The 206,130-nt window shown below is 41.3% G+C and overlaps 6 protein-coding genes and 3 long non-coding RNA genes across 18 annotated transcripts; 5 read left to right on the forward strand and 4 right to left on the reverse strand.

Annotated features, from left to right (window-relative positions):
• Positions 1 to 3,905: 3,905 nt before the first annotated feature.
• BTF3L4 (basic transcription factor 3 like 4) lies at positions 3,906 to 19,857 on the reverse strand. 2 transcript variants are annotated; one of them, XM_082225729.1, is made up of 6 exons: positions 19,722 to 19,857; positions 15,840 to 15,903; positions 14,427 to 14,540; positions 11,712 to 11,913; positions 9,465 to 9,524; positions 3,906 to 8,371 (listed from the first exon to the last, which is right to left on the reverse strand). In XM_082225729.1, the coding sequence occupies exons 2-6, from the start codon at positions 15,891 to 15,893 to the stop codon at positions 8,325 to 8,327; spliced, it is 477 nt and encodes a 158-aa protein (XP_082081855.1). In that variant the 5' UTR covers positions 15,894 to 15,903; positions 19,722 to 19,857; the 3' UTR covers positions 3,906 to 8,324. The 2 variants fall into 2 exon arrangements, with proteins under 2 accessions (XP_082081855.1, XP_082081854.1); XM_082225728.1 differs by having other exon boundaries at positions 19,584 to 19,722.
• On the forward strand, positions 15,910 to 17,117 carry LOC309533994. The gene is made up of 2 exons (XR_014220581.1): positions 15,910 to 16,096; positions 16,177 to 17,117. It is a non-coding gene; the product is annotated as an uncharacterized lncRNA (long non-coding RNA).
• A 646-nt stretch (positions 19,858 to 20,503) lies between the features above and the next one.
• On the forward strand, positions 20,504 to 28,522 carry TXNDC12 (thioredoxin domain containing 12). Its single transcript, XM_082225727.1, has 7 exons — positions 20,504 to 20,731; positions 21,190 to 21,250; positions 24,109 to 24,161; positions 24,857 to 24,930; positions 26,176 to 26,245; positions 26,333 to 26,416; positions 27,592 to 28,522. Exons 1-7 carry the CDS (start codon positions 20,647 to 20,649, stop codon positions 27,669 to 27,671), a joined length of 507 nt encoding a protein of 168 aa, XP_082081853.1. The 5' UTR covers positions 20,504 to 20,646; the 3' UTR covers positions 27,672 to 28,522.
• A 1,707-nt stretch (positions 28,523 to 30,229) lies between these two features.
• On the forward strand, positions 30,230 to 83,023 carry RAB3B (RAB3B, member RAS oncogene family). Of its 4 annotated transcripts, none has more exons than XM_082226805.1 (5): positions 30,230 to 30,349; positions 40,407 to 40,634; positions 70,162 to 70,280; positions 79,251 to 79,375; positions 82,279 to 83,023. In XM_082226805.1, exons 2-5 carry the CDS (start codon positions 40,407 to 40,409, stop codon positions 82,467 to 82,469), a joined length of 663 nt encoding a protein of 220 aa, XP_082082931.1. In that variant the 5' UTR covers positions 30,230 to 30,349; the 3' UTR covers positions 82,470 to 83,023. The 4 variants fall into 4 exon arrangements, with proteins under 4 accessions (XP_082082931.1, XP_082082932.1, XP_082082929.1 ...); XM_082226806.1 differs by lacking the exon at positions 30,230 to 30,349 and adding an exon at positions 30,350 to 30,372; XM_082226803.1 differs by lacking the exon at positions 30,230 to 30,349 and adding an exon at positions 31,722 to 32,047.
• LOC309534576 lies at positions 51,136 to 58,825 on the reverse strand. Its single transcript, XR_014220793.1, has 3 exons — positions 58,186 to 58,825; positions 54,134 to 54,239; positions 51,136 to 52,417 (listed from the first exon to the last, which is right to left on the reverse strand). It is a non-coding gene; the product is annotated as an uncharacterized lncRNA (long non-coding RNA).
• A 3,129-nt stretch (positions 83,024 to 86,152) lies between the features above and the next one.
• NRDC (nardilysin convertase) lies at positions 86,153 to 117,747 on the forward strand. The gene is made up of 31 exons (XM_082226718.1): positions 86,153 to 86,625; positions 89,758 to 90,025; positions 90,557 to 90,638; positions 91,007 to 91,160; positions 92,766 to 92,839; positions 93,881 to 93,976; positions 95,374 to 95,496; positions 96,671 to 96,728; positions 97,540 to 97,613; positions 97,808 to 97,877; positions 98,372 to 98,449; positions 99,017 to 99,137; positions 99,224 to 99,282; positions 100,223 to 100,277; positions 100,927 to 101,031; positions 101,216 to 101,339; positions 102,188 to 102,274; positions 102,810 to 102,929; positions 103,933 to 103,984; positions 104,302 to 104,452; positions 104,553 to 104,680; positions 105,594 to 105,756; positions 109,018 to 109,049; positions 109,929 to 110,067; positions 111,408 to 111,455; positions 112,216 to 112,268; positions 112,971 to 113,054; positions 114,638 to 114,728; positions 115,409 to 115,525; positions 116,426 to 116,515; positions 117,023 to 117,747. The coding sequence occupies exons 1-31, from the start codon at positions 86,168 to 86,170 to the stop codon at positions 117,215 to 117,217; spliced, it is 3,549 nt and encodes a 1,182-aa protein (XP_082082844.1). The 5' UTR covers positions 86,153 to 86,167; the 3' UTR covers positions 117,218 to 117,747.
• A 1,881-nt stretch (positions 117,748 to 119,628) lies between these two features.
• On the reverse strand, positions 119,629 to 182,071 carry OSBPL9 (oxysterol binding protein like 9). Of its 6 annotated transcripts, none has more exons than XM_082226727.1 (24): positions 181,914 to 182,071; positions 169,420 to 169,470; positions 163,527 to 163,605; positions 152,784 to 152,860; positions 147,755 to 147,850; positions 146,262 to 146,309; positions 143,730 to 143,759; positions 142,642 to 142,692; positions 137,209 to 137,247; positions 130,849 to 130,942; positions 129,709 to 129,813; positions 128,968 to 129,127; positions 127,497 to 127,609; positions 126,962 to 127,080; positions 125,427 to 125,512; positions 124,253 to 124,427; positions 122,817 to 122,901; positions 122,523 to 122,633; positions 121,613 to 121,676; positions 121,380 to 121,520; positions 121,178 to 121,256; positions 120,708 to 120,799; positions 119,948 to 120,083; positions 119,629 to 119,863 (listed from the first exon to the last, which is right to left on the reverse strand). In XM_082226727.1, the coding sequence occupies exons 1-24, from the start codon at positions 182,022 to 182,024 to the stop codon at positions 119,789 to 119,791; spliced, it is 2,217 nt and encodes a 738-aa protein (XP_082082853.1). In that variant the 5' UTR covers positions 182,025 to 182,071; the 3' UTR covers positions 119,629 to 119,788. The 6 variants fall into 6 exon arrangements, with proteins under 6 accessions (XP_082082853.1, XP_082082849.1, XP_082082854.1 ...); XM_082226723.1 differs by having other exon boundaries at positions 143,730 to 143,756; positions 181,914 to 182,048; XM_082226728.1 differs by lacking the exon at positions 137,209 to 137,247.
• On the reverse strand, positions 133,586 to 136,479 carry LOC309534577. Its single transcript, XR_014220794.1, has 2 exons — positions 136,363 to 136,479; positions 133,586 to 136,096 (listed from the first exon to the last, which is right to left on the reverse strand). It is a non-coding gene; the product is annotated as an uncharacterized lncRNA (long non-coding RNA).
• Positions 182,072 to 186,143: 4,072 nt separating the features above from the next.
• On the forward strand, positions 186,144 to 202,239 carry LOC309534541 (calreticulin-like). Its single transcript, XM_082226774.1, has 9 exons — positions 186,144 to 186,405; positions 188,654 to 188,755; positions 190,091 to 190,294; positions 191,428 to 191,522; positions 192,760 to 192,969; positions 194,035 to 194,148; positions 195,889 to 196,032; positions 198,163 to 198,255; positions 200,169 to 202,239. The coding sequence occupies exons 1-9, from the start codon at positions 186,255 to 186,257 to the stop codon at positions 200,301 to 200,303; spliced, it is 1,248 nt and encodes a 415-aa protein (XP_082082900.1). The 5' UTR covers positions 186,144 to 186,254; the 3' UTR covers positions 200,304 to 202,239.
• The last annotated feature ends 3,891 nt before the right edge of the window (positions 202,240 to 206,130 follow it).

The raw sequence follows: 206,130 nt of genomic DNA on the forward strand, positions 1-206,130 counted from the left end.
ATCACACAATGTTGCAATCATCAAATGATAGTGTGTGTGTGTGTGTGTGTGTGTGTGTGTGTGTGTGGAGATGTTTGAACATATCAGCCCTTTGAGTCAGGTCCAAACACAGAAATGTACTGCACGGCAACCTCACACTGGTTTTCCCCCAAGACAGATAAAGGATCTTCAAGGATATGTCATCAGTGTTGAGTGATTTTGAGTGGAATGGCATGTTAAGGTTCATTTTAGATAATTATAGGAAGACATATCATGGAATTCAATAGAGGAGTGGTACAATCATAGCAGCAAGAGGAAAAGTTTATTTCTGAAGTATCCTGTAATTATAGGAAGTGCCAGGGAGGAAATTGAGTAAGGAGGTGGTTACTTGAGCATGGACAAGTATTTCAGCAGTCTTTAGAACAGGGTGGGGAACCCTCTAAGCCTGTCTGCCCTCCTGGGCTCTCCCCATGCCACACCCCTTTCCCAGACACATGCCCTTTCCTCAGGCCACCACCAACTCTTTCCATGACAGCTTAATGCTTTTGCTTGACTAGAATGTGTTTTTGAACTCCAGTAATACCTCTTGCTTGCCTGGATGGAAGACAGAAGAACTAGCTTACTGTACAAAGCTACACTTCATATTTGTTGCTCTGCCCATGTTTCCTTCTGGCCCTACCCACCACTGGCATGTCCACCACCACCATGCCAAAGTTTGCCAGCAAGGGAATGTAGCCCTCTCCCCAGTCCAATAAACAGTCCCCAAACTAGTAAATTTGTTTAGGATTTCAGCCTTGAAAGTCCTATTCCTAAGACATATGTCCCACTGAAATCTACGAGAGACTCCTCATGCCTGCATTAAGTCATGTTGAGGAGTGAAAAATAGTTAATTGACAACTTTGAATGTGAGGAGTTGGGGAAATCATAGTGCAAAGAAGTGGGGTGGAAGAAGCAGCTAGGTATGTAACTGCATATGAGAATTAAAAGATTTTTTTTCAGGTTTGCTTTGCTTTAAGGGACACGGGTGGTGCTGTGGGTTAAACCACAGAGCCTAAGACTTACCAATCAGAAGGTCGGCGGTTCAAATCCCTGCAACGGGATGAGCTCTTGTTGCTTGGTCCCTGCTTCTGCCAACCTAGCAGTTCGAAAGCACGTCAGAGTGCAAGTAGATAAATAGCTACCGCTCCGGCGGGAAGGTAAACGGCGTTTCCATACGCTGCTCTGGTTCGCCAGAAGCTGCTTAGTCGTGCTGGCCACATGACCCGGAAGCTGTACGCCGGCTCCCTCGGCCAATAAAGTGAGATGAGTGCCGCAACCCCAGAGTCAGCCATGACTGGACATAATGGTCAGGGGTCCCTTTACCTTAACTTTGCTTCACACACCTGACACGTGATTAACCAGTCTATACACAGCTGGTGGTGCAGATCCCCATAGATCTTGTTGTATCTGGGGTGTGTCCCAATTTCCTCAGGATCCTGATCAGACACACTCTTCTAGCCATACATAACTGGGAGAGGGGAGATCTGTTGGCAACCAGCGACTGCATACTAATAGCACTAACCCAACAGTTTATTTAGAATGAATAACTTAGGAAACTAAATCACTGATAATTACTGTTTTCTTCCTAGAAATATCTACCAGCTTGCCTATATTTTTGGAACTCGTTAAAGGGCAGGGTGAAACCCACTACAATAAACCATACACTAACAGACAGTAACTTGGGACAGTGATGCAATTTGTAGTAATATTGAGGGAAATAGCATCATTGCCTTCGTTAAGCCATTTTGCTCTTTCTCCAAGCATGTCTTAAGCATTCCCTTCCATTATGAGAGTGGTTTTTAAATTTTAACAGGCCTTTAAATTAATGCCTGTTAAAAGACTCACATTTCAGTATTTTCTTCACTGATCTTCAGCTCCTCAGCATCCCCCAGCTGGAGTTTATATTTATATGTTGCAAAAGATTGGTGGCTTTGGAACAGATTCTGTCAGCTTGTGCTTACTCATGTAGCAGAAGAGGAGTTCTGCTCCATAATTGTGGCTTTGAGGGACTATCACAGAAATACATTTCATAAAAATATATCAATTTAGACGACGAACCTTTCAAATAGATGCACCCTATAACTGTTTTTCATCTCTCATCAAAAGGAAAGCTTCCAAATGGTACTCCAGATGGAAGCAAGTCTCACTATGTTGTGTTGCAACCTTCGTACATCCGATTTAACCCTTAATTTAAAGAGAGCAGGAAACTATGAAGGTTTTTGCCTGTTCTTTGCTTTTTCCCTTTGCAAAAACCATCCCCAGAGGCTTACATGCACAACAATCTATAGCTTCTTATCAAGCTGGGACTTTTGCCACTGCCACTTCTCCTCTGGTCCCAGGGGGCAGATTACAACATTGAAACACTTATGCCTCAAGGCCCAAAGCAGAAGCAGTATGATGGAAGCTTACCGACAAAGTGATCTCTCTTTAGACTTGCTTTGGTGAACATCTCAACACCAGAGGAAACAGATCACAGCAGTCATGCATCCATAGCAGTGACCAGAGGAGAAATGACCGCTGGGAGTGCAGAGAGAAGAAACACCATGGTGCATGTGCAGCAGCACAACTGGAGGCCTTCATCTGCCACAGCTGCAACAAAACATGTCTTTCCCACATTGGTCTCTACAGCCACGGCAGGTGCTGCAACATTCCAACAACTTGACCTCATCCACAAAGGCACACTCCTCCAGTCTCCCAAGACAGATGCCAACCAACCGAGCCACATCATAATGGATCCAAAAGATGCAGTGCAAGTACCCTGGGGAAGTGTGAAGCCAGCAAAAAGGCTGTTGCTGCATGAACTTGTGGCACTGATCATTCAAGGTCAACAAACACAGCCTCCAGTCCAGTACTGTTAAGGGAATGATGCTGTACTTGCTGCAGGAGGTGCTTCTTATGTTGAGAATCTTTAATCTGGTGGCTAGATAATTCATTCATATTACTGCAGAAATTCCTGGGCGCTTGGATAATGCATTGAACTAATGTAACCCTACAGAAGGCTTAACAGTAAAGAAAATTGCCAAGCTGATCTCAGCTGCCATATTGTGCTCCAAGCAGTCCAAAATCAACCATATCTGCCTCAGATGTGACCACATTATACAAATATAATGCACAACACATAATGCTTATCCAGAATATACTGTCATCATTTTAAATGAAAATATATTTCAGTGGTAAATTGGGAAGCTATGTTTTCTCCTTGGATGTTTTCCAGATGGCTTATTTATGTCACCAACCACAAAGTCTGTCCATTCAGGATCAGCATAATTTTATACCCCTTCTTTTTCTGGTACGTAGCTTGGAAAATACTTGCAAGTCTGTATAGGCACTGGTGGTGTATGTATCTGCACCATGCTTCCCGTTGCCTTTTTTTAAAAAAAAATTGTATGATTTTCAGGTTTATACATTTCACTAATTTAACAATAATGTTAACATTTCAAAACTTGACTTCCTTCCCCCTTTTCTGCGGTTCCTTAAATTTATTTTTAATGTCTTCTGTATATCCTAATTAATGTGTTCATTTATTCATCTACTTTAAATATATACTCTGATCAAACTGCAGGTTATTACTATAATCCTGCCAATGTTCTTACCTGTTTACAATTTATCTGTAAATATTCAATACTCCATTTCCATTCTTTTATAAAAAGTTTGTTATATTGAGTTCTTATTGTTCTGGTAAGTTTTGCCATTTCTACATATTCCATAAGTTTTTGTATCCATTCTTCCTTTGCTTCTACTTCTTTCCATTTTGGGGTAACATTCTTGCCGCTGTAGTAGCATACATGAATAAGTTTCTATACGGTTTAAGTGGTACTGTCCCTATAATTTCCTGTTGCCTCTCCTACAATCAGGAAAAAAATCTGCAAGAACACACACACAATTAGTAATTTTAATTTTGCACTTTTATTTGCAGTAGCTTTGTGTCTTATTTGCACATGTACAGCTATTCAAGGATCTTAACAACCGTACAATATATAACCTGTATCAGCTCTTATGTGCAATAAACATGATTATTCTTTCCTTCTGCTCCCTTTTCAAAATGTGTAGTGGTTATATTGTCTTTCTATCCCTAAACCCACTTTCCCTCAAATTAGTATCTGTGAAGGAACAGGAACACAAGATAAAACAAAAGGACAAGGGCAAAATAAAGTTCATCTGCTGACAGGAAGGGAAACTAAGTTCTCCTGCAGTCACTACAGCACAGATAACAGTGTTATGCTAGCAGAATGTGATACCATAAACACAGGGCATAATCAGAATTCTTCAGACCATATTGTCCTAAAACCACATTTCATGAAAAATGCACAGCAAGTAGGTTTCAGCAGTAAGATGTTTAGCATCCAGATGTGCTCTCTGGGTCTTTTGAGTTTCCACAGGTTACGGAGACGGGTTATGTATCTCAGTGGATCAGTCCACACCTTGCATACTAAACATCCCAGGTTCAGTTCCTGGCACCTTCAGGTAGGGCTGGGAAAGAATCCTGTCTGAAATATTGGAAGCCCCTTACCCAATCAGTTTCATCAATATTGAAGTAGATGGACCAATGGACTGTAATATAATTTCGTGTTCTAAATAATGTATTCTTTTAGAAATAACATTGATTCTACTGAGATGCTGGGAAACAAGTTGCCACCAAGCTAGTTAACTAGCTGCCTTGCAATTTACAAGCATTTAACTTGTGCAAATTCAGCTTTATGTATTTGACCACATAAAAATAAGGGGGGTATCGAGAGGGGGGAGGCACTGGCAGTCCCAACCACCATTGCACTCACCTTGGAACAGCACTGGGAGATGCAGGGAGATCGTTCAGTGGCCTTGAGCGTGTTTGGAGGTGTAAGGAGTGTGTTTTGACTACTGTAGAGGCAACTGTGGCTTTATATCAGCTACCCCGGTAACCCCTGCGTAAGCTGAGTCGACTATACTATGATCTAATAGTTTGTTTCAAATTTAAGTGGGACTACACAAGTGCTTCTGCAGAGGGCTTAAAATATATTATGGCTCTCTGCACTGAGGTTAAACTATACTAACAAACCGAGCAATCCTATGTTCCCATGAGGAGGAGATCCGTGGTGGAGTATCTGCTACAACCATAGCCCTGCCTGCTTGCTTTGACCAGGGGAGAATGTGGCAGGTGTAGACCTACAAGGTTTCCTCTTCCTGTCAACCTCTTTCCTATTTTCATTAATAGTAAGGAAAAGAAGTACACTCGATGCAAGGGGAACAAGGAGGGTTTGGAACTAGCAGATCCGAGGCCTCCCCTAAACCCCCCATTTCTGGTTGAACTGGCCTCAGGACACTGCCAGTCCAGGGAGCCCTATACTCATAGAGGAGGCTCTCAGCATCCTATGGCAGCATCCTGCCCCCTGGTTCTAAGAGTCATAGGAAAACCTATTTAAACTGATTCCGCTTATTAGACTATTGATTCAAATAAAACACACTCAGAAGTAAGCTCCATTCACATCAATAGGACTTACTTCAACATTTAAAAGTCTAAGACCAGGGTGCCAGCAACGCATATTTTATATTTCAATGAATTGCTTTAATAATTGTTTAACCTTCAAGACACTACATAGTATCATAGGTGCCAGTACATTGCTAAATTAATGAAAACTTTATGGGGGTTACAAATTCTATTATTTACTCAAATATTTGACATGAACAAAAAAGCAAACAGACCCTCTACAACTGTGTTGCTGTGTCTAATCAATGCATCTCATAGCACTGGAAGTGGAAGGTTTGCCTTGATGGTCAGCTCCAGTAGGCTGTTAGTCTCAAGTGCCAAAAGGAGACTAGGTGGTATTAGAACAGTCTTAATAGTTCACGTCTTCAGTTATGATCAGTTTAATGGTTTTCAATAAGCTATAGAACGTCGGCAAAAAACAATTAAGTGGTCAACAGTTCTTGGCATACAGTAAAAAGTAATCACTATGCAAGATAATTGCTGATTTCCAAACACAAGTATGAATAAGGATTACAAATAAATTGGCAAAAGGAAAGTTTAAAGCTGGAGACTTGTGGGTGTGCGCTTTGTTGGTAAAAGGAATTGAAACTTATTCCAAATGCCTGCCCTTTACTATTCTGAAGTATTTCCTAATTCTGGACAAGAAATTAAATTTATGTTTCCAATCTTCATTAAGTAAATTATTAACAGCTGAACTGAAAATGTTAGTTATAAGGACAGAATAACTGTGAAATTATGTGAGCTTCAGCCATACTGATCAGTTAAAAACTCTCTGCAAAAACATTTCTACATGTTCATTTGCTGTCTCATGGGACAGCAAATATGCTTAAAGGAACTACGCCTATTATTTGCACATGTGCAGAAAGAAGAAATATTCAAAAAATATAGCATGGCAAGTGTACTGCTGGTTAAAGCATCACCTGTAACCACGTTCTGTCCCTCTATCAGTGTTGTTGTTAGGAGGAGATAACACACAAGAGGGAACATTGCCTCTTTTGAATTATTTTATTAAGATCCACGTTTTATATAAAATAGAACAAGAAAACCAAACAAATCTATAAAATCAAGTGAGCAGTCCAGGTGACAAACCACTAAAAGCTCTGCTTTCGTGGTTCAGCTTGATGTCACTAGAATGCTGACATACTGATAGCCTCAAACTTTATAGTCGCTGGGTGTATATACACAGAAAGCAGATATGTCTCAAAAGTACACCAAAGAAAGGTAAGAAAGATGGCTTTCCCGCGCCGCAGCTGCCCTTGACAAAGGTTAAAATGATGCTCAACTGCATTACACCAATGACCTTTGAAGAACCGCTAGGAAGAGCTTCACATTGAGCAGTTTGAAGGAAGGTTCAGAAAATACTGCACTGTACCTGTGCTATAGCCACTATCCTCTGCGCCACCAGAGGAACGCTTTTGTTTTCAAAAGTGACTGTAACCATTGTATCCACCCAAAGTAGGTTGCAGATAACAGGTTCCAAACCTCAAAATTAATGTTTTAAGCCTGTTGCTGGACAATTTATGCAAAACACAACACAATACAAGCAATGGCACTTTCCTTGTCCGTTCTGTATAATCCAAACTACACTTCCAGATTCTAGCGTCCTGAAATATGACAGTGGCTCATATGCTCTTGGGAGCAGTCTGGTAACATCCACAACCGTTTTACCTCTTCCTATAAAATTATTTTACAGTGCACCATGATGCACTATCTCCTACTGAAAAACAGGATATGAGACAGACTCCTCTAAAAGTAAGCAACACCACTGGAAAATATGCCCAGAGGCCCTGCTTATCTGAGATGAAAAGGGTCAAACAGCATTCAACGCTTTGAAGGGAGGTGTGTTTGAAAAACAGCTAATTGTACCAAAGAGAAGCTACCAAGGCATTTGATTCAGCACTTGAGTAGACTGTAGCCTCCAACCTTTATCAAAGTCTAGGACATTCTTATCTTCTCCCAGAAACCCAGAGCAAGAATATAATCAGGCTTCTTACAGATTTTTACAAAAATTATGCCGTAACAGCAGGGTTGACACTTGCTCGGCATAAACAGGCAGGACTTCACAGAATAGGCTGTTTATCCAAGGCAAAGTAGATTACTCCATAACATGTGAATGCAACCCAAGTTAAATATTAAGGTGAATGAGCGAAGGGTTTTAAAAGGGATGGGGAAAACCAAGCTCTTAAGTATATATATTTTTAAAAAATGTTGCAACAAACATGTTTGTTAATTAATACCCTGTCTTTGGTACAATTTAGAATCAAAAGGAGGCTGGTGGGAAACTGCACATATACACTGTGAATATGGAAGAGAAATACAAATGTAAATACAATAGTTAATGAAGAAAATTGAACTCAAATGTTAATTAGTAAATGGTTTCTGGAGTTCATGAAATGTAGACAAGCAAGACTTAAGTTATCACTATTGCATGTGAACTGTTTGGTTGCAACAATAAAGGTTCCTTTAACCAAGTTAAAGACTCATTTTATTTCTACTTTCAAGGTGGAAGGGAAAGTCAAATAGATCTGTTCACCGATTTCCTCTCCACTGTACGCAAAGCCACATACACACATACACACACATGCACACACCCTTTAATCTGCACTGAAAATGTATTATTTGTTTTTTTCCTTTTTAACTGAAAAGGTAGATCCTGGGAGTAAGTGCAAAATGCAAAAATCAACCAACAGGAATTGCTGAACAAGCAGCATAATTAAAATACAAAATATTTTATATTATTGAACTATTAAACGGGTAATGTTCACTGTTTCTGTAAAACTTTGGAACCACACAGCTGATTTCTTAAATCTAGTCCATGTCAACTTCCAGAACTATTAATGAATTAATTAGCTTCATTTTTTGATGCTTCATCGAAGTTTTCTACAAGATCTGAAAAACATGGAAAGTATAATACAGTAACATTCAATAGGAGAGCCAAAGAGAAATGTTTTTTATTAAAATGTATGTTTTATCTAAAAGACTATGGTATAATGAACATTATTCCTACATCATTTTTATCTCAAAACCTCAAAGCAATTACAAGACCTTCTTTTTTGTTTAACGGTGACTAGGCCCTAGTATTTCTATGGAGTGAGTTGCAATTACATCTGGTCAGCACTGGAAAAATAATTCTGTTAGTCTCTCCCTATGCCTGCTATCAGGCAACATGGCAGCTCCTAGACTGACATCTGTTGTTATGCCAGCAAACATGTAGGCATTAAACAAAAATGATCTATAGTACAATCCTATGCTTGCTTACAAGGAAGTAAGCTCCCCACGCCCCACGTACAACAGAGCTCACTCCCATGTCAGGATGCATGGGACTGCAACCCCTAATCAAATCGGGATGATAACAGCTATGGCTTATAGACAATTGACCTCTGAGCTGCAATCAACAAATGCAACCTGTATTTTGCCTTATATTAATTTTTCAAATGTTCACCAATGATGGCTACGCTTCATGAAATCTAGACTTATTTGCTAAATTATTGCAGTCTTGTGTGAGACCCTTCTAAAAAAAATCAGGGGCTAAATGACTCAAACTTAACATTTAATTTATGTAGTGAGCAATATTTAAAAGGATTTTGAAAGACAGATTATACAACACAGATACAACCATTAATAGCCCCCCCCTTCTATTCATTACAGTAAACCTCTTTTTCTGCTTGTTCTTAAAATATTATTCCCTCACAGAATCCACTAGTTAAGTTTCTCACCCCATTTGAGAGGTGCCTAAGTCTCTAGGAACCAAAGGCATAGCAGCAGATGCAAATCCTTCTGCAAAGGCTTGTGGTTTCCTAGGGTTGGTCCCGTGACAGTTATGTGCTCCAGGATGTACAGCATGTAATTCTTATGAAGCACTTTCCCTTTGTATCTGTGATTAACCCACCAAGTAGATTCTCAAATTTACAAAAACATTGTCTCGTGCTCAGTCAAGCAGATACATGCTAAATAATTTAAAGATTAGGTAGAATAATCTTACCAGGAACGTCATCATCTTCTTCATCAATATCTTCTGATTTTGGTACTTTGCTATCCAACACTAGAAAATAAAATAAAATTATTGATATAGTAATTAACAAAATTTGATCAATTTAAGAAACAAATTCAGCATGCATAAGGAAAAGATCACAGTTTACGGCACAAAAAAGAAGTGCAACTTTGCAAATAAAATAGATTTTATGCAAACAGTGGCAGTGGAAAATTAATTACAAGCAGAAATTTACAAGAATCATTGTTTATAGGCAACAATTACTGGTTCTGACTGAATAAAACCTCTTTCTAAGTAGTGCAGCAGACACACAACTGGAGATGCCATACACCCTGTGATATTTAACACAAAATAACCAATACATAGAATATTACAGTGGAACCTCGGTTTTCGAACGTAATCCGTTCCGGAAGACCGCTAAGACTTCTGAAACGTTTGAAAACTGAAAACTCAAACAAGCCGCCGCTTCGAAAGTTCGACTTCCAAGGCACGTTCAAAAACGGAAGCATTTCTTTCCGGGTTTTCGGCGTTCGGCTTCTGATACATTTGTCAATGGAGACGATCGAAACCCGAGCTTCCACTGTATCTCCAATTTAGTCAAACAGCAAGCATCTCTCCTGAATTATACCTGACATCTTACAACATTTCCACATAACAGTCTACCCAGTATGCTTTCTTGGTGTAAAATCTTTACAGTCTATGCTGATGTAGGTTTTAGTACTTCCCATCCTAAATGCCAATGGAGCAAGTCTTAGGATTGGGCTTTGAGGTTTCACTAATATAGAGATAATTCAAATAGAAGTATGTGAGAAAATTAATATGCTTGTAACCAACATAGTGGGGGTTTTTGTTCTTCTATTAGGGTATCACAGAAATATTTTTATAATAGCTTCCATTGCTCTGTACCAGTGTCAAGTGATAAAGGAAATGCCTTCATGATTTTATTCTGTGAGCCACCCTGATACCTTATGATGAAGGGCAGTACTGTATATAAATCTAATAAATAAAAATAATAAAAAAGAGAACTCTGTTTACCTTTCAATGTACCCTGTCATGAAACTCATTAAATGGCCCTAAGGGAGTCACTATCTTTCAGCCTAACTTTCCCTATAAGATTGCTATGAGGACAAAATAGGGTTTACAATGCTTGCCACCCTGAGCTCTTGAAAAGCAGCATCTGTGATAGTTCCCTTTATACATGTATCTGGGAGCAAGTCCCACTAATGTCAACTGGACTTACTTCTGAGTAGGCAGGCACAGGATTGTGTTGTTAAGTCTTTAATCAGACTGACAATTATTATACTGTTTTTAATCAGACACAAGTTCAACACTCAGATTATACCCCAAACCTTCATTTTCACCTTCCGTTACAACATTCTGCTCATGGTGCTCCAAAGTACATTCACATAGCTATCTGTTAGTTAATGCAATTTTCACAGCAATTCCCACATTTAGAAGCCTTTAGTTAATGGTTTGGGGAAAGGACAAAGCAATACAAGGTATCCATATAGTTATTACAAATGAGGAAAGTAAGGGAGGGGGTGGTGGATTTATTGGTCTGGGGTTTTTTTTGTTTTGGTAATATCTATTATTTATTTTATGCTTTTATCTTGTATTTTTGTGTTTGAACCGCCCTGAGATCTAAGGGTGAAGGGTGGGATACAAATAATAATAAATAACAACAATATTATTATTATTAAGAATTACTAGGGAAATTATGGAAAACTTGATATTAGGTAAATGCTGCAATCCTATGCATACTTATCTATTAATAAGGTCCACTAAACACAGTGGGACTTCTAAATAAACATGCACAGAATTGCAGAGTTCTATACCAGGGTTGTTCAACATGTTGATCAGGATCTACTGGTCGATTGTGGGCTCCCTTTCCTTTGTGGTGGCAAGAGCACCTGCCCCCCTCCCATTTCCGCTGGAAAGGAAGATGGAGCCCTAAAAAAACGCTCAACAACTTTGACCTGATCCCCCCAGGGGTAGATCACTGCCAGTTTTTTATTCTGTGAGTAGATTGCAGTCTCTTAGGAGTTGGACGTCCCTGTTCTATACTATTAGAAATGCTCTAGTGAAGCTAGGAATGCGTGGGGGAGGGTGGAATAAAAAACAGAAAGTCCTGTGCACAAGAAAAGCTGCTCAGAGTAAGAAAAGCTGACCCTCAGGAATTTTATGCTAACAAACAAGGCTGTAAAAAACCAGCTCCATGTCTCAGACAGGGATACCTACCTTGCCTTGGGAACTGTTCAGCTAACTTTCTGAGACTTGTTAAGCTGTCAGCACCCAGCTGGCTTAAGATGCCAGGCAGCATTTCCGTAATTGGTTTAGCTTCAGCATGACCAGTAATTGCAAATGTATTTGCAGAAAGCGAAGCCTGGACCTTGGGATTGTTGAAATGAATAACTGTTCCATCATCTTTTATCATATTCACCTGTTTTAAAAATAGATGATTAAAATTCATTCATCTTAATTAATATTAAAAAAGTACTATCAAGAAAGAAAAGAACCACCAAGATTTTTTTATTTTGTAATAGTTAGCATCCACTCTAAGGCGTTGCACACCCAATTTTAGGCCTGACTAACTGTAAAAGAGATTTATAAACACTATCATCAATGTATATAATTTAAAATTACATCAGTTGGAAGTGCAAGATTTTGTAAAGCAATAAGAATTCAGATTAACAAATAACTGAAATATCAGCATCCTAAGCATTTAACTAAGCCATGTCAGTTCCAAAAACAATATGAAAGGAAAGTCACATTTCTCAAGATAAAAAAAAGAAATGAGAGGCACAGCTTTCATACTCTGGAATTTTGATGTAAATATCACACTTTTGTACATCTAAAATAAACTATTACACTTCAAAGCTAAGAAACATAAGGCATCTTTACAATACAAAAATAAACTTGTTTCAAACATGTTTTAACTGCCCTTGCTTTCCCTCCATTGCAAAGAACTCTGGAAACTAATATAATACAGTGGAATAGTCAAAAATTTATGCACTTTATATAAGTGATGATTATTTATTAGTCCACAATGGTGTAATCTTGGTGCTATTTTTTTTAAGCGAACAATTATACTATGGGTGTGTTATTCCATGCTCAATCAGATATGCATGTGCACAGCAATGTCTGAAAATGAGCACTATATATTAGTCCAGAAATGTTGTATATTTGGTGTTTTTCTGAAAAAAGTGCATGATCATTGTGAAAGACTGAGCTATGCCATTGCACTGATATATCCTTAGCTTCCTCACAAAAATAACAAAGAGCTCTGAGGATCTACAAAACTACAATTCTGGAGAAACTATGACTTTCAAATTGGTTTAAATGATGGGTGTCCCCTGGATAGCACTCCGCTCTGCCCTTTGTTTAATGCTCCTATTTATTGCTCCTATATAGACACATGTCCAAATGCCACCCATACTCTTTCTCCAGTCCATATTGAGGCCCATCATGTCCTCTTCAGAACACTGTGACCACCATAGAACAGGGCTGTCCTCTGGAAGTGGGCCAAAACACTCAACACAATAACAAGACTTGTTACAGCAGGATAGCAGCTGTTTCCCTGCTTTCTCAAACATCTGCTTAAAGCAACTTGCCTAGTGGAAGGAATGGCTCCCTATCATAGCCTGGACCCTGCTGAAGCTAAGTAGGTCTGGATCCAGCCAGTTTCTAGATGGAAGACTGCCTGGAAATTCTATGCATGCTGCTTTGGGGAAAAATGTAATATAGTAAACAAATATAATACCATTCCACATAATACTATTTCCACATGTAGATAGTGGGGCAAAAAGGTTCTACTTACTCATCTAGAAGACTCGCAGTTACTTTCATACAAAATGCCTTTAGAAAAGGGACGTAAAGTTACTTAGAATAAAACCTTTTGTTTCAAAGGAACTTGTTTCCAAGTAAATGCGCCCAGGATCACAGTTAAGCAACAATCTGACTTGTGTTTTCCAGTTAAAACTTTGCATCTTGTATGTATCTTAATTCAGACATAATGTCAAAACACAGTTTGTCCTTTAGAGAACGAGCAGTGCCAATCATCAGGTTTGCAGATGCCCTCCAACCTTTCTCTCTTATTTCATACCTGAGGTGAGAGTAAAGCTTCTGCTTCTAGTTTGCAGCAACCCGTAGTGTGCTGTCAAGTGAAGATCCCAAAAGCACAGCAGGAGATGAAGATAAACCATGGTTTGTGTGTCTCTTTGTTTTGAGGACAAACCACAATTTGCTGCAAGCCAGAACAGGACACTTCTACTCTTCCCTCATATTAGAACAAGGGGATGGGGGCGGGGGAGCAAAGGAGGCTTTGTGTGAACCCAATACTTTCTACTGCACATTCTCATAATAAAAATACCGATTTAGGTAATATGGAAGTTGTGCTAGTTTATTATTATTTTTATCATTATTATTATTATTAGATACATATTTGACAGCACCTTGAGATTACTTCTTAGTAAGCTTTTTATTGCAAATTGGCATGAGCTTTCATAGCCAACAGCCTACTTCATCAGATGCCAAGTTGAATCTTGAGAGAGCAAGGTAGGAAAGATAGAAGTGGACTATTTTGTCTCATGAACTGCCCCTTCCATGGGACTCTGTAATATCTGCACCATCCCACACAAAGTTATGGAACAAATGTCCTCAGTTATACAAGGGAAATCATGCATGAAACTCCAAAAGACCTCTTATTGAAGGATCTCTCACACAATGCACACACACACTGAAATCACAACAAACTCTGAGCCACACCTCATTTAAAATGAGGTAAGGTTGCCAGAGGCCAGGCACTTCTCTTTTTAAGGGGCCTGACTTGGCCCACAGGCCCCACGTCCTGCCCCCCCCAATAATCCCATTTTAAATCAGAAAGATTTCACATTATTCCTGTGATCAGTTGGGAGATCACGTAGATATGACTGAAATTGTTTTATACTGATGTACCTCTTCAATCCCAGCAATATTGTTTACTGCCAATTTTTTGAGTGAACTCTGAAGCTTTTTATCATCAGCTGTGGCTGTTCTGTGGACTACCTTCTTCTTTCTACGAGCTGTACCCTGAAAAACAGAATGGAGAAAATAAATCATTGCTCCTAGAGGAAGAAAAATGGATCTTACACAAATGCTTATCAAAAACAACAAAATAATCTCAAAGTACCTTAAAATGTAATACATGTACTGCAGTAGGAGGGGTTTTTTTTAGGCAAGAACCTGTTTCACTACTGTATAGTTTGTATAATTCTACTCTAACTTTCCACTCCAAATTTTCTCACTTATTGCCGCCAAGGAAGGGAGGCTTGATTCAGTGACAGTTTTCATGGGGGATTATCATTAAGGTGGCAATGTGAGGGTGTAAAATAGTAGGCTAAAGGTGGTGGTGGTCCTCAGACCACAATGCATTTCCTGCTGCAAGGACCAATTCCATTTCTGCTGCCCTTCCTCTTTTCAGCCTTGTGTGTCCAATTACCAGTAACAACTCCTTCGGCACCTAAGATATACTGTTTCAAAATTACATAATATGCTGCCTTTTAGAAGAAAATGTTCATCTTTTAAGAAAACAGTTCAGGAATATACCATATTTTTTGCACTTTTTCCCCTCCAAAAATGAAGGGGAAATGTGTGTGCGTCCTATGGGGCGAATACAGGCTTTCACTGAAGCCTGGAGAGCGAGAGGGGTCGGTGCGCACCGACCCCTCTCGCTCTCCAGGCTTCAGGAGAGCCCCAGCACCAGCCCCACAAGGTCGGGGGACAGAGGGAGGCGGAACGCCGCCACCCCGCTGTCTCCCGAAGTGGTTTGGAGGCTGACGGCAGTGCGTCTCCCCGCTGTTCCCGGACCTGATCTCAAGGCGGGCGGCGGGGAGAAGAGCGCTTTTCCCCGCTGCCTGCCCCACAAGCTCCGGGAACAGCTGGGAAGCGCAGCGCGTCTTCCCGCTGTCCCTGGACCTGATCTGAAGGCGGGCTGCAGGGAGAAGAGCGCTTCTCCCCGCTGCCGGCCCCACAAGCACCTGGAGGGGAAATAAAAATGTTTTCCTTTATTTCCCCCCAAAAAAACTTGATGCGTCCTATGGGCCGGTGCGTCCCATGAGGCGAAAAATACGGTAACATGAACCTTTTTCTTCTCAAAAGAATGTAGCCAACAGTACTAGGGCTATATACTCAGAACCAGCCTGAGCACATCAGAATGGGCAATAGCCTGAGGAAAACAGACATTCCCTACAAACCCCTAAACTATGGAAAATACTTACATATGTATTACACACACACACACACACACACACACGTGTGTGTGTGTGTGTTTCTATTTACACACATACAATTATAAATGGAGTGGAGGAAGTTATATTCTTGCATTCATACCTTTCCACCTATTCGGACCTGCGCCTGAAGTTTAGCCAGCTTTTCTTGATTCATCGTGCTTTATCTGAAAAATACAAACAACATAAATGCTTATAACATATTCAGATTTATTTAATAATTTTTACTTCACTGTCTTTCAAAATACCAAGCATCTGTATCTGAATGCACACAAACAACCTATCAATAAAAGGAATGTTACCTCTATTCCAATTCCTCAAACTATCTCGAGGGTGGGGGTGTAAAAGCACTGAAATCATGTTGGCTCTTCCCCTTCCTGTCCCTGGACTGCCTTCAAGGAGAGAAGACATCTCTTTCCACACTACCCCTATCCCTGCAGCTGGTAACTGGTTTTGCAGTCACCATATCATGGTTTCCAGCACTTACTTCCTCACACAGGAATGAGCAGCTGCCATTTGCTCAGGAGAGAAAGTAAAGGCATGCACTTAGGAATACCAGTGTGCATGTACACACACATGCTAAATCTGACATCTGACAGGACAATCCCTATATCTGGAATGTTTGCCCTCCATGTCCCAAACTGAACTGTTTATTTTTTCCACACAGAACTACAGAAACTATTGAGAATTGAGCCTGCCTCTATCTGCATGGTGCCACATCTTGGTCTGTGCATTTCCATCTACATAACATTTGTTAGTCATGATAGTGTATATCAGGAAGTTGGGAGCATGTGACAAAGAATGAATCTTGGAAACTGCCTATTACACCCATGTTGGTTACATCTATATTCTACCCTTTCACTAAGGAGCTCAGAGCAGTATTTTGTGGCTCATAAACCATCCTGTGGTGTAAATGACACTAAGAGACAGCGACTTACTTGTCCAAGGCTACCTGGTGACCTTTATAGCAGAGAGGAGATATGACTCTAGAATTACCAAGCTACAAGGCAAGCTCACTTTTTCTGAAAATATTTATGATGGAAGGGATTCACCTAACATGTTCCATCAGCGGAAGCCCTGTCAAGGACTTCCACTTGCACAAGGTTTCCCCCCCACTCCTCCTTCTTAGAACCCCCTAAAATTAGTTTGGGAAGCATCAGGAGAACCCCAAAGTAGTGTGCAGGGCAAGGCAAGGGGAGAATTGTTCCATCTGGCAAGCTGACATGCTTGCACAGAGAGAATGTTCATAACAGCACAATGTTGAATATCAGCCATGGAGTCCAAAAAGTGTGCATAAGATAATTTGTGGTCCTAGTAACACAGCCCTAATCCAAAACGCATATACATGGAAGCAAAATTGACCCATTATGATTTTGTACTCTGTATACAAACTACTAATATGCATTTACTGTACTATAGAAATGGCAACTTGAGCATTATATCTTAGTACACAAATGAGGAAGCAATCAATCAAATCATGAAAATATAGTCATTGAGCCTTTCCTATGTTACATACCACACTAATAATAATAATAATAATAATAATAATAATAATAATAATAATTTATTTATACCCCGCCTGGCTGGCTGGGTTTCCCCAGCCACTCTGGGCGGCTTCCAACAGAATATTAAAATACAATAGTCTATTAAACATGAAAAGCTTCCCTAAACAGGGAAGCCTTCAGATGTCTTCTAAAAGTCTAGTAGTTGTTCTTCTCTTTGACATCTGGTGGGAGGGCGTTCCACAGGGCGGGTGCCACTACTGAGAAGGCCCTCTGCCTGGTTCCCTGTAACTTGGCTTCTCATAGCAAGGGAACCACCAGAAGGCCCTGTGCACTGGACCTGTGTCTGGGCAGAATTACGGGGGTGGAGACGCTCCTTCAGGTATACTGGACCAAGGTCATTTAGGGCTTTAAAGGTCAGCACTAACACTTTGAATTTTGCTCAGAAACTTATTGGGTAGTGTAGGTGTTATGTGGTCTAAGCGGCCACCCCCAGTCACCAGTCTAGCTGCCGCATTCTGGATTAGTTGTAGTTTCCGGGTCACTTTCAAAGGTACAAACACTTGACCAATCAACCCCATGTCTTATCTGCTTAAATGAGATTTATGGAAACATTTGCTTAGATCTATGTTTTTGCTCACTATTAAGTCCCAAAGATGCAACTATGTCTAGGACCAGGACAGAGAGTTAACAACCAGCAGCAACACATAAGTCAAATAACTATTAAAAAACCTAGCACTTTGGTCTGCAAATGTGTTTACTTTGGGATACGGGTCAGATTCATTTTCATTTCATTTTAAAATATGACATTCCATATCAAGCAGCATGTGCATGCTTCAGGAAAAGTTAAAGCTGCAGTGTGCCATTTTATTCTCTAACCCATAACCAGTTGTCCTGTTGCAATTGAACTAAACAGAACTAAGTTAATCAGCAGCTTATACTTTGCAAACCAGAATTGCTGTAGGTTGAAACTAAGTAGCTAAGCATTTGGCAATGAAGAAAATGGAAAGGTTTTCCTTTCTCAAGGCCCCCATTAGCTCTATCCCTTTGATGGGTTGAAAAAGGAGAAATATGTTCTCAGAAACAACCCACAATTTGTTTTATCAAGGAATGTGATAAAAGAGCCACATGATGGATTCGACCCCGAGAGTACAAAGAAGGTCAGATTAGTAGAAGCAGAGAAAGACACAACAGGAATGGTCTTTATTTCAACCTTGAACTAAAGAACCTTTAGAGGTGGAATCAGCAAAAGTACTACCAGGAAGAAGAGAAACTAATGGCTAGAACTGGGTAACAAGAACATCCACCACAGCATGGAGGAAAACATTCTTGCAGAGGAGCCTCATCTCCATTTTCCTCACTGGAATAAGAGAAAAGTTAAACTATTGATACTGAGAATGTTAAAATTAAGGAGTTGTGGATTTACATCATTTAGTTTTGGAAGCAGCAGGCATGTTCCTTATTTCAGAATTTTGCAGCTCATTTCAGAATTTTGCAGCTTCACAGACGCTTATTCTATTATTATATCCAAAGTGTAGGTTTCCATAACCTTAAAAAGAAAATGGTGTGAACAAGAACTAACTCCGCACAGCAGAGGAACCAAATATGATAATATACAGCCTTTGATACAAAGGAACGTTCAGTTGCAAGCAATGAAAAAAACAAAAAACCCAAGGTCTCCAAAATTAAAACATGGCAACTGATGCAACACAGAAATGTATTAAGCGAGCAGTAAAATCTACACAGGAAGGTGAAAGAGCTCCAGATTGCCAGTTCCTGTTGGAGGAGGGGTGCGGGCTTCCCTAAGGGTATAAAGGAACACCAAAAAGAAACACCCCCGGTACACTAAGGGGTAGTAAGGAAGCCCCCTCAATGTCTTACGCCCAGGGATGGGAACCCCGTCCAAGGCGTAACCCAAATTTTGGGTGCAGTGCGACCTAGGCCAGCGCAGGATCCTGCTGGCCCTAAAGTGCTTTGGGCGAGGAGGTGGAGCTAGTCCTCAGCAAGCCCGCTTCTGTTGCGGGAAGGTTTCCGCGACGGAGGGTCCGCGCCCACCAACCCTGACCGGGGGTGGGGGGTGGACTTGAACGGGCGCTGTGGCGGGGGGGGGGGGGCTCTGCTTCCAAGGGCCGGACCTCGGGGAAGGCGTTCCCCAGCGGAGTCTGGGCTCCCCGTTGCCAGGCCCACTCTCTCCGGCCCACCAGCAGCAGCCCCTCCCACCGCCCATGGCGCTCCGCGCGCGCACAGCGGAGTGTGGGGCGGAGGAACCGCAATCTCGACCTGTGGGGACCGTGAGGGGCGCAAGGGCAACGGGGCGCGGAGGGGGTCAAGCAGGAAGTTTTCACCTCAGTCCGAAGAACCCTCCGAAGGCAACACGCGGCAAGAACAAGATGGCGGCTTAGGTGTGGGGGTGGGGTGGGGGTAGAAAGGGGCCCAGAGAAAGGAGGCCTCGGACCACGGGACCATGGCCCCGCCCTCCTCACCCGATTGGAAGAAAGCGAGGCTCGTTTGCATAACACGGGCGGCGGCGGCGTAGGAGGACAGCCTGGTCCTTCCTTTCTGTTTTTCCCTACCTAGACAATAAAACGACAGCCCTCAATGCAATGCAGTGAGCGCAGCAGGATAGACGTGCCCGGGGGTGGGGAAGAGGGACATAGAGAAAAATGCCTCTGAAGCAATGTATGCTGGGAGTTGTAGTCATCCTTAGGAGCAGCTAGAATGGAGTGGTGCTTTTTTTGCAATGCGCACAAGCTGTTCTTTAGCTTGGGGTGGAAGAATATTAATGTTTTTGTAGCGCATGATAGGAAAGAGCTTGTTTGCGGTTTGGGATTACTGCCCCCCCCCGGCAACCTCCTCCTTTCGTTGATCAGAATGAAGCTGGAAATGGACTTAACCGGCCTTTCAAGAATCAGTTCCCCACCGCTTCTGACTTTCCCCTTCAAAGTGCCACTGAGTTTGCCCACGGCCCCAATCCTACGTGAGCTCTTCCTGCGGAACAAGCTTCGCTGAATGCAGAGGGACTTGCATCAGAGCAAGCCTGCTGCAGGACTGTGCTTCGAACTGGGGAGCTGATGTTACAGTTGCCTTTCATGAGCCGTCGGACCAGAGTTAGGACAGTTCGCCTTTTAGAAATGCACGAGAAACGAACAACTCCGTAGACACTTAGAAATTCCTACGTAGATTCCGAGCGGAAAAAGGAAGACACTCTTCTGCACAGCATGAGAACTATACATGTGCGTATATAATAATACCCCGGACCCAAATCTCTGAAGCGCCTCCTGTATCCTTCCGATAACATCACTTCCTCTTAAACAAAGAAGCTGACTTGGGTTAATCAGATACTATTGCTTAAGAGGATCGCTGTGCGGAGCTGGAGTAATTGTCCTGGTGAAGATCTTGGCAGACAGCATGAAGGTTCAGTTAGCAGCGCTGTCGACTTTCCTGCTTTGCCAATTGCTTGTCGCAGTTTCTGCTGGGGAAGCATTTGGAAAAGGTTAGATACCAATTCTTATTTCCTCTTTTGTTTTAACTGATGTTTTCAAATGCCTGTGCTTTGCAAAAAATAAGCAAAAAGGTTTAGGGCGTGATCATCCCTAAGCTATCTGTGATAACAAATACGATTCTTATATTCGCATCTACTATTGGAAAAATAGTTGATTTCAAGAGAGCACTGTAGTTTCTCTAGTCTAGGCCATGAGTTGCTCAGGGTGACAATTTCCAGGGCCCTTTTTGTTTTGTTCAAATAAAAAGATATGTATAAATCCTTTAGAAAAGAGAATTGCTTGCTTTGGAATAACTTCAAACTTCATTGATGTTCCTAGGAATGGTATCTTAGATTGCCATTCTAAAAGCATTTATTTCCTCGCATGTGATGATATATAGAAAATGGTTTTTATCTTCTGTAACTGATGCTTTAAATTATGCAACATATATTCCCCCTTTTCTTTCAAGGTTTTGGAGATCATATTCACTGGAGGACACTGGAAGATGGGAAAAAGGAAGCAGCAGCCAGGTATCTTGTGCAAGCGGGACAACCTTGTACAACCTTAAAACTGGCTTATTTGGAGGTTAATTTCCCTGTTATCCATAATAATTGCTTCCAAATAAGTGAACTGAGGTGTAAATTTCATAAGGTTAGCCTTACTATTAAACAACGTCCTGGCTTATCGCTACACTCAAAAAAAGATGCAGAGTTTATACGTACATAAAAACAACCTCTGCCATACCAAAGTAAATTTGCTTTAGGTTGTGAGCTGTATATGCTGCTTTCCCCCCTCTGATGAGAGAGATAGTCCAAACCGTAAATCAAGTTTACTTTGTAGTAAGTCCTAGGAAATTCAATTGAACTTATCCTCTTTGTTAGTATTGTTCAAAAAAATCTAATAAAATTAAAACCAACAGGGAAAAAATATTCCGGAAAACTCTCAGTTGACTCTCATGCAGAATTAGGCCTGTCTAAACGTGTTTGGAACTGGATTACTGCAGGACTTGACATCTTTCCGCAGGGCCTGCAAGACAGAGCTGTTCCACCAGGCCTTTGGTCAGGGCGCAGCCTGACTCCCTCCTTTGGCAATCTTTACAGAACTTTAGCTTATGGTTGCCATCAATTTTGATTTTAATTAATTTTTATAATGTTGCACTATTTTAGTGTTGTTAGCCGCCCTGAACCCAGCTTCGGCTGGGGAGGGCGGGATATAAATAAAATTTATTGTTATTATTATTACTTAAGCAAAAGAATTGCAGTCACAACCTAAAAACCTGAAGCTGCAGATTAGTACCAGTAATAGCCTTTTGTAAGAACTTGATCTCCAGCCTTACACAAGAAGGCGTGAAATTAATCAGAGACTGACAAACTGATCACCTCGAGTTCAGCCATACAGTTGGGATTTCATGCTGCTGCTGCAATTAATTGATACTCTTCTTTAATTGCTTTTTAAGTTAGCACATGGAAATAACATGCTTTAAAGGAACAATCTGCTTTGATATGAAAATGTTTTAGTGATGATCCGAGTGTATACCCGAGTACAGTTTTGCTTGAAATGAAATAGAGATTAGGGCTGTAGTCATATTTACAACACTTGGGTGGCATGTTGTGAGCGCTACATGACGCCTTTCAACTTCTGTTGTTTCCAGCTTTTAGTGTGACATATTTTGAGGATAGGTTTTCACAGGTGAATGTCAGGAGTTTGAGATTTGGGGGAGAGTACGCTTATTTTGTTCTTGGAACTAATAGCAGCTTCCACAGCGGTTTCTCAGCTATGCCATGGTGCATTTGGGAAAAGAAGAAAAGAAACTGCCCCAGCTGGGTAGCCAGTTGCGACCTGTGTGGTTGTGTGGAACCGCCCTCCTTACCCTGGTGTCACTGCAGCTTACCTGGACAGGGCTGGGGTGAGGTGGTAGCAAGATCGGGGTGGATGCACCAGTGGAGTCAATCTTGTCCTCTTGCCAGCGCATCTGTACAGCCCCCAGCTTCAGTAGCACTAATGTTGGGATGATGGCTCCACCACTGCACACAGGCTGCTACTGTAGGTAGCTACTATACTTGGCGTGCATCTTCCAGTGAGGAGTTAGAAGCCTTCAACGTCAAAGGTTCTGGGACTAATGACACTTTCCTTGGCCAACTGTAAAGGTGACTTCTGGCATGCTCTGGAGAGGGATCCAGCTATGACCTGGATCTTATTGTGCCATTAACAGGAGCTGACATTCTTCTGTTACAGTTGTGCTGTGGACAAGAACTTTGGATAATGAAAAACCCAACTAGCTCACAAATGTAGAGACCTTTGGAAAATTGGCTTCTTTATTACAACAACATTGTACAACACAATTACACTCCTTGCACATCAGCTGATGCTCAGTCTTGCTTTCTGCAGGGATCAGCTGTGTAAGCAGTTGATTCAGGATCCATCCAGGACATGGGATGTCAAGTGTGGGGCAGCTGGACATGGTTTGGAGGGAAGCAGTCTCCTGGGTCAAATGGGGAGGGATGGTGGGGCAAATTTGGCCCACAAGCCAGAGGTTAGCCACCCCTACACTAGAGCTATAATCCTCTGCACACTTACTTGGTAGTAAGACATAAATGTTTTCTTCTAGTGCTTTAATAAGGTAATATATAAAGAGGGATTCTTTCCCAGCTGAGTACAGCAGATGTTGGTGAACCCCAACTCCCATCAGCCCCGGCCACCATGGCTAATAGTCAGGGATGATGGGAGTTGGAGTCCAACAATGTATTGAGAACCACAGGTTCCCCAGTCCTCCCATAAGGCACAACAAAATAATAATAGCAAGTATATGTGGGTTGTGGGCAAAGCAGGTGATGTGCAAAAATGTAACATCAGATAAATGGGCAATATGAGTGAGGGCTGGATAGCAGATGGCTGGGCAATTAAGGCAACACATGAAAGACTTGCACTTCTTGGTCATTATCCATAGAGTTTAGTGTGCAGCTCTTTGACCTACAAATATTGCTCCCGATCTCCCTTTTAGGTTTGCTTGGATTTATTTTTTTTACCACACCTCTGACAAACATAGTAGTGCCTAAGAAAGCTTTTCGCATTGTGAATTCCAGGTTTAATCCTATAAATCACTTGCATATCTAAAGGTGAAATCACTTGAGTAAACTAGACCTCCTTTTCCTGTAAGGTGGACAGTTGGCTAATCTTTTATTAGGTATAAAAGAGTAGGACATATTAACCTTGTTCTTAATAAATCTTTAATCTTAATGAAGCTACAATGGAACCCCCTTCCTTTTATAAATTTCATTCTGCAGTTGCACCTTATAGAACAATCTTGTGCATGTTTACTCAAAAGTAAGTCTTAAGAGTATTGGAGTACATTAATGGTGCATTTCAATGTCTTTTTTTTCTTTTTTAGTGGGTTGCCTCTCATGATAATCATTCACAAATCCTGGTGTGGTGCTTGCAAAGGTAAGATAAATTAACATTCCCTGAGAGCACTTCAGAATCTTCCAATTGGATAGATACATAACATTTGTAGGAGAAAGTGTAATTTTACAGAGAGTATAGCATATATGTATTGTCTTCATAAATAAAACTATACTTATAAGGTAGGGGTTTTTTCTAGATATAGCTGTGGCTAAATGCTAGTTGAAAAGCTGCCTAAGCTTTTACTATTTGGATTCTGTGAGCCAAAGTTCAGAGAGTAAAGATTAGACATGTACTACACTGATGAACAAACTTACTTCAAACACCAATGAAAATGTAAAAATACTTTTAGTTCAAGAGTGACCATTTCTTTTGTGTTTTTTATTGAGAAAAACAAGAGAGCATTGCTTATGTTTCTTCGGCTTTTTATACTTGTATAGAACTGTTTTGTATCACTTTTTCTTTGTATTCGGTATATTAACAAAAGTAACAAGGGCTCTTTTCTTTTTATTTAAATGCGAGGATTTTGATGACTGATTCTGGTTGTGATCTAACTAAAGTTAGTCATGCTTAAGTCATACTGAAATCTAGATTGCAAGTTAGGTGTGAGACAATTGTTCCCATGGGACTGATTTAGCTGGGTTTGGACCCTTGTGATTAGAAGCCTGTCCTGTGTGTAAGAATTATGACACTTGTTCTCTTTCCTGATTAATTTTTCCTTTCTATGCTTTTCTTAGCTTTAAAACCAAAGTTTTCGGAATCTAAGGAAATCTCAGAGCTTGCCCATAATTTCGTGATGGTCAACCTTGAGGTAAGTTTCAGTTGGATAGTTGCTAAGATACTGAAATGAAGCATTTCCCCGTATTCTTCCTTGGAACTTTCTGAGACAATTTATGAAGATACAGAAAGCAAACATAAAACATTCTCTGTATTTTGGGGTGTGTGTGAGGAACTACACCTCCATTGATTTATCCATTATTTTACATTGCACATCCTTAATACAGTGGTACCTTGGTTCCTAAACTTAATTCGTTCTGGAAGTTTGTTGCAAAACCAAAGCATTCCAAAACCAAGGCGCGCTTTCCCATAGAAAGTAATGCAGAATGGATTAATCCATTCCAGACTTTTAAAAACAACCCCTAAAACAGCAATTTAACATGAATTTTACTATCTAACGAGACCACTGATCCATAAAATGAAAGCAATAATCAATGTACTGTACTATAAAATAAATGAGACAGTATTGTAGATAAAAATTAAAATTAATTTTTATTCTTGTGTGCACTATGATAGTCATTGTTTGGATGGGGGGTGGGGCTTTTATCCATTTCTGCAGTCACACAATCAATCAATCAGTAGCTGAACTGGGTTCCACACAGTCACAAAAACAAGTCACAAGCCACAGTCACAAGTCAGTGCCATAAAATGAAGAACAAGTCACAGTCAAAACAACGAAAAAGCCACACAAACAAAAACGCAAAAAAATAGCAAAAACAAAAGCTCCAAATATCACTTCTGTTTTGCATGGGTGATCGGGACTGAACAGGCAACACACTCAACAGGAAGCCTCTGATTAGCAGTGGGGTACTCAATTTACAAACAGAACACACTCAACAGGAAGTGTAACATGTTCAGCTTCCAAGGCAAAGTTCACAAACCGGAACACCTACTTCCAGGTTTGCAGCGTTCTATTTCCAAGTTGTTCATAAACTAAGCTGTTCTAAAACCAAGGTACCACTGTGATGTTGAATGAATGAACAAACTATTATTGTCAAAGTAATAGTCTGCTGTTTTCACAAAGAAATATTACTGATGAACAATTGCAGTGACTTGCCCTTCTTTCGAGAGGTGATATCCAACTGTGGTGTCCATCTTGCAGAATGGATCTCCATACCTTGAAATGCCAAAGGTTGAGCTTGAGAAACTTTGCATCCAAGGCAGTTGCACTTCCACAGAGCTGTGGGTCTTTCCTTTGCTTATACGTATAGAAACAATAAAGATAGATTTCTGTGGAAATAGTCCTAATGTTCCTTTACTTTATCTTTTTAACTTTCAGGATGAAGAGGAACCCAAAGATGAAGCTTTTAGTCCTGATGGTGGTTACATTCCCAGAATCATTTTCATGGGTGAGGCAGCTTCTTATCCCTCTTGGAGAACTGCATTGCTGTTGTCATCACATGGATGTTTTCATTTGTTCTCTCTGCTTTTTGTAGATCCCAGTGGAAACATCCATCCAGAGATCATAAATGAGAAAGGAAACCCCAGCTACAAGTACTTTTATACCAATGCTGAACAAGGTACATGTGAATTAAGTTCAAATTGGGCTTTATCTCAGATGGCTATAGTAGCCCTGGCAGCTCTCTGACTTGTATTTCACTACAGGTGTCCTGATTAATTTACAGTTCAGAACTATATTGCATTATAGCCGATTACCATTGCGTGTAAATGGTGTAAGTTTAAGCATACACGTTTAGGATTCTGTCAGACTCTTAAGTTACATCAGAGTATTGGCCAAAGAAAGGACATTTGACAGACTTGTTCTTTTTCACATCTTCTGTTAGGGGGATAATGGAATAATTGAGCTTAAGAAATGGGAGGCATTTCTAGAATGTTTTGCTTTCTCATAGGTCAGGGTTCATCTGACAAGCCCTGTTATTCTGCTTGCCCAAAATTGGCTGGGGTCCAGTAAGGAGAGCCCTCAAAGCAGCATACTGTGGGAGGAGAGAGCAAAAATGAAGGGGAAATCTGGGTGCATCCTATGGGGCGAATGCAGGCTTTCGCTGAAGCTTGGAGAGTGAGAGGGGTTGGTACGCACCGACCCCTCTCGCTCTCCAGGCTTCAGGAACACATCCGCAGCCTAGGCAGCCCTGCGGGAGTTCCCGCAGGGCTATCTAGGCTGCGGATAGCAGCCTGCTTCCCGGAGCGCCAGGTGTGCTGAAAGCAGAGCGCCCGGCGCTTCGGGAACACATCCGCAGCCTAGGCAGCCCTGCAGGAGTTCCCACAGGGCTCCCTACGCTGCGGATAGCAGCCTGCTGCCTGGCGCGAGGGGCGCCCTGAAGCAGAGCGCCCCGCCCGCCGGGCAGACATCGGCCTGCCCCACAAGCTCGGGGGACAGCAAGGAGGCGCAGCGCAGCCATCCCGCTGTTCCTCAACCTGGTTCGGTTTCCCCGACCTGGTTTTTTGGGGAGGAAATAAAGGGGAGAAATTTCCTTTATTTCCCCCCCAAAAAACTAGGTGCCTCCTATGGGACGGAGCGTCCTATGGGACGAAAAATACGGTACTTGGCTTGGAGAACTGCACTGCAAAATTCAGAGAAGTAAAAATTTTGAAGGTTGGCTGTGTTTTGGTTTGCATATTGTCTCAGAAAATGTGAATTAGGCAAGTTTTAAATGCAAACTGGATGAATTTCTCTCCTATTCATGTCAATTGAACTGAACCAAGTACTAAGCATCTTTCACGTTTAATATTACAGTCATCCAAGGCATGAAGGAAGCCCAAGAGAAGCTGACAGGCGATGCTTTCAGGAAGAAACATCTTGGAGATGAATTATAATACACTGGGGATCTGTTTTATATAAATTCAGAATCTAAAATGATATATGACTCTTTCCCTCCTCCTTTTTCCCCAATGAGGAATTGTAGATGCACTGATACGATCTTTTTCCTACTGATAACTTGTTCGATCAAATACTATCTAATTTTTCAGACAGTGAAGTCAAAATAAATAACTCTGTCCTCTCTTGTTTACATTGAAATGCCTGTTTATAGGATAAATAAAGCTAAAATACTTACTGATGAATGAATGTTTCAACCTTGAGCATATTATAAACCACAGTTTCAGTGGAGTTTAAGGCCTAACTCTTTTTAAATTGCTTATTCTCTATGAGGTAAAGGCTGGTATCTGGTTTGTGATGAGGACATTGGTCTTAATAGAATCATCTATTCCTTTTATCATAAACAGGCTTAGTCTTGCTTATTTCAGTAGGAACTTCTAGATATTAATGTTTAGGATTACAACAATCTTGCCTTTACTGTTCAGTATGAACATTTACCAAGCCCACTGTACTAAACTAATAATTCTGTCATGAACGCTACACCAAGTAGAGTTATTTTCCTACATGCCCAAGGAGCAGCATGAAGAACATTGGAAGTACAAAATTGTTTTTCTTTTCCTTACAGAATTGCCTGCTCCTCCTTTGGTTACATTTAGACACAAACATAGCTTTCCCATTTGTGCATTTGTCTTTTAATTCTTTTGTGAATAGAAGAGAAAATGTAATGAAGTATTTAGTGTGAAAATCTCTTAACTTGCTGAATGTTCTCGGTGGATGCCTTGCTTCATCATATTGTACTGTATTTTTGTATCTGGGTAAACAATAAAATTGATTTTTATTTTTCATTTCATTTTGAGATAACAGTAACTTCTATGAGGGGCTAAAGGCATAATGTTGAATTTGTGAAGTTACTGTTGAATGTTTCATTCTTTTTCCCCACATGTTTTCATGCATAGACATCTGTAGTTTTTAAAAATCCCATTACATTCAGTAGTTCTGTACCTAACACTATTTTCTAAGCATTTAATTCAGCAAAGTTAAATGAGAATGGGTCTAACAAATTTGCCTGTTATTATGAAAATAAAATTACTTTTAAAATTTCTACAGTAATAGCGCTCACATCTTCCAGTGACAGCACAATCCTAACTATGTATACTCTGTTGTAAGCCCTATTGAATTCAGTGGGACTTTCTTCCAGGTAAATGGGGCTAGGATTGCAAGCTTTGTAACAATTGTGTAAAAAGTTTTTATTAAGAGCAACCAACTTACTGCACACAAGGGGAAAACCTATGTTAGCAAGTTATAGGGAACTTACTGGCTTTCCTTGATGTAATTATGAAATGGTATGCAATACATTTCATTTCAAGACAAAAAAATCTCCAAGTGGTTTACAGCAATAAAATAGCGTAACAACAACATTGCAGTAAAATCAAAGTTTACTATAGGTAACTGATTTCTATTGCCTTTCTTGCTGAATGTTGAATGAGGAGCTATGAAAGTTTTTTTAAAAACACCAAAGAACCTTCAGTGCGTAAATGTAAAGCCCTTTCTGGCATAAATAGTATGATTTTAGCAGATTCAAGCTACTGTGGTCAGATATTACTTTATATGTACTACATCCATAAAAACTTTTTTTTTAATGAAGAGTTGCCTTTACACACATTAATTTTTTCAATCATTTAATACAATATATCATTTTATTTTATTACTTTAAAAACTCTTCTGCCTTAGTTTAGTGGAATGTTCTCTACATCTGGAAATCAGTCGATACTTTGGCCAAAGTGGTGAGTGTGAATAGGGTTGCAAAGACAAATCCATACAGATAGAAGGGGTTCTTCAGATCATCAGATTACAAACCAATGTTTTAAAGGTTAGTGTCAGCACTTCCAGACATAAGACGGGTAACACAACTGAAAATTGCCTAAAGCCCTGCCTTTCACATGCATTCTAGTATTTGAGTTTGCACCAGTCGAAGTTTCTGGACTGTTGTCAAAGGCAGCCCTATGAAAAGAGCACTACAGTAATCTAAGCATATGAATCTGGCCAATTTCTGCACTTGCTGCCAAGTGCTTAATTACTGTCTGGCTCTATCTTTTGGCTTATGTGCATGGATTTATTTCAGAAATGAGTTGTAATCAAATGGGTTAATTTCCATTTTGGAAGGAAAAAAAATCCTTGTAAAATATCAAGCAAGAGGAGACAATCTTAATACGCATTTATTTCCACAAACATCATCATTATTCTTATTATTAATTTACTAATTCTGTGCAAGAACTCAGGTTAGCTTAATTGGTAGAGAATCTGGGGTGTGGGTTCAAGCCCCATATTGGGCAAAATATTCCTGCATTGCAGGGGGTTGGACTAGGTCAGTGTTTCCTAACCGGGGGCCCCCAGGATATTCCAAATGAGATATTCGTGAACATCACATAAATGGGTGGCTGCAGCACCAGGCTAGAGGGCAACAAAGGGAAGTGAGAAGTGAAGGAAAACCTTTTTCAAAAAAACAAAAAAAAAAACCCTGATTGGCTGGCCAATCACAAGCGGGTAAGGGGTCGGCCCACCAGGGCCTAGCGCTCCTTTTTGCTACATGTGTTTTCTTGGAGCAGTCCTGGTTTGTTTCTGGAGGAAGAGGGAGATCCCGTTTTGACCAGAAGAGCCCGCAATCCATAACCCCCAGGTCAGGTGGGGTGGTGGCAATGGGTAGGGCTGGATGAGCTGGAGCTGCATGTGGCTGCCGCCACCGCTGGGCTCTGTGGCAGCCTGCGCCTGACTCTGCAAGGTCTGGGCCTTCGGATATTGCTGAGGGGTGCAGGGCCAGTAGGCAGTATCGGCCCAGCTTTGCAAGGTGCAGGGTGAAATCCACCCCAGCACCTAGCCATGGATGTAGCCAGGATTTGGGGGGGGGGGGAGATCTTTTTGCACCAGAACCTCAGATTTGTATTGATTTTTACTGATTTTTTGCTTATGGGGGGTTGGGAAACACTGGACTAGATGGTTCTCGTGATCCTTTCCAACTCTATGATTCTGTGAAGTATCTCAAAGTGATGCACAATAAAAAAGCAGAAAACTGAAAAACCAAAAGGATATATTCAAAAACAAGACAATACGAAATAGACACCCATGGCAGAGACCCATTCATGCAGCTGGAAAAGCCCATCAGAACAAAAAATGTTTCCACTTGCTTCCAGAATGTGTGGATAGTTGGCGCATGTCCCCTCTGGACAGGAATGTTTCCCCACAGAACGGAGGCCGTCACACTGAAAGCCCTGCTGAGTTACTGTAAAATAGGCTTCTGATTTCTTTGGATCTTGCAGGAAGACCTCTTCCGCAGACCACAATTATTTTCCTACTGGGTATGTAAGGCAGAAGAGAGCCTTCTCGGTGGCTGCTCCCAGACTTTGGAACTCCCACCCCAGAGAAGTTCCTTGCTGTCCTTCTGCTGGCAGGTGAAGACTTTATACGGGCTTTTGGGAATTGACTGCTTTTAATTAAAGGGCTGGTGCTCTACTGTTTTTATTGTAATTACTGGTATGTTTAAAACAGATTTTATATATCTCTATAGTTTTAATTCCGCCAATGTTTAATTGTATTTTAATGTTTTTTAAAATGTTGTTAGCAGTTCTTGTTTTTAGCTGTAAGATGCCTTGAGTCCCGTCAGGGGGGAAAGTGAGATATAAGTAGGTAAGAAAGTAAATAACAAGATAGTCTCTCAAGTAACTTGGTCCCGAGCTGTATAGAGAGCTGTACTGTATCTGCTATTACCAACACTTTGAACTTGGCAGGATTGCAGATTGGCCCCCATGCAAATTTCGCAAGCAAGGCACCAGCTGCAGCCTTAGGACCCACCTCAAGGGTAGCCCTATTCCAGATTATTTCGCTTGTGAAAAACTATTGCCTTAAAAACGTGTTTCCCTACATAAAGGAAGGAAAGTTTTAAAATTTGTCATTTTAAAATACTCCTCGTTCACCACCAGGCGGAGGTACCCACTTGCGGGGTGTAGCTGCACGCTATATGTGTGCTAAACTAGCCAACCCTGAAATCATTTTCAGCCTGCTAACTATAGCTAATTCAAACCAGGTTGACCCAGCAAACCAAGACGAATGGAGCCAAATCCAGATTAATAATGTTATTTACTCCTCGCATCCTTGTAGAATATTACTTCATTCCCTTCAAAGGCCTTTAAAAAACACACCAAAAAACAAGGCATGATTGTTGTGGGGGATCAACTTGGAAACCACAGTTGCACGACCCTCAACTGCTTTAGTGGGGCCTCCTGACAAGCCCTCGAAGTCCCCTGCTGCCCTTCTTATCCTCCCTCCGAGGGGGAGAGCGCGAGAGGCGCGTATGGAGCTCTACGGAGACAAAGCGAGAAATGTAAGACTAAATCTAAGTGAATCAATAAGAAAGGAGGATACGATGGTATGTAAATTAGACGGGCAGGTTGAGATGACAGGAGGGGCTGGGATGGATGCGGCTCTGTAGGAGAGAGGGGCAACCCGGGCGGCGGCTGAGAAACCCGCCGCGTCCGCCGGTTTCCACTTATTCTGCCCCGCGTGGGGAAGAAGGCGGGAGGCCTGTGGCAGGAGCTCCGCCCCGAGGGTTGTCTTCTGCTGCGCCGGGTGAGAGGATCGCGGGATGTGTTGCTAAGCCGGACACACGCACGCTCTTCTCCGCACAGAGGTCCGGGAGCGCACGCAGCTCGGGCTCGGCTGAATCTCCCACCAAGCGCCTCCTGCTCGCCGCTGCTCTTGGCTCCAGCCTCCCTCGCTTTGCGCGCCGAGCGGCTCCCTTCCCTGCGCCGCGCCCCAGGTAAGAAGAGCGCGGAGGAGAAAACGGGACCCACCGGTCCCCCGCGCAACTTTCCCCCGTCGCCCGGCAGCCGCCTGCTTCGCATCTCCCCTTCCCCGCCGCAAAGAGCGAGCCTCGGAAGCCCCGGGATCCTCATCGCAAGGCGCAACCAGGGTTTATGTGCGCGCAAATATCCTAGCGCTCGTGGGAACGGAGGGACGACATTAGAGCCGCAGATTAGGCTTTTTAGTGCTAAGGCTCAACTCTGGAAATTGGACGGCGTGCCTCTGAGCATATGCAGAGGGCTTTTCCTGCCGCGTCTATCTCTATCTGAGATTTAGGGGCAGATCTTTCCGGTTAAAATGTTTGATTTCCTCCCGGGTTTATTGAGCGTATCTTATTAATTTAATTAATAACAAACAAAAAAACAAACAAACAAACAGGGAGAAGTGGAGAGGGTTCCTCAGTCTTTCTCCTTGCCTTAGTAGCCCAGCACAGTATAAAACCTATTAGAGGAGACCAATCAGGAAATGATTTTTTACAGAATTTTTCTTTCAGCATCGTTTTCATTGTTTTGGATAAAATGGAGCAAATTTTAAAATAGCCCTGTCAGCAATTGTGTATATGTGTGTGCACATAAACACACACAGTTTCTTTGTCAAGGATGGTGCTAAGCCCTTAGGAGCTGAGTGATGGTTGGCAGCCACTTGCAGTATGCTTCCTTACCTTTTGCATCATCTCATTCACTGGAAATGTGTAACAGTTTTCTAGAAAAATAGTCGAGTGTAATAGGTTATGCTTCAAATATAGCCAATGCTTTTAGCTCTGCTTGGTCATATAGATTTTTCCCATTTCTTGGTTTATCAGAATTAATAAGTGAATTGCTATACCTGGCTTCATTAACACACACACTCACACTAAATTATTTGAAATCCCAGAGTTTTGCCTTAAATTATGCTCTTCTAATTGTTTGGGGCCTTGCTTGTTTTTCAGTTTCTCTTCTTACAGATTATTCATAGTGTATTTGACTGCAGTTCAGACTTTAACTTCATTTATAATAGAAAAATACTATGGGTCTTGCCTAATGCATGTATGCTGTTAGCAGTGTATGAATGGAAACAGCAAGAAATATTGAGAGTATGTGAGCAATATTGATGCAAAACTAATCTCAGGAGTAAAATGTGAGCTATCTTTCCAGGATAGTAGGATTGCCACATTAAATTTTAAAAAACAGTGGACAGCTACATCTTAGAGCTGGGAAGATTTTTGTGGAGCTTGTGTTCTGATAAAGGGCATAGCTTTACAGTTTGAACTAAGCTGAGTGGAGAAGGGTGAGTGATCAAAATCTAGTGAATGTACTTGAAAATATATTCCATTTGAGTGTGTGTGCATGTGTGTGTGTGTATGGATATATATTACATTAAAGTTACCAGGGCTGTGAAGTTAAATCAATAAAATAATGGAGGTTCATGTGCGGGAATCTGTTAATATTACACCAAAACATCCAGGCTTTGCAAAACACAGAAACAAAACCTGTAGCTAGAAAATCCAGAGAATGTGTTAAGAATATATTGTGGTTATCATGACATTACACAAACGAGAGTTTCAAAATAGATTATGCTGAAGAATAGCCTATCTATGTGTCTGTAACTTTAGTAGAATTTTTGGGGAAGGTTTCGGATGTTAATTGGAAGGGAGGCAAGCACCCGACTATGGAACCAGGGAATAGAGCAATGTGGAATGAGGAAATAAGCTTGAAGGGAGTGGGCATTGATCTCAGCTGATATGTGGCAACTGGGATCCAAAGAAGCTTGGTCACCCAGGGATAGTATTTGTGGACAAAATGTCCCCAGTAGGAATTCTGCCACAAATTTTGTAAAATAGTTAACTGAATTGCAAAGGCAAAGATGGTGATATGGTGCCAACATAGGAAAAATGGAGGAACGTTAGTGAAATGCTGCTTGAGTTGAAGGAAGGATGATCTGCAGGGAGGATTTTTGCTGTTGCTTCTCTTGCACCCCTCCCGCCTAGTTTTGTATTAATTTTCTCATAGTAAAAAGGCAAAATTATAAGTAATAGTGAAGTTATATTGTATTTTTATTTGTTATCAGGCCTTCTATATGCTAAGTTTGTTTTAACTAATGCTGTTCTATACCAATGATTTCTATGCAACCCAACATGTCACTATCACACTAGCTGCAATGTCTCAATATTAAAAATGATCAACGTGCAGGTATCTACCTCTAAAATTATTAAACCATATTAAACCAATATTGAAACTTGAAATACTTTGTATTATAATATGGGGGTGGTGGAGAGGAGGATTTAAAGATCTGTCTCATCTTACACATGAGAAAGACACCAAACCACATGATAGGAGCATAAGAAAAGAAGCTACAATCTGTGTTGGAGATCTTGTTTAGTAAATTCCTTTAGGCTGGTGGGTACAAGATACAGGGCCTTTTCTGTGTTGGCCCATGACCTATGGCATTCAGTCAACCAATGAAAAGTTAGGCAGGCATATTGAAGACATGTCTGCATTTGGTTTTTATATAGGGAAGCTGGAAAGTAGAGGCTATTGTCCCTAGTTGATTTTATTGTTTAAATGTAATGCCTTTTTGTTTTGCTGTTGTTTTAACTGTTTTGATGAATTTATGGATTATACACTGCTTTGTGTATTGATTGTCCTAGCAAGAGGAATAGAAGTCTTTTAAATGATGATCATGAGAGCGCTGCTAGATCAGACCAAAGGCTCACCTAGTCCAACATCCACTTCTCACAGTGGTCAAAACCCACAGACAGGACATGAGCACAACAGCCTTCTCCCAGTCATGTTCCCCAGCAACTTGTATTCAGAGGCATAAATCTCTTCTTCCTTAGAGGAGGAACTCTCAGATATGAAACCCTCTATTGCAGTTTGAATCAGTACACACCAGGAAGGGTTCATTCTACACAAGTGCTATTTCTGCACATTTAAAGCTGCTTATGGTCAGAATGCGCTCTGTCAGTTCCAGTGGTCCCTAGGCAGGGGCAATAAACTCAAAAGACTGTGGAGATTTCTAATTCCCCACCACCACAAATGTCTGTAGGTCAGGAAAATTATACTTCAGAATCTTTGTTTAGAAAAACCGGGTAGATAGAAAGAATCTCCTTTTGCTAGACGGGAAAGTACTCGTGCTTCTAGATTGACCTTGGTGCAATCACTAGTCTCCCAAAAAGCTGTTGGATGAGAGAGGTTTATAATAAGGATTTAAACTAGATTACTGTAAATGGCAGATAATCCAATTTTATAATCAACTCTGTCTGGTGGTTGTAACAAAGCTGGAGGCTCTCTGCTTTAAAATACTTTTGGATCTGTTATACATTACCCTCCAAAATGATATATATCAAGAATTTGTTACTGACAAATCCTTTTATTGATTATTAGTTGCCTCTAAACCAGGAGTAGGAAACCTACGGCTGTTCAGATTTTATTTTATTTATTTTTACATTTATATCACACCTTTCCTCCAAGAAGCAAAAGTTGGTGTACATAGTTCTCTGTCTCTCTACATTATCCTTACAACAACCCTGTAAGGTAGAAATGCTGAGAGTGAGTGACTGGCCCAGAGTCACCCAGTGAGCTTCATGGCTGAGTGGGAATTTGAACCCTGGTCTCCTAGGTCTTAGCAGCTACACCACACTCCCAACTCCCATCCACCCCAGTCATCGCGGTCATGGGTTGGAGATCATGGGAGCTGGAGTCCAGGAACATCTGGAAAGCCACAAGCTCCCCATCCTTACTCAGCTGTAGAAGAAAACTATGGGGGTACACGTCAAGATCACAATCTGGGGAAGAGCTTCCATATACTTAAATGTAAATGAGCCTTTTTCCTTGTGAAAGGGCATGCTAGGTGCTAATATTTCTTGTAGAATTCTTAGCATCTGCCTTCTTCCAACGCATTCCAAAATTTCAGACTCCTAAGATCATATAGCAGAATCATAGTCAAAAGATGGGAAACAGTCAGCCTCAGGAATTATGCACTGACACCTGTAAACAGAGCAAATTCGTATGTCCATTTTGAGCTCATCCTCCTCAGTTCATGTCAACTATTTTTCTCTGTAGATGAAATGCAGAAGTGGCAGTCCAGTTGGGAGCTGTGTGAAATAATCTGCACCACTGATCACCCACATAGACCAGTGATTTGTGCCTGTGGCAACATATACATTTGAAGTCGCTGTCTTAATCATCCCCTTTGAACTAGTGAGCACTGCCTCAATAAGTGAATGTAACCAAAGCCAAAATGAGATTTATGAGTTTCTTTCATCCTGGAATGCAAATACATACTGTTTAGGGTTTTTTGTTGTGGGGGGGTGGGGTGCGTGTCGTACTTGCAGTTGTTATTGCTGCTTTATTGTATTTTTATTTTAGTTCTTGTGATTTATGTGAAAATTGTTCAGTTTGGTTGTGGCTTTTTAAAATGTTTTATTTCTTGTTTATTACTACTTTTGTTATGTTGTACAGTGGTACCTCGGGTTACATATGCTTCAGGTTACAAACTTTGTTTCAGGATGAGAACAGAAATCGTGCTCCGGCGGCGTGGCAGCAGCAGGAGGCCCCATTAGCTAAAGTGGTGCTTCAGGTTAAGAACAGTTTCAGGTTAAGTACGGACCTCCGGAACGAATTAAGTACTTAACCCGAGGTACCACTGTACTTACATATTTTTTATGTTGTAAGCTGCCTTGAGCATGGTTTGAATTGTGGAAAGGCGGCACGCAAATTAAATTATATCTTTATGTATGTTATGTATTCTCAGCTCTGCTTTGGACCTGACCTCTGCTGCTCTTCTTCCTTCTGTGTGATTAGGCTGATAGTGAGCACAACAGCACATTATTTGTTTGCTGCAAGAGAAAATGTGTTGATACGCCAGAGACTGCACCCTTAGTATAATTTGTTTATATCAGCTGCCCTCTTGTACAGAAATACAGAATGTCAAATGCATAATGCATCTTATGACTCACAGTTGTACCACAAAACAGTCTGGGCAGTGATTTTATTTCTCTGATCAGTTTCTATTTTTATTTTTATATATAGCTAGGATATGTGTTTCATATTAGACTGACCCACTAGCCTGTAATTGGGGGAAGGTGTTGGTTGAATTCTTAATAGTTGATCCTGATCATTATATAAAGGACTGTTGCAGCACTTGTGGCTGCTCACCCCAGCCACATATTCACACTGGACCATAGCTCAACGCTCAAGCACAAGCTTCGCATGCAGAAGTTCCCTAGAGTAGCATCAGTCACTGAATGCAGCATGGATGTACTGTAGATGAGTAGAATTCATATGGATGCTGGCAGGTGAACATTCTGTGTCTGAGTAGTCAGTAAACAATTAGTATTGTCTGACTTGCATAGAATCATCCCTACACTGGGATCTCCCTAAATCTGGAATGGGGAATTTGTGGCCTTCCAAATGTTGTTGGACTCCCACTCCCATCAGCCCTGGCCAATGGTCAGGGATGAGGGATGGACAAATCAGTTATTTTCGCTTTTCAAAGTTTCTCATTTTTCTCATTTTAAATTAGGTTCTCCACATTTCCATAGCAATCTCTGTATTACTTTAAAAAAAAATCCTCATGAAAATCTGTCAGCATTTTAGTGTGAATTTCTCTCAATAAACACATTTTTGTATGCAGCTTTGACCAATGGACACATGTTTCCAACCAATTTTCCTTTATATAGGGTTGTCATATGTCTGAAATTTCCCAGACATAGCCAGTATTCAGCCCTTGTAAACAGTGCCTGGGCAAAAATTGCTGGAATGTCTGGGAAAATCTGTATATATAGCAGCCCATGTTGGCAGTGTAGAATTTTGTGAATTTAATAAAAAAAATAGCTCAAAAACTAAAGCTCAACAACTTAATACAATGCATTTTTGTATGCTATTTTCACTAATGTGCATTTCCTCCTAATAGATACATTATTGTTTGTATTATTTGGCTGGAGAACTGCATCTCAAAATTCCAAAACATGTGAATTTTTAAGGATAGCTGTGTTTTAGTTCACATGTTGGTTCAGGAGGCTAGTCAGGAATCGGGGAGTTATAATCCAACAACATTAGGAGGACTGCAAGTTCCCACCTCTGCCCTAAATAAAGGAGGAAGGTTATATAAATCTAATAAGTAAGTACCGTAAGTATTCAGAGACGTGCAGGTAATAATAACAGAAGCAAGCACCTAGTATTGTACATAGCAACTCCACGTATATTCAGGCAAGCTCTGGGATTAGGGAATGGAAAAGACAGAAATCCTACCAACCTGGGTTGTGGTTTTTTTTGACAACCCTCTTTTCAGACTTTTCTATGCAACTGTGATTAAAACAACAACAACTATTCCATATTCTGAATTCCAGGCTGACCGTTGCATATAGATTCCGAACTATATACAGGCCTGACTATTTGAGTAGTTGCCATTTGAAGCAGTTGTTTCAAGCCAGGAACTGTTGCCAGATGAAAAGAGGTGAAGACCATAGGGAGCAGATGCCCCAGGGGTATCCCGTTATAGTCTGCTTAACAATGTGTGTAAACATTTTGTGGGTTCATCTTCATGCATTTTTAGTGTGTACAATACTGGAGCAAAAGATGGGAGGGGAATATTATTCCTTCGCTGCTTAACCCTTTTATTAGTTTACATTTACATTTATATTTATTAAACTATCCCCTCTTTTTCTTTCCGCACCAATTTCTAGGTGAGTATATTAATAAGCTGTTCCTCACCATGTTCATACATTTCTGCTTTCATTGCTAAGAAGCCCAGTGCTTTTTCCTAAGGGAGAAATGTACAAGCAATAAGCTTTGCAGCGCCCAGTTACAATGAAATTGACATGGCAAATTGGAATCTACTATATTGATAAGAAGTAATGAATTTCCCAGTGGGGAAATTTGCAAGGAGCAAAAAAAGTGCCAGAATCAAACTGACTAGGTAACTGGCATTAATACTTTCAATGGGAAAGGTTTTCATCTGTCACACTTACAGTAAGTTTTCTCCTAATAGCCTTCTATAAGTCAGTTTTATTGTACATAGTATCTCCACAATGACAATCTTATTTGGAATCCTTTTTATTAGTGAGAAGAATTGACTTATCATCCTGGGGAAATTTCAAAATATAATATCCATGTGGTACCTGAATGAGAAAATGACAGAATACCTCTCCTTATAAGAGTGTCACCTGTGATGTTTTGATGCACTCGGATTAACATGGGAGCAGGAATCTATCACTTTAGCTGCTGTTCAGTAAACAATGCAATAATTAATACAATCTGGGAGCCAGGTGGCTCCATTTAGCCTTGGCACAAAGTAGGATGTTTTTTTCCTTCTTCATTGCGAAATGTTAGCCAACGACACTGAATTCTAATAATGAAACTTGGTCTGTTCAGTTCATATCAGCACCTAATGTAGGCAGGATTAATCATCTTTAAAATGTGCTATCTCTTCATAATCAATCCCAGGGATAGGGTGAATATGGCAGAGTTATTCATAAGCTGTGTTTCTAAGCTATTCTCAGTTTATCTTGATCAGGGCACTGTCAACACCTGTTATCAAATACAGTACTCATTGAGTAGTCTCTAGAATTATCCACACATGTATTTTCTTTATAAATCTAAACAGAAATAAAACCACAAGCATCCCTCACTATGTTATGATTATGGAAGCAGGTGTTATGTGCAGATCCGCTTCTGAATCAGGTCCTGCAAGTATGAAAAAGCAATTGCTTACTCTTGATAGATCCATGTATGTATTGCTCCTGGAATGGAACCATGAGTTCCAGATTATACAATCACTGCTATCAGCTTTGATACTCTTTGTCACCTGGAGATGAGGGCATGTGAGAGGGGATTGCAAAGTGCATATTCTGTTCCTGAATAAATTAAATCACAGAGAAAAATGTGCTACTCTTTCCTTAGATGGCTTCCGTAACAGATGCCAGATATGGACACAAGGATGCTTCCGACCAGAACTTTGATTATATGTTCAAACTCCTGATCATTGGCAACAGCAGTGTGGGCAAGACTTCCTTCCTCTTTAGATATGCTGATGACACTTTCACACCAGCCTTTGTCAGTACTGTGGGGATAGACTTCAAAGTGAAGACTGTTTACAGGAATGACAAGAGGGTAAAACTGCAGATTTGGGTGAGTATCATTTATTCTGGAATCATTAACCTTATGCACTAATGTCATGGAAAGTGGATCAAATTGTGGTTATGGCATATTTGTACTACACGGGCCTTTTGCTTGCATTTTATTTAAGCAGAAGATGCATTAATTATTTGTTTACCTTCTGTCCCTTCTTCTAATGGAAGGGCTTCTTCCATTTGTGGTAGGAACTGAGATCCAGGGGAAGCCTTCTGCTGGAGGGATGAGGGTGATTTTTGCTGATTCCCCTTTCCTCTGAAGTCCCCTCACCCAATAACACTTGACATACTATTCTGTAAAGTTTTCCAACCCTCTGAAACAGCTGTTGGGGGGCACAAGGAGGAATAAAAATCATCTCCTTGCCTACCCCTAGTGGAAGCAACCCATGAGTAAAGTAGGCTGGATCCAACCCAGAATCTGGATCTGAAACTATTGTCATTGCTCTTTATGGGTTACTGAGATCATTTGGGACAGCTGTTACAGTGTGTCTTCTTGTGTATGAAATCAGATTCAAGTGATCCTTCTTTCAGGATGCCTTCACACTTTTTTCTCTGGAACAGCCATGCTTTGCTCACTCACTTTTTACAGAGCATTTAGATGGTGGTGTTATCATTATAGTGCTTTTTGTGTTGTTCTCCTGTGTTTTCTGGCTTGAGCTTGAGACTGTTTTCTTGCAGTCAAATGAAGCTACAACATTAGCCTGTCTAGTGTGAAGAGGCTTGTAGGGTTCCTGTTCCTTTCAACTAGGGTTAGCTAACCTATGGGCCTCCACATGTTGTTGGACTCCCTTAGTCCCAGCCAGCTTGACCATTGGTGGGTGATGGGAATTGTAGTCCAGCAACATCTGGAGAGCCACAAGTTAGCCATTCCTGCTTTAAACACTTATTATTTGCAAATTTAGTTACTTTAATTACTTCCATTTTATTATTTCTTGTTGGTCCTGGTTGGCAGAAGAGCCTCTCAGCTGCTCCTTAAATCACTTCCATGAACTATTCCATATCAGTTTCTGTTCCCACAGTGGGGAGGAGGGAGAGTCTATAGAAATCACTTTCCTCTGTTTTTTCTGTATTGTATTTAATAAAATGGCAGCCCATATCTTCCTACATTATCTCTCTCTCTTTCTCTCTGAGCAACATTCATGGTAACTGGTGGGGGCAGAATGGTGGAATCATACCTATTTTTTTCCTTGTACCGCCACTTATCACCAAGCAAATCTTCACCTCAGAGTTACACAAACCAACCTCCTCGACAGGCTATACTTCTCCCTTTGTCCACACTCCCTGTACTATCATTGACTCAACCAAACTTTGGGCTGTGTTCACATTACTGTCTTTAAGTACAGTGAAACTACCCCCCCTTTCACAGCTCCCCCCTGCAAGCTGTTCACAACAGCATAACCTTATTGGTGTTTGATGTTTTTCTGATTCTGGACACGTCAGGGGGCACTAATGCGAAGCTGTGCAGGAAGATGTCTTTACCCTAAACAAAGATGTTCACACCTGATGGTACATGAAGTATGTGCTGTGGAATCCTAATCATTTTGACATCTGTAACTGAATCTCTTGGTTACCAGACTGCAGCGTGTAATCCCAATGGACACATCATTTCATTCCTCCCACCCAAACCTTTGATAATCTGAATTTTTAGAATCTATTTGTGATGGAGTTTTTTGTGTTTTTTTCTAAGGTAGTTAAAAGAGCATGAGGCCTCAAGCTTTTGTTTTGTTTCTTATCCCCCTCATTGTTCTACTTGGTTAAAAGATCTGGGTTTTGTATATAAGTGTGACTTTTCCTCTTAGGCTGTGGATGAGGGAGGAATTACAAAAGGAAAGAAAAAGATTAATGGAGCCGCTTTGAAAGTCTCACTTTTGTTGAAAGCTATTGTGGTTGTGCTGTGTAAAAATAGCCTGTTCCACCTCAAAGGCATAAACAAGATATATAATAAAGAATGTGTTTTTACATTTAGTACTCTTAAGATATTTTGATTTGTGAAGGTGATTTGGTTCAAGGAACTGAATAAACATTTCCGAAATTGGAATAGTTTAGTCTTTTTATCTGGGTGATATTATTTCCTTGTGTTAGTGGGGATTTTTTAAAACGCATGGTTCTTGCAAGTTCTTTTGTGCAGTATAATTGCTTGTGACACTTGCATTTTTAAATGTGTGAATAATAAAGCTTCACAACAACAGCTAAGATCCAAAGAACTGTGAAACTAGTTTGCTGAGCCCAAGAGACTACGCAGCACAATCTTTTGTACTGTGTAGTCAGAAATAAATGGGAGCTTCATCCTAAATAAGTGTGCTTTAGCAGGGACAGGGAACCTGTGTCCCTCTAGATATTGCTGGACTACACCTCCCATCAGCCCCAGCCAGCATGACCAGTGCTCAGGGATGATGGGAGTTGTAGTCCAGCAACCTCTGGAGGGCCACAGGTTCCCCATCCCTAGTATATAAGATTGCAAGCTCTTAACTAAGAGCAAGCTCCACTGAACCCAGTAGAACACTGTTAGGCACCCCCCTCAAACAGCAGGACCCCCGAAACACATGGAAAACCTTGAAATGGAGAGGGTTTTGAAGTTTTGTTGTTGTCCTATATTCTATATCTTATTATCTGCAGTTGTTGTTTTCTTGTGACCCGTGCCTTTGGTGTGCTTCGGTGTAAAAATTATTCAAACAACATACTAGGTGGATTTTCAGAATTAATCTGTGTTTTGATATGGGGGCCAGCTGTACAAAGATGAAACAAGCCCTTTTGCGTGAGCCCAAGTCAGGGTTGAGGAACTGGCTGCCCTCCAGGTGTTTAGGACTGCAGCTCCCATCAGCTCCAGCTAGCTTGGCCAATGGTCAGGGATGATGGGAGGTGTAGTGTGGCAACATCTGTACGACCACGAGTTCCCTATTCCTGGCCTAAGCAGTCCTATGGGTTTGGGGCGTGCTGAGCAGTTCTGTGCATATTTACAGTGGTACCTCTGTAGTCAAACGTAATCCGTTCTGGAAGACCGTTTGACTTCTGAAACGCTTGACAACCAAGGCGCAATGGGCAGTCTGCAATTTTAATTGAAAAAAATGAGAAGAATACAACGGAAGCCGTTCAATTTCCGAGGCGCGTTGGAAAACGGAAACAATTACTTCCGGGTTTTCGGGGTTCAGAAACCAAAATGTTTGGCAATGGAGACGTCTGAAAACCGAGGTACCACTGTACTTGGAAACAAGTTCCACTACATTCATTAGGGCTTACTCCCAGATAAATTTGTTTAGGATTGCAACCTTATGTGTTTAAGAGCGAAATTATAATCTCCCTTTGTCTCCTGGCTAAAAGCCTTCTGATACTCAGTTCTGAACTGCTGGAGATATTAATTACTGATCAGAAAGGAAAGCTTGGATAGCAGTGTTTCCCCATTTTTTATTTTTTATTTTAAAAAATCAAATCGAAGAGTTAAGTTAGCACAGCCCATAGCAGATGGCAACAGCATTACTGTACACTTAGGTTGCCTAGCAGCCAGAGAAAAGTGTATTGAAAAGACCAGTAGGGAGCCAGAGCGGATGAATAGAAGTGGACTTTAAGTGAGAAAAAGGACAATGTTGCCTACTTTGCACTGAAAAGCAAAACTGGGTCCTATATATTTATTTGGTTACAGGAATGCTGCTATTAAATAACTAAGGGTAGATCATATGAAAACTTCAGCTTTTCATAATCTCAGAGTTATTACCAACTCACATCTCTTGGCCTTGTCAACCTCATAGGGTTGTTGTGAGGATAAAATTGGGAGGGGGGACCATGTACATTACCCCAACTTTTTTAGAGGAAAGGTGGAATATAAATGAGTGTTTATGCTGGAATTTGCTCTTGTTGTTGTAATACTTAGTGATTACGTAGGTATTTCGATGCTTTCTCTGTTTTTAAGGTGCTCAAAGAACATGGTTATTGAGTGGCATATAAATGCTATAAACAAACACATATTTTTTCACCATACCAGAATGAGGCCCATTTTAACTTGGCATGTAAGCTTGAGAAGGGGAGCTGTGATGAATTTTGTTTCCTCCACTTCCCTAACAAACCACTAATACTGAAAGTTATCACTTTTCTAACCACTAATACTGAAAGTTATTGCTTTTCTACCTGCCCTGGAAGCTGAACACATCCTCAGTTGGATCCAGGGCTGTATTTCTTAACAGCTTGGTTTGCACATAACTGTAAAAGATGGTGTCTGGCAGACAATCACTTAGACTTTGGTTTATTGTGTCACAGAATAGCTAAAAAGGACCTTCAGAATGACTTGCATCTCTTTGCTTATGCCTCTGTAGCTTCTGGGTAGTGACAGCTCCTTTGCTATAGTTAAAGAAGAGATTGGGTTCTCACATAATGCTAAGCTATGGTTAATGTTAGCTAAGGTTTGTAAGCCAACTACAAACCCTGGTTAATGAGCTATATTTAACCATAGGTAATAAATCATAGATAAGCTGCTGGATTCAGTTCACACATTGCACTAAGCCATGGTTTTATAAACCATAGTTTAGTGTTACATTTGAAAAAGGCCATTCCATGAGTTTTTTTAAAAATCAGCAGTAAAGTCAACATCAAATTTTAATCTCATGGAAGAAAAATACATATTTTTCTATGTATAAGACGCCCCCACGTATAAAATGCCCCCTATTTTGGGGGACTCAAATTTAAGAAAATGGGGAGGGGAGATGTATCTGTGTATAAGATGCCCCCTATTTATTGACATTATTTTTTAGGGGGGAAACCTAGTCTTATACACTGAAAAATATGGTATATATCCACATTTGAGGGAACGAAATCTCCCTTGTGTCATATCCATTAAAAATATTCAGTTAACTAGATTTATGGGCAATATTAATAATTTTCATGAATGGTAGAGAGATACAGTTCCACAGCAATCATGCACAGCTGCTACCAGAAATATCTAACATCATCCTATTTTTGTAGAGATAATTAAAGCAAATTGAAACTTGACAACCACAAATTACGCTGGATGACTGTTTCTTTTTCCTTTCTTTTGCCAAAATCAATTTGGATGCAGCTGCCTACATGTAAAATATGTTAACACTTTTTTTTCATGCACGTACAACAATTGGTGCGAAGCATGTAAAGTGATGCAATGATGAAAATCTATTTTTGTCTGAATGAAACAGAAATTCTGTAGCTGTGATTCTGTAATCAAGTGTGCCTAATTTTATACTGCAAGGTTAGAAATATATATTTTTTATTCAAAAATAAATAATTATGTATCATCTGTTCTCAAACTCGAGAGTTTCCCGTTTCTATTGCAGCTGTGAAGTATTCATCATGAACTACTCTAGAATTGCTGTTGCACCAATTCATCTCTAAAAGAGATGCACAGCTGCTAAGCTGGATGTATGAAAAATGAGTAATACTGTACATAGATGATAGAATGTACATACAACTGAAACAAGAGGAACTAAGGAGGTTATATAGTTATAAAATCAATATGCAAGATGAGCTAAGAATGTAAGATGATCCAGGTTTTTAATACATTGAAACTGGAGAGAAGATTTAGGGGAAGATCAGATTTACGGGAGCTCAAATTACCAGTGATCTTTTTGTACCTCTCCCATCAGATGTCAAGAACTACACAATTTTTAGAAGCCATCTGAAGGCAACGCTGTATCGGGAAGTTTTTGACGTTTGACGTTTTATTATGTTGTTATAATCTGCTGGAAGCCACCCAGAGTGGCTGGGGAAACCTAGCCAGATGGGCGGAGTATAATCAACATCATCATCATCATGTAGTTTTTATTATTATTGTAATTGTGCTTAGTTACCAGAATATGATCCTATTAGGACATTGCTTTCACATCGTTTATTGACTCATTGTAGTGATCCTCTTGAGCAAGCGACATTAATAGGTGAACCAGAAACACACTGATCTTCCCAGTACTGACCAGGGCCAGCCCTCCCATGAGGCTGTGTTAGGTGACCGCCTCAGGCAGCAGGATCTGCACAACTACATAGATCTGACCCCCAATACATAGGTGTGGCTGCCATGTAATGCTTCTTCTCCAGCTGCTGCCTGCTTCTCTTCCTTCTCTGGCCTTGGCTTCTGGGTTGGTTTCAGTTTCTGCCTCCTTTTTGCCTGGGCAAGGGGCTACTGTGCAAGCATAACGCCTCCTTTTCACGAAGCCAGAGGGTGAGAAGAAGCCAAAGCTGCTGCTTTACCAATGTTCCCTCCCTCCCTCCCTCCCTCCAGATGCAGATCTTCACTCTCAACTTCTCCCTGCCCCCCATATTGATGCTGCCTCCCTTTTCCCTGATCTGATCTTTATTCCAATAGATGGAGGCTCAAGGTGGCGTTTCCCTCCTTGTTTTGAGGCATCAGGCATAAGCCTGCATTTTATTAATGTTTAATCAGGACTTGTATATTAAAGAGAGAGCTTAAATTTTCAAAAGTTTCAAGCCAGAAGACCAGCAGTTTACAACCTTGGTAATGTTTATTCTTCTAGACAAGGGCCCCTTTGATTGATAGCAGAAAACAATTCTCAAAGTCGTAAAAGCTGAAATTACAGACTGAATGAGGACACTGACCCTACATGTTACAGAAGATAAAAAAAGGCAGAAATAAATATAATTAGGAATGAGTAAATAGTAAAATAATGCCAATGTGCCTCCCAGTAAAATGAGCCAGATCTTCTTTCTAAGGTTAAAAGGCCAAGACCAAATGGGGAAGCATCTAGCTGGCAAGTCTTTTTTTCTAATGGGAAAAGCAGCTGGCTGAAGGAGGGGTTGTAAACTGGAGAGGCTTCTTTTGAAGCTGTTTTTTTACTGAGTTCCTTTTTACTTTACAAAGGCCTTATTCCTTTTAAAAGGCTACCTATGTTATGTATTAAATATATTGTCTTAAATGTAATTATGCAAAGGATTTAAGAAATGCTAGATTTCATATAGTTCTAAGAGTTGTATTTTGAAATTAAGTCAGCCACCAGTCTTGCCCCCTTGCTAGACAAGAGACGCCGTCCTGAGCAGTCCTGATATATTAGTTGTCAGACATTTGTTTAGAAACCTTCAAATGAAGGAGATCTTTCAATGTTGATGTGAAACTCAAGATCCTTGACATATGTTTAAGATAAAAATTTAAGATTAACCATTTGTTTTAGAAGGCAATAGGGCAAGGAGGGCAAGAGGTGAGCTGGTAATTAAGATGCCTTGTTGAGACACATGTAAGATATATTACTACTTATTTGTCATTTATAGATGTAACAATATATAGCTCTTTGTGTTCCATATAAGGACAGGAGGATATGGGTGTATCTTCTAGGATTGGTTCTAGCAATCAGCCAATAGGAAATTCAACCAGGCTGATTGGACAGAGGTAGCCACAGGAGGAGCAAAGGGGGCTGGATTGAGGGAATATAAGTGCTGGCCATAATGGCAGGAGGCCAGGCCAGAGCTTGGTAACCATATACCACTGTGCCTCTCATTTATTTGTCTGACAAATAAATAATTATTTTAATTTCTCTATTGCTGCGTTGAATATTTCATTCCAGCTAAGCGTTAACCACAAGCAGGGTGCTACAGTTTAATACATCACAACCCTGTGACTGAACTATAAATGAGAGTTATGTCCAAACTGCATATTACATGCCGCATACCAAATAAATAAACACCTCATGAGTAATGTCTGAACCATGCCAGGTCTATCAGTCGGATCAAACTAAGCACGTACAATGGTACCTCTGGTTACGTACTTAATTCGTTCTGGAGGTCCGTTCTTAACCTGAAGCACCACTTTAGCTAATGGGGCCTTGCACCGCCACTGCTCGATTTCTCCTCTTATCCTGAAGCAAAGTTCTTAACCCGAGGTACTATTTCTGGGTTAGCGGAGTCTGTAACCTGAAGCGTATGTAACCCGAGGTAGCACTGTACTTTAAAGCACTTTCATAAAAAGCAGTTGCGGCGGCGGTGGGTCTCTACTCTGGATTGGTATTACATGGCACAGAGTGTGGACTCTTTCCTCCCTGCCCTGTTTTCCTGCTAAAAATTGGTTCCTCATATAGCTGTTTGCTCCCAAAGGTTCTGTTTGCTGCAAACATTTGCTGATTTGTTGCTATTAGGTATCTTTTAGACCATGCCTGGAAACAGGGAAGAGCGCTGCCATGATTGGAAACAAAACAATGGCACTCACCTTCAACATTTGATGGTCTAACATACTGTGGCAACTTTGTCAAGGTCAGAATGTTGTTGGCATCTGTCTGTCTCGAGAGACAATGGAGTGTACCTCTGGGGGTGAAGTCAGACCGCTGGAGAACCACAGCGTCTGCTGTGACTGCAGAGACCAGTAAGTCATAACTGCTTCCTCCTGCGTTAGCAGCACTGAACTGATCTCTCTGGGGTGCAAGCTTGGGCAGTGTGTATGGAGGTCCTGGGTTGCCCAGACGACAGCAGGGAATGCATATTTGACCCAACTCCTTTTATCATTATGTGCTAGAAGAGTGGTTCACTCTCTGCATCTTTCATAATACACCATCATGCTGTCATGCTATAGTGAACAGTCACCCGAACAAGCCCTCCAAATCAATAGGCAAATTTACCATCACTTCACCATGGGGTATCTAAAAGGAGCCTCCTACAAGCATGTCTCTTGTGCAAATCTTGTGAATTTGGACCTACTGTAGAAGGAGTTTTATGGATCAGAAGTAGAGCAGGCTTTGAAATGCACTGTTCTTTATGCCAGATTTTCCTGTCAAACACCATGTTGTTTGCACTTCCAAATGAACTGCAGTCACTACTGAAAATCCCTGGGGCTGCACTTGTCAAACACATTTTCTCCCTTCTGGAACCAGAAGCTCTTATACCTACCCTTTGTCCATGTCTCAGTTTTTCAGCTATGCTAATTTCTTATCACTTGCACAACCTCTAGCTGACAGTGACTCATAGCTAGAAAATGAAATGTGCATCTGTGATACAGTTATGGGAGTATCTTTTCATAGTAAGCAAAGAAGAGTCACAGGGAGATTCATGTCAACTTTTCTTAGACCACCAAGGGGAGAATAGAGCCTGAGGTAGAGAGGATGCAGACCTGGCATATCCAGGGAGAGGGGGAGGGAGGATTGATTTCTGTCCAAATCTAAGGCTGTGGCTCTGGGGGAAGCAAGACCCTCAGAGTATTAATGCTGCCAGTCCTTCCCTCACAGGCTTAGGTTGTATATATATGTGTGTGTAAATGAACCATAGACCATAAAGACACCACAGTCTCCAAAGGAAATACGAACCCTGGGCAAGCGCCTGGAACCCCTAGAATCTCACACCTCTCAAAAATTGGGTGCCATGCAGCAATGGGGGGGAGCTCATTATTGTATCTGAGGGGGTCAGAAATACACAGCACTTATGCTACTACTGCTGATGAAGCTGCATTTCTGCTTTTTTTAAATAAATGAATGAGCAGAGTAGTCCCAACTGTTTTAAAAGCACATTCATCTTAATTTACCAGGTTGGGTTGTTATTTCAAGACTTCAGATCATATTTTGAATGTGCCTTCAAATCCAATAAGAATGTATTGGAAATGGTTCTGTAAATGAATGATAATTCATTTTATGTTGTCATGGTAGTTAACAATACCAAATGATTTTTAAGTCTCCTTTTATAAGTATCTTCAGAGTGTTCCCCCTACCCACTTTATGAACTTGAGACTAAGGATGCCTGTAGGATTTTTATTCACTTGTGTGTGGGTGACTAATGGATTTTTAATAGAAGTCACGAAAGGGAATGTGCATCAACATTATTTGGGGAAAATATCTTATATTACTTGTGGAAAACAGCATGTAATATTGCCTTTGAAATTAAAATCCGGGAAGTTTGCTCAGGCATACCTATTTCAAAAGATGATTGAATTCATGTTCAGAAACAACGGGCAATATGTATCACTATTTTTATGAAGAGGTATTACTTTTAATGATGCAAGATTTTTCTGTCACACTAGCTTCCTTAAGATATTGATTGCAGGGTGGAAATAGAGGGTCAGATTCGGATCTCCAAAACTGAAGCAACTTCAATCCAGGAATTTTTTTCTGAAGGCTTACGTTCCTGGGATTAAGTTTATAATTTGATCCTGGTTTTATGTTCTCAAGGTAGTGTTCTTCCTTGATTTCCATTTTCACTCTGGTTCTCCTGTGTGAAGCAGTGGGGCCCAATAGTTCCCTAACAGGAGACTGAGGCTGATCTGTTATGAATTTATTGGCTGGGGATTTTCTGTTTAATTGCTGCTCTGGAATCATTACTGATAAAGGGTGACTAATGAATCCAATAATTAACCAAATTATACTGGGCTTCTTGCATCTTTCTTTTTTTAAATAAAGAAATTGGAAATCAGCAATTGAAGCCTTCCTACCCCACCATCCACCCTCCCATCCCTGAACAAACAACTCATTAAGGCAATTACTCACTAATCCCCTAGCTGTGATAACAGGACAAGAAAACTGACAGAATCTGGAAAGGGAAAATATTAAATTTTAAAGCATGGGGTTCCTGGAAAGTCTTAATAGTTTTTTTTCTACACTGTCCTGACTTAAGCTGCAATTCTGTTTTATTAGAAAAATAGAATAAAATGTCCCACAAAACATATTTGGGGAAAAAACATGGCAGGGGGGACAGCCAAGTGCTACTTATAATTTATCAATGACAGGACGGTTTAGAAGTTCCTTCTCCTGCTGTGTTACATGACACATTACTATCTTGCTTAATGCTTCTCATGGTACACCTCTTGTAGCTTTAACCTTTGCCTTCCTATTCTTGGGACAGGTTTGCTCCTCCTCTTTCTAACTAGGAATTCCTTTATGGGATGACTTATAGGTTCAGTTTGGACATAACTCTCATTTATAATTCAGTCTGACATGAATGAGCTTCAGGCTCGTGTGTCATCACCTTAAACCCCACTCCCAGGTGGTCATAAGAAGCAGCAGCTTTCATTTCCATTTTCAATGAGCCAGAGGTTATCATTGTCTCTCAACCCTTCATCTTAACCACGTTAATCTTAGCTATGGCTTTGGAAAACAAGCCAACTTCATAAACCACCATTTGAAGCATGCTTCTTTCAACAAAGCCTAGTTAAGACGTCTGAGGCATCGCTTCCCTCTACCCCAGAGGTCGGCAGCCTAAGGCCCATGGGCCAGTTCCAGCCCATGAGCTTCCTTGAACCAGCCCACGGCCGTTCCATGGATTGGCGTGGGGATTCCATGCTCCCCCCGGCGCCATTTTTTTCTTGCCGCGGGGACCGACTTCTGGGTTGGAAGAGCGCCAGAAATAGCATGTGCGCATGTGCATAGGTGCTCCTCCATCCTGGAAGGGTGCCGGAAATAGCTTGAGCGCACGCACGGGCGCGCATGCTCTGGCCCACCAAGAGGTCTGCCAGGGAGTGGACTGGACCGGCCTCAAAAAACGTTGCCAACCCCTACTCTACCCCTAGTTTTATGGTAGATAGGGTGGTGCTTTTGTGCACATCCCCGAGGGGCAGGATCAAGCTCAACTTGTTGAGTTAGGAGAGGGTGCTGAGTGGGATGCTTTAAAGAGCTCTTCTGCCCCAAGACATTGTCTTTTCAGCCTTCAGCACAGCTCAGCACCCACCTCTGAGGACACAGTGTTGGTTGCCAGTTGATAGGTCTGTGTAGGAAGTTTAGATAGCGCTGCAGGGTTTTCCCCACGTACACCACACTTACCAGAAAGTGGACATATTAGCCTCATTCCTACCCCATGTCACTGTTGTTTATGTTCATTCATAAGTGCACTCCAGCCCGTTTCCAGATTAATCTGTAATGGTGAAAAGAAATCTGTATGAAAGTTCACGTCTAATCACAAAATGGCCATGTATCAATGTAGCTCAAGATGAGCTTTTTAGGATAAAACACATTTAGAAATGCATACTTTAATGAGACTTAAATATGCATTTCAAAGGCATTTTATAATGAGACTAAAAGGCTCCATGTTTGTGTGCCCAACTCACCACACAAAGGCAGGAGGCTTGAGGGGAGGGGCAGGTGATACAGGCAGATGTTCCTCAGCACAGCTGTGTGAGAGCTACGAAGAACTTGGGTACATGAAAAGCTAGGAAGGGTAGCTTATCCAGAACAGTGGAAGAAGGAAAGCTGCTTTTTGTCTGTCTTAAAGGGAACCAGTGCTGGATGGAGGGAGTTAGTTATACTGAAGGAGCTGAAAACACCAGGGCTTGTACACATAATGCTAAAACATAGTTTAGTGTAGCATCCAAATGAGGCCATGGATGTGTCCAGTTTCAGATCCACCATGTTGCTACCTCTGGCACATTGCTTGCTTTGAGCTACTGTTAATTTTCTAGAGAAAGAAGTTGGGGTTCAAGTCTTGCAGGAATTACTCAGAAGTGAGGGCAGCACACTTCACGCCTGCTGAGAAGCACTTTAATATATTTTATTTAACAAGATTTATATATCACTTAATTTGAAAACAAAGCACTGAACAGTTTACGGGAAATAATACAAAATATTCATGAGAAAATACCAATAAAAAGAACAATCTTAAAAGTAAAATTGTATATCTGAGTAGACTTGCCTAAACAGAAAAGTTTTTAGCAGGCACTGAAAGCAATACAGTGGTTGCAATATTAATATTCTTACTTTATATGTTCTAAAGTTGAACTCTGGTACTGAAAACAGATGGTAAATTTAGAAAAACACATGAGATTGGAAAGAAGACCTAAGGGTACAGGTGAGAGCATAAGCTCTTTCCACCTTGTCCCAGCTGGCTTGATTCTCTCTTGAACTACAAGCTCCACTTGGCTAAAATGAAGATAGGATCATAGGCCAAAATTAACAGGAGTGAGTGCTGCATCCATGGGAAAAGTGGTGTCAAAATAAAATGCCCAGCTATTCAGGTCACCTGGCCACTGGCTCTGATCTCAATTTTTCATTATACTTCTTGCCCCACCCTTTCCTTTTCTACATCTGGGTTCTCCACTGTGAAGCTTGGCACTTGTCTTTTGACCTTCAAGCTCTGCATGCGTTTTGTAGTGTTTAAGAAAAGGTCAGGTGTCACAGGACTTAAAACTGATGAATAATGTAATCTAGACCCTGTGAGCTTTCGATCTAGGCTGTATAATCACAAGTAAATATGAGCAGGCTTCATTATATCAAATATTTGGCTCCTGTTTTTGAAGTGGCTGCCAAAGTGTCAGAGCCAGAAACGTGTTTTTGAATTAAATGAAAAGACTTCGAAATGGTAGAAATGGCAGGCTGTTGCTGTTAGTGGCTACACTGAGGACTCTCACATAACATTATGCATATGTGTCTGTGTAGGGTGTGTGTGTGTGTGTGCGTGTACACACACACACACACACACACACACACACACACACACATCCATGTATCCCTACAGGCTAACTTACACAGATACATGTATTATTATTGTATATTTACATCAACACCTATAGGAATCCAGTCCTTTTTTTTGAAATTAACATCTTTGATTGTCAATCTGTCATAATTCATTGCTCACCAATCCACAGTTAGAGAATGGAGACTCTGGAGTTCAGCCATAGCCTTCCCAGAAAAGGTGGTTTGGACAAGGGAACTGATGGAAGAGGGAAGTCACACTGGAGTTCCTTGGATAAAGGGAAATACTGGAAGTTACTCTGAGAACACAGCAGAGTTACTTAAGAGAACAGGTGCCTGAGGATGGAAGAGTTGGAGGAGCAAAGTTTGTGGAGAGGATGTGACAATGGGAGTGTGGCTTTGCTCCTGCTTCTTGATCTCTTATCAGATTTTAATACCATCAACCATAGTATCCTCCTGGCAGCGGCAGAGCTTCATGCTCCGATATCGGGGGCGGGGGCGGAGAGCCGGCGGGGGAGAGTGCTTTTTGGCACCCTGGCAGCTACGTTATGAATCTGTTTTAGTCTATTCTCCCCCCCCCCCCAATAATTTTTATTAGTTTTCAGTTACAAAAAATCCAAAACAGACCTCATTATATGCATATCAAATCATAATACCAAATCAAAAAACAATTAATCAAATATCCAGTTATATAATTTGGGTGACCTCCCGCTTGCTGGATTACAGGTTCAGTAATTCTTTTTTTTTCTTCCTGCTTTCAACATCTTATTTATTCCAGTTGTATTCCAAGCTTAATCATAGTCTCTTGTTCAACAGCTGCAATTTTTCTGTTTTAGTCTATTCTATTGCGGTTTTAACTTTTTGTATGTTTTAAATTATGGCTGTAATTATTATTTTTTAGTGATAATTTTTATCATTTTATCTCTTTTTGTTAACTGCTTTGAGGTTTTCTTCTACAGTCAAGTGGCTTGCCTCTTTTCCTACTGCTTCTTATTTTTTCTCTTTCACCCTCTATCACTATCTCCTGTTTATTTTCCAGAAGTACATTTCTTCTGCTTAGTTCAAAAGTGGTGAACACCTGATAAAAGGATGCCCAGTATGAGATCAGATCAGGACACTCCAATATGTTAAATGATGAGTGAGAACAGATGTGGAAGTGGTTTGTGTTTTATAGCACATTTCCTGTGATGCAAAGGATTCATTTCAGACAAGACTGTTGTTTCATTAAAAATAAAATTGAGTAAACATAGTCCAACAAGCTAATGAGCCTTGTTGAGCTCATTTTAAATGAAGCTTCAGAGATATCATTTTTGTAATCAGTGCAGGATGAATTTCATTCAACATAATGGATAAGCCACAATATGTTGACATTAGGACTGATGGATCTGCTCTATATCCATTGGTTTCACCTATAGTTTATTTATTAAATGAGCCGTTATTCTTAAGTATCCAAGTCTTAAAGGGCTTTTCAGACAATCAGAATAACTTGAGTGAGTTCCACTCCTGATCCAATACCCTGATTGCACATGACAGACCATGCGGATTGTGGTGCGTAGCCTTACTAAGAGGAGAGATGGGGAAATTAGCCTTCCCATTGAGCATTTCTGGGTGAGCATGTTTATATAGGCTTCGGATAACACTTCGGTGCTGGTGTTAAACAGTGTAGAAGTGTAAGGAAATAATGAAATAAAGTTACCTGAAAAGTTGGGGCATTGCATGGGGAAGTATGAATCTCATCTCTTTTTGAGCTTAACTACAAATACTAGTTAAGCACTAGTGCTGTAGTTGTACGCTGAAGCACCTTAGTTGGAGGAGGGCTTGGGTTGTATCCAACTAAGATCTACTCAGAGTAAACCCATTGAAATTAATAGACCTAAATTTGTTACGTCCATGAATATCGGTGGGTCTGCTCTGAGTATGAACTACCATTTGATACAGCCCACTGAATTTTATGAGTGACTCATGAAATGTTGCCGTTTGAACTTGAAGAAAAGTTGATAGTCCTGTAACAGAAACAGTGCCTAAGGGAAAATGTCAAGAGTCCTATTCAACCAACATATAAAAGTGGTGTGCTTACTACTCCTCTAACTGCTAAACTGGAAAGCCAGAGGCAAATCTAGTTCTGAAATGACTTAAAAGAGAAAGAGCCCCTGGCTAATAGAGCTCTTTTCAAACCTCAGTCCACTAGGGCTACAATCTTGTGTTCTGCCACTCACAATTCTTGAACTCATCTATCATTCTGCCTGGAAATGAACTACAGTCAGAGCTAAAGATCCTGCAAAGGTCACTGCCAGCATCCTTTTCCTCCAGAGTACGGAATTCAACCTGGATAGTCCTATTAGGAGAAATGAGGTGGGGATTTGGATGGACTGCCCTGTGCTTTGTTTCAGAGCCAAAACTGCCCAAGACATTTTGCTGCCTGAGGCAAAGGACAAGATCACGTCCCATTCATTTGACATAAAGAAGCTGATCAGACTGGCAGCTCAGGCTTATTTTGACATGGGTGATGGCCAGCATCCTCTTGAGGGCATCAGGCTACTAGGCATGTGCACACACATTTCTGTCTCCTGACACCTGACTACACTGCTCCACAGCACCCATCACCGGAGACAACTATCTCACGCTGCCTGATGGTAGGATCACCCCTGTTAAGAATGTTCTTAGTTTCAGTGAATAAAAACTGAAACTAGAATTGTAGTCTGTGCACAATTCTTAGTTCTTCTTCGGCTGTAGAATTCAGTTGTGATGTTTGAGTGTATTTAGAGAACTGCACAGTATACACAAGAGTAAAGTGAATCTGTAGGAAGTGAGAATGGAGCTCCTGGAGCACACAGAAGAGACATGTTTAATAAATAAGACTTAGGATAGCAGAAAGAAAAGGTGGAAATTATGAGTGGAACAGTCAATAATTAAGGCAAATGCAAGTTAATCTATAAAGCAGGGGAAATGTTTCAGATGCTTCTGTTTTAAGACACTGAGATTTTTGGTCCCAGCATTTGACTACCCTTGTCAAAGATAGATCTTATTTTAAAATAGAATTTTCAATAAAGAAAGTTCCAGGCAAAGTTTCAGATGTTCACAGATCTAGGAAGGAAATAGAAAACAGTCATTTATTTTAAGCCAACTGGAGGGGGTTGGGTGGAGAATATGTAGGGAATGGTTTTCACAAAGGTAGCTTTAAATAGAAAGACAAAAATTACATCAACGTAAAGGTGAGTTGCCTAAAATAGTCTGTGAAATGACAGATCTTTCCCATATCCCCACAGGCAGTAATAACCACATGGCAGGCTGAAACATAGCCTCTGAACCAAATGGTTGAAAAGGGACAGAAGCAGTTTTGACAATGGTCTATTGCAGAGGTTTTTAGCCTTTAGAGGTCCATGGCTCCCTTGACCAACTGCGTTCTTTCTGAGGCACCCCTGTGGGGCTCAGGAGCCCAGTTACGTCACCCCTTACCTGCAGAGCCGGCAGCCCTTCACCTCTTTTCGAGCACCCTCCCTTGAGGAGTGTTTCCTCAGTCTCCTCTCCTCTTCCCTCTCCTTGGAAGAGGGAAGTTTTTAATATGTAATGCTGTACTGTTTTTAACACTGATTGGGAGCCGCCCAGAGTGGCTGGGGAAACTCAGCCAGATGGGCAGGGTATAAATAATAAATTATTATTATTATTATTATTATTATTATTATTATTATTATTATTATTATTATTTATTAGGAGTCCTCTGGGCAGCTGCTGCTGTCGCCCCTGGTCTCTGAGCTGCCCCCCACCCCAAAGAGAGTTGCCTCCTCACACTACCCCACAGGGGCCTGGGAAGCACCCCTGGCCAGCCCCACAGGGACCATTCGCCTGGGGTACTTGTAGCCAGGGCTGTTGCAACAAACATCTGTGCAAGCCTTTGAGAGGCAGAGACGCAAGAGGGCATCAGAGGGAAGGAAAGAGGGAAAGAGGCCAGTGTTGTCCGCAGCACCCCAACCATCATTGAAGACACCCCAGGGTGCCATGGCACACGACACACACTAGTATGTGGTACTGGCTGGAATGCAATCTATCATACAAGGATAAAAATCACATACACTGTTCCACCCAATTTGGCCTCTGGCTCGCCTCCCTGAAAGTTGGACGCGAAGGAAAAAAGTTCCCCACCCCTATACTAAGTAAATAATATGTGACATCCAGCTGTAGGTTTTCATAACGAATACCTCTGAAAATATAGCTTACTTAAAAGAACTGAGAGGAGACGCTTCTGCGTTGCCACTGGAAATCCCAGAGGAGGAGTGTGGGCCGAGTTCATTTATGACCCTCTTGAACATGGATGAGCTTGGAACATTCTCAGCCAAAATGCCTCATTCCCTCATGAACCACCTTCTGGGGGCTGTGTGCCTGTGATGGTTGGGGTGGATGTGACTCTTCCCTTTGTGGGGAGGGCTGTGTTCCTGCCCTGCCATGTCTACATCTCTTTTCCTTCTCCATCCAAGTCAGCAAAGAGGCATTATAATAGTTGAACACATTCTGGCCGGGCAAGAGCACTTGAAGGCCCAGAGCAAGGCCCATTAGGCGTGTGGCTTGGTGGATAGAGAGGCCTGTGAGGCCTTTTGGTTTGCAAAAACCTGTTCTTGTCTATATATATTTGGGGCCTGTGCATCTCCCAGTCCAATTTAAACCAGCCTTTAGCTTGAAATGAGAAATTTCCCAAATACAATACAGTGTGGTGCCAAACTGCAAGCAACAGCTATGTTTTCCCTACAGATATAACTGCTGCATCTGTTCAGTGTGAATCAATATCCCTTACCTGCTTCAGACGGGTGGCGGCTTGGCATTTTTAAATAAATAAAGGAAAAATATGTCTGTATCTAATACTGCTATTATGTCTTCCTTTCAGAATTTGAAATGATTACTTACCCAAACATGGTTTGTACTACCCTAGTCACAAACTGATCATTCGCATTGATTGCTTCACCCTCCGCACTGCTCATTTCTTGTATATGCTAACAGTTTCCATTGTGCTTTGGTGCTAAAAAGAAACCAATGCAGTCAGATTCTGAACAGAATCAAAATGTATTTTTGCATCTTGTGGCACAGCGTGCTTTGATAGTGAAGACAGGAAATGGCATCCATTTCAAATTGCTGGAGTTTTAATCCCTGTGTATAAACCCACTTTTCAATCAGTTTAGAAATCAGCATTAAAGAAAGAGCAGCAATCTTACAGTCTGATCCTAAATTCATCTCACGGATGCCAATTCAACTGGTATTCAAGGAATTTATTTTCACGCATATGTAGGTTTTATGACCCAAATCTGCCCCCACATATACACACACTTCACTATGTATTCTGTTGTAGTTTTTTTTTCTTCACAGCACTGTTTCATAAATCCTATAAAATCTGTAACAGGCCAGTAAAGTGATAATCAGTGTCAGAAGATGTTTGAGAAGGAAGCAGCTGTGTTTTCTACCTCACTTGCTGTTTGGTCGGCTGAACTGGCAAGCAGTAGCTAATCCCTTCTGTATTCTCAAAGCAGCAGTAGCCCCCCCCCCCCCCCGCTAAAAAAAACCTAAAGCATTTTCTGTGTGATAAGTCTTAATCAGATTTTCATAGCCCAGTTCTGTATTGAGATAAGAGAAGTACTGTACTTTATATTCACAAGTCACTCCCATCTCTTCATTGTCACAGGCCCAACTTTGTACTGATTTTGTGGCATTTAAAATGAGGAAATAAATAGAGAAAACAAACTACCATTTTGACCTGTGCTTACTTTCCATGTGACAAAAATGGTCCCCATATCTCCCATGTTGGACCAATCTGTGGCTATATACACATTAGTAGGGGACGCGGGTGGCACTGTGGTCTAAACCACTGAGCCTCCTTGCTTGATCTCCCTGTGGTTTTGTGAAAATGAATGATTAGTTGTTAGAAAGAGAGAAATCACACAATTAATTCCTTTGAAATGAAGTGTTTTCAGGAGAGCTAAGCTCTGTAGCGACTTTGACATTTTCTGGTAGTGACCGGGTGGGTGTGGGGTTAATTTGCTGCTGCTGGCAGGTGAAACCAGAAAGCAGCTTTCAAAGTGATTCATAACATCACTTGCTTCTCATAGTATCCATTGACTCATCCTCCCCTCCCCTGAACATTTCTATTTCTAGATTGTAGCAGGAACAAAGGTTGACCAGTGCCCACCAACATAATTCTTTGTTGCTAATTTGGTAGATTTCGGTGAGGGCAATATGGGACATCCAAGTAAAAACTGAATACTTAAAATGTTTCATTTGGTATGCTGTTTCGTATTATTAGTGTTGTGCATCCTTTGGGTTTTGCAGAGTACCATGAGCAAAACAAAAACAAAACCCCAACAGCAAGTCCCTGCTCAAAGGAGCTTTCAATTTACATTTTAAGCACGGGGGAAGAGGCAATGGGAGGCAGTAGGGAAGGGAGATGCAAAAGTGGCAAGACATGAGCAAACACAGTTATAAACTGAATGATTGCTGCTGTTGCACTTCGAACAAAAGCAAAGGTGGATTTTGGAAAAATAGAGTGTTGTCTGGTAAAGGGATCCACAGGGCAAGGAAGGTCACTGTAGAGAACTCCAGTTGAGCAACCTTTGACAACAAGGGCTAGAGGTGGACTGAGGCCGCCTGAGTCGCAGCTTCCATTCCATCTCTCTCCATATGAATATCCATTTGTTTTCCCATCTGAGAGAGGACAACCCCTCAAAATGCTAAAGCTATTGTATTCACTTGCCACTTAAGAAGCAAGTGTCATGGACTGACTGGACGCAGAGCAGTGGTGGGAGGCACCAGCTGGGGAACCCCAAAGGGAAGGCGGCTCAGAGCCAGGGGATTGGTGGTGGGATGGCGATGAGTAGTCAGTGGGAGAAAAAGGAGCAGACTGGGAGGAAGAGGAGGAGGAGGTGTCGGAAGCAGGGTTAGGGAGCAGGAAGAGCCTGTGGCAGAGAACAGTCCAGTATCGGAGGCAGAAGCAGGGGCAGGGCACCAAGAGGCAGAGTGGAGGCAGGCCTCTGAAGAAGCCAGGGAGTTTCCCCCTCCTGCTGTGACCAGCTCCCCTCCCCCTGGGAATGGGGGAATGGAGAAGGTAGAGCAAAGAGAGATAAGACAAAGGAGCCTTAGGCTGCTGGGGGAGGAACCGGGGGAGGAAGCTTAGAGAGCTGTGGGAGGGCAGGGACATTCAGTCCTCACAACTGCCTCAGTGGGGCAAGACCTACTGGGAAGGGTTGCTGCGATCACTCGGTCTGTGTGATTTTGGTTTCTTTGAATAAAGAGTTAACTTCACTGACACCAGATGTTTTATTGCTCAGCTGCCTCTGACTTTGGCTCCTGAGAGCAAGGCATCATGGGACAGATGAGAATTAAGGGATGGTTGTGAGTAGTTGGACTTGACATTCCAACATATACTAAGTGAAAAACATATAGGCTTATATCAGTCTAGTTATATATATATCTTTCCTGCTACCACCACAAATGCATGCCCGTCTGCCACTAAGAATCCTTCCTAACAACCCAGGTGTGTGTATAACTCCTGCTTTTATCCATTCTGTTGCAAGTGTGGCTTGTCCTTTTCGTCATTTCATTCCCGGCTGCCACAAATGCCTCCTCTTGCTGTAAATGAAGTGTGATTTAAGTGTGTGAATGAAGAATTTCTGTACTGCTTTCCACTACCTATATGAAGTAGATTCACATCCATCATTTCACTCAAATTATGGGGAAAGTCCTATTTTCAGACCTTTAAAGGTGGACTCTGTGGGACTATCACTAGGGACTGCAAGCTGGTTGATTAATAGGTATGGGCTTATTTTAATCAATAAGGGTGAATTTTAATTGGCTGGGTTGTTTTGGTTCTTGTGTGTCACCACAACAGAGAATTGCAATGAAATGATGAAAGATGGCCTATCTTCCTAACACTGAGTTTAGCATCCTTCAGGATCTCTAAAAAGCACCTATATTGAGGTTTTGGTGAAGAAACTTAAAGCAATGAACTAACCAATTCATTGGCTTAAAGGCATTCAATTAATCAACTACGCTTCTTTAATTGGCGGAAGCCCTAACAGCTGAGCAGAGGTTCACATATATATAACCAAGGTCTACATTCTTTGATTGGATAAGTATTCATATTCAAACTGAAAGGGATTTCCAGTAAGGCTGTGTACATGGGGGCATTATCTTACAGATGGGTCATTCAGATCCATTTTTTAATGTATGTGCGAAGAGCACATTAGGGTCAGCACACTTATGTGTTTTCACTCAACACATTAATTGCATATTCTGCTGCTTTCCATTCACACCAGTGGGTGGAACCCAGCAGAAAATATGCCAAGTGTTTCATGCCCCCCTCCACCTCCTGCCCCTTGATCACTCTCCCCTTCCTCTTCCTGTTAGCTTACAGAAGTAAACTGTAGTTTGTTCTTTAAATAAATATATATTACTTTTAAACAGAATTGCAAAAGATCCGTAATATTAAAAACAAACTGTAGCTACTTGGTGATCTGAGTTGGGTTTATGTGTGTGCCGGGATTTCTGCAAATTAAGATAATTTCTCTCTCCCAGCCTTCGCCAACTGATGTCCAACTTCAGCTTCATGAACCTTAGGATTCAGTCATGTTCATGAGACGAAGGAGGGGAATTAAAATCAGCCCTGAATCTTGCTGTTTTTTTTCAAATCTCTCCAAAAGTCTCCTGTGGCATTGGAGAGGCTTGCTGGAGTAAGTTAGCGTCTGTCTTTTGGAGATATTTGGGGGAGAATGATGAAAAGAGGCTGGACTGATGAGATTCCTTTCCCTTTTTCAGCAACATAATTGGATTCCAAGGTGCTTTAAGCTGAAGTTGGATATCAGTTCAAGAAGGCTGTGAGAGAGAAATTACTTTAATCTACAGAAAGTCTGGCACATGCGTAACCCCTACATTCAGAGCATTAAGCAGCCCTAAGCATTTGCTTTTATTATTACAGAAGTAGGAGTATGGCAACAAAGGCCACTTGCTGAAACATTAGCACTGTGGTTGGGGAGAAATTTGGTTGAGTTTGCATTCAAGGGCAAATCTATCAAATCTGCGCTGTCTGAAAAATTTATTGTTGGCTTCTGTCTATATCAATAAAATGGAGTGTACTTCTGGGGGTGATCTCAAATAGCTGGAGAATCACAGCACCTGTTGTGTCTGCAGAGACTGGTATCTCATAATTGCTGCCTCCTATGCTGTTTTTGCTGTGTTAGCAACACCAAACTGATCTCTCTAGGGTACAAGCTTGAGCAGTGTGCTGCCCTGACGAGTATACCCACCTCTTGGCCTCACTGATGTGGTCCAAAGGAAAGCAGAGCAATACATTTGGCACCAGCTTGGCTGCAGGAGCTGATGGAAGGAGGCAAACAATGTGCCATCCAATCATCTTAGGAACTCCACTCCTTACAAAAAAGCGTACATTAGTCAAAGCAGCATACAAAAATGTGTTTATTAGCAGAAAATCGCACTTAAATCCAATGTTGATAGACCACAGCTCTCAGCCAGCATGACCAATGGCCAGGGATGATTGGAATTATTCTCCAACCAGAGAGCCATAGGTTCTGCCACCCCTGCCCTTAAAGCTCTTTTGGCAGTTGCTGATTTTCCTGGCTGAGTTATCTGAGGCGTAAGGACCTTTCAGTCTCCGTCACCCCCTGGAGTGGGTAGAAGAAAGAGGAGACTTCTCCATTAATCATATTCAGTGCATGAAACCTTTTAAAAAGCGGAGCTTGAAAACCTGTACACTGCCATTTGATTTTTTAAAAAGACCACCAGCACAAACCTGAACACAGCAGGGAAGAAAAGGTGCTGTACACATCAGGTGTGCGCCTCCAAGATAAGGCCCTCATTTTTTTTCTGCTGCTGTTTCAGAGCATCTCTCTGATTGCTGAGAGATGGATGAAATATCTGCAAATGGATTTTTAAAAAAGCAAACATGTAAACACTTTGAATGTCTGGTCTACAGGTTGCACTTTGAGGGGAAACAGATTAAAATGTTGTCAAAGCTTTCTCACTTCTAGGTTGCCAGTTCAGAAAAGAAGACCTTATTGTCATAAAACTGCTAAGCACTCTGTTCCAGTAATTCTCAAATATTTTCAAACCATCACCTCTTGAGGCACCGTGAAGGCCAGAAAGATTAATTGCAACCACTTTAAATAACTGTTAGGAAATAGGATTACTGGGTTGTCCTCAAAAGTGTCATCCCCAAGATTACCTCAAGGTAAAACATATCTGCCTTCAACAGCCAAACGCTAACTGCAGGTCTTCCATTTTACGTTGTCATGAGTAACAACAGGCAGACTGAATTATTATAGTAGTTGCCATGTATGGAAAATTATCCAGTGGAAAATTAACTTCTTTTACCAGACACCAGTCCAAAGTGATGTGATTATTAGAGTATAACATGGACATTCCTAGTTAGAACAGATATTGATAGCAATAAGGGGCAAACCTTATCTGAAAACATACTATTTGTCTTTTGCTTTTTAATTTTGAAGTACTGTATTGTTTTTAATTTTTTCACTGGAGATATTCAGTGTTTGCTTAGGCACAAAGGTGCTCAGAATAATATACGTATGATTAATCCTCGAAGCAAAATAAGAATCTCATGAAATGTTTCCCATGGCATGTATACTTCTATCCCTTTCCATAACCCAATAGGTTATCAGAATTCCCTAGCAGGGTATTGATGTCGTAAGAAGGCCATGAGGTTGGCAGACGTACACTAAGGCAGTGTTTCCCAACCTTTTTTGGGCAAAGGCACACTTGTTTCATGAAAAAAATCTCGAGGCACACCACCATGCCAGATGGGGAAAGGTCACTTTTTACTTATGTAAAAAATAATAATAAAAAAATAGTAACAGCATAGAAGGTAATGGTTAGGCTAGCATCCCTCTTCCAAATATGCTAGGTTTTTATTTGCAGGGACTGTTCTACATGGGAAGGGGAAAGGAAAGTTAATAGAAGGAAAGGCGGGTGTGGGAGAGAAAGAGAAAGAAAGAGGGAAGGAAGGGGGGAAGAGAAGTGGAAAGGAGGGAGACCGAGGCGGGGGAGAAGCGTCTGGAGAGTTGCTCCGAAGTTTGGGCCGCGGGGGTGGGCGCGCGTCCCAGGAGGCGGAGGCCAGCCCGGGCTGGGAGCCGCGCCGCGGCCCAGGGGCGGAAGGCGGACCGCGGCTCCTAGGATGTGGAAAGGGGACGGCGGCGCAGGGGGAGGAGACCCGCACGGCCTGGGCAGCGCGCAGGGGGAGGGGAGCGGGCCGGAGGCGGGCGAGGGGGGCCGCGATCCTGCGCGCCGCGAACATGGCCTCCTTCCCCGCGGGCCCCGCCGAGCCCCCCGGCCGGGGAGGGCGGCGCGCCCCCGCCGCCGGAGGAGAGCAGAGGCAGGAGGAGGAGGACGAAGGCGCTGCCGAGGAGGCGCGCCAACTTCTGCCAACTTCGGCGCCCGCCCCGTCGCCGCAGGCTCCTCCCGTCCGAGAGCCAGAGGACGGCGACGGAGCAGGAGGAGGAGGATCGGGTTTGGCGACGGCTGCTGCGTCCTCTCCAAGCGCGGGGCTGGCCTCCGCCGCGCCCGATCCTCCGCGCTCGCCGCGCTTCTCGGCGGAGCAGGTCTCGTGCGTGTGCGAGGCGCTGCTGCAGGTGGGCGACCCCGGCCGGCTGGGCCGCTTCCTGGGCTCGCTGCCGCCCGACGCCGAGGCGCCGTGCCTGGAGGCGCAGGCGGGCGAGAGCCAGCCAAGGCGCGCGCGCTGCTGGCCTTCCAGCGCGGCGACTTCGCCGAGCTCTACCGCCTGGTGCAGAGCCGGCGATGGGATGTGGGAGGGAGCTCGCTTGCCGCCCCGCGTGTGCCTATGTGGGGCACGTTACAGCCCCGTGACGTCAGCGCCACGCAGGCAGCCAGGCAGGCAGATGGCGAGAGCCCCGCGCTGGGCGGCCTCTCCTCGCTGCCGCCGCCCCGCCTCTCGCCGCCCGACTCGCCCGCCTCCCTCCCACGGCACACCAGGCAACGTCTCGCGGCACACTAGTGTGCCGCGGAACACCGGTTGGGAAACACTGCACTAAGGAGTCACTGTTTATGGAAGCAAGTAGCTCATTTAACCAGACATTGGGGAAATAAAGTGGTAGGGAGACAGTGTCACTCAGATGAATGCTGCTTGTTCTCTTCTGATGATGCTGCTTCTGCAAATATTACAAGATCTGGAAACCCTATAAATACAATGATAACATAAACAGAGGAGTTGTGGTGCCTTTTGTGATCAGGTGAAGAGTTTAGGGATGCTGCAGGACCCAGTCCTCCTTTTTGAAGGGTAGGCTGAGAAGAAAACCCAAAAATGCTAAAAGGGTTTTCAGGAAATGGGTAACAAAAAATCATTTTATTGGGAAACAGAAACAGTGCTATCGGTTGAAGGGTGAAAGAAAGGCACAATGATTTTCTGTATAATGTTGCTAGGGAGAGAAATCAAAGGAACAGAGCTGTTTCTATTTGTTTAACTGTGGATATTCGCAGACATATACTAAATATACTACTTCGTCAGATATTGCACAAGTGGCACCTAATATGTCTCTTTTAAAAGAGACAGAAAATATCAAGGTACAGGCAGTGGGCAGGGAATGAACATCCCAACTGAAAATACTGAGGCAGTTACCACTACTTTGCAACTTCAGCGATGGCAGAAGCTTGATATAGATAAAAAGCAAAACCTCTATCAGATGAATTAAAACTTGAGCTGCTCACGCAGTGCTGGACCCCTAGAGCAAGTTATGACCAAGCATGATAGTACAGGTCCAAAAGCATTTTCCCATGCATGACTACACTGTATAAATATTCTTAGTTAGCACACTCTGCTGTTTTGGTACGGCATTCTGTTTCCCCAGCCAGCAGGCAGCAGAAGGGGTGCAAGTCACGTTCATTACCAAAGTTTGTACCAGGTACAAAGGCTTCAACGGAGCTGTGAGAAAGCACTCACAGAGAGAATGGCAGGGGTTCACCTCAAGATTCTTCTAACTTCCTTTCTGCCGTAAACAGGAAAAAAGGTGTCAATTGAACAGCAATATAATAAGTCATATGTAAGACTTGTAGATGTCTCGTTCTTGATCAGACACTGCCAGTTCAGACCCCATGAGCATATATGTGAAATTATTATTATTTGTGCCCCTGTATGTATTACTTTACATTTGTTTGCATTGAATTGCATTTGCTGTTACTTCCCATTCACTGAGTTTGGAGAGGCCGTTTTGGAGCGCTTTGCAATCTCTTTTCATTTTAATGATGCCAAACAATTTGGTATCTTCACCAAACTTCACCAAACAAGCGATGTGGGGTGAGTGGCGCGGTGCTTCGAATCGTCTGCTTCTTCCACGGAGCGAAGCTGCATAGCTGTTGTCGGAGAGCACTGACTTTTTCCTGTGGACAATTTGACTCTAAAGTAATTACCCGTGAGTAGAGCTGAATTGGGAAGAAATGGATTTTTAAACGTCTAATCTGGCATCGAAACAGGGAGGTTCAATACAGGAAGTCCGCCTCCCCCTTTTGTAAATAAAATGAAGCAAGGAGGCTGCAAGCTAAAGTCTTGGAAAGCCTTTTGTAAAAAACTAAATTTCCCTCGATAAAGAACTAACCCCCCCCCCTTTTGGAGACAGGAGAAGAGGGGGGGAAGTGGTGGACTGAATATGCCTGTAGGAGAGAGTTAAGAGAGTTAAAATACCGCCGCTCTGACCCTGGAAACGGGCTGCTAGCAGGATTGATGTTTTTTGGAACGTCCATTGACAGCGTTTAGAACGTTCATTGACAGGTAGCTGAACAAGAGAATACATTGTTTCTACTGTCTCCGGTTGTTTTCAAAAAAAAGGAGGAAAGTAACTGAAAAGTGAAACTAACTTTGGATTCTTGAAACTGTGTTTAAAAGAGGACATACTGACCAATACAAATAGAAACTGTTTTCCCCTAGTGGAAGCTTTTGAAATTGGTTACTTTACAGGAGCTGGGCTAGGGGAATTTCCAGCTGCAAGATAATAAAGTGTGAGACTTTGGAATTGACCTTGAATCTCTTAAGTGTTATGGCAAACGGAAAGGAAAAAACAGGCGTGATGTCGACAGAAGAGGCCTTAGTGGCTGCATTATTGAAAATAAACGATTCGCTGGAACAACTTCACAAGAAAACAGATGTGATAAATGTGAAAATGGATGCTGCAAATATTGAAATTGACTTAATCGTAGAACGTTTAAATAACTTGGGACAAAAGGTGAATACCAATTCAGAAACCACCCAGAAACTGACACAGGAATCTACTCTGATACGGCAAACTGCAGATGAAGTCAGGGAAAAAACCCTTGCTGCTGAATTTAAAGCATTTCAACTGGAGAGGAGAGTCCCATCCATACAAACTGATGAACATAAGCTGACATTCGTTATGATTGAACTTAAAGAAGAACAGATGAATATGAGGACCAGAGCCCTATCTGAACTGGAAAAGGAAAGCTTGACAGAGTTTCAGGAGGCGACAGGACTAACATCGGTTGAGAAAGAGAGGTATTTGGGGGTTAGTATGATCGCCAAAAATGTGAATCTGTTCAAGGATAACTGTGAAGGATGTTGGATTGAAGAGAAGGGGGATTTGGAAATATGGACAAATCAGAAGTTGTTACTGTTGGGCCGAGTTACTGTGGTGGGGATGAGGGCTGCTGTGTTGCTGGGGATGTTGCTTTTGTTTCAAACATTGCAAGCTTTGGATGGGATGGATTGTTTCAGGAGGTGGCAGAGGGATGTTTTTAGAGTTGTTTAGCAGGGCAGGAAGCCTCGAGTAAAACTTAAGATATTGGTGGATGCCAAAGAAGGAGGTGGACCTGCCCTGCCAGACCTTTAAATTTCGTTGTGAACCATCTGCTTTTTGCTGGTTGAGAGAATGGCTGCTTCTTGAAAACACTGAAGTGTTGGACAATGGCAGACGAAGTTGATGGACTATATGGAATTGGCGGAAATGACTGGCAAGATCCGAGACCAGGGAGAAGAGTCGGTGGAAGAAGATTGGAAAAAGTTTAAAGACTATTTATAGAAATATTGTAAAATTAAGGAATGTTAGAAAAATGTTGGAATGAAGTTATATGGCTTTAGTAGAAATGTTATAAGGAATTAAGTATAAATAGATTAATAGAAAATTAAAGGAAAAATAAGGCAAGAATGTGTTAAGATAATTTTAGGATAGAAAACAGAGTAAGATGGAAAGGAATTGCTGAAACAATTAATAGAAGTGGAATACAAAAATGGAGGTGTGAGGAGGTCGCTGGAAATAAGTGAATGAAATATAAGATATTGAAAATGTTTGAGGTGTTTTTAGTTTGTTTTTGTTGGTTTTTGTTTTGTTTTGTTAGTTCATGTAGCATTTCTTTATTGTATTTGCATTGTTTTTTCTCTTTTGTTTGTTTGTTTGTTTGTTTGTTTGTTTGTAGTGTTGTGTTGAAAATGTTGAAAAAGTAATAAATATCATTTTTTAAAAAACCAAAAAAAAACCACAACCTATAGATGCAAAATGCCAATACAGAAATGATTTGAGAGGATTCCAAGAAACACAACACTTTTTGACAAAGGTCTGATTAGGTTCTTTGTTGTGCAAGGTTTTATTATATCTGTTATTTAGTATTGTATTTATGATAACTTTGTAATTTGTTTGTTGTTGTTTTCCATTTCCATTTTGTATGGAAGCTGGTTTAGAAATCCTTAAAGCAATCAATCAATCAATCAATGACCTCATTAAGGAAAGAAGTGTGGCAGGCCCTCTGCTGTTTATGGCAGACAGAGCATACAATAAAATCAAGGATGTACACATAAGTATACAAGTTGCTTGCATGCTGGTGACTGGACGCTAGAAGAAGAAGAAAATAGTTGGTGAGGTTAAGTTTACCATAGCTCAAAGTCAGGCCAGTATGAGTCTATGTTATCTTTTCTTTCATGGATCATAGTATAGGAAAAATGCATTATGCAACATTTATCTTTATTGACCTCTCCAGTTCATGTACAAGAATAATACTGATACTGGTATTCAGACAAAGCAATAAATGCCCATTTTCCTACAAAGAGATTGCCTCTACATAAGTAAAACTTAATTTATGAAGTGCCCCTCATGCTGATAAGATCAATGGGTTTATGCTGTTTTCAGCAAGAGTACTTGATGCCTAATGCTTCTGTTTCTTGTTTTTGTTTAGGATACTGCTGGACAAGAAAGGTACAGGACAATTACCACTGCCTATTATCGAGGAGCAATGGGATTTATCCTTATGTACGATATTACTTGTGAAGAGTCCTTCAATGCTATTCAGGACTGGTAGGAACAGATAATTGCTACTTTCTGTGATAGTTTCATTTTCCGGTTACCATGCAATCCACTCAGTGATCAACTCACGCCACATCTTGTAAGAGGAAAGAAGGAAGCTCAAGAGCTTAACAAAACATAATCACAATCAAATTAGTAATACTACTATTAATTACTCTGCCTGAGTCTATAAAAAACGCACACGCACAATTTAAAAAGTTTCTATCCCAGTCCTGCATTTTTTTACTCATAAATAGCTGCCAATGAATTTAGTAGAACTGATGCTTCATCCTGAGTAAATATGCACAAGATTTCAGCCTTATCCTCAAAGATGCTCCATTACTGCACATCAGGACAGTTTTTCTACCCTGGAACAATTTTTCAGCCAAATTATTCTACTGATGGCATTAATTGACAAGCCTGAAGTTCATTTCACAATGTCAGTGAACATCAGTCCTATCTAATGTTTATTTATGAGATCACAGTGTCATTCCAATTATGCAGAAAGCTTATGTATTACCAGAAGCTATACATCACTTTACCATCTGTGTGACAGTACGTGGTCCAACCTTCAAACACTGCAACAACCTTTCCAGAAAAAAATAATTCTCATTCTAACCATCTGATTCTGATCCAGTGTAGCTGATTAGATGTAAAATTCAGAGGGAGAAGCATGTCTTATACCACTGGTCAAAGAGCTTGGAACCAGCCAAGACTCCAACTTACAGGATCTCTCAAATGACTAGCCCTTATAACAAAATACATTTGAAAGCACGTCAAAGTGCAAAGTAGATAAATAGGTGGGAAGGTAAACTGCGTTTCCGTGCACTGCTCTGGTTCGCCAGAAGCGGCTTAGTCATGCTGGCCACATGACCCGAAAGCTGTATGCTGGCTCCCTCAGCCAGTAAAGTGAGATGAGCACTGCAACCCCAGAGTCGTCTGCGACTGGACCTAACAGTCAGGGGTACCGTTACCTTTAAACATCTTGAGCTAGGTTCCTTAAAGTACCTAAACAAGGCTTCAATCCTAATTAATCTTACCTGGGAGTAAGACCCATAAAATTTCATTAGACTTCTGGGAAATACAGATGGGATTGTGCTGTTAGACATCAGTAGCCACATCAAAGGAGCTTGCCTTCTGTGCTATCATGCTAGCCAACTAAGAACAGCAGCATTTGTCTTGCTCTCTGCCACCAGTGTAGCTGGCCAAGAGATGCTGTAGCTGATTTACACATCCATCAAATGACACAGGTAAAAATGACAGAGAAATCCAATGCAGTTTGTATTTAAAGACAAACATATCTAATTTGCATTTCATGAAACAATATGCAAACTGAAACATAGCCACACTTGACTGGAGAAGTATATTGCAAAAGTTAGGAAAGTGTGTGTGTGTGTGTGTGTGTGTATTTATTAATGGCTGTATTTTGGTTTGTGTATTGCTTTGGAAAGTGCAGATTTGGTTGATTCACCTCCAAATATGAACTGAATTAAATTTGTTTCCCATCCCTACCTGGGAATAAGCCACACTGACAATGAGACATATATAGGATTACTGTTTTAATGGTGTCAATCAACTTTGACAGACAGTAGTACATATGCATTACAGTGACTATTAGTCTATTTCCCCAACTCTCTTCTAGCACCAAAAAAAGCCAGTTCAAATTAGTAAAAGTGTCTGCTTGCTGACAAACTGCTTTTCTTTTTTCCATTATAGGGTTGCCACATTGTTTTAAAACTCCTCTGACTTTTAAAACACCTTTGTATATAAAGACAAAAATTCAACAAGTGCACTTACCCCATCATGGAGAAGCAGATGGTGAAAGTACACCCATTGAATTTCTGCCTGTCAGACAGCTGTTAATGATATGGGAACCAGAAAAAAGTAGCAACTCTGTCTCTGTGACTGCCAATATAACACTTCCCAAGAAGCTGACATCCTTTTCTCCTTTAAATCACACCTCCTTGTAATAATTATTCCACACAGCACAGTAGCAGCTGTAATTAGAGCTATGGCTTTCATTAAATGAGAAATATTTTTCTTGTAGTTCAGTTGTACTATGTCAATTAGGATGAAGTGATCACTGCCCTCTCTAATGCATGCAGACAGAGTCAAACCTTCCCCATTAGTCGGCGTCAGAAATACACCGTGCAACATTATTTGAAGCCTATGCCTATGTAATCTACAAAACAGTATTGCTTGTAATCGAATCTGAGGCATTTTAGGGTAGATTTTGTTTACCGTGTCTCCATCATGTGACAATGGGGTGGAGGGAGGTAGGGAAGAGAAATATCTGCAGTAGAGAAGTAAGCTCTACCCATTTCAATTGAAATATAATATTAAGGGCCAGTCTTATGCTGCACTGCTGTATACACTTCTCAGGAGATAAATCCCATTGAATTCAGTGGGATTTGCCATTGAGTAGATATGAATAGGACTGTGCTGTTATTAGAGGTGAATTCAGTTCAGCTTGCATTTAAAGGCAAACCCACCTAATTCGCACTTTCAGAAACAACATGCAGACCAAAATGTAGCCACCCTTCAAACTGCACAAGATATGGGGAAGTGATTGATTATTTAAAAATAAAAGCAAAATCCTGCAAGACGAAAATGAGTCTGAGGCTAAAGCATCCTGAATGTTTATAGGACACACACTTCACAAGTAGCGCCTCTTGCTATATAAAGTTAAAATGTGTGCAGTCAGTTTTCAAGATGCGCCAAACATCGCGGTTTCTTCCAGAGCCGGAAAAGCACATGATACGAATGAATAATGGCAAAGGCCAAATTCATTTCTCAGTTTCATCATCTTGTCATTCTGTGGAAGTGACTTGAGATTGTTCAGGCAAGGGCAACTATTGCTCGCAGCTTATTTCTCCTCTCTCAAGTGCCAGCTTCCTTTCCTTGGCTGACAATGCAGCGCTCTTGTCTCCACATGTACAAGATTTTGTAAAGAGATGGTTGCAAATCCCAGAAGGAACAGAAGGCTGGCTGACACCTAAGGCAGTGGGGATAAATAAATAAATAAAATCTAAAAACACTTCACTAACCAAAAGCCAGCAGGGGACCTATCAAACCAACTTTGAAAACAGCATTCTAAGTAACTTCGGAAAACAGCTACACATTTTGCCTATACAGTATATAAGAAAAAATTCTGCAAGCTATTTGAGAGAACTCACACAGTTTTCTATCTCCTGTGATGTGAGCTTTTTAATGGCTTTGTAAGAGATTGCCATATGTCCTTGAAGAAATCTGTCGTTTCAGAGCTAAAACATTAAAAGCCTGTAAATTAGCTGGTGCACTCTTGTATGATTTAACTTAATTTGTTTCTGAGAAATCAGGGGAGCACACTTTGAGAAAAATAAGGGATGGAAATTTTAAGCCATTATGAAGCAAAACATTTCTTTTGAAATGACTATTGTATTGAAGACAGGTTTTTTTTTAATGGAGGCAGGTGGCTTGCATACAATTTTATGGGTTAACACCTTGGGATGGAATGTGTGATGGTGCCGAAATAAAAAACAAAGCATGCCATAGCTGATGTGTTAAACCAGATTGGAATCAGAAAAGAGAAACAAAAGCAGTATTATCTATACAGGTATATAAAGTATTGCTTTTGGAATGGCAAATAGAGCTTCTACAGCAGAGTGGCAGATCATATAATTGTAGAGCTAGAAGGGACTCTGAGGGCCATATAGTCCAACCCCTGCAGTGCAGAAATCTCAGCTAAATGACAGGTGGCCATCCAACCTCTGCTTAAAAACCTCCTTAGTTGGAATCTCCGTTCTTGAATGCATTGGTCCAGGTGCTAGCCTCCAGAACAGAATAAAACAAGCTTGCTCCATCCTCCATGTGGCAACCCTTAAGATATCTGAAGATGGCTATCATAACTTCTCTCCGTCTCCTCTTTACCAGGCTAAACATATCCAACTCCCTCAGCCGTTCCTCATAAGGCTTGCCCTCCTCTGCACACATCCCAGCTTGTCAATATCCTTCTTAAATTGTGGTGCCCAGAACTGGACAGAGTATTCCAGGTGCTGTCTAATCAAGGCAGAATAGAGCAGGACTGTTACTTCCCTTGATCAGGACACTATACTTCTGTTGATGCAGCTTAGAATAGCATTAGCTTTTTTTGCTGCTGCATCACACCATTGACCCAGGTTAAGCTTGTGGTCTACTCAGGGGTGGAGGAAAGGGGATGCGGTGGGTGCGGACCACCCCGGGTGTCACCACTGAGGCGGTGACAAAATGCCGGGCAGCACTCACCACGGGGTCTGCAGTGCGTCCGAGCCACGTGTCACTCCTGGGAGAGACGCGGTGGCTTGGGCGCGTGCAGGCTCCACACTGCCCAAACGGTCCACTCGCTGCTCCCCACCAGCTGTAGGACAGCTGAGTGGGAGGAAGCAAGCATAGCTATGTGTGAAGAACAGTGTGTGCATAGGAAGAATGGCAGGCACAACACCTATGTTTGTGTGTGCAGAATGGTGGGTGCAGTAACTGCTCCAGCGTTCTCAAAACCCAGCAGACTTCCCAGAAAATGAATGGGACAGACAGGAAGTCATGGGGAGGAGGCTCTGCCTTCCTCAGAGAAATAAAACAGCAGCTGATGGCAAGGGAAGGGAAGGGAAGGGAAGGTTCTGAGCTGAGAAAAGAGACTGAAAAGGCACTTGAAAGAAATGGAGAGTCAATGCATAATGTTATAAGGTTTGGGGGTCAGAGTCTGGGTGCAAGACACCCATAAATCCTGGTATTAGTAAAAGTTAAAATTAATCAAGGTTTGATTAAACTGAGCTAAACACTGAAACCACTGGATTTGGTTTATGCTAAAGAGCTAAGCCAGCTCAGCAGAGCTACATAGGCTCCCAGCCCAACCTTTGAGTATCAGAGCTTTATAGTTCTTCCCATAGTCAGCAATGAAGGCTGCTTATACTGTTTAGGTGCCTTCAGTGTTGTTCTCCCAGGTTATCATTGTTTTTACTTGCTCTTTCCCATCAGTTTTGCACTGGTGAAGCAGGAAAGAGAGCTTAATCATAATGTGATTTCTTTGGACTGGGCAGCAGTCATTCATTCAGTTCCATACTGAATGAGCCTACCCAAGGTATACAGAAGGGGAGGATGAATTGCAGTTTTCAAATCAAAAGACATACACGTGTGTGAGGAATTCAAAACATGTGAGGTTCTATCAGTTTGGATGCCATTTTTAGGTCGTTCCCACAGCAGCCATTCAACTTGGAACGTAGCCATTCATTCATTCAGTTCTTAAATATCAGACATGGTAAGGAAGCAATCCTAAGGAACCTCAGGTGCTGGCCGATGAGCCACAATATGCAGTGGAGGTGCCACTTCACATGGAGAGACAGGTCTGTTGATAGGTTGGCATTTTGCCCCAGAGCCTCTCCCCACCCCCACCCCCACTGTCAGCATGGCATCAGAATGTTTGTGGGCATAGATGTACCTGCCCATGATAGAACCCGAAGAGCATTCTGGAGGCAAGCCAGTGGTGGTCTTGAATCTGTAGGATCCTAACCCCCTCATTTCTTCTATAGGATTATGGCAGGGGGAGGGGAACACACCACAAATATTTGATGTTAATGGCACTTTGCAGATTGCTGAAAGTGCGAAGATGATCTTAGCATTCTGGTTTGAAAACTATCGCAGCTGGCTCTTTTTAGATTAGCTGCCACAAATTCCGTTCCGCAGCGGAGTTTATTTAAGGTAAGCTTTGCCATCCATCACAGAGCATCCTGCCTTGTGAATATTCATGGACTGACTGACTGACATTGCTTTTGGTATGAGAGGCATGACGTGGGCTGTCCAGAAGTAATTAAACATTGTCAGGAATTAATCGGAAGGTGGAGGTTGCTTCTGAATCAGAAATCAGGCTCCACAGGCATAATCCATCAGCAGTCTTACTGGTGCAAGCTTTGTTGAAATAAATGAGAACAGGGAGATACAGGGGGATAGGGTTGCCATATTTCAAACAGTGAAAATTTGTTGAGCTTTTTAAAGCAAAATTGCAAAAAAATTAACAAATGCTATTTTTATGGGGGGGGGGACAGCAAAAACGGCACTGCCAACATCTCCCTACAGGGGATATGCTGAGTGGATTGAGCTCCATATCACTGAGAGGGATGTATCCAAGAATAACATTAAATACTATTGAGGAAATGTGTGCATTATGTGTTCAGAGACCACTGCTTATAGCAGTAAGCAGCATTTACCTAAACTAAAGATTTAGGACAGACAAAAGTTCATAATGAAACTTTGACATTCGCTCCTACAAGATGTAGTGATGACCACAAACCTGGATGGCTTTAAAAGAGGATAAAGCTATTTCATGCAGAACAGGCATAGGCAAACTCAGTCCTCCAGATGTTTTGGGACTACAACTCCCATTGAATTGAAATACTTTATTGTCACTTGTACAACTTGTATACAGTGAGATTACACAAGCACCCCCCCACACACACACTCAGCTCTCTTAGTCTTGGTTCCCCTCGTTTACTGACATCCACCCACCAAACCCGAAAGTCAGTTGCCCTGTTGTTATCTTTTCATTCAGCAGCCTAACAGCCCACGGATAGAAGCTGTTCTTTACCCTGTTGGTGCGACTAATCATGCTTCTATATCTTCTGCCTGAGGGCAGGAGGTCAAGAAAGTGCTGGCCAGGGTGTGAATCATCCCTGAGAATTTCCCTCACTCTCCTGAGGCAACATTCGTCCGCTATTTCATCCAGCGGATTCACGGGACAGCCCATAATATCTTGTGCTGTATTCACCACCCTCTGTAGGCACTTCCTATCAGTTGATGTCAAGCTTGACATCAGTGCATCATGTGCATCATGTGATGCAGTATGAAAGGACACTTTCTATTGTGGTCAGGGATGATGGGAGTTGTAGTCCCAAAACATCTGGAGGGCTGAGTTTGCCTATGCTTGATGTAGAAGAAATAAGGCTATTGATGGCTACTAACCATGGTGGCTAGTTTCTGCCTCCGCTGTCAGAAATGATATACCTCTGTATCCTAGTTGCTGGATATCACAAGTGGGAGAGCACTGAAGATAGGATATTTCCCTCATGGCCTGCTTGTGGGTTTCTCATAACCATCCATTTGAACACTGTGAGTACAGGATTCCTGGACCACATGAGCTCTTCTGACGTTTTTATGTTCTTAAGATGAAAGGAACATTTTTGACCATATGTTTAGGTATGACTACAACAACTCAAGATTCCTCCAAACTGTGATAGAATATTCCACTGTAATGCAATATATTAGAATTATATTGTTGTTTAGTCGTTTAGTCGTGTCCGACTCTTCGTGACCCCATGGACCAGAGCATGCCAGGCACTCCTGTCTTCCACTGCCTCCCGCAGTTTGGTCAAACTCAAGCTGGTAGCTTCGAGAACACTATCCAACCATCTCGTCCTCTGTCATCCCCTTCTCCTTGTGCCCTCCATCTTTCCCAACATCAGGGTCTTTTCCAGGGAGTCTTCTCTTCTCATGAGGAATTATAGAATTTTATATATATATGGTTAATTGATAGCAATGAATTTGGGATGAAGATGATTCATCAATTTTATATCTCTTAGCTCCCCCTGCTGGATTTGGGATGCTTTGGTTTGTTTCTTTGGCCACAGATGCATTCCAAAGCCAAAACTGTGCTGAGAGGTGCTGCATTTCTATTTAAATTATAGCAATTTCTTTCTAAATTTGAATTGATACATATAAATTAGCACAGACAAATGTCATTCAAATATTTGTCTTTTGCAGTCTCTTTTGGTGATAAGATTCCTCTCTTTTTTTGGAGATGCGTATGTAACCACCCTAAAATTATGTAGAAATGTTGTTAAATTATTAACATTTTTAATTGATTAATCTTCAGATTAGTTAGTTAATTAAAGATATCCACAAGATACCAAAAACTAGCGGAAATTAACAGCTTCAAAAATACAGTAAACAAGTGAGCCATTAATTTGGAACTTCAACTAAAAATTGAGTTGGTTAATATACTAAACAAAATTGCCAGAGCAATTCTAACCATCCTATTGAATTCAATAGGGCTTCTTCCCAGGTAAGTGGGGTTAGGATTGCAACCTAATGAAAGCTTATGATTGTTTTAAAAAGGTGCAGCTTCAAGATATTTTCATACAACCTAGGACAAATCCTTGAAACTGATCTAGAAAACACTGATGCTACTGTGACTGACCTATAAACTCCAAATTCCCAGAAACAGAAGTTAAAATGAATGGGATCAATAAGTAGTCACTGGCAAGCTAAAATGCATTTGTTTGCGTATGTGTGAACAAAACATGGAATATTAGGCACATCTGGGAGCTCTGATCTAGTTTCAGCTGAAGAGGGACAGCACCATACTTTGAAAAATCTTACAAGAAAAGCTGAACATCTGAGTTCAATATACAGGCTACTTTTATTAATAATTATAAGCTTTCCTAACTAAACCTTCAGGTGCAGAACTGGAACTGTCAGAAGCCAGCAGCTCAGCTGAAGGCTGAGTATATATTTTTTCAAAGCACACTTTTCCATGTTATATTCCTCAAAACAGGGATCAGCAAACACACCAGTGGTGTGCTGTGAAATTTTTCATAGGGGAACAGTTAGGATCAGAGGCACCAGCTTGCGAGGGCCATGGAGGGGGGTGTCACACTAAGCCCAGCAGAAGTTTCCCAGGCTTTGGGAAGGAGGCACCAGGCTTTAATACTTTAATTTAGCGAGATCATTGAAGGGACCAGCATAGTCCCCCTGGTCCACTGACTGCACACCACTGAAATGCACAAAGGTTTTGGCTAAAAAAATTCATTGAAATTCCTAAACTGGGACGATTGCATTGCTTTTGCAAAATCAACAATATGTTAACTGTCAATATTGTCTTTGTGTTTTGTCATTTGGGAGTAGAGGTTTAGTGCATTCACACTGTGACACATTATTGGCTACTACTCTCACCGCAAATCCTTTCTTTTCCCACAGGGCTACTCAAATAAAGACCTACTCCTGGGATAATGCCCAAGTCATTCTGGTTGGAAACAAATGTGACATGGAGGATGAGAGAATCGTTCCTTTTGAAAAGGGAAAACATCTGGCTGATCAGTTGGGTACATGTTAACATTTTACTTTTTTTGATCGCTTCTCCCTCCAGTTATAAGCAGGGATGGGGAACCAATGGCCCTCCAGATGTTGTTGGATTCCAACTCCCATTAGCCCCAGCCAGCATGACCAATGGTCAAGGATGATGGAAGTTGTAGTCCAGTATCATCTTGAGGGCTAGATTCCACAGCCCTTAGTTGCATCCTAATTGCAGCCTCATCTACTTTCTCAGATAATTGGGTTATAATATTTATTTATTATTTATGCATTATTTTTTTTAAATTAAATGAGTGTAACACCGTTTACCTCAAGATCCCAGGGTGGTTAACAGCATAAAAATACAGAATAAAAACACAAAATACAGGATAAAAACAAGAAGAACAAAATAATCCAATAACCCCCCCCCCTCCCACAAAAACATTTAAAGGGACATAGACTGTTAATAAGCCCATTGGCCATTCCTCTCTGTTTAGCCTACTGTCTCAGTTGCAGAGAAAGATGTTGAACTACAATCCAACTGCAGGTCTAATAGGCTTCTCTTATGTGGAATGGGGAGGGGCACCATCTTGCCTTTTGCCTCAGCCAGTAAAATGTCTTGGTCCAAACCTGCCTGCAACCCAAGTGAACTGAGTTGAACTGTAAGCTGAACGTCCCATTTGGTCACGGCTGAACTTTTTGCTTCCTATCTTTTTTCCTTTGGGCACATACCGGTATGTCACTATTGTTGAGTTCTGTTAGCTGGATGTTTGCTCCGATTCCTGTGTGACTTGCTGTCTGTATATGTGTGAGTGTGCAGGAGAAGTGAGTTTTGTCAGGTTTCAATCTGGTTTTGTATATTGACTGGCTGGATATTGGTAATTCCAGTATTCCTAGGGAGTGAAGCACGCAGAATGAGGTTTTTTTTAAAAAATACAGTACTGTGTTTTCTGGCTTTCAAGTGTCACGGCTGAGTGATGGAGACTTAATGGCTGTTTTGAGATATGTCTTTGGGAGTGATGGCATCATGAGAGACTGTGAGTGCGTGAAAGAGAGAATGAAACAAACTGTGGGATATGAATGTTTGTGGGTGTTATGAGTGATGTGTGACTTCATGCCCTATTATTTATACTCTCAGTGTTGTCAAGAGAGTGGCTGAACAAGGGTCAACCAGAGAGCCTTATGGCTCAGTGAGAGAGCCTCCACAGTCTTAGCCTGACACTCTAATTACTGGGTGCTTTCAGACCGAGGTATAAGGTTGCAGAGCTTTCATTTATATACCACAAACAGGTCATGGGCAAGAGGCTTTTTAATGGATTGTATTTTCAGTGAAAATGATGAATTTGGATTCAGTTGAGGTGAGCAAGGCTGGCATTTTGTGTAGGCACTGTGAAAAACTTGTATGAATGACCAGTACCAATACTAATATAAAAACCTGTCTGGAAGCATCATTTATCTTTCTGCTGCTACTATTTGCAGCAGATGCACAGCTTTGTTTGTCAAATAGTTGGGAGCACTGGGAGCTGTTCTGAGCTTCACAGCAGTGAGGATTAGAGGTACCCAGGCATGCATAAAATATAATTTTCCTCATTTAGCTTTTCATTGGTTGGTGTGTTAACACTGATTGTTCATTTCAAACAACTGGTCTGATGAAGCAGCCCTGTTAATAACCTTATGAAAATATTTCAGCTAAGTCATTCCATTTTCCATTCTTAGTAGTTGGCATACGAATCAGCATGACATTCAACATTCAAATTACTATGACAATTAACACTGCTCATAATTTCTCAGCAGCGTATTTTGTTCTGCCTCTTCCTTATATACCTTCTCAGATTTTTTTAGAACATCAAGAAGTATATCAAACACCAGATTAAGAGCATTCCAAACTGCTAACATTTGCTTTTTTGTAAGAAGAGTTATCAGTGTGTTTATGGAAATTCCTTAATTCCTAATTTTATTCAAACCTCTCATGTTGAACCCAGTTCTCAACTCCCAAATCTTCACCTCTGACAACATGGTTAAAAACAAAGGACCACAATAAAACTTTATTCCTAATTTTAGCTGGTTCCTGTCTATGACTTTATGATTACCAAGCTGATATTATCTACTACTCTGCTGCTACCTGCATCCAGACATTATAAGACAGCAATATTTTAAAAGTGTTTTGTAACTTTGAATATTGTTAGTAGTAGTTGTAGGCTTTTTCTTCGTGGGCTTCAATGCCTGATTTAAGATTTGTTTATTTTAATATGTGAATAGAGCTATGTATTTAATATTTGATGTGTTAAAATTTAATATTTGATGTGTTAAAATTATAAAATATTTTTTAAAAAAATGGGGCAAGGAAAAAATGCAATACAATAGAAAAGAATAAAAACAAACCCACCCCAAAAGACTATACAAATACAACACACATCAACTAAATCAGTCTACCTAACCTGAGGACCATTTACGGTACATACCCAATGCTTAATAATAATAATAATAATAATAATAAAGCCCCTTTACAGCTGCGCTACACTTAGGGCTTTTTCCAGCCGGAACTCACTGGAACTCCGTTCCGGCACCTCTCAGGTGGGTGCCATTGCCATTCTAAGAATGAGGGTGGTGTTCATGGAGAGTTCCGGCACTTCTTTTTCTAGAAAAAGAACACTGGCTACACTCATATGGTGCAAGATTCTTTTTGAACTTTAACTGATTTTATTTATTTTATAGACCATAAACTAGAGATTTATGCAGCATCACTTTTCATAAAACCTCCTTATCTATTCTGAACTTAGACACCTGGTGTGTGTGTTTTTTTTTTAAAAACAAACAAACTAAAATGAACTGTTTAATATGACGAACAGAAAATTTAAAGCCAGTTTTACATGCGAAGCAGTTTTGGAATAAGCAGATATTGATTTGTGTACTTTTTTTAAAAAACAAAAAACAGGGTTCGATTATTTTGAAGCTAGCGCCAAGGAGAATGTCAACGTGAGACAGGTCTTTGAGCGCCTGGTGGACATCATCTGTGAAAAGATGTCGGAGAGCATGGATTCGGAAGCTTCTAGGACAACTACTGCCGGGAAGAACGTGCATCTCACATACAGCCCCCCTCCACTGCAGCAGAATTGCTCCTGTTAATGCCTCAAAATCTCTAAGAAAGTTGTTGTTGCAGGATAGGGGGCAGGAACAGTAGAGCTTTTAAAAGAGATGTTTCAGTGCTGGTGGAGCTGGATATGTTTGTCTGATGTTTTGCAAAGTCTCTTTATATATTTTATACAAAAACAGTGCAAGTGCAGCTAGTGTTCCAGTGAAAAGTTATGCTACGGTTTAAGTAGTTTATATAGCCCGTCACATATTTCTGTGTGGTTCTCAGTGTTACCATTGTTTTGCCACCAGTCAGGTAATCCTGACTCAGACACACTTTATTAGCGTCTGCTAGCTAGAGGCCACTGTTAACTATGGCACAAAAAATTAATTAAAAAAAGAAACGACAGCAGTTTGAACTATCTCACAAAAAGATCTTCAGAAGGGAGAGGCAATATTATTCTTTGTGTAATTAACTGGTATCTTTGCTTAATAAGAGTTGCACAGGAAAAGCTGTAGCTCAGTGGTAGAGCATGCAGAAGGTCCTAGACTCGGTCATTTAAACCAAGTAGGTAGCCGTGGTGGTCTGCCATAGTCTAAACAAAATAAAAAAAAATCCTTCCAGTAGCACCTTCCAGTAGTTATTGGTATGAGCTTTCTTGTGCATGCATCTGAAGAAGTGTGCATGCACACGAAAGCTTATACCAATAACTAACTTAGCTGGTTTCTAAGGTGCTACTGGAAGGAATTTTTTTATTTTGTTTCATTTGAGCCAGTTATTTTCATTGAGGCAAAAACCACCAAGCTCAGTCACTCCGTACCACAGTAGCCACACCATTCACATGAGCATGTGTCAAAAGGAAAGGGTGGAACTTTAGAGGGGCATATTGCCAGAAACACTGGGAACAAGTTGTTAGGGGTATTTATCCTATAAAGCAGCATTTGAAAAGCCTTGGTATGTGCATGGAATTCTGGACATGGTTTCAATTAGACTGCAAGTACGACAGTGATAAACATCCAAGGCCATTCAGTGGGTTTATGGCTTAATTGCTCTACAGATAAATATTCAGACTGTTTAACTATTTTTGCACTTGTGGAAGTACATTAGTTCCCAAGAAAAGAAAAGACGTATGTAACTGGGAAAAGATTGAAATAAAGAATTCTGTGGCACTTTAAGGACTAACAAATTTTGTATAGCAATTAGCTTTTGTGAAATAAATTTCACTTAATCAGAATATATCATTTAGGACCATTCCTATACTATTTAATATCTTAAAAATCATAAACGGCATGTATTACCTGTGCACATAAAAACTACTGAAAATGACAAAGGCTACTAAAAATGACACACTTTTAACTTTTCCTGCCAATATCCTCTACCTTCAGAGGTCGGCTAAGCTCAGGAAGCAATTCTTTGTAATTGCAGGATCAGGCATTTGAAAGTTGCCCTTGACAATCTTGCAGCTACCTTAAGACTGCAATCCCACATAACTCAATGGAACATACTTCTGAGTGGACATATAAGATTGCACTGTTAATGTTCACACACAAACTCCATTTTGTCATAATAGGAATATGAACTGTGATAGTAAGTCAAAATATGTTTAGTAGAGAGTTTGAATTTGTATTAATTGTAATGAGAAAGTTCTATTTTCTTGCACATTTGTGATTTGGTGTTTAGCAGGCACTTTCTGTGTAGTGTTTGAATGTACATGTTCCTAATTATGAAATCATGACAAAATAAAGCTGTTATTTAGTCACTGTGATCTGATTTGAGTATTAATTTACATTGCTAATAGACATAAATAGCTCATCTAGTTTTTCAGTTGTATCACTGTGAAACCCCATGGTTATAATGCTTATCAAGAACTTTTATTATTAGTGTTGTTGTTGATAGGCAGACTAAGCAAGGTTATAAAAATAATGCTACATATTATTACCATTTGAACATTAGATTGTTCAAATTACTTCACATACATTGCATCAATAATTGTTACTTCAGTTCTGTAACATAGGTCGATACTATTTCATCCACATAGGCTGCTGAGCTACTTTCCAGATAATATAACCTGGGCCCACTTTTAATTATACTCTGGGCTTTTTTTTCAGCTGGAACTCAACAGAACTCAGTTCCAGCACCTCTCAGGTGGGCACCATTGCCATTCTAAGAGAACAAAGGTGTCCATGGTGAGTTCCGGCACCTATTTTTTCTAGAAAAAAAGCACTGATTCAGTTAATTTGTGGGGGATGGGGTGGCTAACTTGTGATACTTCAGATATTGTTGGACTTCAATTTCCACCATCCCCAACATTGGCCATGTTTACAGGGGCTGATGGAACTTTGAGTGCAACAGCAGTGAAATATAAGGACAATTAATGATACAAAGAAAAGTATGTAATGTCTGAATCAAATAATTTATTATTACATTTATATGCCATCATTCCTCCAAGGAACTCAAGGTGGCATTTATGGTTCTCCCCTATTTTATCATTGCAAATCATGTGACCCAGGTTAGATGGCACCTGTCCCAAAATCAGTCTGGCTCCAGATTTGATTAGCTGCTGAAATGGAAATAGTTTACTGCAGTTTCTTTTTCACAAGTACAATATCCGAATTACATATGTACCATAGCAAACGGTTCACATTGGAAAGGAGGGTTGGGTGTTCAGTCCTGGCTATCCAATGAAATGTTGGTAAGTCCAGTGTAACAGAGGATAACCCACTGCAAACAATTCTAGCATGGTGCGGGAAACCAGCTTCCTATCCCCAACCTACGTAAGCCTGGCTACTTGCAACTCCTGTGAAATGGGATTGTCTAGCTTTCCATTCTACCCACTATTCAGTGTCCGAGATACAGCTAGTCATTTGTAGATTAGGAGGGCAGCTTCGAGTGTTTTAGGGAGACCAACAATGTTGTCTAATAGGTTAGTTAAAGGTTGTAGAAGTGGTGCAGGCACGTAAATCAAACTGTAGTGACTGCAAGTATCACCAATATTAATCTTGGAAATCGCAAGGTGGATCGCTCGGACAGACTTCAAATTTACAGTATCTATTTTGTTTTTTACTAGAACACCAAGATCCATCAACCAGAGCAACTCGAAAATGCAAACTACAACACCACAGTCTTCCATAGTTTGCATGCCAAAAACCTTTAGAACATAAAGGGAACAAAGTTACAGAAGACAAAAAGAGAAACAGCAGACACAATCATTTTTACTTCCAAGCCAAACAGATACAGATACATGTATGTGTGTATATATATATAGAGAGAGAGAAGAAAACAAAAAAAAAAAACCTGAAACCACTTTCAAACCTACTCTTCCAGCAACCAAGTTCACTACACTGTCATTTAGCTCCAAGCAGCTCAATTTCTGCGCTTTATATATTCCCAGTTCAAGGAAGCGCAGAAAGGTTCCCAGACGTTCTAAGCGTAGTAGCTCTACTCCCTCATTCGCTGTCACAGATTATTGGCTCCTCTCTACGAGTGAGAGCTTGCTGAACCAATCCAGATGTACTCGTCTTTAGAAAGACGTTTATAAGGCAAACCTCAAAACTCAGTTTTGAAGGAAGCGGGGTGAGATAAGCCTACTACTCCATCCTACAATACCTTATTCCCCTTCCCCGACTCTCCGTCTCCCCTCCATTCCTAACGCTAATGGTTTGCCCCATTCCCACCTCCTCAGGCTCCCGGCAGCCTGTTAGAGTCAAGTGATGCCGGTAGAAGCTTGGATTTGCGGGCGTCCGGCGCGTGGATGCGGAGCCGGGCCCTGATTGGGCGACTTCGGTGGCTTCCGGTCCTGAGCACCGGCCTGCGGCTGAGGGCTGGAGCTGCTGGGCCGGAGCTGGGCCCGCCGTGGATGCTGAGGGCGGGAGCCGCCTGGCCGCGCGGGACCTCGGTGGCGAGCCGCCTTCGAGCAGGACCAGCCCTCCGCACCCGCGCCGGCAACCCTCAAGCCAAGCCCCGAGGGATCCTCAGCGGGCCTCGCTCTCCCTCAGCCATGCCTGGCCGGGCCAAGGCCTCGCTGGGTGGCGGCTCCGAGCAGCCTGAGGACTTGGAGAGCAGTCGCGGGGCCAAGGCCGGCGCAGCCCAAGAGGAGCCTGAGGCGGAAGCGGGAGGCGAAGGAGACAAGGCCGCGGGCGCCAGCGAGCCCAGCCCCAACGTGGGGGATCCCGAGATCGTCAAGTCCCCCAGCGATCCCAAGCAGTACAGGTGGGCGCGGGGAGGAGGAAAGGGGAGGGCGAAGGCGTAAGGATGGGGAAGAGCCTCTCAGGTGCGTCAAGCGTAGCGTAAATGAACCACACGAGACATTTCTTGTGCCGGTCAGCACCGTAGTTCCCCTCCTTTTATCCTGATCGGCCGCCAGAGGGTTGGTGGTTGGGGAGGTTGGGTAAAGCAATCCGGGGGAGAAGGGATGTCGCTTTCCGGCGTGGTAGGCCCGGTTATCAGAGGCAGAGGCATAGCTGTCAACTTTCAGATTTGAAAATAAGGGATCAGCAGCCTTGAAAATAAGGGGTCAGTAGCCTCACCTGTCCCAGGGACAGTCTACGGGATAGCTAACAATCCGGGATAGCAGCGGGAAACGGCGCTGGAATAAGGGAATTTCCCACAAAAAATGAGATGGTTGACAGCTATGGGCAGGGGAAATATATTCATGTTTCTTTTAAAAGTCATGCAAGCCACAGGCCATTGCATTATGTGCTATAGAAGATGCTACTGGCCGCTAGCTTAGATACATTTAAAAGGCGAAGTTGGCGGAGACATATCCCGCATGACTCTATTGGGTGGCTCTTAGCCAGGATGGCAACATGAAACTTCCATGTTCAGAACATAGCTGTCAACTTTTCCCTTTTCTTGCGAGGAATCCTATTTGGAATAAGGGAATTTCCCTTAAAAAAGAGAAACCTTGACAGCTATGGTTCAGAAGCAGTTTATCACTGAGTGCCAAATGGTGTGACATTCCCAAAGGCATGTGGTTAGCCACTGTTCTGGATTAGGCGGACTTCACTCTGATCCCACAGGGTTCCTACGTACTCTGTATTCGTAAAATAGCTTGCCACCTTTGTCAGCTCAATTCCAGCAGGTGCTCTTTGGTGGAGAGCCAGTGTTAGATGAGATAATTAGATCGGACCAGTTACAGGTAGGTAGCTGTGTTGGTCTGCAGTAGTTGAAACAAGACTTAGGGTCAGTTCCCTACTCATGCATTAAATTCACTCAGTGAGTTTAGACAAGTCATACTCATGGTCATTTTGAGAACAAAATGGGATAAGGCACATATGTGGTGGTCATTGTAACCAGCAACTTCCTGTGAGATTACCCACTCTTTCCCCATTTGTGTTAGCAGTATGTTGTGTTCCACTTCTCAACTTACAGAAAGAGGACTTTCATAAGGACTTTTGTTTCTTACATATTTGTTGCCTCTAGCAACTAATCTTTAGTCATAGTCTTGAGATTTTATCTGGATCTGCTGGTAAAATAGAACTGAGAAGAAAGTTTTGAGTTACTGGGGAACAACAGCAGGAGAGGGTTGTTGTCCTCTAGTCCTGCTTGTGGGGTTAAAGTAAAAAAAAAAATTGCATATGTATTACAAACATGGAAAACTGCACTCTTGTAAATATATAAATACCAAGTGCCTGTTAAAAACATAAACATTAGTGTACTTTAATAATAAAGGTAAAGATAAAAGGACCCCTGACCATTAGGTCCAGTTGTGACCGACTGGGGTTGCGGTGCTCATCTCGCTTTATTGGCTGAGGGAGCCGGCGTACAGCTTCCGGGTCATGTGGCCAGCATGACTAAGCTGCTTCTGGTGAACCAGAGCAGCGCACGGAAACACCATTTACCTTCCCGCTAGAGTGGTACCTGTTTATCTACTTGCACTTTGACGTGCTTTTGAACTGCTAGGTTGGCAGGAGCAGGGACTGAGCAACGGGAGCTCACCCCGTCGCGGGGATTCGAACCGCCAACCTTCTGATCAGCAAGTTCTAGGCTCTGTGGTTTAACCCACAGCGCCACTCACGTCCCTTTAATAATAAATAGGTATAAATTCAGAAGCCAAAACCGAAGGTCAGCTAACCCTTGTGCTGGTTGCAGAAGCCTGCACAAGGCATCCTGCAAGTACAGCAGGGCTATGTGCCTCCCATAGATCCTCCATAGATCCCCTAGAGAGTCAGAAGAACTTCCAGAACTGTGCATGAGGGAAGGAAAGAGGAATTTTTTCTTTGGCAACCAGAAATGCTTGCACTGACAGAACGCTTATATTAGTGCAATGTTTAATTGCATCCTGTGTAATTATACTTGTAAAATGTAAATCTTCACATTGAAATTGCAACTTGAATGTGAGTATAAATGCTACATCTACTTTGTCTTATGGAAAACAACCTACCGTAGAGATAGAAAAGGTCTAACCTGAATTTCCAGTATTAAATAGAAAGCTGTGATTGACTGTGATTTTGTGTGGATGAATAGAAGAGCATCGTGCTGTAGTTGCATTTCTGTGATGAAAGCTTTATTTTTCTTGCATTGGGGTTTAGAGCGGTAACACTTTTGATTTAAAGCAGAACGATCGGTAAGGATTGTGTGTAACTCTCTCCTTGCTGTTACCGCTTTTGCCTGTGCTGAATTGTGAGTGCACAGCTTTGCCCTCATCATTTTTAAGGCACCTCTCCCAGGAAGTGAGAGGAGTATCTCCTAGGAAAGAAGCAGTGGTGCAGCTCACATTCTCAATCCAACCACTTTTAGTCTTGGAGGCTGCTAGTTGGCCATCCATGCAAACAGATGTGACATACAGGCTGCTGTTGAGCCTTCACCATTCCTCCCCAAAAACCCCAAGTAGAATTTGTTCCTTTTCCATTGTTGTTATGCTGTCTATATCTCTGTAAGGTGCCCTAATGTAGAATAACACCAAAACAGTCCTGGCAGCATTGTGTCTTGTCTTGCAATGTAATTGCCAAGGTAAATGCATATTTTTAATTAGTTCAGAAAGGCAAGAATTACTGTTTAGCAAATATTAATGGGTAGTATACAACCAAGTCATACTCAATAGGCAATTGAAATGTAGACTCAAGTTAGTCGTCATGATACAACCCTTATACAAGAACAAAGTTCGTTGTTATTTTAAATTGTTTTTAATATTGTATTTTAAAGCTGTAACTTGCCCTGAGACCTTAGGGTGAAAAGTAGGTAATTAATAATTATTATTATAATAATGATGATAATAGTAATGATTGCAGAGACACAGAGGCAAATACAGGGATGTTCCATTTTATTTTATTTTCCTAAGGCATTAAGAAGCCAACGGAAAGGGTCATCATCCTGATGATAATATTACCTGTCACTTTGTAGGTACATCAAACTGCAAAATGGCTTATGTGCATTGCTGATTTCGGACTTGAATAACCCAGACGGTAGCCCTTGTGCAGTGTCAGAGGATGAGGATGACTCTGAGGAAGGCACGGATGAAGATGATGATTCTGGAGCAGAAATAGAAGATGACCAAGAGGGATATGATGATGAATGTGGATATGATGAGGATCTTGATGACCCTGACAGTGAATTAGAAGAGCTAGGAGAGAAAGAGGAAACGAGGAAGAGGAATAGCACAGAAAAACAGGTATGGTTTGAATAACGATAACAACTGACCATGAGTGGTTTGGTGCAGAGGACAAAAAAACACATTGCTACTTTTGATATTTTATTCATTTCTGTACTGGAAACTCATATAAAATACATCTACAGGGTGTATAAAATTCCAGCTAAAACCCAAACAATATAACAAATAAATTCCAAAGGAAAACACGTTAATGAAAGAGAAGTTCAAAGTGAGTGACAAGAGAGTTTTTTTAAAAAACCAATAAATCATTTTCAGAAGATGTCTTGCCATAATATGTTAAGTTGGCAGGTTCACTTCAGAGTTGCAGAAGAGATAGGCTTTTGGCCCTCAGATAAAGAAAGCATTACTTTTGTGTCTGCCTTAAACAGATTCTTAGGTCATCCTCTGCAGTTTTACAATTCAGATTGTTTTCTGTCTTGTATAGAATTGAACAGTGTTTACATCACTTGTTTTATAGTGGGCAATTTAGTAATCTTATAAGATAGTAATGTTGTTTTTTTTAAAATGCTGTTCTTGTTTTTCTTTTCCCAGTCTGCAGCTGCACTTTGTATAGCTGTTGGCAGTTTCTCTGACCCTGAAGATCTGCCTGGGTTGGCACATTTTCTGGAACACAGTATGTTTTTTGTTGTTCAATGTTACCTTGCTGTGTTTTAGCAAAAATTAAATTTTCTAGTTTTGCATCTGTGGAGCTCTTTGACATAAAACCCTGAAAATCATCAATGTAGGAGTCAGCTGCATTATTTTCCTGCTTGCATATTTGCAAAGTTAGATATGATATGTCCATAGAATAGCAATAGATATCTTAAAACCAGAAGTTGCCCTGCTGATCTAAAAAAAAAAAAGTTTGTCAAACGTATGCAACTAGTCTATTTCCATTTGTTTCCCTTTAATACGCCCAAACTTCTTTTTGAACTTGGGGAATTTCACGTTTTTTCCATTAGAATTAATACCTGTCTCTTTAACTTTCATTTTTCCCCCCAGTGGTTTTTATGGGCAGTGCAAAATACCCAGATGAGAATGGTTTTGATGCATTTTTGAAGAAACATGGAGGCAGTGACAATGCTTCAACAGACTGTGAACGAACAATATTTCAGTTCGATGTACAGAGGAAATATTTCAAGGAGGCTCTTGATAGGTATTTTGATTATTCTGAATAAAAAGCTGGATTTACTGCTTCCTATTTGAGTAGTTGCTGCTGCATTTGATTTTTTTTCCAGTTTTCAAGTAGTTTGAAAACTTTGGATGGTATCCACTAAGTCAGTGCTTCCCAACCGGTGTTCCGCGGCACACTAGTGTGCCGCGAGACGTTGCCTGGTGTGCCGTGGGAGGGAGGTGGGCGAGTCGGGCGGCGAGAGGCGGGGCGGCGGCGGCGAGGAGAGGCCGCCCAGCGCGGGGCTCTCGCCGTCTGCCTGCCTGGCTGCCTGCGTGGCGTTGACGTCACGGGGCTGTAACGTGCCCCACATAGGCACACGCGGGGCGGCGAGCGAGCTCCCTCCCACATCCCATCGCCGCTCGCTTCGGCCGGCCTACTGGGCTGTCGCAGGCGGAAGGCCTGCGCATGCGCGAGGTTTTCGCGCCTTCAGGATTCCCTTCACGCCTTCCTCCTCCCGGGTCCTTGAGAGCGCGGGAAGCGGCAGCGCGAGACCGGCTTTGAGCCTGGTAGGTATTGCACTTGCCAAGGCAGTCATTTGGGAAATGAAAACTTGCAAAGCAAGCAACCAGTTCAATCTGAAGTACGTGTATGCTTAATATCCTGTATCTGAAGCCTGTTCTGCCCCCTCCCCCACACTTGGTGCCATTTTCATCTACACATGCAGCAGAGTAAGTTGACCCAGAATAGTACCAATTCAGATGGCAGATGGGAGAATGACAGTGCTGAATGCTTTCCCATGTAGAACAGTCCCTGCAAATAAAAACCTAGCATATTTGGAAGAGGGATGCTAGCCTAACCATTACCTTCTATGCTGTTACTATTTTTTAAAATTTTTTTACATAAGTAAAAAGTGACCTTTCCCCATCTGGCATGGTGGTGTGCCTCGAGATTTTTTTCATGAAACAAGTGTGCCTTTGCCCAAAAAAGGTTGGGAAACACTGCACTAAGTCATACTCAGAGTAGACCCATAACTGCATAAATTAGGCTGCAATCCTACCAGGGAGTAAGCCCCATTGAATTCAATAGGACTTACTTCTGGATTGCAGTAATGACTAACAAGTCTATTGGTTTCAGTAAGTATGGTCTGACTCTGACCTAGATACTTCCCAAAGGTTGAAACACTTCAGGTAAATATTAGTAAAAAATATTCCTCATTGAAGAATGATGTATTTGTAAAGGATGTTAAAAATAAATAGTTCTATGGGGTACAGTTACATTGAGTACTGAGACTTTTGTGGATCATTTGCCTTAAGAATTCATTTTTGGCAAGAAATATCATTCACTGCCAACATTGGGTCATAAAATTCAAAAATGAATTCATACCAATCTAGATTTTTATTAGAGCAGATAACCAAGACACACATCAAAGCATAATTTCCATTGGGAATAAAAATGTAACAAATATTTTAAGCCTTTGCTTTAAGAAAGAAAGTTTAACCACAGACGCTAGAAGAACTTTTAAAAATGTTATTACTAAAACTTGAACTTGCTAAATATTTTAAATTGCAACACTTGAAAACTTGTGCAACTTGTGCAAGCCTGTCAGACTGCCTGGAAAAACATACGTCCAATATTTTTCTGTTTCAGGTGGGCGCAGTTTTTCATTCACCCTTTAATGATCCGTGATGCAATTGATCGGGAAGTTGAGGCTGTGGATAGTGGTAAGAATCCTGATTTCTCTTGTCACTTTATATTTAGTTTTTTGAAAAAACAAATTTTTGTTTGGCATAAAAGTATTGAAAACATCTTTCATGAAGCAGGGCATTTCTACATGATTTTAGAACCCAGAGGTCACCAACGTGGTACTTACGGGCACACAGGTGCCCACAGAGGCCTTCCCTGGCACCCACAGGGTCCCTTCCCCAAGCATTCTGTTGTGTGCTTGGTTGAGGGTTGCATGTGACGCCCACAACAGTTTCTCTGCTTTTCAGATTTGCCCATGGATTCCAAATATTCCAGACAAATAAGATGCATTCTGAGGTTTTCAACAACTTACATAGGAACTTGAATTTCTAATTGATTACTACCTGTAGTAAAGGATTCACAGTATCGTTTTCAGAAGTTCATTTTAACTTGGAAAGGAAGGTGGATCTTTCAAAATGGACAGACAAGTTGTTATCTTATTACATATCTCCAACTTAAAATGCATAAAGGAAAAATTCCTCATCTCATCACTTAAGTTGACTAGAAGCAGGTATTGTAAAACCTGCATATTGATCCAGTAAGGGCATTTTCCATACAGGAGCTGACTTATGTTTACCACTCATTCTCTTGAATAGGTCTTATGCATTCAGAAGGGTGCTGCAGATGATAAAAAAGCACCCTGCATTAGGCAGTTAGAGCAGCATATTGCTGGGATTGATTTTGAGTTGACTCTGTGTACATTTCCATCAACCACATGGCTGACATTGTCAAAGTGAAACCTTTTCAGCCAGTGCATCTGCAGGGTGTTTTTTTATAGCAGGGCCCTTTACTAGTTTTGACTGTTGTTCTTTTTGATGTAAAAATAAACACACAAGCCATGCATAAAAGCAGTAAGCTAGGTTAAGTAGCTTTGGCAATAGTCCTTCTGATCTGCTCGTGCTGTTTTGAGCAAATGAACGTTTTAATGTGCATGGCTTTGTTATATTCCTATAGTCAAAGCTGGTTCGGAGGTCTATATTAGTTAGAATCTGAAAACCTTTCTATTAAACAAACAACAGAATATCAGCTTGCAAGGCCCTCTGATGCAAACCGAAGAGAGATGTTGTTTGGAAGTCTGGCCAAGTCTGGCCATCCCATGAAGAAGTTCTTTTGGGGTAAGTATTATTTATTATTATTTTAAAGTGTTTCTATCCTGTTGTCCAGCTGAAAAGGCTCCCAGAGCAGTAAAAAGGAACACAGGTCCTACCCTCAGGCATACCACCTAAAAACAACACAAAGGAAAAAGGGGGAAAGAGTTAAAAGCAAAATTAGGTACCAGTTCTTAAAGTTACAAAGTTCTTAGCAAAGGTAAAGGGACTCCTGACCATTAGGTCCAGCCGTGACCGACTCTGGGGTTGCGGTGCTCATCTCGCTTTATTGGCTGAGGGAGCCGGCGTACACCTTCCGGGTCATGTGGCCAGCATGACTAAGCCGCTTCTGATGAACCAGAGCAGCGCATGGAAACACTGTTTACTTTCCCGCTGGAGTGGTACCTATTTATCTACTTGCACTTTGACGTGCTTTTGAACTGCTAGGTTGGCAGGAGCAGGGACCGAGCAACGGGAGCTCACCCCGTTGCGGGGATTCAAACCGCCGACCTTCTGATCGGCAAGCCCTAGGCTCTGTGGTATAACTCACAATGCCACCCGCATCCCTTGCGGGTTCAGTCTGCAATGGTTTAGGGAGGTGAGGAGCTAAAATGAGCAGGCCTCTTGATTTACCTAATAGTTTTCCTGCTTCCCATCTCTCTCGGTAATGGAATGGCGGCTGCTACTAGCTTTAGCCCAAAGGCTAAATGAAAGTTCCCTCTGGTTGGTCTTCAAGGACGGTCTCTAAAAAACAGCCAGAGTTTTCTCTCTTTCCTAATCTCAGTGCAGAGATAGAAACTCTACCTGCTCCTTAGATTTCTTTCTGAAGATCAGGCAGAGCACTTTCATCTCCTTCCTGTGAGCTGGTGGGCCAGGTATGGCCTGCAGGCTAGTCATCAGTGGCACAGAGAACCTGTTGGATCTTGTATGGTGATAGAGAACACATGTGGCCAAGTTAGTGCAGTACACTGAGAAGATGACATAACTTGTTTCCCACAAGCTGCTCACACACAGATTATCCTGAACCTCGTATGTGGGTGTTGCAGAGATTTCCTGTCCTCTCTCATATCACTTCTCTTTGAGTCCCACCATAAGTGCTTATGTGTTGATGTTCTGCACAGCTTGTTCCAAGCTGTGGGCAGGAAGGAAGGAAGGCACATAGTGGGCACGCAAGCAAGAGGAAGGATAGTGAGATGAGGGGGATACCACTTTGTTGCAGCTTAAAATTTATTTTTCAGCAAGTTGGGCGAAGGAGGAAAAACGTGGACTGGCAAGATATATATTAATCTGTTAACGCACAGTGTGTTTTTAATGACTTTTGCTATGAGAACTATTAGTTTTAATTATAACCCTATTAAGCATTTGGATCAAAAGCATAATAATTTTTAATAATAAGCAACCTTGGTTTTCAACATTATTTACAGGTAATGCAGACACGCTGAAACATGAGCCGAAGCAAAATGACATTGATACTTATACCAGGCTGAGGGAATTCTGGCAGCGCTATTATTCAGCTCACTATATGACTTTAGTTGTGCAATCTAAAGGTAACATCTGTTAATTTGAAGCTACAGGTGTAAACTGTGATACACTGCCTTGATTATTGTCTTTCAAGAGCTATAAAAACTCTTCTGCGTCTGCTTGTAATGTAAAGAATGCCACAATAGTTTACATTTCTAGTCAGAAGTAAGTCCTGTTGAATACAGTGGGGCTTGTGCTCAGGAAAATGAGTAGGGTTGCCATTGTGTACAATGAAAGTAAGCCCCACTGAATCAGGACGTATTTCTGATCAGCTATACATATGACTCCACTAAAATAAAAGCAAAACTAGATGTATCTAGCTAAATATTTTCAATCTTCTACTTCTGAATTTAAATATTTAGTTCATTTTGATGAAATATGTGTTCTTTTTCAGTGTCTGGTCACCTTTTAAAATAGAGGTTTATATTTTGGACCTAGCAATTCTTATGAGTTATATTAGTTGCATTACCTAACCCTCTTTTTGGTCCTTATTAGTCTAAATGAAGTTCACAATATTAGATAATTTATTTCTCTTTGTAAACAAGGCTATGATTTATCTTGAGCCAAATACAGTGTTTTCTGAGTTTCCAGTAACAGTCTTGGTATGTGAATTTTCTCTGTTTGCCATTACTGATATTTTAATGATGTATTTTTCTCAGTAAGGATAGAAACCTGCCCCTCCCTTCCCAACTCTGCCCTAAGGGGCCAATCTGTACATGCACGACTCCTACATGGATGCTTCTTTAAGTGTGGCTGCCATCACAAGGAGTATTTCTATGCTGCCAGAAGCATCTATTGTGGAGGCTGTTTCAGATAGCTTTTGGGCGCGGCCCATATCACGGAGACCAGCCATAATTTTGTTGTGTGTAAGTTTTAACTGATACAACCAGCTTGGGAGGTTGTAAGAATGCAAGCTCAGCTGCCACATATGCCTGATATAGGAAGCAGAAATTGTACTGGTGCAGCCACACCCCAAAATAATCCAAGTGCCAAATGCATGTGCACTTTAGGTATACTGAGAGAATTGAGCCTTTGGGCCTACAGACTTTATAATGTTTGCACCTCTTCTTTAATTAGCTGATTGGGTTCTTGAGAATGAACAGGTTCTCCAACTTACCTTTGTTTTACTGAGAACAAGCCTTTCTTCTTCAGTGAATTGGCTGTTGAGCTTTTTCTCTCTCTCTCTCCCTTCCTCCCTAGAAACCTTGGATACTCTGGAAAAATGGGTGATTGAAATCTTCTCAGAGATTCCAAATAAGTAAGAATTTTTCCCCCTCTACCATTTTTGTCATAAGTAAGATGTAAAATTATATGCACAGTTCTGCATTCAAGTCATATGAGAAGACCACAAATATGATTTCACCTGTTTATCCCTAAACTTTCCCTGCTTCTTACCCTTTCCCCTTCTTTCCAGGTGATAGTTTGGCCAGATGGAATGATTCACCCCCTCATCCTCCCATGCACTGATGTGGGTGCTCTCCTGACCCTCAGAACCAATTTTGAGGGGTGTTTGCAGGGAGCGGGTAGGGAAGCCCCATTGCACAAGCGTAAGCCCTCGTGCATGGCTTCCACTATCAAAAGTCATTAGTTGAAACCTACTTTAGGACTTGGGTCTTCTCTTCTCACATACAAAATGAATGCTTAGCACAGATTTGGTGAGGGTTGCTATGCCAGTGCCGGTGCTTTGATTATTTAATAAAATAACAGAGTTGTTCTGTTTGATGTTTAAAATATTGATTTCTCAATTTTGGGTTCCGAAAAATAGGGGTCGTCTTATACATGGGGGTGTCTTATACATGGAAAAATATGGTAATCTTTTTAATGAGCATGTTAATCCCAATCTGTAGATACCGGTTCATAGTTTTCTACCAGACATACAACACAATAATCACCTGTTGCAACACATGAGGAGCCAGTCCCTGGAATTAGTACTGTTCCCGCAATGAGTGCTAGGTACAGAAGGATATATCCAGATTAGTCATTGATACACAGGATTGTGATGTGATATGGGGAGCATCCTAACGGAATTAGGACAATGGTGCATAACTTATTTTCTTTTGTTCTTAAAGTGATTTACCAAGACCAACTTTTAGCCACCTGACAGAACCTTTTGACACACCTGATTTTCAGAAACTTTACAGAGGTGAGTAATTGGAATGAATAATTCCTATAGTGCTAACGGTTAAGAATACATATTGCATTCTAAACTTTGTAACTTTCAAAGTTTTAAATACTGCTCTTTGCACTTTTCTTTTTGAGAAAAATTATTATGAGAAAGTTGATGAAGGCAGATAATCATGTTTTTGCATTTTACAGTAAACATTTCTTTATTTTTAGTTGTTCCAATCAGAAAAACACACTCTTTAAATATCACTTGGGCTCTTCCTCCACAAGAACAACATTACAGGTAAATTTTAAACTCTTGTTATGGTGGAACCCTTTCATGAGGGGAACCAGGAAACTGAGTTAGTTGAACAAATTAAATTGTTGATAAAAGAAAAAGCAGCCACTAGTGGCTTTCTGCTGATAGAAGGGGCACCATCAGCAAAATGTGGAGGGAGACAATTTTAAACAATCCCTTTGCAGTGGTCTTTGCTCCCTCTAAATCTGCTCTAGACGGTTGGGGGAATCCTGAGCAGATTTGGGTGGGTGCAGCAGACAGTTGTCAAAAATTGGCCCCTTCCTTGTTCTGTTGATGGATTCCTTTCTGTCAGCAGCCAAGCACCACTGAATACCACACATAGTTTATGGTAGCTGTAGTAGTTTGTAATGTGATCATCACTGAATCCCAGCATTTTGGATATGCTTATTTTACTTGCTAATTTGTATAATGGCTGGAAACCAATATTTTCGAGGCATGTTTTATGACCTCCATTTTTAAACTTTCCCCTCTTTTTTCAGGATCAAACCTCTTCACTATATTTCATGGCTGGTTGGACACGAAGGCAAAGGCAGTGTTCTTTCATTCCTTAGAAAAAAGTATGTATGAAAAAATCAGTTTTAATAGTTTTAATAGTTCATTGACACATTTAAAAGATATATATGCCATGTGCCTTTGTTTCGGCTCGGGAGGGCGGGATATAAATAAAACTTATTATTATTATTTTATTATTATTATTACTTGTGTAATGCAGACAGTTGAGAAACATGTCAGCTTAGTTAGTGACCAAGTTCAACATGTATTTGTTATAACCCAAATATTGTGTAACATAAACATTGGATAGACTTGACATGAGCACTTTGAAAAGTTTCTCCATAGTGCCTACCCTTTGCTTATATTGTGATTCCATCATGTGAGGAGATGGAAAAATCAGAAATTGGTAACTCCCTATTCCATTGGGGCAGGGGGAGTGATACAAGCAATCCTTTACTCGCATAGATTGGACTATGTTGCTGCTTACCCCAGCCTAGGTTATTAGTTGAAATATGTCATCTATTCTGCATACTAAAGCAGGGGTGGCAAAACTTCCTCTTGCTAAAAGCCAGAAATATATTGGAAATATGTATCAATAGCTCTATCTTTGATGTGTTAATATTTTCTGATAGATTCTGGGCTCTTGCATTGTATGGAGGAAACGGTGAGACAGGATTTGAGCAGAACTCTACATACTCTGTCTTCAGTATTTGTGTGACTCTGACAGATGAAGGTTACAATCATTTCTATGAGGTAAATTTGAGCTCAGCTTGAAGTGTTTGTTGTTCTTGCTTATTGCAGACGACAGATACCTGAATGTGCTTTGTTTCCATTTTCAGGTTGTTCATGTCGTATTCCAGTATTTGAAAATGTTGCAGCAGACTGGACCAGAGCAAAGGTAACTAAGGCCTGATTCTAGTGAGCTATTGGTGTTACTGAACTTTTTAAATTCCTAAATGTGAGCAGAAGTAGCAGGTGGGAGGAAATGGCTGTTAAAAAGAACTGGAGGAATTGAAAGTCACCCTAAAATGTCAACACTCTGAAAAAGCAAGGAAAATTAGCTATGAAGGTGGTTGATGATTTAAGAATTGGTTTAGGGCAGAGCTTTCCAAACTTTTCATGTTGGTGACACACTTTTTAGACATGCATCATTTCACAACACAGTAATTCAGTCTTACTAGCAAACCGAGGTCAAACAAACCCATTTCCAGCCGCGGGGGGAGCTTTCGTATGACACACCTACACATAGCAGTCAACACACTAACGTGTCGCAACACACGGTTTGGAAAACTCTGGTTTAGGGGAATATTCACTATCCTGAAACGTTCTCTCTATGTGAAGTATTATTAGTTACTATATATACTTCTTTTCTATATAAATTTATTTCAAAGTGGTTCTCAAAAACTTAGAAATACATAAAGAGTACATTGTTATCCGTGTCATCTTCCTAATAAAAACAATGCAGAACAGTTTCATAAGAGATACATAATAAAACCTCAAAACAATTCATTCATAATTCTTTACTAATAGTAAGACAGCCTCTGACCTAGGAGGTGGTAGCAGCAGAATGAATCTTTTTAAAGAGCTGCAAAAGGAAATGGGGTCAGCCCTCAGTCCCATGTTAGGATGGGAAATGACAAAATGTTTCCTCTGGCCTGTTGGTCAGGCTGCTGAGAAATAGCCTTAGAATCATAGAATTGTAAAATTGGAGGGTCATATAGTCCAACCCCATGTGGTGAAGGAATCTTTTGGAATGTTCTGAAACCTTGTTTCTGGAAATGGTTCCTTTCTTGACAAATGTGACTGATTTATTGAGAAACATACGTCATCCTCCACAGAATTTGGGAAGAAATCCAGAAGATTGAAGCTAATGAATTTCATTATCAAGAACAGGTATTTCCTCAACCTTGAATATTTTCAAACACCATTTTATAGCCCATCATTTTATCTTGGCTTATGGAAACTAATAATAGCTGGGAATCTAATTGTGGTGACTATAGTAAGCTCATTGCTAATTTTAATAATATGGGATTATTTTACTGAGATGCTTTTGAAACAGTCATGATTTGTGATGACTTTCTGCTTTTGAAGATGTGCGTCTTCAATCTTCAGAGCTAAGAACTTGAGTTTGGAGCCCTGTTTAGGAGCCGTTCAAATGAATAGCTTTTTTCAACATGAATGAAACTCTAATCTTCTTTTTCTTAACTTTGATTCTTAATGAGCCCAATGGGGATTTCAAGGAACAAGTTTTCTTGTCCAAAATCTACATTGATTTTTGCAGTTGTCATGCATCTGGGAATCAAATGAATTGACTACTGCAGAAGATTGGCGCAACTGCCAATGCACATTTGGAAAGCAGCCAAAATCTAGGATTCTTCACTAGTTCCACTTGATTCTTGGCACAAAACAACTGCAAAAGTCAGTGCACAATTGTGTGGGGAAATTGATGACCTGGATTCACTTTTAAGCTTAACCAGAAGTAAGGTTAAGGGGGGAAATGTTCAAATGATCAGATAGTGAAATAGAACTGTTTGTTTTACAGACTGACCCAGTTGAATATGTTGAAAGTATTTGTGAGAATATGCAGCTGTTTCCAAAGGAGGACATTCTGACAGGAGACCAACTTCTTTTTGAATACAAACCAGAAGTAAGTGCACTCTTTAGGTCTTGCTTCTTACTAGATGAGATGATTAAGAAACCAATTCTACCAATTAGGGAATCTTGTTTTCAGTCCTTCACGCTCTGCTTACAAAGTAGTAGTAGAATAAAGCTGCTTAATTGTGCACAAATAGGGACACATAAGAATATATTTGAATCCTTCATCTTTGCAGATCATTGCTGAAGCTCTTAACCAGCTGACACCTCAGCGAGCCAACCTTATTCTGCTTTCTGCTGCCCATGAAGCTCAGTGTCAGCTGAAGGAGAAGTGGTTTGGTACACACTACGGTGTTGAAGGTACAACAACTTGGAGTCTTCCTCAAAGGAATTTCAGAGGTGGAGGGAGGCTATGGAAGGAACTGCAGTGTGTTATGTTGGAGTGAGGTTGGCCTATAAGTCACTAAGTCCCCTAATAATCAAGGAACTTCAGTGCCACAGGTGGTGAACTTGTGGCTCTCCAGATGTTTGTGAATTCTGGCTCCCACCAGCCCCAGCCAGCCTAACCAATGGTTAGGTATGATGTGAGTTGGAGGGCAGTGAGAAGATGACATTTCTGTCATGGTTAGCAAAGAACGACATGTTGGATCTATGAATGGTGAAGGATTATGTCTAGATCAGGTGTATGAGTTCCTTGCTGCTGCTATGGTGTGGAAATCAGGGGTGTGCATTAGAGAAGAGGAGGATAGGAGCTGTGTGCCCTGTCAATACAGCTTTTTGCAGCTGTATTTTGGGTGGCGCTGTGGGTTAAACCACAGAGCCTATGACTTGCTGATCAGCAGGTCGGCTGTTCGAATCCCCGCAACGGGGTGAGCTCCCGTTGCTCGGTCCCAGCTCCTTCCAACCTAGCAGTTCGAAAGCACATGAAAGTGCAAGTAGATAAATAGGTACCGCTCCGGTGGGAAGGTAAACGGCGTTTCCATGCTCTGCTCTGGTTCACCAGAAGCGGCTTAGTCATGCTGGCCACATGACCCGGAAGCTGTCTGCGGACAAACGCTGGCTCCCTCGGCCTATAGAGCGAGATGAGCGCCGCAACCCCAGAGTCGGTCACGACTGGACCTAATGGTCAGGGGTCCCTTTATCTTTACCTTTATAACATCTTCATTGGCTTCAGTTGTACTAAGTTTGTCTTTTAACATTAATTTTAGATATTGATCAATACTGGAAAGATATGTGGGCCAGTGACTTTGCATTAAATCCTGACTTGCACCCACCAGAAGAAAATAGATACATTGGTGAGTGAATTATGACTTCATACATGCCTAAAATAGGGTTGAATGTGACTAGATTCTTTTGCTTACATGTTGTTAAATAAGCTGTCCTAGGTTTTCTAAATGAAGGCTGCCTCTTCAGTTACAAGTGAATTCAACAGATTTATGTAGCTGGGTTTCTGTCATGTTGTATTTCAAAAAAGTAAGGAGCAGTACTTTTTCGGGGATATTCGAGGGTATGCAGTACCAACACCTCTTTTTTGTTGTTAAAAAGTTCAGCACTTACTGTAAGAACTTCATGGTGATTCCCTATTTTTCTAGGGAAAAAGCACTGGTAGGGAGTGTTATCCAGCAGAATCAGAAATTTATGTTGCTGCATCAGATCAGCAATCCATTTATGCAGCAGACCATGAATAACTGTTAAGCTAGTAACACTTCAATCCTTACAGTGATGCTTTGACACTTAAGCATACAGATTGCATAATTTATTTGAGATTGATATGTACTTGTTACATTGACATGTGGATGTGCAACAGTAACTCCTCCTCCTTAATTTTAGCAACTGATTTTGCTCTGAAGGCTCCTGACTGCCCACAGACAGAATATCCAGTCAGTATACTGAGCACCCAACAAGGCTGTTTGTGGTACAAGAAGGATGATAAATTCAAAATCCCTAAAGGTAACCCCTTTATAGGTCTCTTAATGAAACTTGTTAATACACTTTTAGGTTACAAAACACAGGACATTCCAGGTTGCATTTATCTCCTTGGGGCTTTTCATATAGCTTATTTTGAATTTTGTTTTTGTTTTAAGGCAGATACACATCCTTACACTGAATCCAGATGCAACTTTAGAACATCTGTTTCAGTAGTGACATAGATAAAAAAATTAAATGACATGTCCATGCATCCTTGTGCTGAGATCCTTCTCCTGAAATGAATTTCTGTGTTTGTATATACACTTTTAATCAAACAGTAGCAGCCTTTACACCAATAGTAGTGAACCTGTCACTATCAAGATGTTGTTAGAATCCAAACCCTATCAGCCCAGCCAATACGGCCAGTGGTCAGCAATGATGGGAATTGTAGTCCACCAGTATCTGGAGGACCACAGGCTCTCCGTCCCTTCTTTCGACTAGACAAGGCAGTATATTGGCATCATAAAGCACCAAGTTATTTTCATTTTGCTGGCTCTACATAGCTTAGCTTGTTGGTGTCTGGAGTTTTAGAAAATGAAGATGTGAAACATTTCAGTTGTTAATCTAAGCATTGTATTTGGACTTGGGATGTTTAACTCTGGCTACCATGGTTGGGAATTTTTGGGGAGTGTTTCAGTCACTGATCTGTGGAATGGCACTGCTCTACAGCTGCCTTCTGCTAGCCAGTGGCAGAGGTGCTGACTCACCCTTCCTGTACTGGGTAGGAAGCTGTGTTTCTTTATCCAGCAACATGCAGACCCCATTCCTTTTCACTGTTCAGAGAGACTACTTGCCAAATCAAAAGCTTTCTGGCTGTATATTAGCATGCCCTTTAGATTTCATTGTATTTAATCAGCAGTGGGTAGGACTAATAATCTGTTTAAAAGAGATTGGGAACCATAGGTCAGGAGGTCCCAAAGAGAAATAATGGCTTGATGAAAGCTCCCCATTGTTTGCTATAGCTCATTATAACCATTTCTTTCAGCTTATATCCGTTTCCATCTAATCTCACCGCTGATCCAGCAGTCTGCCGAGAAGTAAGGGTTGCAGTCTTTTTGTCTGTCCTTTTGATTAGCTTATTTTTCTGCTGTAACAAGCATCTGTGGTGCTTCAGAGCATCCCTGTTACTAATAAACATGGAATACTAGGTGGTGGGTGGTGGTAAAATATCAAATGCTGGGTTTGATTGTATAAACCATAATGTCAAGTATGCAGGTAATTGTCCTATATATGTTAATTTAATGAGTGACATTTGTCTTTTGAATGAGTGGTATAATTCCACAGAGCCTTTCCATGAAGGACTCTCATTCACATTCTTACTTTTGTTTCCCGTCAAAAAAATTGCTGTGTGCAGCATTGTGCTCTTTGATACATTCGTAAACATCCTCGCACACAACCTCGCTGAGCCTGCTTATGAGGCGGATGTTGCTCAGTTGGAATACAAGCTGGTAGCTGGAGAGCATGGACTGATCATTCGCGTAAAAGGATTCAATCACAAGCTTCCTGTAAGTGTTGGTGGGATTTTTTCCTTTGGGTTCCTTTTGGGAAAATGATCCTATTTAGTCTACTGCTCTAGGGAATCAGCATTTTACTTTGTTCTCCCAGCTGCTGTTTCAACTCATCATTGACCACCTAGCAGACTTCAGTTTTACTCCAGAAGTTTTTGAAATGATAACTGAGCAGTTGAAGAAGACTTACTTCAACATCCTCATCAAGCCAGAGACTCTGGCCAAGTAAGTGTTTGAAACAGTACAGGCAGGCTTGGGTTTACCTTCTGCGAGAAGTCCCAGTTCTAACAGCAGCTCATCGGCTGGGAGTCCACAGGGGAGGGGAAATCGCTACTGATAGTAAAGATTCCTTAGCTTTGCAAGAATATATTTGGAAGTGGGTGGGGGTGGGTATGCAGATGGGGAACCCTGAGAAGGGAATGGAAATAATTTGTCCCAACCACAAGGAGCTTCAAGACCCACCTCCTCACCAGTTGCTTTAGGGGGTGGTGTGGGTCTGAGCTCTCCCTTTTCTTGAAGTAATAAGAATAATAATTTATCATTTATACCCCGCCCATCTGGCTGGGTTTCTCCAACCACTCTGGGCGGCTCCCAACAGAATTAAAAGCACATAAAACATACGGCAACTGTAAAAAATTTACCTAACACCATCAAAACCACAATTGGCATGGAAGGGGTGTTAAACCTTGGGGGGGGGGGCGGACTCTCATATCCTAACTGTTGCCATGGGACAAAGAGAGACTGAGATGGCATTCAGGGTCTAAGTTTCCTGCCCCATGGGTTTAGTCTCTCTTCATCTGTTACAGTTATTGTTGAGGAAATGCTTCTTCCCACCAACAAATAGTTCAGTTCTCCATGTGCATTTGGAAGGTTACCACTCTTAGCATTGTTATTTGCGTACAATAGTTCATGCATGCTGCAGGGTTCATTGAGTAAAACGAATGGCAGGTTTCTGTTCTAAGGGAGATTTTGGTCTTTTAATGAAAAAGCGGAAAGGAGCAAGATTTGAGCATCCGTGTTTCAAATGAGTGCAGTTGCACATTTTTTTGCTTCATTTCGGATTCGCTTATGGGGGGGACTTGAGAGGCCATCTGTTTTCAATTATCATGCATTCAGCTGTATTTCTTATTGGTCACAGAGATATACGCCTCTTAATACTGGAGCACGGCAGGTGGTCTATGACGGACAAATATGAGACACTTATGAAGGGCCTTTCTATAGATTCTCTACTATTATTTGTGAAGGCTTTCAAATCCCAGCTTTTTGCAGAAGGCCTTGTCCAAGGAAACTTCACAAGCACTGTGAGTACAGATCTATCAGCTTCATCTGCCTCTCTGAATGATCCTTTATTTTGATGATTAACAGCTAGTAGTAGCATAGGCTTATTCATTTATGACTTGCCACGCTAGTACCACAGCAGAGCAGCTAGTGGTGTTTGCAACCTCCATGTTGATGGTATCTGTTTGTTGTTGCCTTAGGACCAAACCTTGCAGAAAAGAGTCCATCAAAAGGCTATGGCTGGCAAATCCACTCAACGTGAGAGAGCAGTTGTGCAGCTTCAAAGGAAGGCTAGTTTTCTGTGCAAGCCTATAAAGGGCTGTTTAGGGAACATCGTCCTTCTGCGCCGCTTAACATCCCCTTAGATAATGCTACACCATGGCCCCCAACATCTGAAACTGAAATCACTTCGCTAATCCTACAAATGAAATCTGGCAAAGCTCCAGGAAGTGATTTCATTGTCGCTGAACTTTTGAAAGCGCAAATAAACTGGTGGGCCCCGGTCCTTGCAAATCTATTTTCATATATAGATAAGACGACTGAAATCCCTAAAGATTGGGGACTAGCTATAATTGTTCCCATATTTAAAAAGGGCAACCCCTCTGATCCATCCAATTATAGACCAATTAGTCTCCTGAATGTGATCTGTAAACTTTATACAAAACACCTATGCCTAAAACTATGTGAATGGTTAGATCATAACAACTTGCTAGAAATTGAACAAGCAGGGTTTACATCCGGACGTTCCACCATTGATCACTGCTTAGTGCTAGATTACTTTGTCTATAAGTATGCGAAACATTGGAAAAAGTCATTATATACGGCCTTTGTGGACCTAAAGGCAGCATTTGATTCTGTATCCAGGAGTAGGCTCTGGGCCAAATTGGCCAATATGGGTATCAACAGAAGGTTATTACTTCTGATGATTAAGCTTCATGAGAACAATACCCTCCAGATAAGACTTGCACAGGACGGCAGACTCTCTAGAGAAATCCCAGTCCAAAGAGGAGTTAGACAAGGATGCCTATTAGCCCCACTCCTATTTAACATCTATGTTAACTCCCTGGCCACATGCTGCCGTGAAATTGAAACCCACCCCCCTGTGCTCTCTAACGGCAGAAAAGTACCAGTCTTAATGTATGCGGATGATGCTGTTCTTCTCTCCCAAACCAAAGTGGGTCTGAAACGTGCCCTAGGAAAGTTTAGTGACCAATGTAACACTGAACTGTTAACAATTAACTTTGCCAAAACCAAAATTGTACATTTTAACCGCTCCTTCAGGAAGGATAATTGGAGCGTAAAGGGAAACGCCATTGAACAGACTAAGACCTTCCAATACTTAGGCATTACTTTCTCTTATAATGCCAAATTGTCAACACACCTGACCACATCAGCTATATCAGCAGAAAGAAGTGCAAATGCTATCCTTAGATTATTCAGAAGGAAAGGAGCGGGCTTCCTCCCGATGGCCCTAACAGTCTTCCAAGCAAAATCTTTAGCCCAACTTCTATATGGCTCTCAAATTAACCCCTCTGCCAACCTTAAGACCCTTGAAACAGTACAATCTAAATTCTTAAGATCATTATTTGCTACTCCTAAGTGTACACCTAATGCAGTCTTGAGGCAAGAGGCAGGACTGCCCAGAGTGGAATTAAAAGTCTGGGAACAAGCAATATCCCTCTGGCTGAAAATCCACTACAATCCTAAGGGTCTATTACCTTGTTTCCTGGCCGCAGTTCCCTATCCTCCTTGGCTTATGCAAATAACTAACAAGATCAAACAAATTGGTCTAAACCCTGAAAATCTTTTTATTGGAACTCTGAACAAGGCAAAAGCTATTGTCACTCGGAGACTTTATGATATCGAATTACAACAAGAAGGCGCCCTACTCCCGGAGACGTATAGATGTTTAAAAGCTTGGCCTAATTTTGCAGCTGCCTCTTACTTAACCAACATCACTAACGAAGCCTATAGATGGGCTTTCTCTAGAGCCCGCTTTGAGACAATGCCCTCAGCAGTGCTGTACGGCAAATTCACGCGGGTTCCAATGCATGCGCGTCTCTGCCCTTGTATGTCTAATAAGGTAGAATCTGTCACACACACTCTCCTGTTCTGCGAATTTTATAGTGAAGAACGAGTTCAACTTATTTTACCGCTTCTATCAAAATTTATACCCCTTCAATATTATTTGGAATCCTGCCCTGAAATTCTCCGAAAATACCTCCTGGAAGATTCCTCAAGCTCAATATCATATGAGGTGGCTAAATTTTGCACTTTAGTAATTAGGAAGCGTAAATCTCTTCTGTTGAATGGCACACTGCGAAGTTCCCTTGCGTAACCGTTTTCCTTTTCTGAGGTTGTTGTTGATTTCTTCTTGTCTGATCTTGTGGGGTTTAGTGTCACTGGCTTTGGCCGCAATGAAACTTGAAACTTGAAAAGGACAGCATGGTTTTCATGAAGCAGAACTCTGTCCTGATACCAGTACCAAATTATTTTAGTTTCTTTTCGATTTTTATAGTTCTTTAGATATACCCTCTGTTTTAATACTGTTTAACTTTCCAAAATGTTTTATAGATTCTAAATGATTGTGCTCCACCCTACTTATGCTGGTCTATGACCGTAATAAAGATTTGGATTTTTCTGTGCAAGCAGTTAATGTGAAGTGAATTCATACTGCTATCTGTCCTCTGCTTGTGCTGGTCTAAGTACCTGGAAGATTCTCATGCCACTCTTGGGAGTGATGACACTCTGCTTATATTGCATGTGTTTAGACTGATACATGGGAAAGTGTTTCCACGTGAGACATCAGTCAGATTTCTTTGAAGTTCAGAGAAGGATTTGCAGGATGTTTCGGAATCCATGAAGCTTTGCTGCTGTAGTGTGTGCTCTCTCACAAAGTATTTGTTGTGTGGTCTGGGACAAAACAATTGGTGTTTACACAGAGTGGCCATTGGGTTGTCTCTTGGTCTCAAAGTTTTGAGGCAAAAAAAACCCCCCAATGTAATACTGGAAGGGCTTTTTTTCATGGTAGGAAAGTATTCTTAATAGGCTTATGTAAAGGCCAGTAAAGAATAATTTGGAAAATGACTAAGGATTGTATATTGGTGGTAAGCATTAGTTGTTTCTTAGAGCCAGAAACCACAAATTGTTTCTATCCAGTTTATTTCTTCAGTGCTGAGAACACCAGATTTAAGTGTGAGCCAAATACTTTAGTTTTGTGTGGACTAATTTTGGCATTGGGTACATATATTTAGAAATTAAAATACATATCATTTATCTTTAAGGAATCAAAAGAATTTCTGGATTATGTTGTTCAGTAAGTATATTTATGCATTATATTAGAATATATATTAGGCTGTGAGGCATGACCAAAACTTGAATGGGAGATAGACCACTGAAAACGGGGACTACAAACCAGTTGAAAAGAATGCTAATTGATCTCATGAATATGATTGATTACCCTATTAGATAAAATTATATATGAATAAAAACAGTATTCCTGAAGCCAGAAGCATATTCTCTTGGGTTTTAGGTGGCATACAAGTGTTGTAGCAGGTGTCATCTTAGAGGTGTTCCCACCTGTGTGAAAAAAAGGTAGCAGTGCCTCTCTTAGGATGGTGTTTATATTAAACACACACTATCTGATCAACTTGGACACTTGTTCTTCAGTTAAAAGGTTTTCTAAATGACTCTAACCAATTCATTTATTAAACTCCAGCTCTATTACAAACATACCTTCTTCTTAAAATTAAGACCCAACCTATATGGGTCATCAGCAACTGCCTCAAATTTAAGTTTTTCTCTTGCGGGTTTTCATCGATGTGATTTTTGTATTTTATGAAATAGACATGCTCACGTGTTTAGAGAGCCAGTGTGGTGTAGTGGTTAAGAGCGGTAGTCTCGTAATCTGGGGAACCGGGTTTGCGTCTCCGCTCCTCCACATGCAGCTGCTGGGTGACCTTGGGCCAGTCACACTTCTCTGAAGTCTCTCAGCCCCACTCACCTCACAGAGTGTTTGTTGTGGGGGAGGAAGGGAAAGGAGAATGTTAGCCGCTTTGAGGCTCCTTAAAGGGAGTGAAAGGCGGGATATCAAATCCAAACTCTTCTTCTTTATGAAATCTGAGCCTAGATCATAATGTATATTGGGTTAAGGAGTGAGTTGACAGCTGACACTTTGATCTGTGGACTTTTTCAGAACATTGAGATTCCTTCCTTTGGTACATCCCTGTCCAGTTCAGTTCCGGGTGATGGACTTGCCTGGTGCTCATCTGCTGTGCAAAGTGAAGACCCTGAACAAAGGGGATGCAAATTCTGAAGTGACCGTCTACTACCAGGTGCTGTGGTGCAAAGAGTGGGTGTATTAATTCCTTTATTGTGCATTTGCTCGTCATAGTATGTGACCCTCCTTTATAACTTGAGAACTTGTTTCATAAGCAGCACTGACATGGCAAATACAGTGGGCTTCTGCAAGCAGATGGAAACTTTGTACATGTAAACATGTAGCTAGGAATAACTTTTGCTGCTAAACTCTACTATAGAATGGAATCTAACATAGAAACTTTACAAGAAAGTGAGTGACATAAACATGCCAGTAGTTTGTCTATGGTGTTTACAAAATTCAGTAGCCATTTAAAAAGGGGGTATAGCTCAGTGGTAGAGCATTTGACTGCCATTTTAAAAAAACTTATCACATGGCAGCTTTAACACATAAGGAGCCTGTAGTCTCTAGCTGAGCGTTGCCATTGCCCTACAACTTTTTGGAAATCCCAAGAGGTTGGGGGACCATGGTGACACCCTGTCCACATACTAAACATTATTGTGTCTTCTATTTCTCCGTATGGGTAACTCACAACTTAACTCGCATTTAGCTTTTGTGCATGCATCTTTACATGCTTGGCAAAAAATACAATTGAAATGGGGTGGCTATCTGGGGAAAAACACTTTTGCAATCCAACAACAACAACAATTTATTATTTATACCCCGCCCATCTGGCTGAGTTTCCCCAGCCACTCTGGGCGGCTTCCAATCAAGTGTAAAAAACAATACAGCATTAAATATTAAAAACTTCCCTTAACAGGGCTGCCTTCAGATGTCTTTTAAAGAGAAGATAGCTGCTTGTTTCCTTCACATCTGAAGGGAGGGCGTTCCACTGGGTGGGCGCCACCACTGAGAAGGCCCTCTGTCTGGTTCCCTGTAGCCTCACTTCTTGCAATGAGGGAACCGCCAGAAGGCCCTCGGTGCTGGATATCAGTGGCCGGGCTGAACGATCCTACCTGCCATTGATCCTGATGTGTTTTGACTTTTGGAATTTGGCTTTATGTGCTATCCCCGTAACATAACCCTAGGCAGTTTAAGTTGGAAGTCAGCTGTATTTCATAGCTGTTTCAGGAAACTGGTAATCCTCTCCTTACAGTGCAACTAGAAAACTTCTAACTGTGTAGTCAGAGCTTCCATGTGTTGTGTTTGGCATGCTTTACTCCCTTCCCGTGCATCCTAGTTCTTAGGTATAGGTGAGAGGCTGAAGTACCAATAGGGCCTATTATTATCGATTTGTCATGTATTTGGTGATTTAGAGAATTTTAGCATCTCTTCCCACTTTGGAGATAAACATATAGCAGAACTTAAAACCCAAGCCTTATAGTGAATGAATTCTTTGTTGCTGTTCCCTTTTAGTCCGGAGCTAGGAGTTTAAGAGAATATTCTCTCATGGAATTGCTTGTGGTAAGTTTGGATTGCTTTCTAAAAACTGAAATAGGTTAATATCTGACCTTTCTTAGTGCAACTATAAAAATCACAGCACTTGAGTGTAAATTCAGTTGGACAGCATAGTTGTTGCAAATCAAACCATAGAAGCCCATGTTTGGGATGTTTGTGCTGAAACTGTGCAGGGATAGTAGAGCATGGATGGAGAGGCAAAAGGGTGATTAATATGGGAACTGGTTGTTATACAAGGGAAGGACAATGGCTCAGTGATAGAGTACATGCTTGGCATGCAGACAGCTTCTGGTTTGATCCCTGGTGTCTGTTGGTAGGTCTGGGAGACACCTAGGTTCTAGAGATCTGCTGCTAGGCAGTAGAGACAGTGCTAAACTAGTTAGACCTAATGGTTTGGCACATCATAAGGCCATTTCCTGTTACATGAAGCACACCTTCTTGACCTTTTTGAAGGGTCTTCCCAAATAATCAGTTCATTACATAGTCAATGTGCATTTCCAGAACACAGCCTACAACCTGATTGTTCACTTCCTGTTTTGTGAAGATTCAAACTTTCCTAGCACAGGTGGGACTAGACATAAGTGATATAGTGCAAATTGGGGGGGCAAGTATTTTGTATCTTAGGGTGAGCAGCTGTTCTAATAACTGGCTTAAAAATATAAATCATTGCTTCATTTTGTTTCATTTGCCCTGAGCCTTAAATACTGCTTTTTATGTGGGAGGGAAAATGCAAAAATCTTGCTGTGATTGAAATACTTCGTTTCAGATGTACATGGAAGAGCCTTGTTTTGACTTCCTGCGAACAAAGCAGACCCTGGGGTAAGTTTCCATTCAGCTGCCCTGTGGAAGTGAGATGCGTCAAGAAGGATGGGAGTGATCCAATAGACAATGTGTACTTGAACTTTCAAGAAGCCTTTGATAAAGTTCCACACCAAAGACTCCCGAGTAAGCTTTAGCAGTCATGGGGTGAAAGGGCAGGATCTCTTATGGATCAGTAAATGGGTACAGTATAGTATTCAGAGACTAGATGGACCATTCTCACAATGGGTATTGGGATTAGGGGAGAGCAGTTTCCAAACTGGGTGGATAAGCTTCAGAAAATGCAAATTTGGTTCAGTTTCTGTAAGTGAAAAGTGATGTAGATTGAGGCCAAAAAAGTCCATATAGAACTGGCAGTGACTGACCAGGAAAGAGATGAAAAGAGGTGAAAAAGTTGACCCTCCTGACTCCAATGGAATGGAGAGACCTGAGAGTCAATAGCAGATTGATGTCACCTCTCTACTTTTTATCTGTAGTAACAAAATTAAAAGCCAACACTAAAATGTTGAGGGTTTTTTGCAGTCTTCCTTCTTGATATTTTTTAGGTGGCATGTGTACTGATGAAGCATTGAGGACAGGAATCTTAAGTTAGCATTCTTAGCTCATTATTATAGCATTCACATGAAACGTGCTTAAGATGTTTTGAATCATGCTTATGGAATGCTCTCCTTTTTGCCTCCCCATCTTCTCTTTGGGCTTTAGATACCATGTGTACCCAACCTGCAGGAATACATCTGGAATTCTTGGTTTCTCTGTTACAGTAGCAACACAGGCAACCAAATACAAGTGAGTTGCACATTGTTAAAACTAATTTCACTGTTTTCATCAGGCCCTGTAAGCTCATTAGTTCTTCAGACATGATGTTTTAGATACAGCATTCTCAAAACAAGAAATACAAACTCTGGCCTGCATATTCTAATGTATTCATCCTACAAAATAATATAATGCAATTTGGGGGGGGGGGGAGTGCAGTAAGTAAAAAAGTTTTTTATTCTATCTTGCCTATGCAACAGCCGCTTTTTTAATCATAAAAGTTTCCTTTTTTCTGTAACTGCCTGCCTCAGGACAGACATGGCCATGAGCTACTCATTTATTTGTTGCTTCTGCTCCACACACCTGTTTTTAAAATGTCTTTACATCGTATTTGACAGCACTGTGGCTTTGTTTTTGTTGTGAGAGGAGTTTACAGTATCTGTGCCATGTACCTCTCTACTCCGATAGGTATCCTGTAGCCTTCCAGAGATTGTTGGATTCTAACTTCCAGCCAGCATGGTCAGAGATCCTGGGAGGTGTAGTCCAACAACATCTGGAGAGCCACAGGCTATCCATCTCACCTTTGGTTCTGATAGGACAATGGTCTAGCCACCTCACTCCTGTTAACTTACATACCTACATGCTTACTCTTGGTTTAACTCAGTATGGACTGACTGCTGCTGTAATGTATTGTAATTTATAAATAAGCATCTGCAAAATAAATAATAATAATAATGAACTGCAGAATGAGGAATAAATACTTGCTTTGTCTCCTTGTTTCTACATTCTTCCCAGTCCAGGGTCTTCCTGTGGTTATAAGAGTCTGACAGAAACAGCATGGGGTTGCCCTTCTCCTTCCACTGGAATCCAGTGATTGCCAATGCCCGCACTTTTAAGCCCAGTGGATGCCAATTAACTCCACATAGCTGGTTCAAATAGGGACCCTGCTGGCGCTAGGAGTATGCGTCTGGTTCATCCTGCCCCACCAGGCTATGGGCAGAACTTATGGCATGCTGATCTTAGCTCTCTAATAGGGATGCATTATAGTGAGCAGATCACCTGTTCAGCCCAAATCTATACACAGGTGCCAACCCTGACTTACACTGCCTTGAGGCTTGGATGCATATGGTAGTGGCAGGATATTGAATGTGGACTGCAGGTAGCCCTGTCCTACTATTTTAAGGGTTAGATTAGGTCTCTTCCAACACTAAAACTTCTCTAGCTTCTCCTTTATAACCTCCGCTGGCAATCAGCACCAGTCACAGTGTTACTAATGTAAAATTAAGCCTTGTAAAGCAAACTTAGGAACTTATTTTACCTAGGAGTTACTTTCCTGGAATACTGGATTGCAGCTCAATTTTCCCATGGTGCAGGAAATAGTTTCTCTACTCCCAATTGAGATGGTGGTTTCCACAAGGGAATTTGTTGTGGTAAACTGGTATTCACAGTTAACATTCTGATAACATGCAAAAGCAAAATTCTAGAGCAGTGCTCCAGTTTCTCAAAAATAGGCTTATACTTTTAGTAGAATTCCACTTCTGTTTTTTGGAACTAAATTCTTGAATGCAACAGCCACAAGGAATAGATGTTTGAATATAAATTGTTCTTGCTTTCAGCTCTGAACTAGTGGATAAGAAGATAGAAGAATTTCTTTCATGCTTTGAAGAAAAACTCAAACAAATGTCAGATGAAGCATTCAAGACGCAGGTAAGGGGTTTAATAAGATGCTTCTTTATTGGAAAACATTTCTGGAAAACTAATAAAAGGACAGCTTGATCAGGTCATGCTCTTCTGTATATCCATCTATGTGCCAGTAATAGTTTCAGGTTTGTTTTACTTATCAGAGGACCAGAAACTTCACAGCTGGTGATTTGCAGATATCAAAGTGGAGTCTTTGTCTGGTAGTGCATTCCACTGCCATAAAATGCCTAGGTGTGCAAGAGTCCTCTTGCTGCCTATGTTTTTGATGATGTGAGTAGAGGACATACAGACTAAAAAAAAGGAAACCTAGCTCCAGGCCACCTTACATTGTAACTACTGTTTTTGCTGTAGTGTGCTCAGCAAATTTTAATACACACCTTACTCGGCCACGTACCAGCTTCTCAAAATTCTTACTATACTATAATTTAATTCCTTACAGATATATGGCTGGGAAACATAAGGTGGTGCTATGAACATGCACCAGCAAGGAGATAGTTTAGTCCATATGTTCTACTCATTTACTTAAAGTATTTTTATATTTCTTTTCAATAAATTCTCAGAGAGGCTGAGAACTGTACTGCAAGTGGCCAAAATTTAGAAGAATTCGTGTGAGTGGGGCAGCTTCAGTATTTTTTGTAGAAACAGCGACTGTGTGTGATTAGCGTGGCTTGTCTTTTCGACCCCAGGTCACAGCTCTCATTAAATTAAAAGAATGTGAAGATTCTCATCTTGGTGAGGAGGTAGATAGAAACTGGACGGAAGTAGTGACTCAGCAATATCTGTTTGACAGACTAGTCCGGGAGGTAAGTGACTTCTTTATTTTTAACAGCAGAATTCTTGCATGGTTCAGGTTTCTAAAATCTCTTTAGACTAAGGTGAATCCCCAAGTGCTCCAAATAAATGTAGCTAATGCTACTGGAATTATAGCCATTATGGTGCCAGTGTGTCCACAAAAGGTCTCAGTTAGCACCCCTTCATAAATCCACAACATACATTTACACTGGCTGGGCTTCTCTGACATTGAACATGCCATGTTTAACAAGCTAAATAGGATGGACAACCTACCCTCCATCTGTTCTGTTGTTGTTATTTATAATTTATTTATACTCCGCCCATCTGGAGGAGAGCAAGTTTCTCTTTGTGAAGAGTATGGCAGTTGCTAATGTAGACCCCTTTTTTCCTACTGATGCGGGGAGCATGGGCACACAATTTATTGTCTTTTTCTACTCTTTTAGCTGTTAACGGTCCTGAGAAGAGCAAATCAGGAGGCATCCCCTTTAAATATTTACAGGATTGTTTCCCAGCATTGACCTTGAACAACTGCAAAGGTCTATGAGCCAGCAGAATGTTTCTGCTATTATATTTAATTCAAATTCCGCCTTTTTGCAAGGAGCTCGATGGAAGGGGAAGAGTTTTTGCCAATTTAGTGTTCTCCCTGCACCTCTGATGTTCTAGAACTGATTTTGAGGGTACATTTGGAGGCTGCAGGGGGGAGGGTAAATTGGTCTCTCTCTCTCTCTCTGTGTGTGTATATATATTCCTCACTATCTGTTAGTGAGAAGAATTATGGTAGGTTCAGCTGTATTCTGTACAGAGTTCATGGATAAAAGAAAATGGCCGATGCTTTGAGCTAATTTAGATACAGTACAGTAGTTGCATGTTAAGTAGGGTGTTATCATTTTAAACTATTCCATCTTTTTCAGATTGAAGCTCTAAAATCTCTTTCACAGTCAGAACTAGTTGACTGGTTTCAAGCACACAGAGGTAAAGAAAGGAAAGTGCTTAGTGTACATGTGAGTATTTATGCTTTTAAAAATGTATTTGTCAGGGTCAGCCGAGACTAATCTGTGTTGGAAGTCCCTGGCTTAGAGGCTGAGCACATATTTGTTGTTTCTGCAGTTACCAGGGCAGAGGTAGTTGAAGCTCTTTTTCTGCAAGGCTAGAAAGAAGCATTCAATCTACCCCCACAATACTTGTTTACTTATGGATTGTGTATTTTGGTGGGGGTGCTGGGGGTGGGCAAGTAGGTACAAGGCTTTTGAGCTTCCAGTAAACAGTAGAAGCAACCAAAAGGCTCACTCAAAGGTTTAGCGTTACAATCCTGGTTCTGTAGTAGCTTGGATGCAGAATTGTATATATGCAGAGCAGCTAAGTAAAGAGCACTTGTAGGAGTCATAGATCATGCAGGTACCCTGGTTTAGGGTGAATTTAGGAAAGTGAATCATAGTTATGGAGATAAGGCTGCATTTTGTTTGTTGTGAAATTTATCAGCTGGTAACTTTGCTATTTTGAAATTGCAGGTGGTTGGATTTGGAATACATGAAGGTGATACAGAAGCTTCGTCTCTCACTAATGTTCACAGTCCCTCATGCAATGAAATACCTCAGCTAATGTTTTTGGACTCTTCGTCTTTGACCGATATCACTTGTATCAAGGACATCAAAGTGTATACATCAGCACTCAATGTTCTCCCATACCATAAGATATTGAAATAACTCATCTCGGAGTGCTATAACGTGTAGTACAAGTTCTCTACTGAGCAGCTTGGGGAGTCTGCTTTAGTACAATGAATCCAACCTATCATGCTTTCTGGAAAACACGTAGCATAATACCTTCCACTGTCTTAAGTAATCTGCTACATGCATGTCCTTGAAGAGAGAAGGCATAAGCAAGTGTGTTCTTGGTGAAGTGGGTAAAATATAGGAAGATTAAAATCTTACATCAAAATAAAGGGCTGGACCCACCAGCAATCTAATGTATTAGGTCTTTTTGTTTGGAGTGCTATTTACGTAGATAAAATGGGGTCAAGTTGAAGTATCGGGTATCAAGTCCCCAAGACATTTTGTGTTTTGTTTGGGGAACAGAAGTGATTTAACAGGATTCTCTGGAGAGGAGTTGATTCCTTAATAAATCTGCCTGTCTGTGACAACATCCTTGGCCTTAAAAAAAGGAAATAAGAACCATTTGCATGAGAATTCAGGATGAGTGCTCAGATACCATGTGCAATAAACTAATGAGATCTCAAGTTCTGGTTTTTTATGTACAGGCTGTTAGATGGACTGCAGAACCCCTTAACTTTGTATTAACTTTAATTTTAGAAAGTGTAGCCCTTGTTGAAGGAAATGCAATGCTGTTAATTTGATTACAAGTTTGGAAGACAGCCTACTTCAGCTCACAAGACCCTCCCTATATAAACAACTATATATACAGCTCAGGCCCCATAGATTTAGATTTTCTAAATTGATTGCCTGCAATGGGACACATTCAAATGTGGATTCTCCTGTGGATAATAACAGTTTGTCATATAAAGCTTTACAAAGACCAAACCAAGCCAGACAGTTCTACTGAGTTTTTAAGGGAAAGGAGAACTCAAGACAGCCCATTCTGTACTGAGAGAATGGGTGGGATAGGGTGCCTAGGGCAGGCTAGCCTATCTGCAGCTTCTATATGCCCAAGCAACACCAGTGCATTCAGCTGGGGTTGAAGAGGCTCTATAAGCAAAGTAATGTACACCTTCTTACCCAGTCAGTCCCCGTCCTCCAGTAGAACAACAGTAAGAAACTGGACAGAAGGAAGTGATGCCTCAAATAACCCTACCACCCATTTTCAGTGCAGAGTAGGGGTTGTCTGGCTCCATCCCACCTCAGAGAATCTGCTAAACCCAAAACACAAGCTTGCATATGCTATATAGCCCCATTATACAAAGACTATAAAATGAGGCAGTGATTTTGCACAGAATTTAAGAGCAACCCATGACAACTCTTAATCAGCTTGCTTCACCCAGCTTTCCTACTCAAATCAGCTCTTATGCATCTCACCTAGCTAACTCAGCCTGTTGCACTCACAGACTGTCTCATAAGGGAAACAACTGACTATATACATTTGTCCCAGTACCACAAGAGTTTTCAATAGTGATTCTACAGTGGGTATTAGGCAGCTGCAGCACCAGAGTAAAAGCACAAGTCACTCAGATTACCTTGATTCTGGATACAGCACATATTAAAGCAGTAGGGTTTTTTTGCTATTTAATCATAACTGGTCTGGTTGGTCACCCTACCAGAGCATTTATGTTTTGCCTATATAATGTTTCTGGCCAAGTCTAGTTACCAGTCTAGAAGACGAAAGGAAAAAGAGAGGCTAGTAAAAGCCAGCTGACTGCGTTCAACGCAATTAGCAGAAACAGGAATGCAGTAAAATTGGTTTCAACACAAGTGCTTGGGTCAAATTGCGACCAACCATCTTCTGAACTACTAGCACTGCTGAACAGAAGAACCTGGTTAATTAGATTGTGTTTGTAATCATATTTCAGATGACAACCGTATATATAAGAGGTTGCTTTTGTTTGCTTGTATCTCACATATTGCCCTGGGTTTTCAAGTGCATATGAGTATATCCCTGTTTAACAGCAAAACACATTCTTAGCATTGTTTAACTTGAATATAATGCTCTTTCAAAGCATTATTGCTGTGAAAAGGTTTACTCTGGAATAAAACAATGTATACAATTGAAAATCTATTTTATGAAGCATTATAGATGCACCAGCAGGAACCAAATGGTAATCTAAAATTACATTTTAGTTTCTAAAAATACCAAAGTTATTTTGGGGAAACAATGAAATGCCAAAAAAATGATTTCTTTAAAAAAAACCCAAAACATACCAGTTGGTATCTTGCATTTTCTAAACTGGCAAAATGAATCCTCATATTTACACAAATTAACTGGCTCTAATGAAATAAAGTCATGTATTTGTAGGATGCCAGAATCATATGTAACTGGAATCAAATGCCCCATTGCACCTTTTACAGCAGTGGTTAAAACATATATGATGGGGATCAAGCCCAGGTTAATTCTTCTAGAAGCATGGGAGGTCAGACAGGAAAGGCCAATATAAATTACTGCTACACAGTCAAGGCTCTTCCTGTTTTAATTGTTCGCTGCATCAGTGAATCCAGTATCCCTGAGATAGGAACTGTAACTGGAGGAGACAGGCTCTCCAAAAGAAGAGTACTTGAAAGTTACAACTATCGCCACTAAGCCAAGGCTTCAACTTCATACAGGTGGTCCACTTAATATTTACTGGCAGCAAGTCGCTTGAGTAGTGGTTCATCATAAACCCAGCATTCGCCATCTTCATGGAATAGCTGGAAGAGAAGAGTACTCAATTAATAGTGTCACAGGAGGAGCAGGGAGATTTACAAAGGTACTGATTATTGACTAAAACATACCCGTGTCTCCCATGGAATCTCTTTCTCCTTTCTGGCTCTGGCTTCGGCTCTTTGTCTTTCTTCAAGCCTATGCTTTGCTTCAGTAGCTGAATCAATGTCTCTGATCTTTAAGTTGTAAGTTACATCTTTCCATAAGCTAAAAAAATAATAATATTTATACAACATGATACAAAACTCATTTCTTATTGCAGGTTTAGGAGAAAGATTTTAAACTAAGGTGAAGGGAAAATCCACGAAGGAACATAAATAGGCAGATGGCCAATTTTGTTTCAAAACCTTGATAACTGACATTCATCCCATGTTACAGCTCATAATCCACATTATTTGCAATAAATAAATAATGATTTATTTCCTAGTATGTGATTTTTTTTCACATAATACAGCTAAACAATGCACTTGTTCTATCAAAATATAGAGGTGAAGTAACTGATATTTAATTTCAAGCAAATTAGATTTATGAGACCCAGAGTCTCTTCTGCATATATAAGGGATCCCATTTACAGAAAAGACAGATCCAGCAGAGGCTATTGCAGGAGGAAGGGAGAAGCATTTTGGTGATTCCTCTGTAACCAGTCCCCTGCCCCAGGGGACCTAGGTGGAAGGAGGAGTCCGCAAACACACCAGCTTTCCCTCCCTGTTAATTCCAGTAGGAGTGTCATGTGAGGGAAACTGTGCTGGCAAGAATTCAGGATACAGGCCACTAACCTCTATTTACCTGAAGGTCTGGGTTTTAGTAGGGAGGAAGAAGAGTTATGCTTACCAGCGGGATTCGTATTCTTCTTGATCTTCTAGTTTTCTTACTTTCTTCTTAATGATAGGCATTTTCTTGGTATCTATAAAGACTACATTCTCCTAAAGAAAGAATAGCACTATTATTATTTATATTTTCAATTTGTTCACCATCTAGGTTTTATTTATCATTAAGTTTTGCAAAATTTCTCTGGCGCAATTAAATTTCACAGCAGAGATGCCGTCAGCTGCCATGGCCTAGCATCAATATCAGCCCCCAAATATGCTGAGCCTCAACCAGCAAGAAGCGCAATTCACTCGGCTGGCCCCCTGGGATGTTAAATCCATTAAAAGGCTTTTGGGCTGAAGCCAATTTACTAGCAACAGGAAAAGGCATTCAGATGACATGCTTTGGATAATCAGTATTTTCTTTGAGTGCCACAACATGTTCCTCTAGTCTAGCCTATTGATTAAAACAAAACAGAAAAAGGGATGATTTACCCCAGTTGCATGTTTGGCATACATGACACCATTCCATTCTCCTTCAACTGAACAGAAAGATTTCTTGTCATTAGGAGAACTAAAAGAAAAGATAAAAAAACAGGATCCATCACTACTAATAGTATTCATGTCTTGTGTCTTATTCTCTTACTACCACAAGTATGAAATGAGTTTGTTGCTTAAAACTCCTGAATATACTTACAAGATTTCTGCTGTAACTCTGTGCTTTTTCCCACCATAGAAAGGTTTCGTGTGGAAGATTATGGTAGCATTATAGCCTGTCTTGGAGCAGCTAATGTTGCATTCTCCTCCCAGCTCTATCCATGGCACTGTGAGAATAGATCTGTCAAGGTAACAGAAGATGCCCTTAAAGAGTTAGGAAAAGAAACATTTGCTATCATAAAATAAATTGCCGAAAAGTGTGAAGTCACTTACCTCCCGTAACCATTGGGGAATGTTAGAATATAGTGCTCATCATAATCTAGGCATGATACACACCCTGCAAGAGAATAGGGCATTTTAAGAATAAGACAGTATTTTCATATGAAATAAGATGACAAAGGACCACAGAAGAATAAAAATGCTGCCATGAAAATCTTGGCTGTAAGTTATTTTCCGTTGAAGAACTAAGTCAATGGAACCAGAAAAGAGAACCTATGCACCTGCCCCTTGAAATGTTTTGGGCATTTCACAGTTCCCTCTCCCACCACCTTTGTAGTTCTTAATTTATGATAGCATAATGAAAAGAAATGGCAGCATATCTGAATCTTTAATCATTGTTCTCTGAATTCCCCCCAAAGGTCCAATAAATCTATTTCCTGTTTGCCCCATTACTTTTTGCTCTGTTGCCATGTTTTAAGAACAAACATGCAAGACAGTGCAACAACAGCCATACATTTAATATTATCAATTGCAGTAGCTGCACTCTATGAGGTCTGGGCAGACGATTTTCTGATCCCTGCGGCCCAAGTGGTTCCCTTCCCCCTTAAAACTGGAAATGGGGATCTTCTACAGACAATACACCTGCTGAACTATGTGCCCCATAGTTAATGCCAGTCATATTGTGACTTCAGTTCTCTTGGGTCAGTTGATGCCTTGTGGACTTAAAGCCAAAAATACATGGTATCAGGATGGGCTGGAGCCTTTGCAAACATTGCTGCAGGCAATCAGTATACAGTGAGACATTTTCTATAATGAAAAGCAAGACGCAAAGAATTCTGTATTGGTTTGTGACTACTGCTGTGATTGCCACCAGCCTTCAACGAGAAATGTTATCCAGCATGAAAAAATAATTCATCAAATACTTTCTTATAAATACATTTATTTAGAGAATATTTAGACATACCTTGGCCTATATTATGAACGCCAATAGACATTCCCAGGAACTTTGACTTAGTCCAGATGTGGGCATTGAACTGTATTTTCTTGCTAGAGCATTCTGCATAAAATGCTGAAACTTAAGGACAGAAAGAAATGGTAAACTATAAAGCAATAAATTCAGCATAAAACACCTGCAAAGCACAAACTGATATTTATTATTTACTTCCCAAGTAAAAAATCAGCAGCAAAACCCAACACTGACTAAACACCAGCCTTAAAACAGAGGTTTTAATAATCTGCAATAGGCTTCTTCACTTACTTGGAGGGTGGTGAGAAACTTGTTCCGCTACAAATGCTACACTGTTTTGAGTAACCCATGGAAGTGGTCCATCTGCCAGAGTTTCCTATAAAGAGGTATTCCAATGTTACATGATATACAGTCTTTTAAACACATATACTGAGGTATTCAGATGTGTTCCCTACCTAAATCTTCCAAGGATGCACAGAATAAAGGGTAAAATACACAAGGGCACAATGTATGCTATTACTTAGGATGTGCATGATTTGTATGCCTAGGAAGAGACTGTGAAATAAATTTGGGCACACAGTATGACTTGCACAGTAGAGGAAGTGCATTACAGCATGATGTGTAGACATCACATGGGTATGGTCTATGTAATCAGCATCTATGGGTATGACAAGGGAGGCGGGCCTGAGCATTCCAGGTCAAATACCATGCGTGGTGTGGGAAATGTCTGCATAGGATTAGAAGGCATCATCCAGTGGTGGACAAACTTTGTTCCACAAAATTTACTCTCAGATTGGATGCACCAACTAGGAAAAGTCATTGCATTTGCCCACATATGAAGTATCATTTAGAAAATGTGCTCTCTCCCAAAATGAACAATGTGAAGCAAACTAGTCTGGAAAGGCCCTCAATGCTATCTACAAGTCCCCCATTTAAAATGCAGCCTCATTTTAATAGTAGCCCATAAAACAAAACCATAAGGGGAGGGAAACATAAGCGTCAGACTGAGTCCAAACCAAAGGCCAGGCGGATCAGCTCTGTCTTGCAGGCCCTGCGGAAAGATGTCAAGTCCCACAGGGCCCTAGTCTCTTGTGACAGAGCGTTCCACTAAGTCGGGGCCAGTACTGAAAAGGCCCTGGCCTTAGTTGAGACCAATCTAACCACTTTGCGGCTTGGGACCTCCAAAGTGTTGTTATTTGTGGACCTTAAGGTCCTCCATGGGGCATACCAGGAGTGGCGGTCCCGTAGGTACAAGGGTCCTAGACTGCATAGGTCAATAAAGTATGATGTAACTCTGGGAGACCTAGATTCAAATATTCACTCAACCATGAAGCTCAGTGGGTAACCACGGGCCAGTCACTATTTATTCTATCTCACAGGGTTGTGAGGATAACATGGGAGGGGGAAAAACATGTATGTAGTCTAGAGCTGCCTGGAGGAAACGTGGAATATAACTGAACTAAATGCTAGACAAATTACTTAGAAAGATATCCTGAGAAAGTGATCAAAAGACAGATGGCACAGTATGAGACAGTATGAGGTCTGACGCTGAATAAGAAAAATTAAATTTCTCAAGCTCTGGGTTATTCAAGGCACCTTGAACTTAAAAATGGTGAACTGTCCCTTCCTCTCAACAAAATGGAAATGAGAGTTAAAGCTCTTATGAAATGGCTGAAATTAAAAAAAGTTGCATTTTGTAAACAAAATGTTAAGTAATTTTTACTAACCATAGTTTCTTCTTGTTCCACACTTGGCAGCACCCAGTGACACCGGAATATTTCTCCCAGGATGGGATTGTAAGGCTTCTTAGCAACAGACCCTTTTCTTCCTGCATGGAAAGCTGAGAGGTACCACTTTACCACCTGAACCATTCGGTCCTTTGGATCTTTTTGGTCACTAATACTAGAGAAGACATAACAGGATAACAAAATATTTTTTTTAAAAAATTGAAACCACAAAAAAGTTATTCAAGATGTTTAAAACCGGGCTGAGAGAAAAAAAATCTAACTGATGATTTAGGTAAAGGTAAAGGTACCCCTACCCGTATGGGCCAGTCTTGACAGACTCTAGGGTTGTGCGCTCATCTCACTCTAGAGGCCGGGAGCCAGCGCTGTCCGGAGACACTTCCGGGTCACGTGGCCAGCGTGACGAAGCTGCCCTGGCGAGCCTGCACCAGTGCAGCACACGAAATGCCGTTTACCTTCCCGCTATAAAGCGGTATCTATTTATCTACTTGCACTCGAACCGCTAGGTGGGCAGGAGCTGGGACCGAACGACGGGAGCTCACCCCGCTGCGGGGATTCGAACCGCCGACCATGCGATTGGCAAGTCCTAGGCGCTGAGGTTTTACCCACAGCGCCACCCGCGTCCCACTAACTGATGATTTAGCTGCACATAAAAGACCTTACCATTCCTACCTGTAAGATAAAATGCTTTACCAGCAATGTAAAACTAGCTGCCCAGTTTCAGTCCCAATACAGTGGTACCTCGGGTTACATTCACTTCAGGTTACAGACTCCACTAACCCAGAAATAGTACCTCGGGTTAAGAACTTTGCTTCAGGATGAGAACAGAAATCGTGCAGCGGTGGCGCAGCGGCAGCAGGAGGCCCCATTAGCTAAAGTGGTGCTTTAGGTTAAGAACAGTTTCAGGTTAAGAACGGACCTCCGGAACAAATTAAGTACTTAACCCGAGGTACCACTGTATTGCTAGAGGCAGCTGGATCTGCCTAACAAGTAGGCAGCAAATCATGTATATGTTCAAATTAGATCATGGTCCGTAGACAAAAATGCATCCACTGAAGTGGAGCTGTGCACCTACGTGCTTGGATTCCGTGCAAATGAATATAAGGCTCGCACTACTGCAGGTATATAAGCTGTATGAAAACAAAATTGAGAATACCTTACAAATAAGTCTGGATGTGCAAAGAAGTCTGCATACATTTCTAAAAGTGATCTTCTTTCCAAAATAAAAGTTGGAAGAACCACCTGAGGAAAGAAACACACAAGACTCTTAAGGATTTGATTATCTAAAAAACACTTACCGTATTTTTTGCACCATAACACTCACTTTTTTCCTCCTAGAAAGTAAGGGGAAATGTCTGTGCGTGTTATGGAGCGAATGTCTGCGGGTGGCGGGGGGGATCTGCTGCAGTCGTGAGCAGAGGATCCATGGTTCCCCTTCCTTCCCTCCTCCGTGGTTACAAAGCATGGATCCACATGGATCATCAGGATTTTTGCACTGGGCTACTCCAAACTCACTGTCAGATCACGTGTCTGTGGCCACAGCATGAACCACAAAAATCATATGTCCACTATTTCATTTAGAATATTTTTTTCCTTGTTTTCCTCCTCTAAAAACTATGTGCGTGTTATGGTCTGGTGCGTGTTATAGAGCGAAAAATACGGTAAGTCTTAACGCTGCTCAAAACTGCTTAAGCATAATTTGACATTTGTAAGGGTCAGCACTTACTGATGGTACCACACTTAGTTAAAAGGCAGATGGTCCTTTCCAGTACAGGATTATTATTATTATTTTACACAATACATCCAAGAAACTTTAAAAGGAGGGACATAATATACTTCTGGTTTGTGATCAGCCTATTGCAAAAGAAGGAACCTATTATGTGCCTAACATTGTTTATTAAAAGAACAGCCCAGAATGTTGAGCATGGGAGATAATCCAAAACAGAAACAACATTGGAAACTCTGTTCATTTCACCTGTTTGGAGATGTGTGAAATCACTACTCATCTCAGTTTAAAGGCAATAAATAATGAACATGCTGCTCAATTGGGCCTGATTTGCTCTTCAGTATGTAATGGTAAGCCAGCCAGGTAACTGGCTTAAGCATTACTAAAAAAACAGCACTCACCGTGAGCAGAAACCAAGGCTTAGTCCTTGTAATTTTTGAATTTCATATTAAAATTCTTTACTTATTACTTGTGAGTTTTTTTAAGACTATGACTTACTATCATATGTGGATGAGATCAATAAAAAACCGTAAGATTAAGTCTCCATGAAATCAAGTGCTCCAGTCAAATTAATTTCAATGAGGCTGAAACAGGCCTAACATTAAATGCTGAAGCAACTATGGCAAGCCCACGCCCCCCCCCAAAAAAAAAGTCAGGAGCCCTTAGGAGAGGGAGAGCTTTGGGCTGCAGTGTGGACAGCGCATCTTGTGCAAATATCATTGTAAGAGTGCAGCAACTAGATGCCACCCTGTGTTGAATTTGAGCATGTAACGATCCATGCCATTGAAGAGATTACTTACAAACAAGTTTGTGCAGGTTTAACACATGCAGATTCAACAATCATAGTTAGGATTTGGGATAGAGGAGATGCAAAATTGATTTATTTGATGACGGAATACTCTTGCACTCAAAGCAATTAAAGCCACTAACTGCTCAAACTCCATGGACCTCCTTTTGACTCTTACCTTGGTTAAATCCATTCCTAACCTAACTTGTGACAAAAGATGCATGATAACGCTCTTGTGTTCTTCCACAGACTCCCCTTCATTATCGTCATCTCTATCGTCAAGGGGATCAAACAGATCTGTAATAATAAACTGCATTCAACACATGCTTCACTGAAGAAGTAGAAAACATTCAAATAATAAAAATCTAATTAAGGGGTGGGGAACCTGTTTGCCTTAATTTCATGTGTGTGAGAGAAAATGAGGAAGAAGGTGGCAAAAAGAGGGAGAGAAAACAAGGGCTCTGCCCCCCCCCCACTGTCAGCCCAAGTGGGGGAAGGTTCCCCACACCTTATCAAATACGCCAAGATAGGCAAACATTGTTTTTTCGCCTTAACAATAGCAGAGATATTGAAAGCAAGCATGCAGATAAAGATTAATTTATCCTCGCTACTTAGCATAGAGAAGAAAAAGGAGTCTTTTGTAGTATCTATACATGCTTCAATTTGTAGCAAAGCGCTGTTGGGGTCCTGGATGGTTTGCGGACTTCTCTTACCAGCATCATTTGTCCCATTAGACATGGAAGAGTTGAGGGACTCTGTTGTGTCTGGGCGCTTCATACTACTTCCTGTGCTGCTACGAGTTAGGATTGCCCCAGGCCCTGAAGAGCTAAAGAAAGATACAAAGCATTTTAGACCATTTCAAACACGATAAGGATGTGAAGAACTCCCACACTTGGGGAATGGCTGAGAAACACTAAAATCCAGGGCAGATAAAGAGCAGCTTTAAGGTATGGAAAAGAGACCAAAGGAAGGCCAATAGTTCACTTTCATTTAGCATTTTAAAAGGTTTAAGGATTGTAGCCAGAGGTTAAGCCTCCAAGAGTCTGCTGACCCACAAGAGAGGCTTTTCAGGGAACACAGGGGGCTGCAGTGGGTAAAAAAGGAAACCTCTGTTGTGTTCAGCAGCCTTCCACTTCCTTAATTTATAAATAAAAGTTCTTTACATATATTATCAGAATTTACCTGCCATTACCCTATGTTGTTGGTCACTTTGACAGGCAGGTCAACTGCCTGACATCATAGTGGCCCAACTACAAAGGAAAAAAACTGGAGCACACTCAAAGTGCACTGATTCTTTCCTTACAAGGAAAATACCTGCAGTGGGAGTTGTACTTAGTGCTGATAGAAACCCCTACTTTTGGCAGGGACCGCCCTCAGGAGTTCCCAAGTGGAACCAATCCCAGTGAAGCCTGTATTTGTCACCAAATTTAAAGGGCACCAAATTAAAACTCTGCCTGCCAGGAGCACTCTTAATTGGTTCCTTTGCAGCTTTGTTTTTGACTGCCATTACATTTGACACCAGGGGTGGGAGGAACTGTCTCTGTTGAGCAAATTAGGACACCCGCCAGGCCAAATTAGGCCTGTATATGGTGGGTCAGATTTAGCAGAGTTTAAAGGCTAGATGGCTATAGGCAACTCACTACTTAGTTGATGGCTGAAGTCTATGAACTGAGGAACACCTCTGTGCACCACACAGCAGCTCATGAATAAAACGTCAATTTCCATTAGCTTGTATAAGAAATTGTGCAATTTTCATATCCACGCAGGGCATAATGTTGGCACATTATAGTTGCTTCATTCACAGTATGAATTTTAAAAATCGGAATTGTTCTTAATTTGTATTTTTAAGAAAGTGGAGTAAAAATCCTGGGTTAGATCCAACACAGTTTGATCTGTTGCCCACTTGTACAATGAAGCTTATCTTTCCTTTCTCGCTCCCCTGCACCCTCTTAAAATCTGCTCCGGAGGGTCTGGGGATCCTGTGGAACAGCTTTTGAGGGCACAGAGGCAGCTGCAGGAGTGAGGTAAGAAACCATAAGTCCTGTTGTGCAAGCAGAAGGACATCACTGAGCACTGACCACTGTCTTAATGATTTCTGCTACATGCATGGAATGTGTTCAGTATATGTACCGACTTTGACAGTTCTCAAGGGAAAATAGTGTTCGTAGGCTTCCCATTACTTACTCCAAACATCTCTTTGGGGATGAGCTGCTTTGATAGAATTCATCAGCATCATAAAATTCATCTTCACTGCTGGAGTAAGAGAAATCTGGAACTGTATTTGGAGAAATATTGGCATGACTCGGAGAAGTTAAACTGCTGCTAGGTGCTGACTGGCCACTTCCTGTAACGATTATGCATATAAATGTAAAAAAAAACCAGTTTGTTGTTTCCAAACAAAACATAAGTAGCTAAACTTTTATTAGCTCATGAAGTTCAAGATCAATAATGATTTATAAATAGATCTAAACATAGTATCTTTTTAAAAGTAACGACAACAATCAAAGGAATGGAAGAGACCTGCAACAGAGGTGATTGGATGTAAGGCATGTCTCTCCCAACCAGCACACACCAACCAGCATTCCTGATTGTTGCAGGTTGGGGCGGATAGGAGTTCGAGTCCAGCAATGTCTGGAGGGCACCAGGTTAGCCACTTTGGTCTAGAACATCACCAGGGTTTTATTCCATCCACTTGGAAATAGTGGGAGCCTATGAAATCACCAATAAAGCATGTGCATCATGAAAAGGGGTACCATTCAAATCCTGATGTTGCGGTACTACAACACCCATCTGTTCCAGAGAGAACGGCCAATGGTCAGAAAGGATGGGGGTTGTATTCCAGCAACATCTGGAGGTCCACGGGCGCCCCACTCCCACCAAACTGTGGGAGTGTATTTTGAAACAAGATAAGCATTTGTGCTATACCTGTACTATTTGGTGTTGGAGTCTGGTGACTTCCAATTAATGCTACAACTGGTCCAACTGCCAGGGATGAAGGTCGCTGCTCTGATTTGCAAAGCTGGGTTGGTTCTAAAAGTTATTACAAAGTGACAAGTGAAATGGTGTAAGCAAAAATCCTGACGTATTCATGGTATCATCCTAGGCACAGAATGTATTCTGCTGTTCTACTCTCCGTGTGGGAAGATGAAAGCTCACTGCTCTACCACATTTACTAGTATAGTTGAGTATCTTTAATGCAAAGAACAGGCAATGAAGATAGGGAATGCAAACACACTACTATGTGAACTGATTATAAAAACACCACTTGTAAAAAGAAATCATTTAATTTGAGTACAAGAGGAAAGAGTCAAATATACTTCAGCGAGAGAATAAAGTTAGCTCATTTCCAAAGCAACAGCACAGCACAAATAGCTTATAAGCTACGTCCTTTATGCAACCACATTCAGCGAATACAGTGGTACCTTGGTTCCCGAACACCGCAAACCCGGAAGTGAGTGTTCCGGTTTGCGAACGTTTTTCGGAAGCCGAAAGTCCGACACGGCTTCCAATTTGAGTGCAGGAAACTCCTGCAGCCAATCGGAAGCCGTGCCTTGGTTTCCGAACCGTTTTGGAGGTCGGACTAAGTTTGAGAACCAAGATACCACTATATATGCATTCTACTGGGGTGGTTGTCCTTGCCAGCTCCACTCAACAACCCCACGCACCTGCCAACTCCCCCCCCCCGACAAAACCCTCCTCCCTTTACACTTCAACTATCCCTTCACCGCTTGCCCCAAGCCCCATCCTCTTTTAAAGGGGTGGTGCTTAGCCAAACTGCTTCGTGAAGCATCTCCCTCCCTCATTAAACAGCTTCCTTGGGTCGCCTGCCACCCACACTGCTAGCCTGTCTGCATGCTGTTCATCATGCTGGAATTGGTGTGGCGGCAGCCTAACATTTTTATGCATGTATGTAAGAAATAAAGGGATGCGGGGGGAGTGGGAGAAAGTGCATATAAAATAAATCACATTTGAGCGGAAACAGGGTATCTACTATTGATACTAAACATTAAATTTTCATAAGTTTCAGAAACAAACATTTCCACAAGTAGTTTACAAATACTATACCTGAAGGTAAGACAGTTTGGGTAGGCATTGTGCTGATCACTGAAGATTCCAATAGACTAGGTTGATATATTGCATCAACAGGATTAATAGTGCTCTACGACACAAAAAACAAATTAAACCTTTTTTGAGAACCACAGCGGTGTGTGCTCCGTGCAGGAACTTTCTTAATGCAATAGCAAATTCCTGAGAGAAATGCAAAGTGACAGAAGTACAGCAAATGTTCTCCAAGCATTAGTGGTCTGTACAGAATAGTAGTAGCAAGTTGAAAGTGAATTTAGTTAAGTGTAAATATAAATACTCTTATCATAAAACCCAGGAGTCCCAGCTTTAATTTTTAACGTACTGATGTGATAGCAACCCTAAAAGATGACAGACAATCTAGAGATTGTGGTTTATTCCTGCTTTCAGAAAAGATACTCAACAATTCCAGAAGTACTACTGAACATGGTGCCATAAGAATTTGTCAAGAATCTTGAACAGGAGTCACTATGAATATGTTTTATGACTCAGAGATTTCATTCTGCTCCTTTGCAGTTTGAGGGAAAGCATAATGCACTGTCTGATCTTGTTTCACACTAGTTCATTTTACGCTGAGACACAGTTCCGTTTATCTTTCCACCTTCAATTTTCTTTTTCAGAAAAGCAATTGTCCCTTTAATAATAATACCCCTTAAGACCTCCTCACACACTACCACACTTGCCAGATTCTGATGCAGGACTGATGTCACTTTGATCAGGACAGGAAATTAACATAGTGCATCAACTGTCACTATTTTAAAGGGGAAAAGACTATAATACTTTCAGCAAGTTGAAAAACTGATGAAACTGAAAATTTCCAGTATATGGCGGGCTCGGTATTCATATGTTAGGGTTGCCACAAATCCAGAATTTCCCAGACATAGCTGGTATTCGGCCCTATTAAACAGCGCCTGGGCAGAAATTGCTGGAATGTCTGGGAAAATCCAGACATATGGCAACCCATGTTGGAAATGGGAGATTTTGGCAAATTTCATTAAAAAGAGCTAAAGGCTTCTCTGTTTATTTAGATTTGGGGGTGGGGGAGAACAACGCAACTTCAGCAAAAACAAAAAAAAGCTTAACAACTTTTTTGTCTGGATTTTCACTTTTTGAAATATGGCAACCCTATCATATGTGCCCTCATTATACATGTAACATCTACTAGGATAGATCTGCTTCAAAGAGTAGAAAAATGAAGGTAGTTGGGTATATGATGGGTACGGATGTGGGGCTCTGGTCACATGTTATGTGGTACAAGTGAAGGCACACAAAGATCCACCATACTAAACAAACTGCAAGTGATGCCTTTGGGAAACAGCTGACTTTTCATTTTGTTCAAATTCTGTCAGCAGAGTTCTAAATGTGTGGGTTAAATACAACTGAAACACCTTTACTGATATTTAAAAACTAAACCTAAAACAATCCCGCCATTTGCAGAGCACACGGTCAGAAAGAAAACAAGGTAAGGCTAGAGCAGTCAGCAACCTGAAAACTCGGCAGACAACACAATCTGATAAGATTCATTTAAATCCAGATATTGTACAAGATTTCATATCAAAGAAAGATAAACCTAGAAAAACAGTAACTAAGAAGATTAGACACAGACTAAACCGAACGTGAGCTTCTTTCTGGAAAAGTAGGACAGCAACAAAAATAATAATGAGGAGTCCTTGAAGATATGAAGAGAAGGGGAGCATTTGAGGGTAGTACAAGCAGATAAGTTTTTCCTTTGCAAATGATTAGCAAGAGTGTTAGCTGGTTTTCTGCACACACATTGAAGGACTGTTGTGATAATATATGGGAACAACTCAGAACTTGAGAAATACGGTAACTTCAGCGGCAAGAAATGCTTCTTGCAGCAAGTAATCTCTTCCTGCTTTTAAAATGGCAATGGCTAAACTTTGGAATTAGCTTCCTGTGGAGGAAGAACTAGATATGGAACAGCTTTAAATCTATGCAGCACAATAAATTTACCATATTTTTCGCCCCATAAGACGCACTTTTCCCCCTCCAAAAATGAAGGGGAAATCGGGGTGCGTCTTATGGGGCGAATGCCTGCAAGCCTCGCGTGCCCGGCAGGAGGTCCCACCGGGTGCGCGAGGCTTGGGGCGGCAGCCTGTCGCCCGAAGCACGGGGAGCCCTCTGGAGGGCTCCCCCTGCTTCATGCGAGTGTCTGCAAGCCTCGCGCACCCGGCAGGAGGTCCCACCGGGTGCGCGAGGCTTGGGGCGGCAGCGGACTGCTTGCGCACACCTAGAAGCTTGGGGCGCGCTGAGCTCCGCACGCCCCAAGCTCCTGGAGTAGCGCAGCGCACCTGGGGGGGAAATAAAAATTTTTTCCTTTATTTCCCCCCCTAAAATCTAGGTGCGTCTTATGGGCCGGTGCGTCTTATGGGGCGAAAAATACGGTAAGCAACAGTAAAGGAGGGCATCCAATGCAACCAATCCACTGATGGATGGAATCTGCCAGTAGAATGGGAAGCGAGACACTCTTCAGCAATCTCCCTTCCCCCCCCCCAGCCTTCTAAATCTGTTCTGGGAGATGGGGGGACCCTCCAGTGCAGATTTAGAGGCAACGTGGGTAGATAGAGAATCTCCAAATGTTGCCCCCCTCTCCTATTCTGTGGCTGGATTCCTTTCATTAGTGGGTGAACAGTATTGGATACCACCCTAAATACTGGACAAGGCCAAATTGCTGTCAGTAAATGAAATTAATTAGAAATTATTTTGATCATTATCATTTTTAACTATTATAAAATAGCATTTGACTCTAATTTTAAATGCACTGAGGTTGTTTGGAAACTGACTTTATACAATAGAATCTGCTGTCAAAGATGAATGTTTGTTATGCCTCTAACTTCCAACATACTGGAATGATCGCCTTGATATATTTCGCCTTGATATTTTGCCCAGATCCTCACTGTACTAAAGCAGGGGTGGGGAAGCGGTGGCCCTCCAGTTGTTGGACTCCAACTCCCATCTATCCTGCCTAACATGGCCAATGGTGAGGGCTGATGGAAATTTGAGGTCAACAACATATGGAGGGTCACAGCTTGCCCACTCCTATTCTAAAGACTTTTATGGATCTTTGAAAATAATGCTTTACTGTTCAGTGTCAAAATGAGTTGTGTTTAAAAGTCAGTATTATTAATTCTACTAACACAAAAATCATGCCAGTTGAGAGAATGTGTTTGATGGCTAACTACCATGGCATTAGGCATAATTACGAGCACGGTTAGTTACTAATATTTTTCCCCATATCAAAGGAGAAATCTTGGTCCTCTCCTCCCACTCTAATAAATACTATCTCTAATTAATCTCAGAAGAGTATTTGTGAATGGTGTGCCTGAAGAACAGCAGTAAGGACGAAACAGTTGGGACAAAGAACTGGGAAATTCTGGAATCCTAATTCCTCAGTCCTTGTACCAAACACTACGTAATGTCAATACAAAGGCGTTGATTCCATAGTCGTCAAATCTAGTCAAGGTTTTGAAAGACATTATCAAAACCTGGTGATAATTCAACAGAGAACATTGACAGACTTTCAGACATCTGAAGTGATGATACCAAAATATTCATTTTCAGGCATTTCAATTTCATTCACCTCAGTTCCTTATTACATTATGATTATATTGGTACACTAGAGGATTTGTACTACATACTTGAGGGAAAAAGACTAGTCAGATTGTTACAGAACTAAAGAATCATATATTTTACTATGAGTACAATCAGGAAACAAGTTTTCAAAATTAAAACTACAATAGATGATTAGGAGGCTTTCATACTGAAAAAAAATCAAGCTAATTCAACACTGCAAATATCACGGTATGTTTTTAAAACATAGATACTCTTAATGCATTTTAAATTACAATATACTCATCTGAAAGTTATTTCAGACAAGTTAGAAGCACTATTGGCTGGAGTTTTAAGGACAACAGACCAGATATTCGGCTTGTTTTGGATAGAGTTGCACTCCTCAAACAGCATTATAGCTTTTCAACTTACATGTTAGATTATTGGAATTTGCTTTACATAGCACTGCCCCTTGAGACAATTGGGAGCTTCAATTGGTCAGAAATGCAAGAGTGAGGGTTCTGATGGGAGCTGTCCATTTTAGATCACATTGCACCTATCCTCTACCAACTTCACTGATTACCAATTTGCATCAAGTTTCAAGTCAATGTGCCAGCTATTATCTTCAGTGCCCTAAATGGTTTAGAACCAGAATCTGTACAAACAGAAAAGATAGCTAAATCAAGCCTACAAATGCAAAGTTTAACAAGTCTTTTCCAGCATTTTATATTGATAATTGTTACATCTTTGGATATTATGCTATACTGTATATTTATATATAGTACTTGGATTTTCTTCTCTATAAAGTTGTTGCGTTTATTGTACCTGGATTTTTTCTTATGTAAACTGCTTCGAGATATATTGATAATCTATAAATGACTTAAATAAATTAAGGCTTCTAGGATTTCAAGTCAAAAGTTTTCTTCAGGTAAACTAAATAAAACTGGATCATTCAATGCTGATGTTTTAGAAATAACTTGTTCATGTTAAGGACATTCAATCCTTTCTACAGGCTCTTCAGTGTTATTTTTAAAAGGTGTGTTATGCTATGTTGATTTCAAGCTTATCGGAAATAACATCTTGTGTTCCATGTGTTTGAAAAGCTTTCATTTAATTATAAACTCTGCCAAGTTTCAACATCCAGTCTTCACAGCCAGCCTCCTATTAATTAATCTACAAGCAACACCAATTAAAACACTAGAAAAGTAGAAGATTAATACATTGTGTATCTAAGGGTTCAAGCAAAAACAGATAAACATGACCGGAAATATTTTGAATCGTAATACAGTAACAAGTAAGTTTGAGAACTGGTAGGAGCTCAGTACTGTTTATATTGAAAACTCAAGAGGGCCAAGGCCTCATTTATTATGCTCATCACAAGAAATCTTGGCAATCGAGTTCCTTAACTGCAGATCTGCCATTCCTGAGTAATTACTATTCCTCTTAAAACTGCATTCTCCATTGCTCCCAGAATGCTGCAGTGTTTAGAAGTTATTTATAATCTATTGATTTGATGCTATGCACCCACATCTTATTTTCAAACTTGTCGTAGCAGAAAGGAAGAACTTGCTTTGAATTTCCACTTTTATAAGACAGAATCTCCTTTGAGACCATTAATAAATGCACATGAACTCATACAGTTAAGGGGCTACAGTGGTGCCTCGCAAGACGAAATTTATTCGTTCCGCGAGTCTTTTCGTCTTGCGATGTTTTTCGTCTTGCAAAGCACGGTCCGTCGCAACTGCGCCTCTTCAAGCGGCTTTAAGAAAAAAGCGAACAAACTCGCAAGACGTTTTCGTCTTGCAAAGCAAGCCCATAGGGAAAATCGTCTAGCGAAGCAACGCAAAAACCAAAATACCCTTTCGTCTAGCGAGGCATTCGTCTTGCGAGGCATTCGTTTTGCAGGGCACCACTGTATCCTTAAACTTTGCAAACTAGTTCACCAACTTTTCTTTATTTATAGGGGAAATCTCACTGTGACTGTCTTGTGATTCACTAGTGATATCATATACAGTATATAGAAGGTACTTTATATTCCCAACTTTATGGCATGATGAGGATTTTCTTAGAAATAGACCTACACTTACCCTACCAGACTGCAGTTACACTCGTGTCTCATGGGGTCCAACACTACTTTGTTTCCTGTAGTTCTAAGGGTCTTAAAATGTGTTTTTAAGTTTCAGCAACGAGGGAAATGGGCCATGAAGAAAGGTCCCAACTAGTTATTAAAATGTAGGGTCAACTAGAAAATAAGAAAAACAAGCTACTTCACATAACTGTTCTGCTCTTGTTTAAGCTAAAATGCCAATGTAAGTTCCTACCAATTTACAAACATTCAGAAGTCAGGAAAATGTATACAAATGGAAGACAGAAGTAAAGTTACATGAAGTATATACAACAAAGCAACATGACAGAAACTTCTAGCATGTATTTCAAAAGCAGTATTATAAAGAAATGTTATTCTGAAAGCACGTGCATTTCAGGTACAAGAAGAGTGACCAAGTTATCATCCCAGCTTTTCCCCATTGCGGGTTTAAATTTACTTCATTAATAAGAAATAGTGGTGATAAAAGCGAAGCTGGAATTTAATATTCTTAATTGTGATTTTTGAAGCTTAAGGAAAGTGACAACATATTGAGGAGACACCAGAAGATGTGACTAAGAAAAAGAATGTCAAAATTGAATGGAAGTTCAAGCCCCTGTGGCCACATGACTGCAGCTTTAACGTTCTGCCGAAATAAAGGGAGATTGAAAGATTAGATTTAAACTTACTATAAGTCCATCTGTGTGCTTCTCCTCATTACTTTGGTCCTTAAGGAAAAATGTTACAAATATTAACATATCAATTTTTTTACTAGATGCCATGACTTTGCTTATATGAGAATAATTGTTTCTCTCCAGAATTTTTTACTAGATGCTCTGAAAGTGAAATGTCTCTGAAGGAAAAGAAACCGATTAACCATTAGAAACCTTGCACTTTATAAGCCATTGGTATCTTCTTACAATAACTAGATACGTTTGCTATCATCTGAAGATAATAAAGGCTAACATATCAATACTGAAAAGCGCTTTCTGTCAGATGAATATAACACTGAAGAGGCATGCTGCTATGTATCTACTAGTTCTATTTATTGCCAAGTATCATGAAGAGGCCTGCACAAATGCTTAGACACTTGCAAGATATTTCTGTGACATGCAAGGTATTTCTGTGACATGCTCCTTGATGTTTTGGAAACTATCACCTGGAAAAAATTACAAGTCACTTAAAAGAAAAGCATGATAGCGAAGGGTTTATTTGGCCATGACTAAACGCCTCAGTACCAGTTAAATAAACCCCTCACAGGTGTATGCTTTCTCCTACCACAGGTTTTATCTCTGTGGTCTAGAGTAAGTATAATGCTAGCCAACCCTTCAAAAATGGTTAAGGGATTAGGTATAGGCTGTAGGATCATGTATTTTCCCTTCTTTCAGGTGCAAGGTTCCATCCTACTCCTCAGCTATACCTTAGCTGTGAATGAACTGTAATTCATCTTACATTCAAACTGCATCTCCCTATACAGTACAAATAATCCGTAGTTAACCAGAATACACCAACATTTAGCAGATTTTCCTTTTATGAAGTCTAGGATTCTCCTCGATACAAACAATGAACCAAATTATCCTACCCTTCTTCCAATGAACTCAGGGTGGAGTCCACGGTTGTCTTTTCCCACCCCGTATTAGTTTCATGGGCTGAACCCTGTTGGGCTGAGTATGCACCATTGGCCAAAGGTCACACGGTAAGCTTCATGGTTGGGGGAGGGATTGAACATGGTTTAACTGAGGAAGTGCCAACCAGAAATATCAGCTGGAAATTACTTCAAAATTTCATCATTGAGTAGGTACGAAAAGAGCACAGTGAAGGGACCTACTTGCCTGATGTCACTAGGCACAGAGTCCCAAAGTATAACTGCTCCCACACTAGAAGATTGCATATTATGTGGCACCTTTAACAGTGCCAGTTCTGGGGATCAAAGCAGCTGAGTGGGCACACATGGGGCAAGATGAAGCTGCAAGTAAAGTGGTACCAAGTTACTAAAGGCTTTACATACTAACAGTAACACCTTGAAGTTGGCCTGGTAGCAAACCGGCAACCAGTGCAGATCTCTGAGTAGAGATGTTACATGCTGAGAGGGTCTCAGTCCTGGCAGCAACCGTGTTGCAACATTCCTCACAAACTGTAGGCTTTTGGATTAAGAACAAGGGAAACCCCACACAGAGTGTACTGAAGCCATCCAATCTTGAAGTCACCAGTGGCTGAACTACCGTGGTCGAGCTCTGGGGGTCCAGAACAGCCATAGCTGTAGCACCAGTCACAGCTGGTAAAAGACTCTTCTAGCCACTGATGAAACCTGGGCCTCCAGGGACAGAGCTGGATACAGAAGCAGCTCTAAACAATGGAGGGGATGTTGAATAAAACTGCCAGTATATCAAAAGCCATACTGAAGACTATACGGGAACAGAAGAATGCTGGGAACCAATCATAACATGCATTAACAACTTTATTGGGACTGTAATTAAATGATGAATATTAGTATTTTATTTAATACTTAAACACAGAATCATAGAGTTGGAAGGGACCCCAAGGGCCATCTAGTTCAATCCCCTGCAATGCAGGAATTTCAGCTAAAGCATCCATGACAGATGGCCATCCAACCTCTGTTTAAAAACCTCCAAGGAAAGAGTGTCTACCACTTCTTGTGGGAGTCTGTTCCAATGCTGAACAACTCTTACTGTCAGAAAGTTTTTCCAAATGTTTAATTGGAAAAACTTTCTTGCAACTTGAGTCCTATCCTCCAGAGCAGGAGAAAACAAGCAGACTCCTTCTTCCATGTGACAGCCCTTAAGATAATTGCAGATGGCTATCATATCTCCTAATCTGTGGCATATGCATATACTTGAGAGATGAGAGTTCCTAATCAGATTATTCTAAAAGAATATATGAAATTTTTAACGTTGAAAACTTAATTAAAGTCATTAACATAATATACAAACTCCGTGGTGGAGTACAGCCATCCATTGCAGAATCCACAGAATGGAAAGAAGATCCAATGCATAATGATGTAATGACAAAGGCGATTACACGAATCCCAAATATTCATTGAAACACGCACACACAGATATTAAATGCACACTGATCGTGCGCTACGCTCTTTTTTTGTGGACCAGGGACAGGAAAAGGCTAAAATAAAGCTGCTACAAAAACAAAGGTAGCTTTATGTTTTCTCAACCTTAAAGCATAATCATACAACGTCCATTATTCCAAGTCAACCAAGGTCTTATAACTTGAGTCAGAAAAAAACCTAGCTACTTTGATTTCTCTTGCACATTTCCCATGGAACCTATTGTGGGTTTGCAGGAGCTGAATTCCTAATTCTTTCAAGTAAATACTGCTCAAAGCATGGCACTATTTTTAGAGCTAGGAGGGAATAGATGAGGGCCTTAAACATCAGTTTTTATCTTGATGGTTTTAAAATATTATAAATGGATTGAGAAGACATAAGGCTGGCAGGGAGTTATGAACAATTCTATGTTAGTAGGAACACCATCTCTTTATCTGGCCCACAGGACTCTACCCATGCAATGCCCCCTTTCCATACAATTCCATACAATACAAACCGGCATTGCTCCAAAGCCTCAACAGAGTACTTGAATTGGGATACTGCCTCTCGCTCATCTGACTGGAAGTGGAGGGATGCTTATATAGAAACCTTTGCCTATCGTGTGGCTAGGAGGCCTATAAAAGGTGAGTGTCTCTACTCACATTTGCCTCTTCCCATACCTCCTTTACCTCTGATATGCATCTTATGGAAGCAGGCTTATTAGGGAATGTGGCACAAGCTGCAAAAAGTTCCCTATCCCTATCTTAATGCATTGGAGTCTGAGATACTGGGCTGGATCCAGACTTTACGGCTGCAGGCTGGAGTATCTCGAGTGGCGTTTCACTCAGGGGATGCTCCTACTGTTGGTGATAAGGGAACAACTTCTGCCAACTCTCCCCTTCTGCTACAGCCCCCAGAACCCTCAGAATGATGTGGGACACTGGATTGGGGTTAAAGGGAAAGATAGAATTAGCAAAAGAAGCCTCCCAAAATTCTGCCAGATCAGAAGCCTTCAGTACCGTCTGCCTCAGGTTTGCATAGGTTTGCAAGGCAAGGTATGTTCCAAGAACAAAACTGGGATAAGGGTGCACTAAACATTATAACAAATGGGTTATGGAGAGAGAGAGAGCAGCAGCAAAGGTCTCTTTTGTGGATGAATGACTCAAATATTCTCTTCCCCCATCTTTCCATTTGCACTTTCTATGGAAGCTTTCTTAACTGGCATGGGTATGGGGAAATTTGGACATCAAAGGAGAAAAGCCTAAGCATCAGATACATAGATGCATTTTACAATCTTGTGCAACTGCCCATTCAAAATTCTGAACAGAATGTTTATAAATCCAACTTATTTCAAGGCAGATAAACAGTTTATCTGACCCAGAACTGCCTACCCTGACCAGCAATGACTTCCCCGAGGACGCCAACAGAGATATTTCCTGACTTTCCTATTACTAGAGGTCCTTCAGCTGCAGATGCCAAGGACTGAATTTGAAATCAAACATGCAAAGCATGGGTTCCATCACTAAACTACAACCTTTCCCTCATTTGTTTTTCTTTAGTAAATTGGCCAGCTTGGCCAGAGATATATGGGCAACAAACAGCACTGAAGGTGTTCTGTTTCTTCACCAAAATAACATTTTAGAGTATAAAATCATAGAATGGTAGAGTTGGTAGGGCCCGCAAGGGTCATTCAGTCCAATTCCTTGCAATGCAGGAATATTTTAAGTTGTGTGCAGTGTAGAATGTGCTTGTCTTCATGTCACAAAGATTCACCGGACAGCGGCATATGCCAAAGATTTCTTCCAGGCTATTCCTGAAGTTTTTAAGTACTAGCAACACTTGTACATTCTTTCATTACTCCAGAAACTTTGTTTTATTTATGCGTAACTTCAGTTTTGCAGGTGGTACACTCTCTCTTCAGCAGTGAGGCATGCATATCTTCCATGTTTTCACAGAAGAAAATGAGCAAAAAGTATCCTTACACCACAAGCAAGTCTCACCCTCTTCTCCACCTTGTTAGTCCATTATGAATGGGAGCTATATACAAACATAGCTCTCTTTGGAGAAACCTGTTACAATGTTGTACTACAGCACAAGCGCACTGGGGCTCACCTTCTTTGATCATGTATAAAAGTTCCATAATCCAGTTTACGATTAGGATTTTAAGATGCCCAGAAAAACTTAGTGGGTTTTTCACTTCTGATATGGAAGGAACTTCAGTGCTATAGGTTAGGAATTATTAGGCCTATTAAGATTAGAGAATAAATCCAAAATTTTAGAGTGGATTAGTACATGCAAACCCATTTGGTGAGTAAGGGCTTTAACCATACATATGCAATATCTTTTCATGCCAACAATTGCTCCATTTTATCAATTCTCTATCCAAGGCCCATTGTTAAAGGAGGAACATGTTTTAACTCAATTATCAGACATTGATATTCAAGATGAGTTTTTGAAGGCACAATAACCATCAAATTTCAAGATCAATCTTTAATAGACTATAATTCTGTTATTTATACTGTTCATGTACAACCTAGCAGAGTGGTTTTTTAAACATTTGTTTTGCCATACTTCCAACTTGGGGGCTTCCACAAAATAGTTGCTTGTGAATGTTTAAAACACCAAAAGTAATTAAACCAATGTAGGCATTGACATAAAGAATCTGTTTTTTTGTATGCTCAAACAAAGCATGAAGAGCACAGTCACAACATTTGAGATTATGGTAAACACCACTTTGTCAGGATCAATAGGTCAGTATAATCACCACTTTAATATGAAGAATGGCACAGCATTGAGTATGGCATTGTATGCATTGTATAACTTATACAATGTACATTCATATACCCCTGGCAATCTACTTACAGTATTTATCAATCTACCTACAGAATGCAACAGGAGGGGAAATAATCAAGTCATATAAATGTACATATATCTATACCTTCCAATTCTTATTAACCTTGATGGTTCAATGCCTCTACAATATAATAGCACAGAACGATTTCTTCCAGAAAACAACATTATACTGCAAACACTTTTTATTGTATTTTCCAACAGAGATACTTACTTTAGCAATCTGCAGCAACACAATGCAGTGTTTTATTGATTCAACCATGCTCTAAAGAGGGCAAAAATAAACATGTTAGTATTTCTACAAAACTTTCACTGCTTAGAATAGAGTGTTAAAGAAGCAAAGTACTTCCTTTGGTTAGTATGTTCATTATCAGTTTAGTACATACTTGCCATAGATATCTTGTAAGAATTCATTTATGATAACATTTCTGCACTTGAATGAGTGAACAGGGTGGAGAAAATCAGTAACTATTTTGCTAATAGTTTTAATGGATCATTATTTCCCCAATTTATACAGCTAAAGCCACACAGGGAAAGAACATTTGATGGGTGAAAGAAGCTACTTCTTGTTCTAAGGGCAGTTAACTTTAAAGTTAACTGACATCCTGCAGGTTATTGTGCAAGCAAGATATTGTCTAAACCGGCCTAGCCACTGGTGCCCTACAAAGGTTTTGGACAAAAGCTTTCACTGGTCCCAATCCCCTGGGATAATGGGAGCTGTAGCTCAAAATATCTGGAGGGCACCAGGTTAACAATACCTTCACAACAGAAAGATTAGAGCTGCTTTTGTTGCTCAGATTTTATCATTAAGTTATGAAAATACAATAAAATATACACTCCAAAAAGCAACAGGACTAGTAAATGTGTCAAGTCATTTTGTGTCATGCTTTCAAAGACCTGACTGTTAAGCAGGTTACCATAGAGCATAAAAATATTCTAAAACACTACTATATTTTCTATTTAATACAAACACGGAACATAATTGTAGGGCACAATCTCAACCTCCATTTCCATCAAAAGACAAATATGAAGATAATTTGGACCACAGAAGTGAGAGGATGACCCCTCCCTCCTGAACATATGGTACAATCCATTCCCCCTCCTTTAATCAGGTGGCATCAGGAGAAGCAGGTTCTCTGCATTTGCCAGCAGGCCACTTGGGAGACTGGGGAGCAACTGATCTCCCACCATTACTTTCTAAATGCCTGTCAGCAGAGGAAGTAGCTAAAGAGGAATTTAACACAGATCCAAGCCAAGCCCTTAAGTTGCTTTAAAATATGCAATGATTAAACACATACTTACACTGGTTGTTTCTTTGAGGTCTTCAATCTTCTGAGGAAAAGAAAAGAAAAGCAAGGTCTTTAGCAATGTGAAGTTATTCATCTTCAAGATTGCTTCTTGCTAGTTATTGTTTATTTAAAACAGTCACATAAAATATAAGCTTAATATATGAAGCAGCACTGTGCAGAGCTATATGGACTAAGTATTGTCTATTCCAACAGCTCTCCAAGATCGAGGGAAAATGTCTTCGCTGCCTCTTGCACCCGGGATCCTGCTGAATGAAAACAACAGGATCCTTACTGCAATCAAAGCAGACATATTCTATTATTACACTGTGACCACTTTGCAACCATTTCTAGATAATTAAAAGAGTACCAGGAATGCAATTTGCTTTAGAAAAAGGTTACCCAACAGCACTAGAAGATGACTTTAAGCAAAGGGTGTGTTGTGCAAATTGTAAGGGTAGTGCTTTTTCTAGCATGATGCACTGTTAAACCGTGCCCTGCTGAACAACCAAAGATTATTAATGCTTGGTTTACATTCCCATCCCACCCTGCAGATAAATAGTCTAAAGAGAAAGCTAGAAAGCAAGTACTGTACAAGGCGGCTTCAACTGAAACATGTTCATCCAGAAAATTTAATCTTCATTCCACATTTATCCCAACTGAAAGTGATATATTTGCATTTGAATCAGTTCAGACACTGTATTCCTATACTTGTGTGTGAAATCATGTAAGTACAGAATTGTTCAGACAGCGGTGATTCATCTTCATATTGTTAATTGTCATAGTTTGTTCCAAACTGCCACACACTTGTCCAATACAGTGAATACTCAAGTCTGCCTTTTCCCCATCTATGTAGACCAAAAACAAACTTTGGTCAAAGCTCAGGTTTGTCTGAAGAAAGATAAACTACAAGTGACACACTAATCCAAATCATGATTTAGCTCTGGGTAGTGCAGCAGCAGGAGGACGACTAGGGTACGAGTGCAGCAGCTGTGATCCCCTCTAGGAACCTGCATGTTCGCTCTATGTCATTGTTTGGCTTAGCGTTATGTGTTGTCCTGTTGTGGCATCTATTTTTCTACAGGGTCTATAGATGTGACAATTTTGACACAGCTTTCCATAAAGATTAAAAGGAAAAGAGAAGTGATGTCATGGTTTCCAGTAACATTTCCTTAAACTACATTTCTACAGGAAGCAGCTGCTAGTTGTAATAACTACCTTATTGCTTAATCAGAAAATGTCTAGCATTACTAAAGTTGTTAGCCGCCTGGAATGGCTGGGGCAACCCAGAGGGGCAGGGTTAATAATAATAATAATAATAATAATAATAATAATATAATGCCGATTTTACAGAAATACTTTTGGGTGAGTGTAACTGGAACCTCTTCCTTCTGCATGAGAGGAAGCAGCTTTAAAATACTGAATGCCACAACAAATCAGGAAGAAAACAGCTCATCCGTTGCAACACTAATCTGCCATTACAACAAATTAAGACTAGAGGCCAAACAAGTACAAGGTCACACCCCAGCAGCAAGATTGTATAATGATAAGACAGTGCCAAGTGCTAGATTACAATCTAAAATATGAAGTACAGTTAGCAAATTACCCTGTTCTAGAACACAAAAAGCCAGCCACATGGCTAGTTGGTTTAGAATCATTCTAACAGTGCTGGAAGTTATTGCAAAGAAAAGCCCAATTACTTCTCAGTAATTGACTAAAGCGTGAACTTAATTTTATTCGAATTGGATATATAATTTTACCTGACATGTGTAGAATCATAGAAATGTAGAGCTGGAAGGGACCCCAAAGGCCATCTAGTCAAACCCACTGCAACCACCAACCTTCTGGTTAACAGTCAGACGCCTTGTCATCTTATGCTCTTTATTTCATCCTTCCATTACTTATTTCATTAAGCTCTATGAACTATGCTAATGGTACAATAGTTCATGAAAAGTGAGTAGGGCACAAGGCATTGCTAACTGAACTTCCAATAACTGACCTCTCCAGGAAGCTCACAGAGAAAAAATATTTAAAACATCTGCAGCATGAAACTTATTGAAATAAAAGGATAAAACCTTTTCTATGGCTCTCCAAGCTTGTTTTCATCTTTTTAATTATATTCCACTGTAATGGAACAATTGAAGACCTGTTAGCAATTATTATTACAAGTGTTTTCCATCCCAACAACTATATATATATATATATATATGCTTTCGTAGATTTTCACGGGTACAGGAATGCAGGTTTTGGTGTCTTCGGGTGTCTTCCCGTGTAAGAGTCGGGGTGTCTGTGCGACGTTTCGACGAGGTCTCACTCGTCATCTTCAGGCTGGTGCTTTCGGCTTCTTGTTACTGGAACAGAGCTGACACCCGAAGACACCAAAACCTGCATATATATATATATATATATATATATATATATATAGCAACGCTGAATGTAAGTTATCAGCTGTATATAAAAGGAGTGCTTAAATTGCATTTTAGTCAATTACAGGAAGGCTGAAAAGTGAACTTCAGGGAGAGGAAGAATATGTAAAAAGTATACTTGCTTTTCTCTGTTCGTCATCTTTGCAGTTCTGAAGCTTTTCATCAAAGAGCTAAAAAGAAAAAGGCACACAGTATCAAACATTGCTAGTAAAGCTTTTAAAATGCAAACAGGATAGCAATTTATTTATTTTTTAAAAATCCAAAGTCTGCTGATCATTTGGTTCCATCTTACCAATGTTTAAATTACTAGTGGTCTTAATCATCAGTATTTCACACAAAAATAATAATCAATATCACCTACTAAGTCAGGAAATATGTTTTGTCTTTACCCCAAACATGAAATTATTTGGAGGGGATGAGGGCTTCTTTATGATTGCAGAATTACATTTTTAAAAAGCCAAAGAAAGTGCTTAAAATTGTTCTGCGCTCTGTTGCTTCTGTCTCCTTAATTATCTGTTTCCAGTCAATATAATGTCTGAGCTAAAGATCTTTAGACAGTTTCTTTACAACACAAAATAATGTGCTGCATGTAAAGCAGAGATGCAGACTCTGTGCCCCTCCAGATGGAGTTCAATGATAATTCCCTTCAGTTCCAGCCAGCATGGCCAATGATCAGGGATGGTACCAGTTGGAATCCAACAACATCTAGAAGGTTACAGGCTAGCCACCACTCAGTAAATGACTGAATAAGCTTTAAGCCTTCAAGGCATGCAAAACAGAACCTCTCTTGCACATATGTTTACTTCTCAAATGCTTACCCCATTTCAAATATTAAATATGTTAAACATATCTAGGATAAATCACAAGGGCAACATTTACTCTCTCCCTCTCCCAATATATATAATAAACAGTACAGGAACTACTGTTTTAAAAAAAAACCTGAAACCATTTCAAGTATGCTTGTGATCCAAGTCTCTACAGTTGACTTGTGTCATAGATGACTGGGAAATTTTAGGTTTTGTCTGATTTTTAGTTTTAATTCAGTATTGTACAATTTAAAGATTGCACGACACAAATTAGATTGTATTCAAGCTACTTATTGCTCCTAGCTTAGTTTCACTGTTCTAAGGAACAGGTTAGGAATGAAGAACTTGAATACTGAAATCTTCATCCAGACTCCCTAGCCAGTGGTGTCCAAACTTTTTTTCAAAGAGGGCCATATTTGATGAAGTGAAGGGCCGTGAGGGCCGACCAAAGGGCCAACCAAACTTGTTAACCTCTTCTAAGGATTGAAGTAGTTGAGGGTTTTTCAGTTTAGTTAGGATTTTACCCCAGGAAATAAACTACCACAGGAGCCGGATTAAACCGACTGGTGGGCCGGATTATGCCCCCAAAATGGACTTTGGACATGCCTGCCCAAGAGATATAGTCTTTTAGCAGGAACTGCTGTTAAATTTCTGAAACCCATCTAACTACTTAACAAAAACATGGATCAATGGGCTTCAGTGATGACAATCTTTCATAACCCATTTATACCATGGAGGTTAGGGAGAAATCAAAGTGCATCTTTACTAGATTATTGTAAAGTCCTGTTACAATAGCAAGTTCAACATACCTTCAATTGGTCTATCAAAATTTGTAGATAAGCATCAGCTTCTGTAAGTTTTTTATCAAAATCTTGGACACTGGGAACAAATCCAGGATCCACACCCTATGTAACAGAAACGCATTACATTTGAACATATTTACAGAACACACAGAACAGCACCTCATTAGCTGCAAGATTGATCTGGGCAAATTTCAAAACTATAGAATAACCTGCCTAGATACACTTTAAAGAATGAAAAAGGCTAGAACATTATATTATTCCTACAGATATATGTCAGCATAGAGAAATGATTAAGTCACTGCAAGGACTAGGCGTCTTCTGGCACTATTCTAAAGCCTAAATATTATGTTCTTGTGAGGTTAACTATTTTGCTACGTAAGCTACATCACAGCAAAATTGTTACTAAGGTGAAGCATCCAATATGCTCCCAACTGAAGTTTCCTTGTAAAACCAGGCCTTACAAATGAATTCTCAAATAATAGAAATAGAAGCAACAATCCAGAGCTGCTCAATTGTTCAAGCCTATGCGTGTTTACTCTGAAAGAAGTCTCACAGTGTTCAATAGATCATATCCCCAGGATAAACACACACAAGACTGTGCTGAAAATCTACACTGGACTGTGACCACAGAGGAATCAAGAAGAAAGGGTATTTCCACACCTCTGCTTTTTTCCTGCTTTTTCATCTACTTCATTTAAACAGCCTCTCTTATCCTCCTCCCAAATGCATAAAAAGGTAAAGGACCCCTGACACTTCAGTCCAGCCGCAGACGATTCTGGGGTTGCAGCGCTCATCTCGCTTTACAGGCCGAGGGAGCCGGCATTTGTCCACAGACAGTTTTTCCAGGTCATGTGGCCAACATGACTAAGCCCCTTCTGTTACAACAGAACACCGAAACCAGAGCACACAGAAACGCTGTTTACCTTTCCGCAGAGCGGTACCTATTTATAAGTAGATAATACTTGCACTTTGGGTGTGCTTTTGAACTGCTAGATTGGCAGGAGCTGGGACCAAGCAACGGGAGCTCACCCCATTGTGGGGATTTGAACCGCTGACCTTCTGATCGGCAAGCCCAAGAGGCTCAGTGGTTTAGACCACAGCGCCACCTACATCCCTTCCAAAATGGATATAAGGCTTAAAAAGTTATTGCCAACTAGAAAGGCACACTTTGGACAGAACATCAAGCACATAAACTGATACATGTAAATCTATAATTCACTATGTCAAGATCCCTTGTTAGGAATTACATGGGGGGTGTTTAAAATTTCTAGGTTTTATGATTGCAAATGACAAGTAGACAAACAGAAATTCATTATGTCTTTAATTCTCACAATTTAAAAGCTATAGCGTAGGTGTTTTAAATGCTAAGCAACCTTCACTTTTAAGAGAAGCAATTTTAGAAGACACATACTTTAACAAAAAATATTTAAGGAACAGAAGAATCCTAACAGAATCCAAACTGTCACACTTTCACTTCCCTGCATCTGTTTCCACAATAATGTGACCTCTAGTGAAATACGTGCAGTGCTTCTATCATAGCTATCTATCACATGCATGTAAATGACATAAAATGCTACAAACTTCTTTCATTTTAAATGTTAGTTAACTCATTTACATTTTATGTATTTCAGTGAGCATTTGCATTATTTCCAATGAAAACGAAGTTAAATATACTCAAGTCTTAGAGGTATTAAAAACCAAGTAATTAAGCTATTAGCATTATGTTACAAGTTCTGCACTACATTCCATTTTAAACTAGTATGATTACTAGGCTATTTAAGTACCTCAGCTTTCATTAGAAAGCAATTCTACCTGACCAGGTTATATAAAAGAGACCTTATAAGCTCATTCACCAGAACATGGGAGCCAATTGTGACCTCTGAAATGCATAAATTCCCTCTGAAGTACCACAGAAGTGCACACTGAATGCTCAAAATGGCCACAGAACAGTGTTTGAGTCCCTTTGGGCATCCTGTACATTTGTTACTCTTTCCTTCCTGTGAAATGCCTAAAGGTATGTGATCCTTGTTAAGAGTCATACCTTATTTCCTGTAGAAGTCTGAATGATCCTTAAAATGAACTGAGTTGTTTGCCCCACATTATGTAACATTTAGGACATAGCATGACCACTACAAGAAATACACTACAAATGCTACCTGCCCAACGTTTCTTCACCAGCAAGTATTTGGCTCTTGAAATTCTTTAGAAAAATATCAGGGTCTACACAGCAACTGTAGTGCCCACCCTCTCCCCATTGTTTCTAGTACCAATTTTCCTAATCTGCAAAGAAATACACCCACTTTCCAGAGAGTCATGGAAACATGTTGGGCATATGCTGAGGGAAGGAAGGATCACAAGATCCTTTAGTTGTGGGAAGCATTTCTAATCACTGGGAGAGATTGGCTTCCTTGTCCATTTTGGGCTACAGGACCAAGTTTCTATGACCTCTTGGAAGTAACATGCATTTCAGTATGTCTTCTTATTTGAATAATGTTGTATGCTTTAACAGTGTACACTACTTTGATGTTCTATGAATCAGCGGTATAGAAATCCTTTTCTAAATAAAACGTAACTCAAACCTACATACTGTGAAAGAAGCTGATTTCAATGGGATGTGAAGAAAGGAAAACTAACTTTCCTGCAGCCGAAATACGAACTAGGCGAACCATCGAGTGGGTTTTAGAAACGATCTCCTATATCGCGGTCGAGGTGATCAAACTGGAACTGCTTGTTTTTAAACAGCAAAGTCAGTGGCAGTAATTACCCACTGCCACCAGTGGCAGACAATGGAGCCTGCCGGACTGAAATCAGGCAGAGCTGCGGGAGGGGGGTGAGTGCGCCCCATGGTGTAGCGCGCACACAAGCGCCGCGCTCTTCCTCTCCAGCGATCAATGGCTAGAGCTGCGTGCGCTCCCCGGCCCCGGCTGCAGGTACAGGTTCAGGGCCGCGGGCTTCGCAGCACGCACCTTCTCCTCCCCACCCACCCCGATTATACACGGGGTCGACTACAGAACCCAGGCGTCCGGGTGGGCCTCCGTAAGCGCAGGCCGACGGAGATCGAGGCCAATGTCGACGCTGCGCCGCCCCAACGCCCGGCCCTACTCACGCAAGCCATGCTTCCTCCCCTCCCGGGCACGCTGCCGGGCGGGGTCTGTCGTCGGCTGGGCCCCCTGCCCGCAGGGAAGCCGCGTCGCCAGCCCACCGCTCGCAAGCAGCGAGGCTCTCCTTCGCACCGAGCCGGCTCCCGATTGGCTGCGGGTCAGGTGCCTCCCAGCCCGGCCCTTTCCTCTCCCCCGCCCCGCGCACCGACTGAGAGGGGGACGCATAATAGCCATACACACCGGGCTGCTTCCTTCCAGCCGGCGCCGCCGGCTTCCTCCCGCTTTCTCTCGAGGGCATCCTTCGTCCCGCGAATCTCCCGCCTTCAGCGGTAGCCTCTACCCAGGCAGGCTGCAATCGGGGCAGGAAGACCAAATCGCCGCGCGCTGAAAGGAAGCCCTGATTGGAAGGGCTGTCTTGGACTCCGCAGCACCCACTGACTTTGGCCGCTGACTCGCTACCCAGTGGGCTGACCTCACGCGCAGCGCCACGGAGGACACGGGCTCATCCGGATATTTCACCCGCCCCCTGCCTTCTTGCATCATCTGAAATGCCTCCGGCAGCTTTCTTGTTATTGGCTACAGCGCCGATCGCTCTTTTCCATTTCGCAATCCTGACCCCCGTTTTACCTACGAGAGGACTGACTTCTGAGCAGGCAGGCATGGCTAAGATGCTAAGACTAACTTTTCGCATCCGCCTAGATTTCTGTAGCTCACTGTCCTTCACCGCGTTTAAGCGTAGCGTGTGCATAGTTTCTGCAGAATACTAAATCCATTTAAGAACCTTCGCAGGGCTAGGGCTGCGAATCCTGACTATTTGGAACTAGGTATCACTGGCGTGGATCCAGGCCAACTCCACTCTGCGCATCGGGGGTTTTCCGCCCAGCAGCCCCTTACACTGCCTGGAAAGCTGCTCCTGTCAGAGGAATCTTCACCATAGCACGAGGCCAGAGGAAAATCTAGTTCCCCCGATTTCCAACACCTTTTTTTGGGGGGAGGCGACACACGGAGCAGCCATGAGAAGGAAAGGGAGAATAAAACATCACCTGGCCTTGAATGTGGCTGAATCCCAAGTAAAGCATGCTTCAGTGCCAAGCTACCATTTTCAGATGTTTCTCACTTGAAACGTCACTATGATTAATATTAGACAGTTGTGCCTCTGCATTTGCTCATTAGCTTCAATATTAAAGTGCACCTGCTGTTATCCATAGTTGGTGCCAGTGTCTCCAAAGCAATCCCTTTCTGTGATAGCACCTTGGAGTGGCTAATATTCTCAGGAGGAATATTTACATAGCAAAGGCTTCAAAGCAAAAATATGCAGGTTTAGTTTTGTTTGGTTCCCTTTCCCCTTCTGCCAATGTGCAACATAGACAGCACTAATTTCTCCATTATGCACTACAAAAACACAGAAGTTGGGATATGTTTCTGTATAGTTCAGTGGTATTTGTATGCTACCATAAGCAATGCTTGATAAGCAAGATTTTGGCAAAGAGTACAGGTTCATTATTTGGATGAACTGGAGATCCAGAGGTGCAGTGACTTGAAGATTCCTGTAATGATCTTAACATTGCCTCAATTCTATGTTGTTGTTTTTTAATCCAAGGCTTTGTTTCAGGTAAAGAAAATAGAAATTAAAACTGTGAACAGGTCGTTGAGTAGCGTCCACATAACAATCATCACAGGAATCTTCCCGTCCTTGTATTCTTAACTCTCCAGTTCAGTTACAAAGGTTTCTCATTCACAGACCGGCAATAATAAATGTAAAATTTATCAACTGAGGTGCTATATTTGCAAGATGGAGACATGACATATGGCTTAATTTCACAATAAATGTAAGAACAAATATACACTCATGGAATAGAGATTAGTATGGATTACATTTTACACAGGTATTATGCAGAACATATGCTTAGCTTAGGCTAAACTGACTAACGCACCTGAAGCTGAAGAGTATGACGAAGGATGGTTTCCTCTAAAGCATGAATCCATTTCTCTCTCTCATCAGCATCTCGAGCTGGAAGAGTATTAAAAATATACTTAAGTGGCCTTAAAGAAACAATTGGAAACTTAAACCAATCCCAGGTGAGTAATAAAACGTCCTGTTAGTTAAGCAAAGCTAATCAAATGAAAATTGCTTGCTGAGAGACAAGCCTACATTATAGCCAATGAGAAAGTTTGAAGATATTGTGAAAAATAAGTACATGACTGAAATCCGAACACAGTTTTTATGGCAACTACAGTACAAATACTCCTGAATATTAGCTAAACTGAAATAATTCACTATTTCATACTAGTATGTCCCAAGCAATAGCTATCAACTTGTGTTTGTAGCCATCTTAAGGATGGAAATATATGGGAACGGAAGAAATGAACTGATTCAAGGTTCTCCATTTATAAAATGACAAGACAGCCAGACAGCTGCAGTGCTCCCATCCTGTCTATAATATTTCTAGTCCACATTATATTACTTATTTTAGAGAATGGAGCTAGTTTTTACATAGTTCACTTACATGGTAACTTCCAGTGGTTCTACTTTCATTTTAAATGCATCCAAAAAATCCTATACATAAAAAGCAAGCTCCAGCATTCAAGATATCACAAATCTAGCATGAGAGAAACATGAATTCCAGACTAGTTCATGCAGATTAAGAGGTGGGACTATGCAGGTAACAGCTGCCTCAGAACAAAGTAAACAAGCTGCAATCTGGGAATAGCTGAAAGTGGAGAAGGTACAGCATGAATATGCTATCAGCAGTCCTGCACTATAGGCACCTCCTTTGCTGAGGCCCTCTGTGGTTTTGACATTCTGCTATTAATGATAACTGAGTCAAAATTGAAACTGATAGGATCTTCAGAGTTTATTGGAAGTACATCTGCACACTTCTAAGCAATAAAAAGTTTTTAAAAAGGGTATGTAAATAACTCAAAGTGCAAAGGTGGGCAATAATAATTCAAATAGTGAGATTTTGTTTTCATTCAGTGAATAAAGCACATATATAGTAATCAAAATAGCTCACTCAGTGCAATAGATATCTGGGGGAAGAATCACAGTTAAGCAAGCAAAGATGCTGAAACATTGGCCTGCCTCCAGTCCAGTCACCCTAACTCAAAGATTCACAGCTGTCTGTTTCACAGATGAAGTAGGTCAATACTCTGCCAAGAAACTGAAAAAATCAGCATGTGATATGTGAGCCAGGAAGGAGCTTGGTCTACTCCTAAACACTGCCCACACTTCTATGGGAAGGATGTGGTCACACTTCAAGCATCCTGAAACTAGTCTCCTTATAACAAAGTCCTATGGCACTTTAAAGATTAACAAGTTTATTCTGGCATAAGCTTTTGTAGCGGGAGCAGCTACAATATTAAAAGCAGCTTCTAATATTGTTAGGTTTATATATGTAATTAATATAAAGACTACACACATCTAGGTCCTGCAAAGTTCACAGGGTCAAATCACTGCTTGATCATGAAGCTCAGTGTATGAGTGTTCACAGAGATGAAAAGTCAGTAAACTAAGTAGATTCAAAATCCTGTAAACAAATGTTACATTCATATTTGTCATAGCAATTACATCAAAGCAGCTATTTACGTTACTGCAAATATTCAGATTTATCCTGGTATGTTCAGCCTTTTAATTATCAGTGCATATTTTATTGCGGTACTGCATCAATATTGCAGCCTTGTAGTAGCTAAGTGACAGTTCAATTTATGGAAGCAATATTACAGTGTTGTTCATATTACCCAGTGAGGGAATAGATGAACTGTAGACAGAACAGGCCCACAAAACCAAGATAAACATCACGAATCCCTAGAGACTGCCAAGAGCCAGCAGCCTTCTCAAGCTAGAACTAAGCATTAAAACTGAGGTATGATTCACAGCTCATTTTTCCCTCTGGCACCATAACAACTAGAGATAAAGTTTTGATATTATGTCAGTATGATGTCAAGCTTCCCTTATCTCCACAAGTGGCAGCCTATGAAATGGAGCAGGGGCGGGATGTCTGTCAGTACAGTCATCTTACAACATATATATCACATGGAGGAGGGGGCAGATTACAAACTGACTTCTGGGCTGCATCAATAGGAGTATAGCATCTAGATCAAGGGAAGTAATAGTGCCACTGTATTCTGCTCTGGTCAGACCTCACCTGGAGTACTGTGTCCAGTTCTGGGCACCACAGTTCAAGAAGGACACTGACAAACTGGAATGTGTCCAGAGGAGGGCAACCAAAATGGTCAAAGGCCTGGAAACGATGCCTTATGAGGAATGGCTAAGGGAGCTGGGCATGTTTAGCCTGGAGAAGAGGAGGTTAAGGGGTGATATAGCCACATTCAAATATATAAAAGGATGTCACATAGAGGAGGGAGAAAGGTTGTTTTCTGCTGCTCCAGAGAAGCGGACACGGAGCAATGGATCCAAACTACAAGAAAGAAGATTCCACCTAAACATTAGGAAGAACTTCCTGAGAGTAAGAGCTGTTCAACAGTGGAATTTGCTGCCAAGGAGTGTGGTGGAGTCTCCTTCTTTGGAGGTCTTTAAGCAGAGGCTTGACAACCATATGTCAGGAGTGCTCTGATGGTGTTTCCTGCTTGGCAGGGGGTTGTGGTCCCTTGTGGTCTATTCCAACTCTATGATTCTATGATTCTAACAGTCCCATAGTAAAATATGTTACTGTGACCAGGTTAGAAATTATGAAGACATGCATAAGTACTACAAGGTCTGAATCAGCCCAAAAGGGTAGCACTTTTCTCATTGGCTAGGGTTGGACAAAAGAGCACCTAATCACCATTAAAACCCTGATTTCTAGGTACCACAATAGAGCCACATATACTTCAAATAACTAATGGAGGTTCATCTCAATTATAAACCAGTGTTCCACTAATCCCTATTGTCAAAGGTACTGATTCTTGGTCTTCCTAAATTTAGTTTCAGTATGCTTGCTTTTCTAGACAGCGTCTTAAAAAGCAGAGACATCACCTTGCCAACAAAGGTCCGTATAGTTAAAGCCATGGCTTTCCCAGTAGTGATGTATGGAAGTGAGAGGTGGACCATAAAGAAGGCTGATCGCCGAAGAATTGATGCTTTTGAATTATGGTGCTGGAGGAGACTCTTGAGAGTCCCATGGACTGCAAGAAGATCAAACCTATCCATTCTTAAGGAAATCAGCCCTGAGTGCTCACTGGAAGGACAGATCGCGAAGCTGAGGCTCCAATACTTTGGCCACCTCATGAGAAGAGAAGACTCCCTGGAAAAGACCCTGATGTTGGGAAAGATGGAGGGCACAAGGAGAAGGGGACGAGATGGTTGGACAGTGTTCTCGAAGCTACAAACATGAGTCTGACCAAACTGCGGGAGGCAGTGAAAGACAGGAGTGCCTGGCATGCTCTGGTTCATGGGGTCACGAAGAGTCGGACACGACTAAACGACTAAACAAAAATGCTTGCTTTTAGTCCCAACCACTGAATAAACACAGATAATATAGGTCTTAGGGCATGTAAAAGTGGTGATACTGAGCTCTTTTGTCAGTCAGATGATGAAATGATGACACCCAGCAGCATCATATACTTGTTTAACAGGATTGGAAACAGGAGCAAACACTGCAAATTTGGCACAGGAAAGATAAGCAACCATTACTCACTGGGGCCTCCCTCCCAGGAATCTGCAGGCACAGACTGGAAATCGACCCCACCCCAATAGATTTCTCAGCCTCAGCATCAAAATTTCAGACACACAATCAAGTGATGAATGTTAGCAATCCTGAAAAGAGCAACTCAAAAGCCATCTCATTTAACCCCCACCAGTGCCCACAACTGCACAAAAGCTGCATCTCAAGGTAGGTAGTGTGAGCATCATGATTGAGAACTCTTGCAGTAGCACCTAAGCCCTACATATCAATTTGAGACAAAGGATATAGATTTAATATTTTAAACTTGCCCATTGGTATTCACCATGCTGAGGATTAACATACAGGTGGCACTACTCCATGATCAAAGTATCATTTCCATTACTGAACCATATCTGAGTTAAGAGGCCTCCTAGTTTATGCCAAAAGGCACAAAGTACACACTTGGAATTGTATCCAACTATGTCATTGTGTGCATGGAACAATTTCTGTGAGAACATTGGAACTTCTTGCTCTCTTTCCTTACACAACCCCAGCATTGTCCCCAAATCTAATCTGGATGATTAGTAGAACCACCAGAGTAAATATGATGAGTGTACAGGAGGAAGAAAGGCAAAGAGAAGTTTCGTTTCATGCAGACAATTGTTTAGTTAAAGACAGCTTTTGGAAAATAACACAGAAAGAAACTGAAGAAAACAAATTTCCTTTACACATCATTAGAAGATATCCTGTGCCCTAAGCTTCCTGGAGGAAAACATTTGTAACCCTCCCCCCAAAAGGAACAGTTTCCCCTAGTTGTCTCTCACCAAGCAGGGCTGGTGTTGCATTAGCCATTCACTTACATGTTTCCTCTAGTGACCCCTGATGTCATTAACTGACATGTCTCAAACTCCCATCATTGCAAGAAAGGCTTTAGCTATGGTTTCTGCCTGTTGCATGGCTGCTAAGAGCAATTCTAAGGGACTATTTAAAAGGGAGGATAAATGGATGATGGAGATAAAGGGACTACTTTGTAGTACACTGTGACTATGCTGTGAAACACTGAACAAAGTTGTTCCACCTTGGTTTCCACAGCAATTACAAATTCAGGGGATGTATAATTGAGGACTGCTTGGTGTGTGGATTATTTAAAGTTTGCATAGCTTGAGGATGTGGACAGAATTCATAGACACTGCCTTCACTGCAGGGGGTTGGAGTAGATAACCTTTGGGGTGCCTTCCAACTCAACAATTCTGATTCTATGAACAGAACAAGTCTACGCCTCCTATGTCATTAATATTGATGCTTTGGTAACGCAGAAGTCCCACATCTAGCCACAACTCAGAGTGTAGAGAGGGCCGTGTGGTCTCTCAGCAAGCAGAAAGGCAGGTAATATTAGGGGGACCTCCTCCCAAAAAGTAGTTTCTAGTATAACAATATGTATAGGATCCATTTTCTGCGGGCAGGCTACATTTAATGTTACAATAAGATAATTTTAGTGAATATATTATGATGAATGTATATATTTCAGATTTGAGAATATTACTTCAGAGATTTAGGTTAGGGGTAGGCAATCTGTGACCCGTAGTCTAATTTCATGTGTCCCTATGCACTTTGAGCTCTTTTCCCACCTACTGCTAGCTTTGGCTCTACCCACTGCTCACATATGGCTCCTAACAGATTGCCCTTGAAATAATAGGCCCCCTTCAGAGTTCTTCATCCCTAAGTTCACTGCAAGGATTCTCTACTTCAGTTTATCCCTCCAAATATCAACAGAAATCTTGTCTCAGAATAAAGGTTTCTCTGTTACTGAACAATGGACCATCATGTATCAGTAACTGTGACATTTATAAAGCATACCTCCAATGGATCTGCAGAGAAGACAAGATCGTCTTTAAACCCAGTGACAAATGTGACACTAGTTATGGTGCTAAAAATGCAAGCTTTTATCTATCCGAAGGCCTAATATAACCAAATAAGGGAAGGTTATTGAGGTTGACATCAGAACACATTTCAATAACCATATTTCAAAAGCCATACAAGTATTTTCAGACAAAAAATTTACAACGTAGCAAAGGATGAAGTGTTCCCCATTTTCTTCTTAGAAAAGTAGTGTTCAGTTGGGCATAAGCAGGGCCAGGATTGGCAAAGCAAGTGGGCCCTCATATCTGGCTCCAGTTGTAGTAAGGGAGGGAGGATGTACAGGTAAGGAATGACATTATGATAAGAGACTAGAATTCTCATTCCTATTCCATTCTACCCCAATCCATCAAATTCAAATGAAGGCACTGGGGAAGGACAGCTAGACACTCCAACGTTAGTAAAGCGTGTCCTCCCTCAAAGAGGGTACGTGTTGCGGTGAGACCTGGAGACTGCCCTCCTGTGTTGTGGGTGGGTATATTGGACAACCCACAACACCCGATTGGTAGGTCCCTTGTTGCTGGGTTTAATCTGGCCAATGGGGTACAGTCTAAATGGATCGAGGGACCTATATAAGCCTATGCACATGACCCAGAGCTTCCTCTTTCGGCTCATGCATCGGAACACCCGCCCACCTCTCCCTATATTTAGGGTATTTTGCGACTGACCTTGCTATGCTGTCGTGTGTCGTCTGTCGTTGGGACAGGGGCACGGCAGGAATTTTCCCCACTTGGCTGATTGGCTGTTGCCATTTGGGTTTCGCCTGCCGCGTAGCAAATTGTCACAACTCATAAGGTTGCGGATAGGCACTGGTTCAGGTGATAGGGATGGGAGAACTGTCTCGCCATCCCTATGTGAAGGGTATTCCATTAAAGGAATCCAGGGACTCAACTCGGTTTGGTCAACCATCAAGCGCAGGTTGTGCCCGTGCCTGAGTCCAGGGGAACATCTGGGGAGTGGACATAGTCCGTTCCCAGGCTTTCCGCCAACCTCAGGTGTTCACCCTTGGCTGACCTATGATAGAGCTCTGGTCAGCGCTACCTGCAAGGGTGCAGGGAGCTATTCGAACCAGAGCCCATGCAACTGCTCACTTTCTGTAATAAAATTGTGGCCTAAATTCTGCCAAAAACCAAACTAAAATTTGAGTCATATGTGTCTTTATTTAGGGGGGAGGTCTCTGGTCTGAACACGCAAATGGCCAATTATATTCACAACCATCTAATAAAAAGAAACTTTCAGGAGACTAAATCGGTTAGGCACAGTTACATCATTCCTCCTTATGAGTAAGGCCAATGATTTCCAACAACAAAGACCTCACAAGTTAGAGCAAGAAAACAATGTACATAGGACATAAAGTTCTACATTTATTCAGCATAAAATACTATGCATACTTTCAAATAGTAAGTACCGTATTTTTCGCCCTATAGGGCGCACAAGCCCATAGGGCGCACCTAGTTTTCAGGGGAGGGGATCAAGGAAAAAAATATGATTCCCCCCCCCCCCAGCTCTGGGAGCAGCCTGTGCGCTACTCCAAGACCTTCTCCCTGCTTTTGCGGGAGGTGGCGGAATTCCCCCACCTCCCGCAAAAGCCCACAGGAGCAGCGGTGTAGCGTGGGTTATCAGCACCCGGGGCAAGGCAAGTAATTTGCGCCCCCTAACCCGGGGCAAGGCAAGTAATTTGCGCCCCCTAACACCTAACCATGGTCATTAATACGCCAAGACGCGCGTCTTTGGGCGTCGCGGCGCAGCCTTCTCGGTCTCCCTCCCCGCCCTGGCTAGTCCCGACGCGGCTTCTTTCTGGCGCGGGGAGGGGGCTTCTTTCTGGCGCGGGGAGGGGGCGGCTCTGGGGCCAGTGCGTCGGCCGGCCTCCGGCGCGGGTGGGGGGGCCCCATCGGGGCGAGTGGGCGGTCTTGGCACGCAGGCACTAGAGCGCCGCTGATGGCGCGCTTGGCGGGCTGCGCGCGTCCAGACAGCGACCCGAGCCTGGGCGGCGTGGCGCTTGGTGCCGGAGCCTCCGCCCGCAGTGCCCCGTCGGGAGACCCGGCCGGAAGGAGCCTCGAGCCGGCTGTCAGACGCGGTTGAAGCAGCCAGGGCGGCATGGCAGGCGGTGGCGGCTCCTCGGCGACTCCACGCGGCCAGCCCAGCGCGCTGGCCGAGCACCGCAGGCGAACGCTGCCCGTCGGTGAGGAGGGGCTGCCTGGCGCGCCCTCCGTGGCCCTGACGCGCGGGGACTGCGGCGAGCGCTGAGAGCCGCTGCCAGCTACAGCCTGCGCCCGAGGCTCTTCGGCGACTCCGGAGGCAGCGAGCGCGCCCCCCCAGAAGTTGCGCCCGGTGCGGCTGGCACCCCTGGCACCCCCCACGCTACGCCACTGCTCAGGAGCCGCGTGCGACTCCTGCGGGCTTTTCGACCAGGAGGGAGAAGGAACTGACTCGGCCAGTCAGTCCCTTCTCCCTCCTTGGGGAAAAGCCCCCAAGAGCAGCGTGCTCTTTAAAGGCTGCGTCGCTCCTTCGGGTTTTTCGACCCAGCTTGTGGGGCTGGTGGTGGGGGGAAGCACTGCCTCAAAGCCGGGTCGGGGAGCAGCGCTAAGGCGTTGCATGCCTTCCCGCTGCCCCCCAGCTTGTGGGGCTGGCGGTGGGGGGAAGCGCTCTTTTCCCCCACCGCCAGCCTCAAAGCTGGGTCGGGGAGCAGCACTAAGGCATCACATGCCTTCCCGCTGCCCCCCAGCTTGTGGGGCTGGGGGGGAAGCGCTGCTTTCCCCCACTGCCAGCCTCAAAACCAGGTCGGGGAGCAGCGCTAAGGCGTCAAGCGCCTTCTCGCTGCCCCCCCAGCTTGTGGGGCTGGCGGTGGGGGGAAGCACTGCTTTCCCCCACCGCCAGCTTCAAAGAGCAGACTCTCCTGGCATCAGCAAAAGCAACGCGAAGCCTCCGGAGCGCAGGCTTCGGAGGCTTCGCGTTGCTATCGCTGAAGCCAAGGAGCCTGCATTCGCCCCATAGGACGCAAACACATTTCCTCTTCATTTTTGGAGGGAAAAAAGTGTGTCCTATAGGGCGAAAAATATGGTAGTTCTTCTGCCACTTGCAAATAATGTGCAAGCACTGTGATTCAAGCAAGTTAGTATTTTATTTTTATTATTTTACTATGGGGAAGGGCCTACTAGAACATGCAGTGAATGCAAGCATTCAGTATTAACCAGCACCTTGATCCAGCAGTTTCCTGGTGGTGCAGAAACAGTAACATGCACACTAAGCCCCCTGTTATAAAGCTCTTCTCCACTTGCCTCAGTGTGGGGGAGACTACCCCAACATTAGGAACACTGGGCATAAGGTTACATTGATAAAGGCACACAATATTCAGTATCAGCCTTGGCCATATACTCTGAATAAATCTGTACTTGTAATCTCACCTCTTGTAAATATACTAAAGTGAACCAACATTTGATAAAAATGCTACATTCCATAGAGGATGCATGTCATCATACAAACTGTATGTGTTGCATACAGATACGATTTTTTAATGTGCATTTTATTTTACATTCAGTCTTAAATTGATAATGCACCATTGATATTCGTAACTTCTAGTACACATCAGTAACCACTAATCCATATAAGAGCAATTTCCTAACTATGGATTGCCATCTAAAATAATTTACTTCTAAAAAATGCATCATCATCTTCAATACCTACACAAGCCAACAGAAATGCCAAATCATAGTAAAAATAAATTTCAATGAATTAAGCCAAGACCCTTTAGATACCACGTAAGTTGAATATGTTATTTAAAGGCAACATTATTAAATACTACTTTGTTCTGCTATAAGGTGTTTATCTCTCAAGAGGCTTTCCTTTCTGCAGGCAGCGAACACAAAAGCTAGAGAACTGCTGCAAAATTAGAACTGCAGAAGGTATTCCTTTAATAGCTGCAGTTTTCTACTGCAGATTTTATCCTTTATCTGCATCATGATACACAATACAGCTGCTACTTTTTGAAGAATGCATGTGATGTGGTCTGTTTGTATTAACAATTAATTAGTTTGCTCTCAAGAATACGTTAAGAATATCTCCTCTTTTTGTGTGGAGCTGTAAAAAATTATTAATGATGCTTAATGCAGCTACTAAAAAGCCACATGACAGCAGAGTCATTAAGACACCATAGCAGAGGATAAACATATACACAATTTGGAGCGTAAGGTTTATCACTGGAACTATTTGAGGAATACTTTGCCAGAATATTAGGATCCTCAGTACTAAATAATAGTGCTGAAGATAAACCACCACAACAGTTTGCAGTTCACAAAAACTAAGTAAAGAATAGCATGAATCAATCTAATTTCTACAACTGAATTCTCACTGTTTCAAGTAAAGCATTTTATCTGCAACTCATCTGACACTGAAAAGTAAAGAAAAATATCAGATGTCACAAGCAGAGTAAATTACAATTTAAAGGAAAGATGATAACCAAAAAAAATGGGAGCATTTTATTTAAAAAGACCATTTATTAGGAATTTCAAAAGGAATTAATGAAAAATACAGTACCTTACCCTTTCTACTGGTGAACCATAGCATGCAATGACGAAACATAGCAGTAACAGATGGCATTGGAGTTGTAAATATGAATAAAAAGATAAAATAGCAGGAAAATGATGTTTGGCAGACAAGAACAAAGAAATAGAGATGAAATGAATGAGAACTTGTAGATCCTGAAGCAAAAATCCACCTTTAAATCTGCTCCCTCTGGTCTCCTCACATATTCAAGCCTTTAAGTTCAATATCAACAAAAGCTGCAACCTCACGCGATCTCGTGGCTTTCTCCATGCAGAAAGGCACAACAGAACATCTTGATAATAAAGATCGGTGGTGCTTTTTTTGCAAGCAAAACCCATCAACGAAAGCCCATTATTCTCTCCCCCCGACTGATATATCCTTTAAATTTTTAATCTCCAGATCCTGCCAAAGCTACCGTCCTTTCTAGCACATATGTATACACTGCAGATATAAATCCCTGCCTAACCCACAGTGCTCCTGACTCCAGAATGTTCCCTGTACATTGATTCATGCAGTTCTGATTATAAAATGCTTAAAATTAGCTCACTGAACTGTAATTCAATATAATTTTCTGTGATTTATTCTAATATAAGAAATCCTCTTCTTTCAGCTCACCCTGGAAATGGAAGGTTTTCTGATCAACAGTTATTGTGAAGGTGCTGTCGTCCTCATCATCTATACCAATCACAGCTCCCTGTGAAACAAAGAGCAAAAATTCTGATAAGGCAGAGCAGTGACATCAGCAGCATGCAGTCTATTGCTACACGACCAGAATGCAAAATTCATGAACAAATTTTTGCAAGGCTTCCAGAGTCAATACTTAAATTAAATTAAATGAGGAATTTACAAAAACAGTTTTATTCCTTCTTTAGTGAAAGCCCCATGTGCATTGCTTTTTCATAAGAGGATAAGGAATTTTGCACTTTAAAAACTTGCATTCTATAAAGGAAACAAATTTACAATTAAAGAAAGCCTCTGGGAATTTCTGCTATTCAATCTATAAAACAGAGCTATGAGTGCCTATATAATCATCCATATCAGTGCAATGCCTTTATTAGGCCAACCAAAATATCACACAGCTTTCATGTGCAAGCTTTTTAGTTCTCAATAGCTCTTCATAAGACTCTTCATCAGCCTGGAAAATACCAAGCTTGCACACTACTTTTGAGACATTTTGACTGGTGTAATAAAAGTATTTATTTAAGATGGAACGTTTAATATTAGTCAACACTGTTATTGTTACCTTTTGCATAAAATCATGCAGCTCCATGTACCTGAGAACACCATCGTGTATAAATTTCAAAAAAGAATTTACATTGCAATGTAAGGCAATTGTGCTGAGAGGTTCTACAAAGTTCTATCGTGTTCTTCCATACTATTGAACATCTATTATAGGCTTGCAGAACTGAACCCCTCCCATCCATTAGCAGATGTCATGAGTGACATCAGCCAATTGACAAGTAGGCTTGGTTTGAGGGGAATGGCCTTACTGGCTAACCTGGAACCCCTGAGGGACCAAGACTGACCCATGGGCTGGAGGTTTCCCACTCCTGATCTATATGATGCTTCTGGGGAAGGTTATCAGCAGGGTTGAAGTGCTGTGAGGATGGAAGCAGTGTCAGCAATATGAAGATGACAATGCATAAGATCCCTATTTTCTAAACTAGGTGAAGTTGTACAGTTGATGGACTATTGCCTGGAGGCAGTAATGGGCCAATAAATTGAAACTGAATCCTGACAAGATGGCGATACTATGGGTTACTTATTCTCAGGTCCAGAAATTTGGTAGATGGCCTGTTCTGGACAGGATTGTACTCCCCTTGAAAGAACAGATATAGAGTTGGTCTTGGATCTGCTTTGGCATTGGAGCTCCAAGTGTTCTCTATAGCTAGGGGTGTTTTTCTGCAATAGTGGTTCTCAAGCTACAGCCACTCTTGGACTGTGATAGCTTTACCACAGTGCCCCACGCTCTGGTAACCTTCCAATCAGATTACTGCAATGCACTCTATGTGCTTTAAAACCACCCTGTGATCGTCAGATGAAAGGTGGTATATAAATTTAATTAATAAATAATAATAAATAATGTGGGACTACCCTTGAAAATGGCTCGGAAGATCCGACCAGGGCTGGGTGATATCAGCTTTTCAACATTGCAGTGTATCACCAGCTAAACATTGTGAAATAATAATACATCATCATGTTGAAAAGGAGGGAGCATTATTCTGTGCCGGGGTGAAGCCAAATCGCCTCAGCTCCTTCTGCTGCTAGCGCCCGGCGTGGAGGGAGGAGGAAGGAGCATTAGGCCCACAAAGTGCCGGGGTGAAGCCAAACTGCCACCGCTTGCTCGACCACATCACTAAAAAGGAGGCCACTTTTTGAAGGGAGAAAGGTGTTCACAAAACAATTCACCACCCACTTTACCATAAGGTATTCACTGCTCAGAGAGAAAGGAGGCAGCCAGAGAAGGTAAGGCGCCAGGCAGCAGGCAAGCCCCAACTGCAATATACCGCCAGGTATATTATGCTCTGGGCCTCAGACCTGTCCTGGATGATGTACTGATACATCACCCAGGCCTAGCTGCAACAAGTGCAGAATACAGCTGCCAGGTTGTTGAATAGTATAGCTAGTTAGAACTAGGTAAAGGTAAAGTGACCCCTGACCATTAGGTCCAGTCATGGCCGACTCTGGGGTTGCGGCGCTCATCTCGCTTTATTGGCCAAGGGAGCCAGCGTACAGCTTCCGGGTCATGTGGCCAGGATGACTAAGCTGCTTCAGACAAACCAGAGCAGTGCATGGAAACGCTGTTTACCTTTCCGCCAGAGCGGTACCTATTTATCTACTTGCACTTTGAGGTGCTTTCAAACTGCTAGGTTGGCAGGAGCAGGGACTGAGCTACGGGAGCTCACCCCGTCATGGGGATTCGAACCGCCGACCTTCTGATCGGCAAGTCCTAGGCTCTGTGGTTTAACCCACAGCACCACTCGCATCCCTTAGTTAGAACTACATAACACCAATTATGAAGATCCTTCTCTGGTTGCCTATACATTTCTGAGCCCAATTTAAGTTGTTGAAGCTAACATATTTGGACTGGGAGACCAAATCTTTTCTCTCTTTTACTGCACTTTAAGATTACTGGAGGGATCCTTCCTGTTGTTCTACCATTGTGAAAGTACATCTATGGTGGAACCCATCTCTGGAATGCCCTCCACTCAAAGGTGCATCTGGCACAAACATTACTTAGTTTTCATTTCCAGGTAAAGATGCCTCTTTGCTCTGAAGCTTTAGGTGAAGGCTACTGGCTGACCAGTTATTATTTGAGTATATTTGCATGCTGTATTACAAATTGATTTAGTGAATACGATGGGTGTGGACTCGTTCTGTTTTATGTTGGCATTTATTGTAACCCACCCAAGGATCAGTACAATGAAAGGTGGACTTATAAAAAGGAGGAACTATAAAAATAAACATCATCTCTCATTATGTACTCTAGGCTACAAATGCACAGCAGCAGAAACATCTCCTATAAAGCTATCCTTAACTCTCGGGTCCCAGAGAAGTGAAAACAGGGAATATATTTTCCATGGAATAGGGAGGCAGAATGGGTACTATCTTCCTTGCAATTCCATGCAATAAGGTCTAAAAAAAGTTGCAACGGTGCCAAGAGGGTGGCAGGTGTAATATGACAGGTGCAAAAAAGATGAGTGACTGCCCTCTCAGTTGCAAGGCTGCTCAACCTCCAAAAGCAGGTTGAACTATCATCTGTGCCTGCAGGAAATTGATATAAATCATTCAGTACAGGCTCACAGGCTCGACACATAACCCACATTCTGCCACAAGAGTAATGGCAATCAGTGCATGGATAGTGCATGATGCAGCTTACAGAAGGACAGAGAAAAACGTACCCACAAGTTGTACAAGAGATGAAAGGTCCTGGTTTGTGGGTATCTCATAGGCATTTGGTTAGCCATTGTGTGAACAGGATGTTAAGACTAGATTAGCCATTGGCCTGATCCAGCAGAGATTAATGTTCTTATGTGCTTACACACTATTATGTTCTAGTTATGGAACAGTATTTATCGAGGGGGGGGGCACTTCACATTATTCAGAATGAGAAGATTTCACATCAAAATCCACTGACAATTGAAAGACTGGACTTATTTCCATTTATTTTTTCTAATATTTCCCACATGTTTCATTTTAAATACATTAACAGTCCAGTCTGCAAGTCCATTTTTATCACTCCTGGGGCTTACTCCTAAGTGCATATAAGACTGCAGCCTAAGGCACTTCTATACACACTTACTTGGGAATAAGCCCCACCAACGTACTTGAACTTATTTTCAAGTAAGCATGCACAAGACTGAGCCACAGAATGCTCAACATCAAAAGGCTATATTTTGATCATACTGTGTACAGATTAATTCCCTAGGGTCCAAGAGCTTTTCTTGTTATTCCCCAGTTGTGCCTTGAGAAAAAATGATCCTACCTCCTGAATTGTTTAAGCAAAATCTCCCTTTGGATTTTAAGATCAAATTCAGTGGGTAAGATCAGATTTTTGCAAGGCACAACCATGGAAAATGAGAAAAGCTCTCAGACTCAGGGAATTAATTAGTCCACAAGACAATCAAAATATGGGTCAAATGAAAGTATGGAGAAGTCTTTGAGCTACAACTAAGGTCACTATTGTAAATTATTTAACTGTGACAACTGAATATTTTGCAGCAAGAAATTAGATCTTAAACTACAATATGGAACTGCAATATGGAATCTGTTTTATTGTATGTGAAAGGCTATTTTTACAATGTATGCACATCAGGAATTCTGAAAAGCCATATTGCAACAAATGACAAAAAAGCATTTTGCTGTTCCATTTCCAAGATACACACAGGTGACTTACCAAATTCCAGAGATGGTTAGGCCTTAATTACATTAGCACCCAAATTACTTGCTATTTACTACAGTTTCAGGTTAAGAACGGACCTCCAGAACGAATTAAGTTCTTAACCTGAGGTACCTACTGTATACCATTGTATTTTAAAACTGCTTGAAAATATAATTATGACCTAACATGCTCTTGACAAAAATAAAAAGCTTCTACCATGTCCTTTTTGGGATTCATAATTTTACAAAAAGCTAACATATGCTCAGGACAGAGACAAAACTAATTTAATATCAGCTATAAAACAAACTGTTTAAGTAATCCACACAACTTTTCCCTTTGTTAAAAACCAACTTCCAAAATCAGACTATTTGGACCTAAGATCTTCCAATAAGCTAACATGAATTACAAACTATTACAGTAAAGGCATGTACAAAACACAGCTATCATATATAACTTCTATCCTATAATATTGAACGAAGCTGAAACTCCCCATCCCTGAGCCCTCTAGTCTGGTGCTGCTGCTGCTGCTTATGCCAGATCACGCCATAAGAAAACCATGCTCATTCACAATTTGATTGGGACAAGCGGGCTGATCCGGCTTGCATTACTGAGACTTAGGTGGATGAGCTAGATGGGCCTTGACCTTACCTAGGGCTGGGCAATGTATCACCCAAAACCAGCTTCAAGTCCATATGACCTGGCTATATATCACAAATCATAATATGTGTGCGTGCGCGTGCGCGCGCTATGCAAAAATCACAATGTGGGAAAAACTGTGAAGCCAGTCAATGCTTCTCTCCATTCCTGCAGTCCCTGTTAACTCTGCCGGCTCAGCAGAGTCTGGTACAAAAAGGCAGAATGCTCAAAAGCTCTTTCTACAGTGGGAAAACCCAGTGCAGAAAGAGTTTTTAAGCTCTCAGACTTGCTAAAGACTGAGAGTTCTCAGGTTCTGGGAAGGTCTCATGTGGGCTCTGGTAGGCTGTCACAAGATCTTGGATAGCTCCACAAGATCTTGCAGGAGCTTCCCAGAGCCTGCACGAGAGTCTGGTAAGCAAGTGTGAGAGCTTAAAAGCTCATTCCGCAATGGAAAAACCTGGCACAGAAAGTGTTTTTAAGCTCTCCACCTTGCATGTGTTTAATTTGTGTGATTTCTGCTGGCAAGTTGCAAGTCAACTGTATACGTACACGCACAAACATACATATCTTAATTCAGTCCAACATCTAGCATAAATGGCTGTCAACTACCAATAAAACCTGAAAACAGCCAATAACTCAAAGGGACAACTGTGCAGTGATGCCAAAGACAACTTGAGAAGCCTGAAATGTCAAGCTAACATCACCACCATAGGTTTTTTAGTCGATTTTGAACAAAAACACAAACAGAACAGTCATAAAATGGGCAGCAACCTGCCTCAATTCCAATCTTAAAGGCATATAGACCTCAAAGAATTTTGTAATGAAGAAAATATAGATTGCATTTAAGATATGGAAGGAAAATATAATTTGTTCTCGTCTTTAATTGATCACTGACAGAACAAAACAAAAACCATCTCAGAGGCTAGCAAAGTGTTTGTCAAGTATATCACACAGCACACATCTAAGAGATGTATAAAAACAGATACTTACCCTCAATCTAACACAGCCTCTGCGTGATCCCCGCATCATCTTATCCTTTGACTGAAATAGAAAAATAAGTCAGCTAAATTAAAATTTCACCACTGCAAATGCTTCAAAATTGTTCATACTCTTTGGGGGTTGGACTCGATGGCCCTTGTGGTCTCTTCCAACTCTATGATTCTATGATTCTTGTTATCTACACACCAACTGTCTTGTGATTCCTCACAATATGTACACATGTAAAAATGAAAGGTATCTACTTAACCCATAAGATTTACCACAGATATGAGGCACTCAGATTGTGTATGCTACATTTTATCATGTAAGTGCCTCATAAAGATCTATTGAGCAGAAAAGTGGCTCCAAAATAGTAATTTCTTACTCTTCTCCAAGGAAAGACGTTAAGAAGAAACTAAAGAGTACAAATAAGTGGTTCCATAGCCCACTCTCGTGATAATGACTATAAACTCCTCCCAGTCCCGCTTGCATGCATCCTTACAGAGCAGGAGTCAAGCTACCTAACACCTCACCATTATGCCTCTACTTTTTTATTAGTCCATCTGTAATCCACCCCATTTGTTGTTTAATAATTATGGGTTCTCCTAAAACCAGATTCTGCTGCCCTATAACCCACTAGATACCATAAAAATGCCCCAAAATGACACTAGCCCAGTTCCCATGCAACTTTAAATGAATGGATTAGCAGTATGTATAAACCTTGCCTAGTAGTTTAACTATTGTTTGTTTACTGCCAACAAGCCACAATAGGAAGCCATTGTTTGCTAAATGGCTTACAAACCTTGGTTTGCTTTAACTATGGCTTAGCATTATATGGGAACCCAGCACCATGGTTTGCTTGATGATCCCACCCCAGAAACTCACCAAATTATAAGCGCATAAGGCATTAACAGCTGGAAAACAAATGCTGGAGAAACAATACATGGGTTGTTTGATTGTCTGTGGAACAACATGGGGTTAATTTATGGTTTGATAAACAATCCACAGCTTAAACAAACCACAGTTTATGTGTGAACTAAGCTGCTGGCTCAATTTGCATGTCACAGTAAACCACATTTAATAGTTTACCATGAACATGCCTTTCTTAGCTGTTTGTCTCCTGTCTGCTATTGCTCAAAAGAAACCAACAGCTCAGAAAAGTTAAATCATAGTTTACTGTGATATTCTAGTAAGGCCACTCTAGTTTGAAAGCTACAGGAAAAACATTTGTCTGTCAGCGGAAAAATTAGTAATCAGCCACAGAATCCAGGACTGGGGAATAAAGATGCTTAGCAGCCTTTTGTTCTAAGTCGCAACTAGGCTAACAGACTGAAACAAAACTAGACAGAACAATATGTTCCACCACACAGAAGACTGCAAACTCAAAAGCAATAATCAAGAAGAGGGCCTCCCTTATTTGTGTTTAAGAATTCAAAAAGCAAACTAGGCTATTTAGCTCTAAGGGCAGAGGCATATGACAATCTATTCAACAGAGGGAGTAAAAACCGAGGTAAGATGCAAGCTGCCATTTCAAACAATTTTTTCTTTACTTAAAAAGTGGTCTCAGTTATTTCCCTTCCGATTAAACCTGCAAATAAAAGTTTAAGGCTGTTCTCATAGAAGCCAGAGCTCATTTTGATAAAATGTATTCTAAGGAAGACTCATGCCTCTGTTCAAGTGTTTTGCAAGCAAGCTTGGCAACAACAGCACCATGCCATCATACATTTTATTTACTGCAAGTGTGCTAAGTTCTGTACACAACACCAGTGCTTATGCCCAGAGGATTTAGACCTGGTTCTCACAAACAGCAGATGGAGTCATAAAACCTATAGTAAGCTGCCTCACTTCAAACTGAAGTTAAGGATTCATGTAACTGAATGCTTTTTTATCTAGTTCCCCGTCTAGCACATTGAAAAGTGGGTATCAGTGAGAAGAGTTGTAGCCTAGCCTCTTCTACATGCAGGGACCCTTTTTGTGAAGCAGCAACCCTTTTCTGCGAAGACTTACAGTCCGAAATGATATGGCTGAACACTGACCACTTCACCTGCTATCTGTCAGAACTAACTAGCCTTAGATTAATAGGATATGAGGAAGAAGCAACAAGAGGTGACCACTGATGTATAGAAATAGCTGTATTTCCTCACCTTCTGCTACCATACTATCTGTCCTCCTAGATCATATGTATTATTCTTATTACATATTGAATTTATACACCGCCCTATACCCGGAGGTCTCAGGACGGTTCACAGAATAAAGTCAAAATATAAAACCATAAAATACATAAAATGAAAACAATCCAATAGCAACCCCCCCCCCAAAAAAAACACATTTTAAAAGGGCATAGGATGTAAATCAAATCAACCAAAGGCCTGGTTAAGAAGGAACGTTTTTGCCTGGTGCCTAAACGTGTATAATGAAGGTACCAGGTGAACTTCCCTGCACATTCCATAGATGGGGAGCCACTGCAGAGAAAGCACGTTCTCATGTTGCCACCCTCCTGACCTCTAGAGGAGGAGGCACACAAAGAAGGGCATCAGAAGATGATCTCAGGGTCCGGGTAGGTTCATACAGAAAGAGGCGGTCCTTGAGTTATTGCGGTCCTGAGCCATTTAAGGCTTTATAGGTCAAAACCAGCACTTTGAAATGGGTCTGAAATTGGTAGCCAGTGAAGCTGGACCAGGAGCAGCATAATATGCGCAAACCGTCTTGCTCCAGTGAGCAACCTGGCCGCTGAATTCTGCACTAGCTGAAGTTTCCGAACCGTCTTCAGAGGCAGCCCTATGTATAATGCATTGCAGTAATCTAACCTTGAGGTTACCAGAGCATATACAACAGTAATTAGGCTATCCCTGTCCAGATAGGGGCATAGCTGGGCCACCAGCCAAAGCTGATGGAAGGTACTCCGGGCCACTGAGGCCACCTGAGCCTTGAGCGACAGGAAAGGATCTAGGAGTACCCCCAAACTACGAACCTGCTCCTTCAGAGGAAGTGTAACCCCATCAAGAACTGGCGATCTCCCACCCATCTGGCCTAGGGAATCACCCACTAACAGTGCCTCAGTCTTATCTGGACTGAGTTTCAGTTTGTTGGCTCTCATCCAGTCCATTACTGAAGCAAGACACTGGTCCAGCACTTCCACTGTCTCACCTGCAGATTTAAAGGAGAAATAGAGCTGAGTGTCATCAGCATACTGCTGACAACGTACTTCAAACCTCTGGATAACCCCATCCAGTGGTTTCATGTATGTTTTTCCAAACAGGCACCTTATCCTTACACACATACGTTAAGAAAGATAACATCTAAAATAGGTCTGTAATAGTCAATCAATGAATCTAACCAATTGTTTAAAGACGTGTAGATGGCTTTTTATAGAGCACTCAATTAACTGGGCATCATTTCAGAGGGGTGTTTATTCAAGCACGTACAGTATAGGCTCAGACCTGGCTGAACAGTTTGGGCAGTCTATGCAACTAATAAGACAGTTGCTGTGAAAGTTAGAGAACAAATACCACTCTTCTTGTGGGTGTCAGTATCCAGAATGCCTGTGGCTGACAGCAAACTGCTGCTTCTTCAGTCAACTTACACTACATGAACTTCATTCCTTTGGTTAATGTGAGAAGCCCCAGCCTTCCCACCCTTGGAGAACCATCACTGCATTTGCACAAAGATCCTATTTAGCACCAAGGTTTGGAGGAAGGCTGGCATTATATAACCAGTGCATTGCCAAGGAACTCAGAGAACTTCAGAAGTACTATCAGGCATACAAGCCCCTGCAGTTCTTCCCACTTCCCAACTTAGAGCTGGAGAGTAGAACAAGGAATTGCTCATAAGAAGACGCTAAGTCAAGGATCAATGGAGAGGCAGGGCTCTCGCAACTAGTTTTTGACTTGATTGCCATGATCAAATAACTGTTTGAGATGAGGTTTTAGAAATAAGAAAGAAAATATGCGAAATGAGTGAATAATCTAAAGCAGGCATAGGCAAACTCAGCCCTCCAGATGTTTTGGGACTACAACTCCCATCATCCCTAGCTAACAGGACCAGTGGTCAGGGATGATGGGAATTGTAGTCCCAAAACATCTGGAGGGCAGAGTTTGCCTATGAAAGCATTTACCAAGTAAGTGTAAATACTAGATGAAGGTTGCTATCTTGACAGAAATAAGCTAACATGGAAGCAGTTTCAGAATCTAATCTACTGCCTGGGATTTTTCCACTGCATTGACATGAAGAGGAAACTCAAAAACCATGGGCCTAAAATTCCCAAGCCAATAAAGGAGGAGAATCTCATATTTTGTCTCCATCTTGTGGATACTCAAAGCAATAGCAGCAGTTCTATCTAGTCCTCTTGTGCAATATATTTCTGTAAAATAGCAAATAGAATTCATAACATCAATGAAGAGTGACTATATACTAATATAGGCATACACTGCATATTTATAAAGGCAAACCTCTTTAAAAGCTAAACCACAAAAATCCATTTTAAAAGCACAGAAGGACCTAATTCAACCCAACAGAAGGGGATCAGAGGATGGGAACAGGAAAGATTTCTCTAGAAAGAGAAAGTAAGTTGACTACTGAACTATAATACTGTATAGATCTGCAAATATGTCTTATTGAGCAACCCTTGAGAATAAATTTCAAGTAAAAACAAACCATCTTAACTTACTATGGCTGCAATGTTATATTCACTTGCCTTGAGTAAGGCCCTTCTGAACTTAGTTGACTCCCTCAGTGTTTGCCATAAATTACCAAATGATTAAAGCACTGTTTGTGAATATCTTCCCATCTGCATTATTGAGCAATAGCAATATATTTACTGCAGTATTAACTTTTCCAGATAATGCCAGGCTTGTGAGAGGTAGAGAAAAAGATTAAGACAATATACAACTTCATGCTTAATGTCACAATCATAGGCCTGTCAGGATAGGTTTTTTTTAATTTGTTATTTTCAAGCGCACCTTTTGAGACCTGAACCAAGAGGTCAGTAAAGAATTCCCAGAACTAGCCATGTCCTAAGCTATAATTGAGAAAGAAGAGATTTCAATACAGGCACTGATAACCCACATCTCTGTTAATGATGAAGGGTTAATTTAGCATTTTTAAATAACTGCAAACTTATCTCTGTTTTTCTGCTCACTTTTTTATCTTTCATGAGCTCATAGATCATTTGAATACATTAAAGTTTAGTTGTTTTTCAGGTCTCTGATATGACATGTTTAAGAGCCTTGCTGGATTGGGCCAAAGACTGATATAATCCAGAACTCTTTTCTCACAGTGGCCAATGTCAGGGACTGGATAGACGCCAGAGGGCACTGAGGGATGAGCAGCTGGATGCTGCCACTGCCCAGAGCCCGAGGCCTCTTTCCTTTCTTCCCTCTTACTCGGTTGCCCTCCTCTCTCTCTCTCTCTCTCTCTCTCTCTCTCTCTTATTTCCTCTCCCCACCCCCCCCACCTCGCTTCTCTCTTACTCCCTCAGCCTCACGGCCTCTCCCTCTTTCCCTCCCAGGGGGGATTTTGTCACACACCCCTAGGCGTGACACCTGGGGCGCACCGCCCCCCCGCCTCCCCTTGTGACGCCCCTTACAACCTCTTTTTGTTTTAACCAACTTGTTCAAATTTGGTAACATCAGCAAGCATGGCTACTGCACCCCTAAGTCAAGTAACCCTAGGGCTACTAAATTAGGTTAAACAGCACAGATCCCCATACCAAGCATGGGACTCCACCTTCTATATCCCTGCACTGAGAACACTGTTTATTCCCACTCTCTGCTTCCTGTTTCTCAACTGGTTACCAATCCATATAAGGACCTTTTCTCTCATTCCATGACTATTAAGCTTACTTGGGAGTCTTTGATGAGAAACTTTAACAAAAGCTTTTGAAAAGCTTTCCTAGAACAGTCATTAAGCTAATTAGCCAGTAATTTTCCAGATCCTCACTGAATATTTTTTTTAATAGAAAAGTTGATGTTACAGTGGCCTCTTTTCAATATTCAGTAACGGAGGCTGATCTTAAGTCAAGTTACAGTTGGTGCAGAGTTATGCAGAACGTAACAAGTTTGATTCTCAGGACCAAAGTACACATTATTCAGAAGATCTATGACTGAATCTTATGCATAGGGCAGGCGATTTGATCAGAACAGTGGAGGGGGCAGGATAATGTTTAACCCTTTTCCATGCAGTTATCTGAGTTAAAGTTTCCCTGCAATATGTTCACCCCATAGGGTAAAATCACACTCACACAAGCATCAGCTTGGAGGAGCAATTTGCCTGGAACTTACATGGAGCAGGCAGTGTTGAACATACAGTAGGGCTGCTTCTATGATCATATTGGCAGTTTTCCATGGTTGTACAGTGTTTCAGTTAAAAAACAACAACACGCACACACCAGAAAAGCCAATCATAGATCTCCTACATCACATGAAATTTTATCTTCAACAGCTGGAGTTAAACAGAGACAAGAAGTCTGACCCCACCCCAATGTGCCTCTGCATTCAGAACAGGAAACACAGACTTAGACCATGCAATCTACAAGATTCTGCAACACAAACTACCCATCATAATGACGAGCATTTCCCTATCACTGTGAACTATCACAATAAGAGTATCATAGAATCATAGGAGGGTTGAAAGGGACCATGAGGGTCATCTAGTCCAACCTCCTACAATGAAGGAATATTTTGCCCACCAGGCAGTTCAAACCGACTCTGAGATTAAGAGTCTCATGCTCTCATGACTGAGCTATCCCAGTTACACTAGTAGTTACACGGAGGCAATGTGGCCCATATGGCTACATACAAAGGAAAAGCACGAGAGATAGGAGTTGGAAGACAGGGGGAGAGGGTATCCTCCATATACTATCCTATCAGGTCCATACTTCTCACATTTTGCAAGCAGTAGCAATAAACCTTAGCTGTCAACACTATACAGTAATTACGGTACACTACAGCACTTAATTAGGGATGCGGGTGGTGCTGTGGTTTAAACCACTGAGCCTTGGGCTTGCCAATCAGAAGGTCGGCGGTTCAAATCCCCACGATGGGGTGAGCTCCTGTTGTTTGGTTCCAGCTCCTGCCAACCTAGCAGTTCGAAAGCACGTCAAAGTGCAAGTAGATAAATAGATACCGCTCCGGCGGGAAGGTAAACGGCATTTTCGTGCACTGCTCTGGTTTGCCAGAAGCGGCTTAGTCATGCTGGCCACATGACCCGGAAGCTGTCTGCAGACAAATGCCGGCTCCATTGGCCAGTCAAGCGAGATGAGCGCCGCAACCCCAGAGTCGTTCGTGACTGGACTTAATAGTGAGGGGTCCCTTTACCTTTACAGCATTTAATTACCAAAGTTCAGGCCTACACGAGCAGGAAGATACTCATCTAACCCCAGGCTCACCAGGCTCATACTACTGCATTATGAGAGAGCTTGCCAAAATGCTTATCTGCCCCCTCCCATTCAGGATTCATTTCAACCCCCAATTTGTTGAGGACTGAAAGCAAATCACAAAGATTATCCAGTGCAGAAGTGTGCACATCTGATTTCCTAACAGGCGTTTATACTTTTGTCTGTAAAACAAGCTCACCAAGAATCTTGTTTTGAACAGATGTGAAGTATCAGGTTACTTATTGCAAGCAGAGGGAGAGTCCAAGGTACCAAATGAGAATGGAATGCAGTTACCTCATGCAGAGGATTTATGTAAACAGTACAGTGCTTATTTTCCTTTGTGGCAAAGTAGCATCTTGCTGAAACAGAAAGAAACTGTATCTAAAACCTGCAGTGGAGTTCTCTGTTTCCAGTTTTGTGTACAAGACATCATGAGGTTGTTGTTCTACAGCAATGTGTACAGAAGAAAGCCTAGATTGATCTTGATGTATTTCTCTTATACAATTAAATTCTTTGTACATTTCCTGCCTGAAAATTTAGATCCATGAGACAAAAAATTAAACCAGAACTAAAAGTTACAGCTGGCAATGAAATAGAGTTTTGCTTAAGGACTCTTTCAGCCATTGGGTTTGCTCACTTTATTTTCTCAGGCATTTCCATTCTCCCTTATGAACTCATAGAAATGGCAATTTCAGTGTTCTCCAAAGTACATGGAATGGTTTAAGATGAGCTATACCTTTAACACCCTAACATCAGCAAAATTATAAAGACCAGGTGAGTTTACATTTACCCACTATGCTTGCCTGTTCTTTTGTTGATGAAAATTTAATGTTCTGCAGAACCTGAAATTTTTGGAGAAAGAATATACGTGTAAAAGGAATAGAGAGAAGTTATTCTCTCTTTCTTGTAATACTAGAATTCAGGATCACCCAATTAAGCTCTAACTCAAATTAATGGAGGCTAAGACTATCAATGTCTGCTGGTCAAGATGGCAATATACCACTTCCAGAGTCAGAGACGCCATGCCTCTGCATACCAGCTGCTGGGGAACAGCAACAGGAGAGAGCTGTTACCTCATGTCCTGCTTGTGGGCATCTTGTAGGCATCTTGTTGGCCACTGTGGGAAACAGGAAACTAAACTAAACTAGGTAGGCCTTTGGTCTACTCCTGCAGGGTTGTTCTTATGTTCTTAAGTTTCAATTGGAAAGCAATGAATTCAATTAGAAAGCAACATATTGTGAACATATCCTCACATTAAACTCTTTTTCTTTCAGAAGAGCCTTCCTATTCAAAGCTCATACACCTTAAGAAAAAAGATACAATAACTATGATAAAGACAATCACACTGCATCATGTTGGCAAATTCAAATTTTTAAACAGTGTATATGAGTTTGAAACATAAGCATATTTGAACTGTTTGCCTGCAAAGTGAATATATTCACAAGCCAACATCAAGGCAAGTACTTTTACAGCTTTACTTCAGGCAATGAATCACCGTGACTGCTATTTTAACCATGGTTTGTTGAAGAAACCACGAACCATCTCACAGATGAATGAACAAGTCACATCTTTTTTCTTGAAAGCTTAGTTTGTTTTCCAGTGGCTCTTGCCTCGTGCCTTTGTAGTTTGGTGAGTGTCTGAGGTGCAATGATGAAACAAACCATGATTAAGCAAGGCGGCTGGGTTTGACAGTAACACTAAAACCACAGTTAAAACAAGCCATGGCTTGTAAGCCAACAAGTTGTGTCTCCACACTGTTGTTTGCTGATAGAAAACAAATCATGGTTAGTTTGTTGGGCTGAGTTTGTGTGCTCAACAAACCATGACTTAAGAGTTATGTGCAAATTGAGCTCTGTAACGAACAGTTACTGAAACTTTGTACAGTATTAGCACAAGAGCAGAACACCAAAACACAGATCTCCATTCTTATATAGTCTCTTATATTCATGCACCCAGAAAGGAAGCCACACAATACTACTCCATACCCACTATATTAATTGTTCCTTATAATATTCCTTCTTGGGAGGAAGAAGAGTGTAAGGGAAAGAAGCAGAGACAACATCAGTGCCTGCTCCAGTCCGACTGTCTTCTCCCCACACCCAACTTTACATTTTTGTCTTAATACTCCAAAATTATAAAAATGCCTTGAGTGTCTTGACAGATGCGGCAACTTAATTTATTATTACTACAATTTATTACCCACCCTCACTCTAAGGTCACAAGGCATTGGTGTAAACTTTGTAAGCAAATGTACAGCGGTACATTCACATCCTGTTGGAAAAATCTGGGGAGGGGGGGAGAATAAAGGGTCATCTAAATTAAGAAGTGATATTAATGGTTCCTGCATCCATATCGGAGAACTGCAGCCCCTCATACCTCTTGCACTACTGCAGCAGGAAGTAGTATTTAATGTTAGTCCTATTTTTAAAGTAACACCTCTTCCTAGCACAGGTTCTTTGCCCTTGTTATATAACAATAAGAATCTCTACATTTTCCCAGCAATGTATCATTCGTAAGGGCAGCTCTTACATGCTAACCTGTTGCACACTCAAAGCAGAAAGCATCTCATAGAATCATAGAATCATAGGGCTGGAATAGACCACAAGGGCCATCGAGTCCAACCCCCTGCCAAGCAGGAAACACCATCAGAGCACTCCTGACATATGGTTGTCAAGCCTCTGCTTAAAGACCTCCAAAGAAGGAGACAGTAAAGTTACTGACAACTCTAAGAATGCTTTTATCTTAAATATTACCCCCTAAATGGTTATCGTCCCTCTCAATATACATACTTTGAGCTCATAATTTCCCAATATAACCCCAAGGACTAGCTCATCTGCCCAAACTTCAAAATTCTACCTCAAAACGTAGCTGCTATCATCATGTTCTATTATTAAAGTATTAGGACTGGACATTCCTACTGCTTTACCCACCCCACTTCAGTCACCAGAACTAAACCCATATGGCAATTCTATGGTGTAAGCCTTAAAATACACAGATGCCTCTATTCCAACCAAAGACCACAATGGTAATCTCATATTTCCACATAACACTCGCATGATCAAACTTATAACATGTCAGTCTTAAATGTTACTAACCAACCCCAGTCTGCAGCTTAGTCAAGATGCCAGGCTGCCCTCAATAGGGTTTTTTTCTGTTGTGGTTGGAATTCCTTCCCACTGAAACTTTGGCAGGCACATTCTCTCTTCTCAGAGGGAGTGGTCATAAAACTTACCTTATTCACTGTAACTTCTGCAGCTAGGTTAAGTTGTTTGTATTCCTCTGTTGTTTATTCTGACACTGTTTATCCCAGTGTTTCCCAAACTTGGGTCTCCAACTGTTTTTGGACCTCAACTCCCATCATCCCTAGCTAGCAAGACCTGTGGTCAAGGATGGTAGGAATTGTTGACCAAAAGCAGCTGAAGACTCAAGTTTGGGAAACACTGGTTTATCCCATGCTGCTGCTATGTGATTAGAAGTTTTCCCTGTTGGTTCTTAGACCGGAATTGGTTTTTAATAATGAATCATTGTTATTTATTTTTATTTTAAGTCACATTGAAGTCAGTATATTTATAGATCACCTTTCAGCCATAATAAGTAAGAAGCAATAGAGTGACCTTACAGTTACTATGGCTTATTTATTTTACTTCATTTTATTAATTTTTATACTGTCCTTCATCCATAAATCTCAGGGAAGTTCACAACATAAAAAATACATAATAAAAAAACAAAATACATAATAAAAATAAAAACACCCTCCAGACACAAGCTAATAACCCCTGCCTCTGCCTGAAGATTGTTCAGTAAATAACGTTCACACAAAAAAAACCATATAGTATACTGTATTGGTGATTATTAAGAAAAGGTAAATGTTTCTAGTGGCAACTAAGTAAAAACAAAACAAGTGCAATTCTATACATGTCAACTCAGAACAAAATCCTATTGAGCTCAAATTACTCCCAGTTAAATGTTAAAAGACTAACCTATGACTAACCCTGAACAAGTTGCCTGTCTATAATGTTCTAATTGAAACCATAAAATAAATTTGGATTGAACAAGTTGTGTGCTAATGAGTTTTACCGCACAAAGCACCTGCTAACTTGCAAAGTTTACCACTATCAAAGACTACTACTGTACTATCCGAAGCAGCAACACTCAGTTTAACTGAATCTTAAACAATTTACTGAATTAAACTTATTCAAACTTTGTTTTAAGGCCACAATTGTTACATAGTAAACCCCAGATTTGTGTGTTACTGTTTTTTCAAAGATACAGTGTAACTAGTGTGGTATAGACTGCAAAACAGGCAGTTTTGTCCCTAATGTCCTGTTTGTAAGCTGCAGAAAGAGCGCCTCAGTAGTTCGACCTTGTGTCTGATCCTGCCAAACAACTCTTTACGCTTTTAATTAATCCCCTGTGCTGTGCAGATTTCAATTATCAAGATGTCTCCCCTGAAGTAGACACAGTAATGGGCAAGACCATAAGCAGAGCCTGTGTTTTGTTTGTTTACTAACGTCAATGAAACTTGCTCTCAAGTTTGGGTGCTCAGGATGGAGTCACCATCTGACAGAGAGGGGGAGAAAGTTACTGCTACTTCCCTTTTCTGGTCTATCCCTACTTCAAAAGAGGGGAATGGTTGGATTCCGCCTTCAAATGCGGCACAAAAGCAGCCTTGGCTGCCAACGTTTATCACGCGGAAGCTCTACCTCGCTTGCCAAAAGGAGTCAACCCCTCTTTCCTCAAGCAAGGAGAGTACATCTTGCCCGCCCCCAGACCCAAAACAGGCTTGTGCTTCTGAGACCCGCCTCCCCCTTTCACAAAGTAAAGAGCACTTAGCACCACCAGGCCCTTCGGCTCCCCCCACCCCACAAAAAACCCCACTTCAGTCGCCTCAAGTTAAAACGCGGCCCGACCCCACGCCCCCCTCCACATAAATCTCCCAACGCTACCACCCTATTGGCTAGCGCCAAAATCTCTGCCATCCCTATTGGCTTCCTCGCGACCGCGACACTCCCTCTCTCAGAAACCCCTACCCCTGGCAAGCGGGCAGCCTGGCTGTGCTCCGCTTCGCCCCCCCACCCACCCCACCCCCACAGCTCCGTCCTCCCGGTTTGCCCCCCCCTCCCTCGACACGCACCGTATAGTAGGAGAGCAGCCCCGCGTTGTAGTCGAGCACGAACCAGCGGTACTGCCAGCCTTTCATCACGTTGGTCCATTTACTCAGCGGGCCTTCCATGATGGACGCCATCTTGGGAGCCGGTAAGATGCCAAGCGGCCCCGCTGAAGCGAACGCCGGTCGCGCGGGCGGGGCTGAAGGAGAAGGAGGAGGAGCGGGGCGGGCTGGGGGGGAGGAGGAGAGAGGAGGGACGGAGAGAAAGAAAGAACGCGCGAGCGGGCGGGTGCGCGCGCACCGTCAGTGGGCTAGGCCTGACTGAGGCGGCGCGAGATTAAGAGGAGAGAGGCGACGGGCGCGGCAAGGGAAAAAAACACCGCACACACACACACACAGAGCCTACGCTGCTAACGAGAGGGAGGAGATAAAGACTGAGGGGGCGTGACTTGTGTACTGAGGGACGCAAGGTGGAGGGAGGGGGCCAAAAAATAATAATCGTTATTGGAAAAGGGTTTTTGGAAAAGTCTTAGGGAATTATTGTTGTTTAGTCGTGTCCGACTCTTCGTGACCCCATGGACCAGAGCACGCCAGGCCCTCCTGTCTTCCACTGCCTCCCGCAGTTTGGTCAGACTCATGTTGGTAGCTTCGAGAACACTGTCCAACCATCTCGTCCCCTTCTCCTTGTGCCCTCCATCTTTCCCAACATCAGGGTCTTTTCCAGGGAGTCTTCTCTTCTCATGAGGTGGCCAAAGTATTGGAGCCTCAGCTTCATGATCTGTCCTTCCAGTGAGCACTCAGGGCTGATTTCCTTCAGAATGGAGAGGTTTGATCTTGCAGTCCATGGGACTCTCAAGAGTCTCCTCCAGCACCATAATTCAAAAGCATCAATTATTCGGCGATCAGCCTTCTTTATGGTCCAGGTCTCACTTCCATACATCACGACTGGGAAAACCTTTGTCGGCAAGGTGATGTCTCTGCTTTTTAAGATGCTGTCTTAAAGTATAGCGAAGCATTTAAGGCTGCTGCCAGTATGGGCTTAAAGGTGCCGAAAGCTGTATTTCTGCTTGCACGTAGGTGACCTGGAAGAAAGCCTCGTTGAAACTCCTTTCGAGTGCATTCGGAGTTACAGAACTTCATTTGGGTGTCACTCTGAATAAAGACGGTGCTTATTATCCTGTTCCCACTACAGATGTGGAATTCACTCAGCACTGACAAGTTTTCTTGGAACCCTGGAGCTGTAAAGGTATTTTGCAGACACTCTAGTTCTGATTGGATTGCCCTAATCTACTATGCTTTTCGTCTGCAGGGGTGTAGGAAGGGGGGGCGGGGGACAGGCTGACCCAGGTGCCATCATCAGGTGACAAATTGTCAAGGAACAATTACTGCCCTAATAGGGCGGTTCATAAAAAACTTTTTTTTTTAAATGCCGGCTCCAAAGGTCTTACCTTACTACACTAGGGATTATATAGCTATGTATGATATTTCATAGGGACGCGGGTGGCGCTGTGGGCTAAAGCCTCAGCGCCTAGGGCTTGCCGATCGAAAGGTCGGCGGTTCGAATCCCCGCGGCGGGGTGCGCTCCCGCTGCTCGGTCCCAGCGCCTGCCCACCTAGCAGTTCGAAAGCACCCCCGGGGGCAAGTAGATAAATAGGTACCGCTTACCAGCGGGAAGGTAAACGGCGTTCCGTGTGCGGCTCTGGCTCGCCAGAGCAGCGTTGTCACGCTGGCCACGTGACCCGGAAGTGTCTGCGGACAGCGCTGGCCCCCGGCCAATAGATGTGAGATGGGCGCACAAACCCCAGAGTCTGTCAAGACTGGCCCGTTCGGGCAGGGGTACCTTTACCTTTACCTTTATGATATTTCATGCATATCAGTTAATATCTTGACCCTCCTCCACGAAAATAGCTGTTTACTTGGCCGTTTTCCTATGTCATGAAGGCTGAAATTTCAATTCAGTGGAGCAGGTCAAGCCTCCTAGCCGCCTGCTTTCCTATACAGCCAGTCCAACTGGTGGCTCTGGCTGTCTGCTTCCTTCTCCTTACTCTCGGTTGTTCCCTTGTAGAATTCAGCAGAGAGGAGGATGGAGACAAGCCTAGAAAAGTGCAAAGTTGGATTGGGGCATGTTCTTTACCATGAAGCAAACTGTGCATTTGAGCAATTTTGCGATCATGTTCACTAAACAGGAAAGGAATGGTCAGAGTTCTTCTTGGCATGTGGCAATATGCTTCAGTACTACTGTTGATAGTTTCAAAGACCTTAAGGAATTCACATGATTTCTCAGACCTTTTGCTGAGTATTCCTGGGACTGCAGAGCTGGAATGGGGGGAAATCCCTATTAAAACTTTCTACTAACACCACTCCTCCACAGCTCGATCATATTTATATTAGAGGCCAAAACAACAAAGTTTTGTGGCATGTTAAAGACTGACAAATTTTATTATGCCATAAGCTTCCATGCATTACGTGTTGTCAGAATACTTGAGAATGTAAGCCATTTGTTCCTGTTTAACTTTAGGGTGACAATCCTGTGCACACTCAGTGATTGTTAATTCATCTCTGAGAAAGTTTGCAAAGGATCAGAATACATCTTTCCCCAATGCCAGAATAAAACATATTGTTTGGAAGCTATTTTGGAAATCAGTGACAATTAGTGAACACTAATAGGGAACTTATGGTGAAGGGCTGCTTATAAATCAAATTAATAATAACAACCAACATAATTTTAATGTGAAATGATTAATCAGCTCCTAAGCATGCTCAATGGAATTTGGTGTTTTTTTTAATATACTAAGGCTATAATCCTAAATTTGTGACTTACCTCAGAGTAAACATGCATGAGATTGGTCTGAACATTTAGCATGACTGGAATTACTCTGGATTTATACAAATTAGAGAAATACAGTGAATAGTCACCAACTATAACAGGCCTAGGAAACCTGAGCCCCAGCCAGTATGACCAATGAGCAGCGATGATAGAAGTGGTAATTCAGAAAAATCTGGCTGTCCTCTGGTTAGCCACCTGTGTTTGGTTGCAATCTTGTTTAGAAATTATATGGTAGAGGAGTGATTCTGCATAGTGATATAAAGCTTGCATCTGCTCTAATTCCTTTAGTTCAGAGATGACTAACCTGTGGCCCTGCACACATTGCTGGACTCCACCTACCCATCAGCCTTAATCAGTATTTGTGGATGATAGAAGTTACAGATCAGCAGCACCTGAAGGAACATAGTCTAGCTACTCCTGCTTAAAGTTGCAATCCTAGCTATGTCTACACAGAATTAAGTCCCACTGAATTAAATATGGCTTACTGCCAGGTAAGTAGAATTAGGACTGCAGCCATAGTTTCTAATCAACTTCCTGCTCTTGTAGATTACTCATGCAAGGCTTTGCAGCTTTACTCCTTTTTATGTGAATGGGATATACACACACTGATAACTAGCTGAATATGTGGAGTAGAGACCGCAACAACGACAATGTAGTCAAATTGTCATGAGCTGTCATGACCAGCTTTTTCTTTTCTTTTCTAGAATGCTGCAAACCACTTAGTTTGTTTTCAAAAGGGAATTTAGTGTGGGAATGGTAACATTTCAGTTGGGATTGAGGCTATTTTGACTGAGATGAATACAGTGGTGCCTCGCAAGACGAAATTAATCTGTTCCGCGAGTCTCTTCGTCTTGCGAAGCACGGCTATTAGCGGATTAGCGGCTATTAACGGCTTAGCGGCTATTAATGGCTTAGCGGCTTTAAGAAAAAGGAAACGAACTCGCAAGACGTTTCGTCTTGCGAAGCAAGCCCATAGGGAAATTCGTCTTGCGGAATGACTCAAAAAACGGAAAACTCTTTCATCTTGCGCGTTTTTCGTCTTGCAAGGCATTCGTCTTGCGAGGTACCACTGTACAGTATATTTACTTACAAAAACAAGGTGAGCTATTATGATGTACTGAATTCTAAAAAGTTCTGCTTGCTACGTTCTCAAATATATTTCAAGTGGCAGAATGCTAACAATACTTTCAAAGAGTAGTCGAGTAGGAAGGCAATACACTTGCTGGGTGTGAATTGATCTGAATTAGATCCAGACACCTGTGTCTTCAGAATCCATTTCCTTTGAGACATTCCAGGGAGTTTCTGTGCTAGCGCAATTGCGTGGTCCCTTCTGATTGGTCCTTGTAGCTCAATTATTCATGGATTCTAACCAGTGGAAAAGACCCTTCTGTTCAGTATGATTATCAGTGTGATGACTGTTGTGGTTGTAGATTAGGAGAAGTGGGACAATATTTCAGAGGGGGTGTTACTATAGTCCTCTTAGTGCAATTTATAGAAGCCTCCTACCATTTTCAGAACTCTAAGTTCCTGTGAAACCAGTAATGCAGCTGATTTACTTAGGGACCTTCTTGATAGGACTGGTATTTGGGGAACAAACTGACAATGACAATGATGATAGCCCTTCTACTATGTTAGAGACACCACAGCATACAATAATAAAGGAGTATTTTAGGGAAGAGTTTGATGATGAAGGTAAGTGATACTTTGCTGTTTCTCTGTTCTGGAAGGAAACGGTTGACTTCCAAATCTTCTTTCATTTATGTAGCCTTACTCTAAAGAGTTGCATTCTTGTTTGATTTCATTTTTTTTTACTGTTTAATAATAAAATTAATTGATAAAATACTATGAAATATCTATTTTGTATGGTATCCCTTCTACTAAGCTATCAGTACATTCAGTACCACTACAGAAAAAAAATAAAGAATAGAAGCATGAAAGAGAAGACTGACCTTTTGCAATTTCCCCCCAAGTTTAGGAAAACTAATAATTAAAAGCAGTTGTCTTGCAAATTTTGTGAGGCTGCTGTCCTGTTCTGCTGTCCTACCTGGCAATATGTCTCACTGAATTCAGTGGCCGTTACATCTGAGTAGACATGCATAGGATTTCACTGTGAGTGATGCATGGAAGGAACAGAGATAAACCAGTTGAACATGAGGAGTCAGTCCTGATGCATTTGGAATCCTAGAGCACAGCTAATTTATAAAAGGATGCATCCAAAGTTAATAGTTTCATCTGTTTAAATATAAAGAAAAGGTAACCCAGATAGAAATAGTTTTTACTGTCTATTCTGAAACATTCAGAAGCAACTGATGTCCTGATATAGTATAGTGTGTTTCCCTGCATAAGAGATTGCACAGCTTTAAAATCTCTGCTATGTATCCTAATTTCAATATCTTTCAATATGTCTTCTTAAGAACTCCTAAGCAGACTGCAATTTTATTTATAGTGCTGCTCTATATGGAGCTAAAGGCAAATTCATTCACAGTACTAGGTTTCTGGGTTTGGTTAAAAGTTTGATTCTGGTTAATCATTCTTGAAGGTTTTTAGTGCTGTCTCCTAGGAAGAGAGAGTATTTTACATGTCCTCATCTACCTCCCATACAATTTCCTCCCTTCTTCCAATTTCTTATTTCTATCCCATGGGAAGATCAGTACAGGTGTTATTATCATTTATTATTGCGCCTGTTTGTACCCTTTCTTTAGAAGACATACTAAATGACACCAGTCTTGTACTGAAAGTCCATTACAAAATGGCTTGAAAATTAATTCAATCTGGTTTATATTACATTTGTTTGAATTTTGAGCCCTATGTTCAGTGTTATAAACATGACATAAACCAGGCAAATCACAAACATGATTCAACATGTAGCGAGTGGTCTCTTGGGATCATTGAGCAGTTTTCTCTAGCTCCAGATGGAGTTAAATATAGGCTTTTGTGATATTCAGCTAAGCATTCTTGAGTAAAATACTTTTTGTAGGGTTGTTTTTAACCAAATGTAATTCAAGATATATCAAGAATGCCTTTTTAGGTTTGCTGCCAGGTTTTATGCCTATGATGAAGGTTTCATCACTTGAATGATCTTTAAGAAAGACGTAGGTGCTCTAGTATGAGTGCTCTAGTATTATTCCTTGTCAGTGGCCACATTCAAATCTCACTCTAAACCACAGTATAGTATGATGAGACTGAGCAATGGTTTGCCTCTGATACATATGCTCTTTCCCTTCCTTTTCTTCCTCTGGCACAGTAGCACAAGGGGAAGTTCAGAATCTGTTTGCTTCTGCTTTTGCTTAACCACAGCTTGTTGTGTTACGCAGATTGAAAAAATGTGGTTAATGCTTTGTTTTGTTGGTTTAAAACAACTCTCCTTCAAATGATGAAGTTATTTTGTTGTTGGTTTAAACAAACCATAGTTAACATTGACCATGGTTCAGGGTTTGGATTAAATATCTGGAAAATTACTGCTTGTTATATGGCTGTTAAGTCCATGTGTCGTGTAGCCATGAGTTAATTTGTATAGTACAGTGGTACCTCAGGTTAAGAACTTAATTTGTTCTGGAGGTCCGTTCTTAACCTGAAACTGTTCTTAACCTAAAGCACCACTTTAGCTAATGGGGCCTCCTGCTGCCGCTGCGCTGCCACTGCATGATTTCTGTTCTCATCCTGAAGCAAAGTTCTTAACCCGAGGTACTATTTCTGGGTGGGGAGTGGCTGGGGAAACCCAGCCAGATGGGCGGGGTACAAATAAATTATTATTATTATTATTATTATTATTATTATTATTATTATTATTATGGGTTAGCGGAGTCTGTAACCTGAAGCATCTGTAACCCGAGGTACCACTGTATATCCTAAAATATTAATTCTATTTTACATAACGTGAAATAATTGTTGCATGTTATTGTTTTGCTATACCTCATTGCTACTTCTTTTGCTTTTCCAGATGAATGGGAGAAACGATGGGTTCAATCTAAACATAGATCTGATTATGGTAAATTTCGTGTTGCATCAGGAAGGTTTTATGGAGATAGAGAAAAAGATAAAGGTAAAATAATGCATTCTCCCATCCCCCAGGTTGTGAAAAATGAGATTTGTGACTGAATGCATGCCCTCATTCACTTTTATTCCATTATTGACACAATATTGGCTAGTAATAAAACATCTGCATAACTGTCTATAAAACATCTACATAACTAGTGGTGGGCTAGAGAGCAGGGTTTCTGCATCTGAGCAAATTTGTGTCAGTGCAAATAGATCCTACAAGTAATGTGATCCCACACATTTAGCTCTTTAAAAGTCAAACCAGCACTTTAAATTGAGCCCATAAATAGTCAGTCAATGTAACTGGTGTAGAATGAGTGTAATATGATCCAATATGCCCAAATCGCACGAGATCCTGGTAGCTGCGTTCTATACCAGTTGGATTTTCTGGGCCACATGTAAAGGCAGATCTATAGAGAGAGCATTACAGTGGCCTAGTCCAGATGTAACCAGTGAGTGTGTTACTTTTTTCCTAAGATAGGGTCAAGTTAAAATGACAAAAGGCACTCCTAGCCACCTGTGCTAGTAAAGATGATAAATTGGATCCCTGTAGATTTAAGGCAGGAGTGGGGAACTGGATCTGACCAGTAGGAGGCTACCCACCAGTTGTTTTCCCTGACATTGTTAAAAGAAGAAGCTGATCAGTAGTTAGAGCAACCACTTTTGAAGAAGCTCTTTCAGTGACTGTCAGCTGATTGGAGCTGGGAGCATGCCTTCAAAGAGACTGTTTATTGGTGGTTATAGGGAGTCCCTTCAAAGTCTCTGCAGGGGGGGGGGAAATGCTCCTAAAAACAGCATTTTCCCCTCTACCTAGAAAGTGACATGGGTTTAAAGCACTTCTTCCAGTGCTCTGAATTCAGACTGCTTCCTCTGGGGGGGGGGGGAAGCATGCTATTGCAGCGAATGCCATCTGATTCTTGGGACTGACTGCACTTTGAAGCTCCAATGATCAGCTGATTGTCAGCTGCACAGGGCTTTCTGTTCAAGCACCAACAATCAGTGGTTATAGGTGCTTGAACTTTTGTTTTCCCTTTTTCCAGACATCTCCATTTTCTCTTTGTTTATTTCCCGATTAATGTACAGGCTCTGTAAATTGTTTCTTGACTAATATTTATGCAAGTTTCTAACTTCCCAGAGTAATCAACAGTGGTATTTTGTATATTGGTGGTCTTCTCTTGTTAACAGTATAACTGGCAAGAGGTTATTTAATATTCATATCCTACATAACGCTAGACAGTCTTTGCGGTTATATTATTATAACCATAGTAAGGACAGGATTTTGTGAAAGTACAATAAGTTGTTTAAACCATAGTTCTAGATCTTTGATTTAATTTTACAGGTCTGAAGGCAACTGAAGACACTAAGTATTATGCAGTGTCAGCAAGGTTTCCACCCTTCAACAATGAAGGTCAGACGTTAGTGCTTCAGTATACAGTAAAATATGACCAACATGTTGATTGTGGTGGTGCCTATGTTAAACTTTATTCTGCAGACCTGGTTCAAGAGGTTATGAATGAAGATTCTGAATATTATATTATGTTTGGTAAGTTCTCAACATGTCTTATTAGTCAGCAGTCAAAGCATATCCATTTTTACAGTGCAATCCAAGAGAGAATTGGGCTTAGCACTATAAGGAAATTTCTGTTTTCATATTTTTTGAGTCTACATCACTGTATATATCAGTGGCTGCACACAATTCTGTGCCATGACTTATGATTTAGTCAACTATCTGGTGCAGAAAGCTCAAGAGCGCCTACCATACTCTTCCGGTAGTCAAATGAGGAAACACACAACAGAGCAGTTGGCTTATCATTACACTGGAATCAGCTCTTCTGGTTTGTTTTTCTCCAGAAAACCAAAATGTGAAGCCAAGTTCTTGACTTCCCAAACATTGTTTATTTGGAGAGAAAAACCCCAAGAATTGGTTTGGGGATAATGTTAAGCTCAATGGTTTGTTTCCCCACTCAACTAAGGAAGAAGCAGAGTGGGAGCACATGGGATGCATGCACCAGCATGCACCTTGTGCACTGGTTAGCTTACTAAACCATAATTAATAGCTCAGTATTATGGGCAAACACAGCCAGTTTTTGCTTCCTTATGTTTTGCAAAATATATTCAATGAGCTGACAAGGTTGCTGGATCAGGGTGAAGTCTTCCAGGGAGCTTACAAGCAGGGCATGAAGTCAACAGCTCGCCTCTGCTGCCCCATTGTATGGTGCCAACATTTGATATTGTCTCTGAAGATTTAATTTAGCTATACACAGCATCAGACCATGAACATAAATCTGAACTTTTTAAAAGCTACTGAAAGTAGTAGCTATCAACCCTTTTGACATCTTTTTTTAAAACTTCCTGGCAATCAATGTGTCTAACACTTTGCTTATTACTTACAATTTTTGAAAACTGCTCTTTCATCTCCCATGTATGTTGTCTTGAGAGTTAGAAGTAGTGGGATTAAAATGGTTTTAAAATATTAAAATGTTGGTTGCAAGGGACAGGAAGTAAGTAAGTCACCTTCCACGTTTGGAGAAGAAGAAGAAGAAGAGGAAGAATAAAGTACTATTAACAGCAATTTCTAAATCAGTGGTCAAACTATCATTAAATGACTTATATTTGTGCAGGTGGAATTCTGATCCAAGTCAATTGGGTTTTTAGAGCACTGTTGTTTTCTCCTAGGTCCAGATATATGTGGAGAAGACAAAAAGATAGTGCAGGTTATCTTCAACTATAAAGATGATTATTATTTGATCAAAAAAAACATCACATGCGAGGTATGATCAGTATTTTTTTGGTATCTGAGAAGCATTGTTGATTTCTAAACTTTGTTGCTAGTTTTCCTCTACTAATTGCATTTTTTGTATCTTTCTGTCTTGCTAAAATTCTACTTTCCACACACAAGCAACAGTGAAAAACCCATACAGTGGTGCCTTGCAAGACGAAATTAATCCGTTCCGCGAGTCTCTTCGTCTTGCGGTTTTTTCGTCTTGCGAAGCACGGCTATTAGCGGCTTAGCGGCTATTAACAGCTTAGCGGCTTTAAGAAAAAGGAAACAAACTCGCAAGAACTCGCAAGACGTTTCATCTTGCGAAGCAAGCCCATAGGGAAATTTGTCTTGCGGAACAACTCAAAAAACGGAAAACTCTTTCGTCTTGTGCGTTTTTCATCTTGCGAGGCATTCGTCTTGCGAGGTACCACTGTAGCTGAAGTCTGGGTCAAGTAGTGTTTTTGAAACTAACAGTAACATATATTACAATTATGTTGGCGAGTAAGGGATAGTTTAACTATGGTTTAATGTTAATGAAAAGTGCTAGTGCATGCTGCTCAAAAAGTCCTCAACTGATTCACCGCAACTCATTCACTGTTGCTCCTGACCACACTGCACCAGGACCAACAAGCTACAAGCATTGGCATGTTATATTATCTAAATCAAGATTGTAGTTTGTTTGGAGAGAACATGAGCAGCAGGTTTGTTTCAGGGAAATCAACTACAAGTCTGGATTTCACATTCCATTTCTTTTGTTGATACGTATTGTTACTGGGACCATGCAAGCATGCTGGAGCTTTGTTCTGCTTTGCTCTTCCCTGGACTGAGTGTGGTGCAGCAACTAAGCCAAAGTTTTGCTTAATGTGTCCTCTGAACCCAGGATCATGGTTAAGCTATGAACCCAGTATCATGGTTAAGTTGTAGCCAAGAACAAACATTGGCTGATGGGCACCAATCATTATGGTTGCCACTCTTGCATCCTAGGCACCATTTACTTTTGACACACAACCCAAGAAGCAAGGGAAATAGCTCTCACCAACCAATAATAAGTACCATGGCATGTCCTCAATTTTCTGGCCTCCAAACTCTTCAAGCAGTGATTGAGTAGATAATCAGTATGCCATTTTTTTCATTTAGTTTATATTCTGTTGCAACATTTAACAAGGAAAACCATCAGTCAGTTTGGAATATGAGAAAAGAACTCTCTACTTATGTAATAATCTTTATTATTTTTCTTTTTCGAGACCGATGACTTTACCCATCTCTACACTTTGATACTACGTCCAGATTTAACATATGAAGTGAAAGTTGATAATTATGTTGCTGAGGCTGGCTATCTAGAAGATGACTGGGACTTCCTTCCTCCAAGGAAGATAGTTGATCATGAAATGGCAAAACCTGACTACTGGGATGAAAGGGAGCTTATTGAAGATCCCATGGACAAGAAACCAGATGTAAAGTTTCAGTATAATGGTTTCTCTTTCTATATAGATATATATGTACATTAAAGCTGTCTACTTCCCCAGTTGCATTCTGTCCACTGACCATCTCTTGTTGTCTCAGTTGAAGTCAGTGGGTGTTGCAGCTGTGCTTATAATTCTATGATTTGCTCCAACAACAGTCTGATATCCATCATTTCCTTTCTATTATTTCTATTATTAAATAATTCTTACTTCAGTCAATTTCACAATGGTAGCTAATTATTACTTCCATTTAGCAAATGGAGGAGCTGAGGCAATATATGATCATTTACTTGCCTGGGGCTGAGTTGGGTTAAACTCTAAAATCAATTCTGCACCTCAGTGACATTTGTCTTCGCCTTTACAGACAAATGTCTGCACCCAAGCAAACATTTATACATTCTTTATACACAAAGCAGCATATGTCACTTTTGCCAGGACTTCTTACTTCACCTGACCAGATGAGGGCATAGATGGCAAATACCCAAGTCTCATAGATAGTTCCCCATTCTGGACTCAAACCCCAGCACCTCAAGCCCACAGATAAGGATAACATCAAAACAAGCCAATTAACTTATATCAAAGGAAGTGAGTATGAACATACATGAGCTCATTGTTACATCAACTACCAATTAATTGTGGGGTTATATTGACTACCAAGATGGTGTTTGCAGTGCTTCTAGAACAGTTCACCTTTGGTTCAACACAAAGTTCAATACAGTATATGTCTATCACGGGATTAATAAAAACAAATTTCCATGCCTGGTAGTTGTTGCAGTGAATTTTGTTGAATGCCACAGAACCTAAAAGCTTGTTAAGTGTGGTAACATATGAAATGCTAGATGATAACAGAAAACAATATAATAACCAATACTTATTTTTATGTATTTATTTACATTTATATTTTGCTACTCTTCCAGCACGGAACTCAACTTACTAATTGGTCAATGTGATATTAAATGAGCAAGCATTTTAATAAACTGTCAGGATTATCTTGCTGCTAAAATACATGTTTGAGAAAACAATCTTTATTGATTATATGAATGCATACTGTTTTAGGATTGGGATCAGCCAGAAAGAATTCCTGACCCAAATGTCACGAAGCCAGATGACTGGGATGAAGAAATGGATGGAGAGTGGGCACCACCATCGGTTCCAAACCCGGAGTACAGAGTAAGCTTGGTATAGGTCTGCATAATAATAAATGCAGAGACTTAGATGGTAAACAGTAGGGGTCGTATACCCAGAGTAGACCCATTTAAATGGATAGATTTAAGTTAGTCAAGTCCATTGAATTCAGTAAGTCTCTGAGTATGACTTAGTCCAGGGATTGTCTACCTGGTGCCAAGTTTGTTTCCCTTGAGCATCTTTGGTTTTTGGTTTTGTTTTCAAAAAATAGGCATTTCCTTTACCCATGGAGGAACTTTTCTAACGGGTGGGGTTTCTCAGTGATATTCTGTGTTGAGAGAGATGTATTTTTTTTGGGGGGGGAGTCACACATATGGCATTTGTGTGAGGTCCAGGGATGAGGGAGCAGCAGTGACTGCACTCTCTAATCTTGTCTTATGCCATACCGCCATAGCAGCCATTTTGTAACAGGCACCCACAGCACTTCCTCAGAATTCAAAGTGTGCTCACTGGTCCAAAAAGGTACCATGTTTAACCTGAGGCATTTTATCTTACTACCTACTCTCCTGTTCAGTCTTTCTGAATCTACCTTCATTTGGCTTTGCCTGTATTTCTCAAGTCCCCCATCCTTAAATGCCATCTCTTGTACCAGTATCTCCCTTCAAGCAGCTATATCCCATCACTTACTAAGCCCTCAAATAGGTACTGCTTTCTCTGTTTTTCTTGCTGCTCTCTTTTTGACCCACTGGTTTGGATTCCTCTTTCTCTTTCTCTCTCTTTCTTTACCACTTCCAAGTAGTTGCTGTCTCCAGTCTGCTTTTCATCCTCTCTACTGACTGTTGAAATCATTGTCTATGCTTTTCTTCCATTACCACAATTGTCACATAGTATTTTTAAGTCCTTGCAGAACTTTTACCCACCTTATATTATCAGTTTCAACCCTTTAGTTTTGTAGCTTTTAGTTTTGCAGCTCAAATCCGTGGTTGTGTCTCCACTCTCACTGCTTTTTCCATCACTTCTTGCTTTCTCCATTCTATTCACACCTCATCAGCTCCCCCCGCCCTCCTGTTTCCATTCCTGTCCCCCTCTCCCACATGTATTCAGGGGTGTGTGGAGGGGGCGGTCTGCCCCGGGTGCCACTCTAGGGGGGGGGTGACAAGATGGCCCCTGCCTCCCCCCAACTGTAGAGCGGCCAAGGGCGTGTGCAGTCCATATGGGCTGCCGTTCTCATGCACTGTCCATATGGGCTGCTGCGCGTGCGCACGTACAGCTGCATCCCGTGCAGTCGTCACACACGTGCAGTCCATACAGGATGCTGCACATGCACACTCCGTACAGGCTGCCCCACCCCAGGTACCGGAGAGGGTTCCTCCGCCACTGCTTGTATTATCTTCAAATTAAGACAAAATCTGTAGCTCTCCAGTTGTTGCTAGACTCCAACTCCCATAAGCCCCAGCCAACATAGTATGGAAGGGATGTTGAGAAGTGGGAAACCAACAACATATGGGCGGCTACTTCCCCATCCTAGTGAAATCATTGTTAAAGTACAAGTCAATGGTATATAATTAGTTTTACTTATTGTAAAATAAAGCTTCTGTTGGCATTATCACTATGAAAGGCCCACACTCAAAACTGTAAATAATGTGTCAGTACATATTTAGCAAATGATGATAATACATTCCATATTGTTATTTTTCTTTCACTAGACTTAGCAAATATTTATTTTGACTAAATTGGGTTTGGGGGGAAATAAACTTCAAGCTTGTCTCAATTGTTCTTTTTTAGGGAATTTGGAAGCCCCGTATAATCAAAAATCCCAATTATAATGGCATATGGGTTCAGCCATTAGTTGATAATCCAGAATACACACCTGATCCTAATCTTTACAAGTATTTCAACATCAGTGTCATTGGTTTAGAAATTTTACAGGTATGTATTTTATAGAGTTTTCAGAAATAATTCCTTAACTGGAAAGATAATTCTTATTACAGAGTCTAGTTGTATTCTGTACCATTATGAGGGAAAAGCTGTCCAATTTTCTAATTTGAATCATTCACAGGAGAAAAATAGCATTAGCAACCCATTCATTTTGAAAATATGATATACAGTGGTACCTCAGTTTACAAACTTAATCTGTTCCAGAAGTCCGTTCTTAAACCGAAACCATTCTTAAACCGAGGTGCGCTTTCGCTAATGAGGCCTCCTGACGCCGGTGCACTTCCACCATTCGGATTCCGTTCTTAGACCGAGGTAAAGTTCATAAACCGGGACACTACTTCCGGTTTTAAACCGAATCGTTCTTAAACAGGACTGTTCTTAAACCGAGGTACCACTGTGTTGTGTTTCCCATTTGCAGCATTTGCAATTAATTCAAACGACTGCATGGTCATCTATAGAATCTGCTTCAGTGGTGATCTTCACACCATGTGCTCTAGAGTAGGATTATTGTGGAGTAGATAATTTGAGAAGAATGGCCTCTGATATTAGAAGATTATGATATAGCTGGATTGATGGGATGACAAACCTGTGTACTGGCTTTGAGTATGAACGCAATGTTAAATCTGAATTTATTAGAATAGGAGCACGCTAAATTGGTAGGCGCAGTGGAACTTACTTTTGACTTACATGTATATTGTTGAAATGTGGGGCTTTTAATGCAAAGCCTGTGACATCTGCAATCTGAGAATCATTTTTCATTACAGTGATACCTCTGGTTACGAACTTAATTCGTTCTGGAGGTCCATTCTTAACCTGAAACTGTTCTTAACCTGAGGTACCACTTCAGCTAATGGGGCCTCCCGCTGCCACCGCCGCACGATTTCTATTCTCATCCTGAGGTAAAGTTCTTAACCCGAGGTACTACTTCTGGGTTAGCGGAGTCTGTAACCTGAAGCGTATGTAACCTGAAGCGTATGTAACCCGAGGTACCACTGTAAAAGGCTCCAGATACCGTAACTAGATAAGCCTTCCTGATACAGGGAAACAGAACCATTTTGAATCTGGCTTCTAGTCTTCAGAAAACGAGACAGTTTCCTAAAGAAGAAATGGGGGCAATCACCTAATTACGTACCCTTTGCATGTCATGGTTGAATTCCAACCCGTTTTACCTAGTCCATGGCAAATAGAAATTGAATTATTTTTTTAATCAAAATTCTACAGAATGAAAACATAAACACAGTAGAATTAATATAAACTTAATATAGATATGAAGCAACAGCTTTGGGACTGTATATATTTGCTTTCATCACAAAATGCTGAATTTCTGGTTGAAGGAATTGGTTAATATATTATGCATGTGTGAGCTAGGAAGTTTTCCTCAAAATAACAATGAAATATTATATAGGCACGCTGCCATTTTCTATTGCTTGTTCATATTTTATATTATTTTAGTATACAGCAGGAAATAATATTTTATATTATTATTTTAGTATACAGAAGGAAATAAATTATTTTAAATAAATAGATAGCCACTTAATACAGGTTTGAGAAGAAAATAATGCAGCTTTGTACAATCTCACTTCTAGAAACCATGTATCACCCATTCTTGCAGCATTGTATTGTAGCTATAGGGCAGGATTCACATAACTAGCCCCGTCAGCAGAAGCCCTGCACAAGGACTTCAACTTGCGCAATGGGGTTCCGTCCTCCTCTCCCTGTCAGCCCCTTAAAATTGGATGGAAGGAAGTGAGGAAAACCCCCAGAACAGCATGTGGTGGGAGAAGAGAGGAGCTTGCTCTGTCTCACATTGAATTCCACCCATAGGTTTTGGGATTTTTTTGTATCACCTTTAATCATTGTATCCAATGTTGTGCCCAATTTATATTGTGAGCTTTTTCTGGTGAAGCACCATTCTTGTTGGTATTAAATTCAGGCAGCGGTCATAACTCCATTACCTAATAATAAATGTCTCTGAATTCAACAGGTCTTACTTCTGAGTACACATAGTTGGACTTCCATTATCACAAGTATATATGGCTCACATATATGGCTCACAAATCTAGCTATATTGTGTTTACTTCAGTAACTCATTTTTCCCTTCTACCTTTTTAATTCCAACAGGGAAAGTCTGGCACAATCTTTGACAATTTTCTTATCACAAATGATGAACAATATGCTGAAGATGCTGGGAATGAAATGTGGGGTCCCACATTTGTAAGTAACGTAATCACCATACAAGAGTGGCTGCATTGAGATGGTGCAGAAGGGCTTTTGCTAGTATACCTGCACAGCTCCAGGTGTCCAGGCATTTGTATAATTACCATAAGAGCCTTGAACCCTGCAGCAGTCTCGCCACTACATTCTGCACTACCTGGTTCAAGACCAGGCTCAAGGACTTCCCCACATAGAGTATACTGCAGTTATCAAGTCTTGAGGTTACTTATGCATGGACTCCTGTTATCATGATCCAGTTATTGTCATAGCTGGTGTACCAGACAAAGTTGGTAAAAGGCATTCCTAGCAGAGGTCACTTAGGCCTCTAACCACAGATTTGTATCCAGGAATACCAGTACCTGGTTCTGATTGCTTTATGAAGCACCTGAGCCCTACTGCATTGGCAGAAGAATCCTCCTGTGGATTGATCCAGGCTGTTGGTTGCTGTTATCATTAGCTCATAAGAGAATTCCTCTAGCAATACAGTAAGGCTCAGATGCTTCATAAGGTAAAACAGGACCAGGATTCAATGGGGTATCTTTGCTGGTCTGAGGTACACTAAGGAAAATGTGGGTGAACAGGGGGTAAGTTGTAAAGCAAGCATAATTTGTGAGGGTACACAATATTCCATTACTATTCAAGAAATATGCCAAGTTCCTAATAATAATAATAATAATAATAATAATAATAATAATAATAATAATAATTTATTATTTATACCCTGCCCATCTGGCTGGGTTTCCCCAGCCACTCTGGGCGGCTTCCAAAAGAATATTAAAATACTATTATACATCAAACATTAAAAGCTTCCCTAAACAGGGCTGCCTTCAGATGTCTTCTAAAAGTCTGGTAGTTGTTGTTCTCTTTGACATCTGGTGGGAGGGCGTTCCACAGGGAGGGCGCCACTACTGAGAAGGCCCTCTGCCTGGTTCCCTGTAACTTGGCTTCTCGCAGTGAGGGAACCGCCAGAAGGCCCTCGGTGCTGGACCTCAGTGTCTGATCCTTACACATATCTGCTTGATACTATATCTTGTTAAGTTCAGTCAGTCTTGTTCGAGCAAGCTGTAATCCTGTGCACCCTTACCTAGAAGTAAATCTTGTTGAACATAGTAGGATTTACTTCTGTGTAAACATGAATAGAATTATTAGACTGCACATCCTGCAGAGTTTAGTTAACCATAACTAGCACTAACAGGATTCATAAAATCAATACTATACCTACTGTACATAATATTTTTATACATAGAAGTAGCCAGTAAAGAACTGTAGAAATGCATGCTTCCATTATTACAGTGTAAGAAACAAAACTGATGTAGTTCCAAACATATTAAGATCTGCTTGAAAAACACAAGCTTTAGGTGTTAAGGGAAGCTAGTTAAATTCTTTTGAAATTATGAAGAACTCACTGAAAACTAAGGAATAAATGTACAAATGTAGCTGTACAGATTGCACAAAAATAACAAAAAGCCAAGCAAGGTATATACAACACTAAAGAAAGTGACAAAAATATCTGAGGGTGGGAAAGTTTTCAGTGTTGCATCACGTCTGATTATTAGGAATTTTCATAGTGACTTTAGATTGGGGGGAAATACCTTCAGAGTTAAGGCTTGAACCTACATTTTCAGTGTGAGGCCCTCTTTCTCACTGACTCTTTGCCAAGAAGGAAAGGGAGGCAGATTTCAAAAACAAATCTCTTACGGAAACTTATAGAAGTAAATGTCTGCATTTCATATTCTGGCTGTGACATTTACATTTTTTAAAAATTGACTCGAGGTAATGTATTCCTATAACCTTCATTTGGTCTTAACACATGGAATACTATTGAATAAGTTATTTGCAGCTTATTTATATTAATATTTAACATGGTTTTTCATCTTGCCAACATGCTTTACAATTCTTGTTTGAATAAACAGGAGAGAGAATGGAAGAGAAGACAGGGACAAGATGTTGTGTATAAAAAAATTAATGAAAATGAGGAACCGAAAGGAAAAGAAGGCAAGAAAGAAAAAAGGAAGAAAAAAGATCGCAATGTTAAAGATGAGCTCTAATCAACCAAATTTTATTGCATAGTTACTGTAACTCATGGTGGAATTTTTTTCAACTTCTAAATATTGTATTTATTTTCTAAATATCTGTTACTGAAACTGAAATGCAGTGGCAGTAAAAAGTTCTGACAACAATTGTTATGCTAATAAGTGTGGGTAATGGTGGTACAAGCAAAATGGTTGGGTTTCTTATTTAATTCCGGAGGGGACATCGACACATACAGAGACACATAGATGGATGCAACTCATGTACTGTGGGGATGTAGAAAATAGCAAAGAACCACTGGCTCAGTCAGAGGTCATATTCCTTGATACCTAAACTAGGGATAGATTGAAATGTCTATAACAGTTTACTACATCATTTGCAGGTGACAATTTGATTGCTGAAATGGTTTTACAGGGAGGGAATTCCCACTGTGGTTGTGGGTGGCTGCTCAGCTTTCTAAAATAACTTTTTAAAACTCACCAACTTTTAGAAATTAAGCAAAATGGAAGCAAAGAAGGCCCGTTCTCATGGTAAGTTGACCCTCTATAACTACCCACCCCAAGTTAGCTAATTTTATTGTAGTGCCCCTTCTCTTTTTTTGGTTACAGGTTTCCCCTGACATCGCTTTTTTCTCCCTCCCCCCAAAGTCAGGCATATTGTAAAACAAATGGAGACTAGCTTTGCTGTAAACTAGGAATGTTGCATGGGCTGCTTTTTCCCACTTTCTCATTCATACATCTCCCCTGCCCTTCAATGGGTTCTGTAATTATACTGTAGCATTGCTTCTGCACAAAGGAGACGGTGATATCCAACAGTTGAAACAAAATTCTGGCTGAAACTCTGCCCCTTTAAATCTCTACCTAACCTCTATTTTATACATGTTTTGGGTAGACAAGCTTAAAACATACAGGTCTGCAGATATCAGGTGTAAATGGCACCTCACATGACCATCATAGTGATTCAACCCTATACCATTATACTAATTCAACTACAACTTACAGCTGAGAATTCACATGTGCACCTCTTACACACACTGAGGTTCCTGAACTATTGTGAATTGTTCCATTCTTTATAAGTTCCCACCACAAATGCACATGGAAGCATTATGTAGTCATATGGCACAACACTAAGAGGAGAGATAGTTGCCTGGATTTCCACCCAATATATTTCAAGTATGTAACTTTCCACTATCAATGTATAGCATAAGTAGGCAGTGACCGCTGGACTGTGTAGGGTTCCTAGGTCACAGATGCATGCCCAAGTTGTTCCTGTCTTCTGCCCATCCTCCTCTCTTAAAAAGATACTATGGTACAGTTGTACTTAACAAAACAGAAAGGACTTATGTTGGTTCAGAAGGGCTTCCTTCTCTCACAGTTGCTTCACTGCTCTGAGAAAAGTTACGTTGCCTCCACCTGTTCTGGTTCTCCCCGTCCTTACCCTTTGCAAAGAAAGAGTGGACACTTAAGCATTGAAGTTTTTTAATACTTAAATCAAGGTAAGGCACTTACGTGCTAAGTGCAGATTCATACCACAATAACTGCATTGCATGGGGATTGAAATGCATAGGATTGCAGCTTGAATTAGTTAAAGGTGCCACATAGGCCTTAACAAAGGACCCCATCAATTTCCAGACCTATGGGAAAATATTCTACCCTCTCCCCACTTGCTCACTTCTTTATCTTTTCCCAAGAATGTGGAATAAGGTATAGAGATAGTAAGTGCACTAGGGCCTGAGACACCAGGGTTAAAATCACCACTTGGCCATTAAAAACTCACTGTGTGACTTTGGGCCAGTCACTGTCAGGACTAACCTACCTCACAGGGTGGTTGTGAGGATAACATGGGGAAATGAATGAATGCATGCCACCTTGAGCTCCTTGGAGGAAAGGTGGAATGGATATAAATGCAATACTGATAAATAAGGAATAATCATAATAAAAAGTCTACATCCAACCTGCCTGTCCCTGATTTTGAATTGGAGGGTTGGGGTCAGGTCTTGAATCATGAAAATAAACCCAATTCAGAAATCAAATAAAAAATAATCTGGGATACAACCAGGATATTCAGGCCTATAAACATTGAATCATAGAATCATAGAATCATAGAGTTGGAAGAGACCACAAGGGCCATTGAGTCCAACCCCCTGCCAAGCAGGAAACACCATCAGAGCACTCCTGACATATGGTTGTCAAGCCTCTGCTTAAAGACCTCTAAAGAAGGAGACTCCACCACACTCCTTGGCAGCAAATTCCACTGTCGAACAGCTCTTACTGTCAGGAAGTTCTTCCTAATGTTTAGGTGGAATCTTCTTTCTTGTAGTTTGGATCCATTGCTCCGTGTCCGCTTCTCTGGAGCAGCAGAAAACAACCTTTCTTCCTCCTCTATGTGACATCCTTTTATATATTTGAACATGGCTATCATATCACCCCTTAACCTCCTCTTCTGCAGGCTAAACATGCCCAGCTCCCTTAGCCGTTCCTCATAAGGCATCGTTTCCAGGCCTTTGACCATTTTGGTTGCCCTCCTCTGGACACGTTCCAGTTTGTCAGTGTCCCTCTTGAATTGTGGTGCCCAGAACTGGACACAGTACTCCAGGTGTGGTCTGACCAGAGCAGAATACAGTGGCACTATTACTTCCCTTGATCTAGATGCTATACTCCTATTGATGCAGCCCAGAATTGCATTGGCTTTTTTAGCTGCCGCGTCACACTGTTGGCTCATGTCAAGTTTGTGGTCAACCAAGACTCCTAGATCCTTTTCACATGTACTGCTCTCAAGCCAGGTGTCACCCATCTTGTATTTGTGCCTCTCATTTTTTTTGCCCAAGTGCAATACTTTACATTTCTCCCTGTTAAAATTCATCTTGTTTGTTTTTGCCCAGTTCTCTAATCTGTCAAGGTCGTTTTGAAGTGTGATCCTGTCCTCTGGGGTGTTAGCCACCCCTCCCAGTTTGGTGTCATCTGCAAATTTGATCAGGATGCCCTTGAGTCCATCATCCAAGTCGTTGATAAAGATGTTGAATAAGACCGGGCCCAAGACAGAACCCTGTGGCACCCCACTAGTCACTCTTCTCCAGGATGAAGAGGAACCATTGATGAGCACCCTTTGGGTTCGGTCAGTCAGCCAGTTACAAATCCACTGAGTGGTAGCATAGTCAAGACCGCATTTTACCAGCTTCTTTACAAGAATATCATGGGGCACCTTGTCAAATGCCTTGCTGAAATCAAGGTAGGCTACATCCACTGCGTTCCCTTCATCTACCAGGCTTGTAATTCTGTCAAAAAACGAGATCAGGTTAGTCTGACATGACTTATTTTTCAGAAATCCATGCTGACTATTGGTGATCACAGCATTCCTTTCTAGGTGCTCACAGACTGTTTGCTTAATGATCTGCTCCAGAATCTTCCCTGGTATTGATGTCAGACTGACTGGGCGGTAATTATTTGGGTCCTCTCTTTTCCCCTTTTTGAAAATAGGGACAACATTTGCCCTCCTCCAGTCTGCCGGGACTTCGCCTGTTCTCCAGGAATTCTCAAAGATGACTGCCAGTGGTTCTGAGATCACATCTGCCAGTTCTTTTAATACTCTTGGATGCAGTTCATCTGGCCCTGGAGACTTGAATACATCTAAACTAGCCAAATATTCTTGTACTATCTCCTTAGTTATTCTGGGCTGTGTTTCCTTTGCTGAATCATTTGCTCCAAATTCTTCAGGTCGGGCATTGTTTTCTTTATCGGAGAAGACTGAGGCAAAGAAGGCATTGAGTAGTTCAGCCCTTTCTGTGTCCCCTGTTTGCATTTCACCATCTTCTCCTCTGAGTGACCCCACAGTTTCTTTGTTCTTCCTTTTGCTACGAACATACCCATAAAAGCCTTTTTTGTTGCTTTTAACCTCTCTAGCAAGCCTGAGTTCATTCTGTGCTTTAGCTTTTCTGACTTTGTGTCTACACGTGCTGGCTATTTGTTTGAATTCCTCTTTGGTGGTTTCCCCCCTTTTCCATTTTTTGTACACATCCTTTTTTAATCTTAATTCAGTTAAAAGTTCTTTAGATAGCCACCCTGGCTTCTTTAGGCACCTTCCATGTTTCCGTCTCATTGGTATTGCCTGTCGTTGTGCTTTTACTATCTCCCTCTTAACAAACTCCCAGCCATCATGAACTCCCTTTCCTTTAAGTATTGCTGTCCATGGGATCTCACCCAGCACTTCCCTAAGTTTTATGAAGTCGGCTTTCTTAAAGTCAAGAAATTGAGTCCTAGTATGCTTGGCTGCTCCTTTCCGCTGTATAGTAAACTTCAGAAGAGCATGATCACTCGCGCCTAATGATCCTTCCACATCTACCCCACTAACCAGGTCATCAACATTGGTTAGGACCAGATCTAAAATGGCTGTTCCTCTTGTTGCTTCTCCCACTTTCTGGACAATGAAGTTGTCTGCAAGGCCAGTGAGGAATCTGTTTGACCTTATGCTCTTGGCTGAGTTTGACGTCCAACAAATATCCGGGTAATTGAAGTCCCCCATTACTACTATCTCCCTTCCTTTTGCATGCTTGGCCATCTGTTCCAGGAAGGCATCATCTATGTCCTCCGTTTGGCTTGGGGATCTATAGTAAACTCCCACAATGAGGTCTCTGTTATTCTTCTCTCCCTTAATTTTGACCCAAATGCTCTCACTTTGGCTTTGAGGTTCTAAATCTTGGATCTCTTCACAGGTATACACATCCCTGACATATAACGCCACTCCTCCTCCTTTCTTGTCTGGTCTGTTTCTTTGAAATAGATTGTATCCCCCCAAAATAGATTGTATCCCCCCAAAATAGATTGTATCCCCCCATTGGACCTTACATGTTAGGTCCTTGGCAAATCCAGTGTGTGGCTATTTGCTGGGACAGGCTTGCCTGGGTGAGGTGTGCAGGCAGTGGCAATCCATGCTCCCATACGAATATATAGGCTCTGCACACTGAGTTATCATCTGAACTATCCCAGGCACCCCTCTACTTTTTGTAATAGCATTTTAGGTTTGCCAAAGTGTTTATAGTCTCTTTAGCCTTATAAAGTAGATCACAGAGTCCGCTTAATCAAATGCATCCTTCTTGGTAATCCACACAAGCTTATGCAATAATACATTTGCTAGGCCTTAAAATGCAATTGGACAGTTGTTTCGTTGTTTCTGTAAGCCATGGCTAACTGATCAACCCCCTTGATTGAAAGTGTACCACAGCAATGTACCCAATGCCATACACTGAGCTGTGGCAGAGAGGATAAAATCTTAATTAGTCTCAATATCTTATGGTGGGCTATTTTTTATGGTGGCTTACTGAGAAGGTAAATGTGCAGACAATATTTAATCAAAACGTGATGCTGTCCCAAGAGGTTTACCTTGAACAAGGGAATATATGATTAAGAATTCTGAGCCTCAGAAATAAATGGCGTGTGCATGTACAGAGTGCACCTGCTTCCCCAATGAAGAATCTGTATTTAGTTCTTCCATAACAATAACTTCAGCCTGAAATAGAAATGCTTCATTGCCAGCCAGCCACTCACTGCTACTCTTACCAAAATGCCAAGTAAAAAGTAGATCTTAAAAAAAAACATACACCTCAGGAATCTAGGCCTTCAGGTAGTTGGAAGAGAGAGATTTCTGGAGACCCTTTCTCGTATGTAATGTGCATTCCAGTTTGTTTTAAATACACTGGTTTGGTCATCATCCTTTGTACAGAGCACATCTTAAAACCACCAATCTGTTCACAGTCTCCCCACACCAAACTGGCAATAGCATTCAGTTTACTTACACAATAAATAATCCAAGGTCAAATCAAGCTGTGAACAACCTCACACCCCTTCTCAA

The sequence above is a fragment of the Podarcis vaucheri genome (genome assembly GCF_965113315.1).
Source record: "Podarcis vaucheri genome assembly, chromosome: 6".
Taxonomy (NCBI): Eukaryota; Metazoa; Chordata; class Lepidosauria; order Squamata; family Lacertidae; genus Podarcis; species Podarcis vaucheri.

Excerpts from the sequence above, each read along its gene's own strand:
- BTF3L4 (XM_082225729.1), bottom strand. The coding sequence starts at position 15,893 with ATGAATCAAGAAAAGCTGGCTAAACTTCAGGCGCAGGTCCGAATAGGT. Across the intron at positions 14,541-15,839 it reads AGGTCCGAATAGGTGGAAAG|GGTACAGCTCGTAGAAAGAA; the intron begins GTATGAATGCAA and ends TCTGTTTTTCAG. Across the intron at positions 8,372-9,464 it reads AGAAGATGATGACGTTCCTG|ATCTTGTAGAAAACTTCGAT; the intron begins GTAAGATTATTC and ends CATGTTTTTCAG.
- TXNDC12 (XM_082225727.1), top strand. The coding sequence starts at position 20,647 with ATGAAGGTTCAGTTAGCAGCGCTGTCGACTTTCCTGCTTTGCCAATTG. Across the intron at positions 26,246-26,332 it reads TCCCAGAATCATTTTCATGG|ATCCCAGTGGAAACATCCAT; the intron begins GTGAGGCAGCTT and ends TGCTTTTTGTAG. Across the intron at positions 26,417-27,591 it reads TTATACCAATGCTGAACAAG|TCATCCAAGGCATGAAGGAA; the intron begins GTACATGTGAAT and ends TTAATATTACAG.
- RAB3B (XM_082226803.1), top strand. The coding sequence starts at position 32,018 with ATGGAGCTCTACGGAGACAAAGCGAGAAAT. Across the intron at positions 40,635-70,161 it reads GGGTAAAACTGCAGATTTGG|GATACTGCTGGACAAGAAAG; the intron begins GTGAGTATCATT and ends GTTTTTGTTTAG. Across the intron at positions 79,376-82,278 it reads ACATCTGGCTGATCAGTTGG|GGTTCGATTATTTTGAAGCT; the intron begins GTACATGTTAAC and ends AACAAAAAACAG.
- NRDC (XM_082226718.1), top strand. The coding sequence starts at position 86,168 with ATGCGGAGCCGGGCCCTGATTGGGCGACTTCGGTGGCTTCCGGTCCTG. Across the intron at positions 100,278-100,926 it reads AATTTCATTATCAAGAACAG|ACTGACCCAGTTGAATATGT; the intron begins GTATTTCCTCAA and ends TTTGTTTTACAG. Across the intron at positions 104,681-105,593 it reads AAGCCAGAGACTCTGGCCAA|AGATATACGCCTCTTAATAC; the intron begins GTAAGTGTTTGA and ends TATTGGTCACAG.
- OSBPL9 (XM_082226727.1), bottom strand. The coding sequence starts at position 182,024 with ATGGCGTCCATCATGGAAGGCCCGCTGAGTAAATGGACCAACGTGATG. Across the intron at positions 129,814-130,848 it reads CCAAACTGTCTTACCTTCAG|AACCAACCCAGCTTTGCAAA; the intron begins GTATAGTATTTG and ends AATAACTTTTAG. Across the intron at positions 129,128-129,708 it reads TCCAACACCAAATAGTACAG|GAAGTGGCCAGTCAGCACCT; the intron begins GTATAGCACAAA and ends TAATCGTTACAG.
- LOC309534541 (XM_082226774.1), top strand. The coding sequence starts at position 186,255 with ATGCAGCTGATTTACTTAGGGACCTTCTTGATAGGACTGGTATTTGGG. Across the intron at positions 186,406-188,653 it reads GGAAGAGTTTGATGATGAAG|ATGAATGGGAGAAACGATGG; the intron begins GTAAGTGATACT and ends TTGCTTTTCCAG. Across the intron at positions 191,523-192,759 it reads AAAAAAACATCACATGCGAG|ACCGATGACTTTACCCATCT; the intron begins GTATGATCAGTA and ends TTCTTTTTCGAG.